Source organism: Molossus molossus, unplaced genomic scaffold, assembly GCF_014108415.1.
Source record: "Molossus molossus isolate mMolMol1 unplaced genomic scaffold, mMolMol1.p scaffold_m16_p_2, whole genome shotgun sequence".
NCBI lineage: Eukaryota > Metazoa > Chordata > Mammalia > Chiroptera > Molossidae > Molossus > Molossus molossus.
In genome coordinates, this window is record NW_023425355.1 from 55,089,114 (window position 1) to 55,377,471 (window position 288,358).

General features: G+C 38.0%; 1 protein-coding gene, 1 non-coding gene and 2 pseudogenes across 18 annotated transcripts; 2 read left to right on the forward strand and 2 right to left on the reverse strand.

Moving 5' to 3' along the window:
* Window positions 1-7,384: 7,384 nt before the first annotated feature.
* On the forward strand, window positions 7,385-157,778 carry STAG2 (stromal antigen 2). Of its 17 annotated transcripts, XM_036270838.1 has the most exons (36): window positions 50,630-50,806; window positions 52,304-52,361; window positions 59,848-59,856; window positions 72,082-72,227; window positions 75,528-75,606; window positions 80,537-80,701; window positions 90,073-90,169; window positions 98,776-98,852; window positions 101,008-101,212; window positions 104,225-104,376; window positions 106,515-106,588; window positions 107,673-107,796; window positions 108,569-108,667; window positions 108,764-108,843; window positions 113,596-113,703; window positions 115,016-115,127; window positions 115,750-115,867; window positions 116,294-116,397; window positions 118,301-118,393; window positions 118,527-118,616; window positions 119,207-119,410; window positions 121,092-121,162; window positions 121,456-121,543; window positions 121,636-121,716; window positions 123,603-123,695; window positions 127,368-127,542; window positions 130,026-130,165; window positions 132,078-132,179; window positions 134,376-134,524; window positions 136,476-136,604; window positions 140,560-140,783; window positions 145,635-145,824; window positions 145,915-146,025; window positions 148,845-148,971; window positions 149,907-149,984; window positions 156,501-157,778. In XM_036270838.1, exons 4-36 carry the CDS (start codon window positions 72,184-72,186, stop codon window positions 156,588-156,590), a joined length of 3,873 nt encoding a protein of 1,290 aa, XP_036126731.1. In that variant the 5' UTR covers window positions 50,630-50,806; window positions 52,304-52,361; window positions 59,848-59,856; window positions 72,082-72,183; the 3' UTR covers window positions 156,591-157,778. The 17 variants fall into 17 exon arrangements, with proteins under 17 accessions (XP_036126736.1, XP_036126735.1, XP_036126734.1 ...); XM_036270841.1 differs by lacking the exons at window positions 50,630-50,806; window positions 52,304-52,361; window positions 59,848-59,856 and adding exons at window positions 19,321-19,403; window positions 20,669-20,757; XM_036270840.1 differs by lacking the exon at window positions 59,848-59,856.
* LOC118635866 lies at window positions 142,335-142,800 on the reverse strand (annotated as a pseudogene).
* An 8,473-nt stretch (window positions 157,779-166,251) lies between the features above and the next one.
* Window positions 166,252-171,987, forward strand: LOC118635577 (annotated as a pseudogene).
* Window positions 171,988-183,633: 11,646 nt separating this feature from the next.
* On the reverse strand, window positions 183,634-183,824 carry LOC118636884. Its single transcript, XR_004960841.1, has one exon. It is a non-coding gene; the product is annotated as a U2 spliceosomal RNA (small nuclear RNA).
* Between the last annotated feature and the right edge of the window lie 104,534 nt (window positions 183,825-288,358).

The following is a 288,358-nucleotide window of genomic DNA, read 5'->3' on the forward strand; positions in this document are numbered from 1 at the left end:
CAGCCACCCGGCCAGTGTGGCTTAGTGGTTGAGTGTCAACCCGTGCACCAAAGCATCATTGGTTTGATTCCCAGTCAGGGCACATGTCCAGGTTGTGGGCTAAATCCCCAGTGGGGGGCATGCAGGATGTGGCCAATCGATGTTCTCTCTCATCGATGTTTCTATCTCTCCCTTTCCCTTCCTCTCTCTCTAAAGTCAATAAAGAAAAAACAAATTTTTAAAAGACAACAGCCAATAAAACAAGAGCTGTCTGGTGTAAATGAATCAAAATTATACCTATGTTTATGTCAGATTGGTAAAAAATATAATTTTTGGTGTGCTGCAGAATTTTATTTTATTTATATTTTTATTAATTAGTTTTTGTTACAGATGTTTCTCCATTTTCCCCCAATGACACCCCCCTCCCGATCCTCCCCAACCCACCCCCAGCATTGTTGTCTATGTCCATTGATTACACATGCATGCATATAAGTTCTTTGGTTTATCTCCCCCCGCCCCGCCGGTCCTCTTCTTCTGAGGTTTGTCAGTCTGTACCCTACTTCTATGTCTCTGAGTCTATTTTGTTCATCAGCTTATTTTGTTCATTATATTCCACAAATAAGTGCTGCAGAATTTTAGTAATTACTTTATGTGTGCCATGAGATGAAAAAGGTTGAAAATCACTGTTGTAGGCCAATTGAACCAATTAGATAGTATGTCAGTGAGTGAGTTAAGAGTAAGTAAGGGAGTAGGAAGGTGGCAAATAAGTAAGCATAAATGTGAGCAAGGAAGGTAGTATTCTAATCAGTATTGGGTTGAATGCAAAAGAAACTGGTCACAGGATTATTATGGTAGCTCAGAGAAGTGGGAGGGGTTGTATGTGAGAGACATTAAATCTTTTGTATATAGATATAGCTTCAGTTCTATTAACTCATACTGGAAATATTGTATGTTATTCAGAGTAAAAAATCATCAAATTCTGTAGTATGGTATTTGAGATGTCTTACAAAGGTGCTGGTAATTTGTTTTAGACAAGGCTTATTGGTATGTCTATTTCCTGTTGACACCACAGGTCCATGGTCTACTCCTGAGTACTGAAGTATCAGGCCCTTAATTGTATAAGTTTATTCAGGGGTAATGATAAGGATCCCAGAAATTAAGTCATTATATTCAGGTTAAGAAAAAACTTATTTGTAACTAGAAAATCAATTTATTAATTTACAGTATTCTACTAATCAGATTTTTTCTTTTATTAACAGCAGTAATATTTTTATTAAAACTTTTTATTTTGAAATAATTTATGACTCACAAGAAGTTGCAACAATAATAGAAAATTCCCATGTGCCCTTCATGTAGCTTTGCCCAATGATAATGGCTTACACAACCATAGTACTTGTTTAATTCAAGTACAGACTTTATTTTGATTTCACTATTTTTTCATGTACTCGTGTGTGTGTGTGTGTGTGTAGTTCTGTGACATTGTATCACATGTATAAATTTAAGTAAATATCACAATTAGGAAATAGAACTGTTCCATCACCACAAAGATACTCCTTCACATTACTCCTTAATAGTTATACCCTTGCCAATGATTTGTTCTCCATCACTATAATTTATTTTATCATTTTGAGATTACTATATAGTGGAATCACACAGTGTGTAACTCTTTGAGATTGGCTTTTTCCACTGAGCATAATGACCTTGAGGTCCATTCAAGTTGTTTCATATATAAATAGTTCCTTTTTATTGCTGAATAGTATCCCATTGTATGAATGTACCACAATTTGTTTAACCGTTTACCAGTTGATGGATGTTTGGGTTGTTTTGGGCTATCACAGATAAATCTGCTATGAGCATTTGTGTACAAGTTTTTGTATAAACATAAATTTTAATTTCTCTAGGATAAATGCTCAGGAATAAGATTGCTGGGTCATATGATAAGTATGTTTAACTTCATAAGAAAGTGTCAAATTGTTTTCTGGAGTAGCGAGTATAAGATCTTTATTTATTTATTTATTTTTGTTACAGATGTCCCTCTATTTCCCCCATCTTTTTAAAAAAATATTTTTTTAATCCTCACTGTAGGATATTTTCCCATTGATTTTTAGATAGAGTGAAAGGGAGTGAGGGAGAGAGAGAGAGAAGCACCTACATGAGAGAGACACTTGGATTGGTTGTCCCACGACCTGGGCCGGAGGTCAAACCTGAGACCCTTCAGTCTGAGGGTCGACACTCTGACTACTGAGCCAAACTGGCCAGAGCCAGTATAAGATCTTAAAAATTACATACTTTATGTAAAATTTAGAAGCTCGCTGTAAAAACTTAACTCAAGGTAGCAATGTATAAACTGAAAAGCAAATTACAAGCCCTGGAAACTTGCACTATCTCTTCCTGAGAAGTAACTATTGTTGTTTCCTGTATATTCAAGAATGTTATATGCATATGCAAGCACATGGATGTATAATTAAGTATATATATATATATATATATATATATATATATATATATTCACAAATGGGATCACACTGCACTGTACATGCTATTTGTAACTTTTTTGTTTTGTTTTGTTAATCTTCACACAAGGATATTTTTCCATTGATTTTTAGATGGAGTGGAAGGGAAGGAGGGAGAGAGAAATATTGATGTGAGAGATTGGTTGCCTCCCACACAACCCAGGCCGGGGATCCAAGCTGCAACCCAGTTACATGCTCTTGACTGGGAATTGAACCTGAAATCCTTCAGTCAGAGGGTCGACGTTCTAATTGCTGAGCCAAACTGGCCACGGCTGCAATTTTTTTTAACATCTCTTAGATTTATTTGCTTATCAGTACAGATATACTTGTTTTAATGGTGGGCATAGAACTTCATAGTATGGATGTACCATGATTTCTTTAACCAGTCTCCTGATGACGCATTTTCTATTATCTGTTTCTCTTTATTACAAAGCTATAATGAAAATCTTTCTACATGTATCTTTGTGTAACTTGCATGAGCATATCTGTATGATAGAAATGAAAATGCTAGGTTAACTTTGCATGTTGAGATACTTTTTAAAAACCAGTATGCACTCCCACCAATGGCATATGAGAATTCTTAGTTCATTAACATTGAGTATTATCAAAACTTTATTAAGTCTAGTAGATTTTTGATGGAGACTTTAGGGTTTTCTATGTATAATATCATGTCATCTGCAAATAATGACTATGGTGTTACCTCAAAAAATTAAACATTGAACTTCCATTTGACCCAGTAATTGCACTTCTAGGAATATACCCTAAGAAGCCTGAAACACCAATCAGGAAGAATATATGTACCCCCATGTTCATAGCAGCACTATTTACAATAGCTAAGATCTGGAAACAGCCCAAGTGTCCATCAGTAGATGAATGGATAAAAGAGCAGTGGTACATGTACACAATGGAGTACTATGCAGCTGTAAGAAAGAAAGATCTCTTATCCTTTGAGATGACATGGAGGGACCTGGAAAGTAGTATCCTAAGTGAAATAAGCCAAGCAGAAAAAGACAAAGACCACATGATCTCACTTACATACGGAATATAATGAACATAACAGTCTGAGGAATATGGTAGACCCAGAAACATGGAAGTAGGGCACAGACTGACAACCCTCAGAAGTGGGGGTGGTGGGGGTGGGAAGAGATAAAGCACAGAACTTATATGCATGTATGCATAACCAATGGACATGAACAACAAAGCCGGGGATGGGGTGGGGGGGATGGGGAAGGGGTGCCAATGGGGTAAAAAAGGAGAAACATCTGTAACAAAAAAAAAACAAAAAACGTTAAACTTTTGCCAATCTTGTAGGAGTGGAATTTAATTTGCATGTGTTAGTGGTGAATGAAGTTGAGTGTTGTTTTCTGTATTTATTAGCCATCTGCATTTCTTGTCCAATAAGTTAGTTGCCTTCACATCCTTTGTCTGTTTTTCTATTAATTTTTATCTTATTGTTTTGTGATAGTTTTTCATATATGAAGGAAATTAGCCTTTTTCATTCATGTAGCAAATATTTTCTTACAGCTTAGTTTTTTTTACTTTATTTATGGTATTTTGATATAATTTAAAATTTCTGTGAATTCACATTTATCCATTTTTAGGCTTCTGGACTTTATGCCATGTTCAGCACACTGTTAGAAAATGCAAAATGTATATGTATGCTGTCCAGAGTAGGAGACTATCTGCAAAACCTGATTTATAATCAGAAACTTGCTCCATTTGTATGGAATCATAACAAAGAGAATTATGGGATACTTTTTTCAGACTATGGTAAGGCTGGAGGATTATCTCTGCTACACTAGTGACCAGAATATTGTTTTTTAATGTTTGTTCTTTATTGATTGTAGAGAGAGGAAGGGAGAGGGAGAGAGATAGAAACACTGACAAGACAGAATATTGATTGGCTGCCTCCTGCAAGCCCTCCCCTGGGGATTTGGCCCACAACCTAGGTAGGCGCCCTGACCCAGAATCGAACCAGCAACCTCTTGGTGCGTGGGTTGATGGTCAACCACTGAGCCACACTGACCAGGGATGACCAGAATATTTTTGCAGTAAATAGTGTCTTGCCCCTTACACAGTATCAAATGTTCTATTAAATTTTCCTCTTTCAGTATTTATTGGGCACCAAAGCTTCTGCCATTACAATATTATTTCATGAAGGACATGATACAAATAATTAAGATTAAAACTTATTTATATCAATCACATATTTCATTTGATGGCATCTTCCCACTTTTTCCTCAAATTATTAGGGTGCACCCTGGTCTTCCAGTACCCTATGAAATAAATTCCACTTCTTAGGATAAGACTGGAGCACATAGCACTGTGATCTGAACATATTATTTTTTAAAATGTTTTTATTTATTTTTTAGAGAGAAAGGAAGGGAAAGAGAGATAGAAGCATCAATCAGCTGCCCGCTGCACGCCCCCAACTGGGGATAGAGCCCACAACCTGGGCATATGCAGACTGGGAATCAAACTGGGACTTCTCAGTCCAAGACGCTCAATTCACTGAGCCACACCAGCCCGGCTGAACTGCACATACTAAAGCCTCAATAAATATTTTTGAATGAGTTCTTGGAAATAAAAGAGGGGCTACTGTAAAACATTCTTTTATGTCAGTATATATTTGCTATAATTTTTTTTTGTTGTTATACAGTTATTCTTCTTCAATGGTATTAAGTTTACTAACAGGAACTCATCAATTTTGTTCAAAGTATAAAGTTGTTTAAAATCTCAGCTGCTACATAGATAATCAGTCAAGAATTTAAATTTATAAAACAGATGAAAATCTGCACCATGTACTATAAATGTGATGTTTAGAGCAGAAAATCAGTAGTTTTCAGCTAATACCCAAACAGGAAATCATTGAATATGAGTTGATATTAAATTGGCACAAGTGAACTAAATTAATGTAAAATGATTTGGTACAAAGCCCAACTTTTCTAGTACTTTAAGTGGAATTTTGCATTAACTTATATAACTGTAAATTTTCCACTACTCTCTAATATTCTAGCTGCATCATTCTGTAGCTTGAATCTATTCAAAACATTCAACCAAAGATGGTCTATAAAAGAAATTGAAATTTATTTTGAATAGTATTACACTGCCCAAAGCTTTAGAGGTAAGTAAAAATGTCTCCGATTTTATTTCTTGTTATTGACATTTAGATGTTTCTGTTTAACTTTTATGGTCCAGTTGATTAAATATACCGTAACTCTTTTTTAAAGTTGCAGGGGAAAAAAAAACACAGTAAGCACACAGGATGGGAAAAAACTAAGACACAGGCGTGGAAGGAATATAATTTAAGAACTGAAAATAATCATTATATTGCATTAGGAATGCTTTAGACGTGGTATCAGGTGAAATCTCCACGATTTATACCGGGCTTACATTATTTCTCATTTGGAAAATTTGTGTGGTTATTAAATATTTATTCCTTTTCTTCGAATTGAAAAGTAATTTAATAAAGAAGTTTTAAAAAAGAAACAGAAACGAAGAACTAATTATACAAAGACTGTGTGAACTTCTATAACAGCAATGGAGACATGGTAGTAGGTCACTTCTTCCTGTCGTAGGAAGAGTGGTGCTCCAGAGGGGACAGGTCCTCCCCGAGTTTCTTTCTCCCGAGTAGAGAACTCTTGGCCCAGAAGCTGGATTGAAAAAAACAAACATACAAAGGGTGAAAAAGACCTAAGTTAAATGGGGTCAAAGGAGCGGAAGGGGTCCTTTCGTACTTCAAACATCTGGGGGAAGGGTGAAGAGGCACGATAAGAAGGAACCCAAATTCCTTAAGTCAAGAGGCCACCCCTGCCCACGTTTACAGGAAGACACTGCATAAGCGGGGGAGGCGGGGAAGACCACGTAGGCCCCCTCTTGATTTCTTTTACCCACATTTCGATTTCCCTCCATTTCTCTCAGTCACGTCCCCTCACCCAACCGCCCCAAGAGTCGAGAATTGGTCAGGCGCCAGGCCTAGCCTAGTAGCCCAGTTCCCTGGTCTCCCAAACTCGGGAGAAAGACCACGTTTTCTGGCAGACTGGAATAGTGAGTTAAAGCAAAAACATTTTTTCTCTCCAGTGCTAATTCTCTACTGGTAGAGAATTAGCTCGCTTTCTTTCCACACCCAAAACAAAAAGCACACAAAACAAAAACTCAAAAAGCAACCCCCTAAATAATTTAAGATCAGGTGCCAGGAGTTAGGCAAGTTGAGTCCTTTTGGTGGGAAGGAGTAGGGATTGCGATGAAGAAAGGGTTTGGAAACTAGAGCCAAGGCTCCTCGCTGGGCGTGTCTGAGGAGGGGACGTCGCTGGGTGATGCCTGACCGAGCTGCTACCTTGGGCTGCGCGGGGGTAAAGGAGAGCGGGGGACGAGTCCCGAGCAAGCCGGCTTTCCGATTTCCCACGGCCCGAGGCTCCGCTAGACATTCCTACCATCCTCCAGTCGACCCCCCAATAAAGAAATGGGAAACACGGCCCCATTGGGTCCGCGGCGGAAGCGCAGCCAAACGAATAAGTCAGGCGCGGGCACGGCACCTTGTTTACCCGACTCGGCGGCGCGCCCCTGCGGGCGCCCCGTTTAAGGCGGCGTCCGAGACGCTGCACCCGGGAGGCAGCCGGCCACGATTGGCTGGTGGCTGGGAGGAGGATGGAAGGTGGGAGGGCTGAGAGACCGACTCTGAAATCCCAGCGTGCTGCCGCTAGATGTCGCTCCCTCCCAACAGGAGCCGGGCGCTGGTTCGTGGCCGACAGATGGCGCCTGCGCGTTCCATTCGCCTCCAAGTCGCCGAAGAGCGAACACCCCAAACAATCCCGAAGCGCCACAAAAAAAAAAGAAAAAAAAAAAAAGAAAGAAAAAAAAAAAGAAAAAAAAAAACCCCGCCGGATCCGACCGCCACTTTCAAAACCCCCCACCGTTCTAGAACCGCGGGAGCTTCCGTCCCTGAGTAGAATTCGAGGGTGTAAAGAAGAGGAAGGGGAAAATATCTTGTTACCAGCCTAGGGGTGAAGAAGCCCCCGGCCTGAGAAAGAAGGAAAGAGTGGGGGAGGCGAACAATCTCGTTGCTGCCTCTGTGTACGCTGAGGGGGGAGGTAAGTTATAAAATGGCGGAGGCGAAGCTTCTAGAAGTTTGGAGGGGCATCCGGAGGGCGCGGGGCCCACCGTGAGGTGTGTATGGTTGAAATAGGGCGCGGGAGAGGAGTTGGGAGGGAAAGCGATTGGGCGCCCAGCTGCCATTTAATTTCCCCTCTTCTTCCTTTGCCCCCAGCGGGGCCAGCCGTGGAGTGGCTGGCCAAGTCCAGGCGGGGGTGGGGGGGACTCCTCTTCGTCCCCGTATAATCCCCAGCCCTTCTTCCTCCCTTGTTTCCCCGAAGTCCCTACCTCCACACTACCAACGAACTTCCAGCCTCCTTCCTACCGCCTACTCCTACAGTGGCTTTCTACCGCGGGACTCTTCTTTTCGATTACCCTCGCTGGAGATTTTCTTTTCCTTCCCTCGCCCCACTCTCCCTCGGGGCCTCTACGGAGACACCCCCCCAATGGGTGGCCCAAAATGGAGAATGCGGAGCAGCGCAAGATGGAGGCTCCGCTTCTCTGTGTAGCATTAGATTTAGGTGCCTTTTCTCCGGCAGGCTCTTAAGACTGGGAGAGCCAAAACTGGAGGTGGGGTAGGGTGGGGTGCGAGCCTACTCGGGGAGGCTAGCTGGGGAGGCTGTGAGTGGGTGGGGGAGAGCACGGTATCATGGTGAGGGAAGGAAGAGAGCAAAATGGTGGTGCTGGGAACCTGGGGGGGAGGGGAGAAGAGGAGGCTCAGTTGTGTATATTTGGGCCTCGGACCGAGGGAGCCGAGGGAAAATCTACTCTGATCACACCCCTCCCTCGTGCCCCCTCCCTTCTCCCTTCCCCTCCTTCCTTTCCTCCCTCCCTCCTCTCCCTCCTCTCCCTCCCTCTCTTCCTCCCTTCCTAGAGAGGGAACAACATTCATGTGACGGGCCCCTCGGCTTCTCCCCCGCCCCATCATCTCCAGCGCGTGGTGGGGAAACTGCTGGGGAAAGCGATTGGCATCGATCTCTCCATCCCTTCCGAGGCCCGACTTCGGTCAGTTTTCTTCGGGCAACAATTTTATAAATAGGTTGGGGTCTGGCGGTGTTGGCCCCCTCGTGCAGCCCTTGCCCCGAAGGGGGCCCTGCCTGGCTGGCATGGGAGGAGGGGGGAAGGGCGGGAGTGGAAGGCTGTTTGTTGGGGGGTTTTGGCGCCACTTTTGTTTTAGTTTTAGTGCTGCTTTTCGTTCCCACCCCCACCCGCGCTGTCTTTCTCAAGACACGAACTGAGCTGATCCTTGCCCCAGGTAGGCAGCTTCTCATTTTTTCCTCCACACTTTTATTCTGGCTAGGGGTTGACTTTTCTTTTTCCTTCTTTCCCGTACCCGGTGATGTGGACGGCAATTTTAGGGACTAAAAGGGTCGGATGGGCCATGGGAGAGACAAGGTGTGGGAAACAGCATCAAGTAGTTCCGCAAAAACTTTGAGCCCCGTTCCCATTTTCTTCTGGCCTACATTCGTAAACGTATTGTTTTCTGCCCTTAGTATTATTTTTTTTGTCGCGGGAATGTCTTGTTTTGCCTTTAGTGTGTGTGTGTGTGTGTGTGTGTGTGTGTTTAAATAAGCCGCTGTACTTTCGACATTTAGTTTTCGCTCCCTCTTGGTGTCTGTGTCATTTTATTTTAATCCCGAACTGTAATGGTTTTTTTTTTTTTTTCGTGTGTGTTTTTTGGTACTGCAGTGTTCAGCTTTAATTTTTAATATTGCATTAGTTTCATCCGGTTTGTGACTTTCTCCGTGGCCTAGAAATGTTTTATGTTGTTACCAGTCACCCCTTCCTCTTAGATGTAGTTTTTTAATTGAGGGTCATGGTGTTTGATTAAATGGTTATTTACAGTTTACATGAAATATCTATTAGAAACTTTTGATCTGTAGGATTAGGTTTAAGTAGACGAAAAGCTTGCCGGTTTGAAATGGTTCCTTAAAATGCGCGGGCCGCCCCCCCCCCCCACCGTGTAGCCCCATTTCCCCTCTCCTACTGGAGTGTAAATTCCATACCCCTTTTCTCCCACGGACCGCCGTATATCACAGCAGCCACACCCTGTATTTGTCTCTGTGGATTGGACTCATTATCAGCTTAATTTAGTGACTCTTAAACCACCATGATGGGACTTGCTTAAGCACAAGCTTCTTTTCCTGTTTAATCCTAGTGGTTAGTGTCGAAAGAGGAATAATCGAGGTTTCTTGATGAAACCTGGTGCAGTCCAACCTCTGCCTTTTTTTCTGTTGTCTTTTTTCCTACTCCGGGCTGTTGGCGGTGTCAGCACCGCTGCTGGGGGCGGGGGTGGAGGGGAGAAAGAGTCGGGTTACCGAAGTGCGTCATTCCTGGCTCTAGCTGGGCCTGCTCCGGAGCTGCTGGTGTTTGTTACTGTCCTCGCAGCACTTTCCTGCCAACCTTCTCTCTCTGCGTATTGGTTAGGAGCAAAAGCAGGAGGCGGTCTCCTAATTCTGTCTGTAGCCTAGCGCGTTTCGTTTAAGGGTATATGTGAACTTATTTAAAAAAACAAACAAACACCTGGTCCTGGAAAAGGAGATAAGGGGATATATTTTTGTTTAATGACATACAATTCAGGTAGTTGAGACTTGCTTTCATTTATTTTCAAATGAACAGTGGGGTTAATTTTTAACATTTTCAACAACTTAACGTTAAAATGCTTGGTTTTCTGTCTACATTGATAGCAATCTATAATTAGGGATCAGGAGGACCAGTTAAGGCATAAGTGTTCATCGGGTTTTCAGTGTTTGAATTGTAATTTTATGACACATCATGTTAAATCTTTTTTTTTCCGTTTTGAGCCAAGGTACTACGTGAATACAAGCTAATTGTACATGTTTAAGTTCATTTTCATCACATATTCCTATTTATACTTTTAGATATTTAAGATATGTTCTTTGGATCTTATGGACTTCATTAAAATTCTTAAAGATGGCTATTTCTTTGTTTTTAACTGAATTCTTTAATTTATCACCTAACAAGGAGTTGTGTAGGGTGGTTTTACAGCTACCCTGTTAAATTCTTATCTTTTTGCTGTACTCAGTGTACTTACTGAGCACAGTGTCTTCCTCTTAATTCTTTTCTAAAGATAATTGGGGGAGGAAGCAGTGGAAGGTAGAGATCAAACAAAAGTGGCCTTGAGTAGTTGATTGTAGCTGGATGGGTGAGTACAGGAGAGCTCATTGTACTATTTTCTCTACTTTTGTATGTACTTAAATTTCCATACTTAAGGGAATTTGAACAAAAAATTTCAAATTGTCTTGCAATTTTGGTATAATGACTTAAATCTATATTTACATGTCAAGTTATTTCCATGAGAAACTTGGCCTTGTGTATAAGGAATTATACAATGCCTAATATACCAGCTTTCCAAATGATATTTAAATTGAACCAGTATAGAATGAACAATATACCCGCTTATAAATTGGTTGAACTTGAAATGTTTGTAACTTAGTGAGAATGTGCTCTACTTTTGTTTTTGATCCTTTGAAAATAGGAAAATTCCATTCGTAAATTTTGAAAATTTTGCTTGATGTCTATTTCATTAAGTTGGAGTTACACTGAGTCAGTATAAAAGGATTTACTATTAATAGGAGGAGCTTTGGCAGTTGGAATAAGTGACAGTGGAAGGGATTCTGGTGCTCCAGGGAGCTTTTCTGGTAGGAAGATCCTAGGTAGCTGTTGAATTCAGTTTCAGTATTTGGTGTTTAATGAATGGGTAGAGAAAAGGATTGGGAAGGAAAATGTACTACTTAGCCATTATTTCCCACAGTGAAATAACTATAGCATTCTAAGGTATCAGAGACTGGCAGTGGGGGTGGGGTATGTTCTTTTAAAAAAAAAAAACTGATATGAAAATATATACATATAAAATGTGTTACACCCCCCTCCTCAAGGATCTGGTGCTATAAAGTTAAAAGTTGATATGTAAAATATTGTAATGTTTTGTATTACAAAAATTCTGACCATTCCCCATCAATTGTAAAATAAAAGTGCAATGCAGTTAAAACTTTTGTCTCCTTAATTAGTGTATTTGTGAATTGCTCCTAAATTCTTTGAAGGTAAGTGCCTTATTTTCTGCAATTTTGTGGTGTTCAGTGTCAGTTCCCCCCTCCCCCATGAGATTTTTGAATATATGTCATAGTTGTAAAGGGAATTCAAAATAATGAATTGGTAAGGTGTGTTTCCTAATCATTATGAAAACAATTCCACCTGTGTCAGGATACAGACATTTTATAACTGTTAATATTAGTCTGTTTGTATAGTTCATATTCAGCACTTTAGCTTTAGAAGCATGTTAAGAGAAGACAAATTACATATTTGGAATTCTTATTCATATGTAAATAATCTTAAGTAGATGGTGAGGATTGTGGCTTTAGATTTATTTTATTGTGGTGAGGCAACAGCTAAACTACTAAACCAACAAATTATGAGTTTGGAAACTTTGAAGTCTATTTAGTTAAGATTTAGAAAAAAACATTTTAATGGAGTTAAATCCTACATTTCATTTTCATTGTTTTCTTTTTCAGCCTATTGACTTTGGTTGGTAGCCTGAGGACCCATGAATTAAAATTGGTGGGGTTGGGTGGGGAACAGGCCCAGGCTCAGATTATCCTTTGGGAATATAAGGTTCGATGTGAAAATACTCCTTGTATAATTTAGTAATGCTTAATATTCAGCATGTTTAATTGATGCCACCCACAGTCATGTGTGGGAAGGGAGTAAACAGTGAATAGCTCATTCTTTTTGCTTTGGGTTCTTGATACTAGATGGAAGACTTATGTTTTTGATGCTGCAAGTTAACTTTTGAATTTAAATTTTACATTAAATTGACACAATAGTCTGTCTCTCATTGGGATAACATTCATAGCTCTTTAACATTGTGACTTTTTTGTGTCTCACGTGTTTTTAAGAAAAATGCTGTACTTGTATTAACGCTTTGAAGTTGCTATTGGTAGTTTATTCAGAGACTTGAACATGACAGCTTAAAGTGGAGCATTATGGTATACCTATTTTGGGAGTTGGGGAGCATAGCAACGGAAAGGGATAAATCCCAGCTTGCCATGTGTATTAGTATATATGGAAATATGATTAATCATTGGGGAATAAAGAAAAAAACTTGAAAGATACAGGTTATTTTAAACGTTCTTTACATTTTTGTTTTGTAATCTACTTTTGATGTATGTTTAGGTCTTTTAATTTGTGGTTCAGTACTGTCCCAGTATAGTAAATTTTCTTTATCTCTGGATATCTTGAGCTGTGGTTATTGCATGTTCTGTTTGGCAAAGATATGTGAGAGAACAAAATTGTCAGTTTGATTTTTTTTTTAAGTCTCTCGAGTTGCCTGCTTTACATTTAATTTAACCAAATTTTATATATCATCAGTGTAAGTGGTGTTGCTTGGTGGAGTCTACATTTTTGTATATGTGCATATAAAAAAAACACATCTTTTTAACAGCTGTGGTAATCTGCCTGAATTGTTTTTAATGTATGCTTGCTATAGTTCCATATTTGATAGTAACCGGAAGAAAACGAGTTTTTACATATAGTTAGTCTAGTCAAGAGATTGAGTTATTTTATTTATTTATTTTTATTGATTTTAGAGGGAGAGGGAGAGAGAAACATTGATGAGAGAGAACATTGATTGGCTGCCTCCTGCATGCCCCCCACTGGGGATTTTTAGCCCACAACCTGGGCATGTGTCCTGACTGGGAATCAAACTGTAGACCTCTTGGTGTATGGGGCCATGCTCAACCACTGAGCCACACTGGCCGGGCTATGGAATTGTTTTAAACTCCTCTCCCCCAAAGAAACGGAGCGTGAATAATGTCAGTGGTCTGTTCTTTTTTAAAAATTATTTTAATTGGAAAATGTGTGGCTAGGCTTGATGAGACAAACTAGAGAGATTTCTATAAACTGTATAATCTAATGTACAACTCAAAGGTAAAATTGCTTTAAAAAATAGTTTCAGTTCTGTTGAATGTTGCTGGGGCCTGGAGTAAGTCCTGTTTACACTTTTGCATGGGTAACATTTGTTGTAATGGGATTTGACCTATAATTTGTTGAATCCTGAGATGTTCCAAGAAAGTCTTAATTTAGTTGCTATTTGAGTTCCTTTTGAATGCCAACAACTGCTGTGTGTTTTAATATGTGTTGTTTAACCTTCTCAGCTACCTTGAAGGATAGGTGGTTATTATTATTTTACAGGTGGGGAAATTGAGGCTCTCAGTATAAATGGCTTGTCACATGGTGATATTTGGCAGCCTGAATTCACACACAAATTAGTTTGGCCTCAAAAACTTTGTGCTTTTTTATTAAGCTCAGTAGTTTCCTTTAACTGGTTTAGGTCTTGGGTTATCTATAACCAGAAAGCATGTATCATTTTTATGTACAAAGACTTTTTTTTTCATGTATACTACAAGATAAATGCAGGAATGAGTTGCAGCCTGGTAAAAGGTTTAAACTGTGTTTTATACTGATAGTCAAAATAGTTGAAATAAATCTGAGCTTTGTTTATGAGTATGCTAATTATACAAAAGTTTGTAGGATAATATGTTCGTTTAGTAGTATTTTTTTCTTTTTGGTCATACTATGGTAGATAGAATAGTTTTACTTTTTTTTTTCTTTTTCTTTTATTTACTATACTGAATGGAGGCTACATTTGTCTGAGAATAGTTCCCCGATCATTCAGTTTGTTTATTGAGTGATGATTGGATTTGAAATAAAAATTTAGGTGACTTTATAATTCACTGCTCTGATTGGTTCTGTAGGGAGATTTTTTTGTCACTTAATGGTACTTTATTCTCTTCTAAGTGTTAGTATCTTCTCTGTTTATACTTTGTATTCTAGTTCATTAATATTTTCACTTTATTAAATTTTATTTTCTTATTTTTATCAGGTAATAGATAATATTGATGCCTTGAATTATTAGATTCATTAGTAATAAGAATCTTGATCTCAGCCTTTTCTTCTTTTCCTTACTGCGTTTCATAAACTATAACTAGAATTTTTCTTACCTGAAGGAATGCTAGATGCTAGATATCTGGCCTAAGATAAAGTAGTAGAGATGAAGTAGAGATTAAACTGAATACATAAGTGCTTTTCATAGCCAAAAGTCAAATTTATACATTTTATGTTAATCATTCCCTTACGCTTCATTCTGTAGGAAATAATTTTTCTAGGTGATGCAGGCTTCTACTCATACTCTTTGTTCAATACTGAGTTATTTCATCCATATTTCGCCTTTGTACTGCAAAAATATCTAGACCTTGGTGTTCTACAACAGAATTATGCCCCAAGGCAGCTGTTGTATGCAATAGTTTCTCTCCTGTGCATCTAGAAAGATAACAGTTTTGTACTATTCTTGGGAGACTTCAGGAAATTGTCACTCAAATCATTTTCTGATCCTGTGGTTAACATGAGAAACACTGATTGAGAAAGGCTGCTGGAGTATTCAGGGACATGGTTTGGCACTGACTAGTTTGTCTTTCCATAGTTAATGTCCTGTTAGTAACCCTAATAGAGCCTCTACTAAAACTTATGTATGATAAAATATAAATACAGTTGATAATATTACCATGTCTGTGAGATAAATTGGTTAGTGCTACTTAGTTGTTTTAAAGAATTGCATGTGGAAAGTTAAATTCATAATTTTATTTGTAAAAAGGAATATTGTAGCAACTCTGTTCATTATACAAAACATTTTATAAAAAGTCTTTGACAATGACTATAACATTAACTAAAGTTACCAGTAACTGAACTCTTACCATATTCCAGACATGTTAGAAATGTCATAGGTGTATTAGCTAATTTAATTTTCATAACCTTATAAGGTGAGATAACCATGTGATTTATTGTTCAAACCAGGATACTTTTGAGAGTGAAGGGGTACACTAGCTGGATGGCATGCTAGGATAATAGTATAAACTAGGACTGTATCAGAGAAACTAGGATGTATGATTACCCTAATTAATACTCACTTTTTCAGAGGTGGAAACCAAAGTATAGGGAGGCCAAGTAACTTGCCCAATAGTAAGTGATAGGAAAGGGATTTGAAACCCCTAAAGAGATTTCTTTAGGTATAAAAATGATTTAAATTTCTGTAAACTGCCATGGTCTGAGAGTTTATTTTTACTCTTTTGGAGAAGTTTTATAGTTGATAGTAAAAGAAAAGATACAGCCCTGGCCGGTTTGGCTCAGCGGTTAGAGCATCGGTCTGCGGTCTGGAGAGACCCGGGTTCGGTTCCCGCTAAGGGCACGTACTTCGGTTGCAGTTTGTCCCCGGCCCTAGTTGGTTGTGCGGGTGGCAGCCACTCGATGTGTCCCTTTCACGTCGATGTTTCTCTCTCTCTCTCTCTCTCTCTCTCTCTCTCTGTTCCTCTCTCTCAATCCCACTCTACCTGAACAAAAAGTGGAAAAATGTCCTCGGGTGAGGATGATAAAAAAAAATAAATAAATAAATAAAAAGACAAGATACAGTGTTTTTTTAAAAGCCAATAGAATTTCCAGTTGGCTTTTTTCAAGTGACTATTAAGAACTTCAGTGATCGCCCTGGCTGGTTTGGCTCAGCGGTTAGAGTGTTGGCCTGCGGTCCAGAGACCGGGTTTGGTTCCCGCTAAGGGCGCGTACTTTGGTTGCGTTGCAGTTTGTCCCTGGCCCTGGATGGGTCTTGCGGGTGGAAACCACTCGATGTGTCCCTTTCACATCGATGTTTGTCTCTCTCTCTCTCCCTCCCACTCTATCTGAACAAAAAATGGAAAAAATGTCCTCGGTGAGGATAGAAAAAATAAAAAAGAACTTTAGTGATTATATATATGTCTTAATGTTAAAAAGCAACTTCTCTGAGATCTGCTTATAAATAAAAGAGAAAATTCCAGGATAATTACTTTTACTGTTTACATCTGTGTTTCTTTTCCTTACATATTTATTCAGACTTTTTAGAAGGAAATATGGATTGCATGATATTTCATGGAGGTTCTTACGTGGAAAATTTATTATGAAAAGGAAGTTAAAAAATAAATAATTTGGTGACTAGGGACAAATGGTATTAGAAAAGAAAGAAAAAAGTCCAATTTAGAGACTTATCTGAAGTTAAACTGATTTGGTAACCTAATTTGAATATTAAGTCTTACAGAGATTGATATGCCATTTCGTAAAATTAATAGTGCTCTTTTATTTTTATTTTTTAATATGTTTTTATTGATTTTAGAGGGAGAGGAAGGGAAAGAGAGAGAGAGAAACATCGAAGAAAGAGAAACATCAATTGTCTGCCTCTGGCATGCCCCCCTACTGGGATTTGAGTCCACTGTCTGGGCATGTTCCCTTACTGGACATTGAACCAGTGACCTCTTGGTGCATTGGACCACACTCAACCAACTGAGCTACACTGGTCAGGCGATAGTGTTCTCTTATTTGGGGTGAGTTTTGTAGTTGCTTTGTATTCCTGGCCTGTTTATGTTTGTGGTACCTCCCATCCCTCAAAAATTATTACAGTGGGCCCTGGCCGGTTTGGCTCAGTGGTTAGAGCGTCGGCCTGAGGTTCAGAGAGACTCAGGTTCGGTTCCCGCTAAGGGCATATATCTCGGTTGCAGTTTGTCCCCGGCCCTGGCTGGGTCCTGCGGGTGGCAACCACTTGATGTGTCCTTTTCACATCGATGTTTCTCTCTTTCTCTTTCCCTCCTACTCTATCTGAACAAAAATGGAAAAATGTCCTCAAGTGAGGATAAAAAAAAATTATTACAGTGGAACCTCGGTTTTCAAACTTAATTTGTTCGAGAAAGCTGTTCAAAAACCAAAGCATTTTTTTTCCATTGGAAGTAATGTAAGTTGAATTAATCTGTTGCAGATCCACAGATGATTCCTCGTTTTAACCTTTTTTTATATATAGTACATGTCTAATGCACTGTTTAATCTATAAACACTTTAAAAACAAAAGGAACATGGAATGTAAATGAAAATTTAACAAAAAGGAAATGAAATGTACAGTAATAAATGAATATTTAATAATACTAATAAGCAGTAACAAAAGCAAAAACCATGAAAATATCATAGCACAATTTCCTGAGGTGTTAACAGAGGTAAGCTGACTCATATTCAAGCATTTTCTCCTTTGTCGCCTGAGAGATGTGTGACTGATCATACAGGTATCAGCATGAAAGGGGTTGAGAAGCGAATTGTTCAAAATGGGAGATGTTTGAAAACTGAGGTTTGACTGTACTGTAGGTCAGTTCAAACATTTGGAGAAATCATTTTAGCATAATCACAGATTTACTATATTGTAAGCTAAGATTTTCCCTCTCATTTTTCTTTTGGGAGGGCTGAGTGATAGAGATTTGATGTTAAGAGGACTATGAGTTTTGTTTTCATGTTTGGGTATTTTAATATTTCATTGAGGAACTTGTGATTTTTGTTCCCTAGCCTAGTTTACTTTTGGAGGTTTTGTTGATGTCACTATTTTATAAACTAATGAGTGATCATTAGGTAGGTCTATCCCATTTTTTAAAAGTCTTATTTAGTTCATTAAAGCCATGATGAAGTTGGAAAGGGCATTAGAGAAACCACATTTCTGACCAGATGAAGGAATTTGAATGATTGGTAGACAAAAGGTTATTTCCTGTGGATTCTGATTTATTATATGAAATTAATGCAGTTGTTTTTATAAAAAGTGTTTTTATTTATTTATTTTTAGAGAGAAAGGAAGAGGGAGAGATAGAAACAGCAATGTGAGAAACATTGATTGGGTGCCTCTTACTACACGCCCCTTACTGGGGATTGAACTAGCAACCTAGGCATATGCCCTGACTGGGAATGGAAACGGGACCTCTCAGTCCATGGGATGATGCTCAACCCACTGAGCCACACCAACTGGGCAATGCAGTTGCTTTTTAAATTTTTTTATTATTTTTTAATTCTCACCCAAGGATATTTTTCTATTTATCTTCAGGTAGAGTGGGAGGGAGGAAGAGGGGGAGAGAGATAAATAATAACATGAGAAAGACATGTCAACTGGTTGCCTCCTTCATGACACGACCAGGGCCAGGGACGAACCACAACCGAGGTATACGTGCCCTTGACCAGGAATCAAACCCAAGACTCATTGTTCTGTGGGCCTACGCTCTAACCAGCGAGCCAAACCGGCCAGGGCTATGCAGTTGGGTTTTTTTTTTTTTTTTTAATCCTCACCCGAGGACATTTTCCCATTTTTTGTACAGACAGAGTGGGAGGGAGAGAGAGGAAGAGAGAGAGAGAAACATCGATGTGAAGGGACACATCGAGCGGCCACCACCCGCACGACCAACCAGGGCCGGGGACAAACTGCAACCGAGGTACATGCCCTTAGCGGGAACCGAACCCGGGTCTCTCCAGACCGCAGGCGGGCGCTCTAACCGCTGAGCCAAACCGGCCAGGGCTGCAGTTGGGTTTTAAGTAGCTATTGCTGGCCTTGGCCGAGTGGCTCAGTTGGAGCGTTGGACCATACACCAAAAGGTTGTGGGTTCAATTGCTGGTGAGGGCACATACCTAGGTTGTCGTTTCAGTCCCTGGTCGGTAGGGAGGCCACCAATTGATGTTTACTCTCTCACACTGATGTTTCTGTCTCCCCACCATCTCTAAAATCAATAAACATATCCTTGGGTGAGGATAAAAGCTATAGTTGGTTTTAATCTGGGGCTCATGGATAGAATAGCTGTATGAGAATCCTATGAAATAATGTGCAAAATGTGTAAATGCATTTTTTTTTTTTTAGGTTCTTAAAAAGGTTCATTCATTGTTATATTAGCTGGTACTGAAAAATGCCTACAGAGACGGGGATATATAATGGTAAACTAGATTATATAATCTCTGCCCTCAGGTAACATTGTCAGTTGGGCTTTATCACTCTGAAAATATTAAAAATAATTCTTTTTTGCCCGGCTGGAGTGGCTCAGTTGGTTGAGCATCGTCCTGTGCACCAAAAGGTTCCCAGTTCGATTCATTGTCAGGGCACATACCTGTGTTGTGGGTTCCATCTCTGGTTGAGGCACATACAGAAGGCACAACTGATCAATATTTCTCTCTCTCTCTCTCTCTCTCTTTCTAAGCACGTCCTCGGATGAGGGTTAAAAAATTAAAAGTAATTATTTTTATAGACATTATGTACTAGGATTACTATAAAGGAATATTAGGCTAAAAGCAATAGTTGTCAATACAGTTTGATAGTGTCCTTAATTTGAGATTAGTGACAAGTATTTAACAATAAAGACGACTTCGGAAAGCTTTAGGGGAAAAATAACAATTGAAGACTGTTAATACAGCCTTGAAATGCTTCAGTGTTTGGTGGTTGTTAATAAACTAAGTTAAAAGAGCCCATGATCATCTTCTGTAATCAGTTAATGTTATCCAAAGGTTAAAACCTTTTAAATGATATTCCAGTTCTGTGTAAAAAGCAAAAGAGACAATTAGCAATGACTCCGTTGTGAGACTTTTGTCTTTCTTTATTTCAAGTTCTCAATACTTGCCTTTAAATAGGAATTTAAATTTATATATACTTATACTATACTTTTGGATTCTTTGTTGGAATGTTAGTTTGAAATGTCTTTGTAGTAGTATATGATGCTCATTAAATCCATTCTCTATTATAGGATATGTATGATTATTTAGGTTTGATATATTTGAAGTATTTCCATTTCACGGTTAGGATGTATGATATACTCTTTTCTTGGATTTCTAACCTTTTTCTCTTTTCAAACGCAAAGAGAAATTTTTTTATATTCACCAATGTGTCTTATCCTCTTTTCTTGGATTTCTAACCTTTCTCTTTTCAAACACAAAGAGAAAATTTTTATATTACCATTGTGTCTACTGCCTTGTACTTAATTTGCAAACTCTATGGCGAAGAGAATGTTATTACAAAGAACACATTTAATATCCTCTTACCAAAAAAGGCCTTTTGGTGGTTTGAAGGAGTAGTTTTAAAGATGGGAACATGAACCTTTGAGAATTTCCCTTCTACACTAAAGAAGTAGAGAGAATGTAGGAAATATTAGCAAAGCCATAATATTTTCCCTTTGGGATATGTCCCTCCCTGTTTCTACCACTCAATTCAGGCCAAAAGACATTCCTCAGACGTTATCCCTGGCAGGAGAATTGAGAAAGTGGTGGTAGCCATGGCTGGCAGGGAAGCAGAAGCATGAAGGTATGTTTTTGAAAAGCAAATTTGTGGATGACAAATGGATTTTTCCAGCACTAAGTTTATGTACTTTTTTGAGTTTTGATTAAATCAACACATAATGTACTACTGTTTATTGAGTACTATTCAGTAGTTGCATTCATGTTTAGGTGTTCTAGATATACTTGAAAAATTTCCGAGGAATTATTTGGACAAAACAGAATTATATTCGAAAAGATCCTTTAGTAGGGAATTAGTTCCTAAACCTTTTAAGTAGACTGACATAGCTATCCAGGTTGCTGAAGAAAAGTACCAAAACGAAATTGAGAGGTAATTATTTTTGTGTGCGTATGTGTTTATAAATAGGTAGTGTTTAAATGTACAATATTGGTGAATATCCAAATTTATCTCATAACTAAATGGTTAACTTTTTCAGAGTAAGAATTACTTTTTTATCTGATTTTGTTTGAATCCTCGTCTTACTGTATAGTACATATTATACAGATTTTCAAATAATTGAATTAAAACCTGTTTTTTTTAAGAAATGTAACTACATTATAATTACATGATTAATATTCATATTAAAGAACTGTATGTTGGAAGAGTAGTAGTCGATTTGTTTTCTCTAGTTGGCTTTGCATTAATGATAAACTTTAAGTTTGTATCTACAGGATATTATGTAGCCCTGGCCAGTTTGGCTCAGCGGTTAGAGCGTTGGCCTGCGGTCCGGAGAGACCCGGGTTCGGTTCCCGCTAAGGGCATGTACTTTGGTTGCAGTTTGTCCCCGGCCCTGGTTGGTCGTGCATGTGGCAGCCACTCGATGTGTCCCTTTCACATCGATGTTTCTCACTCTCTCTCTTCCTCTCTCTCCCTCCCACTCTATCTGTACAAAAAAATGGAAAAATGTCCTCAGGTGAGGATAAAAAAAAAAAATATTATGTAGTAGTTGTACTAGGCAAATTATACTAGGTTCCCTAACATTTAATTTTCAATTTTTTACAATAACCATGTGAGGTAGCTGATAGTATTCTCATTTCCTGAGGTTCAGAATTGGTTAAGTGACTTGCCCAAGATAACTAAGCTAGTAAGTGGCAGAGCTTCCTTTGGAATCCAATTCTGCCTAATTCTAGCACAGCTCTTTACATGGGGACACACTGCCTCCGGTGGGATGCTTTATAGATTTCATAGTGATAACTTTTTAAAAAAAATATGTTTTTACTGATTTTAGAGTGAGAGGAAGGGAGAAAGGGAGAGAGAGAAACATCAATTGGCTGCCTCATTCATGCACCCCAGCCAGGGATGGAAACTGCAACCTGGGCATGTGCCCTGACCAGGAATCAAACCAGCATCCTTTCGGTACATAGGACAGTGCTCAACCAACTGAGCCATACCTGCCAGGGCTGTAGTGATTATAACGTTTTTGGAGGTAAAGAATTAAAGGAGACAAGAATCCTAAATTGTTGAGACCAGACCGAGGAGGAAGTTAAACTCAAAGTAGTCAGAAAATTTTTGATAATTTGGTAGGAGAAAGGTTTATTTTTTACCAAGAGCTGATAGAGGATAAATCATTCTCAGTCTGAAGTTACATGTAATATGTTTCATATTTAATAAGCATCAAGTAACAACTAGAGGAGGGTTGAATAGGGGGAAGATGATAAAGTTTGTGATATTGTGCTTGTTTTAATCTTCAGTAAAGTAACACCTGAATTAATTTTAAGGAATTAAACTTGTTATAAATTATTAAACAAAATGTTAGCCAAAGCATTGTTGGCATATGTCTTATGAGTAGTGTTCTTAGAAAGGGCAATAATAGTTAAAGGAACAATGTATTCAGGTAAATTGGTCTAAATATAGGCAACATTATGATGCCGCTTTACACTGTTGTGTTCTATTTTTCATTTTCTTTATTGATTTTAGAGAGAGAGATGGGGGGGGATGGATTTGTTGTTCCACTTATTTATGCATTCATTGGTTGATTCTTGCATGTGCCTTGACTGGGGATCAAACCTACTACCTTGCATATCATATCAGGATGGCACTCTAGCCAACCAGGGCTTGTTTTCATTTTGTTCAGCCTGCCTTTTCTGATACTTTTCCACCTCCAGTGTTTTTACAATTTCTAAAATACTTCATGGAGGCCAGCCAGTGTGGCTCAGAGGAGTGAGCGTTGTCCCATGGACTGAGAGGTTCCGGTTCCATTCCCAGTCAGGGCACATGCCCTGGTTGTGGGCTGGATCCCCAGTTGGGGACGTGCAGGAGGCAGCAGATAAGTTTCTCTCTTATATTGATGTTTCTATCTTTCTCTCCCTTCCTCTCTCTCTAAAAAATCCGTAAAGACATATTTAAAAATAAAATAGAATACTCTATGGAAAGTAGAAATGTTTTTATAGTAATTTCCTTTTTTTATTTTTATGCTATTACTACTAATGCTAGATAACTCCAAATGCTAGGCACTTAAGTAGAAGTGGTTTAAAAAATTAACCCATTTAATCCTCTCAATAACCCTGTGAGGTAAGTGCTGTTACTTTTTCCTATTTATAAGTGAGGAAACAGGTGCAAAGTGAAAACGTAAAATTGCCCAAGGATATGTACATTAAGTCCTCACTTAATGTCGTTGATAGGTTCTTGGAAATGGTGACTTTGTGAAACAACATATAACGAAACCAGTTTTACTGTAGGCTAATTGATATAAACAAGACTTCAGTTCCTACAGCATATTTCTGATCACACAAAATCAGCTAAATTTCTAAATAAACACTCAAAACATTTCTAATATTAAACATTGAAATGAATGTGAGCTATACATACATTTAAGGAATATTAAGAAAAACAAGCCCTGGCTGGTGTGACTCGGTTGGGGCTTTGCCCCATACACCAAAAGGTGGCAGGTTTGATTTCCTGTCAGGGTACATACCCAGGTTGCAGGTTCTGGATCCCAGTGTCAGGGGTGTGTACAGGAGGCAACCAATAAATGTTTCTTTCTCTTTCCTTCCTTCCTCCCTCTCTCTAAGATCAATTAAAAAAAAAAAAGAAAATCAAGAGAATTCTTTTCCAACCCACACCCAGCAGCTTAGGGTGCAAGGCAGGACCCACCATGGACGGGATGCCCTTCTGTCACAGGGTGCACTCACGTGCACACTCACACTCATGTGGGACAATGGAGACATGACAGTTCACCTCATGTGCACATCTTTGGGATGTGGGAGGAAACCGGAGTCCCTGGAGAAAACACACATAGACATGGGGAGAACATGCAAACTTCACACAGTGGCCCTGGCTGGGAATTGAACTCTTTTCATCAACGTTATAATGAAATGTTGAATGAAATGACTATTTGAGGACCTGCTGTACCTAGGGAGTGGTGGAGCCATGATGCGAACCCAGGCAATCTGGCTATTGAATCCGTGTTCTTAGTGCTACAATACCCTACTGCTGATTAGTTGACATTAATGTGAATGGTTTCTTCATCCTGACAATGTATTTAAGTCTAACTCTCTTTAATTGTGGAATTATGCTTGTTCATCCTTGTAGGGATTTTAAAGGTCGGCAGAGCATTAGACAAATTTCTGATCCTCATGTTTCCGAAGCATAACATAACTATACTCCCATATGCTTGTATGTTATTATGGGAACTATATGACACTATCTTTTCTGAGTATTTTCTATGTACTGGACAATATGCTGAGGGTTTTGCTGGCATGATAGGCCCCCAGATAACATATTCTCATTTATTGAGTACACTCAATGTGTCAGATACCTGAGGATATTATACCCACCCCTTTTTTTATTCCTCACCTGAGGATATGTGTTCACTGAGTTTAGAGAGAGAGGAAGGGATAGAGCGAGAGAGAGAGAGAGAGAGAGAGAAAGAGAGAGAGAGAGGAAGAAAAAGGATAACATCGATCGGTTGCCTCCCATGGGATTGCAACCCAGATATGTGTCTTGACTGGGAATCGAACCTGCAGTCTTTTTGATGTACATGACAACGCTCCAACCAACTGAGCCACTTGGCCTGGCAGATATTATACCCATTTTACAATTGAGAAAACTGCGGTCTAAAGGAATTAAGTAATTTGCTGAAATAGGTTCCTACCTCAGGGCTTTTCTACTTGCTGGTCCCTCTACCTGGCTTGGTTCCTTGTTTCTTCAGGACATTTTGTTCAAGTAATTAACCTTTCAGTGAAGTGTTCCTTGGCCATGTCATGTAAAACAATGTCCTTTGCCCCTAGCACTCCCTTTCCTTCTTTGCTTTATTTCTTGGCAAGGCTCTTTTCACCATCAAACAGTTTTACATGGGTTGTTTCTTTCCCTACACTAGAATGTAAATTCAATGAGGGCAAGAATATTTGTTTGTCTAGTTCATTGCCTTAACCCCAGCACCTGGAATAGTTAGTATTTGGGACATAGTATAGATTATATACTATTGAGTGGCTGCATTATGTGGTATCCTGAGACTCACTGGACTTGCAAGCTGATCTTGAATTAAATTGATTTAATTTTAATGGACCAAGATGAGTATTTCCTGGAACACAGAAGTGCTGTGGCATGTGCTTGGGCCTGTTTTAGGGTGGGAGTGGGGAGGCAGTTTAGTCTCTCACTGTAGTTTTTAGAAGCTTATCCTCATGAATTGACTTGGAATTCCAGGAGAAGGAGTATGTGCCCCCAACTTCCAGATTCTGTGAAGCCTTTTTTATCTCTCAGTATAGGTCTGCCATCTAACTTTTTATTACTGCTTAAATTTCAACCTGTCATTTTGCCTAAAGGTTTGTTTATTGACCCAGTTATATTGTATTTGTGATGTACATGGTTTGAGCTAGATGTAAAGAGGGAGTTAGTTGGCTTTAAACAGGATTGCTAACTTTGCCATTTATAAGTTAGTAGTAGGAAATAACATATACAACATATATGTAGGAATATCTGTTGTAATTCCTATATGTTTAAAACTGCCATGTATTGAAACTTTTAATAATTATGTTTTAGTTAATATTTTCATAACACGTAAGTCATTTTTTGATGTCTGGATTGCACACCTCTTTGCTTCTACTCAAAAATTTCTTGCAGAATGTAGACCGGTGCAGCCAGTGGAAAACAGTATGGAGTTTCTTCAAAAAATAAGAAATAGAACTGCTTGTTGACCCACTTCTGGGAATATATCCTAAGAATCTCGAAACACTAATCAGAAAGACTTACATGCACAGCTATGTTCATAGCAACATTATTTACAATAGCCAATATCTGGAAATAGCCCAAGTGCCCATCAGTAGATGAGTGGATACAAAAACTGTGGTACATTCACACAGTGGAATCCTAGGTGGCTGTGTAAAAGAAGGAACTCTTACCTTTTGTAACAGCATGGATGGACCTCGAAATAATTATATGCTAAGTAAAAGCCAGTCAGAGGAAGACAAGTACCATATGATATCACTCATATGTGGACTCTAATGAACAAAATAAACTGACATACAAAATACAGCCAGAGGCATATATACATGGAACAGACTGACAGCTATCAGAGGGGAGAGGGGTGGAGGGGACTGGATGAAAGAAGGTGAAGAGATTAGCCAAAGAACATGTATTCATAACCTATAGACACAGACAACAGTGTGGAGATGGCCAGAGGGAAGGGGGGGCAAAGGCTGGGTGGAGGTGGGCAGAGGTGGGGGGATTGGGACATCTGTAATAGTATCAACAATAAAAAACAAAAACAAAAAAAACAGAAAGAAAGACCCAGAACCAAAGTTTAGGAGCAATACTTGTAAATACCACTCACGGGTAACACTTTGAACCCTTAACTACTACCCCCACAGAAACAAAGGACTGGCACATGCCTGGAACCTGACCTCCAAAACCGTTTCAGAAGTGAGGGGTCTGTTGTCCAGGAAGATCTGGTGTTGAAATCACTTAAATCTTGGCCCAAACCCTAGATCAGGGAGACAGATGTGAGTGTTGCTTCCTGTCTCCTTGTCAGCCCAGCTCACAAATAAAAGCTCCTTCTTTTCTCAAAAGTCAGTGCCATAGTACTGGCTTCTATGTGCGTCAGACAGCAACCCCTTGCTTGGTAACACTGGACCAGCCACCTGTACTCATGCATTTCTTATTAACTGTTTACTGCAACATTATGACGCACATGCTATTATCCCCGTTTTATAGATGTGGCAGCTGAATCCCACAGAAGACACATCATTTGCCCAGGGACCACAGTTCTGGATCTGATTGACTCTAAAGCCTATTTTTTTCCTGATGTCTCTGTTACACTCACCACTTCCAGGATCAGAGATGTCAACTTCACCATGCCATTCCATTCACACACCACACCCTCCTCATCAATTAAGATTACAAAAATTCACAGCCATGAAGAAAGAAAGGGAGGGTAAGAAATTTCTTGCAAATGTATGTAGTTGGAACACAGTAGTGATAGGTGATATTGTACTACTATGCTCTTGCATTTATTTTATTTCTTTTTAATTTTTAATGATTTTAGACAGGGAGGGAGAGGGGAAAACATCAATTTGTTGTTTAACTTATGCATTCATTGGTTGAATTTTTTAATGGCAGTGATGAGGCAGCTTATTTTATTTTATTTTTTTATCCTTACCTTAGGACATTTTTTGCATTTATCTTCAGATAGAACGGGAGGGAAAAGGGGAGGGAGAGAGAGAGAGAGACATCTATGCTAGAGAGACACATTGGTTGCCACCCACACAACCCCAACGAGGCCAGGGACAAACTGCAACCAAGGTACGTGCCCTAGGCAGGAACCGGACCTGGATCTCTCTGGTCCGCGGGCCAACGCACTAACCGCTGAGCCACACTGGTCGGGGCTATTTTATTTTATTTTTAAATATGTTTTTATTGACTTCAGAGAGAGGAAGAGGGAGAGAGAGAGAAAGAGAGAAAAAGAGAGAGAGAGACATCCATTAGCTGCCTCCAGCTCACAGCCCAACCAGAGACAGAACCCACAGCCTAGGCATGTGCCCTGACTGGGAATAGAACCAATGGAACTATTGACCTTTCGGTGCATGGGATGAGGCCAAAACCCACTGAGCCAAACGGACCAGGGCTCATTGGTTGATTCTAGTATGTGCCCTGATGGGATTGAACCTGCAGCCTTGGCTTATCAGAAGGACACTCAAGCCACCTGAGCTACCTGGCCTGAGCTATGCTCTTGCATTTAAATGGTAGCTGATTTTGGAGAGAAAGAGACATATTTTATTTCAGATGCATCAACCTTAAGCTGATATTATGCAACTGGAGTTCAGCCAGATATAAGAGCAGGAAATACTAGGGATCCCTGTGCATAGAGTATATTGACTTTTAGGAGGGGACTTATAAATAAGGAGAAACAGAGGATCAGTGGTGAAAACCTTGTTTTTTTCTTTACTGAATTTACTGGGGTGACCCTGGTTAACAGAATTATACAGGTTTCAGGTGCACAATTCCACAACACATCTGTACAATGTATTATGTGTTCGTCCCAAATCAGGTCTCCTTCCATTACCATTTATATCCCCTATACCCTTCTTCATCCCCTTCCCTTCCTGGCAATCATCAGAAAATTTGTTTTTGGAAAATTTGTTTTTTGTTTATTTTATTTTATTTTATTTTTTTTTTTAATTTTTTTTTTTATCCTCACCCGAGGACATTTTTCCATTTTTGTTCAGACAGAGCAGGAGGGAGAGAGAGGAAGAGAGAGAGAGGGAGAAACATCGATGTGAAAGGGACACATCGAGTGGCTGCCACCCGCACGACCAACCAGGGCCGGGGACAAACTGCAACCGAGGTACGTGCCCTTAGCGGGAACCGAACCCGGGTCTCTCTGTACCGCAGGCCGACGCTCCAACCGCTGAGCCAAACCGGCCAGGGCTGTTTTTTGTTGATTTTAGAGAGAGAAGAAGGGAGAGGGGGAAAGAGCTAGAAACATTCATGAGAGAGAACATCAATTGGCTGCCTCCTGCAAGTTCCCCACTGGGGATTTGGCCCATAATTGGGCAAGTGCCCTGACTGGGAATCGAACTGGGGACCTCTTGCTACATGGTTCTATGCTCAACCACTGAACCACACAGGCTGGGCTGAAAACCTTGTTAACTGGGCTGGAGGAAATGGGACCATTGATGAACTTGTCAGGGAATTAGGAGAAAATCTAGGAAAATGTAGCATAAAATCCATAAACATTTCACATTTGAAAAGAATACAGATGGCATGTTCTTCGTTTAGGAGATGCTCTTAAAAGCTGTTGGTTCAATTATGTCAAGTTGAAATTATCTTTAAAGCTGATAGAATTAATGATTGTTTGAAAAGGAAAACCTTTCTCCTGTTTCATGTGAAATAAATGTGTAGGTAACCACTTAAAGTTTTCTTCAAAATTTATTTATTATTTTTAAATCCTCACCCAAGGATATTTTTTCCATTGATTTTTAGAGAGAGGAGAAGGGAGGGAGGGAGAGAGAGAAGGAAAGAAAAAGAGCCTTTTGAAAGAGGTACATTGATAGGTTGCCTCCAGCATGTGCCCCATCCTGACGGGGGTAGGGATGACAGGCTGGAACCTGTAACCTAGGTATGTGCCCTTGACCCTTGACCTGGATTGAACCCATGACCTTTTAGTGCTTGGGCAGACACTCTGACCACTGAGCCACACAGACGAGGGCTTCTTCAAGTTTTGTGGAAGAGCTACCTTGGGTAGAAATAATGCTAGACATGAGTATCTTATAAAATCTCACTTTTTTTGCTTCTTGGGGAAATATTTCAGAGAAATTATTGTTACCTGTAAAAACTCATAAATTTTATCTTCATTCCAAAAGTATTTATTTTATTTTTGTAAAATATACATATATTTTACTGTTTATTTCTAACTATTTTTAAAAATTTTTTTAGAATGGGAGGGAGAGAGAGGAAGAGAGAGAGAGAGAGAGAAACATCCATGTGAAAGGGACACATCGAGTGGCTGCCACCCACATGACCCAACCAGGGCCGGGGACAAACTGCAACAGAGGTATGTGCCCTTAGTGGGAACCGAACCTGGGTCTCTCTGGACCGCAGCCCGACGCTCTAACCTCTGAGCCAAACCGGCCAGGGCTGTTTATTTTTAACTATTTTAATTGTACAGTTCGGTGGCATTAAGTACATTCACATTGTTGAGCAAACATACCCACCATCCATATCCAGAACTTTTTCATCACCTTATATTGAAACTGTACCCATTAAACAACTCCCTATCTCCATTCTGTCCTCAAATAGTCCCTGGTAACCAGTGTTTTGTTTTGTGTCTAAGTGCCTCATATAGGAGGAAGCATAGAATAACTGTCATTTGGTTTATTTCACTTGGCATACATTTTCAATGTTCATCCATGTTGTAGCATGTGTCAGAATTTCCTTTCCTTTTAAGCTGAATAGTATTCCATTGTATGTGTATGCCATATTTTGTTCATGCATCCATGATGGACGCTTGGATTGCTTCACAGATGAAAATGCTGCTGGATGTACAAATATCTGTTTAAGTGCCTGTTTTAAATTCTTTTGTGTATATACCCGGAAGTAGAATTGATTCACAAATATTTGAGTATCTAGTATGTGGCAAGCACTGTGTTATGCACTGGGTATTTAGTAATGAACAGACAGGACTGGTCCCTGCCCTCATAGAATTTATGGTTTAATAGGGTGAAAATAGATTAAATAAGCAGTTACAATAAAGTATGTAAAGTTTTCCTAAAGGGCAAATACAGAGTACCATGTGTATGTTTTATATGGTTTTATAATGTATATATAGTTAAGTGGACAGAATACAAAACATTAAATGCTTTTCCATATTTCATTATAATTACCTGCAGCAGCACCACACTTCTCTACCTACCACATGAAAATCTTTTCTGCTTTTTTTCCACATTTAAACATTTAATGCATCTGGAATTTATTTTTGACCGATGTGAGGTAGGGCTATTGTGATGCTGTGATTTATAAGAAATACATATTTGGTCTTCTGTTTCTGGTACAGAGTTCCCTAAGTGCTGTGAATGAAAAGGTGTCTTTTATGTTAATGAAATGGCTTTTGGAATGCACCTAAAGATGGGGGTTGGTTGGTTACCATCGAAGCCATCCCTGTGATTAGAGGGTTGGAATTTTAGTCTGACCTTCAGGGAGGGGAGAGGGGCAGGGGATGGAGCTTAATCACCAGTGGCTAATGTTTTAATCATCTGCAGCTACGTAATGAAGCCTTTGTAAGAACCAAAAAGAACAGTGTTCAGGGAGCTTTCCTGTTGGTGAACACGTGGAGATTTGAGGAGAGTGGTACCCTCTGAGAGGGATGGAAGCTCCAAGCCCTATACTTTGCCCTATGCACCTCTTCCATCTGGTTGTTCCTAAGTTATGCTTTTATAATAAACTTCTGATTTACTAAGTAATGTTTCTCTTGAGTTCTGTGAATCATGCTAGCAAATTAACCTAAGGAGAGGGGGTCATTGGAACCTTGCCAGGTAATAACCTGGACTTGCCACTGGCCTCTGAAATGGGGGAGAAGGCAGTCTTGTATTACTTAACCCTTAACCTGTGGAATCTGGTGCTATATCTGGGTAGATAGTGTCAGATTTGAGCTGCATTGTAGGACACCCAGCTGGTGTCTGGAGAATTGGTGCTGTGTTGGAAATCCCCCAACACACATTGGAATTGGTTCCCAGAACCAATTTAGCCATATACTTGTCATTTTTTTGGTGCCATACTATGAACTACCTAATTATTTTTCTTGCAGTACATTTTTCTCTTTCCCTTCTGATTTTGACAGCAGTGCTTCCATGTGTAGCCCGCCCCCCATATAATTATGTCCAGTAGTGGGATCATGCTGTCAGTAGGTGTGAACTTTTAAAGCTCTTTGTAAATGAAGATACATTGTTTTCCAGTAGGGTTGTATTTACCTTGCAGAGCTAACATTGCTGTGATAATATGGCAACCACATTATCCCTGCTTTGGAGATGTTATTTTAAGTGTTTGACAGTGGTATTTCAGGTTCTTGAATTTGCGTTCCTTTGATTCCTAGCTAGAATGAATATTTCCCCTTATTTTTGAGCTAGGTATTTTGAATGTGTCAGAGAATACTTAAGTTTAACCTGAGGGCCTCTAAATTATGAGTGTACAGTAGTCGTTTTCTAGTTAATCACTGGTAGTGATGGTTTTTAGTATTAAGTAGATGTAGCTAACTATTTTAAATTGGGTCTCTGTATTATTTCGTAATGCCTCTTTACCTGTAGTTTTAGTTCATTTCAATTTACAAACAGCAGTTGCTTAGGGAACCTGAAATAATCGATGCATCCTCTTATCTAGCCCAGTAGTACTAAATTGCATTCAGTGGACAGTTTGTGGGTAAGCTGTGTGCAAGTATTTTGTAAATTGTAAGTAGAGCATGAGAGAACCTGTGGGAAAAGCCCAGATTATTTTTCTCACTGTAGTGTAATCTTTTTAGCAATGAAACCTACAGTGAAATTAAAATTTTATTAGTAGTTCAGCCTGTTTCTTGATAGTAATGATAATTTTTAGTCATGATCAGGGTAGAGAAAGTAAAATTGTTTGTTAAACATCATTCTTAAAAAAATGTATGATTGCATTCATGGTTATGCCAGGTAGTAGTAGTACATAGACTTCCCCTGTTGAGAATTTGTCAGTGGCAGGCATTGTGAAACCTATACGAAAAGGTGCCTTTCTTTTTTCCTTTATTGATTTTTAGGGAGAGGGAGGGAGAGAGAGATAGAAACATTGAGGAGAGAGAACGTCAACTGGCCACCTCCTGTATGCCCCCCACTGGGGATTGGGCCCAAACCTGGCCAGTGCCCTGACCTGGAGTTGAACCAGTGACCTCCTGGTGCATGGGTCCATGCTCAACCACTGAGCCACAACAGCCGGGCAAAAGGTGCCCTTCTTTAGGATATATGAGCATGTTCTGGACTATCTCATTTCAGAGTGATACACTAGCAAGTTTGTAATGAAAGAATTTTCATGTCTGGGGAGAAAAGTTCGGGGCAAATAGAAATTATTCATTTCAAATATTAGAGATTAAGACTTTTAGTTAGGAGCATACAATGTATTATTTATAGCTTTAGTTAAAAATGATCATGCACATTATATTATGTTTAAATGTAATGATTGGAGCCTTGCTCCCTTCTCAACACAGTCACCTTGTTTTATTTTCATGGTAGCATTTATCACTGCTGGGATTTTCTTGTTTCTTTGTGGTCTCTTTTTTCTACTAGAATTTAAGCACCATGGGAGCAGGGCCTTTGTTCTTTAATGCTGTAACTTTGGTGTCTCTAACAGTGCCTGGTACTCAAGAAATATTTGTTGAATGAATGAATTAATAATTTAACTAGATATTATTAAAATATTTAGAAATAAATTCAGTCCTAGTTGTGAATGTAACTAAATGTCTGAACTTTTAGAAATTACTCAGGTTTTTTTTTTTTTTTTTTTTTTTAATCAGTTTGAGAGGTAGAATAAATTTTGAGAACTGAGAGGCTGTCAGTATTACTGTAGATACATGAAATTAGAGGTAAGGCTAAAAGAAAGATACCAGTCTCCAAAAGTTTGTTAAATAAATCTTTTGCTGTATGTAACTGTGTCTGAGCTCATCAGCTGAGCTATGATTATTTGCAGGTTTTCTTCAGATTAGCTTTATCTTTATAAGTTAGGACAGAGTTTTATTCCTAAGCATCTGATTTGGTGTACACTAAGTCCTCAATGTTGTCGATAGGTTCTATCACTTTAAGCGAAATGGTGTATAGTGAAACCAATTTTACTATTAGGCTTATTGATAAAAGTTTCTATGGCATCTCATCAATGTTACAACAAAATTATGTTGAACAAGATGACGTTATTTGAGGACCTGCTGTATTTCCAAACATAGACAAGTATCTTTTGCAAGTTGCAGACGTTAATAAATCTGAAGCAGGTGAAAAAAGAGTAGTTAGTCAAACTACAGTTGACCCTTGCACAGTGCAGGGGATGGGGGTGCTGATACCCCTCTATCATACACACAGTAGAAAATCTGAGGATAACTTTTGACCCCCCCCAAACTTAATTACTAATAGCCTACTATTTTTTTTTTTATCCTCACCTGAGGACATTTTTCCATTTTTTGTTCAGACAGAGTGGGAGGGGGAGAGAGAGAAACATCGACGTGAAAGGGACACATCGAGTGGCTACCTCCCGTATGACCCAACTAGGGCCAGGGACAAACTGCAACTGAGGTACGGTGCCCTTAGCGGGAACCGAACCCGGGCCTCTGGACCGCAGGCCGACGCTCTAACTGCTGAACCAAACCGGCCAGGGCCTAATAGCCTATTATTGACTGGAAAGTTGACTGATAGCATATTCAATTAACACTTATTTTATATGTTATATGTATTATATACTGTATTCTTTTCTTTTTCTTTTTTTTTTTGATATTTTGTTCAGATAGAGTGGGGGGGGGAGAGAGAGAGAGAGAGAGACAGACATTGACGTGAAAGGGACACATTGAGTGGTTGCCACCCTCACAACCCAACCAGGGCCGGGGACAAACTGCAACCAAGGTACATGCCCTTAGTGGGAACCGAACCCGGGTCTCTCTGGACCACAGGCCGACGCTCTAACCGCTGAGCCAAACTGGCCAGGGCTATATACTGTATTCTTGAAAATAAAGTAAGCTAGAGAAAAGAAAATGTTAAGAAAACCATAAGGAAAATACATTTAAGTGTTTATTGAAAAAAATCTGCATGAAAGTGGACCTATGCAGTTCATATTTGTGTTAAGGATCAACTGTATATTGCTTTTTTGTCACCATCTTGTAGGAAGATTGGGGGTGGGGTTGTTTGCACTATATTCTCAATGTTAATGTATTGTCTAATATCAAATTCTGAGTGTGCTGCTCACTATGTGTGTTAATCAAATGTAATAGTAGTGATGATCCCACCATACTTTAAGTGCATTGTAGAGTTTACATAACATTTTCACTTTGTCCTCATAATAATCCTTAAGAGAGAGAGAAGTCTTGTGGTATTAATGCTATTTTACAAGTGAAGAATTAGCCTTTCAGAGGAGCCAAACATGGTCCAAGGTCACACAACTAGAACTGGTAACAGAAACACTAGAATATACATCTTGTTTTCTGATTCTGGTTCTGTGTTCTTTATAACCATAGAATTTTAATTCAGGAAGGAGCTTTAGCTCTAACCCCCTTTATAAATGTATAGGAAATAATTTAACATTACAAAATTAATGTATTGGGATTTTAACCCAGGTCTTCTCAGGTTGATTCTGTATTGTGTTTAATCTTTCAGGTGTTTGATCTTAGAGATATGCATGCTACTGGATGAATTGGCTGGCAGATAACAAAGGTCTTAGGATTTCATAATAGATTTCTGATTCATGTTTATACTTGTAATGGTGAATAGCTTCCAAAAACATTTGTGAATGTATTTTGAGGCAGCTTGGGTTACTGGAAAGAAGTTAGTAAGCCTTAGAGCCAAGCAGATTTAAGTTGGAATCCTGTGACTCCTTTCCTCATAAACTGTGTGTTCTTGTGGAAATTAATTTCTTTTTTTTTCCTCATCTGTAGAATGGGTAGGATATCATCTGATAGTGTATGTTAAGTGTATGAAACATGGAATGTGGTCAATAATGTTAAGTTTATTTTACAAAATGTCACAGAGATGAAGCTAATGTCTTTATGTATAGAAAGGAACAACTAAGATGAAAACAAATTTGGGAAAATGTTTGTAGCAAATGTGAGCAGAGGTTTAATGTTGCTCAGAATTCATAGAATTGATGTGAACAACTATTCTGTTTTTAAATGTTAATGGACATGAAATTTTTAGTACTATTGCTACCACTTATTGAGTATTACTAAGTGCCAGACACTAAGCTAAGTGTCATTTTAAATCCATAGGCAGTGAACATGTGAAGAATAGGTACAAATCTCTCCATTTTACAAATAGCAAATAATTTTAGATAATACACCTTGTCTCTAATGAAGAGCCCTAAAATAAATGTTAATCTACTGAGAAAATAATAAATAATTCTACATAAAATCTCTACACAGGAAGCAGTGTTAGTTATAATGAAATATTGGGGTCAATCTTAATGACTAACAAGAAGTAAATAGATTATGATACAGGATATCTGGTGGAATTTATTTCATGAATTCATTGGTTTTTATTTTGACTAATATGATGGTAGAAATGCATACAGAGAATATAATTATGCACAATAAATATTCTGTGGTTATAGTTTTGAAAAATTGACACCTAGGCATCCATACATGAACATATGGATAAAGCCTGGGGAGAAAAATGAAAACAAGTGATTTATCAGGGTAATGGGTGCTATGTGATTGTTCTGAGTTCTTTAAAGGTAAATTTTCATATAATTTGGTGGGAACCAAGGTCATACACTTTCTTTGAAGTGTGCACTGAAGAACATGGTTTAAAAAATGCTCAGAGAGTTTGATCTAGATGACATGATCCAGTATATTGTTTCTTATACTTGGGGGGGAGGGGACTTTAATAATCTCAACTACTGGCTTTTTACTTTATTCTTTTAGTAAACTCTCAGCACACATTATCATTCAACCCATTGCATTTTACCTTGGAATTTTAGTAGTAGTCTTTCCTTCTTGTTCTTGAAAATTATAGTCACTGTAAGTAGACCTATATCTTATATAACTATTTTTGTGGTTTCATGGGTTTATTTGAGAATCTTCAACTTGTTGGTGACATGAAAGAAACACCCGTTAAGTCAGTAATTTTCAACCGGTATGTTGTAAAAATTTTGAAAGTATGCAATACCTGACTGATCAGGGGCACTGACTTCTTTTCCCTTAGATTGTCAAAAAAAAAAAAAATGACAGCAACCAACACAACAATAACCATCCGGTGTGAATGAATCAAAATTATACCAATTTTTTTCTTTCTTTATTTTTAGAGAGAGAGGAAGGGAGAGGGAGAGAGAGAGAAACATCAATGAGAGAGAACATTGATTGGCCGCCTCCTACATGCCCCCCACTGGGGATTGGGTCCACAACTTGGGCATGTGCCCTGACTGGAAATTGAACCAGCGACCTCTTGGTCCATGCTCAAGCACCGAGCCACAGCAGCTGGGCTATATCTGTTTTTTAATCATATAGGCCAAAAATATATTTTTGGTGTGCCGCAGAATTTTTGTAATTGGTTTATGTGTGCCATGAGATGAAAAAGGTTGAAAACCGCTGCTGTAAGCCATCCATTGTAATCTATGCCCATTGCTTTTTGTGTAGCTTGTCTTGTCAATCAGCAAAGCAAATACTTTACTGCTCTCTGCCTTCTGAATTACTTCATATATTTTATGGTAGATATATTTTATAGTATGCGTGCTCTTTGTTGTTTCATTGCTTCCATAAAAAAGACTGGTTGAGGTGTTAGTTTGATTCCTTCTCTTTTTCCATTCATCTGAGTACTACAACTCACAGTGCCCCATTGATTCTTACATTTCTCATTTATATTCAGATTTTTTTGTTTTTGGTTAATCCTCACTAGAGGATTTTTTTTTTCCATTGATTTCTCAGAGAGATGTAAAGGCAGGGGAAGATGGGGGAAGAGAGAGAGAGAGAGAGACAGACATTGATTATTTGCCTCCTGCATGCACCAGACCAGGGAGGGACTAGGGATCTGGATTAAACCTGGAACACAGGTATGTGCCCTTGACCAGGAATCGAACCCAAGACCCTCTTGTGCCAGGGCTGACATTCTAATCACTGAACCATACTGGCCATAGCTATATTCTGATTTTTTTTAATTGAATTTTTTAGAGAGCATACCGGAGACAGAGAGGAACATCTAAGTGAGAGAGAAACATCACCCATTGTCTTCTACATGCCCCCTACTGGGGATGGAGCTTGCAGCTCCTGGCGTGTGCTCTGACTGGAATCTAAACTGGATCTCTGCCCTGGCCGGTTTGCTCAGTGGTTAGAGTGTTGCCCGTGGACCAATGAGACGTGGGTTCAAATCTGGTCAAGGGCAGGTACCTCGGTTGCGGTTAGTCCCCGGCCCTGGTTGGGGTTGCACGGGAGGCAACCAGTCCATGTGTCTCTTGCATCTATGCTTCTCTCTCTCTTTCTCTCACCCCCTCCCCCTCTCTCCCTCTCTCCTAATCTGTGTAAAGATAAATGGGAAAATGTCCTCAGGTGAGGATAAAAAATAAACCGGACCTCTCAGTCCGTGGGAGGAAGCTCAATCCACTGAGCCACACCTGTCGGGCTGTATCCTGATTTTAAAAGAAGCTTGTTAGAATTTGCCTGGAGAAATGGTATGACGGTTTAACCAGAGTGTTTTTTTTCAGTTGTTTCCAGTTGTGTTTCAGCTAAGGACTTTATTAAATTGGTTCATTCTCATTTTCTCCCTCCCCCACACCCTGTCTGTCTCCTCTCTCTCTCTCTCTCTCCCTTCTCCTCTCCTCTCTATCTGTCCCCTCTCTCTTACCTATCTGTGTATCTGTGTATCTATCTCATTTCTGTTTCATTTGTTTTAAATTAATTTTCAGGAAGTATGTTTGTAAGTGAAACCATTCAGAGTTCCCTGTACTATAATTCTTTGGAATGTTTGCCTTTCTTGGTTGTTGTATATTTTACAGAAGCAGTTTCCGGAAAACTTGTGGGTTCTGTAGCCATGGTCCTTATGTCTTCAGAGGGTTTTTAAAATGTTGGTTCAAGCTGCTTCAAAAGAAGGAAAAAACTCTATTATTACTTGTATAAAAATAATGATTCTTGCCCATGATAACATTGAGTACAAAAAGGGTCTAAAGTGAAAAATGCAAATCCCTCCATTCCCAGTCTTCAGAGGTGACCACTGATGATAGTTTCTTTTATATCCTTCTAGACAATTTCTAAGAATAAACAAATTGCATCAAATTTATGTATATGGGTCTGTAACTTGTTCTTTTCACTTGATACTATCTTACATATTATAATATCAGCACATTTTAGCAGTGTATAGTTTGTATTTATGATTCTGATCGTTCCCATGGCTTTTTAAAATCAATTAAAAAATGTTGCCTTTACTGATTTTAGAGAGAGAGGAAGTGAGGGGGGAGAGAGATAGAAACATTGATGAGAGAGAACATTGATTGACCACCTCCTGCATGACCCCCACTGGGGATTGGGCCCACAACCTGGGCATGTGTCCTGACTGGGGATTGAACCAGCGACCTCTTGGTGCACGGGTTAATGCTCAACCACTGAGCCACACCGGCCAGACCAATTAATTAATTTTTAAATCCTCACCTGGGGACATTCTTAGAGAGAGGAAGGAAGAGAGAAATATGGATGTGAAAGAGAAACATTGATCGGTTGCCTTCTGTACATGCCCCAGTTGGGGATCGAACCCACAGCCCAGGCATGTTCCCTGACCAATAATCTCATGGTGCACAGGATGATGCTCAGCCAATTGAAACACTCCAGATGGGCCCATGGCTTTTTAAAATGCATATTTTTTCTGGGCATACATGTAATTTAGGGCATATTTTAGGTCAAAGAATAAACCTTATTTATAAGGGTGTCTTTTAAGCATGAATTGTGTATTAGATATCATTTTTATCCATAGTCTTTTTTTTTTTGAGTCCATAGTCTTAATACAGAAGGTACCTAAGGAAACAAAAACATTAAAATCCAGGATCATTATTGTAATGATAGAAGCTTGTGTATAGCAACAGAAAGAGGTAGTGATTATCTGTCTGGGAGAGTTCAGGGACTGTACCTTACAGATGGGAGGTAGTGACTGAGATTGAAAAGGAGTTTATCGGGAAATTCCAAATCAACCAACCTCCCTTCCTCCCTTTTCTCATATATTGCCGTGGTATCCGACCACTTTTAGTTACGTTAACATACCATGCTGTTTGAAGCCCATGTGTTTCTTTAATTGAACTGTTTCTAATGTCTAAAACTCTCATGTACCCACTTGCCAATATAACTGTTCATGTCCTTCAGATTTAGATAGGGGTTACCTGGAAACAATATCTGATCTCCTTTTCCAGTTAAGAGCCACTTTTCCGTGCCCTGGAGTTTCCTGTGCATATTTATGCCAGCGTGCTTTCATGATACTCAATTGTAATTGCTTGTGTGATACCTTCACTGTACTGTAAGCTCACTTAGGGGGGGCAACTATTTTATTCATTTCACCCAACATTTTATTATGAAAAATTTCCAGTATACATAACTGTACTGTGATCCTCCATATACCCATCACCTATATTTGACCTTTAACATTTACTATATGTGCTTTGTCACATATCCATCTATCTAGCCATCACTCTCTTCTATCCATCAGCCTTCCATTTTTTTAATTGCATTTATTGGCATGGCATTGGTTAATAAAATTACATAGGTTTACGGTGTACAGTTCTGTAATACATCACCTATATATTGTATTGTGTGTTCACCACTCCAAGTCATATCTCTTTCCATCACTATTTATCTCCCCATTACTCTCCTGCTTCCCCCACGTCCCCCATCCACATTTCCCTCTGGTCATGACCATACTGTTGTCTTGTCTATAAGGTTTTTTTTTCCTTATCTTTATTGTTGACTGTATTACAGATGTTCCTTATTTTTCCCCCATTGACGCCCTCCTCCCCACTCCCATCCCTATCCTGCCTTTTCCCACACTGTTGTCTGTGTCCATTGGTTATGCATATATGCATATAAGTTCTTTGATTTATTTCTTCCCACCCCCCCAAATCCCCTTCCCTTTGAGATTTGTCAGTCTAGCAACCAATTTGTTCTTAATCCCTTCATTTTTTCCACCCATTCCTACAACCCCCCTTCCATCTGGCAACCAACAAAATGTTCTCTGTATCTATGAGAATGTTTCTGTTCTGTCTATTCATTTTGTTTGCAGATTCCATTGTCGGTAGATATGTATTCATTGCCATTTTGTTTGTTCATATATTTTATCTTTTTCTTCAAAAAGACCTTTCAACATTTCATATAATAACGGTTTGGTGGTGACGAACTCCTTTAACTTTTTCTTGTCTGGGAAACTCTATATGGCCATCGATTCTAAATGATAGCTTTGCAGGATAGACTAATCTTGGTTGTAGGTTCTTGCTTTTCATCACTCTGAATATTTCTTGCCACTCCCTTCTAGCCTGCAGAGTTTCTTTTGAGAAATCAGCTGACAGTCTTACGGGAACTCCCTTGTAGGTAACTCGCTGCCTTTCTCTTGCTGCTTTTAAGATTCTCTCTTTGTCTTGAACCTTTTGCATTTTGATGATGATGTGTCTTGGTGTGGGCCTCTTGGGGTTCATCTTGTTTGGGACTCTCTGTGCTTCCTGGACTTATGTTTGTTTCCTTCACCAAGGTAGGAAAGTTTTCTGCCATTATTGTTTCAAATAGGTTTTCGATTTCTTGTTCTCTCTCTTCTCCTTCTGGCACCCCCAAGATGAGAATGTTGGCACACTTGAAGTTGTCCTAGAAGCTCCTTACACTACCCTCATTTTTTTGGATTCTTTTTTCTTTTTGCTGTTCTGATTGGGTGTTTTTTGCTTCCTTATATTCCAAATTGATGGTTTGCTTCTTGGCTTTACCTACCCTATTACTGAATCTGTGCAAATTATTCTTTATTTCAGTTAGTGCCTCCTTCATTTCTGACTGGTTCTTTTTTATGCTCTTGAGGCCCTCACTAAGTTCGCTGAGGTTCTCACTAAGTTCATTGAGCATCCTTATACGCAGTATTTTGAACTCAGCATCTGTTAAGTTGCTTATCTCCATTTTGCTTAATTCTTTTCCTGGGGTTTTGTTCTGTTCTTTCATTTGGGACCTGTTTCTTTGTCTCCTCATTTTGGCTGCTTCCTTGTGTTTGTTCCTATGTATTACTTAACTGGAGGTATGGGGCTAGCTGAGACCAGATGCTGCTTGTTTGAAAGAATTTAGGAAAACCTGAAGCAGGATCCAAGACAGGCCAATCCTATGGTTAAGCAACTGGCAACAGTTGGGTGGGCCTGAAAGTTCGGTGGGGCAGGGCCTCAGGGAATCACCAGGGCGGGGCAGCCAGTATGAGCCAGGTTGCTGGAGTCCCAGATATGGCGGCTGTCTGCCACCCCAGGGAAGGGCTCACCAAAGGAACAAAGGCCTCTGACAGCACCTTTGTCCTAGAGAAAGCCCCCTCTCCGCCCTCGCTCCAATGCCAAACAGCTCAGTTCTTTCCAGTTTTTTTGTTCAGATAGAGTGGGAGGGAGAGAGAGAGGGAGAAACATCGAAGTGAAAGGGACACATCGAGAGGCCGCTACCCACAAAACCCAACCAGGGCCGGGACAAACCGCAACCGAGGCACATGTCCTTAGCGGCAACCGAACCCGGGTCTCTCTGGACTGCAGGCCGATGCTCTAACCGCTGAGCAAAACTGTCCAGGGCCAAACAGCTCAGTTCTTCCCTGTATGTCTCTGGTACCCTTCGAGCTGCCTCCCCTCCAAGCTTAGAGGGAGAGAGTCCGATAAGTCCGTGCGCAGGCCCTTTAAGAGGAGCTGCCTGGGGTTCCAGCCGCCTCAGCCTCCCTGAGCCTCAGTTCCTGCTGGTTTTTCAAGCCAGAAATTATGGGGACTTCCCTTCCTGGCACTGGAACCCTGAGCTGGGTGCCTGGTATGGGACAGGGACCTCTTGGTCCTCAGTGAGGACCTTCCTAGCCGAGGTATCCTCCTGATTTTTATCCACCACACGTGGGTGTGGGACCAGCCCATCCACCTCCGCCCCTCCTACCAGTCTTGATGCCACTGCTGCTTTAATTTCGTAGTTGTAGGAATTCCATTCAGCTTGATTTCAGGCGGTTTTGAATAGTGGTGGTTCTGTAGTTTAGTTGTAACTTGATGCGGTTGTGGGAGGATGCGATACCGCGGTTGCCTATGCCGCCATCTTGACCGGAAGTCCAGGTTTTGGTTTTTTTTAATATGTTTTCATTGATTTTTTAGAGAGAGGAAGGGAGAGATAGAAACATCCATGTACGAGAGAAGCATCGATCTGATCAGCTGCCTCCTTCATGTCCCCTACTGGAGATTGAGCCTAAAACCCGGGCATGTGCCCTGACCAGGAATCGAACCAGGACCTCTCAGTCCATGAGACGATGGTTAGTCCATTGAGCCACACCGTTCCGGCATATTTTGTTTTTTTTAATCGTCCATTTTTTTCAGATGCATTTCAAAGTAACTTGTATTAGTACTGTTCACCCCTAAAGACTTCAGCATTAAGGTCATTAAAATGAAGAGCATATTTTATTCATTTTTATTCTATTTTTTACATTTTCAAAATCATGCCTGTTATCTTTGTTATAAGGGCTATCACAGTACTGGTATACAGGTGCTCAGTAATTGAATTGAAATTCTTAATTATGTGCATATTACTATAAGTATTGCACTTGAAAGGAGCAATTCATTAAAGGCTGGAGTAGAGAGAGTTTCATGGAACAGGGATACTTATTACAATTGTTAGAATAATTTATTGATTAAGTGCTAGGTAAACAGGATAGGGCAGTCAGGCAATAGATTTAGGAATAGGGTAAAGAGGGAATATCTGGGTTGGGAGGATACCAGGAGCTGATCTTAGAAGCTAGTGTTTTAACTGGGTCTTAAAGAATCATTCTCGGTTGAGTAAAAGGGGGTGGTTATGGTTACAGACTGAAGAAGTAGAGATGGGAATGAACACCTTTCATGGAGTAATGAGACAAGCATGGTACTTTGGAGTTGTAGGTTTAATTTCATATAATTAAAAAATGCATAAAGTACTCTTTTTTGTTGTTGTTGTTCAGATAGAGTGGGAGAGAGAGGGGGAGAGAGTGAGAAACATCGACATGAAAGGGACACATTGAGTGGTTGCCACCCACATGACCAAACCAGGGCCGGGGATAAACTGCAACCGAGGTACATGCCCTTAGCGGAAATCGAACCTGGGTCTCTCTGGACTGCAGGCCGACACTCTAACCGCTGAGCCATACCGGCCAGGGCTAAAGTACTCTTTTTATCTGATTAGTTTTTCCAATTGAGTTAACTTTGGTCTTGGTTTATTCAGACTTTTTAGAAACTGGCAGCTCTTGAGGTTTCTGTAGAAGATAGAAATTAGAAAGAGGAAGATCCCAGTGGCAAGTTGAAGTCTGTATAGAATACACTTTCTGGAGATTGTCAATCTTCGTTACCTTAATCTTTTAGGAAAGACACACTTTTTTTTGTGGAAAGAAGAGTAGAGTGGTGACCATTGGAGACTTAGACTCTGGGAAGCTTCTTAAGGACATTCTGGGGGAATAATACATCACTGAACTGTGGATTTCTGGCATTTGAGAGAATAAGGTTCAGATGATTAAGTGGCCTAAGGCAGGCAGGGGGAAGTGTGTTTGCTTCTCTTCCCTAACTATGTATGCCTTTTCTGTCCCTGAAAATGGGTTATCCTGTGTATTGGAGGTTGTTGATTCCATGGCTTACGGCACCTTTTTTAAAAGTGGGATATGGACCCACCAATATAAGGGATTTTTTGAGTTATACAGATACTGAGACTTGTATACAGATCTACTGAATGCTTCCCTAGGTGTGGAACCCTGCATTTTAAATGATTCTTTTTTTTATCCTCACCTGAGGACATTTTTCCATTTTTTGTTCAGATAGAGTGGGAGAGAGAGAGAGAGAGAAACATCGATGTGAAAGGGACACATCGGGTGGCTGCCACCCACACAACCCAACCAGGGCCGGGGACAAACTGCAACCGAGGTACATGCCCTTAGCGGGAACCGAACCCAGGTCTCTCCGGACCACAGGCCGACGCTCTAACCGCTGAGCCAAACTGGCCAGGGCTTATATGATTCTTATGCACACTGGAATTTAAGAAAACTATCTTGTAGACAGGCATTTCCATTATTTATTGATTAAGTGGTCCCCCACATGTATTATGATGGAGCTACTGCTCCCCTTCAGGGAAGCACAGTTACAGGCAACAAATATCTATTTGCTTTATTTCTTTATAATAAGATTGCTGGTCAAGTGCAACTGTTGGGGATTTTCTGATGCTCAAGATTCTGCTAGAGATCATTTTGTGCACATAATTGTAAGGAAACAATATTGTTTTATGTATTGAACAAGTATGTAAGATATTTCAGGAATTTCTATGTGATTATTTTAGACTTTTACTTAAATATAGAAGAAGGAAACTAACACCTCTCTTATATTTGAATTTGACTGATTCAGAAGACTTCATTTATATTCTGAAGAACTGATATGGATTGTCCCAGCACCTATTTGTGAAGCAGATATGCCTAAAACAGATTCAAACTGAGATTTTTGCCTCTTACTAGTTTGTGTGACCTTGGGCAAGACTCTTAATCTTGTAAAAAGTATTCAGTGTTGATGAGTGTTTAGGGGAAGTTGATGTTGTGTTGTCGAAACTATTTAATGACATTACTTGCTTAAGCATTTGCAACATCAGACTTCTGGTCTTAACATGATGGTATGTGGGCATTTTTCTTAGGTGTAATACAGAAATAACAAGGTGAACAGGGAAAACAAACCCTGTGCGAACTTTTTTTTTTTTTTTTTTTTAAAGCATACTTGGAAACCAATGAAAAGTGTGGGTTACAAAAACGTGTAAGAGAAGGCACATCAGAGAAACATGGAGAGTGGTAAGCTAGCCTAGGGATAGCTGATCTTAGAAATCTCTACTCTAAAAGATAATAATATCCTTTGTATGTGGCAATGGGGAACAGATAAAAAGGTTATCAGGCTGAAAAAGCCCTTGAGGACAAGATTTTGTCAGATTAGGAGAGATAGTAGGGTTGAATGTAACAACTACTACACAAAGACGCCATATTAGCAGGAAGTGATCTGTCTCGGTGGAAGCAGTGGAGATAATTTTTGGCTTATCAAGCTTGAAATACTGTGGTAAATATATAAAGTGTTTGAAGTCAGCAAGAAAGAGATCTGTTAGGAAGAAAGGGCAAATGACATGAGCAGGGAGTTTATGGAAATGACACTAAGAATGGCCCTTAAACATAAGGAAATAAGAGAAGAGCAAATTAAAACTACCAAGTATCCCTTCTTAGCCAGACCATTTGGTTCCTGATTTTCATCAGCAAGAGTTCAGATAATTATGCATACTTCATTATCCAAATCTTGGTTTATGAGTTTTGAATAACAAGGGATTTATTGGAAATGTATGTTTGGTTCCTGAGTTTGTGAATTGGGACTTCATTCATGTAGGGAGATTTCACCTCTACCCTGAATTAATTCTTTTTCACCTTAGCCGATTGGCAAAAATTTGAAAGTCTTGACAACACTGTTAGTGAATGTACAGAAACAGATCCATACATAGGTTGCTGGTGGAAGTAAAAATTGTTATAACCTTTGTCTATGGAGTCCAATTTTGGTATTATTTATTAAAATTATAAATTCATATAGCCATTGGCCAAAATCTACAATCATATGGCGGTTGGTATGAGGGATGCTTATGTGTTAATTGATTAAAATGGCTAGAGCAAAATGTAATTAAATACTGTTTAAGTAGCTAAAACAGTTAGTTTTGGGGTTTCAGTGTAGATATCAAAGAAACTAATAGAAGATGGACACAAACTTTAAATTGTATTGAGATTATTTACATAAAGTCCAATCACTCTTTTTATTTATTTTTTTATTCTCACCCGAGGACATTTTTTTGCATTTATCTTCAGGTAGAGCGGGAGGGAGAGAGAGAGACATCCATGTGAGAGGGGCACATCGACTGGTTGCCAACCACACAACCCCAACCGGGGCCAGGGACAAACTGCAACCGAAGTATATGCCCTTAGCGGGAACCGAACCCGGGACTATCTGGTCCACGGGTCGACATTCTAACCACTGAGCCTAATCGTCCAGGGCCACTCTTTTTATAATACAGTTCTGTGAGTTTTGGCAAATAGTTGTATAAAATCATCACAATGAAGATATATTTCAGTTCCCATCCCTTCAAACCAGTAAGCCCTCAATTTTGCAGACCTCGATTTAACAGACTTCACATTTAATGGACAAAATTTCTGGTCCATGTCTCATATGTGAAAATTAACACCCTGTTAATTTAAAAATGCTTTTAACCAAGATTTGTTTACAATTAAATTAACAGGTTATTTTTCGTTATTAATTCACTGTTGTTTTTTTCTTTATTGATTTGAGGGATAGAGGAAGGGAGAGAGAGAGATAGAAATTGATGAGAGAGAATATCGATCGGCTGCCTCCTACGTACCCCCCACCTGGGGATCAGGCCCACAACCTGGGCATGTGCCTTGACTGGGAATCAAACCGGTGACCTCTTGGTGCATGGGCCAGCGCTCAACCACTGAGCCACACTGTCCAGGCTAATTCACTATTATTTTTAACAGATTTTAGTGAATGGGCCATATGTTGGAAAAAGTCACTGTAGTGTTTTTGCCCACATAAATAAATATTACATATCTACAACTATATTCTACATATTTAAATCAAATGCTCAGCGAATGATTAGCATGTGATCACATGGCATTAAATGAGATAATTGGTTTGGTTGTTTGTTGAGTTGTTGCATGGCATGCTAGCCTGTGTTCCCATGTGTGCTAAGCCATTTCCCAACCATGTGCATTTGTTACTCTCAGTGACTGGTGAATGCACGGATATACTAGACCTATTCAGCATAAATTTAAAATGACAGTAATCCTTACAAACTTTTCTGTGAAATTAAACTTTTCATATGTACTTAATTTTAATTACACAAACATGTCTACGTAAGTGAAAACAGATTAATTAGTCAGTTTTTTAACATATGCATTTGGAAAACCTACTTTATTATATAATGGACTTTTTGCTATAGTGGATACCCCCTGCCCAAATTAGTTTGTTGTATTGAGGTTTTACTGTACTCCTTGGTATACTTGGTCTTTCTCCTCAACCTAAGCCCCTGGCAACCAACCATTGGGTCTGTTTTTCAACCATAGGTTTTTTTTGCCTTTTGACTGTCATATGAATAAAATCATACAATTTGTAGCCTGTTGAGTCTGGCTAATTTCACTTAGCATAATACGTTTAAGATTCAGCCTAGGATGTGTATAGTGATAAGCAAAATAGAATCCATGCCTTCAAAATGGGTAATTACAAATTGTGATAAGTACTAAAAAGAAATGTAGCAAGTTGCAGAGAATTTATAGCAATATGTTTTTTTCACCTATTTTTTTTATTGCATTTTGCATTCAATATTGTTCTGTGTTGGTTTCAGATGTCCAGCCAGGTGGTGGAGAATCATGTATTTTGCAGAGTGGTCCCCCCAATATGTTATCTTTAGATGAGAGCAGAGTTTGACAGGCTTCATTCAGCCCTGGCCTGCTGACTGTTTTGGGACACACACACACACACACGTTCATTTAATAAATTAATTATTTCTTTATAAGAAAAGATTCAGCGTAGCCTATGTATCAGATATTTGTTCCTTTTAATTGTTGAATAATATTCCATTGTATGCATGTAACACTTTGCATATCCATTCCCCAGTCAAAGGACATTTGGGTTGTTTTCCACCTTTTGGTGATTACAAATAAAGCCACCTAGAAGTGTTAAAGTTTTTACATTTTAGTCTAGCATTGTTTTTGACTTAATTTTTCAAGGTGTGGGTTAAGGAACTTTTTTGGGCATATGGATATCTAATTGTTTGGAAAGACTTTCTTTATTGAAGTGCCTTGGTACTTTTGTTAAAAACCAAGTGACAATATGTATTTGGGTCTATTTCTGGTCTCTAGTCCCTTGATCTGTCTTGATCACCATTCACACTGTCTTTATTATGGTAGCTTTATTTATTTATTTATTTATTTTATACTCACCCGAGGACATTTTTCCATTTTTTGTACAGATAGAGTGGGAGGGAGAGAGAGGAAGAGAGAGAGAGAAAGAGAGAAACACCAATGTAAAAGGGACACATCGAGTGGCTGCCACCTGCATGACCAACCAGGGCCGGGGACAAACTGCAACCAAGGTACATGCCCTTGGTGGGAACCGAACCCGGGTCTCTCCAGACCGCAGGCCGATGCTCTAACCGCTGAGCCAAACCAGCCAGGGCTATTATGGTAGCTTTATAGTAAGGCTTGATATAGTGTGTAGTGTGAGTTTTCCAAATTTGATCTTTTTCAAAATTGCTTTGGCTGTTCTGATTCCTTTGCTTTTTCACCTAAGAATCAATTTGTTGAGTAAAAAAGAAAATCTTGCTAGAATTTGATTAGACATTTCGAAGTTTTATTTTGTTATAATACTAGATTCACAGAAAGTATTAAAATAAATGTAAAGGGGATCATATATACCCTTCACCTGATTTCCCTCATTGGTAATATCTTACATAACTATAGTACAATATGAAGACCAGGAAATTGATATTGGTTTATTCAGATTTTATAGTTATATGTGCACTCATTTATGTGTCTGTGTTTGTCTTTATAATTATGTGCAATTTTATCACTTATGTAGGTTTTAACCATCACCACCATCAAGATACAGAACTGTTCCAGCATCACAAAGATCCCTCATACTATTTGTTTATCTCCCTCCCTCCCTCACCTTCTATTTTTTTTCTAATCCCTGGAAACCACTACTGTGTTCTCCATAATTTTGTTGTTTTGGGGGCTGTTATGTAAATGGAAACCATACAGTATATAACCTATTGAGATTGGCCCTTTTTTTCCCATTCAAGTGATTTCCCTTGAGATACATGCAAGTTTTTACATTCCAACAGTCAGTTCCTTTCTATTGTTGTATTGTAGTCCATGGTGTGGATGTATCACATTTTGTTTACTATTCACTCATTGAGGGATATTTGGGTTTGTACTAGTTTGCTAACGCTGCCATAACAAAATAGCACAAACTGGGTGACTAAAACAACAGGAATTTATTGTTTCACAGTTCTGGAGGCTAGAAATCCAAGACCAAGGTGACAGCAGGGCTGCTTCCTTCTAGGAGCTGTGAGAGGAGAATCTGTTTCATGCCTCTTCCCTAGCTTCTGGTGGTTTGCTAGCACTCTAGTGTTCTTGGTTTATAGTAGAATTGCTTTGGTCTCTGCCTCCTGCATGCCAGGGCAAGTTTTTCTAATTTTTTATAACCTTAAGAATTTCATTTAAAAAAAAAGCAAGCCCTGACCGGTTTGGGTCAGCGGTCAGAGCATTGGCCTGCAGTCCGGAGAGACCCGGGTTCAGTTCCCACTAAGGGCATGTACCTCGGTTGCAGTTTGTCCCCGACCCTGGTTGGTCGTGCGGGTGGCAGCCACTCGATGTGTCCCTTTCACCTCGATGTTTCTGTCTCTCTCTCTCTTCCTCTCTCCCTCCCACTCTATCTGAACAAAAAATGGAAAAATGTCCTCGGATGAGGATTAAAAAAAAATTTTTTATTCAAAAATTCAGTTTCATTTTTTTGAACAGGTATTCCATTTTCAAATCAAAACTTAAGCTCTGGCCGGTTTGGCTCAGTGGTTTGAGCGTCGGCCTGTGGACCAAAGAGCCGCGGGTTTGGTTCTGGCCAAGGACACGTACCTCGGTTGTGGTTCGCCCCAGCCCTAGTCGGAGTCACCAGGGCTGTGTGGGAGGCGACCAGTGGATGTGTCTCTCTCACATCAGTCTCTCTCTCTCTCTCTCTCTCCCCCTCCCTCCCTCCCTTCTCTCCACTATATCTAAAGATAAAATGGAAAAAAAAATATCCTCTGGTGAGGATTAAAAACAAACAAGCAAAAAACCTTAAAATTACATTAAAAGGATACACAGACATCACCAGAGATTCCTGCCTCCTTTTTCTTTCTTTCATCCACTCCCCTATGTAGGAAACTTTTAAAAATGGTTTCTTGTTAATAGTTCCAGTATTTCTTTTGTGCAAACAAATGCATATCCATATATACATTTTTATTTTACAGTTATTTCTTCAAAGTAGCATGCTGATCAATGCAGTTTGTTGCAAATATTGATATTACATGCTGACCTAATAGAAATTATTAAGAGTTGTGTTGATGATGTGTTTCATAGTGGGAGAGTTGAATCTGCCACACTGACTTCTGAACCATTTCATGATCTGCAAGTTACGATCAAAATGAATTAGTGAGGTAGGTTCACTAGTAACAATATTAATGATTGTATAGCCACTTCAGCAGTGGAGAAACTCTGCTTGCTGCTCTGTAACTATCGACAGGTGAAATACCATTGAATACCCAGTAAGTTTGTATTGCTAGGCAAAGCAATGGATGAGGGGTTGAGGAGCACATACTGAAGTAAAACGATATGAGTGAGATAATTGGCAAACATTAGCAGAATAATTTACAAGAAGCAGTTGGAGAAGAAAAACTTTCCCTTTTTTGTTTGGAATTTATTAATTGGGAATACTAAGCAAAATTGCTGATGGTAGAGCGATATTGTTTTTCTTGATGAAAAGAGCATTTTTGCCAAAGTAATCATAGAATAAGATGGGAGATAACTTGCATATGAAGAATCTCCTTATACATGTCCTTAGGTTTTGCTACATTATTTGGCAGGAACCTTTTTTGTGAGGTGGATCATTACAACAAATGGTTTTCTACAGAATATTTTAATTGAGAAGTTTCTTTCTAAACCAAAGGCTTGGCAGATAAATCATTGGTACAACAAATTATGTCTTATAAGCAAAGTTGCAGTAACTATAAATTTAAGATAGTAGTTTCAAGTTTTCTTCAGTTTACTTATACATTACACATATAAACATTAGTTGTGAGTATGCAAAACAGTTTATTCTTGTATTATTATTTATTAATTATTGTATTATTTTCCATATGAACAGCTGTAAACCTTTTGCCCCAACCTTTATTGGCTTTAATTAATATTAAATGTTTGCTGAATCATTAGTTCATCTCCCTTCTTAGCATTTAGATAATCCTTTTGAGGATGTTTTGCAGGATGCAGTAATATATTTATTGTGGTTTACAAGAAAGGTAGTCTTTTGGTCTCGGTGCTCTAGGAAAGTTTATTTTTCATTATTAATTTTTTTTAGAGAGAGACGAAGTGAGAGGGAGAGAGAGATAGAAACATTGATGAGAAAGAACATTGATTGGCCGCCTCCTGCATGCCCCCCACTGGGGATACAGCCTAGGCATGTATTCTGACTGGGACTCGAACCAGCGAACTCTTGGTGCATGAGTCTATGCTCAAGCACTGAGACACACCAGCTGGATGCTCTAGAAAAGTTTTAAAAATTCCTGTCATCTTGGAGCTAAGACTGAGAGTTGTCTGTTGTCTCCTTTTTTCACCATTGGATGGCATATGAAAGTGGATGAAATACACTTGTGGGTATATAAAAGCACCTAAAATGGAGTTGGATACAGAGAGAAATGTGGAGGCCCCTCGTAATATCTATAATATTTTAGTGATCTCTTAGTAGATTATCTTTATTATGTATGCTAATAATAAGCTCTCTTCCCCAAGTTTAATGGACTCACATGCTGCATTTGAGGGATCAGTAACTCCTAATTCTTAGTATCATCACATGATGCCATGCTAGCATTCCTAGCCCTTTACTGCAGCTTGCCTGAATTGGTGCTAGGAGGTTCGTGTTCTTTTTTTCTGGCTTTCAGTTTTGTGCTGTTTGTGGATAACTGTGAGACCTACCATCAAATCTTGAACAAGGCAGAGGTATGTTGAACATTTATTAAGTGTGTTTTGGTGATAGTTTTAATACCCTCTGATGAGGACCTGTGGTGAACTTAAAAAATGTAGCTGGGAGCCTGGCCTGTGTAGCTTAGTGGTTGAACATCAACCCATGCACTAAGAGGTCGCCAATTTGCCCTGGCCAGTTTGGCTCAGCGATTAGAGCATCGGCCTGTGGACCAGAGAGTCCTGGGTTTGGTTCCTGCTAAGTGCACATACCTAGGTTGCAGTTTGTCCCCGGCCCCTGCTGGGGTTGTGTGGCTGGCAACCAGTCCATGTGTCTCTCTGACATCAATGTTTCTATCTTTTCCCCCTCTTTCCCTCCTGCTCTATCTGAAGAGAAATGTAAAAATGTCCTTGGGTGAGGAAAAAAAAACAAGAGGTCGTCAGTTTAATTCCCGGTCAGGGCACATACCCAGGTTGTGGGCCCGATCCCCAGTGTGGGGGATGCAGGAGATGGCCTGTCGATACTCTCTCTCATTGATGTTTCTATCCCACTCTACCTCTCCCTCTCCCTCTCTAAAATCAATAAAGAAAAAAAATGTAAAAAAAAGTAGCTGGGATTAGCTTCATTGTTCAAATGTTTCCATGTTTTTTTGGGGGGGGAGGGGAGCTGTATATCTCTTTGGATCCTTTGCCATAAGTTACATAAGTTTTGGTTCATTTTCAACATTTTATTTTTATTTATTTTTATTTTTTTAATTTACTTTTTATTTATTTATTTTTAGCTCAATTATTTGTATTTATTTACTTATTTTTTTTTATCATCCCCTGAGGACATTCTTTCCATTTTTTGTTCAGATAGAGTGGGAGGGGGAGAGAGAGAGGCAGGGAGGGAGAGGGAGAAAGAAAAACATCAATGTGAAAGGGACACATCCAGTGGCTGCCACCTGCACGACCCAACCAGGGCGGGGGCAAACTGCAATCAAGGTACGTGCCCTTAGTGGGAACCGAACCCAGGTCTGTCTGGGCCGCAGGCCGATGCTCTAACCACTGAGCAAAACCAGGCAGGGCTAAATTAATTTATTTTTGTTACAGATGTTTCTCCATTTTCCCCTATTGACACTTTCCTCCCGAACCCCCCCACCCCCACTACCGACATTGTTGTCTATGTTCATTGGGTATGCATATAGGTTCTTTGGTTTTTCTCTTCCCTTCCCCCACTCCCCTCTTCTGAGATTTGTCAGTCTATACCCCACTTTTGTGTCTCTGGATCTATTCTGTTCATCAGCTTATTATGTTCGTTATATTTCACAAATAAATGAGATCATGTGATATTTGTCCTTCTCTATTTTGTCTTATTTCTCTTAGCATAATACTCTCCAGGTCCCTCTATGTTGTCTCAAAGGGTAAGAGATCCTTTTTTTTTAAAGCTGCATAGTATTCCATTGTGTAAATGTACCACAGCGTTTTTGTCCACTGATTTACTGATGGACATTTGGATTGTTTCTAGTTATTAGCTATTGTGAATAGCCCTGCTATGATATAGGGGTACATCTATTCTTTCTGATTGGTGTTTCAGGCTTCTTAGTTAGGATATATTCCTATAGGTGGAATCACAGGGTCAAATGGCAGATCAATCTTGGATATTTTTTGAGGAAACACCATATTGTTTTCCATAGTGGCTGCACCAGTCTGCATTCCCACCAGAAGTGTACTAGAGTCCCCTTTTCTCCACAACCTGGCCAGCACTTGTTGTGTGATGACTTGTTGATGGCAGCCATTTTGACAGGTGTGAGGTGATACTTCATAGTTGTTTTAATTTGCATCTCTTTGATGGTTTAGTGACATTGAGCTTTTTTTCATATGTCTCTTGGCCATTTGTATGTCCTGTTTGGAGAGTTGTCTCTTTAGGTCCTCTGTTCATTTTTTAATTGGATTCTTTGTCTTCCTTTTGTTAAGTTGTATGAGTACTCTATAGATTTTGGACATTAATCCATTATCTGTTGTATGGTTGACAATTATGCTCTCCCATGTAGTGGGTTCCCTTTCCATTTTGATGGTTGTATCTTTTGCTGTGCAGAATTGTAGTTTGATGTAGTCCCACGTATTCATTTTTCCCTTTGTTTGTCTTGCCTTAGGCATTGTATCAGTGAAAACTCTGCTGCATGTGATGTCTGAAATTTTGTTGCCTATATTTTCTTTTTGGACTTTCATGGATTTTTGAGTCACATTTAAGTCTTTTATCCATTTTGAATTTATTCTTGTGTATGGTGTAAGTTGGTGGTCTAGCTTCATTTTTTTGTATGTAAGCTGTCCAATTTTCCCAACACCATTTATTGAAGAGGCTGTCTTGATTCCAGTGTATGCTCTTGCCACCTTTGTCAAATATTAATTGAGCATATTGTCTTGGGGTCAATTTCTGGGTTCTCTATTCTGTTCCATTTATCTATGTGCCTGTTCTTGTGCCAGTACCAGGCTATTTTGTAGTATACCCTGATATCTGGTACTGTGATTCCCACCTACTTTTTCCTTCTTTTTCAAGATTACTGTGGCTATTTGGGATCTTTTTTGGTTCCATATAAACTTTTGGAGTATTTGTTCTAGTTCTGTGAAATACGTCGTTGGTGTTTTGATGGGGATTGTATTGAATCTATAGATTGCTTTGGGTAGTATGGACATTTTCATGATGTTAATTCTTCCAATCCATGAACATGGTATATGTTTCCACTTTTTATATCTTCCTCTATTTCTTTTTTCAATGACATATAGTTTTCTGTGAGGAGGTTCTTTACTTCTTTGGTGAAGTTTATTTCTAGGTATCTTAATTTTTTTGCCACGATGGTAAAGGGGATTGTTTTATTTAGTGTCTCTTTCTGTGAGTTCATCTTTGGTGTATAAGAATGTCGTTGATTTCTTGATGTTAATTTTGTATCCTGCTACTAGGTATTTTTGTGTTTTTGCTGCAGTGGTAAATGGGATTTTTTAAATTTATTTATTTTTCTGTGAGTTCATTATTATTATTCTTTTTTTTTTTTTTTGGTATGTACCCCTAGCGGAAACCGAACCCAGGACTTTCTGGTCCGCAGGCCTATGCTCCAACTACTGGGCCAAACCGGCCAAGGCTGTGAGTTCATTATTGGTGTATAAGAATGCCGTTGAGCCAGGCCCATGTGGCTCAGTGGTTGATTGTTGACCCATGCACCAAGAAGTTACTGGTTCAGTTTCCGGTCAGGGTACATACACAGGTTGTGGGTCCAATACCCAGTGGGGGGCATGCAGGAAGTGGCCAGTTGATATTTTCTCTCACTGATTTTTCTATCTCTCCCTCTCCATTTCTAAAAATTAATAAAGAAAAATTATTTAAAAAGAAAAGACTACTGTCGATTTCTTGATAGTAATTTTGTATCCTGCTACGTTGCTAAATTCATTTATTAGTTCTAGTATATTTTTGATGGAGTATTTAAGGTTTTCTGTGTGCAATATCATGTCATCTGCAAATAAAGACAGTTTCACTTCCTCCTTTTCATTTTGGGTCCCTTTTATTTTTTCTTCAGGTCTGTTTGCGTGGCTGACTTCTAGAACTACATTAAATAAGAGTGGTGAAAATGAGCATCTCTCTCTTGTTCTTGTTCTGAAGGGAAATGCTTTTAGTTTTTGTCCCTTGTGTATGATGTTGGCTGTAGGTTTTTCATATATGGCCTTTACTATGTTGAGACATGGTCCCTCTTTCCTGACATTGCTCAGCACTTTTATCCTAAATGGGTGCTGGATTGTGTCATACGCTTTTTTAGCATCCATTGATATGCTGCATATGATTCTAATGTTTTATTTTGTTAATGTGGTGTATTACATTTATTGATTTGTGAATATTGTACCAGCCTTGCGTCCCTGGGATGAATTTCACTTGGTCATGGTGAATAATTTTTTAATATATGTTGCTGGATCTGATTTGCTAATATTTTGTTAAGAATTTTGGCATCTATATTCATTAGGGATATTGGCCTGTAGTTTTCTTTCTTCGTAGTGTCTTTATCTACTTTTGGAATTAGAATTATGCTGGCCTCATAACACGAGTTTGGAAGTCTTCCTTTTTCTTGGATTTTTTGGAATAATTTGAGAAGAATATGTGTTAGTTCTTTGAATGTTCGGTAAAACTTCACCTTAAAGCGTCCGGGCCTGGGCTTTTGTTTGCTGGGAGTTTCTTGATTACATCTTAAGTTCCCTTAGTTGTTATTGGTCTGTTTTTTCAGTCTCTATGTTATTTATTTCTGCTCTGATATTTACTTAATTTCTTTCCTTCTAGTTGCTCTGGGTTTTTCTTTTTGTTTGCTTTCTAGTTCTTTAAGTTGTAAGGTTAGATAGTCAATTAGACATTTTTCTTGTTTCCTGAGGTACGCCTGTAGTGCTATGAACTTCCTCCCAGGACTGCTTTCAGTGGGTCCCATAGATTTTGTTTTGTTGTGTGTTTGTTTTTATTGGTTTCTAGGAAGTTTTTAATTTCCTTGATCTCCTTGGTAACCCATTCATTGTTCAATAACATACTATTTAGCCTCCACGTGTTTGAATGTTTTTGTTGTAACTGATTTCTAGCTTTGTGCCTTTGTGATCTGAGAAGGTGTTTGATATGATTTCAGTCTTCTTCAATTTGTAGAGACTTAGTGTCCTAACATGTGGTCTATCTTTGAGAATGTCCCATGTGCACTTGAGAAGAATGTGAATTCTGCAGTTTGGGAGTGTAATTCTCTGTAGATATCTATTAAATCCATTTGATCTAGTGCATCATTTAGAGTTTCTCTTTCCTTGTTAAGTTTTTGTGTAGGGGATATTGCAGTGATGTCAGCAGGGGGTTGAAGTCCCCTGCTATGATTGTATTGCTGTTGATTTCTCTTTTGAAGTCCTCCAGAAGATTTTTAATGTATTTTGATGCTCCTATGTTGGGTGCATATATGTTCACCAAGGTTATATACTCTTGTTAGATAGATCCTTTCAATATTATGTAGTGGCCTACTTTGTCTCTAGTTATGGCCTTCATTTTGAAGTCTATTTTATTGGTAATGAGTATTGCTACCTCAGCATTTTCTTTCTTTCTAGTTTTTTGGAAATTTTTTTTCCATCTCTTCACTTTCAACCTATGTTAGTGTTTTGTGTGAGGTGGGTCTCTTGTAAATGTCATATATTTGAGTCATGCTTTCTTACACATTTAGCTACTCTGTGTCATTTGATCAGAGCATTTAGTCAATTTACATTTAAGGTTATTATTGATATGTACTTCTTTATTGCCATTTTTGTTTATGGTTGATATATTTTTCTATTCTACGAATTACAGCAGTCCTTTTAACATTTCTTGCAGTGCTGGTTTGGTGCTAATAGATTCATTTACCCTTTTTCTTTTTGGTCAGAGAGGCTCTTTATTTCACCTTCCATTTTGAATTATTTCCTTGCCGGATAGAGGAGTAGTCTTGCATTCAGATCCTTGTTTTTCATTGCCTCAATTACTTCATGTTATTCCCTTTTGGCCTGTAGTGTTTCTGTTTAGAAGTCAGCTGATAGCTTTATGGGGGTTCCTTTGTAGGTAACCTGTTGCTCATCTCTTGCTGCCTTTAGGACTAGTCTTTAATTTTTGGCATTTTAATTATGATGTTTCTTGCCGTGGGACTCTGGGTTCTTCTTACTTGGAGCTCTCTGTGCTTCTTGAACTTGTATGCCTTTTTCCTTCACCAAGCTACGGAAGTTTTCTGTCATTGTTTCTTCAAATATAGTCTCTAACCCTTGCTCATTTTCTTCTTTTTCTGGCATTCCTATGATGCAGGTGTTGTTACGTTTCATGTTGTCCCACGGTTCTCATATGCTGTCTTCCTGTTTTTTCATTGTTTTTTCTTTTTGGTTCTCTAATTTGGTGATTTTTTTTTTCTACCCTGTCTTCTAATTCACTGATCTGATTCTCAGCTTCCTCTACTCCACTGGTTATTTTTTCCATTATGTTCTTTCTTTTTGCTATGCCTTTCTTCATTTCCAATTGGTTGGTTTTCAATATTTCTGTATCTTTTCTTATTCTGTTGAGCTTTTTACTCACATTATTGAGCTTCCTCATAATTATTACTCTGAACTCTACCTCTGATATCTTGCTTAATTCTTTTTATTTATCACTTCTCATGTACAATTCTCTTGTTCTTTCATTTGGAATTTGTTTCTTTGTTTAACCATTTTGGCTGTCTCAGTGGGTTTTGGAGCCTGCCAAATTTTCCCTGTGGGTGTTCTGCTGGTTGTGGCTCCCTCTACTGGGTTTGGATGAGTGTGGGAGGACTCATGTTATACACCACTGTGAAGTCTTCTTTCCTGGGTAGATTCGCAGGACTCGGAAAGGTTTAGTTATCCTGTAACTTTTGCTTGGAGGCTATTCTCAGTTTCTTGATAGACCTTGATGTGGAACCCACAGCTGAATGAAAAATTCCTGAGGTACAATAGGTTTCCAGCATGTGGGGCACTTGCTTGCTGCCAGACTCTATATGTTAATGAGCCTCAATTTGCATTTCTCTGGCCTGTCCTTGTGGTGTTGAATTCCTGAAGGAAGGGCCATTGCTTTGCCCATGGGCTCTGGGAAGGGGCTCTTGGAGTAAGATGGCTACTGTTCTATGAAGCAGTTATTCAGCACAAAACTCCCAGTGTCCTCCTTTCTAGCTCTCTTCTGAACCAGGAGCCCTCAACTCTCTCCACACACTTCCCATCCATTCTGCCCTCCCTTTGCCAGAGCCCAAGGTGATTGGCTGTCGCTGATTTAGTGCTTTTTAAAACCCACCTCTTTCTCAGTGGGAACCACTCAGCTAAAACAGCCCTCAGCTGCTGTCCATGGGCTCCCAGCCCACCTTCTTGCATCTTTGCCGTTCCTACCAGGCTTTTTGGCATCCTCTTTCTGTCCCTAGATATATGGGTTCTCTTTAGCTACTTTTCCTTTGCTTTTTTCTGATGATTTGTCTTTATTCTACCTGTCATTCCAGTTTGGTCCTGGGAGATGGTCTCTGTAGCTATCATTCACTCTGAAGCCATTTTTCCTCCCATTTTCAACATTTTAAATAGGAGACAAAAAAAAAAAAATCTGTTCATCAACATAAAGTTATTCTGAGTGTAGATTCCAATTTTCCGTGTCTTAATTTATAGATTCACATTTCAAAATATATCTAGTTATGGTGTATAGCATCCTTTTTCAGTAGAAAGGTGTTCTCCATTGATTGGTGATTGGTGAAATCTTGTGACTGTGTGTCATGAGGAAAGCTTGTTTGATACAAGGGGTTTTAAATTTAATTTTTTGTGTTAACCCCCACCAAATAACATTTGCTATTTGAATCATTTTTAATTGGGTAGTTCAACACTGTTAAATAAATTGACATTTTTGTGAAAAAGATTTCTGGAACGTTTTGTTTCAAATCTTAAACTCTATACCCATTAAACAATAACTCTCCCTTTTTCTTTCCATCACTCCTGGTAATCACCATTCTACTTGCTGTTTCTATGAATTGGACTACTACTTTAGATATCTCATGTAAGTAGAATCATATAGCACAGGGATGGTCAAAAGTAGGTGAATAATTGTGAATACACAAAACATAGCAAATAAAAGTATTGTAATAATCATAATGAACTGTAAACCTACTTTTGCCTACCCTTGCATTTGTGTTTTTGTAACTGACGGGCTTATTTCATTTATTACAGGGTTGGGGCACCTTTTTTCTACTGAGGGCCATTTGGATATTCATAACATTTTTCACAGGCCATACAGAATTATCAACTTAAAAATTAGCCTGCTATATTTGGTCAAACATTTAATTAATTCACTCCTTACAGGATGGCTGTAACTGCTTTTCTTTGTTTAGGCGTGTGGTGTTAGCTGGTACTGATGATGTTGCTACTCACGACTGCTTTTCCAGGTTTGTGATGGTCAGTCTGGAGGGCACTCGACTCTTTTTGATAGTAAGTTTTGAAAAGAACTGCTCATAGCACTAAGTTGTTCCGAACACAGATGCGTATTTCTATGTATGTCTTCTCAAAGTGGGAAATTCATCATTGCTTATGTAACGTTTATAGAACTCATGCAGTGGAAGGTTGTTGTACCTAGCTTTCAGATCATCATCATCGCTTTGCAGCTGAATGATTTTTTTGTTGTAGGTTATCAGGCTCATCAGGGGGTTACACATTGAACGGTGTAGCAAAGATGTTCAATTCTATTTGTTTACTTTTCATATCCTTCAGTCTTTCATTAAATGCCTCAATTAGTTTTGTACATTCATCAGCATATTCCAGTGCTGTAGAAGGCCTTTGTCCTTCCGTAGTGGGGAAATGCATCATGTTATTCCTTTCAAGTTGCACTTTCCACAGCCTTAATTTAGCTTCAGATGATTTCACTTTGAAAGCAGGGAGTTGAGAAGCTGGTTGGGGCCCTGCAGCTTGACATTCAGCTCTGAGAGGTACTTGGTAATGTCCCCATGAATGCTGAATTGCACAGCCACTTGCTATTATTGAGTTCCCTGACAGGTTTTCCGTTCATCTCCATGAACTGTTTGACTTCATCTCGCAATTCCTAAAATCTCATGAGCATGTTTCTGCGCCTGAGCTACTGCACTTCACAATGATAAACAAGATCACAATACTCAGAGTCAAGATCATTCAGTAACTCCTTAAACTGGCAGCTGTTAAACCCTCTGCTTTTGACAAAATTTATTCACGACCCTACTGTTGACATCACATTGTTGAGCCGCAATAAACGTGCACAGATTCTTTTTTGGTGTATGATGCAGTTGCATATAATGAAATCACTTGGATCAAGACTGAGATGATTTAGTTCTTTCTTGAGAAATGCAATTAGCTATGGCTGGAACTCCACCTGTAGTTAGGCCACTTAACTTTTCAAATGTTAGCTCAAGTTTTTTTCATTGATAAAACAAGTCTCTCAAACAAATCCTCACCTTTTGTAGTGGATGCATGGCTTCCGGTGACAGCAGTTCCTCTTGTGTGCCAAACTTTGCAGTTATCCCATCAACAGTAATGGCCAGTTGGGCCTGTTTGTTAGGTTTGTTCTCTCGTCATAAGCCAGAGAGAAAAATTGGAAATCTTCTGCAGAATCCTTCAGTGTTTTTTCAATATTTTGTGATAAGTCAGTAATCCAATCTGAGACGGCTCTCCCAGACAAACTAACACTGTGAAACAATCTGGTGCTAACAGCTCCTCAAACAGCCACCATGCACTCTTTTCACAAACTCTCCCTCGACATGAGGCCTTAGTTTCTTTGCTGTTAGCTTACTCACTATATAACTTGTCTGAATAACATTGTTGCTGTCACAATGAGGCCTAGTGAAAGTGACTTGTTGTGATTCCAAACTCTGCTTAAGAACATTCATTTTATCCAGACGCATTTTACCTTGCAATTCATTGAGTTGAGCATCGTTTTAACTGTAATTACACTCCACGTTGGCTTTTTTCATGACTGCTAGTGCGTCGCCACAAAGTAGGCACACAGATTTGCCTTTGACTTCAACCAAAAAACAAAAAAAATCATTTGTTCATTTCTTTTGGAAAGATCGATATTCTGCATCAACTTTTCTTCTTTTCGTTGTAGTCGCCATTTGTAGAATGTCATACCACTTAAGTTTTAATAACTATCCAGTGTGTGTGTGTGTCTCCAGCAACATGATTATTTTACTTTGATTGCTTTTCTAATCCTGCATCTTGGATTTGGAACATATCCAACATTCATATCATCAATTCTTGGGGTCTTTTCTGTGTACTGTAATTTCCTGAATCTTTATCTGAGATCCAGTTTTTGTGAGGCTTGTTGATCGTGAATGTGTAGATAAAGGGTTGGATTGGAGTTATCCTCTGTGTTCACACAGAAGTCGACAACATTGTTGTCAATCATTGGAGGCAAGGTCATCATTGTCTCAAGGAATCATCTCATCACATCTCGTCTCATTGTCACCAAATCTCCATGGTTGCGCCACAGTATGTTAATACTTTCACATCATGTACACTCTCAGCATGCCTGGCACTGACTGTCCTCTGAGTTGCTGCAGTACAGGCAGACAGGCCATGGGCAGCCGGTGGGAAGCATACATGTCTGTCCCGTCATGTCCTTGTATGTGTCCTGTCTATCCTGTAATGGATGTTCCTTGCTTGTCCCTTAAAATTTACGTTATTATTATGATTCACTTACTATAAATTTATGTTGGTATGAATAAAGTTCCTAGATTTATTGAATTTCGGGTCCCGCCTTGTTGTTGCCTTGACCGTGGGCCAGACGTTCCCCACCCCTGATCTGTTATAATGCCCCAAAGGTTCATCCATATTGTGCCATGTAATAAGATTTCCTTCCTTCTTAAGGATGAATAATATTCCATTGTATATACCACATTTTCTTTATTTTGTTGTTGATGGGCATGTGGTCTGCTTCTACCTCTTGGCTATTATAAATAGTGCTGCTATGAATATGGATGTGCACCTATCTCTTTGAGACCCAGTTTTCAACTGTTTTGCATATGTACCTGGAAGTGGGGATTGCTGGGTCAAATGGCAGTTTTATTTAAACATTTCTGAGGTACCTCCGTGATGTTTTACATAGTAGTTGCACAGCTTTACAGTCCTACTGACGGTGCATAGATGTTAAATGTTTCCACATCCTTGCAGACACTTTTTATTGTGTGTCTCTTTGATTCTAGCCACTCCAAAGGGTGTGGAATTGTGTGTGGTTTTGATCCAAGTCCTTTGCCCGTTTTTTATTTGGATTATTTGATTTTTTTGTTGTTGAGTTGTAGGAATTCTTTATATACTCTGGATATTAACTTCCTATCCAAGTATATGGTTTGCACATATTTTCTCCCATTTTGTAGGTTGCCTTTTCACTCTGTTGATTGTGTCCTGTAATGTGTAAAAGTTTCAATGTAGGCCTGTTAGTTTATTTTTCCTTTTGTTACCCTGTTCTTTTGGTGTTACATCTAAGATCATTGCCCCAAGTTCATTGTTATGAAACTTCTCCCATTTTTCCCCCACCTTAGGAGCTTTATAGTTTTAGTTCTTACATTTAGATTTTTAATCCATTTTGAATGGTATGGGATAATAAAATGGCACATTTTATTCTTTTGCATGTGGATATACAGTTTTCCTAGCACCATTTGTTGAAGAGACTCCTTTTTTTCATTGAGTGGTCTTTGCACCTTTTAAAAACATTATTTAAATATGTATACCAGGGTTTATTTCTGGCCTTTCTGTTGCATTCTATTGGTCTGTATGTCCGTCTGTATGCCAGAACTACATGGTTTTGATTACTGTAGCTTGTTGTTATGTTTTGAAACCAGGAAGTGTGATTCCACCAATTTTGTTCCTTTTTTTCTAAATTGTTTTAGTTACTTAGAGTCCCTTGAATTTTATGATGAATTTTTCTCTTTCTATGAGAAAGTGCTCTTGGGATTTTGATAGGGATTGTGTTGAACCTGTAGATTGCTTTGGGTATTATGGACATCCATACACTATTAATGGGGTGTCTTTCCATTTATTTGTGTTTTCTTTAATTTCACTCAGCAATGTTTTTGTAACTCAGTGTATAAGTCTTTCTTCCATCTTTTTGGTTAGGTTTATTCAGGGTAAGTATTTTATTCTTCTGTTGCTATTGTAAATGGAAATTGTTTTCTTAATTCACTTTTTGGATTGTTCATTGTTTGTATATAGAAGCACAACTGATACTGTGTGTTGATTTGTATCCTGCAACTTTGTCGACTATTTATTCTAACAGGTTGTGTGTGTGTGTGTGTGTGTGTGTGTGTGTGTGTGTAATCTTTAGGGTGTTTTACATATAAGAGTATATCATCAACATAGATAATTTTACTTATTCTTTTCTAATTTGAATGCCTTTTATTTCTTTTCCTTGCCTAATTGTTTTGGGTAGGATTTTCTATACTGTGTTGAAGAGAAGTGGTAAGAGTGGGCATACTTGCCTCGTTTCTGTGAGCTTTTCATAAGTGGCTTTATTATGTTGGGATACTCTCCTTCTGTTCCTAGTTTATTGAGTATTTTTATCATGAAAAGGTGTTGAATCTCACCAAATGCTTTTTTTTATCAATTGAGATGATCATGAGTTTTTTTTGTTTGTTTTTTCTTTTTGGTCTGTGATTCTCTTTCCTTAGGCATCATTGTTTAATGCAGTGATTTTCAACCATTTTCATTTCATGGCACACATGAGCTGATTATTAAAATTCTGTGACACACCGCCAAGATAATTTTTGCTGATCTCACAAAACAATAGGTATAATTTTTTTTGCTATATTGATTATAGAGAGAGAGGAAGTGAGAGGGAGAGAGAGATAGAAACATTGATGAGAGAGAACATCAATTGGCCACCTCCTCCATGCCCCGCACTGGGGATCGGGTCCACCGGGAATCAAACCAACAGCCTCTTGGTTCATGGGTTGACGCTCAACCGCTAAACCACATTGGCTGGACAAAAAAAAAAGGCATACTTTTGATTCATTCACACCTGATGGATATTGTGCTGGCTGCTGTCATTTAAAAAATATTTTAATTGATTTTTTTTTTTAGAGAGGAAGGGAGAGATAGAAACATTGATGTGAGAGAGAAACATCAGTGGGCTGCCTCATGCACACTCCATACTGGGGATCCAGCCCGTAACCCAGTAATGTACCCTGACCCGGAATTGAACCCGGACCTCTCAGTCCATGGGACGATGCTGAATCTACTGAGCCACATCAACCGGGTTGTTGTCACTTTTTTATTTGGCAGTCTAAGAGAAAAGAGGTCAGTGCCTCTGACTAAATAGTTAGGTATTGCATGTTTTAAAAATTCTTCTGGCACACTGGTTGAAAATAGCTGGTTTAATTTAATATAGTAACATTCCATGAACACACAATTGATTTTTGTAAGGGGAGGGTGGTGTCTGTCATTCTCTTAATGTAGTGCATTACAATTATTGCTTTTTGTATGTTGAACCAACCTTGCATTCTAGGAATAAAATTCACTTGGTCATCATGTATTATACTTTTAATGTGTTCTTGAACAATTTGTTAGTAGTTTGTTGAGGGTTTTAATATCAATATTCTTTGGAAATAATGGTCTGTAGGTTTTTTGTAGTGTTTTTAACTGGCTTAGATTTAATTAAAAATAATTTACATGTTTTAATTTTTAGGGAAGATTAGAGAGAATTCAAATAATTTTAGAGTACAACATATATGTGACTTTCCTGTCATTGTCATTGTGTAGAATTACCAAATGAAGAACCAACCTCTTAGATCTGAAATAAGAAATAGGAAGTGCCTATACTGTTTTAATAAACTTCATTGTGGAAGCATATTTTATTTCTGAATTTAAATATGAATATTATTCAAGACTATGAATTGTGTGCTGTGGATGTAAGCAAAAGATTAGTGGTTTTTATCAAGTGGACGCTAATTCTAGATATTTTAGTAAGGTTATTTAATCAGAAGTATAAAGTTCAAAAACATTAAAGATATTGCATACAGTATTTTGTGGTAATATTAAAATGAAAAAATTGTGCTTAGTAACTGTGACTCTAAATTTTAGATTAAAATTTCTCATTATTGTCTATAAAGCAATTTAATTTACACTTTGGCTTTATTGTTTATTAACTGAATTAATATCAATTGTATCTCCATCTTTATATTAATTATTAATAATCTCAATATTTCAGATGTTTTCGACTGCTTTGAATAAATAATTGTGAAAGTTTTTGATGTAATCAATCAGAGAGTTCTGTGTGAAATAAAATACTTGTATTTCCTTTGAAATCCAGGCAGGATTATCCTGCCTTCGTTTGCTTTGCTATGAAATCTGCCTTGATATCTGTTATTACTTAAAATGTGCCAGAGAACCAGTGGTGCCCAGTGTTAAGTGTGTGTGCTCATATCATGCTGTATACCATTTTCACACGTTAACATATGAATTCAGTTCTTTGTAAATTTGACTTTTAGATCTAGATATTCATTTATACCAGCTAATTGGGTTTCACCTCTGAAGTGTTGATAGCCACTACACCCAGTTGTGATTACCACTCTATATTCATGATGTCTTAACATAAAATTTTGTCAATGGGGCATATATATATTTTAAATTAGTGCAAAAAGCTAAATGCAGACTGTAGTATTCAGGTATAAGTGAGATGAAGAGTGAGCATTGACTGTTTGTTTGTTTATTTATTTACGTTACAGATGTTTCTCCTTTTTTCCCCATTGACGCCCTCCTCCCCCTCCCTCCCCACCCTATCCCCAGCTTTGTTGTCCATGTCCATTGATCATGCATATAAATTCCATTGACAGTACTTTTAACATTTACTCATGATTTAGCTGTTGACTTTGGCAGCCTGAGATATGATTTTAAGGTGATGGTATATAATAAAACGAGTACTTTATCTGCTTTGCTGTTACCTTGGTTTAGGGCCAGATAATGTCTGGTAAACTACAGCTTATTAGGGCAGATTGGGGGATTAGCAGACTTGGAATTAGATGGCTGGTATCTGTCCATCAGGCATGATAACTATCCAGTGTCTAGCAGCAGCCAGTGCCAATATGATAGATGAGAGGAGGACAGTATTGTGGCATTAAGATTAGTACAACTGGAGAGACACAGGGGGACCTTTTTTAGCAAGGATTTAGATGCAGGATTATAGTTACTGGGATGGGGTTGGCAGATGCATTGCAGCAAGAACAAGGCAGGGTATTAATCTTCAGGCACAGGGTAAAGCTGAGTACAGGGTAATAGAGTAGTGGGGTGTGCAGGAGTGAGGCAGAAATTTTTCTTATTTTCCTCCCCATCCAAAAGAAAAAAAGGTCCAACTGGTAGTACTTATTTGTTGTGAGGTTCATGAGTGGCATGCTAGATTTTCTACAGAAATCAGAACTCATAATCAAGAACTGCGGCAAAGCAGAGTGTATAGGTTTGGCCAGGTAATCCTAATTGTGCGTAGGACTCAAGTCACATTTGGAAAATATTGAGTAGTGTGGGTAGACAAGGACATGAGAAAGATTGCTGAGCACCTACTATCATGTACTTAAAAATAGAACAGGTGGATGTTTCCAGTTCTATCTGGCTTTGGTTTTTGGCACTGTATAGTGATGCCATCCATATCTGTATAGACTATGCCCTAGCGTGTTCCTTCTCTTCCTGAAAGTAAAAGTTGTTTTTGAATTGTTATATTAAATTACCCATATTGCTGCACAGTTGCCATATGTAGTTTCAGTGTATAAATATTATATTACATTTTTGTACTATAAATTTAAGGCTGGATGGATATTTAGATAATTCCTATTTTTAAATGTTTGTATTATAATGATGGTGGCATTTCAGAAGGGTATCTACATTTCCTAGATCTGATCCTTATAGATAGAAGGGTATAGCCCTATTGGGAGGAATGTTAAGGGGATGGCATGTGATTGTTGAATTTTCTGGCTTTTAGTAGCTGACTATTTCTACAATTTTTTTTTTTGGGGGGGGGGGAGTAACACACCAGCTATTTTAAATGCTTCTCTACTCCAGAATAATATGTGAATTCTGAGCAACCTTGTTTAGTGATGGCTGTGTTTTTTATTTTTATTAATCCTCACCCTAGGATATTTTTTCCATTGGGTTTTTTTTTTAGATTGAGTGGAAGGGGGGAAGGAGGGGGGCAGAGAGAGAGAGAGAGAGAAAGAAATATCAATGTGAGAAAGACACAGATTGGTTGCCTCCGTTAGTGTACCCCAGCCGGGGCCAGGGATCGAACCTTCAACCCAGGTACTGCAACCCAGATATGTGTCCTTGACTAGGAATCTAACCCATGACCCTTTGGTGCATGCTCTAATCATTGAACAACGCTGGCCAGGGCATGTATTTTTTTTTTTTTTTGCACTCTCTTTTGAGACTACCTGGTTTGAATGGAAAACTTTGAAACAGTTATTTTATGGAAAGAAAAACCCAACAGATTTTACAGAAGTGGAAAAAGTAAGGTTTTTTTGTTATTGAATTAACTTGGAATCTAAACTTTGAGTAACAGGCTATAAACATTTATTATAGATAACTTGAAAAGTTATGGTGATCAAGCTTCAGCATTTAGATTTCTATTGATATCAAAAGCAGTACCTGTGAGAGTGTTTACTTGAATTTAACATATAGAATTAGTTCATAATGACCTATTTACTTTTTAATTCAGTAATTATATGTGAATGAATTGAATAAACCTTTAATGGCTGTGTACTATACACTTGAGCTGAGGAGGTGGTTTACATTATTTGCAACCTATCTATAAAATGTGTTCACTTAGTTTTCAATAAGGAGAAACAGAAGCTAGTTGTTATTAGATATATTTTTCCCCAAAAGGAAAATAGTGATTGAGAGTTAAAGCAAATTTCATCTTTGTGCTTTATCGTCCAAAGCTGTTGGAATGTTAACTCTTATAGTAGTTAAAGAGAATTGGTACATGTAATAAAAATCTCAAAACCTTTTCCTTGACATTAGGTGCGAGCTCCACCTTGTGATCTTTGAGCATATTTAAAAAAGATTAATAGCCTACAGTAGGCCATAAATGGTGTAATAAGTTTGCCTGTTTAACTCTACTTTTGTTGAGCATTACATATTCTTACAGTTTTGGGTTTCCCAACTTAGGTCAAATGGTATTAAGTACATTTAAAGACTTGTGAGTTTTTTAATGGAAGTCTTTGGAGGAAACATTCTATTTATATACAGCTGTAGACCTTTAAAATAAAAAGGGGAAAATTCTCAGCTGTTCCTGCAGATGAAGTTTGCATTCTTAAAAAAATAAACAACTCCAAAAAACCCAGTGCTAACTTACCAATTTTTCCAGCCCCTTAAATTACAAAGCAGTTTTTAAAAATGTGTTTTTATTGAATTTTTTACAGAGTGAGGAAGGGAGAGAGAGGTAGGAAACATCCATGTGAGAGACATTGATCTCATGCATGCCCCCTACTGGGGATCCAGTCTTCAACCCAGAAGTGTGCCCCCACTGGAATGGAACCAGGACCTCTCAGTCAGTGGGACTGTGCTCAATCTACTGAGCCATACTGGCCAGGCCAAAGCAATTTTTAATATACAATTTTGAGTAATAAATAACTGTTTTGGTGGCAAATTGGTTATTTAGAAAATGACTAATACAGTGAAAATTCAGATACATGGACTTTAGTATTTTTATGTTTAATATTAGTTGGCTCTAGAGGTAGGTACCTTGTAGATTTACATATGTATGGGAAAAGGCGTGTGTGTGTGTGTGTGTGTGTGTGTGTGTGTGTGAGAGAGAGAGAGAGAGAGAGAGAGAGAGAGAGATCACATTGATCTATTGGTTGGCTTCCGTATGTGCAGCCTAAGTATGTACCCTGACTGGGAATCAAACCCGTAACCTTTCGGTATAGGAGAAGACACTCCAACTGAGCCATACCAGCCAGGGCAGAATAAATACATTTTCGCATTTATTGTTGCAGGTGGTTCCATAAGGGTAAGGATCATTGCTCTCCTTTTTCACTAGTGTATGCCCAGTGTCCTGCACTGCATTAGGCACATGGTAAATATTTTTAGTTGATTGGGTGGATTTTTAATATGTAGAAACTTTGAAAACAAGTATTTTACTGGGAATAGGGAGTTGGCCAATTTAATAATTTTTCTAAGTCTGTCCTATGGTATTTCTTTTTTAAAAATAGGCACCTTGGCCCTGGCCGGTTTTGCTAAGTGGTTAGAGCTTCGGCCTGCGGTCCAGAGAGACCCGGGTTCAGTTTCCACTAAGGGCACGTACCTCGGTTGCAGTTTGTCCCTGGCCCTGGTTGGGATCGTGTGGGTGGCAACCACTCGATGTGCCTCTCTCACGTCGATGTTTCTCTCTCTCTTACTCCTTCTCTCCTTCCCACTCTGTCTGAAGATAAATGCAAAAATGTCCTCGGGTGAGGATAAAAGAAAAAAAAAATAGGCACCTTGTCTGGGAGATACACATCTTTATGAAGTCCATTTTTTCTTTTGTGTTTGCTTTGGTTTCTAGTTTCCAAGCACATGTTAGTATAACCCTATACTGAGAAAAATAATTTGACCTGACAAGATTTTTTGTATACTAGAAATTAATTTTGTGCTGTGCAGAGGAATGTAGTATATCACACGCTACTTAATTAGTGCTCTCTGCTTTTCCGAGCTTATGTATTATTTTTTCCTTGGCAGAATGTATATATGAACTGTCTTTTAAGTCTGCTTAAAAACTATATTTAAGGAATGTAGCAAGTTTGGTCTTATAAAATGCTTAGAGAGAGTGGGGTCAGGTAGGCAGACAGACAAAGCAAGCATTTTATTTCCATCTTGACATCTAGATAACCTGATGTGTTGGTTAGAACTTATTTACCTCTGTTCTATACCTCTCCATATCTCATTTAAAACAATTTTTATTTATTGAAAAAGTAATTAAAAAAATAAGTTGGGATTTTTAGGAGGCTTAGGTATGTCCTACATGTAATGGTGAGCCTAAGAATTCTGGTGTACTATAACTTCTTAGGTTGCAATTGGTGGTCTTGGAGGGGAACAATCCTGGGACCATGATGTAGTATAAGGAGGAGACCATGCTAACAATCATATCTAAATAAAGAGTTTATAATGTGATTATTCTTTAGAATAAAAAGATAAGCTCAGAGTGGTGGTATAGACAACGCTTGATTATTCAGGGCTTACTTTGTGGATTTATTCATTCTTGTTTCTCTTATTACCTCATTATTTTGCTATTAATAGTAGCTTAATTAGGGTGAGCTAGGAAATGCTGTGTTTTGACTAGTCATTTATGTTTCCAGAAATTTAGAATTAATGGAAAAATTGAATTATCAGTTTCTTGTATAATGTGCTCTATTGGAAGAGATCATTAGAAGTTTATTAGTATGTGATATTTGAAAATTTTTTATTAATTAGGCATGTTTAGTCTTATCTGCTTTTTCTTTAGGTGGCCACCAAGTACTAGATTCACTTGGAAAGAAAAGAATAAGAAAATTCTAAAAGAAATTTACACATAAGATTAAGAGCTCTAGACCCAGCCTATTTTCTCTCTTTTTGTTATAGACTTGTCATTTGCTCTTAGGTCATTCTTTCATTTAGGATCTGCATCTTTGACCTTCAAAACTAAAAAATAATACCCATTCTGTGGCCAAACTTATACTGTTGCCCATATGCCATTATTGGTATTTAAGTTGATTGTAAGTTCCTTGAGGGAAAGGGAATATATCAGAGCTAGCATTTTTCCTTTTTCCCTATTTAATACAATGTGGTATTATCATGAAGTGGTTATTTATTAACAAGCTAGGCTTTGGACTGTATATTTCCTTGATAGTATCTTAGGTTTTTATTCGTTCCTTTTAACTGCTGTACACCATCAGCAAAATGTTACAGAATTTTCAGACATCTTGTATTATGTTTTAAACTTGTCATAAGGATTTGAGGACCAATAAAGAGTCACATCATGTTCCTAATTAGGGTATATGTTTTATACAGCCAAGCTACAGAATCATAACAAATTTTAAAAATAATTGTAATATGAGTTTCTTTCTTTGTGTTTGTTGTTTCTGTTGTGGGGCTGCAATAGTTGTAACAAATCATATCTAGAAAGAGCAGTCAAATGCAAGGGAAAGAAATCCTTATTTATTGAAACACACTAGCAGGCACAGGGGAATTTAGTTTTTGAGTGTAGATACCCTTCCCAGTGTATTTGATGTGTTTGTAATAGATATGACATTCCTCCCCTTTAAAGGAATTCTCTCTGTCTTAGAAGAAAGAATCAAACCATCATTTAACCCACGTAAATATATGAATATATTTCTGACATTGAGGCGTTCCAGAAGATGATAAAGAAATGATAGCAGCTCCAGAAGTACCAACTGATTTTAATCTACTACAGTAAGTATATTACAATGATTTTTAAATATTTGTTTTTCCACAAAATAAGAAATATATTAACTTCAGTTAAAATTATTTCTTCTTGAGAAGATCTAATACATAAGATAGAGCACAGTATGTATACTTTGAAAAAGTTTATGTTAATGTTCATTGGACATTAACATAACAGTAAATATTCCACGTTTCTTAAACTACATTTTAAACTTATTTTTAAATTTTAGATACTGCACAATTTATTATTTTAGCTGTGCAGTTGAATCCATACTTGGTTTTACAATAACAACTGTTTTGAGGGAGCATCATGAAATTCTTAAAAGGTTAATAAGTGTTTTTATTAATGAGGAATATATATCATGCAGTAGTACTTAGGATGTAATGTCACCTTTCTATTATAAAATAAAATGATATGCTAAAACAAATCTAGAAGGGTGGGACATGCTTTTCATGTTTTTCAGAAATAATTACATGCTTATTGATCCATGAAGTAACTTCTATCTAGGTGTTTTCTTTACCCTTGTCTTAAAAGCTGCCTATATAACTTGTTCAATTTTCATTCTAATTACTCTTTGGTGATGTTGGAAAGAATTTGAATTACTATATGTAATAGTGGTTTTTATACTACATCCAGTTTCCAAGATGGCTCAGTGAAAGTGAATCTTTAAACTGCTTCTGGATCCCTTTAACTTATGCATACATATACCACACCATATTTGCTACAAGGGTCTTTATAAGACTTGATTTGGAAACATTCTGGTTGTTAAAAATTTTGATGAGAACAACAGAATAAAATCCTTGTATATAATGGTAGTCAGTGTTTGCTTTTGATGGTGTATAGATTTTCATTTTTTTAAATAATTTTATTTTCAGTGGACACTAAGGATCTACTGGGATGTTGCCAATGTTTCTTTTTTTTTTTCTTTATTGATATTAGAGAAGAGGAAGGGAAAGAGAGATGGAAACATCAGTTGGCTGCCTCCTGCACGCCCCCTACTGGGTATTGAGGCTGCAACCTGGATATGTGCCCTGACCTGGAATAGAACCAGTGACCTCCTGGTCCATAGGTCAAGGCTCAACCACTAAGCCACGCTGGCTGGGTTCAAAGTATGATTTTTAATGTTGTTTTAATCCCAGTGTATATTGACTCTATTTTAAGATTTTTGAGGAAAATTTCTTGTTTTTGTGTGTTTGAGGGAAAATATGGGATAGTCTGAGAAAATATTTGGTTTGACTATTGTAAAATTATCTTATGAATTTCTTATATATTAAGTAAGGGTTAGAGATTATTAAAAAGGTTTGTATTATAGTCTAGACCATTGACTGTTAGAATATCTTGAGTAAGTAGTGCCTGAAATAGGATAATGGATAAGAGAAAATCGATTTGTGGAGGTGGAATAGATAGTGTTTGTGAGGAAGGGGGCAGGGTAAAGAGAAAGGAATAGAAGATTCAGTCATGTGATAGCTGACTCATGAAATATCAAGCCACTCAAAGGTTAAGCAGTATGTATGTTCCTTAAGCATATCTGTTTCACTTAGGATAGGTTTTTGTTGTTTTGATCTTAAAAGCAGAGGAAAGCACTGGAGAAAGACAGACTCGAGAATATTTCTTCTCTGGTTGAGGATACTTTAGACCCTATACTGATTACTCACTTCAGCTTTCTTCAGAAGGGTTTTCCAGTTAATAATCAAACCTCTAATGGCTCATTCTTTTCGTTGAGATAGCCTGGAGATGAGGATTAAGAGTGTAATTTTGCTTTTGATTACTCTGGCCATTGGAATATTGTGAAGACTAATGTTTGTTTGCAGACTTAGAGTAGTTACTGAGCTAAGAGAGCTTGTGTCCCACAAATGTCTTGGGAGGAAAGAAGTATACTATACACCAAGATATTTAAAAACATTTTCAGTTTTTTTGCAAGGTCATATAGGCACGTGAGAAGAATATTGATGACAGCAATCTTCTTAAGATGTACAGCAATCTTCTTAAGATGTAACAGGCAAGAGTTTCAGGGTTAATATTTTGTAGTCATTCAGTTTTTGGTGCATTAACTCTTGGAAATGGTATTTATTATAGGCCCTTTCCTCACAAAAATGTAGGACATAGGATTGCCACTATCTTCAATACATTGTTTAAATTACTTTGTAGATAAGTACTATGTATAGCACTTTTCCTTCCCAGTATCTTAACCATTACTTTAGATTTATTAAGTATTTCTCCTACCTCACAGCCTCTGGACAACTGGTTATTGTAGCAATGAAAATGGAAATAGAAGAAATATAGTTAGAGAAGACTAGCTTTAGAAGGATTAGCCTTTTCACTTTGATCCATTTATTTTAAGCAAATCTGGTACTAGGTTTACACATTTAGAGTAACTAAACCTTTCTCTTTTATGGGTGTGGTTTGATTCTAAAATCCATTGTGAGCTAAATACCAAGTATGCCTTGCCTTAAAGCATTTAAATGAAAGTACCTTACTGTTATTTAGATGTATGTTAACATAAAAGAGGCATCACACCTGTGTATTTAAAACACCCCTTCTACTCCAAAGTAAGGCACAATTCTTAGAACTATAGATTTATATCATGGAGATTGAAGAGCCTAGACATTTCATTCTTTCCTACATATACATTGTGTATAGATGAGAAGATTGTTACGTGTCCAAGATCACATAGTTTGTTAGTATAAGAACCAGTTCTCCTGACCATAGCTTACCACCTCTTTACTTCATAAAGGATTTTGGTCAGTTAGCATACTTCCCTACTGTTTCCAATGATTTAGTTTGTAAAAATGTTTTATACATATCCTTTCAGAAACATATGTTTTGTCTAGTTACACCTAGATTTATAAATATTTCTGAGTGAGGTAGTAGAGGACAGAGAATCTTTAATATTGGTAAAATTCTCTAACAAAATGCATCTAATACCTAGTGTTAAAATGCAGTTTTATCTGAGCACATGGTCTTTGAATCAGAAAATGAAACCAGCCATCGCAGTAGAACACCATAGTTCCTAGGGTTAAAGTTTTGAGAGCCACTGGTTTCATTTCTATGCTTTGGTTAAAAATTAACAAAATAAAAAATGTTTAGATATTTTTCAGATTATTATTTTTGTAGTTGGTTATGTAATTTTATATGTTTGGTAATATGTTAAGGTATGATTTGGAAAATCATCTAATTACATTTAATGCTAATATGGAGTTTTGTAATGAGTTAACCAAACCTTTCTTTTAGAAAATACAGCAAAAGTTAGGAACTCTATGTATATTTCTAAGGAAGGTTTTAAGTAATTGCTTATCTTTCTGTCATAGGGAGTCAGAAACACATTTTTCTTCTGACACAGATTTTGAAGACATCGAAGGAAAAAACCAAAAGCAAGGCAAAGGAAAAGTATGTACAGAATACATGACTTTATTTTGATTTGCAAGGTCTTTTGTATATGTATTTGCACATACATAATTATGAATATAATATATAGTTTTTTAGTTATATCACAGATGGTATTGTCTCTTAAAAATGCCCTTTTTTTCTGATTGTTATGGTAAGCCTTATGCATACATGTAGTTTCTGGGCTTCTAGATGAAGTATCTTTTGATTATCTATTTTCACTGCTGTAAAGTTGAAATTAATAATTTATTGTTTCTTGTTTATTTTGTAAAACACAGTATGCTAAGCAAAATGTGATATTTTCTTGGCTTTTATATTTACTATGTACATGAGTAGTCAAATATAAAGCAAAGCAGGAAATAAAATATCTTATTATAAAGGACCCTAAAAATGTAACCTCCATCAGTTTATGTAAGTGGGTTATGATGGATAATAGTTTTACTCTTTATAAGTAATGTCAAATGAAGTTCTGAGTCAATAGAATGCAAGTTTAGAATATGATGGCTACCCTGAGGACTCTGGTTAAGTTGACTAATGGTCAAATCATTTTGCTGTTTAGAACGTACATTTGACTCTGTGCATGTGTGTAAGTACATTGGGTAAAATATGACTTGTTTTTATTCAGTGTTTTCTTAACGCTGAACAAAATACAAGATGAATTTTGTATTTGTTTTCTCACGATACATTTACTTTTAAAAAGGTTAATGCAGAAATGTACAATGAACAAAGCAAAAATTTCCCATAAACCTATTACCCAGAGGTAATTTATTCTTTAAACATTTTGGTGAACATACTTTTGTATGTATATCTATGTATAAACGTGATCATAGAATTTTACTTAAATGAAATCATACTATGCGAACTATTTGATTAGCTTTTAAAACTTAATGTTATGTTGTCAGCAGCTTTCCTCTGGTGAATTTTTTCTAGTTATTTTTTTGTTAATTCTCACCTGAGGATTTTTTTTTCCCATCGATTTTTAGAGAGAGTGGAAAGAAGGAAGGGGGGTGCACGCGTGAGAGAGAAACATCAATGCAAAATAGACACATAGATTGGTTGTCTCCCATAGGAGCCCTCACTGGGCTGAGGATTGAACTGCAACCCATGTACATGCCCTTGAGCAGGAATTGAACCTGAGACTGTCCTTGGAGGTTGCGGGGTGGGCGCTCTAACCATTGAGAAACACCAGCCAGGGCTCTGTCTGTAATTTTTAATTGTGTCATAGCATCCCATTTTATGTATGGAATATAATTTATTTAACTAGTTCGTGGAATACTATTTTAGAGTACATATAATGCATTTGTTTCATAATTTTATATGCTATCTTAGTTCCTTAAAAAGTTGAAGTTTTGAGAGAGAGAGAGAGAAATCGTGTGAATGAATAAAAATCTTAACTCATAACTATCCAAAGACAGCCATAATTCTAGTGGGTACTATGGTTATTTATTAGAAAACTTTTTTTTTGCAAACATCCTACAAAACTGAAACTCTACTTTTGACTTTGATTTAATTTGCAGATTGGAACAGGACTCATAGTGGCATCTGCATTGAGGACTCCCCAAAGTTTTTGGGCTATAGTTTGGTTAATTTTGTATAGCTACTACTGTGAGTGAGGTGTTAGGGGTCAGATCAGGGATTATATAGTAATAAAAGCTGCCATGATGTTTGACACTATATTATGTATGTTCCATGCAGTGTGGTAACACATTTATGTTATCTAATTTAATATCTGAACAATCTTGTGGATTAGAAACTTTCTTATTTTATAGATAGGAAACTAAGGTCCAGACAACTCAGTGTTAAAGAATTTGAGCCCATATCTGTTGAGAAAGATGGTGCATTAAATCCACTATAGCAGTGATTTTTAACCAGTGTGCTGTAGAATTTTTAAAACATGCAATACCTGACTATTTAGTCAGGGGCACTGACCTCTTTTTCCTTAGCTGTCTGGTGTGATTATCCTGTCTTGAACCATAAATATATAGGTCATATAATAAAGTTGTATCCTATTGGTCATGTCACATAATAAGGATACATCTGATTGCCTAATTCTTAGTACCAGAAATCCTGTATACAAGTATAGGTACCTGATTTTTTAAAAAGACACTTTGGAGCAAAAAGGGTAGGTGGTTGTTATTATTATTTATAAACTAATCACAATTATACCTATTCTTTTTGTTGGATTGACAAAAAATATATGGTTTTTGGTGTGCCGCAGAATTTTAGTATTCGTTTGTATGCCATGAGATGTAAAAGAGAATTTTTAGGTTTTTTTTCCCCTCTACATGATTAAACTCAGTAAGCATGTTTACTTCTTGTACTTCCTTGCACATTGTTTTTTCTTTTACTTTCTTTCTTTCTTTCCTTTTTTTTTTCTTTTTGGTTAATCCTCACCCAAGGATACTTTTTCATTGATTTTTTTTTTTCCCCCAGATAGAATAGAAGGGAGGAAGAGAGAGAAACATTGATGTGTGAGAGAGAGAGACATCAATTGGTTGCCTCCTGCATGACACCAACTGGGGCAGGGGATCAGACCTGCAATCCAGGTACATGCTCTTGACCAGGAATCCAACCCATGACCCTTTGATCCACAGTCCGACACTAAACATTGAGCAAAACTGGTCAGGGCTGCACATTGTTTGTTTTTGTTTTTGTTTTTGTAGCACAGCATATCCACTGAGCCATTTCAATTGTACTGATTAGTTTTACATACCAACAGGGATTGTTGAGGCATATGATAGATAAATTGCAAATATATAGCTCCAGCCCTGGCAGATTTGGCTTAGCAGTTAGAGCTTTGGCCAAGACTAAAGGGTCTCCGGTTCTATTTCTGGTAAAGGGGCATATACCTGGGTTGCAGGTTCAATCTCTGGCCCTGGTCAGGGTCATGTGGGAGGTACCCAATCGATGTATCTCTCTCACATCTTGTTTCTCTTTCTATCTCTCTCCCCCTCCCTCCTTACTTCCCTCCCTCCTTTCTTCCCTCCCTTCCTCCCTTCCTCCCTACCTCCCTCCCTCCCTCCCTCCTACTTTATCCAAAAATTAATGGAAAAATATCCTCAGGTGAGGATTAACAACAGAAAAACAAAAAAAGCAAAAATATATAGCTCCATGTTAATTAATATTAACATTTTATACTTTTCTAGTATACTCTGTATTTGATCTTTTCTTTTATCCTTATCTCTGAAATTCCCTTTACTGGGGACAAAAGCCTTTTATTCTACAATTAAGAATTAATGACTTAGGTTCACAAAGACTGAATATCATTAACAAAATAATGTAAATTAACCAGTAATTTCTTTCAGTTGTTAGGAAGAGATTTGAAGTGGTTAAGAGTAGGGTGGTTTTGGACTCTTGAGGAGGAAGGACCCTTTATGGAACAAAGTATATAAGCATACAGGCTGTCAGTGGAAATAAATTTGTAGGCCTGGCTGTAGATCAGGGGTCTACAAACTATGGCCTGATTTTGTACTGCCCATGAGCTAAGAATTATTTTTACATTTTTAAAGGTTTGTAAAAATGGCCCTGCCGGTGTGGCTCAGTGGCTCAGTGGATTGAGCACCATCCCATGGACTGAAAGGTCCTGATTCAATTCCCAGTCAGGGCACATGCTGGGGTTGTGGGCTCGATCCCCATTGGGGGGGTATGCAGGAGGCGGCCGATTGATATTTCTCTCTCACATCGATGTTTCTATCTCTCTCTCTCCCTTCCTCTGTCTAAAAAAAAAAAAAAAATCAATAAAAACATATAAAAAAAGGGTTGTAAAAAAACCCAAAAATATGACAGACCAGTTATGTGGCCCACAAAGCCTAAAGTATTTTATATCTGGTATTTTACAAAAGGTTTGCCAACCCTTGCTCCAGGTCATAGAAATGTGTTGGTCTAAGAGACCTTAGAAACATTCTATTCTAATCTATAAAGATTTTAATACAGCTCTGGCATTTTAGAAATGAGAACTCTGAGTTAAGGAATGACTTGTTTTTCTATGATAAGTTATAAAAGCAGTGGGAGGTATTTTATAACACAGGCATATAGGCAAATCTTTTTGCTGATATATGAAGCTCCCCACCCCCAATATTGCAACTTTCTTATGAAGGACTTTATTTCCATAGTATTCACATAAATTGAATTTTCATGATAAATAAGTGTCGGAGGGAGGGCCCAGACAAGAATGAGGTTGATAACACCTATTTATGCTGTTTAGAATTCCTTTGTCAGTGCACTGCAATGATTTATAAGGACTAACAATAGGTATCAAGCTAAAATGTTAAACTAGGTATAAGTTACACATTTGATAAAGCAGCAACCCTCTGAAGTAGGTAGAGTTTGTTTTGTTTTTGTTTTTTGTTTTTTTTTGGTTAATCCTCACTGGAGGATATTTTTCTATTGATTTTTAGAGTGGGGGAGAGAGAGAGAGAGAGAGAGAGACATCAATGTGAGAGAGACATGACCCCAACTGGGGCCAGGGCCAGGGATTAAACCTGCAACCCAGGTATGTGCCCATGAACAAGAATCGAACCCGCAACGCTTTCGGTCCACTGGTCGATGCTCTAACTGCTGATTCAAACTGGCCAGGGCCAAGTAGGCACAAGTTTATTCTCACTTTACAAATTAGAAATATCTCTGAAGCACAGCCATGGTTAAGGAAGTTGCCTAAGATTACTCAGCTAATAGGAGTATAAGTTTGGCCCCATGAAATCTGTCAGTCTGCAGAGGCTCTGCTCCTAACTACAGTGTCATGCGAGGTGCATGATAGTATAAATGAATAAATTGATACCACAAAGAGGCTGTCACAACTGTATCATTTTATATGATGTGTATGGCACTCCTCTTTAGGTTTAAACATGATTATGTATCATCAGCTGTGTCTGTAGTTTTAATCTGAACTCTCAGAGATAACAATATAACTTAACCAACTTGTGTTTTTATGTAGACTTGTAAAAAAGGCAAAAAGGGCCCAGGAGAAAAGGGCAAAAGTGGAAATGGAGGAGGAAAACCTCCTTCTGGTCCAAACCGAATGAATGGTCATCACCAACAGAATGGAGTGGAAAACATGATGTTGTTTGAAGTTGTTAAAATGGGCAAGAGTGCTATGCAGGTAATGTTTATCATGTTTCTCAGTTTATTTCTACGTTTTGAAGTTTAGTGAGATATATAAAATATATCCCTGGTTTTTCAAAATGAATTAAAAAATTTCTAACACTGATTATTAGTAAAAAGCAACAGACTAGTCAGAAAACTAGGAAGATGTCTATTCAGACATAATACCTTTAAGCTGTGTTTTGAATCATTTCTGCTACTTTATTTTCTTTTAATGACATATAGTAAATAATTATTTGGTCAAAAATATGCGATGTAAACTCTGATTATGAGGTTTCAATTTCCCCTGAATTTATATAGCTTCCATTAAAATATGAAGTCCTTTGCCCATATAGAATTCTCAGTTGAGTGATATAATATAATCACTATCCACTTTAGTGAATTGAATTATTTTGATCACATGCATATTACAAATTTATTTACTTGTGTTGTTTCTTAACAGAAGAGTAAAAAGTTATGTTGTGTCAGATCTTCTTAATCTTGTTTCTTCTTCAATCTAATGAATAAACTCTGTCTAAATATGTGTGGTTTGGTAAATAAAATTTTAAGTTATTAACTGGGGCTAATAAAGATCATTTTTTACATGTAAAACAAAAAAGAATTGTTAGATTTTGGGCTGTCACCAATTGTGCAGAGCATTGTATTTTCTTACATTTGAATTCACCTTAATTATTTATTTATTTATTTATTTATCTATCTATCTATCTATCTATCTATCCTCACCGGAGGACATTTTTTTCATTTTTTTTCAGATAGAGTGGGAGGGAGGGAGAGGAAGAGAGAGAGAGAGAGAGAGAGAGAGAGAGAGAAACATCAATGTGAAAGGGACCCATTGAGTGGCTGCCACCCACACGACCCAACCAGGGCTGGGGACAAACTGCAATCGAGGTACGTGCCCTTAGCAGGAACTGAACCCAGGTCTCTCGGGACCGCAGGCTGACGCTGCAACCACTGAGCCAAACCGGCCAGGGCGACCTTTATTTATTTACATATGGTTTGTTTTCATATATTTCTAATTAGGGTGTGAATTTTATTTCTTGTCTAATATTTTGAATGATTATTTTGTGTCCACTTGATATTAAAAAATATCCATGTTACTATACTATAATTTATGTAGTCATTCCCCAATTTAAAAAATTAACCCCCTTTCTCTAGTTTTGGTTTAATTTTGTCGATGGGATAAATTATTTATGTTATATCATTTAGTTACTTTCCTTTATATTTTTTATTATACTTTTTTTCTATAATATTTAGTCTAGTTAAATTTGTTACTTTTTTTTGATTCTTCATTTTTTAGTATAAAAATATCAACATGTTAATTAGGCTATTTTATTTTTGTCTGGTCTGTAGGGTTTCTGTTTAACTTCTTGGCTCATCAAAATTTTTTAGTATGAGATTTGAGGGTTTAACTTTATGTTTAATTCTTCTTGTTAATGTTATCTCAGTATTTAAAGAATGAACATTTTTCTTATTTTTGTGTTGCTTATGGATTGTCATATATAAAAATTTTACCACTCCAGCCCATGTGGCTCATTTGGTTGAGCATGGTCCCGTGCATTAGGAGAGGTCATCTGTTTGATTCCCATTCGGGGCACATGTCCAGGTTTTAGGCCCCATCCCCAGTGAGGGGCTTGCAGGAAGCAGCAGATCTATGTTTCTCTCTTATGGATGTTTCTACCACTCCCTCTCCTTTCCTCTCTCTCTACAATCAGTAAAAGTATTTATTTTTAAAAATTATATCTATAAGCTATTTGCTTTTCTGTTTCAGAATGTGCTTTCCTTCTTTAAAGCAAAATGCCCATAGTATCCCTGCATCGATTCCCCTGAATCCTCTGTCCACCTCCAGTTTATTTTGTGTATTTCTACTTGTGTTATCGAACACCAAATTTGATCAAAGAAGTCTCCTGTTTACAAATTTTTAAGAGTTCTTCCTTATAGGTTCCAGCTCAGATTTCCTTTTAGGATACTTGCTATTCTGTAGCCACAAGTATGTATTCTGCCCCCAGACCTTTTCGTTTTTCTCTCTGCCTGAAATAGCCTTTTTTCCTCCTTTCTATATCACATAGGATTGACTAAACCAAATGTCACTCTTCTTTTGAGAAGCATTCTTGGGCTCTGTCTCCTTCTCCCATTGAATGCATTTCTTATTCTTCTCTTTCCATTATAACACTTAGTATATTGTATTATAGTTACGCACATGTTTGAATTTGCTTCTAGATTGTTAATTTCTTGATCAGGTACTGTGTATTATTTATTTTTTGTATCCCCAGGATATATTTATTTCAGTAATAATAAGTGAGAGTGAATAAGTACAAGATTGACTGTTGGTTTTAAAATAGTTGCATTTTAAGAAAGGAGAAACCATGCATATGCCCTAGGTCTGTTGAATTTTATTTATAGACATTGAATTTTATTAAGTTATTAACATACTATTTGATGATTAAAATTTTTAAATATATTTTAACATGATGGCTTGTATTTTTATTACAGCAGCCCTGTATTTCTAGTATAATCCCTACTTGATCTTCATGAATAACTTTTTAATGTGATGTGGTGATCTTTTTGTAAGATTTCATTGAATATTTTTGTGTCTGTATTGATGAAAATAATCCCTGTTCCCTCTATTTATTGCTACATAACAACCTCAAACTTAGTGATATGAAAGAACACCATTTTATTATGCTTAATGATACTTTTAACCTAGAATACTGACAGAACTAAATGGGGATGGCTCATCTGTGTTCCTCTCCATGATGACTGGGTCCTTAGCTGAGACAGCTTGATTGCCTGCAGGTGACATAACAGTTTAGGGACTATAATCATTTGGAGGCTTCTTTATTCATATTTGATACCTCGTCTGCAGTGACCTAAAAGCTGGACTCAGCTGGAGCTGTTCCTGGAAGACCTACAACTGGTTCTTCCATGTGGCTTCTGGGTTTGCTTCTGGGTTTGGAGAGAGTATCCTGTGCAGGAAGGGAGTATCTAGTTCTCGAGTGCTCCAAGAATCCAATGCAGAAGTTGAATAACCTGTAACCTAATTTTGGAAGCACCATTATTTCTATTGCATTGTTTTAGAGAAGGGGGCATAGACCTCACTTTTGGGGGAAGAATGTCAGATAATTTAGAGCCATGTTTTAAAACTCTTGTTGCATAATACATCCTGTGTAGTGCTCATCTTTTATAAATTTAGTTGGTTAACATAAACCACCTGTTGTAAAATACAGAAAAGGACTCAAATCTAGAAACTAAGTCTAGTTTTAGAATATCTCCAATTTCTCTGCATCGGGTCAATCCTAGTATTTTCTATTTCTCTTCTATATTGTGTAATCATATTTGTTTTTGTATGTCAAGTTGTACATTTTTTTCATTCATTTTGTAGCCAGTTTTTATATCCACTGGTATATAACTATAAACATTTTCCTCTCCTGTCAGGCTGATGTGGCTCAGTGGATTGAGTGTTGTCCCATGGACTGAGAGGTCCTGGTTCGATTCCCAGTCAGGGCATATGCCCGGGTTTTTGGGCTCAGTCCCGAGCAGGGGTTATGTAGGAGGCAGCCAATCGATGTTTCTCTCTCACATTGATGTTTCTATCTCTCTCTCTAAAAAATCAATTAAAAAAAGGTAAAAAATTTCCCCTCCTGACTGTTCTTTATATTAGCTGTTATTTATCATCCTAATTTTTAAAATTTGCTTTATTTAAAAATCGTCTTTGTCTGTTTTGTGGGTTTCTTTTCTGTCCCCAAAGGAATAAAGTGCTGCTTTTATTTTTTAGTTCTGTCATGACTTTTAAAAATTACTATATTGAGATATACGTCACATACCGTTAAGTTCACCCCTTTAAAGGGTAAATTCAGTGGTTTATAGTATATTCAGAGTTGTTCTGCCATCACCACAATGTAATTTTAGGATATTTTTCCATATCCCAGAAAGAAAACTCTTGCCCATTAGCAGTCACTGTCTCATCATCTGCCACAGATCTAAGCAACCACTAATCGACTTCCTATACATTTACCTATTCTGGACTGTTCATGTAAATGGGATCATGTAATAAACGGTCCTTTTTGAGTGGTTTCTTTGACTTAGCATAATGTTTTCAAGGTTCATCCATGCTGTGGTATGTACTATGTTTGTTCTTTTTTGTTGCCAGATATTCTATTGTAGGGACATATCTATCATATGTTGTTTATTCATTCATTTCTTGATGTACATTTGGTTTGTTTCCACTTTTTGGCTATTAAAACTGGATAATGCGGTTAAGAGTATTCATGTACAAATTTTTGCTTGGATATGTTTTCATTTCTCTTGGGTAATACATACCCTAGGATTTGAGTTGCAGGGTTAATGTGGTAACTATTTAAGTTTCTGAGGGGTTGCCAAACTGTTCCCAAAGTGGCAGGAGCATTTTATGTTCTTATCAGCCATGTTTTAGTATTCTGTTTTGTCACATCCTTGCCAGCATTTGTTATTTTCTTTATTTTTTATATAACCATCACAGTGGGTATGAAATAGTGTCTTATGTTTTTTGTTGTTAATTCTCACCCAAGGATATTTTTCCATTGATTTTCAGATAGGGAGGGAGGGAGGGAGGGAAGGAGAAAGAGAAACAGCGATGTGAGAGAGACACATCAACTGGTTGCTGTCCCACATGACCCCACCTGCAATCGAGGTACGTGCCCTTGACTGGCAATCAAACCGTGGGCCACTGCTCTAACCGCTGAACCAAACCGGCCAGGGCTTACTATGTTTTTTTATTTGTTTTTTAAATCTTCACTTGAGGACATTCTTAGAGAAAGAGAAACATTCATGTAAGAGAGAAACATCGATCGGTGCCTTTCACATGCTCCCCGAGTGGGAATCAAAACTCGAAACCCAGGTATGTGCCCTGATTGGGAATCCAGTCAGTGTCCTTTTAGTGCCCAGGAATATGTTTAACCAACTGAGCCACTATGGCTCTGCAGTATCTTGTTATGGTGTTGATTTTCAATTCCTTGATGGCCAATTACATTGAGCATCTTTTCATTTGCTAATAGCCATTTGTATATCTTCTATATAGACCTCTCTATTCAGATCCCTTGCCTATGATTTAATTGGGTTATTTCCCACCCCCTTTTTTCTGGTTAATCTTCACCCAATGATTTTTTTTTTCTATTGATTGTTTTAGATAGAGTGAAAGGGAGGGAGGGAGAGAGAGAAAGAGAGTGAGAAATATAAATGTGAGAGAAACACATTGATCGGTTGCCCTCTGCACGACCCCTACCGGGGCCTGGGATCTAACCTGCAACCCATGTACATGCCCTTTATTAGGAATTGAACCTATCACCCTTCAGTCTTTGAGCTGATGCTCTAACTGCTGAGCCAGACCGGCCAGAGTGGGTAATATGCCTTTTAAAATTATTGAATGGTAAGAGATCTTTGTGTATTTGGGGTATAAATACCTTATCAGATACATGATTGGCAAACATTTTCTTTTTAATAATTTTATTATCTTTATAAACTCAACTTTATTGTTTAATGTATTACAGATGTCCCTCCTTTTTTCTCTCCCTTGGCTTCCTCTTCCCCACTCCCACTCCCCTCCTGCCTTCCTCACACTATTATCTGTGTCTATTGGTTATCCATATATGCATATAAGTTCTTTGGTTTCTCTCTTCCCACCCCACCTCCCCTCTTGCCTTTGAGTTTCCTCAACCTAACAACCAATTTGTATTTCTTAATCCGTTCATCTTTTTCACTCAGCCCCCCTCCCATCTGGCAATCAGCAAACAAGTTCTCTGTATCTGTGGTTTGTTTCTGTTCTGCTTGCTCACTTTGTAGATTCAGTTGTTGATAGATATGTATTTATTTCCATTTTATTGTTTATATTTTTGTTGTTCTCCTTCAAGAAGACCTGTCAACATTTCTTATAATACTGGTTTGGTAGTGATGCACTCCTTTAGCTTTTTCTTGTCTGGGAAACTCTTTATATGTCCATCTATTCTAAATGATAGAATATTTTTTGCCATTCCCTCCTGGCCTGCTAAGTTTCTTTTGAGAAATCAGCTGACAGTCTTATGGGAGCTCCCTTGTAGGTAACTAACTGCTTTTCTCTTGCTGCTTTTAAGATTTATTCTTTGTCTTTAACCTTTTTCATTTTGATGATGATGTGTCTTGGTGTAGACCTCTTTGGGTTCATCTTGTTTGGAACTCTCTGTGCTTCCTGGACTTGTGTGTCTCTTTCCTTCACCAAGTTAGGGAAGTTTTCTGTCATTATTTTTTCAAATAGGTTTTCAATTTCTTGCCCTCTCTCTTCTCCTTCTGGCACTCCCATGATGTGAATGTTTGTATGCTTGAAGTTGTCCCAGAGGCTCCTTATACTATCCTCATTTTTTTGGATTCTTTTTTTTTCTGTTCTGATTGGGTGTTTTTTTGGTTCCTTTATGCCAAATTGATGGATTGCTTCTTGGCATCACCTACTCTACTATTGATTTTCTATAAATTATTTTTTATTTCAGTTAGTGCATCCTTCATTTCTGACTGGTTCTTTATTATGCTCTTGAGGTCCTCACTAAGTTCCTTGAAATTCTCACTGAGTTTATTGAGTGTCCTTGTAAGCTGTGTTTTGAACTCTGCATCTGTTAGATGGCTTATCTCCATTTCATTTAGTTCTTTTCCTGGAGTTTTGTTCTGTTCTTTCATTTAGGACATGTTTCTTTGTCTCTTCATTTTGGCTGATTCCCTGTGTTAGTTTTTATGTATTAGGCAGAGTTGCTATGTCTCCTAGGCTTCCTAGGGTTGCCTGTTGTAGTAGTTGTACTGTAGGGTCCAGTGGCACAACATCTCTGGTCACCCAGCTGGGCCCTTTAGGTGCACCCCTTGTGTGGACTTTACACTCTTCTGTTGTAATTGAATCTTGGTTGCTGTTGGCACGTCAATGGGAGGGTTTTACTCAGGCTGATCAGCTACAAGGTCTGGCTGTGACCACTAACCTCTGACCTCTGACTACCTTAGATGATCAGCTGTGCAGGGGCCCACCACACAGAGCAAGGCTTACTTCATCAGGGCTCTGGTACCCACTGAATCTACTCATTGAGTGCATCACTTATGGAGATGGTTGGGTGGTGGTGCTTTGATGTGGTCTGAAGCTGTCCACTGGGTGTGCTGGTTCTGGGGCAAGGTCAGCCACTACCTGTGTTCTACCCAGGGCCACCCGGCATAAGCTACAAATCAATCTGCTGATGATGGCTTCTTCTTGTGCTGGGCTTCGCAGTGCTCAGGCAAAGCCAAGCTGTGATCCAAGGCTGGCTGCTTCTAATGCCAGGCCTGGGGCCACTTAGTGAGAGGTATGGGGCTTGTTGTGGCCAGATGCTGCTTGTTTGAGACAATTTAGGAACATATGAAGGAGGATCCAAGACAGGCCATTTCTTTGGTAAAGCAACTGGCAGTATTTTGGGTGGACCTGAAAGTTGCGTGGGGCAGGGCCTCATTTCCCACTGGTTTTTACAGCCAGTAGTTATGAGGACTTCTCTTCTTCGCACTGGAACCCTGAGCTAGTGTGGGACAGGGACCCGTTGCTCTTCAGGGAGGATCTTCACAGCTGAGGTATCCTGATTTTCATTCGCCACACGTGTGTATGGGACCAACCTGTCCGAGCGTCTGCCCCTCCTACTAGTCTCAGTGTGGCTGCTTCTTTAATTTTGTAGCTGTAGGACTTTCATTCAGCTCAATTTCAGGTCTGAAGAATGGTTGTTCTGTAGTTTAGTTGTAATGTTGATGTAGTTGTGGGAGGAAGTGAATACTGCGTTTCCCTACGCTTCCATCTTGGCAGGAAGTCAATAATTTTATTTTTTATTGATTTTATTGGGCTGACATTAGTTAATAAAATTATATAGATTTCAGTTAATACAATTCTAAAGTATGTTATCTGTATATTGTATTGTGTGTTCACCACCCCAGGTCTAGTCTCCTTCCATCACCATTTATCTCTCCTTTACCCTCTTCTACCTTTACTCTCTCCTCTTGATTTGCAAATATTTTCTCCCATTCTGTAGATTTTCTTTTTGCTTCCATGATATGGAGTCCTTTGAAGCACAGAAAGTTAATTATGAATAAATAAAATTAATTTTTTCTTTTGTCTCCTGGTTTTGGTCTAATATCTAAGAATGCTTTTCTTAATGCAGTTATGAAGATTTACTTCTGTGTTTTAGAGTTTTAGCACTTACATTTATATCTTTGATCCATTTTGAGTTAACTGTTGTATATGGTATGAAATAAGGTCCAGCTTCAATCTTTTGCATATGGATATCCAGTTATCTCAGCACCATTGTTGAGAAGACTAGTCTTCATGGATTTGTCTTGGCATCTTTGTCAGAAATCAATTGACCATCAATGTAAGGGTTTATTTCTGACCCTCAGTTTTATTCCATTGGATCTACATGTTATATCCTTATGTTAGTACTATACTGTATTGATTATTGTAGCTTTGTAGTAAGTTTTCAAATCGTGAAATATGAATGTTCTAATTTTGTTCTTCTTTTTCAAGATTGTTTTGGCTGTTCATTGCTTGCATTACCATAAGAATTTTAGGATCAGTTTTCCATTTTATGCTAAGAAACAAACTGTGATTTTGATAGGGATTGTATTGAGTATTTAGATCAATTTGAAGAGTATAGTCATCTAACAATATTAAGTCTCCAGATCCATGAACTGTCTATCCTTTCCTTCAGTCTGTTATTTAGTCTTCAGTTTGCCTTTCTTATTAATACACGACTATCAGGGCTCACTGTTGAAAAAAAAATCGTCATTTTGTTCATTTCCTTATTGACCCTGGCATTGACTTCTTTTTCTATTTTTTAATCATCACCTGATGATACTTTTCCACTGATTTTCCTTAGATAGGGAGAGTGAGACACATCGATGTAAGAGAGACACATTGATTGGTTGCCTCCTGCATGATCCCAACCAAGGCCAGGGGTTGAACCCACAACTGAGATACATGCATGCCCTTGACTGAGATTCGAACCCGATACTCTTCGGTCCACAGGCTGACACTCTAACTTCTGAGCCAAATTGGCCAAGTCAGGCATTCACGTCTTTTAAAAATCATGTTATTGTAGTGTTAATATTTAAATATTATTTAATACAGTATTTTAGTAAAAAAGAAATATTGGTGGTACTTTTAATGTTTTTATGTTATCTTTAATGTCACTAAGAAATAAAAAGTAGCTAACTGAATTTGATTCTATTTTATTCAAATTTAAATTTTTGTACACATGTATATATTACTTTGCAGTAATGTGATGCCTCTTAATGTTGAATTTTAATGACTTTAATTGAACTTAATTCTTAGAACATTAGAAAAAGCTAATGTGTTTTTTCCCCCTTTCACTGTAGTCGGTGGTAGATGATTGGATAGAGTCATACAAGCATGACCGAGATATAGCACTTCTTGACCTCATCAACTTTTTTATTCAGTGTTCAGGCTGTAAAGGTAAGATACGTTTATTTTTGGAAGCAGAATTTTTTTAAATGGTCTCTTTATTTTTGTTCTACCTAAAGCTGTATTAGCACTTTACATGGAAAATAATGCCAAGATATTGAATTGTTTACATTACAACCATACACAATATATAAGGAAAAAAGAGCAAAGAACAAAGTGAGAAACTCTGTTGAGACAGTTGTATTCATATGTGAAGTTAACTAAAAACTTGGCAATTTATATTTGTTATGTTACTTTTATTAGATATATTTTCCACTTTCAGCATCTGGTTTTAGGAACAAAGAAATGGATTAAGAAGGGAGGAGGAAGATAATGAAGAGATACAGGTTCAAATGGCAGGGAATTGTAAAGTTTAGGGAATTAAAAAGTACCATGAATAACAGTAAGTAAGGAGATAAGTAGGTAAGTAAGTAAGTAAGTTAAATAAGGTATTGGTGAAATTTCCAGTTTTTCTTCTCAAAGGTAGAGAAACTGGATTGGGGAGTGGGGTCTTGTTTAAAGTGTTTTTACTTTGTGTAAAAATATTTTGAAGTAGGAGTGGGGAAAATATAAAATATAGAAATATCTTTCCTGGGACAAAGATATTTAGTTCAGATATTGGGCAGGGGGATAAAGTTATGTAAGTTGAGGAGTCATACATCCTGATCTGGATATTATTAGTCAGGATTGTGGTCAGGTTCTGATCTGTCCTGTGCTTCCCTAATACTTGATCCATCATTAAAATTCTAGAAGATGCCCAGGAAAATAAATGTTACATAGTTTTCCAAGAGTATAGCATTTTTGTTTTTTTTTGTTTTGTATTTTAAAGAAAATGGCACCAAAAATCATGGGCATTGGAATTCAGGAGGAGGGAAGGTTGCTTAAAAATAGATCTAAAAAGTTAAGACACTAAAGGATGACTGAGTTGTATCTGAAGAAAGAATCCCAAGAAACAATTTACTTAGGACGACTCCTTTAATTCTACTATACTCCTTAAAAAATACTGTCCCTGGAATTGGAAAATAAGTAACATTGTAAGAACTGATGCATTTTATTTGAGGTTGATCACAATATTCAGTGCAGCATGCATATTAAATGTTATATATATGAGTACTGAAAAATATATTAACATCTTGAGTCTATGATATTCATGATGCATTAATGTGTAGTCAGTTTTGAGAAATTTTAAAAATTGTCTTAATTTTACAGAAAGTTGCCTACTTGACTTGATTTGTTAGTTAAAAGTACCTGCAAATCAATATTAGAAAATTCTACTGACTGCTCAGAGAAAGTGTTGTGTAATGACCATATGATGAAACAGATTAATTCTTTAAAATGAGATATATTAATATTTTTTGTCTATATTCAGTCCATCTTTCTGCAGTAAAAGTATATAGGTTACCTGTTTATTGTGTTATTCAATCAAGAATCATGTCCTTTTTATATTCTTTGAAAATGGAAGGTTGATTGCAGAACAACTGAACAGGTGCCAAAATAAATTTGTTGAGTTGCAATTCTAATTCTTTATCATCGGTATTCGCTGTTACAACATAGTTTGGTCAGTTTTAGTTTTCTAATGAGGGTTCTGAATTGGAGTTTTACATTTTTTTTTCCTTTTCCTTTATTGATATTAGAGGGAGAGAGTGGATGGGAGAGAGAGAGAGAGATAGAAACATCGATGAGAGAGGACATCGATTGGCCACCTTCTGCATAGCCCCTACTGGGTATTTGGCCCACAACCTGGGCATGTGCCCTGACCAGGAATCGAACTGGTGAACTCTTGCTGTGTGGGTCGATGCTCAACCTCTGACCCACACCAGCTGGGCTGAATTGGAGTTTTTGTTTTCTTTTATATTAACTTTTTTATTATTTATTTATTTTTATAAATTAATTTATTTTTGTTATAGGTGTTTCTTCCCCCCCCCCCACAGATTCCCTCCTCCCCCTCCCTCCCAGCCTAGTCCCCAGCGTTGTTGTCCATGTCCATTGTTCATACATGCATGCATATAAGTTCTGTGGTTTATTTCCCCCTACCCTCTCTTCTGGAAATTGTCAGTCTGTACCCACTGCCACGTCTCTAGGACTACCCCATTCCTCAGACTGTTATGTTCATTATATTCCACAAATAAGTGAGATCATATGATGCTTGTCTTTCTCTGTTTGGCTTGTTTCGCTTAGGGTAATACTTTCCAGGTCCCTCCATGTCTTCTCAAAGGATAAGAAATCTCTCTTTCTTGCAGCTGCATAGTACTCCATTGTGTATATGTACCACAGCTTTTTTATCCATTCGTCTACTGATGGACATTTGGGCTGTTTCCAGATCTTAGCTATTCTAAATGGTGCTGCGACGAACATGTGGGTACATATATTCTTTCTGGTTGGTGTTTCAGGCTTCTTACAGTATATTCCTAGAAGTGGGATCACTGGGTCAAATGAAAGTTCAATTTTTAATGTTTTGAGGTAACACCATACTGTTTTCCATAGTGGCTGGACCAGTCTGCATTCCCACCAGCAGTGTACTAGAGTCCCCTTTTCTCCACACCCTCGTCAACACTTGTTGTTTGATGATTTGTTGATGGCAGCCATTCTGACAGGTGTGAGGTGATACCTCATTGTGGTTTTAATTTGAATCTCTGATGATTAGTGATGTTGAGCATTTCTTCATATGTCTCTTAGACATTCGTATGTCCTGTTTAGGGAGGTGTCTATTTAGATCCTCTGCCCATTTTTTAATTGGGTTCTTTGTCTTCCTTTTGTTGAGTTGTATGAGTGCTTTATATATATTGGAAATTAACCCCATATCTGATATATCACTGGCAATTATATTCTCCCATACAGTGGGTAGCCTTTCCATTTTGATGATTGTATCTTTTGCTGCGCAGAAGCTTTTGAGTTTGATGTAGTCCCATGTGTTCATTTTCTCCTTTGTTTCTGTTGCCTTAGGTGATGTATCAGTGAAAATTCTGCTGCATATGATGTCTGATATTTTGTTGCCTACAGTTTCTTCTAGGATTTTTATGGATTTATGAGTCACATTTAAGTCTTTTGTCCATTTTGAGTTTATTCTTGTGCATGGTGTAAATTGATGGTCTCGTTTAATTTTTTTTGCATGTAGCTGTCCAATTTTCCTGACACCATTTATTAAAGAGGCTGTCTTTACTCCACTGTATGCTCTTGCCCCTTTTGTCAAATATTATTTGAGCATATTGCCTTTGGTCCATTTCTGGGTTCTCTCTTCTGTTCCATGGATTGATATTGCCTGTTCTTGTGCCAGTACCAGGCTGTTTCGATTACAGTGGCTTTGTAGTATAACCTGAAATCTGGTAATGTGATTCCTTCAACTTTGTTCTTCTTTTTCAAAATTGCTGTGGCTATTCGGGGTCTTTTTTTCTTCCATATGAACTTTTGAAGTATTTGTTCTAGTTCTGTGAAATATATCATTGGTATTTTGATGGGGATTGCATTGAATCTATAGATTGCTTTGGGTAATATGGACATTTTAATGATGTTAATTCTTTCAATCCATGAACAAGGTATGTGCTTCCACTTTTTTATATCTTTCTCTATTTCTTTTTTCAATGACCTGTAGTTTTCTGCCAATAGGTCCTTTATTTCTTTGGTTAAATTTGTTCCTAGGTATCTTAATTTTTTTTGCTGTGATGGTAAATGGGATTTTTTTTTTTTAGTTTCTCTTTCAGTGAGTTCATCATTGGTGTATAAGAATGCCATCGATTTCTTGACATTAATTTTGTATCCTGGTACTTTGCCAAATTCATTTATTAAGTCTAGTAAATTTTTGATGGAGTCTTTTGGGTTTTCTATGTATAGGATCTTGTCATCTGCGAATAATGACAGTTTCACTTCCTCCTTTCCAATTTGGATCCCTTTTATTATTTGTTCCTGTCTGATTGCTGTGGCTAAGACTTCCAGTACTATGTTAAATAAGAATGGTGAAAGTGGGCATCCTTGTCTTGCTCCTGTTCTTAAGGGAAATGCTTTTAATTTTTGCCCATTGAGTATGATGTCGGCTGTAAGTCTTTCATATATGGCCTTTATTATGTCGAGATATGATCCCTCTATTCCCGGAATGCTGAGCGTTTTTATCAGAAATGGGTGCTGGCTTTTGTCGAATGCTTTTTCAGAGTCTATTGATATGATCATATGATTTTTATTTTTTATTTTGTTTATGTGGTGTATCACATTTATTGATTTGCGAATATTGTACCAGCCTTGCATCCCTGGGATGAATCCCACTAGGTCATGGTGAATAATTTTTTTGATGTATTGCTGGATTCGATTTAGTAGTATTTTGTTCAGGATTTTAACATCTATGTTCATCAGGGATATTGGTCTGTAGTTTTCTTTCATTTTAGTGTCTTTTTCTTGTTTTGGAATTAGAATTATGCTGGCCTCATAAAACGAGGTTAGATAGTCTATTAGAAATTTTTCTTGCTTTTTGAGGTAGGCCAGTAGTGCTATGAACTTCCCTCTCAAAACTGCTTTTGTTGCATCCCATAGATTTTGTGTTGTTGTGTGTTCATTTTCATTGGTTTTCAGGAAGTTTTACATTTCTTCCTTGTTCTGCATGGTAACCCATTCATTGTTCAATAACATGCTATTTAGCCTCCACGTTTTCAAATGTCTTTTTGCATGTTCTTGTTGCAATTGATTTCTAGTTGCATGCGGTTGTGATCTGAGAAGATGCTTGATATGATTTCAATCTTCTTGAACTTGTAGAGACTTAGTTTGTACCTTAAAATGTGGTCTGTCTTTGTGGTATTCCAAAGTGGTGGGATGTCCCCTTGGCGCAGGGAGAAGCACCCTCAAGGGCCACTTACAGTGGTAGTCAGTTGCTCCAGTCCACAGCACAGGAACCTTCTTCTCTGCATCTCTGCACTGCTTGGGTTTGGTCATCCACCTTCCCGTCCACTCACACTCTCTCACACACTCACTCTCTCACACACTCACCCTCCCTCCTGTCCTGCCAGCTTCCCTAATATTAACCTGAATTGAAGTTTTTAAAATAAGGCCATAGTCAAATAATTTTTTCTTTATCAGATTCTTTTCTTTCCTGGCATCAGTGTGATTATAAATCAGGAGCTTGCCAACTCAACATTTGGATATACCCTATCACAAACCAGGTTGTCAAAATTTGTAAAATATTGAAAGTGTTGTAAACTTAAATTATCGGGTAGATTTAAAATAATGCCTGTATATATACATAACATACATATATATATTATTTATATTTTTTAAATGTTGTTATTGATTTTTTTTTTTGAGAGAAAGGAAGGGAGAGAGATATAGAAACCTTGGTATGAGAGAGAAACATCGAATGGCTGTCCTCTGCATGCCCTGCTCTACTGGGGATGGAGCCCACATCCCAGGCATGTGCCCTGACCTGGAATTGAACCAGTTCATGGGACGACTCTAAATCCATGGAGACACACCACTGGGCTATATATGTTTTTTAGAATCAAGAAAGTTCCATTAAAGGAAATTTACTCCATAATCAAAGTTAAGGTCATTAAGTACTTTCAAAACACATTCAAAATTATTTTGATAGACTTCTTTTATAAATGAGTTAGAAACTTATTTAAGTATACTTATATATCCAGTGTACTTTCCCCTTTTCCTGTGGATTCAGGATTGTCATGAGCATCGGTTATTTTACTTTAGTTGTGCCTTCTGCGGCTATTGAGTAGTGGAGGGAATTTGGCCCTGCACTTTATGGCTCTAGACTATTTTGTGGTTGGTGATTCTGTTGTTTCTTTCTTTCTTTCCTGGTCAACTATCACTTTTCAATTTACCATTTTTTAACAGTTTTGCTCCATGTCTCTTCACGCTTTTAAGGCTGTGGACTCAGGCCTGATGCTCTAGAGTTATCTGCAGTGGGGTTTGTGACAGCTACTTTCTTTTCTGCTTACTTTTGGGTTTTGGGCTGTTATATCGCCTATGAGATGAGAGGGAGAGCTTCGGAATTGGACATTTGTCAAAATGTATGCACTATGTTTACTTTGAGATTTATTTATATATAAATGTTTATTTCATAGGAATTGTTTCAGGAGTTAAGTTACTTGTGCTTCTCTACCACTGCCAAGTTTACAGCATCTGGGCATAAGTTATGGGAAGGTTCTGAAGCTATGTCCATGATTCTAGATTAAAATTTAAAATCCTTTCAAAAGATTTTTGAGAATGTGCTTCTTAAATGGTGGTTTCTTCCAAATGTGTTACTATTTTTAAACAGTCATTTGGTTCTTTAATGTTGTGTTAAGTACGGGCTCTTTCACAGCACCGCTAAGAAATTGATCTCACCTGCGGGTGAGCAGCATGATGATGAATAATGTCAGACAAATTATTTATCTTCTTTTTGCCTTAGCCTTATTTTCCTCATGTGTGAAGTCAGGATTATGTAGTACCTGCCTCATGGGCATGTTACTAGGGTTAATCATATGTGAAGATGGCTGGCGTTTAGGAAGCTTAATGGATGTTGGTTTCTGCTTGCTGGTTTTATTGTGATACTGGAAAGTCTTAAATTGCATGCCCATAGAGAAGGAGGCTCAAGTATCAATTGTTCTTTTCAGGTTTTGGGGTTTGAAAGAGAGTATGATGTTTATTGTTTTAAAACTTATACACATATAAGTACATGCATATACAGAATATTGCTTGGCCATTTGAAATAAATATTATATATGACTTTTATAATAAATTTAATCTTTCTATTCTAAGACATTCTTCTTTTAGATGTATTCCTAGTGATAAAAATGGCAAGGAATAAATAATCCATCAATATAAATATGTTTTTGAAAATCCAGTTTTCTACATTTTAAAAAATCTGACATCCCACCAGTGGAAATTTATGTACGTCTTCCTGTAGTATCTCCTACTTAAAGTTTTTCCCTAGAAATCTCTTTGAGCCCTGGCTGGTGTGGCTTAGTTGGTTGGAGCATTGTCCTGTACACTGAAAGGTGCTGGGTTTGTTTCTCAGTCAGGGCACATACCTGGATTACATGTTCCATTCCTGGTTGGGGCATGTATGGGAAGCATCTGATCAATCTCTCTCTCTCCCCCTCTCTCTCTCCCTCCCTCACTCCCTTCCTTGCTCTAAAATCAATTTACAAAAAAAGATGTGTCCTCAGTGAGGATTAAAAAAAGAAATCTTTCTGATATTTGATCTCTACCTGACTAACCTTTACTACTTCTTGCAATGTGCCTTTCTCCCCTCTTCTTCCATCCTCCTTTAAAATTCTGAATGTCCTTATCAGATTTTAATCTTTATTTATTTTTTAGGTCAGGTATAGCCTCTCTTGGCAGTGCCATTCATTAGAGCATTTATTATGTACACTACCTTAATATTTTATTTTCCTTCCTAACTTTTGTAGAATACACACACACACACACACACACCCTTGCCCAAGGATATTTTTATTGATGAGAGAGAGAGAGATACTAACATTGATATGAGGAAGAAATATCGATCGGTTGCCTCCCATATGTGCTCTGACCTGGGATGGAATCCACAAGTTAGGTATGTGTCCTGACCAGGAATTGAACCCACAACCTTTTCATGTATGGAATGACTTTTCACCTAACCAAGCCACCTGGCAAGGGCTAAGTTATTCTTTATTTCTTTATTTTTAGAGAGAGAGGAGGGGAGAGGGAGAGAGAGAAACATTGACTGGCTGCCTCCTGCATGCCCCTACTGGGGACTGAGCCCACAGCCCAGGCATGTGCCCTGACTGGGAATCGAACCAGTAGCCTCTTGGTCCATGGTTTGATGCTCAACCTCTGAGCCACACCAGCTGGTTAGTTATTCTTTATTTAAACTTTCAACTAGATTATGGGCTTCTGGATGGTCAGGAACTACAACTTATATTTATTGGAAGCTCTCTTAGAAAATCATAGAATGTATTGACTTATATGGTGTAGTAGTGCTTAATGAAGAAAACTGGCTAAAATGAACACCAGCTATTATTAACCTTTCCCTTGTTATCTTTAGATTCATCCTTGTGGTTTTATTTTTATTTTTTTTATCCTCACCCGAGGATATTTTTCCATTTTTTGTACAGATAGAGTGGGAGGGAGAGAGAGGAAGGGAGAGAGAGAGAAACATCGACGTGAAAGGGACACATCGAGTGGCTGCCACCCGCACGACCAACCAGGGCCGGGGACAAACTGCAACCGAAGTACGCACCCTTAGCGGGAACCGAACCCGGGTCTCTCTGGACCGCAGGCCGACGCTCTAACCGCTGAGCCAAAGTGGCCAGGGCCATCCTTGTGGTTTTAAATGTTACCATGGATATTGCCTCATTCTTGATGACCTATGTTTTATGTAAAGTAACTGATCCAGAATTTATATTATAGGCATGAGTAAAGTAAGTCAGGCAGAAATGGCCAAGGCTGGGAAGAAAGATATCTGTTAGAAATATAGGGTTGTTTTCTTGTGCACATTGAGATTGGGATTTGTGCTTTATTTATAGGGTTGAGTATCACAGTAAAAGGTCACATGATAAAGTACACCTTATGTGACTATAGACATTTTAGTATTAGAGACCGACAAGTTCTCTATTTTTTTTTCATGTTACCATGTATTAACTTCTCACACTTGCATATTTCAGGAGTTGTCACAGCAGAAATGTTTAGACATATGCAGAACTCTGAAATAATTCGAAAAATGACTGAAGAGTTCGATGAGGTAACACTACTCTAAATGTTTTGATAATTTTATGCATGTTGATGTTGATTTGTTCTTGAAAGTATTATTAAATTCTTCATCTAAGTGTTATGGATAAGAGCTTTGTCATCAGATTCAATCAGATGATGGCAATGTGACTGACCTTGGGCAAGTTGTTGTTTTTGCATGCTTCATCATCTGTGAAATGGGGCTAATAATACTTAATCTATAAGCTGTTAAGAAGATTGAATTCAGTAATGTTTAAAAAGTTTCTTAGCATTTTATAGTGCCTGACACACAGTAAGAACTTAATAAATGTTAGCTATTATTATTGTCAAAAAATTAAAATTTCAAGGAAAATAAAGTTTAGAGCCTAAGAACATATATTGAAATCTTGTAAAAGGAAGATTTGGTCAATATCTGGGGAACCAGTAGCTTAGGCAAAGGAATATATAAACATATACACACATATAAATAATTATATTGTTTAAAATCTCTTATGTTTAAAATATGAGTAATAAGAACAATACAAATAAAAATAAATAGTAGCTTAGACTTGAGTTGATCCTTTATCAAATTGATGTCTTTGAAATATTGTTACAATTAAAGATGTATATAGATTTACTATAATGTAAGCTTCTTCAGCACAGGGATTTGTGTATGTTTTGTTCACAGCTGTATTCCAACACTGATGTTTTTTATTCTTCAAAACTTTTCACAGTGAATTTTCAAGTAGAAAGTTTTGTCTCATTTGAATTTTACTTGATCATTTTTTCTTGCTTACTCTGATGAAGGGGCTTTCAACTATCATTCTAAAAGATAGACAAGAACTGTTAAAATGGCTTTGTTGATCACTAAGTGCTATTAATCAATCTGCAAGTAGTTAAGAGGTAATTATGAGTACAGTAATGGTATTATTTTAGCCTTCTAGTATTAAATGTTTTAATGAGAACCTTCTTACTAAAAGGAAACAGCTATTTGAGATAAGAATCCTGAAATATGCTTTGAAAATAATTAGCAAACCAAGTTGCTAACAACAATTAAGGTGATATATTTTAATAGTCAATTAAATGAGGCAATCAGAAAATATGGAAAAAAAACCTTTTTGTGAAGTAGGATTAGGACCTTATTCTCAGATGAGAAATAGTATCATTTATATATGCCATAGCTTAAAATTAAAAAATATTTTTCTGATGACAAAATTTAATTATTAAAAAGTTTTACTAAACTAATGATCAAATGATCTTAAGACTCTAGGATATTCTTGTCAAAAATTATTTTAGAAGTTCTATGTGATATTGGTCTCTGCTTTTATTTTTAAAGACTTTCTTGTTTTTGATTATTTAATGGAGAATCTCACCGTAACTACATTGAAGAATATTCCACCTTTATATGGAAGAGTACTCGAGTACCATTCTTTCCAGGCTATACTAGCTACATTTCTTTTTTTTTTTTTAAGTATCTAGTTATTTATGTCTGTTGACTATTTGAGGTCCTGAAGCTAATGAAAACATGCATTGTAATCTTTTGATTATTTACAAATCATACATACATTTATTAGATTAGCTGATAATATTTTATCATTTTGAATTCATTTAAAAGTATAACTTTGCTTTTGTTTTAAAGACATTTAATAAATATATCTTTGCGTATCAGAATAGTTTGTTGTTGTTGTTAATCCTCACCCAAGGATATTTTTCCATTGATTTTTAGAGAGAGGGGAAGGGGGGGTGAGAGAGAAGGAGTGGAGAGACACATTAATTGGTTGCCTCCCACACTTGTCCTGACTGGGGTGGGGATCATACCCTTCAACCTTTTGGTGCATGGGCTGATGCTCTAACCACTGTTGCCACAAGGGGCATGGCTCAGAATAGTGTTTTGCTTTGATGGGAGGGGGCTCTTACTTTTAATCCTGAGTAATTGGTATATATTTTCAATGGTTAAAATGAATTCAGAGTATTCATTTTGATCTTAAATAAAAGCAAAGGTGTTCAAAGGTACTTAACCTTTGCCTTTGCATATTGTTCTGCCTACTTTCAGGATTTTACTGGAAAATAAAGGTGAGATAAAGGAGTCATGTTATCTTTTGTCTAGGGTATTTCAAAAACAAGTAAAATTTTATTGTCATGTTTTATATGAAATGGTTGTTTAAATTTTATTTATTTATTTTTTTTAGGATAGTGGAGATTATCCACTTACCATGGCCGGTCCTCAGTGGAAGAAGTTCAAGTCCAGTTTTTGTGAATTCATTGGTGTATTAGTACGGCAGTGTCAATATAGTATCATATATGATGAATACATGATGGATACAGTCATTTCACTTCTTACAGGATTGTCTGACTCACAAGTCAGAGCATTTCGACATACAAGCACCCTGGCAGGTCAGTATTTAGAAATATTTTCTGTGTATTTTCTAATATTAGAGATGAAATCAATTTCCATTGAAAGAAAGTAAATAATGGTGACATAAATTAATTTTGTTTATAATGTAACCACTAGGAGGACACTCACCTCTCCTCTGACTCCTTTTAATTACTGGGAATGGGATGTGTTTTCAGTTTTGTTTCTGTAAAGGCATACTATATTAGTATAAAATGATTTTCTTGTGGTAAATCTACTTGAACATTGTGTATTTGGTAAAGCTGCTACATCTCCTACATCTCCCTGGTTTGGTAGAGTGGGCTAATGTAGCAGGTGTTCTGTAAGGTCCAGTGGCACAAGCCTCCTTGACACCTCCCCCAAAATGGGCTGTATACACTCTCTTGTTGTAGTTTAGCCTTGATTGCTGTTGGCTTTTTAGTGGGGTTCTGGTGCCCTCTGAGTTGGCCTCTTGAGCGTGCTGCTTGTAGGTGCTACTTCTATGTGGTCTGAAGCTGACTACTGGGTGCACTGGCTCTGGGGCCTCCCAGGAGGTGCAGGCCAAGGTCAGCTGCCAGTTGTGTTCTGCCCAGGGCCTCCCAGCATGTGCTGCAAAGTGATCTGCAGATGGCTGCTACTCATGCTGGGCTTGGAAGTGCTGGGGAATAGGGCAAGCTGCAAACCAAAGTCCCCTACACTAGTGCCAGGCCTGGGGCTACTTAGTGAGAGTTAGGAGGCACACTGCTGAGGCCAGATGTTGCTAGTTTGAGAGATTTTAAGAAAATCTGAATTGTGAGCCAAGACATATCATTCTATGGAAAAGCACCTGGAAATCTTATGTTTCTGGGTAACTTTAGGCTAAGTAAGATTCTTTGATCTTTAAATTTTAATGAAATGAGTTGCACAGTTAATTCTAGAATAGTGATTTTTGGTGATGATGTTGATAAAATCTTTTGGTTTTTCCTTTATGCTAAAGGTAAAATTGTTAATACACTAATAGAGGATATGTGCTTTTTGATTTGAGTTTGAATAAATCTAATGGGTATTAATTACATATTACTATAGTATAGGATCTACAAAATTTTTCATTCCCTAAGTGTAGGGATATTTTTTTCTTTTGAAGTATTTCCCCAAATAATTAAAACTGTGATTAAAGATGTACTTCTGCTGAGTCCTCCATTTGTAAAAATACAATGCAAAAAGTGTTCCTGCAGATTGTTTTTAGATTCAGAGTCACAAAATATGAATGTGATTTTGTTCTATGAATATAGGTAGTATTTAATGTTAAGAACTTGGTGGGTAAAGTAAATTGAAACAAGTATGATGGTATAACATGAATAGATTTAGATCAGAGTGGCAAGCTGGTTTTCCTAAGGACCTGAAATAGCTCAGAGTAGAAAATTTGGAATCTTGCCCTGGCCATTGTGGCTCAGTGGGTAGAATATTGGCTGGTTCACCTGAAGAGTCTGGGGTTTGATTCCCGGTCAAGGGCAGGTACCTGGGTTGCAGGTTCAATCCCTGGCCCTGGTCCTGGGGCATGTGTGGGAGTCAACCAGTCAATTTGTACCCCCCCTTTCTTCCTCTCTCTCTCTCTCTCTCTCTCTCTCTCTCTCTCTCTCTCTCCCTCCTTCCCTCCTCCTCCCTTTCCTCCCTCTCCCTCCCCTCCTCCCTTCCTCCTCCCACCTCTCCCTCCCACTCTCTAAAAATCAGTGGAGAAAATATCCTCAGGTGAGGATTACCAAAAAGAAAGAAAGAAAGAAAAATTTCAGAATCTCTTTTAAATGAAGAGCCAATAGCCACAAATTAAGATTTAATTTTGAGCCCTGTCCGGTTTGGCTCAGTGATTAGAGCATTGGCTTGTGGACCAGAGAGTCTTGGGTTCGGTTCCCGCTAGGGGCACGTACAAAAATAAATAAATATTATTATTAAGAAAAAAAAAAAAGATTTAGTTTTGACCTAGCTGGTGTGGCCCTGTGCAAGCGTCAACCCATGCACCACCAAGAGGTCACCAGTTCGATTCCTGGTCAGGGCACATGTCCAGGTTGTGGGCCAAATCCCCAGTGGGGGGCATGCAGGAGGCAGCCAACTGATGTTGTTTCTTATCGATATTTCTATCTTTCCCTCTCCCTTCCTCTCTCTCTCTCTAAAATCAATTTAAAAAATTACAAAAAAAAAGATTTAGTCTTGTATTCTTTCACAAGAACTAGATCTGAGAAATAATCTGGAGTGAGTTAAAAAAAGCATAAAATGGTCAGATACTTCAGTTAGTAAGTTTTAAATCACAGGCAGTGAGTCTTGTCTCAGGAATAAGAGTTTAGTAATAGAAGGTGGCGATCTGGAGGAGGTCTGTTACCAGTTTATTATTAAAATATTACTAAAATATCACTTCATTGAGTGATGTTTTACTCTTTGTACTTTTGACTTTTTTCTAGATGTTCTTCATAATTTCACCTTGTCTTTATGATATGTAATAGAGTAGAATTAAAGGAAATCAAATACTGGTAAAAATTCTCCAACATTTTCCTATACTGTAGTTTGATATAAAGCCACCCAGGTTTTTCTCTCTTTTTGGTTACTGTGCTAGCTAATTGCTGTATAAACCACAATTTACTTAAAAGGTGAATCATGATCTCTGAAAAAGATAATTGGAGGGGACATATAGTCTGGAGACAGATTACTAAATTTTGAATCCTACTTACATGAACTGCATAGTCTGAGGCAAATTTCTTAATCTTCCTGATCTTCAGTTTCCCCCTGAATGAAATTGGGATAATAGTACTTAATTTTGAGGGCTATTGTAAGGATTAGGAGATAGTCTATAAAAAGTACTTAACATAGGTAACTGACTGACATACAGTAAGTATTTAATACTCATTAGCTGTTGTTTTATTGTCATTTGTGACAATTGTACTTTTTTTTTAGAAACAGGACAGCCCACTTTGTTTTTAATTTCACTTAATTTGAATTTAATTTATAATTTTTTTTTTTTGTATCTGTGAGACTAATATCAACATTTTTTTCCCTTTACAAAATAGCTATGAAGTTGATGACAGCTTTGGTGAATGTGGCACTAAATCTTAGCATTAATATGGATAATACACAAAGACAATATGAGGCAGAACGGAATAAAATGATTGGAAAACGAGCCAATGAGAGGCTAGAACTTCTGCTACAAAAGCGGAAAGAGGTAAACTACTATTTACACTATTAATATATGACCAACTTGGTCACCGTTCATGATATAACTTTGCTAGTTCATGAGATAAATTTTTTTGAAATATTTAAATTTAAATAACATATTTTAGGTTGATATGTCAATCTTAGTTATGTTGGCTATCCATGCCGGAAGACCTTTTGCATATATTTTCTTTCTGTGTGAACTAGGATTAAGAGTTCAAGGCTTCAAGTTAGGATTCCTGGGCAAGTCCGACAAATTGTTTCAAGCCATAGTATTATTCATCTCTACTGTGAAAAGTTCTTGACTTCCTCCTTCAGCTTGTCAGGATGAAATAAGGTTTCACTTATTTGAAATCACTTTGAAAAATAATTTATAATCTATTTAAGGTGTCTCAATTGGTGGCTTTTTTGTGTAGTTTAAAAACACTTGGTTAACAATCACTGACCACTAAATTCAGATTTGAACGAGAAAAATATATTTTCAGCTTTATGCTAAATAGTAAATAAAATCTTTCAATGTTGTGTTTGTGATTTAAGTTCTTCCTTAGTTGATGATATAATATTTTGCTATCTGATGCTGGGTATTTTTATTTTTATTTTCAGTAAGCAGTCTAATGTTTAAAAAATATTAGTAGTGCTGTTGAGTTACAACACTTGCCATGGTGATCCATAAATTATTTACTTGATTTTGATGTGGAGGGCATAGCTGTAATTTAAAGTTGGTTGTTTCTGAGATAGTCAATAACTTTTAAAAATGCCTCGACTAAGAAAAGCCAGAAAATGTTTGCTTATATTTTTCAGATGCCAAAATACCTCATCGTTTTCATAGTTTGAAATGAAGAATTGACCTTTTTTACCCTTTACTTTAGTTAGTAAATTTCATCAGATGATTTATTAAGCGAACGTATACATGTCTTACTCTTTGAAATAAGATTGTGAACACAGAACGAGTGGATTTAGTTTTTTATTTTTAAAGATTTTTAATTGATGTTTAGAGAGAGAGAAAGGTGGGGAGAGAGAGTGAAACATTGATGTGAGAGGGAAACATTGATTGCCTCCTGCACGCTCTCTGCACCCTACCAGTGATTGAGTCTACAGCCCAGGCATATACCCTTACCCAAATTCTAGCTGGCAACCCCTAGGTGCACGGGAGGATGCCCAACCAACTGAGCCACCCCAGCGAGGGTCAGAATGAGTGGATACAATTTCTGTCCAAATATAGGATATTAATACTTCTAGGTTACGGGTTTTTTTTTCCATAATTTATCTTTATTGTTGAAAGTAATATTACACATGTTCCTTCTTTTTTCCCCCCATTGACACCTTTCTTCCCCCCCTCACCGCACCGCACCGTGTCTGTTTATTGGTTATGCATATATGCATATAAGTTCTTTGGTTTATCTATTGCTGCTCCCCATCCCCCCCTTCCTTCTTTGTTAGCATTATTTGGAAATGCAAGATTATATTTATGAAAAGAAAAAACCCTTTACAAAAGCACAGAACATAATCTAAAAGCTAATTGATATTTAGATTGTGGAAGATTTGTAACTCTCAAGCTCTGAGACAATTTTCTCTTAATTCTCAAGCTCTGAATTGAAAATATATGGGAGTGGATAAATAAACCAAGATTTGAAATGTTTACTTGACTTATTTTCAGGTGAACCTTGTTTCCCTCAAAAGAATATAGCAGGAAGACAATTTTTTACCATGTTATCTTATTCATATTCCTTTTTTTTTTTTTAACAGGCACTAGATAATATGACTCTTTTTAAAAAAATAAAGACCAAGATAATAAAATATTGTTATACTTTTTGGATATGAACACATGATATATAATAGATAATATGTATTATAATAAGCTACTTAACAGATTTCTTTACCATTATACAATAGAAATTTGTGAGCATTAGAAAAAATTAATCTACTAGCCAAACATTACAAACCAAGTCAAATATTCCAGATATCAAGGGACTTTACTATAGATATGCAACAGTTGTTAATTTTTCTATGTGTTTACTGTTATCTAGTGGAATTAAAATTTAGTTGTAACAACCAACACACTGGAGAAACCTGCATTTGTACTTTAACAATTTTATCTGTTCTTTTGGTTGTCTTTCATTACAATTGAAGAGAAACTGTTTTTTTCAGCTTCAAGAAAATCAGGATGAAATAGAAAATATGATGAACGCAATATTTAAGGGAGTGTTTGTACATAGATACCGGTAAGTCAGGGCAGTTTTTCTTTTTTTTTTTCATGTAATTTCTAATCTGTTCAGGTTTGGAAGTGGTTTAGGCAGTATTAAGTTAGTGGAAATAGTGTTGGCATAAGACCATTGTTAGAACCTAAGCTCTTGCATGGAATGAGATACTCAAGGTAAGTTATTTAACTGCTCTGAACTTAATGTTTTCTATCTGAAAAATGGGTTAGTATTGTTCTTGACTTGTAGCTGCCCAGCAAATGGAAGCTACTGCTATTTTTAGGAGTCATGGTGTAGAATATTTCATTGTTTTTGGATGTATTATGTTAGTAGAGCCTGTACACACTGACTCTCTTCTCTTCCATTTGAACATCAGTGGGGAAATTTGGATAGATGTGAGATGTTCTCTTTTGCTATTTTGAATGAGTAGAGGAAAGACATGGGTAATCTTACCACTATTTCTGCTGTAACCTGTTCTTTAAATGTTGGTGGCATTCTTTTTCAACTTTTTCCTTATTTCCTCAACTTCGCAGTTACTGAATCAGGTTAATACTTCCTTTGTAGTGTTTCTTTGTCCATTCTTTTTATTTTTATTGTCATCATTACCTTTGTCTTCCCTTATCATTCTCATGCCTAGAGATTTTTAAAGTATTCCTAAAACGTTCTTTTGTTGCATTATATTTCTGCTAAAAAGCCTTCAATGACTGATCAGTATCTACAGAATGAATTAAAGTAATTTAGTCTGACATTCAAATCCAAATTGAGGTTGGCCTCAGTGTTAATGTGTAATTAATTCTTGCCTGGAAAAGTATGCTCTGTTGTCTTCTGAACAAACCATGCCCAGCAGGTGTGAGCATGGTGTAAAAGGTGGGGATCAGATTTTGTTTGTAGTTTTACTTAATTCAAAATATTTATTTGCTGATAATAATGCTTTGTCAACTAAACTGTAAACTCTTGGCATTCAGAGGCTATCCTCCAGTTCTACTTTTAAATCACCACCAATATTTAACATAGTGATATATTCATAGTAGGTTTGAATTATTTGGCATTTCTTGAATAAACAAGTCCTGTGATATAGTGACACTAATATGCTTAATTTTTTCTTCAGCGATGCAATAGCTGAAATCCGAGCTATTTGTATTGAAGAAATTGGCATTTGGATGAAAATGTATAGTGATGCCTTTCTTAATGACAGTTATTTAAAATATGTTGGTTGGACTATGCACGATAAGGTAAGATATGCTCTACAGACTGTCTACCTACAGGCATAGCTGTCTGCAGCTCTCATTCAAAAAGAGTTATCTAAATGTAGGATACTTGGAACCATATTCCTGTAGGCCTGTCTCCTTTATTCTGTTCTGTCTGCTCCATGAAAACATCATCTCTGTCACATAAAGTCCTGTAGATTTTTGTACCTTGGTCACTGATTTCGCTTTTAATTTTGAATTTTTTTTTGTACTAAAACATTATGTAGGTGGGGGTGATGAGGCATTTCCTAGAGTAGTGAGAAGAGTCCTTACTTTGTTAGTGAGTGCTCTATTTTTTAAAATTCCTCTTTTGATAAATAATGTATCTTAGATTGTAAGTTATTATATGGCCTCTGATTTTTTTTTATATTTTTTATTTTATTTCTTATTAATCTACCTTTCTCTGAAGCTGCCTCTTCATTGGCCTTTGAGGTTTCTTGTATATCCATTACAGATGTTTCTTTCTGTAAAGGAAAACTTAGTATGAAATATGGTACTGTTACCTTTCATAATAATATTTCTCTGAATAAATTTTTAGAAATTTAATTTGATCTAAAAAAATGGTAACCTCAAAGGTATTTAGTCTTACATATATGTATTGATTCCTAGTTTTGCATTGTCAAAGATGAGTTTCTAGAAAAATAACTACTATATAAAACATTTACATTTTTAAAGTAGAAAATATGGTATGTGTCTTGACTATTCAGGTTGAAAACGTGTAAGGTTTTAATGCATTTTCTACTCTTGTTTTATTTAGCAAGGTGAAGTAAGACTCAAATGTCTCACTGCTCTACAAGGGCTTTATTATAACAAAGAGCTTAATTCCAAACTGGAGCTTTTTACCAGTCGGTTCAAGGTTAGTATTACTTTAAGTATGTAGAAATGACCTATTATTTGAAAATATTTTTCTTTTGCTTTCCCTTTAAAAATCGTTATTTTTTTTTGTCCTTAGGATAGAATTGTGTCTATGACCCTTGACAAAGAATACGATGTTGCAGTACAAGCAATAAAATTACTTACTCTTGTTTTACAGTAAGTATGTATGTATTACATATTACTGATGTCCAGATATTTAAATAATACATCAGAGAACTTGGTTTCATTTATCTAGATCTAAATTTTAATGTTATGTCATGGGGTTTTACAGCTACAAATTTAATTTTCTCATGTAAACATGATAAAATAGGAAAAGGAAACCATGGAACTAGAAAATTTCTGAGCTAGGAATTCACCTGTTCTCATTCTCTTGGTCATTTTCCTTTATATTTTACTATCTTAGATGCTCTCGAAGTAAAGTTAAACACCTGAGTGTAATGCATGTGCTTTTATTATATGTTGTCACACTTTTAGAAATTAGTATTTACTGAAACTAAACTTCTCTATTAACAATCTGAATTTAAGCATATTATGTAATAATGATGCAAATCTTTAAAAAAAGTTATGGTAGCCCTGGCCGGTTTGGCTCAGCGGTTAGAACATCAGCCTGTGGTCCTAAGAGACCCGGGTTTGGTTCCCACTAAGGGCATGTACCTTGGTTGCGGTTTGTCCCCGGCCCTGGTTGGTCGTGCGGGTGGCAGCCACTCGATGTGTCCCTTTCACATTGATGTTTCTCTCTCTCTTTCTCTCTTTCTCTCTCTCCCTCTCACTCTACCTGAACAAAGAGTGTCCTCGGGTGAGGATAAAAAAAAAAATAAGTTATGGTAATATATGTAACATGAAATTTACGATTTTAAGTGTACAGGTCAATGGCATAATGTACGTTCACATTTTGCATCTATCACCATTATCCATCTGCAGAACTCTTGTCCTTTCATACTGAAACTCTGTACCCATTAAACATTAAATCTTTGTTCTTCCCTCCCCCCCCCCCCAATCCCTGGTGACCACTGTTCTACATTCTATCTTTATGAATTTGACTGTTTTAGGTACCTCATATAAGTGGAATCATACAATATTAGTCCTTTTGTGTCTGGCTTATTTCACTTTAGCATATTGTCTTCCATGTTTGTCATTGTTGTAGCACTTACAAGAATTTGATTCCTTTTTGAAGCTCTAATGTATCACTGTATGTTTATACCACATTTTATTCATGCATTCGTCTGTCAGTAGACATTTAGGTTGTTAACATGATCTAAATAATTGCAAAAGGGTTCTTTTTATGATAGCATGTTAATTCTGACACTCATGGAAAATTCATCATGTAAGAGTAGTCAGTGAAATTCGATAAAAACTAATGAGAGATGACTGTCCAGTGTGATTTTTAAATCATATTGTAAAGCCATAGTAATTTTTAAATTTTTGTACTGGTGAATAGGCAGAGAGATCAGTGGCACAGAATAAAGAATATGGTAGAGACTAATGTAATGCATCCAGGAACCTAGTATAGGATGAGGGGGCATGTCCTATCATAAAATAAATGGTTTTGTGACAACTAGGTTATATTTGGGAGGATAGATTAAATTAGATTTCTATTTAATTTCTTATAAAAATAATTTCTGGATGGATGAAAAATTTAAATGCAAATAAATGAAACCATTAAAGTACTAGATGAAAACTTGGGAAGATTGCAGTTTTTTTTTATTTTATATGTAAAATGAGCAATATCTTTCTGAGTGTGACATAAAACATAGACATAAAAAAATCATTGAATTAACTGCATAAATAAAAAACTAAAAATGTCTGTATTACATAAAATACCATAAACTCATAAAATGGCAGATTGGGCAAAATATTTGTATCATAGGAGTTAATATCAGTAAATCAGTAAAAAGACAAAAAGCCAATAGGAAAATAGCAAAAAGTTGGTAACCAGATCATTGTCAGAAGATAAAATAAAAATTTAAACATACGAAAAGATGTTTAGTCACACTTTAGAGAAGTGTATATTCAAATTAGACCATTATTGCCTGGCCGGTGTGGCTCAGTGGATTGAGTGTTGTCCCAGTTCAATTCCTGGTCAGGGCACATGCCCAGGTTGGTGGGCTTGATCCCTACAGGGAGTGTGCAGGAGGCAGCCAATTGATGTTTAATCTCTTCTCTCTTCCTCTCTCTCTCAAAATATCAGTAAAACATATAAAAAAATAAAAAATTAAATTAGACCACTATTTTACCTATTGCTTGACAGAGATACAAAAGTGTTTGGTAATATACTATGTTATTGAGACTATACAGAAATAGGCCCTTAGGCATTGTTGATAGGACTGTAAGTTGGTATATAACCTCTTTGGAGAAAAGTTTGGCAATAGTTTTTAAAATTGTAAATACATTCTTCTAGCATAGCATTGTTTATAATAGAATTTTGGAAATAACATAAATGATTATCAATAGAGGAAGAATTAAATTAATATATAAGATAATAGCTTACGTAAACACTTATATGGCTTATTAAGTACTAAAGCTGCCCTGTGGGATGGTGGTGGTGGTTATTCACATTTATGTGAAATGGACTACATTATAGTCATTAACAAGGAGGCAGCTCTAAATGTACTCACATTTTCTGAAAATTCACTTAATGGAGGGCATTTTGAGCAGTCCTAACTATTGTAGTTTTCTTTAGTTTTAATTGGATTTAAAATTATAAATATTATATAATACTGTGATTAAAATATCGAGAGCTCATGTACGGAGAGGTCCTGATTTGATTCCCAGTTAGGGCACATGCCTGATTTGCAGGCTTGATTCCCAGTAGGGGATCTCAGGAGGTATCCAATCAATGTTGCTCTCTCACATCAATGTTTCTTTCTTCTTCCCCTCGCTCTCTAAAAATCAATAAAAACATATTAAAATATTGAAAAAATCTTGAAGTAAATAAGAAAGTAATAGTACTCTAGCCCTGGCCAGTTTGTCTCAGTGGTTAGAGTGTTGGCCTGAAGGGTCTTGGGTTCGATTTCTGGTCAAGGGCACATGCCTTGGTTGCAGGTTCAATCCCAGGCCCCGTCACAGTCTTACGGGAGGCAACAAATCGGGAGGCAACAAATCGGTGTTTCTCTCTCACATCAGTGTCTGTCTCTCCCTCCCTCTCCCCCTCCCTCCCTCCCTCTCCCTCTCCCCCTCCCTCCCTCCCTCTCCCTCTCCCCCTCCCTCCCTCTCCCTCTCCCCCTCCCTCCCTCCCTCCCTCTCCCTCTCCCCCTCCCTCTCCCCTCCTATCCCTTCCCCTCTCCCCCTCCCCCTCCCCTTCCCTCTCCCTTTGTACACCCACCCCCCTCCTACTCTGTTTAAAAAACCAATGGAAAAAGAACCTTGGGTGAGGATTAACAAAAAAATAGTACTCTACATACATTTCTATAGCTTCTCCTCTCCCTCCATAATACCTTATAGACATTTTTTTTTCCTATGTATGATACTGATATTTTTATGAAGGGTGATAGGCATGTATATAACTAATAATTGAAACGTACATGGAACATTTTTTCTCAAATAGTTAAAATGAATGAACTGATTTGATTCATTGTAATTTTTTTATGATAAACAAGTGATTTTTCCAAAAACAATACAATATTATACATGTGTTTTTTGTTTTTTTTTTTCCTTTATCCTCACCCGAGGATATCCTTCCATTTTTTGTTCAGGTAGAGTGGGAGGGAGAGAGAGGAACTGAGAGAGAGAGAGAGAGAAACATCGACGTGAAAGGGACATATCGAGTGGCTGCCACCCGCACAACCAACCAGGGCTGGGGACAAACCGCAACCGAGGTACGTGCCCTTAGCGGGAACCGAACCCGGGTCTCTCTGGACCGCAGGCCGACGCTCCAGTTGCTGAGCCAAACCTGCCAGGGCTACATAGAGGATTTTAAATCAAAGTGCTCTTGAAACTTGAATTTTGATTTTGTTTCTCTCTAAAAGAAGTAATATTTTCTTAGACATCAGACTTCTGGAAACCTTGAGCAAAACAAAAAAAACAAAAAGCGTCTGAGATCCTAAACTAACCACTTAATATACTTAGGCTTTTCTCTCTGGGCTGGTCCTATAATTCTTAATTTGCATATAATGGTAAAATCCTAGATTATTTATCTCACAGTAGACTAAAACCATATAAGGTCTTTGGTACTTAAATTTTAATTTGTAAATTTGTTTCTTTAGCCTTATATGGTATTCGGTACTCGATGGATGAGGTATTCTTTATCATTGTGCGATAACTGAGATGTTAGTATATTTTAATGTTGCAATATTGTCTCTTTAATATTATTATGAAATAATATGCAGTGTTCCTTGTGATTATTAACTAAGCTCTTAGCATGCCGCCACTCCACTTTATTTTCTATATTAGTTTATATTATTTTTTCTTGATTTTTTTTTCTCTTTATTTAGATAAAGAGGAAAGGAGAGGGAGAGAGAGAGAGAAACATTAATGAGAGAGAACATCGATTGACTGCCTCCTACACACCCCCACTGGGGATTGGGCCCACAACCTGGGCATGTGTCCTGACTGGGAATCAAACCTGCCACCATTTGGTGCAAGGGTTGACACCCACTGTGCTGTACCTGCCGGGCCTCTTCATTTTATTTCAGCATCCTTGTCACACATTATTACTTCTCTTCACCATATAATATGTCTTTACTTTCATTATTGACTCTAATTTTACCTCCCATTGATTTTTGATGTTAACAAAACACTCAGCTCTTTTGTCAGGGCAAGCTTTTACTGATAGATGATAATCAAATAAAGTTCATGTCTTTTTAATTTTTTTAACACAAGTGAGTGAAAGTATGAGCATGTATTTTTGTACTGAATATACTTAAAATTATGACATTACTAAAAAGACTGCTACTGTTTGTTTCTTTCTAGGAGTAGTGAAGAAGTTCTTACTGCAGAAGATTGTGAAAATGTCTATCATCTGGTGTATTCAGCTCACCGGCCTGTAGCAGTAGCAGCTGGAGAATTTCTCTACAAAAAGTAAATCTGTATTTCTATTACTCGTTTTTAAAGTATACCTTTATGAGAGTAATTTGTTATGATACAATTTATATTAAAATATATGTAACTTATTTATTTATTAATTCTCACCCAAGGATATATTTTTCCATTGATTTTTAGAGAGTGGAAGGGAGGGGGGAGGAGGAAAGAGGAGAGAGAGTGAAACATTCATGTGAGTGAGACACATCGATTGGTTGCCTCCAACTGGGGCTGTGAATCGAACCTATAACCCTTTGATGCACAAGCTGGCACTCTAACCACTGAACCATGCCGGCCAGGGCTATGTAACTTATTTTTAAAAAATTAGTACAGGTCAAGGTAAAACTTTCACATTTTATTATTTTCTTTAAAAGTTTCGATTTCCCTTCTTTAATTCATTTGATTTAAGTTAAATCTTTTAATAAGAAATGTACCTACATTTTTTAATGGATATGCTTAAAAATGTACCTAACTATCACAGTGTTAAAACCTTTTCCTAATTTCTCACTTTCTGATTTCAGCTTCCAAATGAATGCTTATTTGGGGTGAAGCATTTATTTATATGGAGTATATGGTGTAAAACATTCACACTTCTGTTTCTATTCATTAGTATCTAGTTTTAGTTCTCCGTTTTTTTTTATTTATAAAGAAAAACAACTATGATATACTTAAGGGGGCCACTAAGTCCAGACTTTGGGAAAATTATATTAGGAGAGAAAGAAAATATATCTTTAATTGAAGAATATTTATCATACATGTATATACATACATGGGATATGCTAGTCATTGTGATGCTTTTATAAAAGGATATAGTTACATAAAGTGCAAGGTTTATAAAAATAATAATTCACAGCTATGAAGTTAAGAGACCTTAGAAGTACCATCAAGTGTGAAATTATTTACACTTAATTTAATAAATGCTTCACTCTAGATTATTTACTTAGGTTATAATGTTGGACAATATTTTACCTACCTAGCTCCCATTTATTCCTTTGTTAGGTGCTTAAATAAGGAATCCAGACTGGTTTTTAATTAGGAAATACTGGTTTTTTGTTTTAAAAGTAAATATTTTGGCCCGGCCAGTGTAGCTCAGTGGTTGAGCATCGACCCATGCACCAGGAGGTCATTGGTTCAATTCCTGGTCAGGGCACATGCCCAGGTTGTGGGCCCCATCCTTAGTGGGGGTCATGTAGGAGGCAGCCAGTTGATGTTCTCGCTCATTGACGTTTCTAGCTCTCCCTCTCTTTCCTTTCCTTTCTCTAAAAATCAGTAAAATTTTTTTTAGAAAATTAATATTTTGCATTGATTATAGGCTCTTCAGTCGTAGAGATCCAGAGGAGGATGGAATGATGAAAAGAAGGGGACGGCAAGGTCCAAATGCCAACCTTGTTAAGACATTGGTTTTTTTCTTCCTGGAAAGTGAGGTTAGTTTTTTTGTTTTAAAAGTAAATATTTTGGCCTGCGGTGTAGCTCAGTGATTGAGCTCAGTGTTCATTTCCTACGTATTCAGTTTCTTTCCTATATGTCCATGCAGGATGTTGGTCTATATATTTATTTGTAATGTTTTGGTATCATAGTAATGCTGATCCCTTAAAATGATTTGGGAAGCTCTAGTCTATTTAAACTTCACAGAATGATGAAAAATAATTTGCTTATATATTGAATGGATAGGTAAATATGTATTTTTTTTTATATAACCATAATCACTCCTATGTAGTTAAAATAAATTTGTAATACATTTTATAATTGAGAGTAGTTAACTCATAATATTGATTCCAAATAGGCTCTAAATATACATGCATATAATCTTTTCAAAAGTAATTTCCATGTTAATGATTATTGTGAGAAATGTTTAATGATGCTACCTAACAAGATTTACTTATACACAGTAAGCTAAGACAGTTTTTCTCTGTCTTTTCTTCCACCTGACCTCAAAAAACAGATTGCTGTTTGAGTTTGTACATGGTGTCCACAAAGCTTCCATTGCTTTGAGTTTAGACTAGTATGCTATTTGTTTAAGAGCACATTGCTCTTTTTTAATTTTAGTTACATGAACATGCAGCATACCTTGTGGATAGCATGTGGGACTGTGCTACTGAGCTGCTGAAAGACTGGGAATGTATGAATAGCTTGTTGCTGGAGGAGCCAGTTAGTGGAGAGGAAGGTAAGGTTGTTTAATTATAATATTTTTGTTGTTTAGACAGTTTTGAAAATAGATTTTACTTATTCCATTTGTTTACTTTTGTGATTAAATAATTGAGTGAAAACCTTACTTTGTGAATAATTTTGTTTTCATACATATGAACTTTATGCTATGTAGACAGATAAGTAGTTGCTGTCAACATTCTTGAATTTTTTTCTGTCTGTGTTCATATTTTCTTTGCTCAAATTGTGGATCCTTGGTATACAGATTTGTAATATTTAGGAAAGTTTAACCTACTTTTAATTTTTCTGTGATTCAGTAATAGAATTTTTCTTTAGTACATTAGATCAGATTCTATCACAGGCAGAAGGAACTCTTATGTAATAATTATAAATGGCATATAAGGAAAAGAAATAGATTAATTCTTTCTAATTTATTTTTTATCAGCGCTAACAGACAGACAAGAGAGTGCTCTGATTGAAATAATGCTTTGTACCATTAGACAAGCAGCTGAATGTCATCCTCCTGTGGGAAGAGGGACAGGAAAAAGGGTATGCCAATATATTTTCAGTATTCTAAACTATGTTTTTTTTTCAGTATCTTTTATAAAATTATTTGTAAATCCCCCCTACCCACCCCACCTTCACCATACTATTGTCTGTGTACATTGGTCATGTGTGTAAGTTCTTGGCCCCCCCCCCCCGAAGTTTGTCAGTTTGTAGAACCAAAGTTTTGAATCTTACATTTTATTTTTCAGATGATCTTTGCTTATAAACATGTGGTAGAATTAAATTTTAAAACATTAACAATCTAGGAAATTTATTTCATAACATACTTCATTAGTTACTACAGAGATACAATGATTGGCAGTTCTGCCTTAATGACCATGTTAAATGGTGCATATTTCTCCTCTGGTTTATTTTTAGATTTGCTTTAAATTTTTTTTATTGATTGATTTGAGAGAGAGAGAGACAGAGATATTGTTACACTCATTTATTCATTGGTTGATTCTTTTATGTGTCCTAATCGGGGATTGAACTCGAATCCTTGGCATATTAGGACGGCGCCCTAACAAACTTAGATACCCAGCCAGGGCTTTAGATTTGCTTTTAATAAATAAAACATAGCCCTGGAGTGTATAGTTCAGTGGTTAGAGCATTAGCACCCACACCGAAGTATCGTGGGTTCGATCTCTGGCACTGGTTGGGGTGCATGGGGAAACATCCAATTGATCTCTCTTTCTCTCTCTCTCTCTCCTCCCCCCCTTTCTTCCACTGTTTAAATATCAATGGAAAAAATATCCTTGGGTAAGGATTAACAATAAAAAATACATAATTATTCATTAAAATGGGCAAATTCCTGTTCTGGCTGGTGTGGCTTAGTTAGTTGGGCATTCTCCCATGCATTGAAAGGTGACAGGTTCAATTCCCAGTCAGGGCATATACCTGGGTTGTGGGCTTGATACCAGGTGGTTGTACAGGAGACAGCCCAGCTGATCACTATCTTGTTCTCACATTGATGTTTCTCTCTTCCCTTCCTTCTAAAGATCCATTTTAAAAAGTCTTGAAAATGGGGAAATTTGTATTTCCTGGGATTAGATTTTAATGCATTATTGCGAAGTTCACATATATTTGCATTGTAGACCAACAATTTCATAGGCTTTCAAATCTTTTTGATTGTGAAGCACAAAAATACAATTTTATATTGTGACCTAGTACACATCTATTTATGTGTTTTTGTGTGTAACTAGATGAAATTTCCTCAAACAATACTGAAACTTAGGGTATGTGATACATTCTATTTTTGTTGTTTTGTTATTTTGTTGTTGTTGTTAGTCCTCACCTGAGGATATTTTTTGATTTTTTAGATAGAGTTACAGAGGGAGAGAGAGAGAGGGAGAAACATCAATGTGAGAGAGACAAATTGATTGGTTGCCTCCCTCAGGACCCTGACTGGGGCTGGGGATTGAACTTGCAACCTAGCTATTTGCCCTTGACTGGGAATCGAACCCACAACACTGTGGTTTGTGGGCTGACACTAACTGCTGAGCCAAACTGGCCAGGGCTTCTTCCTATTTTTTAATAAAAAAATTACTGTGTTGAATTCATAACCCATGGATCATGGCCCACAGTTTAGAGTAGGCTGAAATGCTACTCAATCTCATTATAATATAGTTCCTAAACTGTTATTTCTTGTTTCTAATTGCTTCTTGGATAGTCTAATTAGGTATTGATTTTGCCTCTAGAACTATGCAAAGTTTTTTTTGTTTTGTTATTTTAGGTGGCTTTTTAAAAATAATGTACAAGTTATTCTCTTTGTCATTTTTGGGTTTTAAGTTTTATAGTAGATCCATTATCTAAAATAGAGTTTTATTATTTATTTTGTATATCTTAAACTTGAGTACCTAACAATGTCAGTAGCTTAATAAGTACTTAAAATGCTGTGTTACTTCAGGTGCTGACAGCGAAGGAGAAGAAGACCCAATTGGATGACAGGACAAAAATCACTGAACTTTTTGCTGTGGCCCTTCCTCAGTTATTAGCTAAAGTAAGATTGTGTCAATATCAGAATGCTACAAAGAAATGACAGGATTTTTTTGAAATGTCACACAGAATTTTATTGTAATATTATACAATACCATTATTGTGATGTTTTTGACTATTTTTGTTTAATTTCAAAGTACTCTATAGATGCAGAAAAGGTGACTAACTTGTTGCAGTTGCCTCAATACTTTGATTTGGAAATATATACCACTGGACGATTAGAAAAGGTATGCTGTTTTCTGTGTATTAAAAAACCTGAAAAATTATTAGTTTAATTCCTTCCATCCTATTGTTTTTAAATATTTTTAAAACATTTTATAACTTCTAATGTGAAAGGAAACATCGCTCACGTCTTCTTTATTTTAGATAAGTTGGATTTAGATAGAGAATGGCACTAATGAGGCTTCTGTTTGATTCATATTCACAGCCATGCTCTCATTCCTAGCCATTATGTATCTGTCACTGATCATTTATGGAGATTGGGGTGGGTAACAGGATAATAACAATTACAAAATGAAAGTAGCTAATATCCATTGGATACTTTTACTGTGTTCCAGGAACTGTTGTAAGTTCTTTATATGTATTACAGTTCTCACCAAAACCCTATGAAATAGGTGATATTATTCTTTTTAATGTTAAGGAAATAAGTATGAGTGAGTGAGTGTATTTATTTACCATGGCTAGAAAAACACCTTAAAATGTATGTCCTACTTGTTGTAGAGTTATTTTATTTTAAGCTTTTCCCCATGGTGGTGTAGTTGGCTTTATACCTACCATGTGTACATTAGTTTTAATGAAAAATACTTTGATTTTGCAGCATTTGGATGCCTTATTACGCCAGATCCGGAATATTGTAGAGAAGCACACAGATACAGATGTTTTGGAAGCATGTTCTAAAACTTACCATGCACTCTGTAATGAAGAGTTTACCATCTTCAACAGAGTAGATATTTCAAGAAGTCAGCTGATAGACGAGTTGGCAGATAAATTTAACCGGCTTCTTGAAGATTTTCTGCAGGAGGTATATATTACACATATTTTTGTCAGTTGGGCCCCTTCCTCTTCAGTAACTGATTTATTAACCAGTCCTCGTGATAATCCCCAGCAGTATCTTGAAATGATGTTCAGACTTTTTGTTCTATGATTCACCGTGCTACTATTACTCCTTCACCAACATAGGGTGGTGGTAAAAATCTGTGACTTGGAGAAGGTGAATAAAAAACTAACGTTTTTTAAAAAATTTATTTAAAAGAAATGATCTGGGAAGTTGCCAGGGTTTAGTTGACTATGAGGCTATTAGTGAACAGGTGTTAATGGGACAGAAAAGTAGAGCTAGCCTCTGGCCATATAGTCTCAAGAAGTAGGGTATTTCTTGGTGTATGGTCTTTGATATTATAAAGCCTTGAGAATTGCTGTTATACCCACTCTTGATCTTTGCGTTTTGGATGTTGTTCTTTTATACTTCTAAAGAGGCTTAAAGTGTGCCACTCAAAAACACACTTATATTTTTATTGTGATTTTTATAATTTCTGGAAATATATTTAACAGTCTAATTGATTTGCATAAAATATAATAATTTTTTAACTTTCTTTTTGTGTGTGTGTAACATTGCATGCTTACTAATTTTTGCCTAATTGGCAGTTGGTTCGAATATGTTCATATACAATGATCACATTATTAGTTAAAATTTTATTTATTTATTTATTTATTTATATTTATTTTTTTATCCTCACCCGAGGATATTTTTCCATTTTTTTTTTTGTACAGATAGAGTGGGAGGGAGAGAGAGGAAGGGAGAGAGAGAGAGAAACATCGATGTGAAGGGACACATCGAGTGGCTGCCCCCCGCACGACCAACCAGGGCCGGGGACAAACTGCAACCGAAGTACGTGCCCTTAGCGGGAACCGAACCCGGGTCTCTCTGTACCGCAGGCCGACGCTCTAACCGCTGAGCCAAACTGGCCAGGGCTAGTTAAAATTTTTAATGGCTCTACTCTTGGCTGTATATAATTGTTATGAGGACAAGTTAATTTAAAATCAAGCAGTGTTTTGGAAATTACATTTAATTATTTTGTAGAAAAATTAAAGTTTAAAAACAACTAAGCAGTGTTTGAGAGACACAGGGTTTGATACAGTAAGTTGAATAGTGTTGAACATACTTTATAAGTTTCATGTATTAAGATTCATAATGTTTTCAAAAACTTCAGTCACTGTAAATTGCAAAGTTGATATCTAGAAAGGATTAGCATGTCTAGTCCTTACTGAGAGGTTTTTTTCTAAATTGTGATTGGTCTGATATATCTTTTGTGAGTGCTGTAATTCTCTTGTGTAGGTTTTATCCTTTAGGTGTTATCTTTATGATCTCTTGCTTGTCCTCTAATATATTTTCCTTTATCGTTCTAATGTATTTATTACTATGAAAGAACAGATGTCTTCATAGTTTTGTGTCTAGATTACATAAAGGAAAAAGGGAGAATGCCATTCCCTATTTCTCTCTTGAGTATAATGTACCTGTTATAACAACTTTAAATTTGGCCAGATTTAGGTATTGAATGACCTAAATTGAATTAACCACAGTTAATATGAGGTTTTTATTAGGTTATTCTTTCTTTTCAAGGTAGTATCACCAATGTAGTAGCCTGAAGTCTTTCACTTTGGTGGTTATTAATGTTTAATATTATTAACATTATTAATATTCATAGGGTGAAGAACCTGATGAAGATGATGCATACCAGGTGTTGTCAACATTGAAGAGAATCACTGCTTTTCATAAGTAAGTTAAATCTTAAAGATTCTGATTTCTTAAAACTGTAGCAACTTGCATGTTTTGAGGTTATAATGTTGTCAGATTCTTTACTAAATTTCTTGTGCTTTTGGGGGGAAAGTTACTTATATTGGATAATCTTTGAAAAATTATCCTAACATACTTTTTAAGAAATAAAATTTTTGTTGTTGTGGTACGTGTTAAAAATTTTACTATATTTTAACAGCATTCTGTTAACACTAAAGTCCAATACAAATGTGATTAAGCTTAACTTTTTAATACAACTTAATTCTTTTTCACAGTGCCCATGACCTTTCAAAGTGGGATTTGTTTGCTTGTAATTACAAACTATTGAAAACCGGAATTGAAAATGGAGACATGCCTGAGCAGGTTTTTATTATTTATAAGTTTAATACTTGACTTTGAAAATGAAGACTTGTGACTTTTTAATTTTAACTTCATTTTCTTGGTTCTTTGTACAGATTGTTATTCACGCACTGCAGTGTACTCACTATGTAATCCTTTGGCAGCTTGCAAAGATAACTGAAAGCAGCTCTACAAAGGTTTGTGGCCATTCAGTGAAGTTTTTATTCAATTAACATAATTAACTGTTTTCAGCACACTTAAGCATTTAATAAGGCCAATTTTTTTCAATGAAGTCTTGCTTCTGATCTACGATTTAGGCATGTATACTTTTAAAAATAAGTGATATTTGTAGTTTGATGCGTCTTGATTGAAAACCTGTTTTGCTTTGGGGTGCAATTTAAAATAAGAAAATGTTCACATTTGAAGGTGGCACAATTTATGGGTTCCCATATTATTCTCAAGTATTGTGTATATAATGGAAATATAGATTTTGTAATGATGACCAAGAGCCTTTGAAACAACAGATGAAGCTATTGGATTACATAAACGGATGATAACAAATCAGTTGCCTTGGTATTGTTTTAGGATCACCTTGTTTATACGCAGGATCTCCCTAGTGATGTTCCAGATTGATAAATCACTTTCTGGTTGAGTGTAATGTTCCAGCTACCATGTCTTAGAACTTTCAAAATTTTATCCATAATGGTAATCCTTGATGTGTTGTTTAATAACTGAACTAAGCAGTACTGCCTTTCCATTTGTAAATTGGAAGCTTGAAACATTGTACTTATAGTAGTAGATGTTGCCTTAAATACTATTTGGGCATGTATTACTAAATATTAAACAGTATTTAGAAGTTATAGAATTCGTTTATAAAGGGATTTTCTCTTTTAAATAAAAAATAAGATCTAGTTGGCTTTATTCAATAATAAATTAATCAGGCAGTACTCCATCTAGTAAGTAGAAAGGTGCTCCCAGGAATTCTCTTGATAATAAGTTTGTTTTTTATAAAACCAAAGAAAATTTTAAATGCTTGGAATTCTCTGAGCTTTTTTAAGCACAAGATGCTGTTATATCTGAAAATGGATATTTCCCCCTTGAAAAATTAATGTAGTTGTATTGTTAACATAGAGTATTTTTTGTCAAACACCCCAGAATGATCAAGTTTATAGTATGAACAGTGACCATATTAGTAAATGTGATTATTCACCTAAATTTTAAGTATTGAGTTAAAAATTAAAATGGGGAAAAGGTAATACTTTTAGTAAAGGAAAAGAGGTAAATGAATGTCATTGAATACAAAATTATTTATGCTGAAGCTGGGTGTAGTTTTCACCAAATAAAATGTTCAAGGTAAATCAGTTTTTATTTAACTTGTCTATTACATATATAAAATATGTACTGATATTCTATCATTTGGCATTCAGTATCAGAAGATAGGTCAAATATGCCTTAAATAAATTACTGTGGAAGATTTTATAGAATGGTTTTCTATTTTAAATTAAATGGTAAATATTTAGAAATAGAGAAGATACAAGAAAAAGATTCATCATTTAAATGTAAGTTTATGAGACATGTACAAATTTTTAAATATTGGAATAGTACCACAAAGATGATTTTTGTCTTTCTCTGTTTTTAAAAACTACAACCAGTATCCTTCACATAAGAAATGAAAGCTGCAGTTCTTTTTTTAAAATTAATTTCTTCCATTCATAATTTGCCCATCTTTCAAATTAAAGTGAGGATGGAGTATAAAACTTTACTCTTTAAGCATTCTGAGGTAATGGATTTATTAAAGATAGCCATATATAAAGTTAGATAAGTCTTCTCATTCTGAAGGACCCAAACTACTTAGGATATTATCCATTAACACACCTGATATTTTTTAAACTACAATTTGTTGTGATTTTTAAGAAAAATGGTCTCATATGGTTTTGTTTTCCTTTGTGATAAATAATAAAGAATTTAAATTGAATGTACAAGCAAAGTTAATATAGTTAAGTATATGATGTTTATGTTATTTAAAATATCTTAAATACTGAGTTTTTTTATACAGTATTTTTAAATGTGAAATTTTTTCAAGGAGGACTTGCTGCGTTTAAAGAAACAGATGAGGGTGTTCTGTCAGATATGTCAACATTACCTGACCAATGTGAATACTACTGTTAAGGAACAGGTTAGTAAATACAATAGAAAGCAGTCTTTTTAAGCAATGTTAATAAATATTTGAATGATACAGAAAGTAGAAATAACATATTCATCCATGTATATACCATGCTCAAAAAATAAATTAATGTATTAATTTCATAGGAAGTTTATAAATTTCATTATAGATTATCTTCATTGTATTTATTCTGCGTTATTGTTTCTTTATGACACCCTTGGTAAACAGACTCATGTAAACAAATTAAATATATGATATTACAGATGTTGTTCCTGAAAACAAGTATGCCTCAGGGAGGAAAGGTTCATGTAGTTTTCTCATCTCTGAGAATATTAACAGATATTGATATTGTTGCCTGTCTTGATTGTGCAAGTTATTTTTTCTTAATGTGGACTTTGTCAAGCAATCACTTTCCCTGCCTTCAAAGGATTATTACTTTCTCACCCCATATTACCCTTGTTATTCCAATACAGTCAACTTTTTCCTTCTGGAAACATTGTTACCTGATGCCATAGGTAGTTTTCCCATCTGAAAAATAAGTTCTGATCCTTTGCCTAAGAGTCTTAAGTCTATTTAGCTCTAATTCCCTAATAGAGGATTAATCTTTTTTGGACATATGATTTTTAAATGCTTTTATGGGATAGATGTTTTTATAATAATTTAATAAGAAATATAATGATACAAAATGCTTATGGTGATTTCAAGGTTTTATGACCATTTCATTTTGCTTAGCCTTTGTATATATTGGGGTAGAGCCCCATTAGTCATTTTAAGTGCTATTTTCAGCAGCTTGTGTTATGTTGGGTACTATTTGTTCTAGTTTCAGGTATATTTACTTCTTTTTTTTGTTTGTTTTTGTTTTTTATCCTCACCCGAGGACATTTTTGCATTTATCTTCAGATAGAGCCGGAGAGAGAGAAACATCGAGTAGCTGCCACCCACACAGCCCCATCCAGGGCTGGGGACAAACTGCAACCGAGGTATGTGCCCTTAGCGGGAACTGAACCCGGGCCTCTCTGGTCCGCGAGCAGACGCTCTAACCACTGAGCAAAATCGGCCAGGGCTATATTTACTTCTTAAAGCTACCAAGCAAGTTGTTCAAATATAGGTGTCCATCTATGAAGCTACCAAGTTGTTCAATGCTTTTGTTTGTCAATTATCTTTATTTCATTTTTAAATATGAAATTAAACCCTGACTGGTTTGCTCAGTGGTTAGAGCTTTGGCCTGTGGACCAATGAGTCTCGGGTTCGATTACAGTCATGGGCATGTACCTCGGTTGCAGGTTGTCTCTTGCCCTGGTTGGGGTTGTGCAGGAGGCAACCAGTCGATGTGTCCCTCTCAGGTTGATAGTTCTGTCTCTTTCCCTCTCTCTCTCTCTCTCTCTCTCTCTCCCCCCCTCCCCCTCTCTCCCTCCCTCTCTCCTTCCCACTCTACCTGAAGATAAATGGCAAAATATCCTCGGGTGAGGATTAAAAAAATAATAATAATATTAAAGAAATGCATTTGGATTGTTTTAGCTAAAATTTTATTTAATACCTAACTCTTGGTCTTATTTTTCTTCTTATTTCCAACTCCCTTTGTCCCTCCCATACATACATGCTCGGGCACAAATAAATTGGAATTTATTAAATGGCCAACACCCAATTACTGGATTTTGCATTTCCTACAAAAGTGTATAAAGTATATTGCCACAATTATTACATTGCTGAATTCTGTCCAATTTTAAGTATATAATTTTGTACTGTAGCAATAAAGGTTTTGGAAATTCAGTTTTCATCTCTATAATTCATATGAAAGGAATGACATTTCTGAAGGTAGTAAATTGAGGTTAGAGTTAAATTCTTAGAGTAGGATTTTAATGAAATATTCACTGATATAAACTATATACACAGAATATTTTCTTATGCCACCAAGATATTCAGCTTAATATTCTCTAATTTTTATAGTGTTAACACATAATTCCTTATCTAATTTGTTGTTCAGGTCTTGAAGATGGTTTTGTCATTAGTGTGTGTGCAGTCTTCCTAACAAGCTTCTAGGACTATGTCCTGGACAGCTCATTCGACCTGCCAGTTCACCTGATTAATAAATATCACCACACTTAACAAACAGCTTTATATTATTACTGTGTGTGTTGCAAAAGTTTTTGTAAACTCATATCCAGATAGGTATAAATTGTTGCTATAGGTGTAAAATAAGAAGAGACCGAAAGACACGGTAAATTCATAAAAGTAAAGAGAAAAAAAGTAAATGTGGTTAGTTCCCAAAAGGTAAAACTGTATTATAATTTGTGTTCCTAGCGGTAGTCTTCCTTTAAATGTAATTTCCTATTGACATTATGATCCTCAAATTATATTTTCATTATCCCTTTCCAACAGACAACTTTTTCCAGGTACCTTCTGACTAATTTTACCAGTGTTTAACTCCATTTAAAACTCCTGGTAGAGCCCTGGCCGGTTTGGCTCAGCGGTTAGAGCGTCGGCCTGCGGTACAGAGAGACCCGGGTTCAGTTCCCGCTAAGGGCACGTACCTCGGTTGCAATTTGTCCCCGGCCCTGGTTGGTCGTGCGGGTGGCAGCCACTCGATGTGTCCCTTCACATCGGTGTTTCTCTCTCTCCCTCCCGCTCTGTCTGAACAAAAAATGCAAAAATGTCCTCGGGTGAGGATAAAAATAAATAAATAAATAAATAAACTTTAAAAAAACAAACAAACAAACAAAAAAAACTCCTGGTAGAGTTTTGTTAAGCTCCTTGAGATGCAACTTTAGCTTTAAATTTATTATGATACTATCAGGTTTGCCTGATTTGTAGTAAGCAGCCCATACTTGGTTATGTTTTTATCTACTTAAGCACCACAAATATTGACAATGAGAGTGTTTAAAAAGTACCATAAACTTTGTGGTCCCTCTTCTAAAAAATCTTCTGTGAGATACTCATCTCCTTGGTATCATGCTTTTCTCCCATAGAAGAAAAGAATGGTTCCAAATTCATGCACTATTTCATATTTGAGAATGTATACCACAAGGTATTGTAGTATATTATAGAGTGTAGGATTTGGAATTAGAAAACCTGAGGTTAAGTCCTGAGTGTGTGTTTTGATAATGTTAGCATATTACACAAGTCACTTAATAATTTATTTTTGTTACAGATGTTTCTCCTTTTTTCCCCTGGACACCCTCCTCCCCATCCCCCTCCACCTTGTTCCCAGCTTTGTAGTCCATGTCCATCGGTTATGCGTACATGCATATAAGTTCTGGAGAGTATTATCCTAAGCAAAACAAGCCAAGCAGAGAAACACAAATATCACATGATCTCACTTATTTGTGGAATATAATGAACATAACAGTCTGAGGAACAGGGTCGTGGAAGTAGGGTACAGCCTGACAATCCTCAGAAGAGAGTGGGGGGGCAGGGAAGAGATAAACCATATTACACAAGTCACATAAAGTTGCTAAAAATAAAACAATATTTGTGAAATTACCTTTGAGTTAGTAAAGCATGATGTATATATTAGTAGTCATTATTATAGAAATTAACAATCATCAGCTTTAAAATCTTAGGAAAATGGTATACATTGATTTTCCGTAAGAGTTCCAAATATAGAAAGTTGGATTTTATTTCTGTTAAGTGTGTGGCAGTTGGTAAGAAACCTTGATTTACAGTGTGTTGTCCTTTTTTCAATAGGCCTTCACTATACTATGTGATATTTTGATGATCTTCAGCCATCAGATTATGTCAGGAGGGCGTGACATGTTAGAGCCATTAGTTTACACTCCTGATTCTTCATTGCAGTCTGAGTTGCTTAGCTTTATTCTGGATCATGTCTTCATTGAACAGGATGATGATAATAACAGTGCAGGTAATTTTTTGCTAGCATTTTGTTAAATCTGTATATCTACCATAGATCAAATTATGTAACAATGTTATAAAGTGTTGTACTACTATTTGATCTTTTATTCCCAAAAACATGAAACACAGATACGTGTTCCAGCACATTTGTGTTCATTTTTGACAACATTCTAAAGAAAATGTGATTATTACACAGCATAGGCTTTTAAGTCAGATCTTTGCTTCTCACTAGCTTTTAGCCTGCTTTTCTAATTTATAGCTACCTTACAGAATTGTGTGAATTAACTAAATTGATCAAAGTGCCTGGGCATATAGGTACTCAATGAAATTTATTCTCTCTTTCTCTTAATCATTGGTAATACCAGTATTCAGGTCATTTGAGCAGTATAAAGTGTTTCTTTAAGTGACATTTTTGTTGTATACTTTAATAAAATAGGTTTTTATATTTTAGTGAGGGTATTAAACTATCTAATATCTCAGTGTTTGAAGTTATTCTGTAAAAGTCTGGGACAGTACAGAATGTTCACAGGAAAATAATAGAACCAGCCTTGCATACACAGTACCTTATGGCAAGCAAAGGTCATGCAAAAACAATACTATTTGGTGGCTTCTTTCTGTTTTTTTTTTATTTTATTTTTTTAATTCAAATACTTAATGACATTTTATTATTTTTTGCCCTGAAATGCCTTTTAATATAGCCTTTATCCATTTTTCTTTGTGTGGTGTATATAATTTATTGTTTTTTACATTTTTATTTTAAAATGTTTTTAGTTACAGTTTATATTTAATAAATATTTTGCATCAGTTTCAGGTATACAGTGTAGTGGTTTGACAATCATACTTTACAAAGTGTTCACCGGATATTTCCAGTACCCACCTGGAACCACACATTGTTAATGCAATATTATTGACTGTATTCCCTTTGCTGTACTTGACATTTCCATGACTGTTTTTAACTACCGATCTGTACTTCTCAGTCCCTTTACCTTCTTTTTTATTTCTGGGTTTGTTTTAAATTTGAAGGTATATTTGAAGGACAGTATAACATCCGTGTGTGTGTATCCATACAGAAACTGACATGTCACTGTAATGCAACGTTTAAATATATATATGTAATTCTAGACAGGGTTCAAAATTCTTAATATCTCGGTAATTCAGTCTCCAAGGGGAGGAAAATCTGTATATCTCTAGGTCCAGAGAGCAATATTAACAGTTTTGTTTAGAAATCTGTTATAATCACAGTGTCATTAAGGAAAAGCTACCTTATTATTCAGTGTAATATTGTAAAAAAGTAAACAATATGTTTTAGGTTGCTAAGCAAATGCTTTGTTGTTCTGGAATATGCACTGTGATAAAAACTTTTTCTGATGATCTGTCTGAAATTTCTATTCTTAATATTTGGTTTTAACTTATTAGCAGTTACCAAGGATTATCAGAGACAGAGTAAAATAAACACTTATTAAAAGAGCATTTTTAGCCCGGCCAGTGGCTCAGTGGTTGAGCATTGACACATGCACCAAGAGGTCACCAGTTTGATTCCCGGTCAGGGCACATGCTCTCTCCCTTTCTCTTCCGCTTTCTCTCAAATCAATAAAGAAAAAAAATTTAAAAAATAAAAGAGCATTTCTCTTTTACACACATAAAAAAATTTTATATTGGGAATCTTACATTGAAGACCTGACAGGATAATGCATCACAAAATAGGAAATATAAATGGCTAAATAAAAACTTCACTAATAACCAAAGAAATGTAAATCAGTTTAAGGTGGGTTTTCTTAAAATAACTTCATTTGTAAAAATTGTCCAGAGGAAAATTCTTTACATAGCTTTATGTAAAAGGCTTTATCACAATTTTATTTTCATTATTAAATAATTACAAACAATCCTTTGTCAGTACATGGAGGATGTAGTCTGTCACCTTGATAACTGAATGTCAAGATCTCACATAATGGACAAGAGCAGAAATATATGAACATATGTCTTCTTAAAAGACAGAGTGGTTCCTAGGCCAGTCTAACTGAGTATATATGTAATATGGATAAAGGAAGTATGTATCAGTAAGAGTTGGCGGGGAGGATCATTCTTGGAAGGAATTGGAAAATTTCTGAGATTGGCTGCCCCCAGGGAACAAATGTCGTAACCAGCAGACGTTGAATATGTAGATCTCCTTGTATCTTATTAGGGAAGTATATGTTAGGCAAGCCTAGCCTGACTAAACCTCAATTCCTCTGACTCATTCTACTTGTTCCTGTTCCACCTTCACCAAGCAGCATTTTGACTATTTGAGTTCACACAATTTTTGTTTATTAGAATGAATGGGCTGGTCATTCATTAAGATATTGAGAGTAATTATAATTTTTTAAATTTTATTTAAATTTTTTTCATTATTTTTGAAATTCTCTCAAATAAAGGTATTTTTATACTGAGAATTAAAAATATATATATGGCTGAATTAAAATACAGATTGTTTAATATTGGGAACTTTTCCTTCAGATGGTCAGCAGGAGGATGAAGCCAGTAAAATCGAAGCTCTGCACAAAAGGAGAAATTTACTTGCAGCATTTTGTAAGCTAATTGTATATACTGTTGTGGAGATGAATACAGCTGCAGATATCTTCAAGCAGTATATGAAGGTAAAGTCTGAAAAGTGGATAGCAAGATATTTTATAATGCTTAAAAGATAATGTGACATTGGCTTTTATGCTTGATTGTCATTGCATTTTTTTTTTAATTTTTTTATTGATTTTTAGAAGAAGGAAGAGGGAGAGAGAGAAATATCTATGAGAGAGATCATCAATTGGCTGCTTCCTACATGTTCCCCACTGGGATTGGGCCCATAATCTCGGCGTGTGCCCTGACCTGGAATTGACCCTGCGACCTCTTGGTGCATGGTTTGACACTCAACCAGTGAGTCTCACTGGCTGGGCGATTGTCATTGAATTTTTAAATAGTAAGTTACTTTCCTAGTGTAAAAGAAAGCTCTCAAAATATTTAACATTTTCAGTAGCATTTTCTCATACCTCTATTCCTCCATTATAATGGGCAATTTAAATTTATTAAGTTTATTTGTATTCAGGATATTGGAAATAGCTTGTCTTATGTTAACTGTCACTATTAGAAATTTTTGTGATTTAGTTTAAGACAACACGATGGTGTGCTTCCCCTTGTTTTAGATGGTATAGTTTTGGCTTGGTGACTCTGCAACTTGTAACAATACTTTTTGTGTCCTGCCTTTCTTCATCTGTTCTACTGTGATAGCTAAGGTTCCTTTAGGGTCTCAAAATCTGATTTGATTCAGAGTAGGCTATTCACAATTTTCATAAATATGTGAAATTCTCTAATTTTTATGTAGTAATATAAAGGATATGGTAAATTATACTAACGGAATGACTAAATATGGTAAGATTTTTTCTTTAATCCTTTCTCAAGTAAAATCTAATTATAAATAAACTTTTTGAGCTTTTGCTTTCACGGAATAAAATATATAATAAATTTGTCAAAACCTAGTAATTCTTGCCATTGCCTCTTTGGCTCAGCAGTTAGAATGTCAGCCCAAGGACCGAAGGGTCTCAGGTTCAGTTTTTCGGTCAAGGGCAGTACCTGGATTGCAGATTAGATCCCTGGTCCCATGGGGGAGGCAGTCAGTCAATGTGCCTTGTTCACATTGATGTTTCTCCCTCTCTCTTTTTCTCCATCCCTCCCTTCCACTCTCTCTAAAAGTCAATGGAGAAATATCCTTGGGTGAGGATAAAAAATAACAAAAAACCTAGTTAATTCTCTTCGGAATACTTTCCTACATCATGGAGCTCTAGCACCATTATAATTTACTTTGGAACCTAAGTTATTAGGCATGATAATTTAATATTTTTTATACTAAGGTTTATGAAATCATTTTGTAAGTTTTGCACTTTGAGACTTTAGAGTTAGGTATTCTAGATTCGAGTCAGTTGTATTAGTCATAGGAAGATGGTTATCCTGTTATCTCTAATAGTTGTTCTTTATGCATTCTGAAACAATCTTATATTCGAAAAACTTTTCATGTGCAATGTGTGATTTAAATGTTACCTACAATCAGTTTTCTTTTGAATCTTAACAGACTGTTAGTTTGCATAAGCCAAATTAATAAACTTGGAAACTGTACATGGACTGTATCCTAGTAGCAAGGGGTACATTATGAAAGTAACTGTGTTATATTCATTATCTTAATAGTTCATAAAGAACATAAGAACTTTGTTTATATACTTTGTACTGTTTCTGAATCTCTGCATAGCCCAATTATTGTTTTATACCATTCTTCCTTAAAACCAAGTTTAGAGCTTAATGTGATTAGATCTTAACTGTCTGATATTTCTCAGTTTACTTAAGTTAGGAATTGTGTGCTTAGAAATTATCTTAAAGTTTTGGTAACTTTCTTTTGTGTCTTTGAAGACATGATTTTAGCCAAATACTTACTTTGTGACATATTACGTGATTAACCTAAAATTAGTCTTATTGTCCAATAGTTTTAAAAGATAAAACTCTAATTTGTGCAAATTTCTTTCCTAGTATTACAATGACTATGGAGATATCATCAAAGAAACAATGAGTAAAACAAGGCAGATAGACAAAATTCAATGCGCAAAGACCCTTATTCTCAGTTTGCAACAGGTAAGACATTAGTTAACAGTACCAGCTTTAGGTGTAAACAATTAACAATTAATAGTTTTTAAGGTAACTGTGGATAAAGGAGAATAGACAATTCATAAAAGTAGAAATAAAAGATACTCAACTTTACTAGTAGACATTATGCAAGTGAGATAATTTTTTTTTCCTCTCAGACTGGCAAGTTTGGCAAAACTATAGCTATCTAAGGTATGGGGGACATAGGTACTATCATCAGTATATATTGTTACAACCTTCCTGGTAAGCAATTTAGCAGCATTTGTCAGAATTTATAATGTGTATGCAATTTCAGGCAGCAATTCTATTTTGAAAAATTTATCCAAGGTAGAAATAGGACAAGTTTGCAAAAATGAGTATATAAGATTGTACATGGCAACATTGTTTATAGTAACAAGGAATTAGAAGTAATCCTAATGTTAAACAATAAGATATTAGATTAATATATTATATAGTATATCTCTGCAATGGCTTGTTATATGGCACTTAAAATTAGTTTTAAGTAGGTCTGCATTCATTAATGTGTAAAGGTTTCTACAATATATATGGTTTGAAAATAAAGTAAAAACGATTAGAGTACAGCATCCCTATAAAATTATACATATCTCTATGTCTACCTGGAAAAATAATCACTAAAATGTTAGCTGTAGTTAACTTGCTTTGGTAGGTTTTAGGTGAATTTTACTTTTCTCTTTGTATATTTTTATATTTATTTTAATGAGTATCAGTCTTATCAAAATTCATTAGTCATTTTCATTTTGGCAGTAGCAAGACAATTTTAATTAGGTAAAAATCATTTGCTTAGTATGCTTTTGTCTCTAGAGACCAAGTACATGCAAAACATAACCCATTTCAATTTAATAAACTTTCTTCTTGCTTTTTAGAAACCTAGGTATGAAAGTTCTTAATCTTTGCATATTCTTCATTAAAATTAATAGAATTTAAAAGGTTTTAAAGGTAGCATTTAAATAACTTCTTTTGTTATAAAATAATAACTGCTTGTTGTAGAAAGTTTAGAAAAATATAGCAACTAGAAAACATGCAATTTATCCTTAATTTTTTTCACTTAATAATGATTTTAGTTTTATAGTCTTTTTTTATCCCTATATGAAATCTTATTTTTACAAAATTAAGTCATTGTGCATTCTATTTTTCAAGTCTGAACTTTTCATATGAACACATTCTGTACGCTTTCATGCCATTAAATTCTTCCATCAATATTTAAAATGACTGTATAGTATTCCGTTTTATAGAGCAGTGGTTCACAACCTGTGGGTTGCGACCCCTTTGGGGGTCAAACGACCCTTTCACAGGGGTTGCCTAAGACATAACAGTAGCAAAATTACAGTTATGAAGTAGCAATGAAAATAATTTTATGGTTGGGGGTCACCACAACATGAGGAACTGTATTAAAGGGTCGTAGCATTAGGAAGGTTGAGAACCACTGTGAGGGACCATAGATCTCTTCTTGTTTGATGTTGAGGTTTTTTTTGTTTGTTTGTTTTGCTGCAATCTTTGACATTATAAATGGCACTAAACCAAACATTTTTGTACTTATATATTTTACACAAGTAATATTATTTCTTTTGGATAAAGTCTGATCATTAGAATTGCTTAGCAAACTTTCACTACATTTTGCCAGATTGCTCTATAGAAAGGGAGGTTATCTCAGTTTATGTTCCCAATAGATCAGAGTGCTCATTACACTGTATTCTTATGAGTGGTAGTATCCATTATCTGTTTAACAGCTTGTCAGTTAAGTAGTTGAAAAATTGCATATTGTTTTGCTTACTTAATGATGAAAGTTTTGATGTGAGATTCATCATTTAAATGTAAATAGCACAGCATAGTTGCCTAATAATTAAGTGGGCTCCTTTTTACGTTTTTATATGCTGTGTTAACATCAAGTTAATTCCAACAAGGTAGAATTCTGCCATAACTAACCTAAAGAGTTTCTAATCTCAATAACTATCTCTAGTGTGAATATAGGAAGTGCTACAATTTTGGTCATTTGTATCATGTGTTTTTAAAAATCATTGTTTTTGAATAAAATAAAATGCCTCACTTAAGGATCGCCTATTATATAAGTATATTTTAAGTAGAAAATGTATTATTTTAAAAGATATTAATGATCCATAGTTACCAAAAATTTTTAACAAGCTTGCTTTCTTCTTTTCTAAACAGCTTTTTAATGAAATGATACAGGAAAATGGCTATAATTTTGATAGATCATCTTCAACATTCAGCGGTATAAAAGAACTTGCTCGACGTTTTGCTTTAACTTTTGGACTCGATCAGTTGAAAACGAGAGAGGCCATTGCTATGCTGCACAAGTAATCTCCAAATATTTTACTCATTTCTCCTGTTTTTTAATCATGAAAATTTAAAAATCCAGCTCTTTTATTTAGAACAATTAAATTCAATTGATGCTTAATTATTTGTTTACAAATCTGTAACATATCTCTTCTTTTAACCAGTTATAGTGCTATGTCAATTAACACATGAGTTGAGACTAAATCTCCTTTCATAGAAAGTCTTTGCTTTAATTCAAACCATACAAAATCGTTATACATTATGTGAAGAAAAGCAGCATATATTCATCAGATGTTATAATGTCTCTTAATAGCGTTTGTCATAATTTCCCTTTTAGTTAGAGAAATTTTTGAGATTTGATTCCTTGATTTCAAGTTTTCTCTTTCTCTTTCTTGTTCTCTATATCGTATGACCTTTTCTCTTGTTTTGAGCCACAACCTTCTTTCTGTCTGCCTATTTCCTTTGTGTTACAAAAATTGGAAATCATCTAACTTTATTTGGGGCATGTAATTTAGTGATCAATTATACTTTTAAGTATGAGTATACTTCAGACCTCTAACATAACCAACTAGTGAATAGTAATACCCTTTCCCTTTTATTTGGGAAAATCAAGAGGTTTGGGCTCTTTCATTGAAAGCTGTTTTATTTGTGTCTCTTTTACTTGTCTTGCTTATTTAGTTATAACAGTATTAAATGTCTCCCTACAGAAATGATTTTGCTGTTTTAAGTTAATCCCATACCTTTTCCAACTTTACTTTTTTCCTTTCACTTTGCCCTAAAAGTCTCAAATTTCTTATTATGCCTTTTAATAGACTGGATGATACTTTTAAGTAGGTATGGACCACATATGTAGTAATTATTTTGAGAAGTAATATGTTATTTCCTTTTTGCCTCCCCATTTTCATCTGGATTATTCTACGTTGTTACTTTTAAATTTTTTAAAATATTTTTTGTTAATCCTCACCCAAGGATATTTTTTCCATTGGTTTTTAGAGAGAGAATAAGGGATGGAGAGTGGGAGAGATATGAAAGAGAAATATTGATTGGTTGCCTCCTGCACATGCCTTGACCCAGACTGGGGATTGAACCAACAACCCAGGTACACGCCCCTGACCAGGAATTGAACCCGCATTGCTTTGGTGCAAGGGTTGACGCTTTATCTACTGAGCCATACCGCAGGGCCACATTTTTGATAGAGTATAATGTTGGTTTGTTGTCTTGATTAATAGAGGTATTTAATGTTAAATAAATATAGTTAAAATGAGCCCTGAGTAGAGTTTAATTTTTAAACTTAATTCTTAAATGGGTCATTACAAATAGTCTTTAATTATATTTTAAAGTTAATACTGCCCTGGCCGGGTGGCTCAGTTGTTTGGAGCATCATCCCATGCACCAAAAGGTTGAGGGTTCAATTCCCAGTCAGGGCACCATACCTAGGTTTCAGATTTGATTTCTGGTTGGGGCGCATAAAGGAGGCAACCCATTGATGTCTCCCCCCCCCATTCCTCTCTCCCTAAAAAAGAAAAAGAATAAAAACATATCCTCAGGTGAGGATTTTTAAAAAGTTTAAGTTAGTCCTTCGTGTTATAGTAGTTCTCTTTTATGTCTTAAAAAATATGGAAAATGTGTATTCGTCATTATGTGAGAGCATTTGGGTTATTTTCTATGGAAGAGACAACCAAGAAAAGAATATAGATGTACCAAACCACATTATATTTAGGGACTAGCTGGTGCCTTTGTGTGCCAGTGTGTATTTTTGTTTTGTTTCAAAGAAACTAACAGTGGCATAAAATGTAAATATGTTTGCTTATTCTCACATTATAGCCTTTTTATTCTCTCTATTCCTCAGATTAAATGCATGGAAAAGAAAACATTTAGTAGTGGAAGGAAAGTATAGATAGAAATTTCTTTTCTAAGTTATAAATTTTTGTATTGTAGTCTCTTAAAATTTATTTGTCTTTTTTCTTGCAGAGATGGCATAGAATTTGCTTTTAAAGAACCTAATCCACAAGGAGAGAGCCATCCACCTTTAAATTTGGCATTTCTTGACATACTGAGTGAATTTTCTTCTAAACTACTCCGACAAGACAAAAGAACAGTGTATGTGTTAGAAACACTCTACTTAATTGTGTTTTGGAATTCTTAAAGATCGGTAGTTATACTTGATTTCTTCCTTCTACACACAGAGATTAGCCTAACTAAAGAGAGACATATAATGGACAGTAATATAGGTGATCCATCAGGAACATCTTAGTATGTGTGCTGAGTTGTGACTGTTACACTTTTTATCTTTTTACTTTAGTGCTTGGTCCTCTAAACAGGACACTTTTCTGGTGTAGTCTCCTAAAATGGTGACTTAAATTCTAAGAGGGGCTCAACAAATGGAATTAAATTCTAAAAATTCTTTGGCTCTTCCCATCTTGGCTTGTGGTATTAAAGGGCAGAAGAATATGAAAAACTTACAGTAGAGCTAGCCTCTTATGAAAGCCCACCAGTGTTTTGCATTTAAAGATCATATAGATTTTATATGAAATTCAAATGCACACAAAACTAATCTGTGGTGATAGAAATGACAGTAGTGGTTATTTCTAGGGTTTGGCGAGATTGAATGGGGAAAAGAACACAGGATACTTTCTAGGGTCATGGGACTATCCTGTATGTTAAAAGATGTGTTGGTCATATGGCTGCATTAATTTGCAAGACTAATCCAACTGCACTCTTAAGTTCTGTGCATTTTATTATATATAAATTTATTCCAATTTAAAATGTCAGCCCTGCCCAAGTAACTCAGATGGTTAGAGTGGTCATCCTGATATGCCAAGTTTGCAGGTTCCATCCTTGGTCAGGGTACATACAAGAATTAACCAATGAATGCATAAATAAATGGAACTACAAATCAGTGTTTTTCTCTATCTCTCTCTCCCTCTCCCTCCTTCCTTCCCTCTTCCTCCCATCTCTCTCTCCCCTCCCCCCCAAAATCCATCAGTAAATTTAAAAAAATACACTATTAATCATAGAAATACAAAATAAAACAACGAAAAATAATTTATCAATTAGCAGATTAGAAAAAAATTGTGTTGCCAAGGATGTGGAGCAGTAGAGACTTTTAGGCATTTCTGGTGACACCATATATTGGTACAAGACTGCTTTGTGGAGGAGCTATTTAGCAATGACTAGTAAAGTTTAACCTATTTTATGGTCCAGTAATTCTGTTCATAGATAGATACCCTAGAGAAACTCTTACACATGTGCACAAGAACCAAAAAAGAATTTGAATGTCGTATTTGGGGAAAAGCTCAAAACAACTAAATATCTATCAAGTATAAAATGGAATACCATAAAGCAGTCAAAATGGTTAGATTTTTAAAAAGTAAATATAGCCCTGGCCGGTTTGGCTCAGCGGTTAGAGCGTTGGCCTGCGGTCCAGAGAGACCCGGGTTCAGTTCCCGCTAAGGGCATGTATTTCGGTTGCAGTTTGTCCCCGGCCCTGGTTGGTCGTACGGGTGGCAGCCACTCGATGTGTCCCTTCACGTCGATGTTTCTGTCTCTCTCTCCCTTCCTCTCTCTCCCTCCCACTCTATCTGTACAAAAAAAAATGGAAAAATATCCTCGGGTGAGGATAAAAAAAATAAAATAAAATAAAAAGTAAATATAATTCCTTAATTTTATTAAATAGTCCAGTCATTGTTCAAATTTTTAGTAGTCTCAGATGTCATAAATTACTTTATTTTTATAGTTTATTTGATTGAATTGAGATTGAAATAAGACTCACACATTCCAGTTGATTATTCTCTTTTTGAAACAAAATTTCAGCTTTTTTGAGGTATAATTGACAAAATTATATGTTTAAAATATGTAACAGTGGTTTTATATATCTATACATTGTGAGAAATTTCCATAATCAAGTTAATTAACATATCTATCACCTCACATATTTACCTTTTCAAATAACACATTCTGTTTTTCTTTTTTAAATATGTTTTTATTTTTCTTTTTTTTTTGAGAGAGGAAGAGCAAGAGAGAGAGAGAAAGATCGATGTGAGAGAAACACCGATTGGCTGCTTCCTGCATACCCCCTACTGGGGATCGAGCCCACAACCCAGGCGTGTGCCCTGACTGGGAATCAAACCAGGACCTCTCAGTCCATGGGACAACACTCAGTCCACTGAGCCACACCAGCCGAGCCTAATTTTCAGTTATACAGTATTATACAATATTATCAACTGTAATCACCAGGTTCTACATCAGATCCTCAGATCTTACTCATCTTTTCTAAAAAAAATTTCAAACTTGATTGAGACATACAATGTGTAAGTTTAAGGTGTACAACATGTTGATTTGATACACTTAGTATGTTTGGAAATGATCACCACTGTAATGTTAACTGATGCCACCCTTCCAAAATGGCTAGAGCTTAAAAACATAATATTGACTCCAAAAAGCAAAGTACCAAATGTGCAATTATGTTTACAGACAAATATGTATTAAAATTACAAAAATGTTCATGGGGATGGTAAATATTAAGTTCAGATTAGTGATAACTTCTGTGGCAGCAACATAGCCTCAGGGAGGCTACTTATCCAGAATGTTCTATTAAACTATGTGATAGATGCACAGTTATAAATTCCTCTACCAATTAGAATATTTTGGCTCAAGCTCCATATCTTGTCTCAGCCTGGTATCAGTTCTGAGACTGACAGCTAGTTCACAGGCCACACTTTGAGGTTTGCTGTACTATTGTGCATAGCTGAAATATATCGCAGTTAAGAAGAAATACTGGCCTTGGCTGGTGTGGCTCAGTGGAATGAGCATCATCCCATGCACCAAGAGGTCACTGGTTTGATTCCTGGTCAGGGCATACCCAGGGTGGGTTGCAGTCTTGATCCCCAGTGGAAGGTGTGCAGGAGGCAGACGATCAATGTTTCTCTTTCTCATCAATGTTTCGCTCTGTCTCTCCCTCTCCCCTCCTCTCTATCTAAAAAAACCAATAAAAACATATTTATAAAAAAACTCTGAACAAATAACACCAAGCAGTATGTTTGTAACTGATTATCTCCTGTCCTCTCTTTTAATGGTGTTCAAAACTGGTAATTATGAGTTGATTGGAATTAGTCATTATTATGATAGAAAGTATTTGAATTGCACCTTATAGTTGAACAAAAATTGTGTTCATGTAGTTGAAGCATAATTTAGACAATAAAGCACTGAACTCTCTTGTCAGAAGCCTGGGATTGGAATCATGGTTATTATGCTTTTTCACCTTTATGACCATGAATATGGTACTTACCATTTCTTTTTTCATCTGTCATATGGGAAGAATGTCTTCTTCACATGATTGTAAGAATTAAGTTAAAGCACCCAAGAGAAAACCATCTAGTCCATAGTGGTCATACAAATGCTAGTTGAATTTTGTTTGCTATATTACATATAAGCCATAGAATCCTTGTGATACTTTGTATCCCAGGGTAGGTAGATGTCTGACTTCCATTAGGCTGGAACTCTTTAGAATATAGGGACTGACCATATCTCATTCATCTTTATATCTATCCCTAGAGCCTGGGGCATAGTAGATGTTCAATGAATACTAAACTGAAATGCCCTGAATTGTTTAATTTAATGTGAAAATCTTGAGACAAACTTGCTTACCAGTATACTGGTAAAGCCGAGATTGAGTAGTAAAGTAATATGCACATGCTTCCATAGATAGACTACAATCCAAATTGTGTGATTTTAAATCCAGTTGTCTTTCCAGAAATATGAGTTGAGTTTGTTCTAGCAGAGGACCTGAAAAGTAAGGATAGAAAGAGACATTTTGAGAAAGAAAACATTAACATCCTTTCATTGTTAACCTATGCTTTGAGGAAATGCGAACTATCAATTATTTTGTTTCATTCTAATGTACTTTGCTTTATATTTAATTCTAAGTAAATCATTGAATGTTTCACATGGTATGTATGTGAGCCTTATTATTAGGAGGACTAACCAAATTGAAGAGGGAAAAAAAAGCTATTGCAGTTTTATGTATCAAAGCTAATGGTTTCTACTTCTTTTTAAGGTATGTTTACTTGGAAAAGTTTATGACATTTCAGATGTCACTCCGAAGAGAAGATGTGTGGCTTCCACTGATGTCTTACCGAAATTCTTTGCTAGCTGGTGGTGATGATGACACCATGTCAGTCATTAGTGGAATCAGCAGTCGGGGGTCAACTGTGAGGAGTAAAAAATCAAAACCATCTACAGGAAAACGGAAAGTGGTTGAAGGCATGCAGCTCACACTGAGTAAGAATATAGTTTATTCTCTTTATATTTTATATCTCTTATGCCTACCAGCTGAAGTGTGATTAAGGTTCACCTAATTTTTTTATTTGAGATTTGTGTTGTTAAATAGTATCTTGCACAGTGTGTTACACATTGTGTGTAAATGTGCTGTTTTAAGCATTTTTAATATATAAACTCAGTTCTAACAACTCATTTTTCAGATGAGAAAACTAGTACAGAGAGGTTAAGTAACTTACCTAAGGTCACACAGATACTAAGTAGTAGAACCAGGCAGTCTCATTCTAGAGTGCCTGCTTTTTAATCACTGCACTGTACTATACACATAGGGATATGGACTCAGTGTTATAGAGCTAATTAGTACCTAAGATCAGATCATGTAGTTTAAGTGGAGCAACAGATTCAGAGAGGTTGCAGCTTTTGGATTTCTATAAAGAGGTCATTAATCATGAAGAACTTTATTGAAATACAAATTGCTATCTATAATGTTAGAAGTAGTAAGGCATTATGACAAATGAGGCTCTTGGACTCCTAGCACTCCAGGGTTGGTTCAGAATGGGCCTAGGGACTTTATTCCTTTCCTTAGGAAACTTTAAGCAAATTAGCATAGTTGTCAACATTTGTTCCAGTTATTATTGCTGAGTAACAAATTATCCCAAAACTTGACATAGCAGGGACATAGTGTCTGATGCCTGGGTTAGGAAAACTCAAAGGCTGATGACTAGAATTATATGGAGGCATCTTCACTTATAAATATATCTGATGCTGCCTGTTAGCTGAGAACTCAGCTGGATTGTCTCTTAGAACAACATGTGACTTCTTTCTTTTTTTAAATTGATTTAGAGAGAGAAGAAGGGGTAGGGAGAGAGAGAAACATTGATGAGAGAGAAACATTGATTGTTGCCTCCTGCGTACCCCCCCCCCACACTGGGGATTTAGCCCATGACTGGAAATCGAACTGGCAACCTGTTGGTGCATGGGTTGATGCTCAACCATTGAGCCACACCGGCCAGGCTACATGTGACTTCTTCATGTGGCTGTTTGGCTTTCTCACAGCATGTGACTAGACTCTAAGAGTAAACATCATAAGAGGAAAATGGTGGAAGCTGCCAATTTCTTAAGGCCAGAAACTGGCATAGCATAATTTCTTCCATATTCTGATCAGTCACAGGGCTCAGATTCAAGGGGATGGGACATAATCCCACACCTCTTAATGTGAGCAGTGTCAAAGGTTTTGGGGCCATATTTTTAAATTACCAATTATTTTTTTGGACGAAAATCACTGTATTGCAATAGATTCACAAACAGTAATATCACGAGAGCTGATTTAAGGAGGCCACACAAACTTTGCCCAGCTCCAAATTCAGTACCATCTCAGTGAACTTCTATACAGTAAGAACACTTTCTTCCATTGCATTTCTGAGGTGAGGAAACTATTAATGATACAGGAGAGTTAACTAGTAGTTTTATACTTTCACCAACAATTCTATTTTTATACTAAATTAACTTGGACATGAGAGGTGATTTTCCATTTCTTCAGTGCGAACTTCTTGATTAGGCTGATCCATTTGCAAATCTGCACTGTTTCAGCACCTCGCTGAAACCTTCACAAAGCTTAAGATCACCCTGTTTCTGGGCGCACTCCAAAAACTGTTTCATCTCATAGTGGCATGGGCCAAACTGCTGCTTCTGCTGGTATGCCGGTTGAGTTTCGAGGCTCCTGGTAAGTGATGTCAGGCCTTGAGGGGTCAGCATTACTTCCTCCACTGAAACCCCCAGTGATGGCATGACCTAGCATGTGGCCGACAGCACAGCCCACAGCTGCACCAGCTACAGTGCTTGCCATCTGGGCCATCAGACCTGGCTACTGGGGTGCAACAGCAGGTGAGCCAACAGCAGATGGTACAGCCTGTGCTGGCGGCTGAGCTGCCGGTGCTGGCCTGGGTGCAGCTCTTATCTGAGGTGCCTGGCTGGCCAGAGGAGCCATGCAGCAGGTGTAGCTTTAGCTTCCATGTGGCATCACAACTGCATGACAGTTCAGCATCTACAACTGCAAAACATGGAGAAGACCCCAAATAATTTTTTAACCATTATCAGGTGTATAGTGTTTAAAACTTAATTGTCCCATGGATTAATTGTTTCAGTCTTTTGTCAATATAGAGGCATAAACTTTTAATTTGTACAACTTCAGATTGTACTAGGTGTGTTATATAGTCCCAGTATTCCAGTCAGTGGGGACATTTCTTTTACAGTATCCCTGACCACTTAAAATAGGGCTGATAGTTTATAGGGAGTTAAAATGCATTTTCTTTATTGTAATAGAACATTTATCAAATTAAAAAGATGCCTTTTCCTGCATATCATTGTAACTAAAAGTTTTTCTTATTTCAACAAATAGTTAATAGTTTCAAATTTGTGTTGGGCCATCAAATCTCCTTTTCCTTAGACTTTATGGAGCATGATTATTTTATTTTATTTTATTATTTTTTTTGTACAGATAGAGTGGGAGGGAGAGAGAGGAAGGGAGAGAGAGAGAGAGAAACATCGATGTGGAGGGACACATCGAGTGGCTGCCACCCGCACGACCAACCAGGGCCGGGGACAAACTGCAACCGAAGTACGTGCCCTTAGCGGGAACCGAACCCGGGTCTCTCCGGACCGCAGGCCGACGCTCTAACCGCTGAGCCAAACTGGCCAGGGCTGGAGCATGTTTAAATTGGTATTTATATAACATCTTAAAGATAGATTATCAAACCAGATACTTCAATTTTTATTTATTTATTTATTTGTTTGTTTGTTTGTTTGTTTGTTTATTTTATCCTCACCTGAGGACATTTTTCGATATTTTGTTCAGATAGAGTGAGAGGGAGAGAGAGAGAGAGAAACATCGACGCGAAAGCGACACATCGAGTGGTTGCCACCCACATGACCCAACCAGGGCTGGGGACAAACTGCAACCAAGTTACGTGCCCTTAGTGGGAACCGAACCCGGGTCTCTCCGGACCGCAGGCCGACGCTCTAACCGCTGAGCCAAACCAGCAGGGCAAGATACTTCAATTTTTATAGAAAGAGTCAGTGTTCTCTTTGTTTATGTTTTTGGAGAGAGCCATAGAAATTGAGGCATTAGTAAGTTTGAAGAAGGTAGGATAAATACTGATAGGTTGGCCCGGGCTGGGTAGCTCAGTTGGTTGGAGCATTGTCCCATATACCAAAAAGGATGTGGGTTCGATTCCGGGTTGAGGTACTTTTACTTTTGGGAGGCAGCCAATTGATGTTTCTCTCTCTCTCTCTCTCTCAAGTCAATAAACAATAGGTGCTCTGGCCTGTTTGGCTCAGTGGTTAAGCGTTGGCCTGTGGTCCCAAGAGACCCGGGTTCAGTTCCCGCTAAGGGCGCGTACCTCAGTTGCAGTTCGTCCCCGGCCCTGGTTGGGTTGTGCGGTTGGCAGCCACTTGATGTGTCCCTTCGCGTCGATGTTTCTTTCTCTCTCTCTCTCTCTTCCTCTCTCTTTCTCCTACTCTGTCTGAACAAAAAAATGGAAAAATATCCTTAGGTGAGGATAAAAACAACAACAATAGGTTGGCCAGATCGGTGCAATTTAGAAGACAAAAATTGGAGCCTAACACAGTAGAACTCAAAGGTCGATGTAATTATATTACAAATTGTGAAATTTATGTCTAATCCATCTATTACTAGGGTATTGGCTACTAGCACATTTTTCTTTGCACGCTTCTCTTAAAAACTTATCTACACATATGTGCATATGTAATCTAATAAAATAGTTTCCTCCAAACTCATGTTCAGTCAAATGCTATTAATTTCCCCTTCCAAATCAGTGATTTTTAAAATATGTTTTTATTGATTTTTTTTTTTTTAGAGGAAAGGAGAGGGAGAGAAACATCAATCTGCTGCTTCTTGCATGCCCCCTACTGATGTGCCCTGACCAGGAATCAAACCAAAGACTTCTCAGTGCATGGGAATACACTCAGCCAACTGAGCCACACCAGCCAGAGCCCAAATCAGTGATAAGAAAAAAATGACTATGAATTCAGTAATAATTGAATGTAAATTTGCCTTTTACTAATCATTGCAATAGAAAACAAGTAGGTTTGGAGGTTTGAAACCTGGTCTTTTTAGTCCAGTACTTCATTCATATCTGTTTCTGCTCTCCTTGAAGTTGTTCTTTGGACTACCCAGCGATGAACTGGGAACTATTCTCTTAATTAGCTGGTTTGCTCACTAGTCTTCATGTTCTTAAGTTTACCTTGTATACTGCCATCACGTACTCTGACGAAAACATGTAACTTGCCACATCAATTCCTTAAAACCAGCAGTAGTTCTTGTCACCTTAGCACAGCTTAAAAACTTGCTATAAATTGATTCCTGCCTCTTTACTCATTCAGTATTACTTTTTGCAGCTTACTCCAGGAGTACCAAACTTTTAATTTGAATCATATGAAATTTCCATTTGTGTAGGTCAAAAACTGCTAAATATCAGCAAATTAGTATGGCTCAGTGGTTTCATGTTTTAGTGCTTTTGCTTATGTTCTTCTCCCTGCCTAGTTCACCCAAAATCTACTCTAGTTAGAAGTCACTTTTGGGTGACTTTGGTTCGTCTCATTGCTCCCATTCCACCTACGCTTCCTTCTCTTCTAGCACTTACCACACTGTGTTGTAATTGGCCTGTGTTTTCTTTCTTTGCAACTAGACTGTAAGGGTAGGGTAGGGGCTGTACGTTACATACTTTTGTATCCTCATGTCCCAGGCACTTTGCATGTGAAAAGCAGGTGTTTATTGATCTGAACAGGATCGGATTAGTCAAAATTAGTGACTGAGCTGCTGATTTTCTTTTTCAGCTGAAGAAAGCAGTAGTAGTGATAGTATGTGGTTAAGCAGAGAGCAAACACTGCACACCCCAGTTATGATGCAGACACCACAACTCACCTCAACAATTATGAGAGAGCCCAAAAGATTACGACCTGAGGATAGCTTCATGGGTGTCTATCCAATGCAGACTGAACATCATCAAACTCCTCTTGATTATAAGTAAGTGCACTTGATTATTTTCTGTACTATAACTTTATTAATTACATAGAAAAAAGTTGAGTTAAAAGAAGAATAAAATTCTCCTTGAAGCACGCAGGTAACATGGATGTTAGCTCAAAGACAGCAAGAGGAAGCAAGGCAACAACAGGAGAGAGCAGCAATGAGCTATGTTAAACTACGAACTAATCTTCAGCATGCCATGTAAGTGAGAGTGCCTTATTGTCTGAGTCTAGGAAGTTCACTAATTCATTTGAACATATTTTAATGTGTGCCTTATCTAAAAAGTTCAGCAAACTCTCTAGAGTAAGCTGAAATAATCAAGGAACTAAAAATTGGTCTTTCCAACAGAAAAAAATAACTTTAAAGTAAAATATTAACTAGTTAGCTAAAGGACCACTCTTAGATTGATCTGTTGGAAAAGTTTAATTCTGAATCCTTGTTTACTTTGGTACACAAAATAATAGCTAAAAATCTAGTTTTGTTACATCTTAGTTGATTCCCTACCTTTGTTCAGGCCCTCATCTCTCACCTGAACTATTATATTAGCTTTCTAACTCGTTTTCTTCCCTCAAATCTCCCATTTATCTTCTCACCAAACACCTCCTCTCACTCCCTCCACCACCACTCCATTATTCACACTGCATCCAGAATTACTATTCTAGAATAAAAATCTGATCATGTAACTCTTTTACTTAAAACTTTTCCATGGGTCCCCATTGCCTACAGGATAAAGTTCAAACTCCTTAGTTCATGGCATGCAAGATATTTTAAAATATGGCCCCTGCCTATATTTTAGTATCATATCCCATTCCCTGGAAACTGGTAAAATCATTGTAAAAGGACAAGCTCAGGTATCACCTTACGAGAAGCTGCGGTCATCTATGCTCCTATAACATTATGTATATTTATATTTCTTATAGCACTCAACCCATTGTATTATAGTTATTTGTTTATGGACTTTCCCTTTCTCTAGACTGTGAGCTCCTCAAGGGCAGGGACCACTTTCATTGCCTGTCAGTTCGTGCACAAAAAGTGCTAAGTAAATGTTCATTAAATGAGTAAATGTCCAATGCTAAAGAAAATTTATAGTTTAACATTTATATACTTTTTTTTCAACTGGGATCTGTATGGCAGTTTTATAAATCATTATTAATTTGGGCTCCAAAAGAAATGTCAGTCTTTAGATGATTGGCACAAAGGAAAAGATAGGATGATTTTTATTATTTACGGTTTTGGGTTTGAAAGTTTTGTATTTGTAATATAATGTAGTATATGTTTTAATACTGGGAGATGGTAATTGTTACCTTCTTAAATTTTTAGTTTTGTTGGTTTTTAAATGATGAAAATTTCACCTTTTTTTTTTTTAAAGAAATTATCATTTACCACGTGAGTAGTATGCTATTTAGATCCACTTTAGTTATCTTTCTGGATCTTAAGAACTTCTTTGGTTTCCTATTCCTGTTTCTATAGCCACATTCCCCTTAATGCATGTTCTTATTTCATGCTGGATTCAACAACTAGTTTCTTAGCTTCCTACTAGTCACCAGTCCATACATTCTAGAATTCTGCCTACAGTCATATGGTCCATATTTCTCCCCTGTAAACTTTCCACCCAGTCCCCAAGATTTTCCACAGCATCTCATTACTCAGTACCATTTATGTCATTATTCTTTTGTTTGTAGTTTGTTTTAATTTTTCTTAAAGATAAAATTCCCTGGTGACTACAAGAGACGATCCCAAGTTAAATAATTATTACTGGAAGAATTGTTTGGTCGTTGTACCATAAGTGGTCCATCACCTGATGCTTTAAAGTATTTTTGTTTTACAACAATTTTCCTGTAATGATATCTGCCCTATAACCGAAAATACTTCCATGTTCTCTCTTTTTTAAAATAGTTTATGTTGTGCAATCTTCCTTACATTCCAAATGAAATATTGAATGGATTTCTGATTTTCTATAACATGGTCCACAAAGCACACATTTTCCCTTCACAGTTGCCTCCACTAAAACATAGTATTGTGTAAATTGTAAGCAAGCATTCAGTAAATAATTGATTGGGGGGCGGGGGGTTAAGATCTTTCAATAAGTGAGAAAAGAAGGAAACATTAGCCAAACTGAGAAACAAGAAGTCACCCTCAATTTCACTATTACACTGACTTCTTTATGCTGATCTAGGCTAATTTGTGAACTTGAAGTTTGAGCTTATTCTTTATAATTATGTGGTAACATATAGAATTTTTTGTCTTAATTTTTAATTTACTTTTCTATATATGTCTTAGCGTTTCCTAGGACACAATCTAAGTTTCATCATCACTGTTACTCATTTCTTTCTGAAGCAGAATTAATCTCTTTCAGTATATCTTTATAGCACTTGATTCATATTTATCTTATAATATTTTGTCATAATTATCTCTGTTTCCCATAGTAGACTGTGAGCTCCGTGTGGGCAGGAACCATGTCTTAATTTAATTCATCCTTTTTTTTTTTTTTTGCATCCATAGGACAAAGCAAAGTAGAAGCCTGGCACATAGTAGGCATTGTGTGAATGAGTGAGTGCCTGGTACATTAGGTACTGAGTGAATGAGTGAGTGATGGGTAAAATTAACATTATATATTATATATTAATGAAAATATATGTATTCTGAAAATGTTATTTCTCTGGTCTCTGTTTTATATTTGTTTATTAATTTGTACCCTGCCTACTATCAAAAAGGATTTGAGGTATCTTGTCTGTTCCCGTGTTGGATATTCTCATTGAACTTTTATATGGGATATCAGAACTATAAAACTAAATGTATTGAAGTAATGTAGAATAAACATAACTCCTTAGCATTTTTAGACAAGCGAACATTGGGGTTTTGACATCATTGAAGACATAATCAATGCCTAATCATTTTCCCTGACCTTTAATTCCATCATTTTCCATTATGCTTGAATATAGAGAGCCACATAGTTGATGCCAACATATTAATAGTCACACCATTGGTTCAGATCTTGACCTTGTTTTATATTTCTCTAGTCGGCGTGGTACAAGCCTAATGGAAGATGATGAAGAGCCAATTGTTGAAGATGTTATGATGTCCTCAGAAGGGAGGATTGAAGATCTTAATGAGGGAATGGATTTCGACACCATGGATATAGACTTGGTAAGAAACTTAGTGATTTCTGTAAGATTTTCCAAAGTTTGATCCTTTGGAAATTAAGTTAGATATTTATTAGAGGAGAGAAATACTTGCCACGAGAAGTAAATTTTGCAAAATTTTTAAATAAAATAGTTGCTAAGTCTTTAGGTATATGCGAAGGGAGTGAGGAGAGGGTAAGGTTGGTGAGGGTATTAGATCCTAGTTTAAGATGATTAACTTTCAGGTTATTTAGGGATATATAGATTTTAAAGAGTATATTTTGCTTAATATTATACTAAGTCTCACATCACATTATAATTTTCCATTTATTTACCATTATTAAAACAATACTACTACCCTGTTGAGACAAAGTTTCATATCAAATAAAATGACTTAAACTTGGAAGTTAAATATACGTAAGGGTATATTTTGAGTAATTGTTACATTATATTTATGATTGAGGCTTTGTTATATACAAAATGCTTCTACATACTTTATTTTGCTACATGTCTCATTCAATTTTGTGAGGTAGATTGAGAGGATTGAGGATACTGAAGCTTAGACAATTAGCCTATCCAAGGAGACAAAACTAGTAAGCAGTGAAGGTGAGACTTACAAGCCAGGTCTCCTGATTCTACTTCTCAGTATACCACTATATAATCTCCTTAACAGGAAGAAATAATTAAATGGTCTCTCTTCAGAGTAGTGTAATCTGGTGCCTTTAAAGGAAAATGATTTGAGAGAGTGTTTCTTTTTTTGTCTTTTAGGATAATTTCCCACAAATTAATTGCTTATGTTTTTATTTAAACATTTTGTAGTTTGAATATAGAGTATTTAAAGTATTGTAAGGTACACTTATAACTACATAGGTCATGTGAACATTTAATGCTAATTAATTTCAATATTTTCTGGCTTATAGATTAGACAATTGTCAACTTCCTTCCCTTTTTTCCCTTTAGCCACCATCAAAGAACAGACGAGAGAGAACAGAACTGAAGCCTGATTTCTTTGATCCAGCTTCAATTATGGATGAATCAGTAGGTTTCATTTAAATATACCCTAGGATTGCAAAATCAAAAGTACAGGCAACCCTTAAATTTGAGGATGAAGAGCTGAGAGAGCACATCAAGAATGGATAAAAACAATTGGACAGGAGAAAAAGAGGCAGGCAGGAGGGATTTCTGGGGAAGGGGAGAAGGGTCATGCAGTGGTGGTGACAGATTAAAAGTGCCTTTGAATCCCTGGCCAAATGGGACTTGAGTTAAGGAATTTGGAATTTTCCTTTAGGTTTGAGTTACCCATTGAAAGATTTTGAATGAGGGAGCAGCGTGATCAGAATTGTGTTTCAGAAAGAGTTCTTTGACATTTATGGATGGATAGGATGAATGAGAGGAATATTAATCATAATCATATGAAGTCATGGTGAAAAATAGAATTGCACAAAGACTTTGATAATAAAAAGAAGGGGATTGAGATAATTGGTTATTTTTAAGTACTGTCTTCTATTTTTCTTTTTTTTTTCTTTATTGGTTTTAGAAGAAGAGGAGAGGGAGAGAGAGAGATAGAAACATTGTTGAGGGAGAACATCAACTGGATACCTCCTGCATGCCCCCTACTGGGGATGGGGCCCACAACCTGGGCATGTGCCCTGACCGGGAATTGAACCAGTGACCTCTTGGTGGATGGGTCAACCACTGAGCCATATTGGCCTGGCTCTATTCTATTTTTTAAGTACCCATTATATCCATCCCCGCTGCCATATGTTCCCTAACAATGCCTTGGTTCATTTAAGTCCTTAGTTTTCACTTGGACCAATGCAGTAGCCTTTAAATTGATCTTGCTGCCACACCCCTCTTTTATCTCTCTTTTGAGGTCATCTTTTCAAAATGAAATTGGATTCTCTCACTTATAGTTTAAGGTCTTTCATTGACTTTTCCCCCCACATTGAGTTTTGGGTTTTTTTTTTGTTTTTTTTGTTTTTTTTATCCTCGCCTGAGGACATTTTTTCATTTTTTGTTCAGGTAGAGTGGGAGGGAGAGAGAGGAACAGAGAGAGAGAGAGAGAGAGAGAGAGAAACATCGATGTGAAAGGGACACATTGAGTGGCTTCCACCTGCACGACCTCCGTGGCTGGGGACAAACTGCAACCGAGGTACGCGCCCTTAGCGGGAACCGAACCCGGGTCTCTCTGGACCGCAGGCCGATGCTTCTAACCACTGAACCAAACTGGCCAGGGCTTTTCTGAGTTTTTTGTTTGTTTGTTTGTTTTTGTTTTTGTTTTTTACCACATTGATATTAAGAAAACCATTCTGGCTTCTTAGCCTGGTAAACAAAGCTTTTTGTGGTCTGGCTCCTTCACCAGCTTAACCTTGGCCTTTTCCTTACATATGTCCTATGCTCCAGCCATACCAAATCTTGTAGTTCCTCTCAGACACATTTTGTTCTTTCATGACTCTCTGACGTTGTATAAGTTTTTCTGTGTCAGAATTGCTTCCTTTTCCCCTTCTAGTGAATTCCTTCTTTAATAGTTGGTTCTGATATTACCTGAGGATTTTTGTTGACTTCTCGAGATAGATACTTTACTCTCAGCTTTCATAACACATTGTATAAACTTTTATTTTCATGATTACCAGATTGGTATAGTGAAATAGGCTATAATGCTCAATAGACGGAACTCCAGACAATTATGAATTTATTCATTTTTAATTCTGCCTAGCATAGTAGGTGTTTAGTTTTATTTGTCAGATGAATGAATCAGTTAAATGCCTTTTCATTTCATAATTATGCTCCTTCTTCCTAACACCTACTACCTCAGGTGACCTCATTTTCTGAGACCTGTCTTCTGTGCCCCAATTTCGACCATTCTTTCCTTGCCCTCACTCACCTCATAATATGCTTTCAGATAGCTCTTAGAAGAATTTTGATTAATTCATATGAACATTATATTAGTAAGACCAGTTATTTGAGCCAAAAGACAGTTTCATAGAGCAGCAGATATAGAAATCTTTGAACAAGCCACCCGGGATCCTTTTTAAATTAATGTTTTCAGTCTCCAATGTGCATGTGAATCATCTGGAGGTCTTACAAAATTTAGATTTTGTTTTAGTAGGTCTGGAGTGTGGTTTGAGATTCTGCATCTCTAGCAAGTACTGTCAGTGCTTCAGGTCTGCACACCATACTGAGTAGCATAGGTAACCTAGGCTTACCCATAAGTCTGTAGTTTAAATCGATATGAAACTATATGGTTCCCTGATAATCTAGGAATATGTATTTTCCAAGTTTTAAAAATAAAACATGAAGGTAGTGATTGTAATGAGGAGTAAAAAAGAATCTGTTCAAGCAGATGTGATGAAATGCATTAATTCAACAATTTATTGAGCTAGAAGTTGGTGCTAAAGTGAATACGATACTCTCCCTGCCCTCAAGGAGTTCATATTATAGTCTACCTTGACTATCACTTTGAAATGAAAAGGCTGTAAGCTAATATTTGAGACCTTATGTGTCTGACACTATACTAGGTATGCTTCATTAGGATCCCCTCAGCAACCTTGTAAGAGAGGTTGTGGGAAATCAGTTTTACACCCAAGCAAACTTGGACTGAAGAGGTGATTCAGTGACCTGCTCAGAGTTACACAACTTTAGTGTCAGAGTAGTAATTCAATGTGGTTCAGTTTGATTTAAAAATCTCATGCTCTCTCTATTGTTTTAGTTCTCAGAGCTAAAATCAGATTTTTTTGGAAGAAACACCAAGAACAGTAATTTAAAAATTAAAATGTTAACTATAGTCAAAATTGATATATGGGCAGTTAGAGAGTTCCTTATTTTTTCATGTGTTTATGTAACACCAGGAAAAACTTTCGGCATTTGTTGCCTTAGTCATTTACTAGATTTGCAAAAAGGTCTTTAGTTCAGATTACTGAAATAATGAATTAGTAATATAATTTATGTTTGCATATTTTTGTCATTTAGTATTTAGAAAAATCGATAATTTGAGTGAGGCTAAAAATAAGAATCTAATAATTTATAGAAAACTTTTGGCATTCTTTTTTTTTAATAATTTTTCTTCATTTATTTTAGAGAGAGAGGAAAGGAGAAGGGGAGAGAGAGAGAGACATCAATGAGAGAGAACATCAATTGGCCGCTTCCCACATGCCCCCCCACTGCGGATCGGGCCCAAAATCTGGGCATGTGCCCTGACTAGGAATCGAACTGGCGACCTCTTGGTGCATGGGTTGATGTTCGACCACTGAGCCACACCAGCTGGGCTTGGCATTCTTTTTATTGAAAATGTTATAACTAAGGGGTTAATAGTTTAGTTGCTTCTACTAAAATTAGGAAAATGAGCACATGCATCTATGCCTGTAGCTTTATAGTATTACCACTTGGTGGCAGCAGTCACATAATAGTGCTCAATCTTGAAAGGTTCATGTATCAGAAGGCTTTGACCATACATATATATTTAATAATCTAATACTAGTTTATTTTTTAAATAGACATTAAACTTTACTTCCTATTGTCTCACTGATAACTTAAGAAATGGAATAATGGAAACTTTTTTTAATCCTTACCTGAGGATATTTTTCCATTTATCTTTAGATAGAATGGGAGGGAGGGAGGGGGAGAGAGAGAAAGAGAAACATCAATGTGAGCAAGACATATCAACTGGTTGCCCCCTGCACAACCCCGACTGGGGACCGAACCACAACCGAGGTACGTGCCCTTGACTGGAATCGAACCTGCAACTCTTTGGTCTGAGGACCAACACTCTAACTGCTGAGCCAAACTGGCCAGGGCAAATAGTGGAAACTTTTTTTTTGGGGGGGGGGGGTACATGCCCCTAGCGGGAACTGAATCTGGGACTCTCTGGTTTGCAGGCTGATGGTCCAACCGCTGAGCCAAACCAGCCAGGGCAGTAATGGAAACTTTTTAATGCAAAAATCTATGTTTGTCCTTATACAATAGCCTACATCTGTTTTTACTTAAGCCTGTATAAGTGAGTCATTAAAACAGTAGTGAAATTGGAAGTGAAATAACCCCAAGCAGCCTAGTATATAGATACTTTAGGTTATTGATAAATAAACGCCAAAATATTTTTTGTGACATGATATCCACATAATTCAGAAATTGTAATATAAAAACTGCAAGCAGTTTGGGGTTGCTTATACATAAGATTCTAGATTTATGATTTAGTTAGTTTTATGTTTGGAAACAACATTGGTTTATTCCATTGTATCACTGGTTGCTTTCTGCTCCCAGTCGACCGGTATTGCCACAACACACCAAAGCTTGCTATTTGTACTTTTAAATAAATGTTTAAGTGTTTATTAATGTTAGCACAGAAACAGGTGTAGTTTAGGTCAGTGCAGAAAGAGAATGTGTCACTAATATTATTTTTCTCCTGTGTTAAGATTCTCTTATTACAAATATCTATAGTATAAAGTTGGTAAAAGAATGGTTCAATATGATGGAGCTAATTTAATGTTGTTCAAGTAGAAAAATCTACTTATACCCCAGTCTGTACCAAAAAAAAAAAAAATCTGTTCTGGTGGTTTCTAGTTGGCACTCTGGAAAGAACTTGAGTTCATCTTCATGCCACACTGTACACTAAGAATTGCTAATTAAGATTGTATACTTTCATTCATCATCAGATCTTGCCTTACCCAGAGTCATGAGTGTTAATAGCTAGAAGGAACCTATAGGCCTCTTTGGTAGAAACTTTCTAACTACCCAGACTGTGATTCTAACCACAAAAGGAGAACCTTGAACATTGTTGGAGGTTAGGAATGGACAAGGGGAGAGAAATAGTGGTGGTGGTTTTGGTGGATGGAGAGGTAAGAAGTGGGGTGCATTAATCCTCTTTGTTCTAACCACTAGGGATTTCAAACACTTGACTATTCATGACAGGGAGGCTGCATTCAGATAGATACTAGTTTCCTGGTCTGAAAATACACAATTCTTTCAGATCAAAACAATTCATGAGTTCTGTGACTTTGGCTAAAATGAGATTTAATTTATAAGTAAGAGCCCTCTGTAATAGCAATCTTAACTCATTACTTGTAGCTTTTAATAACAGTTTTTACTAGCTTATTATAGTACTTACAATATCACATAATTATAGTAAGTGCTGAAAATATAATTGAATAGTTTAACTTTTAGTATATACAGCTCAAAGGTACATTTTGTTCTTATTCAGTGAATGAGGGCAAGTAACTCCATTCATCATCTGCTTTTACCTTTTTTAAGTTAGTGACAAGTAATTATTAGATTTAACTTAAATTATTTTCCCAACTAGAATGTAAAGAAAAAAAAGCATCAATATAAACATGTTTGCCCAGATTTCACTTTACTTATTTGATTTTTAAAAATTTATAATTCTGTTCCTTCACTCAGGCCAGATTTTCTAAAGAAAGCTTCCTGTTTTCTACATACTTGTGTTACTCTTGGATGTTTTTGGTCTGCATGTTCAAGTGCTTTTTTAAAGAACTATAGCCAACATCACAGTGCAAATGACTGAGTTTATAAGACATTCTTAAGCTCTTTTCAGCAAACCTGTGCCACAAGTATATGTCAAGAATCACATTTGTTTGTTCATTCAGCAGTGTTGAGTGCCAATGTTCAGGGTATTATCTAGGCATTGGGGTGTGTATAAACAAAATTGAGACATGGTTCCTGCTCCTAGTTATATTTGTCAGGTAAGTAGCATCTTGATTAGGCCTGTTATGTCATTATATAATGATGGTCATTTTAATTTTAGAATTGCATATCTAAAGAGGGGGATTTTTCAAAGTAGTTTATTAGCATGTTATTAAAATTAATGTTAATCAAGTATTGTAATATTTGACAAATACATTTGACAAACGAATGACAATTTTAACGAGATTTTTTTTTCCCTCTCTCATTAGGTTCTTGGGGTGTCAATGTTTTAATACCAGTACACAATTAAATCTCTGGTGAAGTCATTTTCTAAGTGGAAGAGGAAATTTAAAAATAAAGTGTGGTAGATACAGTGAAATTCTGTACAGATTTTTCTCTAAGGAGAATATGACATGCTTATGCTTACCAAGATCAAGTGCATTGAGGGGCAGTTTTGTTTGCCTAAAAAAAGTAAAGGACAAGTAAACAATTTGATGATAAGCTACAGTTTTTCTTAGAAAGTAAATATTTTATTTATGCGCTGTTAGTTGGCTTTTGAATCAATTATTTCATGCTTTTTTTAAAGAAACTATAACTATCAGAAGAGACATTTGGTACAGACATGAATTCTCTCACATTTATTTACTGGGTGTACTAAGTAATGATGACCTCTGCTGGATTTCTGTTTACATCTAAGAAATAAAGTTAAGGATGGATTTATTCCCCTACCCTGAAATTACAGGATAGAATTGTTTTTAGCATTCTAAATTTAAATGCTTAAAACATCAATCAACAAAGCTTTCTTTTAAATATTGTAATTGTGGAAAAAAGTAAACTTATAAGCAGAACTTTTACAATTTTTTCATCTAAAATGTATTTTAAGATATTTTTAAAATTCAAGAGCTTCTCTATACTTTTCAGAAATATCCAGATGCAGTGAACTGCCAGAAGGTAACCAGTCTCAACCATGCTTATCCCATTATCAACCCTGAAAGTTTGCTTGTCCTTTAAGATAAAAATGTAATGTTGTGATATTCCTTCCAGTAGTGCCACTGTATTTTGTCTCCAAATAAAAGAAGCTTATTGTAGTATGTTTGCAGAAAAATTCTAAACAAAAATTATACAGCTTATTAGAGTGTGGGAATAGGGATCTAAATTTTAAATAAAATTATATATATATATAAATTGGTGCTGATTTTATAATTGCGCAGTTTGTTTAGTTTTTTCTTACTTTTAAATTCCAACTTAAAATTATGAGGTTTCAGAAATATATTGAAAGTTTAACAATGTTTAAAAAATAGAAAAGCATGAGTGTTCATGCTTTAAAATGATTTTTAAATTTGTATTTTATATTGTTTTATCTATCTGTCTTTGCAAGCAGTCTTCAGGTTAAAGATACTTCTAACAGGTTACAGTACATTTCCTCTGTATGTAAGTTAGATGGGATAATAGAATTCATAACCCATAATATTCTTTGAAAGCTAAGCTTTAAACTTCATTTTATGTCCTTTCACAAATAAATTAGTTTAAAACAGAAAGTGGTCACTTGCCATTTTGACATCAACTCATTTTGCGAGGCTTAGGCAGCTAGACATCATTTAAAACAAAATATTAACTTATATTACATTTGTATCTATCTTTTGTCAGTCGTCTCTCAGTTCCTGAGGTATATTATTTTAATCATTCCATGCCTTAATATGCTTGCAATACAAGAATATCTTCAGATGGGTGAATACCAAAAGGTTTCCAGTTCCTAAGAGTCAGAAATCAACAAGCATTGGGCTGTGGTAGCCAAAAACCATAGGTTAGCTAAAAGATCATGGTGAAATGCAATTATTTTATTAAATCATGACCAGTTAACAAATGAAACCATACTTGTTGAACAGATTTTCCATCAACAAATACTGTTACGTGCAAAAGTATTGCCTATGTTGTTTTTCACACCACTGCATTTACTAGAACTGTTGAGAGGACTGTATATATGATTTTAAAACCTAAGTTGATTTTTTTTCTCACTCTTGAAAGGAGTACTTCTTTGTGAAAACAGTTCTTACAGCTTTGTTTTCAACCAGCTAAAAATGTTTTATATATTACTCTTAACCTGTTGTCCTCCACATTCTATTGTCCTAATTGTACTGTTTTCTGATTTGTATTTATGTCTTGAGACAGTAACTTTTTGAATAAAAATAAACCTACAGTGTGTTGTGTTTATCTTTCGTAATTGAAAGAGGAGGGTGGCTATACATGGTTTAGAAAGGATGTGTATTAGCACACCCTTTGACATGTTTGGGTAGGAATAATTTATAGAAAACATTGCCATTTTATGTTTTTAATAAATCATGTGTTTTAAAATGAGACTAAATCCCTCCCCAATTGGTTATTACTTTAAAGTAGAAACCCATGACCATTATTAATTTAATTTTTATCTGGTATGGGTTAAACACTTTAAAATAGCAGCATTGTTCATCTGGGATACATTTCAATGCCTACAATGTGCTAGACATATGTTGGAGATCTAACAGTAAACAAGATAGACAGGATGCCCCCTCAGATCTAGTGGGGTAAACAAATAAGGAAAGAAAGAAAATAATAATAAACTTGTAAATAGGTACTATCAGGGTGTGCTGAGCTAGAGAATGAGTTTGTGTGTGTGTTTGTGTCCAAGATAAATTTCCCTTAGTTAAGGGGCTTGGAGGTGCTTGGAGGTGAGTGAAAGCCAACATTTAAAAAAAAAATTAATAATTGAACTCTTACTGAAAACTCTTAGAGTCTTCAATGTGTTTAACAAGATTTGCATTGTAAACTGATTCAAAGCAGTGTAACACTAGCACATTGGTCATTTAGGCTAGTTTGTAGATCACAGTATTAAGATCAGTCTTCTGTCACTGGGGATTCAGAACTGAACATATTAAATTATATAGAACAGCTGGGCACTGTTTTAAGTGGTTTACATTGCAGTGACTTATTAAGCATCATGATACTAGGTGATACATGTTATCCCCCAATCTAACTTTTTTTTTTTTCAGTTTTATTTTTTTAAATCCTCAGCTGAGGATATTTTTTATCTTCAGAGAGGGAGGGAGAAAGAAACATCGATGTGAGAGAGAGAGCATTGATTGGTTGCCTCCCTCAGGACCCCAACCAGGGCTGGGGACCGAACTGCAAGCGAAGCATGTGCCCTTGACCGGAATTGAACCTGTGACTCTTCAGTCTGTGGGCTAACACTAACCGCTGAGCAAAACTGGCCAGGGCTTTTGTTTTTGTTTTTTTTGTGTTTTTTTTTTTCAATAAAGAGGCAGTGAGAAAAATGAGGCGCAGCGAAGTTAAAATACCTTGGACATGGTTTTATGGCTAGTAAGTAATGGCTGCATTTAAGTCCTGAGAATTGACATGGGTACATAAGGATAGCATAGATACTTGCATATAGGTAACAGAGCTCATTTTTCATTGTGCCATGGTGAATAAGTGGAGCATCTTTAATTGAGGGGTGTAAATCAACATTGTCTTTAATATGCTACTCAGCTGGCTTCTATAAAGAGAATATAAATTAACTCTGAGCCCTGAACCCATCAATATTTAATAGTATCTAAAGTTGAGAGGGGAAGAAGAGTAGGGTAACCCAAAAGAGATGTCTTCAATATCCTTCCACTGAGGGTATTACAAGGATTTACATGGATGAATTCCAGGTCAAATAGATTATTCTGGTAGCTGTAATGATTCATCAAAAGAAAATGCAATGAGCCCTGGCCAGTTTGGCTCAGCGGTTGAGAATCGCCCTGCGGACCAGAGAGTCCTAGGTTCGGTTCCCGCTAGGGGTACGTACCACAAAAAAAAAAAAAAGAAAGAAAATGCAATAAAGCCCAAGGCTTCTGGCTATGGGGAAACTAGGTGATGTTTACTAACACTTAAGGTCCACAAATCAGGACTGTATGCCTGGCCTTGTGCTAGCTGGAGCAAAGACCAGTAAGACGGACTTTGTTTTCTGATTGCTTACAGTTCCAGTGGGGGTCAGGATACAGATGCAAAACTAGTAAAATGGAGTAAATTCAATATTTTTACTAGGTGTTAAGGATGCCCAGAGATATTTGTTTACCGTTTTTCTTTTGGTATAAAATACATAAGTTTTGAATATACATTTGCTGTGTTTTAACAAATGCTTACAGCTATTTAACTCAAACCCCTATCAAAGATACTGAACATTGATTACCATTAACCCAGAAAGTTCCTTTATACTCCTTGCCGATCAGTCCCTGCTTCCATCCCTTCTATGGAGGCAATAATTGTTTGTTTGGTTTTTTTTCCCAACAGATCAAATTTCGTTCTTCTAGAAGTTGATATAGATAGAACCATATAATAGGTAATTTTGTGCAATGTTTCTTTCACTCAACATATTTCTGGGATTTGTCCACGTTGTGTGTATCAGCAGTTTATTCAGTAGTTGATGGACATCTGGGTTTCCACTTTTGAGCTGTTAAGGCTAAAGCTGCTACTTGAGTTTGATTTCCAAAGCTGAACAGTGGGCTAGGTGAAGGGGGTGTGGTGGTAGGGTGAACAAGACAGAATTCCAGGCAAAGGCAGCAGCATAAGCGGTCATGAGGGATGCAAACTGTTTAGTGACTACTTAGAGATGGGTGGGGCAAGACTGGAAGATAATTGGCCATACACTACCTTACATCATCTTTAAAAATGAAGATCATTCACAGCTGGTATCTTTGGTGACAAGTGTTACATGCATTGTTCTCAGAATAGGCAAATAACCAGAGAAGTAGAAGTAAGGTGCCTTTAAATGAGTTGTGATAAATTGATTTGTTTATTAATATGGATGTTTTAGTCCTGGCTGGTTTGGCTCAGCAGTTAGAGTGGTGGCCTGCAGACCAATGAGTCGTGGGTTTGATTCTGGTCAAGGGCACGTACCTTGGTTGTGATTCATCCCCAGCCCTGGTTGGTGTCATGGGGGAGGCAGCCACTCAATGTGTGTCCCTTTCATGTTGATGTTTCTCTTCCTCTCCCTCCCACTCGATCTGAACAAAAATGGAAAAATGTCCTTGGGTGAGTATAAAAAACAATAATATGGATATTTTAGCCCAGCCAGTGTGGCTCAGTGGTTGAGCATCGACCCATGGACTGAGAGGTTCCAGTTCAATTCCCTGTCAGGGCACATACCCAGGTTGTGGGCTCGATTCCTAGGAGGGAGTGCGCAGAGGCAGCTGGTGGATGGTTCTATCCTCCCTCTCCCTCTCTATCTAAAAATGAATAAAAATACATTTTTAAAAAATATGGATGTTTTTGGTCACATTGGACCTTATTCTACCATTGAAAAAATAATGCATTTTCTGCAGTTTATCAGTTGTATTAAAAATGAGCTGTAAATTCCTAAAAAAAGTAGGTTACTCAATTGAAATTAGTTTGGAGCTTGATAGTGTGAACATAAAATGAAAGGTCAGCTATCATAAGTTTGCTTAATTAAGTTTAGGATAGGCATGGGGAGTTTAGTGACTCTTTGGCAAGTTAGCTTTTAAGTTATTTTACAGTACTTATAGCAAAAGTATAACTAATTTTGAATAAATAATAGACAATATGTGTTGGGTGTTTGCTGTGTGCCAAACTATTCAAAGTGCTTCATTGGTTAATTCTAGCAGCAAATTTATAGTTGATATTATCCATATTTCACAGATAAGGAAACTGATGCACAGGTTAAAACTTGCCTAAGGGCAGGCACATAACTCAAGTGATGGAATCCAGATTTGAAGGTAGGCCTTCTGATTCCACAGTTCATGCTCTTAACCACCTCTCTTTATCTTTGTGCTACTAAATGTACCCATGTACTCGCCTTTGTATTCAAACGCACTGCATTTTCTTTCTTTACAGTGGATAAACTGTCATCGTATGTAACACACTGGATACCCTCTCTCTCCTCCCCAGCAAATTTAGTTTCCCTTTCAACTGAATCATTCCTAACATGCAGACATCTCCCACCTTCAAAACTAGAGGAATAAACAACCCTTTGACTAAACATGTCCCTTAGCTACTGCCCCATTTGTCTCTATCTGCTGTTTGGACTTCCTTTTCTCCCAGTCTCTCTTGAATGCACTCTAATCAGACCTTCATTTGTACCACTTCACCAAAACTCTTCAACATTTATTGACCTTCATTTTGCCAAATTTTCTTACCAGTCTTATCTAACCTGTCTACAGAGTCTAGTTTGCTCCTTCGCGTCTCTTCCTCTGTGCTCCACGCTAACCTATGGATGGCAGGTTGAGAGTTGTGCCCTTTTCGTGGAATTCTAGGGATGCCTTTATTTGGCAGCTACCTCTCCAGGAACTGACAGCAGGGTGTTCTCATGTGGCTTTTCCGAAGCCTGTACACTAGCAACTAAACTTGTAACTGCTATATTAAGTCCCCAATCTTCATAGCTATCAGAGTTTGGCTTATGCCACATGGAAACTTCCCTGTATTTTCCTTTCTCCTTGTTGGAGCAACCATTTTCATCTTCCTTTCTACAAATGGCTGTGCTGGTGAGTTGAGAGAAGATTGGATGGGGTGTTAAGATTAAGCTTGGTGCAAAGCCTGACAATTTCATACCTGCCAAAACCTATTTGGGTCAGAATCACATTTTCTGATTCTAAATCTCTTGGGATGAGCGTCCTTTGTACCTAGTTTCACTGTAAGTGTAGACATATTCAACTAGCCCTTCCATAGCATTTAAAGGTTCATGTGGTATGTTGCTAGGGTTTCGGCACCTTCAAAAGACTTCTTAAAAGTGTCTACTTTGAGAGCCCCAATGAGATTCAATAGCAACTCAGTGACTTAATACATAAATTTATTTTTTTCTTTGGTAGCAATTCAGGACTTCTCTTCCAAATTGGCAGCTGCTTTTTCTCTGGTTGTAATGGCAGGGAATTCTACCATCTTCAACACATAGCTTCTAAGGTAGTTTGAAAGTTCATCATACTAGCCCACAGGAGGTGGGGATAGATCAAGCGCTCATGGGAGGTTTTCATGAGTCAGGCATGAAAGTGGCACCCATCACTTCTGTTCATAGTTCATTGGAGAGAATTCAGTGATATGGCCACACCTAACTTGTTGGGGGAGGGAGGAGGTTGCAGGAAGGCTGGAAAATGTATTCTAGCCTTTGCCCAGGAAGAATGAATTTTGGCAGACCACTGTGGCCATCCATGTACATCATTCTTGCTGTTCCTAGAAAAGACTTTCCCCCTTTCCCAAGGAAAGCAACCTAAAAGTTCTATCCAGTTACTACATGTGGCTCAAAGTCCTGTTTCTCTGGGTTATGCTCAGTCTTCATCAGGTCCAGATATGGATATCCTCCAACACCCAATATAGAATGGTGGTACATAGACAGAATCACTACAGTGACTCAGAAAAATAAAGGATGGAAAACATATCAGTCACTACTTCATAGGAAACCTGCTAGACAGAAATTGTGAAGATTTTCTGCCCTGGCAATGGAGGAAGTCCTTTGGTCAAACTCTGGTTCTGCTCACTAGATGGGATTTTCTTATCCTTTGTGTTTTTATTCTCCCTCTGGAAGTTTTTCTTTGTCCATGATCTTCCATAGCTACCTCTGAATTGGGCAACACCAAATTATTTTGTTTGTCAGCATCCCACTTTAGGGTACCTGATCTGTATGAGTTGGCACAGGATATGCTGCTGTTATGAGACCCCACAATGGCTTACCTACAGTGGCTCACAGAAGAGTCTTTTCTACTCTTTTCCAGTCCAGGGTAGCTCTTGTAGGTTAGAGTATGGCTCCTATGTGGTTATCTGTGCTGAGAGTGGGAAGTTCTATCATTTTTTATAACTATTTTTTCAGCAGGCATATCAACTAGAGTTCAATATTTACAGTTTCTTCTTTTGATATAAATTTTATAAAGTATTTTATTGTGAAATAATGTCATAGATATGTTGCAGTAATTAGTGCGGAGAAGTCCTGTATACCCTTTACCCAGATTCATTGTGTTAACATTTTACCATAGTTATTCTTTAAATGTGCAAATTTTTTTTCTGAGAAGTTTAAGTATGTTGCATAAGCCCTAGCCAGTTTGGCTCAACAGTTAGAGCGTTGGCCTGCGGACCAAAGAGTCCCAGGTTTGATTCCGGCCAAGGGCATGTACCTCAGTTGCAGTTCCTCCCTGGCCCTGGTTGGGTTTGTGTGGTTGGCAACCAATCGATGTGTCCCTCTCACATCGATGTTTCTCTCTCTTCCTTTCTCCTTCCCTCCTGCTCTATCTGAAGATAAATGGAAAAATATCCTCGGGTGAGGATTTAAAAAAAAAAAAAGTATGTTGCATAAATGATGCTTCTCTAGCCTTAGTAATATATACTTCCTAAAATACAAGGAGCTCCACTTACATAACCACGGTACAATGAACAAAATCAGGAAATTCACATTGACACACACTGAACAAAATCAGGAAATTCACATTGACACACCCTATCATTTAATCTAGAGACTTTATACAAATTTTTCCTACTGTCCAACTAATGTTTATATCAAAAGAAAAAAATATCTGGTGCAGAAACTAATTTGTGGTGACATATAGCATTTAATTGTCATGTCTCTTTTAATCCAGAAACATCCCTAATCTTTGTCTTTTATGACATGGACATTTTTTAAAATTATTTTTTGTTAATCCTCACCCAAGGATCGTTTTCTATTGATTTTTAGAGAGACTGGAAGGGAGAGAGAGAGAGAGAAAAACATCGATGTGAGAGAAATCGACTGGTTATCTCCCACATGACCCCAACTGGGCCCGGGATCGAACCTGCAACTCAGGTACATGCCCCTGACCAGGAATTGAACCTGAGACCCTTAAATCTATGGGCCTATGCTCTAACCACTGAGCAAAACAAGCCAGGTTGACATGGACAATTTTCAAGAGTATAGGCCAGTCATTTTATTAGACAAGCCCAAATTGAATGTCTGAATTGAGACATTCAATTTGGGCTTGTATAAGACTTCCTCATGATTTGATAGATTCAGGCTATGCTCTTTCGGCAGAAATACTACAGAAGTAATGTGTCCTCAGTGTATCATGCTAGGAGGTAAATGATGTTAATTTGTCTAGATACTTGTAATTTTAACTTTGATTACTTGATTGAGGTGATAATGGGTTTCTCCACTTTGAAGTTACTATTTTTTTTATCTATAATTAATCAGTGTTTTGTGGGGAGATATTTTGAGTCTATTTAAATATCTTGTAACTCATCAACTTTCTTGCCTGAATAAATTGTTACTATTTATATCTGTATGGACTCAGGAATGTTTGTTTCAATCTATGGTTAAAATTCATTAATATCATTATTTTGTTGATCAAATTGCCCCAGATGTGGCCAATGCGAGTCCTTTCAAGCTGGCTCCTGTGTCTTTTGACATGTGTCCATCATTTTTTTTAAAAGTACTTTGTTTTTTTTATTAATTGATTTATTTTTGTTAGAGATGTTTCTCCTCCCCCCCTCCCCCAGACACCCTCCTCTCAATCCTGCCTCCCCCACAAGTTTTGTTGTTTATGCCCACTGGTTATGCATACATGCATATACATTCTTTGGTTTATCTCACCCCTCCCCCCCCAACACCCTCCTCCTCTGAGGTTTGTCAGTTTGAACCTTACTGCTTTCTATGTCTCTGGGTCTACTTTGTTCATCAGATTATTTTGTTCACTATATTCTACAAATAAGTAAGATCATGTGATAATTTGTTTTTCTCCAATTGGCTTATTTTGCTTAGCATAATACTCTCCAGGTCCCTCCAGGTCCCTCCAGGTCCCTCCATGTCGTCTCAAAGGATAAGAGATCCTTCTTTTTTTTTTTTCTTTTATTAATTTATTTTTGTTACAGATGTTATTCCTTTTCCCCCCATAGACCCCTCCTCTCAATCCCACCCCCGTCCCCATCCCCACCATTGTTGTCTATGATCGTGGTTATTCATACATGCATATAAGTTCTGTGGCTTATCTCTTCCCTCCTCTCCCTCCTGACCCCCCTTCTGAGGTTTGTCAGTCTGTACCCTACTACTATGTCTCTGAGTTTATTTTGTTCATCAGTTCGTTTTGTTTGTTATATACCACCAATTAGTGAGATCATGTGATATTTGTCTTTCTCTGATTGGCTTGTTTCGTTTAGGATAATACTCTCTGGGTCCCTTCATGTTGTCTCAAAGGCTGAGATCTTTCTTACAGCTGCATAGTATTCTGTTGTGTATATGTACCACAGCTTTTTTATTCACTCATCTATTGATGGACACTTGGGCTGTTTCCAGATCTTAGCGATTGTAAATAGTACTGCTATGAACATAAGGGTACATATATTCTTTCTGATTGGTCTTTCAGGCTTCTTAGGATATATTCCTAGAATTAGGATCACTGGGTCAAATGGCAGTTCAATTTTTAATTTTTTTCCAATTTTTATTTATTTATTTTTACAGATGTTTCTCCTTTTACCCCCCTAGACACCCTCATCTCCATCTCACCCCCCCACCACCACCACCAGCATTGCTGTCTATATTAATTGGTTATGCATACATGCATATAAGCTCTTTGGTTCATCTCATCCATGCGCCCTGCCCCCCTACTCAGGTTTGTCAGTCTGAACCCTACTTCTTTCTATGTCTCTGGATCTAGTTCATTCATCAGCCCACCTGTTCATTATATTCCACAAATTAGTGAGATCATGTGGTATTTGTCTTTCTCTGATTGGCTTATTTCACTTAGTATAATACTCTCGAGGTTCCTCCATGTTGCCTCAGAGGATAAGAGATCTTTCTTTCTTACAGCTGCATAGATGTGCCCACATACAGATATTCCATTGTGTATATGTATCAGAACTTTTTTAGTCCACTCATCTATTGATGGACACTTGGGCTGTTACCAGATCTTAGCGATTGTAAGCAGTGCTGCTATGAACATAGAAGTACATCTGTTCTTTCTGATTGGTGTTTCAGGCTTCTTAGAATATAATCCTAAAAGTGGGTTCACTGTGTCAAATGGAAATTCGATTTTTAATTTTTTGAGGAAACATTATAGTGTTTTCCATAGTGGCTGCACCATTCGTATTCCCACCAACAGAGCACTAGAGTTCCCTTTTCTCCACATTCTGGCCAGCACTTGTTGTTTGATGATTTGTTGATGGCGGCCATTCTGGCAGGTGTGAGGTGATACCTCATAGTTTTTACAATTTGCATCTCTCTGATGATTAGTGACATTGAGTATTTTTTCATATGTCTCTTGGCCATTTGTATATCCTGTTTGGAGAGGTGTCTATTTAGGATCTTTGCCCATTTTTTAATGGGGTTCTTTGTCTTCCTTTTGTTGAGTTGTATGAGCACTCTATATATTTTGGAAATAAACCCCTTATCTGATGTATCATTGGCAATTATGCTTTCCCATACAGTGGGTTCCCTTTCCATTTTGATGGTCGTTTCCTTTGCTGTGCAGAAGCATTTTAGATTAATGTAGTCCCATGTGTTCATTTTTTCATTTGTTTCTCTTGCCTTAGGTCAGCGACCCCTTTGGGGGTTGAACGACCCTGTCACAGGGGTTGCCTAAGACCATCAGAAAACATATTTCCAATGGTCTCAGGAACTGAGACACCGCTCCTCTATCCTTCTCCAGGTCGGTCTGTCCACATGCAAATATGCCCACATACAGATACGCCCACATACAAGTACCCAGCGTGATGACATCATTGCGCCCACCCCATAAAATACACCTCATATAAATACAGGTGTATGTGACAGGGTTGGCACCATAATGTACTTATGCGGACCAGTCACACATGTGTAGAGAGCAGCTACTGTGTAGAAAGCAGCTACTCTGTTATAAGCAGCTACTGTGTTGAAAGCAGCAGTATTGGAGGTAAAATGACACTTCGTGAATTATAATTACTGGGTAAATGTAAAATCATGTACTGTAAAAGCATCAACTACTGCAAAAGAAATATCTGTACCATGGGAACATAATCTGGATGCTGATTGGTCTTTTTTATATTCAGCTATGGTTGATGTGAATACTGCCCCTTTGTGGTAGTAACAGATATGTAAAAAAAACAAAACAAAACAAAACAAAAAAACAGAATGGTAAATCATAGGAAAATTTAATGAACTGTATTGACTAAACTATGCCATGTATCATCTTTTGTATTATTAAAGCTATTGTTGTATATTATTTTCATTAGCAAACCATCCCATGACAATGGATCATGTAGAGAAGAACATTAAGAAAAGAAAATATAGTGAGGATTTTTTTTTTATCCTCACCCGAGGACATTTTTCCATTTTTTTGTTCAGGTAGAGTGGAAGGGAGAGAGAGGAACAGAGAGAGAGAAACATCGACATGAAAGGGACACATCAAGTGGCTGTCACCTGAATGACCAACCAGGGCCGGGGACAAACTGCAACTCAGGTGTGTGCCCTTAGCGGGAACCAAACCCAAGTCTCTCTGGATCGCAGGCCGACGTTCTAACTGCTGAGCCAAACCAGCCAGGGCTATAGTGAGGATTTTTTACAGCATGGTTTTACCTTAATAATTACAGTAGGAATTGAGAAACTGCAATGTGTTATTTGTTGTAAAGTTCTATCAGCCGAATCTATGAAGCTGAACAAACTAAAATGCCATTTTGATAGCAAGCATCCGAGCTTTGCTGGCAAGGATACCAACTATTTTAGAAGCAAAGCTGATGGACTCAAGAAAGCCAGAGTTGACACTGGTGGCAAGTACCACAAACAAAATGTAGCAGCCATTGAAGTTTCATATTTGGTGGCACTCAGAATCGCCAGAGCTATGACACCTCACACCATTGCTGAGGATTTACTGTTGTGAGCGGCTAAAGACATTGTTCAAGTTATGATCAAAGACAAATTTGTTACGAAATTGAGTGCAATTTCCTTTTCTAATGACACTGTCCATAGAAGAATAGATGACATGTCTACTGATATTCTTGATCAGGAAATCTAGGAAATTAAATCTGCTCCACTTCCAATATTTAGCATCCAACTTGATGAATTTACAGACGTTGCAAACTGTTCACAGTTACTGGTTTACGTGAGGTATATTAATTATGGTGACTTTAAAGATGAGTTTCTTTTTTGCAAACTCCTTGAAATGACAACTACTGCATGTGATGTGTTTGACACAGTGGGTTCATTACTGAAAGAGCATAAGATTTCTTGGGAAAAGGTTTGTGGTTCTTGCACAGATGGTGCTCCAGCTATGCTGGGATGTTGATCTGGATTTCAACATTTGGTACTGAATGAGTCACCAAAAGTCGTTGGAACTCACTGTATGAATCATCGGCAAATATTAGCAATGAAGACACTGCCACAAGAGATACAAGAAGTAATGAAAAGCATCATAAGTTCTGTCAATTTTGTAAAGGTGAGCACTTTAAGCAGTCGACTGTTTTCACAGCTGTGCAACGAGTTGGATGAGCTGAACAATGCTCTGCTATTTCACACTGAAGTGAGATGGTTGTCAACAGGAAAAGTTTTAAAACGCGTTTTTGAGCTTCATGAGGAACTCAAAACAATTTTTAATCAGAAAGCAAGACCACAGTTCAAAGCACTTTTCAGTGATAAAAGTGAACTGCAGAAAATAGCTTACTTGGTTGACAACTTTAACATCTTGAACGAGTTAAATTTATCACTGCAAGGACCAAATACAACATGCCTTGATTTGTCTAAAAAGATCCAAACATTCCAAATGAAACTTCAGCTTTGGCAAAAAAAAAAATGGATGTAAATAAAATTTACGTGTTGCCTACCTTATCTGCTTTCTTTGAGGAACATGACATTGAACCAGACAAAAGGATTACAAAGATAATTTCTGTGAAAGAACACCTGTACATGCTTGCAGCCAAAATTTCATCGTACTTTCCGAATCTACCTGACACCCCATTTGCACTTGCCAGAAGCCCTTTCACAAAGTTGAAGATGTTCCTGAGACAGCACAATAGGAGTTAATTGAACTTATTTTTTATTTATTAATTTATTTTTATTTTTTATCTTTATTGTTGAATGTATTACAGGTGTTTCTCATTTTTCCTACATTGACTTCCTCCTCCCCACTCCAGCCCCCCTCCTGCCTTTTCCCACACTGTTGTCTGTGTCCATTGGTTATACATATAAGTTCTTTGGTTGATTTCTTCCCACTCCCCAAATCCCTTCCCTTTGAGGTTTGTCAGTCTAGCAACCAATTTGTACTTCTTAATTCTTTCACCTTTTTCACCCATTCCCCCAAACCCCCTCCCATCTGGCAATCAGCAAAATGTTTTCTGTATCTATAAGAATATTTCTGTTCTGCCTGTTCATTTTATTTGTAGATTTCATTGTTGATACATATGTATTCATTGCCATTTTGTTTGTTCATATATTTTATCTTTTTCTTCAAAAACACCCTTCGACATTTCATATAATAACGATTTGGTGGTGATGAACTCCTTGAACTTTTTCTTGTCTGGGAAACTCTTGATATGGCCATCGATTCTAAATGACAGCTTTGCAGGATAGAGTAATCTTGGTTGTAGGTTCTTGCTTTTCATCACTCTGAATATTTCTTGCCACTTCCTTCTGACCTGCAAAGTTTCTTTTGAGAAATCAGCTGACAGTCTTATGGGAACTCCCTTGTAGGTAATTATCTGATTTTCTCTTGCTGCTTTTAAGATTCTCTCTTTGTCTTGAACCTTTTGCATTTTGAGGATGATGTGTCTTGGTGTGGGCCTCTTGGGGTTCATCTTGTTTGGGACTTTCTTTGCTTCCTGGACTTGTATGTCTGTTTCCTTCACCAAGTTAGGAAAGTTTTCTGCCATTATTGTTTCAAATAGGTTTTCGGTTTTTTGTTCTCTCTCTTCTCCTTCTGGCACCCCTACGATGTGAATGTTGGCACGCTTGAAGTTGTCCCAGAGGCTCTTACACTATCCTCATTTTTTTGGATTCTTTTTTTTTGTGTGCTGTTCTGATTAGGTGTTTTTTGCTTCCTTATATTCCAAATTGATGCTTTGCTTCTTGGCTTTCCCTACTCTACTATTGAATCTGTGTAAATTATTCTTTATTTTAGTTAGTGCCTCCTTCATTTCTGACTGGTCCTTTTTTATGTTCTCAAGGACCTCACTAAGTTTGCTGAGGTTCTCACTAAATTCATTGAGCATCCTTGTAAGCAGTGTTTTGAACTCAGCATTTGTTAGGTTGCTTATCTCCATTTTGCTCAGTTCTTTTCCTGGGGTTTTGTTCTGTTCTTTCATTTGGGACCTGTTTTTTTTTGGTCTCCTCTTTTTGGCTGCCTCCCTGTGCTTATTTCTATGCATTACTTAATGAGAGGTATGGGGCTAGTTGAGGCCAGATGCTGCTTGTTTGAAAGAATTTAGGAAAACCTGAAGCAGGCCAAGACAGGCCAATCCTTTGGTTAAGCAATTGGCAACATCTTGGATCTTGGGTGGGCCTGAAAGTTGGGTGGGGCGAGGCCTCAGGGAATCACCAGTGTGGGGCAACCAGTGTGAGCCAGGTTGCTGGAGCCCAGGGAAGGGCTGACCAAAGGAACAAAGGCCTCTGACAGCACGTTTGTCCCAGTGAAAGCCCCCTCTCTAGCCCTCGCTCCAATGCCAAACAGCTCAGTTCTTACCTGTATGTCTCTGGCACCCCTCGAGCTGCCTCCCCTCCAAGCTTAGAGGGAGTGAGTCCAATAAGTACGTGCACGGGCCTTTGAAGAGGAGCTGCCTGGGGCTCTTGCCGCCTTAGCCTCCCTAAGCCTCAGTTCCCGCTAGTTTTTCCAGCCAGAAGTTATGGGGACTTCTCTTCCTGGCACTGGAACCCTGAGCGGGGTGCCTAGTGTGGGACGGGGACCCCCCAGTCCTCAGGAAGGACCTTCCCAGCCAACGTGTCCTTCTGATTTGTGTCTGCCACATGTGAGTGTGGTACCAGCCCCTCCACCTCGGCCCCTTCTACCAGTCTTGATGTGGCTGCTTCTTTAATTCCATAGTTGTAGGACTTCCATTCAGCTTGATTTTAGGCGTTTTTGAATAATGGTTGTTCTGTAGTTTAGTTGTAACTTTGATGTGGTTGTGGGAGGACGCAATACTGCATTTACCTATGCCATCATCTTGACCGGAAGTCTCATTGAACTTATTAACAGTGATGCAGTGGGAACTGATTTCTCTACAATGCCAGTTAAAAAATTCTGGATCAAGTGTTTGCAGTCATATTTTGTTCTGTCTGAGACTGTGTTGCGTCTTCTTCCATTTCCAACAACATATCTGTGTGAAAGAGTTTTCCAGCTTCTTTGTTATCAAGTCTAAATACAGAAGTAGACTTGTTGTGGAAGATGATGTTCATTGTGCTCTTGCAAAGACTGCCTCGAAAATTTTGAATCTGGTAAGAAAGAAGCAATCTCAACCTTTGCACTGACGTTGGCTTTTTATGCATACTGTCGCAAAATGTAGCAATGTAGTTTAGTATTGTTATATTAAGACTGTTACCCATGATACACCATGCTTCAAGACAAAATTTCATTTATTTGTAATTAGAAATAAATATTTTACAATATATAATTACATATTATGCTTTAATTCTGTTCAATTGATAACAATGAAAATAGCATCCTGCATATCAGATATTTACATTATGATTCATAACAGTAGTAAAATTACAGTTATGAAGTAGCAACAAAAATAATTTTATGGTTGGGAGTCGCCACAACATGAGGAACTGTATTAAAGGGTCGCGGCATTAAGAAGGTTGAGAACGACTGCCTTAGGTGATGTATCAGTGAAAATTCTGCTGCATATGACATCTGAAATTTTGTTGCCTACATTTTTTTCTAGGATTTTTATGGATTCATGAGTCACATTTATGTCTTTTATCCATTTTGAGTTTATTCTGGTATATGGTGTAAGATGATGGTTTAGGTAGATTTTTTTCCATGTAGCTCTCAAATTTTCCCAACACAATTTATTAAAGAGGCTGTCTTTATTGTATGCTCTTGCCACCTTTGTCAAATATTAATTGAGCATAATATCTTGAGTCAATTTCTGGGTTCTCTGTTTTGTTCCATTGATCTATATGCCTGTTCTCATGCCAGTACAAGGCTGTTTTGATTACAGTAGCTTTGTAGTATAACCCGATATTTGGTATTGTGATCCCACTTACTTTGTCCTTCTTTTTCAATATCGCTGGGCCTATTCGGGGTCTTTTTTGGTTCCATATGAACTTTTGAAGTATTTGTTCTAGATATGTGAAATATGTCATTGATATTTTGATAGGGATTGCATTGAATCTATAGATTGCTTTGGGAGTATGGACATTTTAATGATGTTAATTCTTCCAATCCATGAACAAGGTATGTGCATTCACTTTTTTATATCTTCCTCTATTTCTTTTTTCAATGTTCTGTAGTTTTCTGCAAATAGGTCCTTTACTTCTTTAGTTAAGTTTATCTCTAGGTATCTTAATTTATTTGCTGCAATGGTAAATGGGATTGTTTTTTAGCTTCTCTTTCTGTGAGTTCACTACTGGTGTATAAGAATACTGTTGATTTCTTTTTTTTAAATGTAAATATGTACTTTATTTGTGATAATAATGTATCAATGTAGGTCCATCAAATATACCACTCTGGGAAAGGATGTTATTTATTTATTTATTCATTTATTGATTGATTGATTGATTTTATTTTATTTTTGTTACAGATGTTTCTCTTTTTTTACCCAATTGCACCCTCCTCCCCATACCCCCCATCCCCAGCTTTGTTGTCCATGTCCATTGGTTATGCGTACATGCATATAGATTCTGTAGTTTATCTCTTCCCTCCCCCCACAACCCCCTGTTTTGAGGGTTGTCAGTCTGTACCCCACTTCCATGTCTCTGGGACTATCCCATTCCTCAGACTGTTATGTTCATTATATTCCACAAATAACTGAGATCATGTGTTATTTGTCTTTTTTCTGATTGGCTTGATTCACTTAGGATAATACTTTCCAGGTTCCTCCATGTCGTCTCAAACAATAAGAGATCTTTCTTTCTTATAGCTGCATAGTAATTCATTGTGTATATGTACCACAGCTTTTTAATCCATTCATCTACTGATGGACACTTGGGCTGTTTCCAGATCTTAACTATGGTAAATAGTGCTGCTATGAACATGGGGGTACATATATTCTTTCTGATTGATGTTTCAGGCATCCTAGGGTATATTTCTAGGAGTGGGACAACTGGGTCAAATGGAAGTTCAATTTGTAATATTTTGAGGTACCACCATATTGTTTTTCATAGTGGCTGCACCAGTCTGCATTCCCACCAGCAGTGTACTAGAGTCCCTTTTCTCCATACCCTCACCAACACTTGCTGTTTGATGATTTGTTGATGGCGGCCATTCTGACAGTTGTGAGGTGATACCTCGTTGTTGTCTTATTTTACATCTCTCTGATGATTAGTTATGTTGAGCATTTCTTCATATGTCTCTTGGCCATTTGTATGTCCTCTTTGGAGAGGTGTCTATTCAGCTCCTCTGCACATTTTTTAATTGGGTTCATTGTCTTCTTTTTGTAGAGTTGTATGAGTACTCTATATATTTTGGAAATTAACCCCTTATCTGATGCAACATTCACAATGACGTTCTCCTATACAGTGGATTGCCTTTCTATTTTGATGGTTGTCTCTTTTGCTGTGCAGAAGGTTTTTAGTTTGATGTAGTCCCATGTGTTCATTTTTTCCTTTGTTTCTGTTGCCTTAGGTGATGTATCAGTGAAAATTGTGTTGCGTATGATGTTCGAAATATTGATGCCTACATTTTCTTCTAAAATTTTTATGGATTCATGTGTCACATTTAAGTCTTTTATCCATTTTGAGTTTATTTTTGTGTATGGTGTAAGTTGATGGTCTAGTTTCATTTTTTTGCATGTAGCTGTCCAATTTTCCTAACACTATTTATTAAAGAGGCTGTCTTTACTCCACTGTATGCTCTTGCCACCTTTGTCAAATATTAATTGAGTATATTGCCTTGGGTCCATTTTTGGGTTCTCTGTTCCACTGGTCTATATGCCTGTTCTTGTGCCAGTACCAGGCCGTTTTGATTGCAATGGTATGTATTATAACCTGATATCTGGTATTGTGACCTCCTGCTTTGCAGATGACAATCTTTTTCAAGATTGCTGTGGCTATTCGAGGTCTTTTTTGGTTCCATATGAAGTTTTGAAGTGTTTATTCTATTTCTGTGAAATATATCGTTGGTATTTTGATGGGGATTGCATTGAATCTATAGGTTGCTTTGGGTAATATGGACATTTTAATGATGTTAATTCTTCCAATTTATGAACAAGATATGTGCTTCCATTTTTTTATATCTTCCTCTATTTCTTTTTTCAATGTCCTGTAGTTTTCTTCAAACAGGTCTTTTACTTTTTTGGTTAAGTTTATAATCAGGTATCTTAATTTTTTTGCCGCGATGGTAAATGGGATTGTGTTTTCAGTTTCTCTTTCTGTGAGTTCGTCATTGGTGTAGAAGAATGCCGTCAATTTCTTGACGTTGATTTTGTATCCTGCTACCTTGCCAAGTTCATTTATTAAGTCTAGTAGATTTTTGATGGAGTGTTTAGGGTTTTCTATGTATTATATCATGTCATCTGCAAATAATGACAGCCTCACTTCCTCCTTTCCAATTTGGATCCCTTTTATTTTTTCTTCCTGTCTGATTGCTGTGTCTAAGACTTCCAGTACTATGTTAAATAAGAGTGTTTAAAGTGTACATCCCGCCCTGGCCAATTTGGCTCAGCGGTTAGAGCGTCAGCCTGCGGTCCAGAGAGACCCAGGTTCGATTCCCGCTAAGGGCACATACCTTCGTTGCAGTTTTTCTCCAGCCCTGGTTGGGTGGCAGCCACTCGATGTGTCCCTTTCAGGTTGATGTTTCTCTCTCTCTCTCTCTCTCTCTCTCTCTCTCTCTCTCTCTCCCTCCCTCCCTCCCTCCCTCCCACGATATTTGAACAAAATATCGAAGAAAATGTCCTCGGGTGAGGATTAAAAAAAAAAAAATGTGTACATCCCTGTCTTGTTCCTGTCCTTAAGAGAAATGTTTTTAGTTTCTGTCCTTTGAGCATGATGTTGGCTGTAGGTCTTTCATATATAGCTTTTATTATGTCGAGATATGATCTCTCTATTCCCACATTGCTGAGTGTTTTTATCAGAAATGGATGTTGGATGTTGTCAAATGCTTTTTCAGCATTTACTGATATGATCATGAGGTTTTTATTCTTCATTTTTTTATATGGTGTATCACATTTATTGATTTGTGAATATTGTACCAGTCTTGCATCCCTGGGATGACTCCCACTTGGTCATGGTGAATAATTTTTTTGATGTATTGCTGGATCTGATTTGCTAGTATTTAGTTTAGGATTTGGGCGTCTATGTTTATCAGGGATATTGGCCTGTAGTTTTCTTTCTTTGTAGTGTCTTTTTCTGGTTTTTGAATTAGAATTATGCTGGCCTCATAACACGAGTTTGGAAGTCTTCCTTCTTCTTGAATTTTTGAAATAGTTTGAGGAGAATGGGTGTTAGTTCTTTTTTGAATGTTCGGTAAAACTCCCCCGTGAAATCATCTGGGCTTGGGCTTTTGTTTGCTGGGAGAGTCTTTTTTTGTTTTTTTTTTATCCTCACCCGAGGATATTTTTCCATTTTTTGTACATATAGAGTGGGAGGGAGAGAGAGGAAGAGAGAGAGAGTGAGAGAAACATCGACGTGAAGGGACACATTGAGTGGCTGCCACCCACACGACCCAACCAGGGCCGGGAACAAATTGCAACCGAAGTACATGCCCTTAGCGGGAACCGATCCCGGGTCTCTCCAGACCGCAGGCCGACGCTCCAACTGCTGAGCCAAACCGGCCAGGGCTGGGAGAGTCTTGATTACCTCTTCAATTTTCTTATTTGAAGGAAATTGGTCTGTTCAAGTTTTCTATCTCTTTCCGGTCCAGTTTTGGGAGTGTGTGAGTGTCTATATATTCGTCCATTTCTCTTAGATTGTCGAATGTGCTGCCATTTATAGTAGGTGTTAATGTACTTTTGTATTTCTGTGTTGTCAGTTGTTACTTCTCCTCTTTCATTTCTGACTTTGTGTATTTGGGTTCTCTCTCTTTGTTTCTTGGTGTGTCTAGATAAGGGTCCATCAGTCTTCTTTATCTTTTCAAACAACCAGCTCTTTGTTTCATTGATCTTTTGAATTGTTTTTTTGGTCTCTATGTCATTTATTTCTGCTCTGATCTTTACTATTTCCTTTCTTCTACTTGCTCTGGGGTTTTGTTTCTGTTTGCTTTCTAGTTCTTTAAGTTGTGAGGTTACATAGTCTATTAGAAATTTTTCTTGCTACTTGAGGTAGGTCTGTAGTGCTATAAACTTCCCTCTCAGAACTCTTTTCGCTGCATTCCATAGATTTTGTGTTTTTGTATCTTTGTTTTTATTGTTTTCCAGGAAGTTTTTAATTTCTTCCTTGATCACCATGGTAACCCATTCATTGTTTAACAACATGCTATTTAACCTCCATGTTTTCAAATGTCTTTGCATGTTTTTGTTGCAATTGATTTCTAGTTGCATGCCATTGTGATCTGAGAAGATGCTTAATATAATTTCTATCTCCTTGAACTTGTAGAGACTTAGTTCGTGCCCTAATATGTGGTCTATCTTTGAGAATGTCCCATGTGCACTTGAGAAGAATGTGAATTCTGCAGTTTTGGGGTATAATTTGCTGTAGATATCTATTAAATCCATTTGATCTAGCGCTTCATTTAGAGTCTTGTTTCCTTGTTAATTTTTGTCTAGAAGATCTATCTAGTGCTGTCAGTGGGGTATTGAAGTACCCTGCTATAATTTTATTGCTGTCAATTTCTCCTTTGAAGTCTTCCAAAAGATTTTTAATATATGTTAGTGCTTCTATATTGGTTGCATATATGTGTACCAAGATTATATCTTCCTGTTGGATCGAACCTTTCAATATTATGTAGTGGCCTTCTTTGTCTCTAATTATGGCCTTCATTTTGAAATCTACTTTATTAGATATGAGTATTGCTATCCCAGCTTTTTATTTTATTTTATTTTTTTGCTTTTTGTTTGCTTTAAAGAGTTTTTTCCATGTCTTCACTTTCAACCTATGTGTCTTTTGTTGAGAGGTAGGTCTCTTGTAAACAACATATATGTGAGTCATGGTTTCATATGCAGTTAGCTACTCTGTGTCTTTTTATCGTTGCATTCAAACCATTCACATTTAAGGTGATAATTGATATTTATTTATTTATTGCATTTTTGTTTAGTGTGGTTTTATTTTTCTTCTTATTTGTTCTACTAATTACAGCAGTCCTTTTATCATGTCTTGTAGTGCTGGTTTGGTGTTGCTATATTCCCTTAGCCTTGCCCTGGCCAGTTTGGCTCAGCGGTTAGAGCGTCGGCCTGCGGTCCTGAGAGACCCGGGTTCAGTTCCCGCTAAGGGCACGTACTTCGGTTGCAGTTTGTCCCCGGCCCTGGTTGGTTGCGCGGGTGGCAGCCACTCGATGTGTCCCTTCACGTCGATGTTTCTCTCTCTCTCCCTTCCTCTCTCTCCCTCCCACTCTATCTGTACAAAAAATGGAAAAATATCCTCGGGTGAGGATTAAAAAAAAAAAAAAAAAAGCCCCTTAGCCTTTCTTTGTCTGGAAATCTCTTTATTTGATCTTCTATTTTGAATGATAGCCTTGCTGAGTAGAGCAGTCTTTGATTCAGATCCTTGTTTTTCATGACCTCGATTACTTCATGCTACTCCCTTCTGGCCTGTAGTGTTTTTGTTGAAATGTCAGCTGAGAACCTTGTAGGGTTTTTTTTTGTAGGTAACCTGTTGCTTATCTCTTGCTGCCTTTAGGATTCTCTCTTTGACTTTAATTTTTGGCATTTTAATTACTATGTGTCTTGGTGTTGGCCTGTTTGGGTTCTTTTTACTTGGGGCTCTCTGTGCTTTTTGCACTTGAATGCCTTCTTCCTTCACCAAGTTAGGAAAGTTTTGTGTCACTATTTCTTCAAATATATTCTCTAAACCTTGCCCATTTTCTTCGTCTTCGGGGCCTACTATGATGGAAATAGTATTACTTTTTCAGTTGTCCCACAGTTCTCTTAACTGTCAGACATTTAAAAGGCTGTTTTTTACTATTGGTTTTCTGATTGGTTTACAGTGATATCTCGGTTCTCGAACGCCTCGGTTTTCGACCAAATCGGTATTCGACCAGGAGATTTCGAGAAATTTTGTCTCGGAATCCGAACAAATATTTGGAACTCGAACTTCCGAGATGAGCCGAGTTGAGCCGAATGGCGTTCATTCGGCCCAGCGCGCCTTGCTTGCATCATCAGTGTGAGTGCAGAGAGAGAGTCACGCTTTGTGGAGTCACGCTTTCCTATTGGGTTTCATTGCTTCGGTTCTCGAACAATTCGGTTCTCGACCATCCTCCTGGAACGAATTATGTTCGAGAACCGAGGTATCACTGTATTTTTTTCTACCCTGTCTTCTAATTTACTGATCCAGTCTTCAGCTTCTTCTACTCTGCTAGTTAGTCCTTCCAATGTGTTCTTAATTTCTGCTATGTAATTCTTCATTTCCACTTGGTTTGTTTTCATTGTTTTTATATGTTTACTCATGGTGCTGATGTCCTTACCATGATGTTGAGTTTCTTCAAGATCATGGCTCTGAACTCTTCCTCTGGTAATTTGCTTACCTGCATTTCATTTATCTCGTCTTCGATAGAGTTATCTTGTTCTTTCGTTTGGGATTTGTTTCTTTGTTTCACCATTTTGGCTCTCTCAGTGGGTTTCGGAGCCTGCCAAAATTTTCCTGTGGGTGTTGGTGTTCTGCTGTTTGTGGCCTCCTCTGCTGTGTTTGGATGAGCTTGGGTGGGCCCACGTTAAACACCACTGTCATGTCTTACTTTCCAGGGTAGATTTGCAAGGAAAGGTTCAGTTATCCTCTAGCTTTTTCCTGGTGGCTAGTAGTGTCAGTTACTCAGTGCCTTGGAATGTAGTCCTGGTGTTCTGCCTAAGAGGATTTCCAGAGGGTGGGATAGATGCTGGTTATTAATGAGCCTCAATTTGCATTTCTTTGCCTCACCTGGGAAAGGCTGATTTTCTGAGCAGGAAGGAGGGTGGGCTGCTGCTTTTCCCCACAGCTTTGCGAAAGAGCACACTGGTTACCATTCTTTGTTGACACAACTCAGCAAAAACTCTGAGTGTTTTCCAAATCTTGTGTGTCCCCACTGAGTTCCAGCCCAGTTTGCCCTCACTCTGCTGTAGCCCCCAAGTGAGTGTTTATGGCTAGTCTAGTGCTCTTCCTGGCTCTCTGTGCTGTGGAGCAAGCACTTCTTCATTCCCCAAGGTCGCTGCTCACAGCTACGACTGCTGCTGTTCCTTGGCTCCCAGCCCGCCACCCTCTCGTGCCTCCGCAGATCCTAACAGTGTCCCTGGTTATATGGTCCTGTACTGCTGCGTGTCTGTTGCCTTTTTCTGAGGATTTGTCTTTATTTTTGTTGTAATTCTTGTTTTGTCCTGGGAAATTGTCTGTGTAGCTTCTATTCATTCCGTCTCCATTTTCACATCCTCTATGTCTATCTTTTGTGCAGCTGGGTAGCATAGGTCTTTCTGGTGCCCTTGTACCCTGTAGGTCCCACGGGTAACAGGATCACACAGTCCCTTTCAGGACCTGGCTCTATGCCTGTTATGGGCTTCTGGGTCGCAGAGGCCTCTCTGGTTCTTTCGCACGCCACAGGCCATGTGGGTAACTAGATCACACAGTTCGTGCTGGGTCGCACAGTCCACTCTGGTGCTTCAAAGCCCCACAGGTCCCACAGTTAACTAGATCATATAGTCTCTGCTGGGTCGCACAGGCCTCTCTGGTGCTTTAGCACCCCACAGGTCTTGCGGTAACTGGATTGCACAGTCCCTACTGGGTTATACATGCCTCTTTGGTGCCCCTACACCCTGCAGTTTTTGTGGGCGGGCAGCTGGATTGCACCAGTCTCTCTTGGGCTTCGGCTTCTCACTGTTCTTGTGGGCTACTGGACCGCACAGGCCTCTGTGGAGGCCCATGTCCTGCTGCTGGAAGCTGGGGAGTACTGCTGCCCCTGCCGTGTGGGGCTCAACTCCTCCTCAGCTTTTGCTGTAGTTTTTGGGGATGGGTCCCAGCTGCTGGTCTGTGCTTCTGTTACCTGAGGATGGATGTCTGCTCCCCAGCCTCTGTTACTTGGGGTATATCTGGACTCTGATCGGGCTGCTACTATGGGGGATGGTGCTGGGCCACAGGCTGTCTGTGGCTTCTGTGACCAGCATCTTGGGAGCTCCACTGCTGTGCACTGGTCAGTGTTGACACAGAGTGTCCACTGGTCCAATGGTGCTGGTGGGCTCAGGTTGCTGGGCCCTAGCCGCTCCCACTGCCTCCTCCCAGGGAAGACCTGGGATCTTCCAAAATGGTGGGACCTCCCCACAGCGCAGGGATAAACACTCTGAAAGGCTGGTTACCCCGGTAGCCGGCTCCTGTCCACAGCACAGGAACCTTCTGCTCTGAGGCTTTGCACTGCTCGGATTTTGTCGTCCACCTTCACGTCCACTCACACTCTATCATACACTCACCCTTTCCTTGGTCCTGTCTGCCACCATCTCTCTTGTATATTTTTTCTCTTTAGCATTTTTTGTAGTGTGGTTTGGTGATGGTAAATTCCTTTAGCTTTTTTTTTTTTTTTTTTTGTCTTTAAAGCTCTTTATTTCTTCTTCAATTTTGAATGAAATTTTTGCTTGGATAATGTAGTCTTGGATTTAGACCCTTTCCTTTCATTGCTTTGACACTCCATATCACTCCCTTCTTGCCTGCAGTGTTTCTATTGAGAAAGTATCATACAGTCTAATGGGAGCTGCCTTGTATGTAACTCTCTGTTTCTCTTTTGCTTTCTTTAAGATTCTTTGTCTTTAATGTTTGCCATTTTAATTATGATATGTCTAGCTGTGGGTTTCTGGAGTTCATCTTGGTTGGGACTCTGTGTTTTCTGGACTTGTGTGACTTTTCCTTCACCAAATTAGGAAGTTTTCTGTCATTATTTCTCCAAACATGTTCTCCATTTCTTTCACTGATTCTTCTCCTTCTGGTACCCCTATGATGCAAATGTTGTTATGTTTTGTGTTGTGCCAAATCTCTCTTAAACTCTACTCCTGTTCCCCACCCCGCCCCATTTGCTGGTCTCTTTGGGCATTTTTTTCTACCTTGTCTTCTAACTCACTGATTTGGTCTTCAGCTTCTTTTAATCTACTATTGAATCCTTCTAAGGTATTTTTCATATCAACTGTGTTGTTTATTTTGTTTTGATTTTTATTCATATCTTCTACCTCTTTTTTTAAGCTGAAGTAGTTCCTGCTGAGCTCTTTATAATTCTCACTACGTTGTTTGTAGTTCTCACTTAATTGTTTGAGCCCCCTTAAAGTCATTGCTTTGGCCCTGGCCAGTTTGCTGAGTGGTTAGAATATTGGCCTGTGGACCAAGGAGTCCTGGGTTCAATTCTAATCAAGGGCATGCACCTGGGTTGTGGTTTGTCCCCAGCACCAGTTGGGGTCTTGAAGTAGGTAACCAATTGATGTGTCTCTCTGACATTGATGTTTCTCTCTCTCTCTCTCTTTCTCTCTCTTTCTCTCTCTCTCTTTCTTTCTCTTTCTCTTCTTTCCTCTCTCCCTCCCCTCTATCTAAAGATAAACAGAAAATTATTCTTGGGTGAAGATTTAGGAAAAAATCAAACCATTGCTTTGAATTATTTATCTGACAAATTGCTCTCTTTTATTTTATGTACTTCATTTTCTGGTGATTCCATTCCTCTTTTTCTTTCATTTGGGTGTTGTTTCTTTGTCTCCCCATTTTAGCCATCTGATAGTTCTAGACCTGGTGAGGGATGTTGGGATGTGTAGGCATCTCAGTGTGTATCAAGGAAGACTACTGTGCCTCCCAGACTGTTCTGGTGCATGGTGCCTCTTGCCTGCTGTGTGTCCTGGAGGATTGACTACTGGAATCTTGTATTGGTCTGTCCTGGTAGGCACTGCTGCTATAGCCATGAGCCCCATTGGTGCCACCGGCAGCTGTATTGCTTGGGCCCCACCTGAGCCGCAGGTCCCACCATTGCCACAAGCAGCTGTATTGTGTGGGCCTCACTGTAGATGTGGGCCCCTTTGGTGCCACAGCTGGCTGTATCATGCAGGCTTCACTGGAGCTGCGGGTCCCACTGGTGCCACTGGCTGCTGTATTACCGGAGCCCCACTGGAGCCATGGGCCTCGCCACCAGCAGCTGTGGAGCACTGCTGCCTGATGGGCTCATTTTCTTCTCAGCCTCTGTGGATGCTGTTGGGGATGGGTCTCAGCTACTGATCTGTGCTGCTGCTGCCTGGGGATGGATGTCTGCCCCTGAGCCTCTGTTACAAGGGGTGTGTCTCAGCTCTGATTAGGCTGCTGCTGTGGGAGATGGTTCTCGGCTCCTGCTTGCAGCTTCTGCAACAGGCACCTTGACAGAGCAGCTACTGTGCACTGGTCTGTGTTGACACAGTGGGGTCCACTGGTCTGATGGTGCAAGGTACAATGGTGGGTTCAGGTGGCTGGGCACTTGCCGCTCCTGCGGCCTCCTCCCAGAAAAAAAAAACAAAGATCTTACAAATAGTGAGGCCTCCTGGCCACACAGGGAGAAGTGCCTTGATGAGCAGCTTACTGTGGTAGCTGGCTGCTCCCGGTCCACAGCACAGGAACCTTCTGCCCCATGTTTCTGCACTGCTCGAGGTTGCTTGTCCACACTCATGTCCACTCACTCTCTCACACTCACTCACACTTTTACACACTCACCCTCACTCCGGTCCTGCCCACTGCCATCATAACTCCAGTTCTTGATGTCTGAGATTTTGCTGCCTAAGTTCGTTCGTTCTTTCTCCTTCCTTCCTTCCTTCCTTCCTTCCTTCCTTCCTTCCTTCCTTCCTTCCTTCCTTCCTTCCTTCCTTCCTTCCTTCCTTCCTTCCTTCCTTCCTTCCTTCCTTCCATTTTATTTTTTGGTGCACCATTTCTGGAAGTACTGCAATACCAGGTCAATGTGTAGAGTGGATGGATCAAGCTCCTATTTCATCTCCTAATCCCAAAAATCCATTTAATATATTGTCCTCAGATAGAGGACGTATCAGATATTAAACTGATAAGAACAGATATTGCACTTGATCTTAGAGAAAAGGCTGAGAAGTGATGCTGCCTACATTTTTTCTAGGATTTTTATGGTTTCACAAGTTACACTTAAGTCTTTTATCCATTTTGAGTTTTTTTGTGTGTGTGTATGGTGTAAGTTGTAGTCTAGTTTCATTTCTTTGTATGTTGCTGTCCAATTTTCCCAGCACCATTTATTGAAGAGACTGTCTTTTCTCCATTGTATTCTCTTGCCTCCTTTGTCAAATATTAATTGCACATAATGCCTTGGGTCAATTTATGGGTTCTTTGTTCTGTTCCTTTGATTTATATACCTGCTATATTGCCAGTACCAGGCTGATTTGATTACAATGGCTTTGTAGTATAACTTGATATCCAGTATTGTGATCCCTCCAACTTTGTTCTCTTTCAAGATTGCTGTGGCTATTTGGTTTTTTTTTTAGTTCCAAATAAACTTTTGGAGTATTTGTTCTGGATCTGTGAAATATGCCATTGGTACTTTAATAGGAATTGCATTGAATCTATAGATTGCTTTGGATAGTATGGACATTTTAATGATATTGATTCTTCCAATCCATGACCATGGTATATGCTTCTACTTTTTTTATATCTTCCTCTATTTCTTTTTTAAATGTCCTGTTGTTTTCTATGAACAGGTCTTTTGCTTCCTTGATTAAGTTTATTTCTAGGTATCTTAATTTTTTTTTGTTGCAATGGTAAATGGATTTTTTTTCTACTTTCTTTTTCTGAGTGTTCATTATTGGTGTATAAGAATGCTATCAATTTCTAGATGTTAATTTTTTTATCCTGCTACTTTGCTGAATTTATTAAATTTATTGAATCTAGTAGAATTTTGATAGAATCTTTAAGGTTTTCTATGTATAGTATCATGTCATCTGCAAATAATGACAGTTTCACTTCCTCCCTTCCTATTTAGATGCCTTTTATTTTTTCTTCTTGTCTGATCACTGTGGCTAAGACTTCCAGTACTCTATTGAATAAGAGTGGCAAAAGTGGTCATCCTTATCTTGTTCCTGTTCTTAAGTGAAATGCATGTAGTTTTAGATCATTGAGTATGATGTTGGCTGTAGGTTTTTTATATATGGTTTTTATTATGTTGAGATAGGATCCCTTTATTCCTGCTTTGCTGAGTGTTTTTATCAGAAATGGGTGCTGGATTTTGTCAAATGTTTTATTGGCATATTTGGTATGTTCATATGATTTATTTAAAATTTTGTTGTTGTTGCTAATACTTACCCAAGGATATTTTTCCATTGATTTTTTAGATAGAGTGGAATAGAGAGAGAAACATTGATATGAGACAGACATCTATTGGTTGCCTCCCACAAGACCCTGACTGGGGCCTGGGTTTGAACCTGCAATCTAGTTCCCTTGACTGAGAATTGAACCTGGGACCCTCCAGTCCTATGGCCAATGCTCTAGTCCCTGAGCCAAACCAGCCAGGGCTGATCATATGATTTTTATTTTTCATTTTGTATGTGATGCATTACATTATTATTATTATTATTATTATTTGCAAATATTGTATCTAACTTTGCATCCTTGGGATAAATCCCACTTGGTCATGGAGTATAATATATACAATATATTGCTGGATCCTATTTGCTAATATTTTGTTAAGGATTTTGGCATCTAGGTTTATCAGGGATATTGGCCTGTAATTTTCTTTTTTTTTTCTTTTTAGTGGCTTTATCTGGTTTTGGGATTAGGATTATGCTGGCCTCATAAAAAGAGCGTAGAAGTCTTCCTTCCTCTTGAATTTTTTGGAATAGTTTGAGAAGACTAGATGTTCTTCTTTGAATGTTTGGTAAAACTCCCCTGTGAAGCTGTCTGGACCCAGGCTTTTGTTCGCTGGGCGTTTATTGATTACTGATTCATTTTCCTTAGTGAGTCTGTTCAGGTTTTCTGACTCTTCCTAGTTGAGTTTTGGAAGACTGTATGATTCTAGAAATTTGTCAATTTTGCCTACATTGTCCAATTTTTTGGCATTTAATTGTTCATAGTATTATCTAACAATTCTTTGTATTTCTGTGGTATCAGTTGTTACTGCTCCTCTTTCATTTCTGTCCATCTTTCTTTGATCATTTTGTTACATTTTGGTACTGCAAGATATTCCAGGCTCATTTTGTACTTCCCCTGCCCAGACTTGGAATCAGCCATTTCTCCAAGAAGTCCCAGTTCCTTTTATTGGAGAATGGTATTTAGAAACCAGGGTATGGGATCTACCTGTGTCCTTTGGTACTGAGTTGTGATTCCTTCTTAGAGGACACACCTGGAGAATAGATGTATGTATACATATACACGTACATATTTTTATATTCATATGTACATTTTGTGTACCTCCTCGCCCTCTACTGCCACCACAATGTGGTTATGTCATTCACTTGACATATAGTTAGGTTCATTTGTTTCTGTTTGTTTATATTGGATTTTGAAATCCTCTTCAATACTTATAAATTGTATTTATTTTTGAATATGTAAAACATAACATTATTCCAAAAGCCAAAACTATACAGAAATATATATTCAGAGAAGTCCCACTATTACCCACAATTATTTCTGTCTCATACATACTCATGCCCTGTAGGTAACCAGTCTTTTTTAGTTTCTGGTTTGTGTTTCCTGAGCTGCTTTTTGCAGAATAAGCTGATACACAATTTCTTATTTTCCCTTTTTATTACTCTTTTGCATGTGTGCTTTTTGTTTTACTTAAAATTTTGTACAAATTACTAATATCATTCATAGATTCTCATCCTTTCTTACAGTTTCATAATACTCCATTGTGTGGGTATACTACAGTTTAACCACTCTCCTATGTGTGGGCATTCAGGTTGTTTTTGTTTTTTTTTATCCTCACCTGAGGACATTTTTCCATTTTTTGTTCAGATAGAGTGAGAAAGAGAGAGAGGAAGAGAGAGAGAGAGAAACATCTACATGAAAGGGATATAGTGAGTGACTGCCTCTTGTAGTACCCAACCAGGGCCAGGGACAAACTGCAACCGAGGTACGTGCCCTTAGCAGGAACAGAACCCTGGTCTCTCTGGACCACAGGCTGATTCTCTAACCAATGAGCCAAACTGGCTAGGGCCAGGTTGTTTTTATTGTTTTGCATTCACAATAAATTCTACAGTGACTAACCATGTGATTATGTATTTTTATATCATTGAAGGTGTGTCTTCAAAGTATATTTCTAGAAGTAGAAACGATAAACGCCTGTTGATTTTTGTTAAATATTGCCACATTTTTCCTTCCTTAGGAGTTGTACAGATTTCCCACCATCATATGGTACTGATGTGTAAGTGCCTATTTCTTTGCCAATCTGATAGCAGGGAAATGGATTCAGAATAATTTCAGTTTTCATTTCTAATATTTAAGTGAGGTTGAAAATTTTTATTAAGGGCCATGTTACGTCTTTTTTTTTTTTTTGGTGAATTGTCTATGTCTTTTGCTAATTTTTTATTAAGTTTTTGGTGTTTTCTCCTCAATTTTAAACAGTTCTTTAGATATTAGAGGTATTTACCCTTTATGGTATGTGTTGCAAATATTTTCTCCACGTTTGTCATTTGTCTTTAACTTTGCTTTATATATACACATACAATTACATGTAAATCTTTTAAAAATCTTTTATGTGGTCAAATGAGTCATTCTATTATTGCATTTGGATTTTGAGTCATAGTTAGAAAACCTTTCGCTACACCCAGGATATACAGGAATTTACTAGTATTTTTTCTAGGACTCATGAAGCTTAAATTTATTTATTCAAATCTGTGATCTATTTGAAATTTATTCTTGTGAGTAGTGTGAGGTATGACGCTAATTTTGTCTTTTTCCAAATGGTTATCCTGCACTGTTTATTAAAGTTCATCTTTGCCCCAGTTATTTGAGATGTCACTTTTATGATACACCAAATCTCTCTATACTTGGTTTATATTTCTGGACTTCTTGTTCTGTTTGCTGGCCTGTCTATTCCTGGGGGCAGTAGCACACTTTTATTTATAAAAGCTTTATAGTATGCTTTAATATCCCATATATGATTTCCTTTTCAGTGTTTTTCTAGCTATTGTTGCATGTTCATTTTCCCATATGGACATTATCAACTTGTCTAGCTCCATAAAAAATATTTTTAGTATTTTACTGGGATTGTGATATATTTAAAAATTAACTTGAAGAGAACTAATCTATTTTTAATATGTTTTTATTGATTTTTTAGAAAGAGAGGAAGGGGGAGAGAGATAGAAACATCGATGTGAGAGAAATACATTCATTGGCTGCCTCCTGCACTCCCCCATTGGGGATGAAGCCTGCAACCCAGGTATATGCCCTGACCAGGAATTGACCTGGGACCTGTCAGTCCATGGGATGGCACTCAATCCACTGAGCCACACTGGCCAGGCAAGAGAACGAATATCTTTATGGTTTTCTAATCAAGAAGAGGATATATTTCCATTTGTTCAAGTCTACTTTGTATCTTTCAGGAGAGTTTTAAAAGTTGTCCTCACATGGGTTTTGCACATTTCTTGTTAGGCTTATTTCTAAGTATTTAATTTTCATTATTGCAATTTGAATGGGATTTTCCCCTACCACTATCTTCTGTAATTGATTATTGTGTATATGAAGGCTATTTATTTCTATGTCTTAATTTTATATTCTGCTGCCTTACTGGATAAAATGTTTTGGAACAACTGGATAGCCACATGAAAAAAATTTAACCCCAACCCCTATGTCACACCATGCACAAAATCAATCTACAATGAATTATAGAACTAAAACTTCTAGAAGAAAACAGGAATATCTTCGTGATTTGACAGTAGGCAAAGTTTTCTTAGGACATAGATAAATAATATCTATCAAAGAAAAAAATCAATAAAATACACCATCAAAATTTAAAACTTATGCTAATGAAATGACATCAATAAGAAAAAAACATAGGTAAGCCATAGACTGAGAGAACATATTTACAAAACATATATCTGAAAAAGGACTGGTATCCAGGATATATAAAAAGCTGACAGCTCAATGATATAAATATATCCAATGAAAATGGGCAATAGATTATAACATGCACAATGAAAGATAGATAAATGGAAAATAAACTGTACATTTTAAATAGAATTTTAGGTATGTGAATTATATTTCAATGTTTAAAAAGCAGTTTTGAACATCCATAACAAAAATTAATTAATTAATTAATTAAATTAAATTAAATAAAGCCGTTTTGTGGGGGCCAAAGCTCAGTTCAGGAAGTTTTCTTGCATTTAGGAATACCAGGGGTAATTTTTGGGCTAGAGAAATGGACTTCATAGATTTCAGACCATTCTACATAAATTTGATTTCTCTCAGCTGAGCTTTTGATAAGTTAAGCAGCTGTGGGTTTGAAGGTATGCTTTCTGACAGTCCTTACAGCACAACTATTCTGTGTTTGCCAGAGTACAGAGCCATGTGTTTTAAAAGTCAACCCAAATGAAAAATTAGCCAAACGAGAACCTGTCCTGGAAGAGAAAGCCGCTGCCCTTCAGCATGGAGTCAGGCCAAGGAAATACTCCCTGTCAGGTCCAATTAACTTTCAAGAAGTACATCGTAATTTGCTTTAGCACATGGTTGAACCAGACCCCAAAATTTTAAGGTATAGAGCAACTGTAATTTTAGGCTGGAAAATTTTTTAAAGACTAACCAAATCTTGGTCATTAAAAAGAATATCAGGAAAGGTTTCACTTTGAACAATGTAACGTCCAGATCAGCCAGCCATCAAAGAATCTAGTTGTGGAAAGCATGCCTAGGTAACCAAATGAATTGACTTGCTGAATGGGATTTTTAGTGCTGAACTTGATAAATGTAGGGGAACATCTACCAGAAAACGGTGACTTTGATTTTCTAATGGTTGGTTTGAAGCCCCTCTTTATTATTGTCATTCCTGGTTTGTGACAATACCTTATACATGTGGGAATGGATAAAGCAGCTATCTTCTTAATTCAAAGTGATATTAAGTTATGAAGGTATACATAAAATAGAGAAGGAACTGGAACACATGCCTGAGGAATGAATCAGAAAATTTACAGCAGGTGAAATGAAATACTCCTAGTGATTCTGATGATCTTATTTAATTGGTGACTAGAGGTTCATTGAATATACATATTGGCAAAATGCTAAATGACCAAGTGTTAAAATCAATATTACTCGAAGCCAAGGCTAAACTAACACTACCTTAGAAAAATACTTCTGTATTATAAAAGTAAATCCAAAATTTTATTGAAAAACTATTAAACATATTTAGTTAAAAATTAGGTTTTCACATTTAAAAATTGTGACATTATAGTGCAGAAACACTGATTTCTTAGCACTGTCAGTTTTGTGCACAGCTTGAAGAAAATTTTCTGAATATTTTTAAAATAGACTATTTTTTTAGAGCAGTTTTAGGTTTATAGCAAAATTGAGTGGAAGATACAGAGATTTCCTATATACCTCCTGCTCCCTCACATGCACAGCCTTCCCCATTATCAACAACCACAGTGGTACATTAGTTATAGTCAGTGAACCTACATTGATACATCATTATCACAAAAGGTACATAGTTTACATTAGGGTTCACTATTGGTGTGTTGTACATTCTGTGGGTTTGGACAAATGTATAATTATGTCCATACGCTAATATCGCACACTGACCTAAAAATCCTCTGTGTTCCTCCTATTCATCCCCCTACCCTGGCAACCACTGAACTTTTTACTGTTTTTATAGTTTTGCCTTTTCCAGAATGTCATACAGTATGTAGACTTTGCAAATTGGCTTCTTTTACTTAGTAATATGCATTTAAGTTTTTTTCATATCTTCTTATGGTTTTATAACTTGTTTCTTTTTAGGGCTAAATAATATTCAATTGCCCAGGTATACCACAGTTTATTTATCCATTCACCTGAAGGACAGACATTTTGGTTGCTTTCAAGTTTTGGCAATTATGAATAAAACTGTTATAAATATCTGTATGCAGGTTTTTGTGAGGATGTAAGTGTTCAGACTTTTAGTGAGCCTGTCCTTCTGGACTGTGAACTTCACATGTGCTTCTCGGATTTTTTATTTCCCCTTTTGGTGGGACAGGATGGCTAGAGTGGGCTGGAGTTGAGTATTTCTCTTCTCCAGATAAGTTAGGCTCTGATAAAATTCCAGCAGGTTAGGCTCTGGTTTATTAGTATCTCCTGAGTGTAGAACTTGTTAAGGAGAACAGAGTGCTCTGGCACTTTTCAAAACGGTTCCTTTTCTGCCTCCCCTTGCCAGAAGCAGGAGGGGATTGTTTTCTGATAATTACTGTGAGAATCTGGTAGAGATCCAGGAGGTAAAACTGACAAAAGTGTTGGAGGCCTCTTATGGCCAGGCCTCCCTGGAGTTTTTAGGTTTCAGACTTGTCCACACTGAGCCTCCAGCAATTCAATTACAGTTCAGGTTCCCATGGAATTTTCTGTTTGGGTAACTTTGGATTCTCTGTGGAGGTTTCTGCTTGGAGTAAGTCTCTGTATTCACCTGTTGGTCTCTCCCATTTTGTGAGCAACAGTTCACCCTGTGATCTCACTTCTCTTATAGATCTAAGAAGAGTTGTTGATTATTCTGTTTGTTCAGATATTTACTTGTTAGGATGGAGGAATAACTTCTAAGCTCCTTACATGCTGGACTGGAAAATAAAACTGTATTGTTTATTGCTGAGATCCTTTAGGTCACAACTGTGTCTTGAAATTTGCCATAAACTAAGCAACTTAACCTAGATTATAATAATGTTACCAGAGAAATCAGTGGGCCAGATTTCCCCAACAACTGATGGGAGTGGGATGGCTCTGTTGATTCCTTAAGAAAAGGAATTTTTTCAAGACTCACACAGGAGAATGAATGTTTTTTATTGGCATGGAGTTGTATTCCTGAGGTTGTAAAGTCCCGTGTCCCTTAACCCAGTTCTGGAAAATGGGTAGCTGTGGATTCAGCAGAACTAGAAACAGTGCCAGTGTCCAGAGTTTCCTCTCCATGTTGCAGCCAGGTCCAATATATAGCATCAGGCTAGATTCAGTCCATCAGTCCATTGTATGGAGTCCACATGGCTGTGGACCATGTGGCAAATGCAGGGAAACCACTCTCCCTGCAACAGAAGTCCCAAAAGGGTGGGCCCAGCACCAAGAGAGAGAACTTCCCTAGGGATTATGTATCTCAGATTTTGCATGCTTGTAGCAGCCACACCTATTCTGGCCACTGATTTGTTCCCAGGTATGACTGACAGGTAAACACCTTCCCACATCACTCAGACTTTAATGAACATGCATCTAAACTGCCTTTGTCCAGTCCCTTTCCCCATTAATCAACTGGGAACAGACTTGGAGAGTGTTAACTTTAGCTTTCTGGCAAAACTGTATAAATGGCATGCTTATATTTTCTGGTCTCCCCTTCACTCCTTACCTGTTAAATAATAACCAGATTATTTCAATGGTATCATCAGATGCCCAGCTAATATTTGTTAAATGATAAAATAAATGAATGAAAGAATGAGTGTTGACAAAACAATTTACAGATGTTTTCAGCAAGACCTTCAGTTTCATAGCCTCCTCCTGAACTCCCCAATTCTTTCCCCAAACGTATAGAATCAAATATGGGGAAATAGCTCTTTTTCCTCCTAGTGGCAACTTACAAGCTTTTTCCGTACTGTACTGGAAACTAAAAATCTTGCCTTCTAAATATTTTCAGAGGCAGTTTTAAGATTGTTGCCCTCATTTATGTTATTTCTGATATTTTATATGCCCTTGGTCTTTTTTCTTTTGGTTAATTTTCATCTTAAATTGTATTCCTCTTATTTTTATTTTATTTGCTAAATTAATATACAGTAAAATTGACCTTTTTTTGGTGTACACTTTTATTAAAAGTTCATAAGCCACTTTATAGAGTCATTTTCCTGAGCACCTCATGCTCCACTGTCTCTCTGGTACTTTCTGGTTCCTGGGCCCCTCTTATTTAGTCTTCTGGCTAGAAATCTGGGACTTCAGTCACCCTGTTCTGTTATGTAGTTCTTCTAACTGTGCCCATATCTGGGAAGATAGAAAGAAGCAATTGTTGTTTGCCCTACCCTTTTGGTACTACATCCTCCTAAAGAGGAAGGTTCCCATCCCTCAGAGTTTTAGGCCCCTGTGGATGTCTGTTACTGCTGCTTTCAGTGCTGCTTCCCTTGCCACCACAGGGTTGCTTTGGGGTACTAGTTTGGTGGTACTTTGAATTATTTTCTTTTCTGAGATGTCTTATACCACTTTACAGAATCCTCAAATCGCTGCTCCATGCATTCTATCCATTTCCAGCTGTATTCAGAGGGTGAGATAGGGTGAAGTGTATTTCTACATCTAAGCAGGAATGGAAACCAGCCCTTGCTGTTTTATAAAATAATTTGAAAAAAAAATTGCCTTTCAACTATGGGTGTAGACATATATGAAAATGGAGCAAGGTAGTTGGCTCAAGAAAGGAAAAACGGGGAATCCAAAATGACAGTGGAGTAGGTGGAAATTACACTCCCCTCCTCCCAGGACAAAACTGGAATTACAATTAAGAGATAGGATAATCAAGGTGAATAACCAAAGGAAGAAGACTAGCTGAACAGAAGTCTTAAACCAAGGATTTACAGAAGAAGCCACGACGACACTGGTAGGAAGGGCAGAGATGAAAGAAAAAAAAAAAAAAGGCTGGCCCGGCAGCCATGGGTGGCAGCTGAGAATCTGGAGGAATATCTCACCTGCAAAGGTTCCCCCTGAGTAGCAGGGGTCTCATTCCCACTTTGAGAACCCCAGCCAAGAGCACCAGACCTGGGAAGAGGCAACCAAATAACATTTGGCTGTGAAAATCAGTGGGATCCTGACCACCAGGGCAAGATGGTAGTCTGCCAAGCACCCTCTTAAATAGGCAATTCATAAAATCTCATTTGTAACCATTTACCCTGGGTGTAGCAGACAAGAGTCATATGAGGAGAGACTGGGTTGTGTGGCTTAAGAACAGCTACCAGGGTCCCTGTACTGGGTCCCTCTCCCACACTGCCCACAGATATCATCTTTCTTGGGTTAGGCACTCTCTTTCATACAGCATCATCATGGGAGAATGCAATAGCCTCACCCTGCTAACTATCGCCCACCATGCTGAGCTCACACCCTGTGGAGAAATCATCTGCTTGGACCCAGGGTGTAGATGTCTGGGAAAACACAGAGGGTGTCAGTGACTGAGTTGTGTAGCTCTGGTACAGGAGCCATTCCCCCCCTTCCTGAAAGCCCTACTGGTTCCTCCCCCTCATAGGAGATCCACTAGCCTCACTCTCTTGACTCCTGGTAGCCCCACTATACTGAGCTCTGGCTCCCAGAAGAATCTTGGACAGACTGGTAGTGTGGCTCTAGGGCAAGAGCCATTTATCTCTCTCACACCCAGTGCATCACCATTGCTCTGCATAGCTCTCTCTTCACATGGCAAAATCTTGGTCTGTTTGGGCATGATGAACTCTGTTGTCTTCACCTTGATGACTTCCTGAGACCCTCTCCCACCATAAAGGTCTGCAGGTACCCAGCAGGTGGCAGTTAGACTTGGTGTACCCTGGGACTTTTGCTGAGTCACATCAGACTCAGCACTGGCACTAAGTTTAAATCTGTATCAACCCAGTAAACAACACTTCCCCCTACCCCATGACTTACTGAGAACCTACCTCAAGCAACCCATATACTGCCAGATGCTCTTTCAGTGACTGAGCCTAACAGGCAGCTGACAGGTGAAAGCAGTTGAAGGCAGATATTGAGGTACCTTGGACCTTTGGCTGTTGTGCCCCTGGGCTCAGTGTTGGTGGAAGCTGGCCTTCATGTGCAGCTTGGCCTTTCCCACACACACCCAGACCCAACAGACACAGCCACAAACTGGAGATTGCTTTATAGTTCCAAACAGGTTACCCAGGGCCACTTACAGGCATCATCTGACATTGACCTGCACCAGAGTTCTTTCCAAGAGACCCTAGAACCAATACACCCAGGGGAAGGCTTCAGACAATATTACAACAAGATCCAAATAGCTCCACAGGCAGTACATCCAAAGGGAGATCTTGGCAGGCACTAGACCCTGCTGATGAGAATTCTGCTTTGTGTGGTTAGCACTGACACAGCAGCTAATATGCTGTGGTCAAGGTCAATCATCAGTCCTTGTAGACAGGCAGCCTAAGGGGCAATTCAATGCACAGATGGGGCAACAAGATCAAGACTCAGGTACAACATGAGGGCTCACATAACCCAACCAAGGGATATTCCTTGAGCACCCAGCTCAGGTGATCAGGGGGACTGTCACACTGGGTCCCAGAGGACACCTACTACATAGGCCACTATACCAAAACTGGGAGACATAGAAGATCTAACTAATACATAGAAACAAACACAAAGAGGCAGCCAAAATGGGGAGACAAAGAAGCATGCCCCAAATGAAAGAACAGGAGAAAATGAACTTATTAAATGGAGACAAGCAGTCCACCAGAATGAGAGTAAAAAAAAAAAAAAAAAAAAAATGGTTATAAGGATGCTCAAGAAACTTAATAAGAACTTTAACAGCATTAAAAAGGACAGGAAAAAAAAAAAAAAGAACCAGTCAGAAATAAAGAATACAATATCTGAAATAAATGCACTGGAACAAATAAACAGTAGGTTGGATGAAGCAGAGGATCGAATCAGTGATTTGGAACACAAGATAGCAGAAAACACTCAATCAGAGCAACAAAAAGAAAAAAGACTTTTATCAATAACAACTAAGGAAATTGAAGAGGTATTCAAGACTCTCCCAGCAACAAAAGCCCAGGCCCAGATGGCTTCATGGGGGAGTTTTACCAAACATTCAAAGAAGAACGAATACCCATTCTCCTCAAACTATTTAAAAAAATTCAAGAAGGAAGACTTCCAACCTCGTTTTATGAAGCCAGCATAATTCTAATTCCAAAACCAGAAAAAGACACTACAAAGAAAGAAAACAACAGGCCAATATCCCTGATGAACATAGATGCCAAAATCCTGAACAAAATACTAGCAAATCAGCTCCGGCAATACACCAAAAAAATTATCCACCATGACGAAGTGGGATTCATCCCAGGGATGCAAGGCTGGTACAATATTTGCAAATCAATAAACGTGATACACCAAATAAATAAAATGAAGAATAAAAACCACATGATCATATCAATAGATGCTGAAAAAGCCTTTGACAAAATTTAGCATCCATTTCTGATAAAAACACTCAGCAATGTGGGAATAGAGGGATCATATCTAGACATAATAAAGGCCATATATGAAAGACCTACAGCCAACATCATACTCAATGGGCAAAAACTATAAGCACTTCCCTTAAGTACAGGAGCAAGCCAAGGATGCCCACTTTAACCACTCTTATTTAACATAGTACTGGAAGTCTTAGCTACAGCAATCAGACAGGAAGAAAAAAATAAAGGGATCCAAATTGGAAAGGAGGAAGTAAAACTGTCATTATTTGCAGATGACATGATACTATATGTAGAAAACCCCAAAGACTAAATCAAAAATTTACTAGACTTAATAAATGAATTTGACAAAGTAGCAGGATACAAAATTAATGTCAAGAAATTGATGGCATTCTTATACACCAATGATGAACTCACAGAAAGAGAAACTAAGAAAACAATCCCACTTACCATTGCGGCAAAAAAATTAAGATACCTAGGAATAAACTTAACCAAAGAAATAAAGGACTTATTCGCAGAAAACTACAGGTCATTGAAAAAAGAAATAGAGGAAGATATAAAAAAGTGGAAGCATATACCCTGTTCATGGATTGGGAGAATTAACATCATTAAAATGTCCATATTACCCAGAGCAAAGTATAGATTCTATGCAATCCCCATCAAAATACCAACGGCATACTTCACAGAATTAGAACAATTACTTCAAAAGTTCATATGGAACCAAAAAAGGCCTCGAATAGCCACAGCAATCTTGAAAAGGAAGAACAAAGTTGGAGGGATCACATTACCAGATTTCAGGTTATACTACAAAGCCACCGTAATCAAAACAGCCTGGTACTGGCAGAAGAACAAGCATATAGATCAGTGGAACAGAACAGAGAACCCAGAAATGGACCCAAGGCAATATGCTCGATTAATATTTGACAAAGGTGGCAAGAGCATACAGTGGAGTAAGGACAGCCTCTTTAATAAATGGTGCTGGGAAAATTGGACAGCTACATGCAGAAAAATGAAACTAGAGCATCAACTTACATCCTACATAAGAATAAACTCAAAATGGATAAAAGGCTTAAATGTGACTCATAAATCCATAAAAATCCCAGAAGAAACTGTAGGCAACAAAATTTCAGACATCATATGCAGCAGATTTTTCACTGATACATCACCTCAGGCAATAGAAACAAAGGAGAAAATGAACACATGGGACTACATCAAACTCAAAAGCTTCTGCACAGCGAAAGATACAATCATCAAAATGGAAAGGATACCCACCGTGTGGGAGAGCATAATTGCCAATGACATATCAGATAAGGGGTTAATTTCCAATATATATAGAGTGCTCATACAACTCAACAAAAGGAAGACAAAGAACCCAATTAAAAAATGGGCAGAGGAACTAAATAGACACCTCTCCAAACAGGACATACAAATGGCTAAGAGACATATTAAGAGATGCTCATCATCACTAATCATCAGAGAGATGTAAATCAAAACAACAATGAGGTATCACCTCACACCTGTCAGAATGGCCGCCATCAACAAATCATCAAACAAGTTTTGGTGAGGGTGTGGAGAAAAGGGGACTCTAGTACACTGCTGGTGGGAATGCGGACTGGTGCAGCCACTATGGAAAACACGATGGTGTTACTTCAAAAAATTAAAAATTGACCTTCCATTTGACCCAGTGATCCATCTTTTAGTAATATACCCTAAGAAGCCTAAAACACCAATCATGAAGAATATATGTACCCCCATGTTTGTAGCAGCACTGATCACAATAGCTAAGATCTGGAAACAGCCCAAGTGTCCATCAGTAAATGAATGGATCAAAAAGCAGTGGTACATATACACAATGGAGTACTACGCAGCTGTAAGAAAGAAAGATCTCTTATCCGTTGAGACTACATGGAGGGACCTGAAAAGTATCATCCTAAGTGAAACAAGCCAAACAGAGAAAGACAAGTATCATATGATCTCACTTATTTGTGGAATATAATGAACATAACAGTCTGAGGAATGGGGTACTCCCAGAGACGTGGAAGTGGGGTACAGACTGACAATCTCCAGAAGAGGGGGTGGTGGGGAAGAGATAAACCACAGAACTTATATGCATGTATGCATGAACAGTGGACATGGACAGCAACATGGGGACAGGGCAGGGAGCGAGGTGGAGGGGGGATTCAGTGGGGAAAAAAGGAGAAACATCTGTATCAAATATTAATTGATAAAATATAAATTAATTAAAAAAAACAAAAACAAAATAGAATGTCAAATAAAAAGCTTTTGAGATGAAAAAAAGGCTACGGGAATATATTAACACAAAACTAGCACTGCAAGATATGCTAAAAGGACTGCTGTAATTAGGACTGTTGTAATTAAGAACTTGGAAGAAAAATAGAACCACACTAAATAAAAATGGCAATGAATAAGTACATATAAATTAATACCTTAAATGTAAATGCATTGAATGTTCCAATAAAAAGGCACAGAGTAGCTGACTGGATAGGAAAGCATGACTCACATATATGTCGTTTACAGGAAAACCATGTCGCAACAAAAGACCCACATAGGTTGAAAGTAAAGAATTGAATAAAAAAAAACAGGAAGATATAACCTTGGTAAACATATATACACCCAATTTAGGAGCACCACAATATATTAAAAATCTTTGGAGGACTTCAAAGGAGAAATCAATAGCAATACAATCATAGCAGTGGACTTCAATACCCCGATGACATCACTGGATAGATCTTCTAGACAAAAAATTAACAAGGAAACACAGACACTAAATGAAGCGCTAAAGCAAATGAATTTAATAGATATCTACAAAGAATTACATCCCAAAACTGTAGAATTCACATTCTTCTCAAGTGCCATGGGACATTCTCAAAGATAGACCACATGATAGGGCACAAACTAAGTCTCTACAAGTTCACGAACATTGATATCATATCAAGCAGATTTTCAGATCACAATAGCATGCAACTAGAAATCAATTGCAACAAGAACATGCAAAGACATTTGAAAACATGGAGGCTAAATAGTATGTTATTGAACAATGAATGGGTTACCATGGAGATAAAGTAAGAAATTAAAAACTTCCTGGAAACCAATTAAAATGAACACACAACAACACAAAATCTATGGGATGCAGCGAAAGCAGTTCAGAGAGAGAAGTTCATAGCACTACAGGCCTACCTCAAGAAGCAAGAAAAATCTCTAATAGACTATCTAACCTCACAACTTAAGAAACTAGAAAGCATACAAAAAGAAAACCCCAGAGAAAGTAGAAGGAAATAAGGAAATAGTAAAGATCAGAGCAGAAATAAATGACAGAGACCAAAAATCAATTCAAAGGACCAATGAAACAAAGAGCTGGTTCTTTCAAAAGATAAACAAGACTGATGGACCCTTAGCTAGACTAAGAAACAAAGAGAGAGTACCCAAGTACACAAAATCAGAAATAAAAGAGGAGAAATAATAATTGACACCACAGAAATAAAAAAAAATTGTTAAGAGAGCTTCTTTAATAAAAGACTGTATGAACAATTATACAGCAACAAATTTGACAATCTAAGTGAAATGGACAAATATCTAGAAACACATAGTCTCTTAAAACTGAACTGGGAAGAGTCAGAAAACTTGAAGAGACCAATAACAACAAAAGAAATTGAAGATGTAATCAAGACTCTCCCAGCAAACAAAGGCCCAGGCCTGGATGGCTTCACTGGTGAATTTTACTGAACATTCAAAGAAGAACTGATACCCATTTTCCTCAAACTATTTCAAAAAATTCAAGAAGAAAGAAGACTTCCAAACTCATTTAATGAGGCCAGCATAATTCTAATTCTAGAAAAATACACTACAAAGAAAGAAAATTAGAGACCAGTATTCATGATAAACATGAATGCCAAAATCCAGAACAAAATACTAGCAAATGGAATCCAGCAATAATCAAAAAAATTATTCACCATGACCAAGTGAGATTCATCTTAGGAATGAAAGGCTGGTACAATATTGGCAAATCAATAAATGTAATACACCACATAAACAAAATGAAAGATAAAAATCATATGCTAATATCAATAGATGCTGAAAAAGCATTTGACAAAATTCAGCACCCATTTCTGATAAAAACGGTCAGCAATCTGTGAATAGAGGGATTATATCCTGACATAATAAAGGCCATATATGAAAGACCTAGAGCCAACATCATAATCAATGGGCAAATATTAAAAGCATTTTTTTTTTTAAGAACAGGAACAAGACAACGTTGCCCACTTTCGCCACTCTTAGTTAACATAGTGCTTGAAGTCTTAGCCACAGCAGTGAGATAGGAAGAAAAAATAAAAGGGATCTAAATTGGAAAGGAGGAAGTAAAACTGTCATTATTCGCAGATGGCATGATACTATACGTAGAAAACCACAAAGACTCCATAAAACATGTACTAAACTTAATAAATGAATTTGGCAAAGTAGCAGGATATATAATTAATGTCAAGAAATCAATAGCATTCTTATAAATTAATGGTGAACTCACAGAAAGAGAAACTAAAAAAAAAAACAATCTTATGTACCATCACAGCAAAAAAATTAAGATACCTAGGAATAAACTTTACCAAATAAATAAAGTAGTTATTCGCAGAAAACTACAGGTCATTGAAAAAAGAAATAGAGAATGATATAGAAAAGTGGAAGCACTTACCTTGTTCATGCATTGGAAGAATTAACATCATTAAAATATCCATATTACCCAAAGCAATTTATAGATTCAATGCAATCCCCATCAAAATGCCAGTGACATACTTCACAGAACTAGAATAAAAACTTCAAAAGATCATATGGAACCAAAAAGGACCTCAAATAGCAATCTTGAAAAAGAAGAACAAAGTTGGAGGTATCACATTACCAGATTTCAGGTTATACTACAAAGCCACTGTAATCAAAACAGCCTGGAACTGGCACAAGAACAGGCATATAGACCAGTGGAACAGAACAGAGAACCCAGAAATGGAACCAAGACAATATGCTCAATTAATATTCGACAAAGTGGGCAAGAGCATACAGTGGAGTAAGGACAGCCTCTTTAATAAATGGTGTCGGGAAAATTGAACAACTACATGCAAAAAAAATGAAACTGGACCATCAACTTACACCATACACAAGAATAAACTCAAAATGGATAAAACACTTAAATGTGACTCATAAATCCATAAAAATCCAAGAAGAAACTGTAGGCCACAAAATTTTAGACATCGTATGCAGCAGAATTTTCACTGATACATCACCTAAGGCAACAGAAACAAAGGAGAAAATGAACACATGGGACTATATCAAACTCAAAATCTTCTGCACAGCAAAAGATACAACCATCAAAGTGGAAAGGCAATCCACTGTATGAGAGAACATCATTGCCAGTGATACATCAGATAAGGGGTTAATTTCCAAAATATATAGAGTACTCATACAACTCAACAAAAAGAAGACAAAAAACCAAATTAAAAAACGGGCAGAGGAACTAAATAGACACTTCTTTAAACAGGACATATAAATGGCTAAGAGACATATGAAAAAATGCTCAACATTACTAATCATCAGAGAGATTCAAATTAAAACAACAATGAGATATCACCTCACACCTGTCAGAATAGCCACCATCAACAAATCATCAAACAACAAATGTTGGCGAGTGTGTGGAGAAAAGGGGACTCTAGTACACTTCTGGTAGGAATGCAGACTGGTGCAGCCACTATGGAAGACAATATGGTGTTACCTCAAAAAATTAAAAATTGAACTGCCATTTGACCCAGTGATCCCACTTCTAGGAATATACCCTAAGAGGCCTAAAATACCAATCAGAAAGAATATATGTACCCCCATGTTCATAGCAGCACTGTTTACAATAGCTAAGATCTGGAAACAGCCCAAGTGTCCATCAGTAGACAAATGAATAACAAAGCTGTGGTACATATACACAATGGAGTACTATGCAGCTGTAAGAAAGAAATATCTCTTATCCTTTGTGACGACATGGAGGGACCTGGAAAGTGTTATTTTAGGTGAAACAAGCCAAGCAGAAAAAGACAATTGCCACACGATCTCACTTATTTGTGGAATGTATTGAACATAAGACTCTGAGGAATAGGGTAGACCCAGAAACATGGAAGTAGGGTACAGACTGACAACCCTCAGAAGATGGGGTGGTGGGGGAAGAGATAAACCACAGAACTTATATGCATGTGCGCCTAAAGAATGGACATGGACAACAAAGCCTGGGACATGGTGGGGGTGGGGGATGAAGAAGAGGGTGTCAATGGGGTAAAAAAGGAGAAACATCTGTAACAAACAAAATTTAAAAAATAAATAAATAAATAAATAAATAAATAAATAAATAAATAAAGGCCATTGGTATCATAGGAGTGCCAGAATAATAAAATAAGCAAGGGTTAGAGAATATATTTGAGGAAATAGTGACAAAATCTACCTAACTTGTTGAAAGAAGAAGGCATACAATTTTAAGAAGCATAGAGAGCCCCAAGTAAGAAGAATCTAAAGATGCCCACAACAAGACACATAATAATTAAACGGTCAAAAATGAATGATGAACAGCAAATCCTAAAGGCAATAAGAGATAAGCAATAGGTTACCTACAAAGGAACCACCATCAGGCTAACAACTGACTTCTCAACAGAAACACTACAGGCCAGACAGGAATGGCATGAAGTAATTAAGGTAATGAAAAACATTGATCTGAATCCAAGAGTACTCTATCCAACAAGGCCATAATTCAAAATAGAAGGTGAAATAAAGAGCTTCCCTGACAAAAAAATAAAAAAGGCTAAGGGAATATATTAGCACCAAACCAGCCCTGCAAGAAATGTTAAAAGGACTGCTGTAATTAGCAGAAGAAATAGAAAGAAAACCATAACCATAATAAAAAGTGACAATAAAGAAGTACATATCAGTGATAAACTTAAATGTAAATGGATTGAACACTCTGATCAAAAGACACACACACACACACACATATATATATATATATATATATATATATATATATATATATATATATGTTGTTCACAGTAGACCTGCCTCACAAAAAAAAAAGACTCAGATAGGTTGAAAGTGAAGGGATGGAAAGAAATCTTCCAAGCAAATGGAAAGGAAAGAAGAACTGGGGAAGCAATACTCTTATCCAGAAAAATAGACTTCAAAATGAAGGCCATAACTAGAGACAAAGAAGGCCACTACATAATATTGAAAAGGTGTATCCAACAGGAAGCTATAACCTTGGTAAACATATATGCACCCAACATAGGAGCACCAAAATACATTAAAAAACTTCTGGAGGACTTCAAAGGAGAAATAGACAGCAATAAAATCATAGCAGGGGACTTCAACACCCTGCTGACATCACTGGATAGATCTTTTAGACAAAAAATTAACAAGGAAACAGAGACTCTAAATGATACACTAGGTTAAATAAATTCAATAGATATCTACAGAGAATTACACCCCAAAACTGCAGAATTCACATTCTTCTCAGTTGCATATGGGACATTCTCAAAGATACACCACATGTTAGGACACAAAATAAGTCTCCATAAGTTCACAAAACTGAAATCATATCAAGCATCTTCTCAGATCACAATGATGTAAAACTAGAAATCAGTTGCAATAAAAACACTAAAAAACATTCAAATACATGGAGGCTAAGCAGCATGTTATTAAACAATAAATGGGTTACCAAGGAGATCAAGAACAAATTATAAACTCTCTGGAAACCAATGAAAATGAAGAAACAACAGCACAAAATCTGGGATGCAAAGCAAGCAGTCCTGAGAGGGAAATTCATAGCACAACAGGCCTACCTCAAGAGAATAAAAATTTCTAAATGACTGTTTAACCCTACAACATAAAGAAAGAGATAGTAAACAAAAAGAAACCCAGAGCAAGTAGAAGGAAAGAAATAGTAACGGTCAGAGCAGAAGTAAATGACTTAGAGACTAAGAAAAAATAATTCAAAAGATCAATGACACAAAGTGCTGGTTCCTTGAAAAGATAAACAAGATTGATGGACCCTTAGCCAGACTCACCAAGAAACAAAGAGAGAGGACCCAAATGAACAAAATCGGGAACAAAAGAAAAATAACAACTGAGACCACAAAAAGGATCATTATAAAATACTATGAACAATTTTATGCCAACACATTGGACAATTTGGTGAAATGGACAAATTTCTAGAAACACACAGTCTCCCTAACTAAACTAGGAAAGAGATAGAAAACTTGATCAGACCAATAACAACTAACAAAATTGAAGATGTGTTCAAGAAACTATCAGCAAAGAAAAGTCTGGGCCCAGATGGCTTCACGAGGGATTTCTACTGAACATTAAAAGAAGAACTAACACCCACTCTCTTCAAACTATTCCATCAAATCCAAGAAGAAGGATGACTTCCAAACTTGTTTTATGAGGCCAGCATAATTCTAATCCCCAAACCAGATAAAGACACTACAAAGAAAAAAAACTAAAGGCCAATATCCCTGATGAACATAGATGTCAAAATCTTTAACAAAATATTAGCAAATTGGATCCAGCAATACATTAAAAAGATTATTCACCCTGACCAAGAAGAATTCATGCAAGGCTGGTACAATATTCATAAATCAATAAATGTGATACACTACACAAACAAAATGAAAGCTAAAAGCCATATGATTATATCAATAAATGCTGAAAAAGCATTCAACAAAATCGAGCACCCATTTTTTTTTTTATTAAAAAAGCCATGTGGGAATAGAAAGACCATCTCTCAACATAGTAAAGGCCATATATGAAAAACCTACAGCCAGCATCATACTCAATGGAAAAAAAACTAAAAGCTTTTCCCTTAAGAACAGGAACAAGATAGGGATGCCCATTTTTACCACTTTTATTTCACATAGCATTGGAAGTCTGAGCCATAGCAACTAGACAAGAAGTAAAAATAAAAGAGATCCAAATTGGAAAGGAGGAAGTGAAACTGTCATTCACAGATGACATGATACTGTACCTAAAAAATCCTAAAGACTCCATCAAAAATCTACTAGATTTAATAAATAAATTTGGCAAAGTAGCAGGATAAAAAATTAATGTCAAGAAATGGATGGCATTCTTATACACCAGTAATGAACTCACAGAAAGAGAAACTAAAAAAAAAAAAAAATCCCATTTATTATTACAGCAAAAAAAAAAAAAGTTACCTAGGAATAAATTTAACCAAAGATGTAAAGGACCTGTTTACAGAAAACTACAGGACACTGGAAAAAGAAATAGAGGAATATATAAAAAAGTGAAAGCATATACTTTGTTCATGAATTGGAAGAATCAACGTCATTAAAATGTCCATACTACCCAAAGCAATCTATAGATTCAATGCAGTCCCCATTAAAATACAAATGAGATAGTTCACAGAACTAGAACAAATACTACAAAAGTTTTTATAAAACCAAAAAAGACCCTGAATAGCCACAGCAATCTTGAAAAAGAAAGACAAGTAGAAGGAATCACAATACCAGATATCAGGTTATACTACAAAGCCACTGTAATAAAAATAGCCTGGTACTGGCACAAGAACACACATATAGATCTAAGGAACAGAACAGAGAACCTAGAAATTGACCCAAGTCATTATACTCAATTAATATTTGACAAAGGTGGCAAGCGCATACAATGGAGTAAAGAGAGATTCTTTAATAAACGGTGTTGGGAAAATTGGACAAGTAGTTGCAAAAAAAATGAAACTAGACCACCTACTTACACCATGCACAAGAATAAACTCAAAATGTTTAAAGGACTTAAATGTGACACATGAATCCATAAAAATCCTAGAAGAAAATCTGGGCAACAAAATTTCAGACATCACATACAGCAGATTTTTCACTGATACAACCCCCAAGGCAAGAGAAACAAAGAAAAAAATTAATTAATGCAACTACATCAAACTAAAAGCTTCTGCACAGCAAAAGAATCAAGCATCAAAATGGAAAGTGAACCCATTATATGGGAGAGCATAATTGCCAATGATACATCAGGTAAGGGGTTAATTTCCAAAGTACATAGAGTGCTCATACAACTCAACAAAAGGAAGACAAAAAATCCAATTTAAAAACGGGCAAAGGATCTAAAGAGACACCTGTCCAAAAAGGACATACAAATGGCCAAGAGACATATAAAAAAATGTTCAACATCACTAATCATCAGAGATACAAATTAAAACGACAATGAGGTATCACCTCACATCTGTCAGAATGGCCGCCATCAACAAATCATCAAACAACAAGTGCTGGTGAGGATGTGAGGAAAAGGGTTCTCTAATACCCTGCTCATTGGAATGCAGACTGGTGCAGCCAGTATGGAAAACAATATGGTATTTCCTCAATAAATTAAAAATTGAATTGCCATATGACCCAGTGATTCCAGTTCTAGGAATATATCCTAAGAAGCCTGAAACACCAATCAGAAAGAATACGTATACTCTTATGTTCATAGCAGCACTATTTATAATTGCTAAGATCTGGAAACAGCACAAGTGTCCATCAATAGATGAGGGGGGGGGGGCGGGTAAAAAAGCTGTGGTACATATACACAATGAAATACTCTGCCGCTGTAAGAAATAAAGATCTCTTATCCTTTGAGACCACATGGAGGGACCTGGAGAGTATTATGCTAAGAGAAATAAGACAATCAGAGAAACAAAAATATCACATACTCTCACTTATTTGTAGAATATAATGAACAAAACAAGTGGATGAACAAAATAGACACAGAGACATAGTAGTAGGGTACAGACTAATAAACCTCAGAGGAGGGGGGTGGAAAGAGGGAAGAGATAAACCAACAAACTTATATGTATATATGCTTAACCAATGGACATAGACAACAATGCTGTGAGTGGGGGCGGGATCAGGAGGAGGGTGTCAAACTGGGAAAAAAGATAAACATCTGTATAAAATAAATTAATATAAACAGAAAGCAAAAGAAAATATTGAATATGTATGCTATGCATATGTTTGTCTAAGTACTGTGGGAAGAAAAGTATTAGATATGGTCTATGCCCTCATTTGAGTTAGGGAGATGTGTCTATGAGAAAATAAACCAATAATCAATGGAGTATAATAATAAATATCAAGTATAGATGTTAAGGTCTACTGAAGGTCATGTCTATAATTAAAATTTTTTGCATATCTTTTCATTGAAGATCCAACTTTCTAATGGTGCAAATGTATATTGGTATTTATTTTACCTTGTATAATATGATAAATAGGCACTATGGAAAGGCATTTAGTTAAAAGTCTAAATGCTGTGTCCTTCAAGAAAGTGCTTGAAGAAATTTGTGTAATAGTCATCTAATTAAGCCCAGTGCCTCCAGGGCCTGCCTCACCCTTAAGTGAACTGAAATACATAATATATTTCCCCTGGTCATTTTGTGAACATGGCACAAATTCTTTTTGTAAAAGCCTATGCCTTCTGGAGTACCATACTGGAATGTAATTGCTCTTTGGAATACTGTATGATCAGGCACTGATACCTTAGCATAGATTGGTTTGCCTCATCCTAGAGACTGCTAAACTTGGATAAGAAATCAGAAAATATCCTCAGTACAGAGCATAGGCAATAGGCCCTTTGGGGGGAATGTGGAAGTTAATGATGAGGTATAGAACAAAATTGTAGGAGGCCACTGGAAATGGCCTTATTTCCTTTGGGTTGTAGGAGGCCACTGGAAATTGCCAAGAGTTCTGAGGTTCTCCTAGCAATTTCAGTTCCCAGGAAGCTTCTGTAAAAACATTTTTTAAAAAATTTATCTTTATTGTGAAAGTATTACAGATGTCCTTCCTTTCTTCCCCTTTTGACATCCTCCTCCCCGCTACCACCCCCTCCACCTTCACTGCACTGTTGTCTGTGTACATTGGTTATGCATATAAGTTCTTTGGTTTATCTCTTCCCACTCCCACCCCTCCATGTAAAAAATTTAATGGCAATGATTCGATTCTCTGTTTAGTCTTTAAATGCCTATAAAGGCTATCCTCATCCTGACCATACTTATTTTTGTAGAATCCTGTAAATAAATCTTTAGTTGACTAAAGAATCAGGATTAGGGAATATACTGAAGAAAACAGGAACCTCAAGACACTCTAACTCCATCAGAAGAGCCAGTCTTCTCCACAGCCTCTTCTTCCTACCCCAAAATAGCTCTCTTTCTAGCCTGATGCCAGGAATTTTTTTGTTACAGTCCTTGCTTATAGGCCTTGTGGATATTATTAACTAGACCTGGCATGTAGGTGTCATTCAATAGTGTTTGTTGTAATACAAGGTGATGACACCAGGCTTAGCATGCATTTCTCTCAGTTTAATGAGGTCATTTTACCCATATAACAGATGTTGGGTGGGTGAAAGCTGGTAAAATAGAAATCATGGTTTTATTTATTCTGGGACAGTGTAAATATAGCACATTTTAAAAGACCAAGATAGAAAGTAAAAAGTAGACTCTGAGCACCATGTCATAGAGAGGCTTACCACTACCACATCACATTGTTTTCCCTCTCTTCCATGACATCTTAGCCACCTGCTAATTGATGTCAGTTGATAAGACTCATGGTGGGGACTGAACAGCTCTGCCAAAGGCAAATATATAAAGCTACTGCACATTTTCCCTCAGCTGTTCCAAACAAATCGTCAGAGGGTGGAAATAATTCAGTGGCTAGATTTCCTAGGTTGACTTTGTTCAAAGCAATTTACTCAAATAAACCTTACTTTTCTCTCCATCATTCTGAAAAAATACCACCAGAAAAATTTATGTAAAATAAATATACAAGGTTCTAAAAAAAATCCTTATATTCTACTTCTAAGAAATATATTTAAGAGAAACAAAATGAATTATGGAGTTTTTATTGCTGATTTTAACACAAATCAACCACATCTTCATCACCTGGTAATAGCCTCACCTTCTTTTGTTTCTATAAAATTAGATAGTAGTTGAAGATGGTGGAAAATGTGCTGATAAATTAAGAAAAAAACTGTAAAGTGAAATATTGAGATTTAAAAATTGCACTGAGAACTTTGAGAAAATTTTACACAGTTCAAGCCAACCTGTGTCATTTATAACACAATTGACTCTAAGAACTGTATATGTAAAACAGATAAAAATGACTAGTCCCTGGAGAAAAGGGGTTTGAATGCATAAGTACTTTTTTATGTCAGGCAAGTTTTTATTGAAATTTTGAGTTTTTGCTACTAAAATTTTTATGTTTTTAGAAATGTAAGAACACCATGTATAAGTATGCAACTTAATTATTTTAAATATTTGTCCAATAAAAGCAGCACCATATCTGACTTAATTCCATTATTACAATTTTAATACTGTGCTATTATAGTATTGATACCCTGCTGCTTTTATGGGATGTCTTGTTTTTCTTTTCTTTTCTTTTTTTTTTTTTTTTGTGGTACATTCCCCTAGAGGGAACTGAACCCGGGACTCTCTGGTCCGCAGGTCAATGCTCAACCGCTGAGCCAAACTGGCCAGGGCGGTTGTCTTGTTTTATACAAGCAATGAATTCAGGAAAATGCATATGAAAATAGAATCCTACCCTCCACTGCTATTGTCTAATATGGTTCTATTGCTTTATGGACAGTACTTATCCCCCCCCCCCTTTTTTTTTTATTCTCACTCGAGGACATTTTTCTTTTTTTTTTTTAGTCCTCACCCGAGGACATTTTTTGATATTTTGTTCAGATAGAGTGGGAGGGAGAGAGAGACAGAGAAACATCGACGTGAAAGGGACACATCGAGTGGTTGCCACCCACACGACCCAACCAGGGCCGGGGACAAACTGCAACCAAGGTACATGCCCCTAGCGGGAACTGAACCTGGGTCTCTCTGGACCGCAGGCCGACGCTCTAACCGCTGAGCCAAACTGGCCAGGGCTCCAGGACATTTTTCCATTTTTTGTTCAGATAGAGTGGGAGGGAGAGAAAGGAAGAGAGAGAAAGAAACTGACGTGAAAGGGACACATTGAGTGGCTGCCACCTGCACAACCAACCAGGGCCGGGGACAAACTGCAACTGAGGTACATGCCCTTAGCGGGAACCAAACCCAGGTCTCTCTGGACCACAGGATGACGCTCTAACCACTGAGCAAAACCAGCCAACTCCCTCCTTAGACCCCATCCTCACCTCTGCCTGGTTTAGTAAAGTGGACAAGGTCATTGAAATAGGGAAAGAAGGAATGATATATTGGTTGGAGTAAACTTTTTTCCTGAAAAACTACTGAATGCAAACCAGCTAGGGTAGTATAAGAACACCTTTAACAATTAAAACTTTGGCATGATTTGAATTAACTTTTTCATTCAACCAATATTCACTGAACATCTATGTCCTCATGGTTTTAGGCATTGGAAATAAAAATATGAATACAATAATCTCTGACTCAGAGAGTTCACGTTTTTAAAGTGAAAAGCATCATGGGATGGGATGAGCGACAGACAATTTATAGGTGTGGCTGAGTTTAAAAAGATCGAATAGAAATTTTCCAAGTGAACAAGGAAGAAAATGGCTTTTAGGCAGAAGGAATAACAGGTGCTTGGCAAGAGATTTGGGGAATTCCTAAACAAATGGTGAGGGAAGGAGAAAATGGAAAGTGGCCAGAGTTGACGTTGGAAAGGGACAAGAGCTAAATCACAAAGGGTTAGTATACCACTGATTATTTGAGAGGTATTCTCTCTTACTGGGCAGAGATGGTACATATAGCCTGGGTGAAAATTCCTGAATTGCGTATTTCCTTTGATTCTCATTTCATGATTACCAAGTTGTTTTCTGACTTGGTCTTAGATATACCATGATATCAGAAAAGCAATGAGCAGTGAGCAGAAATAAAATGGTAACTGGAAAAATAGAACTTCATTTAAAATTAATAAATTAGACAACATAGAGAGTCCAGAAACAGCCAAATGTCTACCTCATCCCTTATATCAAAATTTCTGTATCTCCTCTACAGGGAAGAAGATGTCAGTTGTTTTTGTTTTTGTTTTAATTTGGGAAAGCAATAATTTGTTCTAGTTATGTGCCTCACCAGGTACCCTACTGCAAAAGAGAGCTTCCTGCCAGTTTGATTAGTGTGTGGGAGTTATGTAGAGAAGGAGCAAGTCTTGGTGCAGTGACTTAACCAAGTTTCTAGACCTCCAAAAGTGAGGATCTGACCCTGGACTATTGTGATCCCACCCAGGCTAATAGCCCTATAAGAAAGCAGAACAGCCCTGGCCGGTTTGGCTCAGCGGTTAGAGCGTCGGCCTGCGGTCCGGAGAGGCCCGGGTTCGGTTCCCGCTAAGGGCATGTACCTTGGTTGCAGTTTGTCCCCAGCCCTGGTTGGTCGTGCGGGTGGCAGCCACTCGATGTGTCCCTTTCACATCGATGTTTCCCTCTCTCTCTCTTCCTCTCTCTCCCACCCACTCTGTCTGTACAAAAAATGGAAAAATGTCCTCGGGTGAGGATAAAAAAAAAAAAAAAAAAGAAAGCAGAACAACTCGTTTATCCATCATTTAGGAAATACTTATTGTATACCTAGTATGTGCTAGGCACTGTTTTCTTAATTTTTTTTTTTAATTGATGTTAGAGAGAGAGACAGGAAGGGAGAGGGAGAGATATAAACATCAATGAGAGAGAACATCATTGGCCGCCTCCTGCATGCTCCCCACTGGGGATCGGGCCCACAACCTTGGCAAGTGCCCTGACTGGGAATCCAACCGATGACCTCTTGGTGCATGGGTTGATGCTCAACTGCTGAGCCACACTGGCCAGGCTGTGCTAGGTGCTGTTATAGTTGTTGGGGGAATACTACATGTAGTGAACAAAACGGAACAGAAAAAAATCTCTACCCTGATGGAGATTACAATTTAGTCTGGGTATTTCTATTTATTCATTTACTCATTTGAGCATTCATTCAATAAATGTTTATTGAGAAGACAATAGGTGCCAGACACTACATTGGATCAGTAGTTAAGTCTAGCATAATCAGAGTTAACAACCCTACTGATTTTTTTAATGGCAATAATATTTATTACTTTAACCATTTCAAAGTGCACATTTCAGTAGTTTTTAGTATATCCACAATGTTGTGCAACAATCACTATGCTCTAATTCCAGAATATGTTCATCATTCCAGAAAGAAACCTCATACTCATTAATCAGTAATTTCCCATTCCTGCTTTCATAAGCCATTAGCAAACAAAATTCTGGTTTCTATATTTATATATTTGCCTATTCTGGACATTTCATACAATTCAAATAATATGTGACCTTTTGTGTCTGGCTTCCTTCACTTACCGTAATGTTTTCAAGGTTCATCCATGTTGTGACATGTATCAGTACTTCATAACTTTATATGGTTGAATGTTATTTCATTATATGGATATGCCACGCTGTTTATCCTTTCATCAGTAAATGAATATTTGGGTTGTTTCTACTTTTGGCTATTATGAATAATGCTACTGTGAAGATTTCTTACAAGTTTTTGTGTGAATGTATGTTTTCATTTCTCTGGGTATATACTTAGGAGGTGAATCACTGGGTCATATGGCGTCTGTATGTTTAACTCATTCAGAACTGCCAAACTGGTTTCTACAGCAGCTACATCATTTTGTATTATCATAAGCAATATATGAGTGTTCTTATTTCTCTATATCCTCATTAATACTTGTTATTTTATCTCATTGTGGTTATAACTCTTTTAATATGCAGCAAATATGGTTTGCTAGTATTTTTTATCAATAATTTTTATTATTTATTATTTTTTTCTCAATTTTTATTAATTTATTTTTGTTACAAATGTTTCTCCTTTTTGCCCCCTACACACCATCTTCCCCATCCTATTGCTCCCAACCCCCCAGCACTGTAGTATATGTCCATTGGTTATGCATACATGCATATAAGTTCTTTGCTTTATCTCATCCATCTCCCCCATCCCCCTCCTCTGAGGTTTGTCAGTCTGAACCATATTCCTTTCAATGTCTCTGGGTCTATTTTGCTCATCAGATTACTTTGTTCATTATATTTCACAAATAAGTGCTATCATGTGGTATTTGTCTTTCTCTGATTGGCTTATTTCACTTAGCATAATGCTCTCCAGGTCCCTCCATGACATCTCAAAGGATAAGAGATATTTCTTTTTTTACAGCTGCATACTATTCCATTGAGTATATGTACCACAGCTTTTTTATCCATTTATCTATTGATGGACACTTGGGCTGTTTCCAGATCTTAGCAATTGTAAATAGTGTTGCTATGAAAATAGAAGTACACATATTATTTCTGATTGGCTTTTCAGGCTTCTTATGATATATTCCTAGAAGTGGGATCACTGGATCAAATGGCAGATCAATTTTTAATTTTTTGAGAAAACACCATATTGTTTCCATAGTGGCTGCACCAGTCTTCATTCCCACCAGCAGTGTACTAGAGTCCCTTTTCTCCACACCCTCACCAGCACCTGTTGTTTGATGATTTGTTGATGGCAACCATTCTGGCAGGTGTGAGGTGATAACATCATAGTTGTTTTAATTTGCATCTCTCTGATGATTAGTGACATTGAGCATTTTTTCATATGTCCCTTGGCCATTTGTATGTCCTTTTTGGAGAGGTGTCTATTTAGGTTCTCTGCCCATTTTTTAATTGGATTCTTTGTCTTCATTTTGTTGAGTTATATGAACACTCTAAGTATTTTGGAAATTAACCTCTTACCTGATGTATCATTGGTAATTATGCTATTCCATATAGTGGGTTCCCTTTCCATTTTGATGGTTGTTTTCATTGCTGTGCAGAAGTTTTTAGTTTGATGTAGTCCCATGTATTCATTTTTTCCTTTGTTTCTCTTGTCTTAGGCATTGTATCAGTGAAAATTCTATGATGTCTGAAATTTTGTTGCCTAGGTTTTCTTCTAGGATTTTTATAGATTCACGCATCACATTTAAGTGTTTTATCCATTTTGAGTTTATTCTTGTGTATGGTGTAAGTAAGTGGTCTACTTTCATTTCTTTGCATGTAGATGCACAGTTTTCCCAACACCATTTATTAAAGAAGCTCTCTTTACTCCATTTTATGTTCTTGGCATTTTTGCCAAATATTAATTGAGCATATTGTCTTGGGTCAATTTCTAGGTTCTCTGTTATGTTCCATTGATCTATATGCCTGTTCTTGTGCCAGTACCAGGCTGTTTTGATTACAATGGCTTTGTAGTATAACCTGGCATGCGAAATTGTGATTCCTTCTACTTTGTCCTTTTTCAAGATTGCTTTGGAGGTTTCAGGTCTTTTTTTGTTCCATATAAACTTTTGAAGTATTTGTTCTAGTTCTGTGGAATATGTTGTTGGTATTTTGATGGGGATTGCATTGAATCTATAGATTGCTTTGGGTAGTATGGACATTTTAATGATGTTTATTCTTCCAATCTATGAACAAGGTATGTGCTTCCACGTTTTTATATCTTCCTCTCTTTCTTTTTTCAATGTCCTATAGTTTTTTTGCAAGTAGATCCCTTACTTATTTGGTTGAGTTTACTCCTAGGTATCTTAATTTTTTTGCTGCAAAGGTAAATAAAATTGTTTTTTTAGTTTTTCTTTCTGTGAGTTCATCGTTTGTGTATCAGAATGCTGTCAATTTATTGATGTTAATTTTGTATCTTGCTACTTGCCAAATTCATTTATTAGCTCAAGAGATTTTTGATGGAGTCTTTAGGGTTTTCTATGTACAATATTATGTCATCTTCAAATAATGACAGTTTTATGTTCTCCTTTCCAATTTTGATCCCTTTTCTTTTTTTCTTTTTGTCTGATTGCTGTGGCTAAAATTTCCAGTACTATGTTTAATAAGAATGGTGAAAGTGGGCATCCCTGTCTTATTCTTGTTCTTAGGGGAAATGCTTTTAGTTTTTTCCCATTGAGTATGATGTTGGCTGTAGGTATTTCATATATGGCCTATATTACATTGACATATGATCCCTCTATTTCCACATTGCTAAGCACTTTTATCAGAAACAGATCCTGTATTTTGTCTAATGCTTTTTCTGCATCTATTGATATGATCATAGGGTTTTTATCTTTCATTTTGTTTATGTGGTGCATTACATTTATTGATTGCAAATATTGTACCACCCTTGCATCCCTGGGGTGAATTCTACTTGATCATGGTGAATAATTTTTTAATGTATTGTTGGATTTGATTTGCAAATATTTTGTTAAGGATTTTGGCATGTATGTTCATCAGGTATATTGGCCTGTAGTTTTCTTACTTTGTAGTGTCCTTTTCTGGTTTTGAAATTAGAATTATGCTGGCCTCATAAAATAAGTTTTCTTGAATGTTTTGGAATAATTTGAGGAGAATGGGTGTTAGTTCTTCTTTGAATGTTCAGTAAAACTCTGCTGTGAAACCATCTGGGCCTGGGCTTTTGTTTGCTGAGAGTTTCTTCCTCCCTCCCCTCCCTCCCTCCCTCTCTCCCTCCCTTCCTTCCTTCTTTCCTTCCTTCCTTCTTTCCTTTTCTTTCTTTCTTTCTTGAATAAATTATGTGCCCTATATGGTTTGGCTCAGCAGTTAGGGTGTTGGACTGCAGTCCAGAGAAATCTGGGTTTGGCTCCCACTGGGGGCATGCACCTGGGTTGCAGTCCATCCCCGGCCCTGGCTGGGTTGTGTGGGTGGCAGCCACTAGATGTATCCCCTCCACGTCGATGTTTCTCTCTCTCTCCTCTCCTCCCTTCCTCCCGCTCCATTTAAACAAAGAATGAAAAAATGTCCTTCGGTGAGGACAAAAAAAAATAATGAATTCTGTGTTCACAGACTCACAACAGTAAACCTACTTTTTCCCCACCCTGTATTTGTTTGTTTTTAAAAAATGTTTTACTGATTTTTTTAGAGAGAGAGGAAAGGCGAGAGAGATAAAATCATAATGTGAAGGAGAAACATAGATGGGCTGCCTCCTACTAGAGATCAAGCCCACAACCCGGGCATGTGACCAGGAATAGAACCAGAACCTCTCTGTCCACGGGATGACACTCAATCCACTAGGCCACATCCACCAGGCTACCCTAATTATTTTATATTAGTGCTTCTTATTTATTTTATGTTTTTATCCTCACCCAAGAACACCCTTTCATTTATCTTCAGACAGAGTGGGAGGGAAAGAGAGAGGAAGAGAGATAGAGAAATATCAACGCGAGAAAACATATCGACTGGCCGCCACCTGCACAACCCCAACTACCGCCGGAAACAAACTGCAATGGAGGGATGCACCCCCAGCGGGATCCGAACCCAGGACTCTCCGGTTCACGAGCCAACAGACACTCTAACTGCTGAGCCAAACAAGTGCTATTTTTATTTTTTTAATTAATTTTTTATTTTTGTTACAGTTGTTTCTCCCTTTCCCCCCATTGATTCCCCTCTCCCCGTCCCTCCCCAACCTGTCCCTAGCTTTGTTGCCCATGACTTTTGTTCATGCATACATGCATATAAATTCTGTGGTTTATCTCACCCCCACCACCCTCTGTTTCAGGGATTGTCAGCCTGTACCCCACTTCTATGTCTCTGGGAGTACCCCATTCCTCAGACTGTTATGTTCATTATATTCCACAAATAAGTGAGATCATATGATACTTGTCTTTCTCAGTTTGGCTTATTTCACATAAGATAATACTTTCCAGGTCCCTCCATGTCATCTCAAAGGATAAGAAACCTTTCTTTCTTACAGCTGCATAGTACTCCATTGTGTATATGTACCACTACTTTTTATCCATTCGTCAACTGATGGACATTTGGGCTGTTTCCAGATCTTAGCTATTGTAAATAATGCTGCTACAAACATGGGGGTACATATATTCTTTCTGATTGGTGTTTCAGGCTTCTTAGGGTATATTCCTAGAAGTGAAATTACTGGGTAAAATGGGAGTTCAATTTTTAATTTTATGAGGTAACACCATATTGTTTTTAATAGTGGCTGCACCAGTTTGAATTCCCACCAACAGTGTACTAAAGTCCCCTTTTCTCCACACCATGGCCAACACTTGTTGTTTGATGATATGTTGATGATGGCCATTCTGACAGGTGTGAGGTTATATCTCATTGTTTTTTTTAATTTGCATTTCTGTGATGATTAGTGATGTTGAGCATTTCTTCATATATCTCTTAGCCATTTGTATGTCCTGTCTGGAGAGTTGTCTATTCAGTTCCTCTGCCCATTTTTAAATTGGGTTCTTTGTCTTCATTTTGTTGAGTTATGTGAGCACTGTACATATATTGAAAATTAACCCTTCATCTGATATATCATTGGCAATTATGCTATCTCATAGAGTGGGTTGCCTTTCCATTTTGATGATTGTATCTTTTGCTGTGAAGAAGCGTTTTAGTTTGATGTAGTCCCATGTGTTCATTGTCTCCTTTGTTTCTGTTGCCTTAGGTGATATATCAGTGAAAATTCTGCGGCGTATGATGTCTGAAATTTTGTTGCCTACAGTTTATTCTAGGATTTTTATGGATTTATGAGTCACATTTAAGTCTTTTATCCATTTTGCGTTTATTCTGGTGTATGGTGTAAGTGGATGGTCTAGTTTTATTTTATTGCATGTAGTTGTCTAATTTTCTCGACACCATTTATTAAAGAGGCTGTCTTTACTCCACTGTATGCTCTTGCCCCCTTTGTCAAATATTAATTGAGCATATTGCCTTAGGTCCATTTCTGGGTTCTCTGTTCTGTTCCACTGGTCTATGTGCCTGTTCTCTTGCCAGTACCAGGCTGTTTTGATTACAGTGGCTTTGTAGTATAACCTGAAATCTGGTAATGTGATCCCTCCAACTTTGTTCTTTTTCAAGATTGCTGTGGCTATTCGAGGTCTTTTTTGGTTTCCTATGAACTATTGAAGTACTTGCTCTAGTTCTGTGAAGTATGTCGTTGGTATTTTGATGGGGATTGCATTGACTCTATAGATTGCTTTGGGTAGTATAGACAATTTAATGATGTTAATTCTTCCAATCCATGAACAAGGCATGTGCTTACATTTTTTATATCTTCCTCTATTTTTTTTTTTCAACGACCTGTAGTTTTCTGCAAATAGGTCCTTTACTTCTTTGGTTAAGTTTATTCCTAGGTATTCTAATTTTTTTTTTTTGCCACAATTGTAAATGGGATTGTTTTTTTAGTTTCTCTTTCAGTGAGTTCATCATTGGTGTATAAGAATGCCATCAATTTCTTTTTATTTTTTTTAATTTAATTTAATTTTTGTTACAGATGTTTCTCCTTTTTTACCATATTGACACCCTCCCTCCCATACCCTCTCCTGCCCCATTACCAGCTTTGTTGTCCATCTCCATTGGTTATGCATACGTGAATATAAGTTCTGTGGTTTATCTCTTACCACCCAGAATGCAATCAATTCCTTGACATTAATTTTGTATCCTGCTACATTGCCAATTTCATTTATTAAGTCTACTAAATTTTTGATGAAGTCTTTGGGGTTTTCTACATATAGTATCATATCATCTGCAAATAATGACAGTTTTACTTCCTCCTTTCCAATTTGGATTCCTTTTATTTTTTCTTCTTGTCCGATTGCTGTAGCTAAGACTTCCAATACTATGTTCTATAAGAGTAGCGATGCCCTGGCCGGTCTGGCTCAGTGGTTAGAGCATCAGCCTGCGGTCCCGAGAGACCGGGGTTCGGTTCCCGCTAAGGGCATGTACCTTGGTTGCAGTTTGTCCCCGGCCCTGGTTGGTCGTGTGGGTGGCAGCCACTTGATGTGTCCCTTTCACATCGATGTTTCTCTCTCTCTCTCTCCCTCCTACTCTATCTGAACAACAACAACAAAAAAGTGTCCTCCGGTGAGGATAAAAAAAAAAAAAAAAGTAGTGAAAGTGGGCATCCTTGTCTTGTTCCTGTTTTTAAGGGAAATGCTTTTAATTTTTGCCCATTGAGTATCATATTGGCTGTAGGTCTTTCATATATGGCCTTTATTATGTCAAGATATGATCCCTCTATTCCCAGATTGCTGAATGTTTTTATCAGAAATGGGTACTGGATTTTGTTGAATGCTTTTTCAGCATCTATTGATATGATCATGTGGTTTTTATCTTTCATTTTGTTTATGTGGTGTATCGCATTTATTGATTTGTAAATATTGTAACACCCTTGCATCCCTGGGATAAATCCAACTTGGTCATGGTGAATAATTTTTTTGATGTATTGCTGGATTTGATTTGGTAGTATTTTTTTCTGGATTTTGGCATCTATGGTCATCAGCGATATTGGTCTGTAGTTTTCTTTCTTTGTAGTGTCTTTTTCTGGTTTTGGAATTAGAATTATGCTGGTCTAATTAAACGAGTTTGGAAGTCTTTCTTGTTCTTGTATTTTTCAAATAGTTAAGAGGCAAATGGGTATTAGATCTTCTTTGGAATATTCGGTAAAATTCACCCATGAAGCCGTTTGGGCCTGGGATTTTGTTTGCTGGGAGAGTCTTGATTACATCTATAATTTCTTCAGTTGTTATTGTTTTGTTCAAGTTTTCTATCTTCTCCCGGTACAGTTTTGGGAGACTATGTGTTTCTGAAATTTGGTCCATTTTGCTTAGATTGTCAAATTTGTTGCCATATAATTGTTCATAATATTTGTTAACAATTCGATGCATTTCTGTGGTATCAGTTATTATTTCTCCTCTTTTGTTTCTGATTTTGTGTGTTTGGGTTCTCTCTCTTTGTTTTTTAGTGAGTCTAGCTAAGGGTTTATCAATCTTCTTTATCTTTTCCAAAAACCAGCTCTTTGTTTCATTGATTCTTTAAAGTTTTATTTTTTTTTTGGTCTCCATGTCATATATTTCTGCTCTGATCTTTACTAGTTCCTTCTTTCTACTTCCTCTGGGGATTTCTTTTTGTTTGCTTTCTAGTTCTTTAAATTGTGAAGTTAGATAGTCTGTTAGAAATTTTTCTTGCTTCTTGAGGTAGGCCTGTAGTGCTATGAACTTCCCTCTCAGAAATCTTTTTGCTGCATCCCATAGATTTTGTGTTGTAGTGTGTTCATTTTCATTGGTTTCCTGAAAGTTGATAATTTCTTCCTTCACCTCCATGGTAACCCATTCATTGTTCAAGATCATCATATTTAGCCTCCATGTTTTCAGATGTCTCTGCATGTTCTTGTTGCAGTTGATTTCTAGTTGCATGCCATTGTGATCTTAAAATATGCTTCATATGATTTCAATATTCTTGAACTTGTAGAGACTTAGTTTGTGTCCGAACATGTGGTCTATCTTTGAGAATGTTCCATGTGCACTTGAGAAGAATGTGAATTCTGCAGTTTCGGGGTGTAAGTATCTGTAGACATCTATTAAATCCATTTGCTTTAGCGCTTCATTTAGAGTCTGTGTTTCCTTGTTAATCTTTTGTCTAGAAGATCTATTCAGTGATGTCAGCGGGATGTTGAAGTCTTCTGCTATGATTGTATTGCTGTTGATTTCTCCTTTGAAGTCTTCCAAAAAATTTTAATATATGTTGGTGCTCCTAAATTGGGTGCATATGTGTTTACCAAGATTTTATCTACCTGTTGTAGTGGCTTCTTTGTCTCTAGGTATGGTCTTCATTTTGAAATCTACTTTATCAGGTATGAGTATTTCTACGCCAGCTTTTTTTTTGCTTTCCATTTGCTTGAAAGATTTTTTTTTTTTTATTCCTTCACTTTCAACCTATGTGAGTCTTTTTTTGTGAGGTAGGTCTCCGGTAAACAACATATATGTGAGTCATACTTTCTTATCCAGTCAGCAACTCTGTGTCTCTTTATTGAAGCTATTCAAACCATTCACATTTAAGGTGATAATTGATATGTACTTATTTATTGCCATTTTTGTTTAATGTGGCTTATTTTTCTTCCTATTTCTTCTTCTAGTTACACCAGTTCTTTTTGTATATCTTGCAGTGCTTATTTGTTGTTAATATATCCCCTTAGCCTTTTTTTGTCTGGAAAGTACAGTATTTGACCTTCTATTTTGAATGATAGCCTTGCTACATAGAGTAGTCTTGGATTCAAACCCTTGTTTTTCATGACCTTGATTACTTCACGCCACTCCCTTCTGGCCTGTAGTGTTTTTTTTGAGAAGTCAGCTGAGAGCCTTATGGGGTTTCCTTTGTAGGTAACCTGTTGCTTGTCTTTTGCTGCTGTTAGGATTCTCTTTGTCTTTAATTTTTAGCATTTTAATTGCTATGTGTCTTGGTGTGAGCCTGTTTGGATTCTTCTTATTTGGGGCTCACTGTGCTTCTTGAACTTGAATGCCTTCTTCCTTCATCAAGTTAGGAAAGTTTTCTGTCACTATTTCTTCAAATATATTCTCTAACCCTTGCCCATTTTCTTTCTCTTCGGGGACTCCTATGATGCGAATGTTATTACGTTTCCCGTTGTCCTACAGTTCTCTTATGCTATCTTCCTGTTTTTTAATGATTTTTTTCCATTTGGTTTTCTGATTGATTGATTTATTCTACCCTGTCTTTTAATTCACTGATCTGGTCCTCAGCGTCCTCTTCTCTACTGTTTAGTCCTTCCAATGTGTTCTTAATTTCTGCTATGTCATTCTTCATTTTCACTTGGTTGCTTTTCAATGTTTCTATATTTTTACTCATTGTGCTGATGTTACTCATGCTGTTGAGCTTCCTCAAGATCATGGCTCTGAAGTCTACCTTTGATAATTTGCTTAGCTGCATTTTATTTATCTCATCTTCAATACAATGAGAGTTCTCTCATTCTTTTATTTGGGATTTGTTTCTTTATTTCACCATTTTGGCTATCTCAGTGTGTTTCGAAGCCTGCCAATTTGCCCTGTGGGTGTTGGTGTTCTGCTATTTGTGGCTCCCTCTGCTGGGTTTGGATGAGCCTGGGTGGGCCCATGTTAAACACCACTGTCAAATCTTACTTTTCTGGGTAGATTTGCAAGCCCCGGAAATGTTCAGTTATCCTTTAGCTGTTCTTTGGTGGATAGTAGTCTCAATTACTCCGTGCCTTGGAATGTATCCCTCGTGTTCTGCCTAAGAGGATTTCCAGAGGGTGGGATAGATGCTGGTTGTTAATGAGCCTTAATCTTTATTTCCTTGTGTCACCTACAAAAGGGTGAATCTCTGAGTGGGGGGTGGCTGCTGTTTTTCCCCACAGCTCAGAAAAGGAGCACGCTGGCCACCGTCCTTTGTGGCCACAACTCAGCAAAAGCTCTGACTGCCTTCCAAGTCCCAGTTGTCCCCACAGAGTGTCAGCCCTGTCTGTCCTCCCTCTGTCATAGCCCCCAGGTGAGAGACTGTGGCTATTTTAGAGCTCTGTCCTGGCCCTCTGGGCTGTGGAGTGGGCTTGGTCTTTATACTTTAAGGGCGCTGCTCATAGCTAAGACTGTTGCTGCCCTTGGGCTCCCAGCCCACCATTCTCTTGTGCCCCCGCAGAACCTACCAGTGTCCCTTGTTATATGGTCCTGTCCAGCTTTTCTGTTGCTTTTTTCTGAGAATATGTCTTTATTTTAGTTGTAATTCTTGTTTGGTCCTTGGAGATCATCTGGGTGGCTTCTATTAACTCTGCCTCCTTTTTCACATCCTCTAAGCCTATCTTGTGTGCAGCTGGGTCGCTAGGCCTTTCTGGTGCCCCTTCACCCTGCACATCTTGTGGGTAATTGGATCGCAGAGTCCCTCTTGGGACCCGGCTCTATGCCTATGTTATGGGCTGCTGGGTCGCACAGGCCTCTCTAGTGCGTCAGCACCCCACAGGTCCTGAGGGTAACTGGATGGCACAGTCCCTGCTGGGTCACACATGCCTCTCTGATGCTTCAGCACCTTACAGGACCCATGGGTAACTAGATCGTGCAGTCCCTGCTGGATGGCATAAGCCTCTCTGGTGCTTCAGTACTTTGCAGGTTCCGCTGGTAACTGGATGGCACAGTCCCTGCTGGGTCGCACTTGTAATTGGATGGCAAAGTCCCTGCTGTTTGCAGGGGCCTCTTGATTGCTTCAACATCCTGGAGGACCCGTGGGTAACTGGATCACACAGTCCCTGCTGGCTCTCACAAGCCTCTCTGATGCCTCCGCTCCCTGCAGTTCCCGCAAGCAGGCTGCTGGATTGCACCAGTCTCTCTTGGGCTTGGGCTTCCCACTGCTCTTGTGAGCTACTGGACCACACAGGCCTCTGTGGAGCCCCAGGTCCCGCTGCTGGTGGCTGGCGAGTGCTGCTGCCCCATGGGGCTCAACTCCTGTTCAGCTTTTGTTGTAGATTTTGGGGATGGGTCTCAGCTGCTTGTCTGTGCTTCTGTTGCCTGGGGATGAATGTCTGCTCCCTAGCCTCTGTTGCTCGGGGTATATCTCAATTCTGATTGGGCTGCTACTATGGGGAATGGTGCTGGGCTCCGGGCTGTCTGCGGCTTCTGTGACCAGCATCTTGGGAGTTCCACTACTGTGCACTGGTCTGTGTTGACACAGAGTGTCTACTGGTTTGATGGTGCCAGGTGCGCTGATGGGCTCAGGTTGTTGGGCCCTAGCCGCTCCCACTGCCTTCTCCCAGGGAAGACCCGGGATCTTTCAAAATGGTGGGACCTTCCCATGACGCAGGGAAAAGTGCCCTGAAGGGCTGCTTACTGTGGTAGCTGGCTGTTTCCATCCACAGCACAGGAACCTTCTGCTCCGTGTCTCTGCACTGCTTGGGTTTGGTCGTCCACCTTCACGTCCACTCACACTCTCTCATACAATCGGTCACTTTCTCACACACTCAGCCTCCCTCAGGTCCTGTCCGCCGCCATATTCGGTAAAAAAAGTTGCTGAGAGTTTCTTGATTATATCTTCAATATTCTTGATTGTTATTGGTCTGTTTAAGTTCATTATGTCTCCCCAGTACATTTTTGGGAGACTATGTGTTTCTAGAAATTTGTCCATTTTGCTTATATTGTCAAAGTTGTTACCGTATAATTGTTCATAGTATCTGTTAACTATCCTTTGCATTTCTGTGGTGTCAGTTGTTACTTCGCCTCTTTCATTTGTGATTTTGTGTATTTGGGATCTCTTGCTTTGTTTCTTGTTGAGTCTAGCTAAGGGTTCATCAATCTTGTTTATCTATTTGAAAAGACAGCTCTTTCTTTTATTGATTCTTTGAATTTTTGTTTGTTTGTTTGTTTCTATGTCATTTATTTCTGCTCTGATCTTTACTACTTCCTTCCTTCTACTTGCTCTGGTGTTTTCTTTTTGTATGCTTTCTAGTTCTTTAAGTTGTAAGGTTAGATAATCTATTAGAGATTTTTCTTGCTTCTTGAGGTAAGCCTGTAATACTATGAACTTTCCTCTCAGAGCTGCTTTTTGCTGCATCCACAGATTTTGTGTTGTTGTGTGTTCATTTTCATTGGTTATTAAGAATTTTTTAATTTTTTCCTTGAGCTCCTCGGTAACCCATTTATTGTTTAATAACATGCTATTTAGCTTCCATGTTTTCAAATGTCTTTGCATGTTCTTGTTGCAGTTGAGTTCTAGTTTCATGCCATTGTGATCTGAGAAGATGCTTGATATGATTTCAATCTTCTTGACCTTGTAGAGACTTAATTTGAGTCCTAATATGTGGTCTATCTTTGAGAATGCCCCCTGTGCACTTGAGAAGAATATGAATTCTGTGATTTTGGGGTGTAATTATCTACTAAATCCATTTGGTCTAGTGCTTCATTTAGAGTCTCTGTTTCCTTGCTAATTTTTTGTCTAGAGAATCTATCCAGTAATGTCAGTGGAGTGTTGCAGTCCCCTGCTATGATTGCATTGCTGTCGATTTCTCCTTTGATTCTCCAGAGGGTTTTCAATATATTTTGGTACTCCTATATTTGGTGCATATATGATTACCAAGGTTATATATTTTTGTTAGATAGATTCTTTCAATATTACGTAGTGGCCTTCTTTGTCTCTAGTTATGGCCTTTGTTTTGAAATCTATGTTATCAGATATGAGTATTGCTACCCCAGCTTTTTGTTTTTTCTGTTAGCTTGAAAGATTTTTTTCTATCCCTTCACTTCCAACCTATGTTAGTCTTTTGTTGTGAGGTGGGTCTCTTGTATACACCATATTAGATGAGTCATGCTTTCTTATCCAATCAGCTACTCTGTGTCTTTTAAACAGAGCATTCAATCCATTTACATTTAAGGTGATTATTGATATGTACTTATTTATTGCCATTTTTGTATAGTGTAGTTATATATTTTTTTCTACTAATTACAGTAGTACTTTTAACATATCTTGCAGTGTCGGTTTGGTGCTAATGTATTTCCTTAGCTTTTTATTTTATTATTTTTTTTTAATCATGGAAGCTCTTTATTTGACCTTCTATTTTGAATGATAGTCTTGCTGGTTAGAGTGTCTTGGATTCAGATACTTGTTTTTTTATGACCTTGATTATTTCATGCCCATAGTGTTTCTGTTGAGAAGTCATCTGCTACCTTTATGGGTTTTTTTTTTTTTTTTAGGTAACCTGTTGCTTATCTCTTGCTGCATTTAGGATTCTCTCTTTGTCTTTAATTTTTGGCATTTTAATTTGTGTCTTGGTGTGAGCCTGTTTGGATTTTTTTTTTTACTTGTGGCTCTCTGTGCTTCTTGAACTTGAATTCTTTCTTCCTTCACCAAATTAGGAAAGTTTTCTGTCACTATTTCTTTAAATATATTCTCTAACCCTTGCTCATTTTCCTCTTTTTTGAGGACTCCTATGATGCCAATTTTATCACATTTTCAGTTGTCCCACAGTTCTCTTAAGCTGTCTTCCTGTTTTTAAATTGTTTTTTTTTTCCTTTTGGTTTTCTGATTGGTTGATTTTATCTACCCTGTCTTCTAATTCACAGTTTCCTCAGTTTCCTCTACTCTGCTGGTTAGTCCTTCTAATGTGTTCTTAATTTCTGCTATGCCATTCTTCATTTCCTCTTGGTTGGTTTTTAATGCTTCTATATCTTTACTCATCTTGTTGATGTCCTTACTCATGCTATTGAGCTTCCTCAAGATCATGGCTCTGAATTTTAGCTCTGTTAACTTGCTTAACTGCACCTCATTTATCTCATCATTAGTAGAGGTGTCTTGCTCTTGCATTTGTGATTTGTTTCTTTGTTTTATCACTTTGGCTCTCTCGGTGGGTTTTGAAGCCTGCCAAATTTTTCCTGTGGGTTTTGGTATTTTGCTGTTTGTGGTTTCCTGTTATGGGTTTGGAAGAGTATGGGAGGGGCCACTTTAAACACCACTGTCAAGTTTTACTTTTCTGGGTAAATTTGCAAGCCTAGGAATGGTTCAGTTATCCTCTAGCTTTTTGCCTGAGGCTATTTGTCATGGTTACTTGAAGAACCTTGTGTTCTCAGTTGAATGAAAAACTTTCTCAGGTGTTCAAAGTAAGAGGATTTCCTGAAGGTGGGGCAGATGCTGGTTGTTAATGAGCCTCAATTTGCATTTCTGTGGCACACCTGGGTGTGGTTGAATCTTCGAGGTCGGGTCCACCGCCTCTCCCCAGAACCATGGGAAGGCATATGGAGGCAACAGTCCTGTGTGGCGACAACTCAGCAAAAGCTCAGAGTTTTCTCCAAATTTTGAGTGTTCCTGCACAGTTCCAGTCCAGTCCACCCTCCATCTTCCAGAACGTAAGGTGAGTGGCTGTGGCTAATTTAGCGCTCTGTCCCAGCGCTCTGTGCTGTGGAGCCAGCTTGAAAATGTAACATTGAGGGCGCTGATCACAGCTAAGACAGCTACTGTTTGTGGGCTCCCAGACACCTTATCGTGCCTCCGCAATTTTGCTAGGATTGATTCAGTGTCCCTGGTTATATGTTCCTCGCAAACTGCTTTTCTGTGGCTTTTCCCTGGCGATTTGTCTTCACTTTAGTTGTAATTTCAGTTGGTCCTGGGAGATGGTCTGTGTAGCTTCCTTTACTCTGCCGATATTTTGGAATCTCCATTTATGTTTATTGGGGTTATGTTTTTCTTCCTATTCTTTACTAATTACAGCAGTCCTTTTAACATTTCTTGCAGTGCTGATTTGGTGCTAATATGTTCCCTTAGCCTTTTTTTTTGTTTGTTTCTTTTTTTAAGAAGCTCTTCATTTCACCTTCTATTTTGAATGACAGCCTTGCTGGATAGAGTAGTCTTGGTTTCAGATCTTTGGTTTTCATGACCTTGATCACTTCATGCCATTACCTTCTGGTTTGTGGTGTTTCTGTCTTCAGCTTTCTCTACTCTGCTGGGTATTCCTTCCAATGTGCTCTTTATTTTTGCTATGTTATTATTCATTTCCAATTAGTTTGTTTTCAATGTTTCTATGTCTTTACTCATAGTGTTGAACTCTTTACTCATGATACTGAGCGTTCTTATTTTCATTGCTCTGAACAATACCTCTGATTCAGTCTTTACTTGTTATAGCTTTGTTCTGATTTTCTATTTCTTCTTGAGCCAATTCCAGTAATTTTTATCTTCTTATTTAAAAAAATCTTTTTAATAAGATGAAATCTGAATTACATCTCTAATCCTGTCTTGGTTATTTATGTCTTCTGTTTTCATTTCCTGAATAATTTCAGCTGAGGTAAAACAAGGTAATGTTCTGCCTCATTGTTTCAGATCTTCTACTTTAAACAAACATCTTTATTACAGTCGATTTTGTGCCATGTTTTTTGTGTTTTTGCATATTTCTTGAATATTTCTCTGTTTAAAATGCAGTATAATCAAACAACAAGTGCCAGTGAAGATGTGGGGAAAAGGATATACTAGTAAACTGCTGGTGGGAATGCACACTGGTACAGCCACTTTGAAAAACAATATGGAGTTTCCTCAAAAAATAAAAAAAATTAACTGTCATTTGACCCAGTGATCCCATTTCTCAGAATATATATTAATAAGCCTGAAACACCAATCAGAAAGAATATATGCACCCCTATGTTCAGAGAAGGCTATTTACAATAACAAAGATCTGGAAACTTCCCAAGTATCCATCAGTAGAAGAGTGTATAAAAAAAAAGCTGTGGTACATTTACACAATGGAACACTATGTAGTTGTAAGAAAGAAAGATCTTTTACCCTTTGAGATGACATGGAGGGAACTGGAAAGCATCTTGCTAAGTGAAATAAGCCAATCAGAGAAAGACAAGTAATCTCACTCATTTGTGAAATATAATGAACACAATAAGCTGATAAACAAAATAGATCCAGAGACATGGAAGTAGTAAACAGACTGACAAACCTCATAGGGAAGGGGGGGGGTGGGGTGAGAAGAAATAAACCAAAGAACTTATGTGCATAACCAATGGACACAAACAACAGTATGGTGAAGGTGGGGGGAACAGGAAGGAGAGTGTCAATGGGAAGGAAAGAAGAGACATCTGTAATTAAAATAATTAATTTACAAATGCAGTATTAGAGGAATTAGAAGATGGCTGTGGGCAGGACCAGAGGGAAGGTGAGTGTGTGAGAGAGTGAGCCAGTGTGTGAGAGAGTGTGAGTGGATGTGAAGGTTTATGACCAAACCTGAGTAGTGTAGAGCCATGGAGCAGAAAGTTCCTGTGCTGTGGCTAGGAGCAGCCAGCTACCATGGTAAGGGGCACTTTAGGGTGCTTCTTCCTGTGCCATGGGGAGGTCCCACCATTTTGGAAGATCCTGGGTCTTCCCTGGGAGGAGGCAGTGAGAGCAGATAGGGCCCAGCAACATGAGTCCAGGACACCTGGCACCATCAGACCAGTGGACACTCTGTGTCAACACTGACCAGTGCACAGTAGTGGAGCTCCCAAGGTGCTGGTCACAGAAGCCGTGGACAGCCCGAAGCCCAGTACCATTCCCCATAGTAACAGCTTGATCAGAGTTGAGATATACTCCCAGCAACAGAGGCTGAGGACTAGACATCCATCCCCAGGCAACAGAAGCACAGACCAGCAGCTGAGACCCTTCCACAAAATCTACAGCAAAAGCTGAGCAGGAGTTCAGCCCACAGGGCATCAGCACTCCCCAGCCACCAGTGGTGGGACCTGGAGCTCCACAGAGGCATGTGTGGTCCAGTAGCCCGCAAGAGCAGAGGGAAGCCAGAGCCCAAGAGAGACTGGTGTTATCCAGCTGCCTGCCCGTGGGAGCTGCAGGGTGTGGAGGCACCTGAGAGGCCTGTGCGACCCAGCATGGACTATGCCATTCACTTACCCACGAAACCTGTGGGGTGTTGAAGCACCAGAGAAAACTGCAAAACTGTGAGACCTAGATACCCACAGGACTTGTGGGGTGCTGAAGCACTAGAGAGGCCTGTGCAACCCAGCAACCCATAATATAGGCATAGAGTCGGGTCCCCAAAGGGACTGTGTGATTCAGTTACTCGCAAGACCTGCAGGGTGTGGGCACACCAGAAAGGCCTGTGTGACACTGCTGCATACAAGATAGGTGTAGAGGATATGAAAATGGAGGCAAAGTGAATAGAAGTTACGCATAAAATCTCCAAGGACCAAATGAGAATTACAACTAAAATAAAAACAAACCTTTGGAAAAAAGTAACAGAAAAGCAGCAGGACAGGACCATATAACCAGAGACATAGGTAGGATCTGCGGAGGCATGAGAGGGTGGCAGGCTGGGAGCCCATGGTTAGGAGCAGTATTAGCTGTGAGCAGAGCCCTTGGGGAATAAAGGCCAAGACTGGTCCACAGCACAGAGAGCGGGACAGAGCGCGAAAATAGCACTGCCACACGACTTGAAGCTATGGCAGAGGGAGGGCAGACTGGGATTGAACTCTGTGGAAACAGATTTGGAGGGTACTCAGCCACAAAGAATGGTGGCCAGTTTACGCCTTCCATAAGCTGGGGAGGAAAGCAGCAGCCACCCCCCCTACTCAAAGATTAAGCCTTTCCCAGGTGAGGCAAAGAAAGAAAAATTGAGGCTCATTAGCAACCAGCATCTATCCCACCCTCTGGAAATTCTCTTAGGCAGAACACCAGGGCTAGTTGCCGTCTAACTAATTTTATGCTTTCTCTAATAATACCAGATTGGTTAGCATAAAAGCAACAGGCTTCTCCTAAGGGTAAACAGAGAAGGTATAAACCTGTGGAATAATGTTAGCAAGAATACATAAGTCTTTGGTTTCAACGGGAAAGACGCAGGGAGTCAGTCCTGAGGTGCAAGCAAACCAAGTCCTGGGGGGTGCAGTCAGGACCCAAGTCTCTTGTGATCAGGGGCTTAAAGGGGTTAGGGTGGTAGTGTCCCCCCATGAGTCCGCATAAGGGGAAGAGCTTAGGTCGTAGTTGCTGATGATGAAGCATGTCCCCTGTCCTTGTAGGACTCCGAGGGTCAGGCGGGGGCCCGTACCTTCATAGCAGTGGCCGCCCTTGACTGCATGTAAATTGGGTAGGTGCTTTAATGGCAATCAGAGTCAGGAAAGAGACTAGGAGGAAACCCTGGGGAGCTTTATCTTCAGGGGATCCTCCATCCACTGTAAGGCCCATTGTTCAGGTATTTGTTCAGGGTGTGCTTTCTTTACCTGAGTGTGGTGAATCCAAAATTTCCATCCTGCTACCTTCAGAGTGGTGGGCGTAGTCAGGATAACAGGAAAAGGGCCAGTCCAGCAAGGCTTGAGGGAAGCACAGGCTGGTGTTTCTTGACCCAGACCCAGTCACCAGGAGTGAAGTCATGTGGTGGTATCTGGGGTGTCCCCGGTTGGGGTCTGGTGTCCTTGATTAGCTGTTGGGTCTGTTCTCTCAGCCTCTGGATTGCCTGCAAAGAGCTGAGGAGGTTATGGTTGCCTAGGTTGGCTAAGACCTCGTCTCTGATTTTGGGTAGAATAGGGGAAGGTCGGCCAAACATGATTTCAAATGGGGTGAAACCCTTAAGATAAAAGGTACAGGGCACATGAAAGAGGGCAAAAGGAAGGAGCCTTACCCAGTTATCGCCCATCTCAAGGTGGAGCTTAAAGTTTCCTTTAATATTCTGTTTATTCTTTCTACCTGTCCTGAACTCTGAGGCCTGTAGACACAATGCAATTCCCAGGTAATCCCTAAAGCTTTAGCTAACAATTTTGTGGTTTTAGCAATGAATGCTGGGCCATTGTCAGACCCCAGAGCTAGAGGGATGTCAAATCGGGGGACTATCTCAGAGAGCAGTAACCGGGCTACCGTGGTTGCAGTTTCAGTCTTGGTAGGAAAAGACTCAGTCCAGCTGGAGTAGGTATCTATCAAAACAAGCAGATATTTATAGCTATATTAGCCAGGGGTGACCTCAGTAAAGTCAATTTCCCAGTGGTCACCAGGAGCTGTGCCTCGTTCTCGGGTCCCGAGGTCTGTTATTTTCCGAGGGTGAGAGTTGACTTGGGAACAGGCAGGGCATCTCCTTATTTCAGATTCTATCCATCTGTTGAGGTTTAGAACATAAAAGTCCCGGGCTATGAGACTGGAGAGTTTAGTCTTGTCCAGGTGGGTGCCCTGATGCAGCTGAGAAATCAGCTCTCGGCTTAGGGCTGCAGGCAAGAAGATCCTCCTGTTGGAGAATAACCTCCAGCCTCGAGGCCCCTGGTTATAGTTGAGCCTCGGTCCAAGTTCTTCCTCCTCTTGAGTATAGGAGGGCTCTTTGTGGAGGCTTTCCCCTGGAAGGACTGGAAGGATCTCTAGTGGCCCCACTGGTCTTAGGCCAGCCTCCTTGGCTGACTGAATGGCAAAGGCATTTCCCTTAGCTTCAGGGGTGTTGGAGTTCTGGTGGCCCCGGCAGTGGATAATGGCCACTTTTGTTGGTAGCCAAATGGCCTCTAGGAGGGCAAGGATTTCTTCTTTATTTTTGATCTATTTTCCTCCTGAGGTTAGGAGTCCCCTTTCTTGGTAGAGGGCCCCGTGGACATGGGCTGTGGCAAAGGCATAGCGGCCGTCAGTGTAGATGTTTACTGATTTACCTTTTGCCCATCTTAAAGCCTGAGTTAGAGCAATTAGTTCAGCCCTCTGAGCTGAAGTCCCGTGCCCTAGTGCCTGGGCCCAGATGACCTTATCTGCCGTGACTACCACCGCTCCTGCATATTGGATTCCTTCCCGGATAAAGCTGCTCCCATCTGTATAGAGAGCATGCTCTGGAGTTGTGAGAGGGTTGTCAGTTAGGTCAGACCTCAGGTTAGTTAGAGTCTCAAGAATGTCTGAGCAATCATGAAGGGGAGCCTGAGGGTCATCGTCAGGCAGCAGGGTGGCTGGATTGAGGGCAGAGGTGTTCAGGAACTGGATTCGGGAGAAGTACCTGGTATTGGGTGATTCAGGCATTAGACATCCAGCAGTCTGGAAGGCTCCTGAGGAGAGCCTCAACAGAGTGTTCCCCAATAATCTGGAGGTCTTGCCCTAGTGTTAGCTTAGATGCTTCTTTAACTAAAATAGCAGTAGTTGCTATGGCTCGCAGACAGCTGGGCCAGCCGGAAGCTACCAAGTCTAATCTCTTAGATAAGTAGGCAACTGGTCTTTTCCAGGGCCCTAATGATTGGGTTAGGATCCCTTTGGCAATACGTCAAGTCTCAGAGATGAAGAGCTGAAAGGGCTTAGTGAAATCAGGCAAAACTAGGGCTGGAACAAACATTAAGGCCATTTTTAGTTTCTCAAAGGCCTGTTGTTCTATCTCAGTCCAGATTAAGGCATTGTCTTTTCCCCCTGTGCTGGTATAGAGAGGCTTAGCGATCTTGGCAAAGCTAGGGATCCAGAGGCAACAGTACCCTACAGCCCAAAGAAATTCCTGAACCTGTCTCTTGGTCATGGGGGTAGGGATTTTCATGACTGCCTCTATCCTGCTATTGGAAAGCAACCATTTTCCTTCTTTGAGTTCATAACCTAGGTAGATTGCAGTGATGGGCATAATTGAGCTTTCTTGGCTGAGACCCAATATCCTAAGTGTTCTAGCTCTAGTAGGAGTGCCTTTGAGGCCTCCTCACATTCAGGAAGAGAAGCGGCTGCTAGAAGCAAATCATCTACATACTGTAGTAGGGTGATATGTTGGTACCTTTCCTGGAACAGTTGGAGGTCCTTGCTTAAGGCCTCATCAAAGATGGTGGGAGAGTTCTTGAATCCTTGAGGCAGTTGGGTCCAGGTCAGTTGTCCTGAGAATCCCCCTTCCGGATCAACCCATTCGAAGGTGAAGATGGGTTGGCTGAGAGGCAATAAGGGAATTGAAAAGAAGGTGTCCTTGAGGTCCAAGACAGTGTAGTAAACACGGGTAGGAGGGATCAGGCTCAGAAGTGTGTAAGGGCTTGGATCCGTGGGGTTGATGGTTTCCACCCGAGTATTTACTTCCCTTAAATCTTGGACAGGCCTAAAATCCTCAGTCCCAGGTTTTTTAACCGGCAAGAGGGGAGTGTTCCAGGCCGACTGGCAAGGTTTTAAAATGCCAGCTTCACTGAGCATATTAATATGCCTAGTTATTCCTAGTTTGGCCTTTATGGAGATTGGGTATTGGCAGATGAGGTCCTTAGGTTTCTGTTGGGCCCCCCTCTTAGAGCCGTTCTTTTTCCAATGACCATATTTTTTTGCGGTAGGAACATTGGTTAAGGTCAAGAAGTAGCTGAGATCATTGCCTAGGTCTCTGTGGGGTTGGCCCTCTGTTTTTAGGCCTATTTCCCCATTGCCCTTTTTGATTCTCTTGAAGAGTGGCTATGATTACTCTTGTGACTTTTTTAGTACTGGCTGTTTCTCAGTCATCCTGGTTGTTAAATACTCTCTGAGCTATTTCAACTAACTCACTATGATTCTTTTCTTCAAAACCCTTTAATTTCTGGAGTTTCTTCCTAATGTCTAGGGCTGACTGGGTGACAAAAGCAATATTAATTGCCCATCTATTCTCAGGGGCCTCCGGCTCTATGGGAGTAAAGAGGCGATAAGCCTCCATGAGACGTTCAAGAAGGGCCGCTGGGGACTCCCCTGAGGTTTGAACAGTCTCACTTACCTTAGACAGATTAGTTGGCTTTTTGGCTGCTCCGCAGAGGCCCTGAAGTAGAGATTGGTGATACTGGGTTAAAACCTCCTTACCTTGATCAGTGTTCGGGTCCCCGTTGGGTCGGGTACTTGGGAGGTAGGCTCCTATTTGGGCCGGATCCGTGAGGGGTTGGCCGTCTGGCCCGAGGACGAATTTTGCTGCCTCTCTGTGGATCCTGTCCCTCTCCTCGGAGTTGAACAGGACCTGCAACAATTGCTGACCGTCATCCCAAGTGGGCTGATGGGTGTGGAAGACTGTCTCTAGGAGAGAGACTAAACCTTGGGGTTTATCAGAGAAGGAGGGGTTCTGTTGTTTCCAATTATACAGATCGGTAGTTGAGAAGGGGACATAAACCATGAAGGGCCGAGTCTAGTCTCCACCCGGTGGTGGAGCAACCTGATGGAGGGGCAGGATGGCAGCCGAGGAATCTGGCGCCGGCGGAGGAGGGTTATAAGGGGTGCCGCCACGTGTGTGGGAAGGACTGAGTGGCTGAAGGGCTTCAGCCTCTCTGGCAACTGCAGCAGCAGGTGGCGGAGACTGATAAGGGGGTGGCCCCACAGAGCCAGTGAGGGGGTCTTTTGGGGGACCTGAAAGAACAGGGTAAAGCCTTTGGGAGGGAGCAGGAGCCGAGGGATTCTGAGGTTTCTGTGGAAGCTGTGCAATTAAAATCTTCTCCCTGTTAGGGCACAAACACTTCTTAATATAATTAGGCTTGTCAGTAGCTATGTCAATCCAAACATCGATGTAAGGAGTTTGGTCTGGGTGTCCGGGAGTCCTGTAGATGACGCCTCAAACTGCAAACAAAGAGCTTAAGTGAAAAGTGCCCTGGGAGGGCCAATTGACCCAGAAAGTGGGTCACTCCAATTCGCACAAAGTGCGCAAGAATCCATGTTCTGCTGAGATGCTGTAACCTAAAGCATGCTTGGAAAAGTCTGAGAAGTAATCAAGGAGACATTGAAGAGGGGTCCTAGGTCCTGAAGGTCCCTGACCCATTTTGAAGAACAAAGGCTGGCACAGCACAGAAACATAAAACACAAAACACTAAAGGACAAACAAATAAGGACAAACAAATAAGAACAAACAAGTAAAACAGACAAAAAAACGAGACAAACCGGACCGGGGCCAAAAGCGACGTCTTGCTATGGCCCTGGTGCTGGATCTCTGTGCTGCGTCCAGCAGATCCACTTCTTCTCACTCTGCAGAGTTTTCAGAAACAGACTTACCGATGGACGTCCCGTCTGCTGAACCAAACCTGGGCCCAGGGTTTCCAGATGCTCTCTAGATGGAATTTTGGAGTGGAGACAATTCCAGGGCAGAATGGCATCTGGGGTGGAGGACAGTCTTCTGTGAGGCCTTCCCCTAGACAGTCCATCCGCTCCTGGGATGGACCTGTCTCCCTGAGTCTGAGGGGGTCAACCCGCCAATGTGGGGGACCTTGTTTTGTAAAGGACAAACACATGACCTTGCCCCCTGGATTTTAAGGGAATGGCAAGAACTATCTGCAAATAAATAACCACTGCATTGTATAGATAACCATTGCTTTGTGTACACGGAAACTGATTGTTTCCTCAGGCATTACAGCTAACTGCAAATATCTGCTTCTGTACGTGCTTGCTTGCTCGCATACCCTTAATCCAAATTTTTTAACAGGGGCTAAGACAGCTATATCAGCAACCCTTCCCCTGAGCTCAGGGTTGCTCTCTTCCCTGAGTAGGATTGGACAGTCACTGCACGGCCAATAAAGCTCTCTTAATTTGAACCCAGTTTGGAGTCTCAGTCTGGTCTGTCTCGTTGGTCTACAACAGTTTGTCTATCTCGCTGGGGCCTCCAAATGTTGCAGACCAATGAGACAGACAAGACTCAGAGTTCGAACTGGGTTCAAATTAAGAGAGCTTTATTATCTGTGTGGCGACTGTCCCATCCTACACAGAGGAGAGAGCAGCCCTGAGCTCAACATCATACTCAATGGGCAGAAATTAAAACATTTTCCTTAAGAACAGGATCAAGACAGGGATGTCCACTTTCGCCACTCTTATTTAACATTGTACTGGAAGTCTTAGCCACAGCAATCAGACATGAGGAAAAAATAAAAGGGATCCAAACTGGAAAGGAGGAAGCGAAACTGTCATTATTTGGAGATGACATGATATTATACATAGAAAACCCCAAAGACTCCATCAAAAATTTACTAGAGTTAATAAATGAATTTGGAAAAGTAGCAGGATACAAAGATAATGTCAAGAAATTGACAGCATTCTTCTACACCAATGATGAAGTTACAGAAAGAGAAAATGAAAAAACAATCCCATTTACCATTGCGGCAAAAAAAAATTAAGATACCTAGAAATAAACTTAACCAAAAAAGTAAAGGACCTATTTTCAGAAAACTACAGGACATTGAAAAAAGTAATAGAGGAAGATATAAAAAAGTGGAAGCACATACCTTCTTCATGGATTGAAAGAATTAATATCATTAAAATGTCCATACTACCCAAAGCAATCCATAGATTCAATGCAATCCCCATCAAAATACCAATGACATCTTTCACAGATAAGAACAAACACTTCAAAAGTTCATATGGAACCAAAATAGTCCCCAAATAGTCACAGCAATTTTAAAAAAGGACAAAGTAGGTGGGATCACAATACCAGATATCAGGTCATACTACAAAGTGACTGAAATCAAAACAGCCTGGTACTGGCACAAGAACAGGCATATAGACCAGTGGAACAGAAATGAAAACCCAGAAATAGACCCAAGGTAATATGCTCAATTAATATTTGACAAAGGTGGCAAGAGCATACAGTGGGATAAAGACAGCCTCTTTAATAAATGGTGCTGGGAAAATTGAACAGCTACATGCAAAAAATGAAACTAGACCATCAACTTACACCCTACACAAGAATAAACTCAAAATGGATAAAAGACTTAAATGTGACCTGTGAATCCATAACAATTCTAGAAGAAAATGTAGGCAACAAAATTCAGACATCATACGGAGCAGAATTCTCACTGATACATCACCTAAGGCAATAGAAACAATGAAAAAAAAAAAAAAAAAAAAAAAGAATGCATGGGACTACATCAAACAAAAAAGCTTCTGCAGCTCACTCTGGGAGTAAACGGAATCTACACAAACCATTTCCCAGAACCAAACTGGAATTACAACTATAACACAGACAAATCAACGGAAAAACAAAAAGAAAATCAGCTTGCGAGGACCATATAACCAGGGACACTGACTCGATCCTGGTAGGCTTGCGAAGACGCAAGACGGGGCCTGGGAGCCCATGGCCAGCAGCTCGGCAGCAGGCGCAGCTGGGAGCGGCGCCCTCGGGTCATACTCCCAAGCGGCTCCACAGCACAGAGCCGGGACAGAGGCTAAAAAAGCCACAGCCACTCACCTTGGGCTCCGGCAGAGGGAGGGCACATTGGACTGGAACTGTGTCAAGAAAATCGGGATTTGGAGGGTGCGCAGAGCTTGTGCTGAGTGCAGCCACACAGGACTGTGGCCATATTGCTCCTTCCCAGGGCTCTGGGGAGAGGCAGCAGCTCCTTCCTCAGAGATCCAACCCCACCCTGTGGGCCATTGAAGTGCTAATTGAGGCTCATTAACAACCAGCATCTGCCCCAGCCTCGTGAAATCCCCTTAAGCTGAGCACCTGAGGGAGTTTTTCAATCAACTGACAACCCAGAACTCATCAAGTAACCTCCACTGCTAGCCTCCAGGCAACAAGCTAGAGGATAACAGTACCTTTCCTGGGCTAGCAACTCTAACCAGGAAAGTAAGACTTGACAGTGGAGTTTAATGTGGGTCCTCCCTCGCTCATCTAAACACAGGAGAGGGAGCCACAGACAGCAGAACACCAACACCCACAGGAAAAAGTTGACAGGCTCCAAAGCCCACTGTAATAGCCAAAATGGTGAAACACTGAAACAGAAGCCAAATGAAAGAACAAGAGACCTCCACCGAAGATGAGATCAATGTGGAGAAGTTAGGTATGTTAACAGAGCTAGAATTCAGAGCCATGATCTTGAGGAAGCACAACAGCATGAGTAAGGACATAGAGACACTGAAAATAAGCCAATTGGAAATTGAAAACCATCAAGAAGAGATAAAAATTGACATATCAGAAATGAAAAACATACTGGAAGGTCTAAAAAGCAGAGTAGAGGAAGCTGAGGACCGGATCAGTGAATTAGAAGACAGGGTAGAAAAAATCAACCAATCAGAAAACCAAAAGGAAAAAACAATTAAAAAACAGGAAGACAGCTTCAGAGAACTGTGGGACAACTGGAAACATAATAATATTTGCATCATAAAAGTCCCCAAAGAAGAAGAAAATGAGCAAGGGTTAGAGAATATATTCAAAAAAATAGTGACAGAAATCTTCCCTCATTTGGTGAAGGAAGAAGGCATTCAAGTTCAAGAAGCACAGAGAGCCCCAAGTAAGAAGAACTCAGAAAGGCCCCCACCAAGACACATAGTAATCAAACTGCCAAAAATTAAAGACAAAGAGAGAATTATAAAAGTGGCAAGAGATAAGCAACAGGTTACCTACAAAGGAAACCCCATAAAACTCTCAGCTGACTTCTCACAAGAAACACTACAGGCCAGAGGGAATGGCATGAAGTAATCAAGGTCATGAAAAACAAGGATCTGAATCCAAGACTATTCTACCCAGCATGGCTATCATTCAAAATAGAAGGTCAAATAAAGAGCTTCCCAGACAAAAAAAAAAAGGCTAAGGGAATACATTAACACCAAACCAGCACTGCAAGAAATGTTAAAAGGACTGCTGTAATTAGCAGGAGAAATGGAAAGAAAAATAGAACCACACTAAACAAAAATGGCAATAAAAAGTACATATCAATAATCACCTTAAAAATAAATGGATTGACTGCTCCAATAAAAAGACACAGAATAGCTGATTGGATAAGAAAGCATCACTCATCTATATGTTGTTTACGAGAGACCCACCTCACAACAAAAGACTCACATAGGTTGAAAGTGAAGGCATGGAAAAAAAAAATTCTAAGCAAATGGAAAGCAAAAAAAAAAAGGCTGGGGTAGCAATACTCATATCTGATAAATTAGATTTCAAAATGAAGGCCATAACTAGAGACAAAGAAAGCCACTACATAATATAGAAAGGATCTATCCAACAGGAAGATATAACCTTGATAAATATATATGCACCCAATATAGGAGCACCAAAATATATTAAAAATCTTCTGGAGGACTTTCAAGGAGAAATCGACAGCAATACAATCATAGCAGGGGACTTCAACACCCGATTGACACCACTGAATAAATCCTCTAGACAAAAAATTCCCAAGGAAACAGAGACTCTAAATGAAGCACTAGACCAAGTGGATTTAATAGATATTTACAGAGAATTACACCCCAAACTACAGAATAAACATTCTTCTAAAAAGTTTCTGCAAAGCAAAAGAAACAACTTTCAAAATGGAAAGGCAACCCACTGTATGGGAGAACATCATTGCCAATGATATATCAGATAAGGGGTTAATTTCCAATATATATCGAGTACTCATATAACTCAACAAAATGAAGACAAAGAACCTAATAAAAAAAATGGGCAGAGGAGCTGAATAGACACCTCTCCAAAAAGGACATACAAATAGCCAAGAGACATATGAAGAAATGCTCAACATCACTAATCATCAGAGAGATGCAAATTAAAACAACAATGAGCTATCACCTTACACCTATTAGAATGGCCGCCATCAACAAATCATCAAACAAGAAGTGTTGGTGAGGGTGTGGAGAAAAGGGAACTTTAGTGCACTGCTGGTGGGAATGCAGACTGGTGCAGCCACTATGGAAAACAATATGGTGTTACCTCAAAAAATTAAAAATTGAACTTTCATTTGACCCAGTGATCCCACTTCTAGGAATATACCCTAAGAAGCCTGAAACACCAATCAGGAAGAATATATGTACCCCCATGTTCATAGCAGCACTATTTACAATAGGTAAGATCTGGAAACAGCCAAAGTGTCCATCAGTAGACAAATGGATAAAAAAGCAGTGGTACATAAACACAATGGAGTATTATGCAGCTGTAAGAAAGAAAGATCTCTTATCCTTTGAGACGACATGGAGGGACCTGGAAAGTATTATCCTAAGTGAAATAAGCCAAGTAGAAAAAGACAAATACCACATGATCTCACTTATATACGGCATATAATGAACATAACAGTCTGAGGAATATGGTAGACCCAGAAACATGGAAGTAGGGCACAGACTGACATTCCTCAGAAGAGGGGGTCAGGGGTGGGAAGAGATAAATCAAACCTGCAACCCAGGTATGTTCCCTTAGCAGGAATCAAACCCAAGACTCTTCGGTCCGTGGGTAGATGTTCTAACTGCTGAGCCAAACTGGCCAGGGTAAGGGGTTGATTTTGTACTCAAAATGCATCTTTGTCTTTCTTTTAGTAAGGTGCACATGTTTTGTGTGATTCTATAGCCTCTGGATTTCTTTTCCATACTGTTTATTATGAATAATTTTGTATGTGAAAGTGATTTTGCGTTACAAATGTGTGATTATTGCAAATGAACAATTTCAATTGAGAAAGAAAATAAAGTGCCACAGAGGCTGTTCTTACACCAAGCTCAAGTTGAGAAATATATATGCTCTCTAGAGCAGTGCTTCCCAGATGTTAATGTACATAGGAATCTCAGAGGAGCTTGTTAAAATGGAAATTTGCATTCAGTAGGTCTGGGGTGGGGCTGGAGATTCTACAGTTGTTTGTTTGTTTTTTAATCCTCACCCAAGGATGTTTTTTCATTGATTTTCAGATCTCTATCTGCATTTCTAACAATCTCTCATGTGATGCCCATGCTGCTGGTCCCTGGATTACACTTTGTGTAGTGAGACTAGGTGTTTTCATCTATGACTATGGTTCCAATCACCACTTGTGATAACATCAGGATCTCTATCTTCTAATGAGATCTCTGTTATCTTTAATTCCCCCATTCCTCCCTAGCTCAGTGAATGGCATCACTCACTGCTTAAACCAGATAACTGTCATCAGTGACCTCTCTTCCTCTTATCTAATTGATGACCAAATCCTGTCAAGACTACTTTCAAAACATATCTCAAATTCATCATCTTTTTTCTGTCTCTAACATCTAATATCCTCTCCCAGGCCACCATCATCTCCTCCCTGGGCTATCAAACACTCCCCTCTAGCTGGGCTTCTTTATTTTTCTCTTGCCTTCCTATAGTTCCTTCTATATGCAACTGTATTGGGAGGGTTAAAGGGGCCAGATTTCTCTGGGACATGTGGGCAAGAGGTTCTTGGGGTACAGTCAGAATAAACATATTGAGAAACCCCCAAGGGAGGATGGATGGTTTTTATTGGTATGGAGTTACATTTCTGGGGTTGTAGTGTCCCAGTTCCCTCAGTCCAGTCCTGGAAGAGGAAAAGTTGTAGTTTTAGCAAGGCCAAAATTAAGACCAGAGTCCAGAGTGTCTGATTCTTGATGCAGCTGGGTCCAGACTGGGCATCAAGCATCAGGCTAGACTGAGTCCATTAATCTATTGTATAGGTCCCACATGGCTGCAGGCCACATGGGGAAATTCAGGGCATAAGAGCCCTGTAAGCAATCCAGTGCAGGAAGCGAGAGAGAGAGAGAGAGAGAGAGAGAGAGAGAGAGAGAGAGAGAGAGAGAACAGGCGAGAAAGTGAGCTTTCCTTTGTCTAGGAGATTAAATATCTAGGTTTTTCATGCTTGCAGTAGCCATGTCTATTTTAGCCACTGACTAGCTCCCAAGTGTGATGGATAGTTGGGCACCTCCCATGTTACTCACACCTTACTAGGCATGTGTCTAAACTGCCTTTGTCCAGTCCTTTCCCCATCAACTGGTGGGGAACAGACCTGGAGTGTTAAACTATAGCTTTCTGTCAAAGCTATATAAATTTAATGCCCTTATTATCTGGTCTTCCCTTTATTTCTTTCCTTTTGAATAATAACTAAGTAATTGTGACAACATCACAACCAGACCCATCTCTCTAAAATGCAAACCTGTTCATGCCACACCCCTACTTAAAACTCCTACTGCCATCAGAATAAAGTCCAAATTCCGATTCTATGGTTTGCAAGGATCTCCAACATCTACCTGTTTCTTGGTTATTTCTCTAGCTTTATGTCTCATCAGTCCCCCATTCCTCTATTGCACTCTAAGATCTTACTATACAGTTCCTGTGCAGTTGTTGAATTGAATATTTTGTCTCTGTGCTTTTGCAGTTACTATTCACTTTGCCTGGAATACTCTCATCTGGCCGACTCTTTTCATCTTTGGACTTTAGCATAGATGTCACCAGAATTACTTCCCAAGTTACCTAAGTTGTGCTGACAGCTTTTCCTTTTTTCTCCCACAGCTCTTTTATTCTGCTGTCACAGTGGTACCCCCATGGCATCATTATTAACAGTTTACTTGTCTCCCTCACTAGGATATAAGCACCAAAAGGACAGGGACCATGTCTTTCTTGTCTGGTGTCCAGTACACAGCTTAGAATTAATGGGTACTCATAAACATTTGTGAATGAATGACTAAGTAAATGAATGAGTGAATGTCAGATATTGTGTATCTCCTGGTGTCAAAATTCTACTGATGCTTCAGCCTTGAATGAAGTTGCAAATTTTTCCTAAAAAGAAACCCCACCAATCTTGTTTGATTTGCTCCAGGCACTCAGTGCAATCTTTCAGATACACTTAGGGCCAAGCAGTCAAATTCAGGGGTTGAGGATGGAGCAACAGGGTGGTGGTGGTGCTCGTGTTCCTAGTGGGTTAGTAGTATTGCCTTAATAGTTGAAGGATTTTTTTTTTCATACCTGTAATTACAATTTTTCTTAATATTGTGTCTATCTCTCTCAAGTGGAAGGTCAAATTTTCTACTGGGGGGGACTGGTGCCAAGATTTCTACTACTTTTGAAGGCCTCCAACTTTGCTGGCCCCATGCTTAATGCTTGATAAGCTGCAGCCTCAGGGACTGATTAAAAGTTTAGGCACAGGGAGATTGAAAGATCTGTTTAGCTCCCCTTGCAAGAAGTAGCATAGAGTTTGGCTAAGCATTGATTGCTAATGATTTTGAGGTTCATTGGCAAAGATAACCAGACTAGAATTGTGCTCTTACCCTTGTTTTATAAAGGCGCAAGGTGTCCTCTTGAGTGAAGAGTCAAAATTTCATATAATACTGGTTTGGTGGTGATGAACTCCTTTAGATTTTACTTGTCTGGGAAACTCTTTACATGTCCATCAATTCTAAATGATAGCTTTGCAGGATAGAGTAATCTTGGTTGTAGGTTTTTGCTTTTTATCATTCTGAATATTTCTTGCCACTCCCTTCTGGCATTGCCAATATACTAATATTGGGAATAAAGTCTTTCCATGTCTTTGTTATTCATTTTAATGTATAAACATGTCAACTACTGAATCCCTTGGAAAAATCCCACCAGCTACTTATTTATTTATTTATCTATGTATTTATTTATTTATTTTATCCTTACCCGAGGACATTTTTTGTTCGATATTTTCTTCAGATAGAGTGGGAGGGAGAGAGAGAGAGAAAAACATTGATGTGAAAGGAACACATCAAGTGGTTGCCACCCACACGACCCAACCAGGGCTAGAGACAAACTGCAACTGAGGTACGTGCCCTTAGCAGGAACTGAACCCAGGTCTCTCTGGACTGCAGGCTGATGCTCTAACCAGCCAGGGCTATTTTTATTTTTTTAACATCTTTATTGTTGAATGTATTACATATGTTCCTCCTTTTTTGCTATTGACCCTCCCTATCTTCCCTGCTCCCGCCCCCCTCCTGCCTTTTCCCCTATTATTTTTCTCTGTCTATTGCTTATGCATATATGCATATAAGTTATTTGGTTTATCTCTGTCCCCACCTTTCCCTTTGAGGTTTGTCAGTCTGACAACCAACATGTACTTCTTAACCCCTTTACTGTTTTCACCCATTCCCCCAACTCCTTCCCATTTGACAACCAACAAAATGTTCTCTGTATCTATGAGAATGCACTGCTTGTTCATTTTGTTTGTTCATTTTTTTATCTTCTTTTTCTTTAAGAAGACCCTTCAAAATTTCATATAATACTGGTTTGGTGGTGATAAACTCCTTTAGATTTTTCTTGTCTGGGAAACTCTTTACATGTCCATCAATTCTAAAAGATAGCTTTGCAGGATAGAGTAATCTTGGGTGTAGGTTCTTGATTTTTATCACTCTGAATATTTCTTATTTTTTTTTATTGATTAATTTTTGTTACAGATGTTTCTCCTTTTCCCCCCACTGATTCCCCCCTCCCTCTCCCTCCATGCTCCTCCCCCAGATTATTGTCCATGTCCACTGTTCATGCATACATGCATATAAGTTCTGTGGTTCATCCCTCCCCCACCTCCCCACTCCTTAGGGGATTGTCAGTCTGTACCCCGCTTCCGCGTCTCTGGGACTACCCCATTCCTCAAACTGTTATGTACATTATATTCCACAAATAAGTGAGATCATATGAAACTTGTCTTTCTCTGTTTGTCTTGTTTCACTTAGGATGATACTTTCATGGCCCCTCCAGGTAGACTCAAAGGATAAGAGATCTTTCTTTTTTTTTTTTTTTTTTTTTTTTTTATCCTCACCCGAGGACATTTTCTCGATATTTTGTTCAGATAGAGTGAGAGGGAGAGAGAGAGAAACATCAACGTGAAAGCGACACATAGAGTGGTTGCCACCCACACGACCCAACCAGGGCTGGGGACAAACTGCAACCAAGGTACGTGCCCTTAGCGGGAACCGAACCCGTGTCTCTCCGGACCGCAGGCCGACGCTCTAACCGCTGAGCCAAACTGGCCAGGGCGAGATCTTTCTTTCTTACCGCTGCGTAGTACTCCATTGTGTATATGTACCACAGCTTTTTGCTCCATTCGTCTACTGATGGACACTTGGGCTGTTTCCAAATCTTAGCGATTGTAAATAGTGCTGCTACAAAGATGGGGGTACATATATTCTTTCTGACTGGTGTTTCATGCTTCTTAGGGTATATTCCTAGAAGTGGGATCACTGGGTCAAATGAAAGATCAATTTTAAATTTTTTGAGGTGACACCATATTGTTTTCCATAGTGGCTGCACCAGTCTGCATTCCCACCAGCAGTGTATTAGAGTCCCCTTTTCTCCACACCCTCGCCAACACTTGTTGTTTGATAATTTGTTGATGGCAGCCATTCTGACAGGTGTGAGGTGATACCTCATTGTTGTTTTGATTTGCATCTCTCTGATGATTAGTGATGATGAGCATTTCTTCATATGCTTCTTAGCCATTTGTATGTCCTTTTTGGAGAGGTGTCTATTTAGTTCCTCTGCCCATTTTTTAGTTGGATTCTTTGTCTTCCTTTTGTGGAGTTGTATAAGCACTCTATATGTATTGGAAATTAACCCTTTATCTGATATATCATTGGCAATTATGCTCTTCCATACAGTGGGTAGCCTTTCCATTTTGATGATTGTATCTTTCGCTGTGCAGAAGCTTTTGAGTTTGATGTAGTCCCATGTGTTCATTTTCTCCTTTGTTTCTATTGCCTTAGGTGATGTGTCAGTAAAAATTCTGCTGCGTATGATGTGTGAAATTTTGTTGCCCACAGTCTCTTCTAGGATTTTTATGGATTCATGAGTTACATTTAAGTCTTTTATCTATTTTTAGTTTATTCTGGTGTAGGTTGAATGTTGATGGTCTATTTTCATTTTTCTGCAAGTAGCTGTCCAATTTTTCCAGCACCATTTATTAAAGAGGCTGTCCTTACTCCACTGTATACTTTTGCCACCTTTGTCAAATATTAATTGAGCATATTGCCTTGGATACATTTCTGGGTTCTCTATTCTGTTCCACTGGTCTATATACCTGTTCTTGTGCCAGTACCAGGCTGTTTTGATTACAGTGGCTTTGTAGTATAACCTGAAATCTGGTATTGTGATCCCTCCAACTTTGTTCTTCCTTTTCAAGATTGCTGTGGCTATTCGAGGCCTTTTTTGGTTCCATATGAACTTTTGAAGTAATTGTTCTAATTCTGTAAAGTATACGGTTGGTATTTTGATGGGGATTGCGTTTAATCTATAGATTGCTTTGGGTAATATGGACATTTTAATGATGTTAATTCTCCCAATCCATGAACAGGGTATGTGCTTCCACTTTTTTATATCTTGCTCTATTTCTTTTTTTAAAGACCTGTAGTTTTCTGAGAATAGGTCCTTTATTTCTTTGGTTAGGTTTATTCCTAGGTATCTTAATTTTTTTGCCGCAATAGTAAATGGGATTGTTTGCTTCGTTTCTCTTTCTGTGAGTTCATCATTGGTGTATAAGAATGCCATCGATTTCTTGACGTTAATTTTGTATCCTGCTACTTTGCCAAATTCACTTATTAAGTCTAGTAAACTTTTGGTGGATTCTTTGGGGTTTTCTATGTACAGTATTATGTCATCTGCAAATAATGACAATTTCACTTCCTCCTTTCCAATTTGGATCCCTTTTATTTTTTCTTCCTGTCTCATTGCTGTGGCTGAGACTTCCAGTACTATGGTAAATAAGAGTGGCAAAATTGGACATCCTTGCCTTGTTCCTGTTCTTAAGGGAAATGATTTTAGTTTCTGCCCATTGAGTATGATGTTGGCTGTAGGTCTTTCATATATGGCCTTTATTATGTCTAGATATGATCCCTCTATTCCCACACTGCTGAGCGTTTTTTATCAGAAATGGATGCTGGATTTTGTCAAAGGCTTTTTCAGCATCTATTGATATTATCATGTGGTTTTTATCCTTCATTTTATTTATGTGGTGTATCACATTTATGGATTTGCGAATATTGTACCAGCCTTGCATCCCTGGGATGAATACCACTTGGTCATGGTGAATAATTTTTTGATGTATTGCTGGATCCGATTTGCTAGAATTGGTTTAGGATTTTGGCATCTCTGTTCATCAGGGATATTGGCCTGTAGTTTTCTTTCTTTGTTGTGTCTTTTTCTGGTTTTGGAATTAGAATTATGCTGGCTTCATAAAACGAGTTTGGAAGTCTTCCTTCTTCTTGAATTTTTTGAAATAGTTTGAGGACAAGGGGTATTAGTTCTTCTTTGAATGTTCGGTAAAACGCCCCCGTGGAGCTGTCCGGTCCTGGGCTTTTATTTGCTGGGAGAGTCTTGATTACATCTTCAGTTTCTTCTGTTGTTATTGGTTTGTTCAAGTTTTCTATCTCTTCCTGATCCAGTTTTGCGAGACTATGTGTTTCTAGAAATTTGTCCATTTCGCTTAGATTTTCGAATTTGTTGCCATATTATTGTTCGTAGTAGTTGTTAACGATCTTTTGTATTTCTGTGGTGTCAGTTGTTATCTCTCCTCTTTCATTTCTGATTTAATGTATTTGGGTTCTCTCTCTTTGTTTCTTGGTGAGTCTAGCTAAGGGTCCATCAATCTTGTTTATCTTTTTTAAAAAAACAGCTCTTTGTTTTATTGATCTTCTGAATTGTTTTTTTGGTCTCTATGTCATTTATTTCTGCTCTGATCCTTACTATTTCCTTCCTTCTACTTGCTCTGGGGTTTTCTTTTTGTTTGATCTCTAGTTCTTTAAGTTGTGAGGTTAGATAGTCTATTAGAGATTTTTCTTGTTTTTTGAGGTAGGCCTGTAGTGCTATGAACTTTCCTCTCAGAACTGCTTTCGCTGCATCCCATAGATTTTGTGTTGTTGTGTGTTCATTTTCATTGGTTTCCAGGAAGTTTTTGATTTCTTCCTTGATCTCCTCGGTGACTCATTTATTGTTTAATAACAAGCTATTTAGCTTCCATGTGTTCTAATGTCTTTGTATGTTCTTCTTGCAATTGATTTCTAGTTTCATGCCATTGTTATCTGAGAAGATGCTTGATATAATTTCAATCTTCTTGAACTTGTAGAGACTTAGTTTGTGCCATAACATGTGGTCTATCTTTGAGAATGTTCCATGTGCACTTGAGAATTGAATTCTGTAGTTTTAGGGTGTAGTTCTCTGTAGATATCTATTAAATCCATTTGGTCTAGTGCTTCATTTAGAGTCTCTGTTTCCTTGCTAATTTTTTGTCTAGAGGATCTATCCAGTGATGTGAGCGGGGTGTTGAAGACCCCTGCTATGATTGTATTGCTATTGATTTCTCCTTTGAAGTCCTCCAATAGTTTTTAAATATATTTTGGTGCTCCTATATTGGGTGCATATATGTTTATCAAGGTTATATCTTCCTCTTGGATAGATCCTTTCAATATTACTTAGCGGCTTTCTTTGTCTCTAGTTATGGTCTTCATTCTGAAATCTATTTTATCAGATATAAGTATTGCTACCCCACCTTTTTTTTTCCTTTCCGTTTGCTTGAAAGATTTTTTTCATCCCTTCACTTTCAATCTATGTGAGTCTTTTGTTGTGAGGTGGGTCTCTTGTAAACAACATATAGATGAGTCATGCTTTCTTATCCAATCAGCTACTCTGTGTCTTTTTATGGGAGCATTCAGTCCATTTACATTTAAGGTGATTATTGATATGTACTTATTTATTGCCATTTTTGTTTAGTGTGGTTCTATTTTCCTTCCCATTTCTCCTGGTAATTACAGCAGTCCTTTTAACATTTCTTGCAGTGCTGGTTTGGTGCTAATGTATTCCCTTAGCCTTTTTTTTTTTGTCTGAAAAGCTCTTTATTTGATCTTCTATTTTGAATGATAGCCTTGCTGGGTAGAGTAGTCTTGGATTTAGATCCTTGTTTTTCATGACCTTGATTACTTCATGCCATTCCCTTCTAGCCTGTAGTGTTTCTTTTCAGAAGTTAGCTGAGAGCCTTATGGGGTTTCCCTTGTAGGTAACCTGTTGCTTATCTCTTGCTGCTTTTAGGATTCTCTCTTTGTCTTTAATTTTTGGCAGTTTGATTACAATGTGTCTTGGTGTGGGCCTGTTTGGCTTCTTCTTACTTGGGTCTCTCTGAGCTTCTGGAACTTGAATGCCTTCTTCCTTCACCAAATTAGGGAAGTTTTCTGTCACTATTCCTTTGAATATATTCTCTAGCCCTCGCTTACTTTCTTCTTCTTCAGGGACTCCTATGATGCGAATATTATTCCGTTTCCAGTTGTCCCACTGTTCTCTTAAGCTGTCTTCCTGTTTTTTAATTGTTTTTTCCTTTTGGTTTTCTGATTGTTTGATTTCTTCTAGCCTGTCTTCTAATTCACTGATCCGGTCCTCAGCTTCCCCTACTCTGCTTTTTAGACCTTCCAATGTGTTTTTTATTTCTGATATGTCATTCTTCATTTCTTCCTGTTGGTTTTTCATTTCCAACTGGTTGATTTTCAACATTTCTATGTCTTTACTCATGTTGCTCATGTCCTTACACATGCTGTTGAGCTTCCGCAACATCATGGCTCTAAATTCTAGTTCTGTTAACTTGCTTAACTGCACCTCATTTATTTCTTCTTCTGTAGCGGTCTCTTGTTCTTTCATTTGGCTTTTGTTTCTGTTTCTCACCATTTTGTCTATCACAGTGGGCTTTGGAGTCTGCCAAGTTTTCCCAGTGGGTGTTGGTGTTCTGCTGTTTGTGGCTCCCTCTCCTGGGTTTGGATGCGCCAGGGAGGACCCACTTTAAACACCACCGTCATGTCTTTGCTCTTCTGGTTAGTGTTGCTTGCCCCGGGAATGGTAGTTATCCTCTAGCTTTTTTTTTTTTTGCCTGGAGGCTATTAGTAACAGTCACCTAAAGAACTTTAGTTTCTGAGTTGCCTGAAAAACTCCCTCAGGTGCTCAGTGTAAAAGGATTTCCTGAGAGTGAGGCAGGTGTTCGTTGTTAATGAGCCTCAATTAGCATTTCAATGGCCACCAGGTGGGGTTGAATCTTTGAGGGAGGGGCCGCCGCCTCTCCCCAGGGCCCTGAGAAGAAGTAAAATGACCACAGTCCTGCGTGGCTGCACTCAGCAAAAGCTCTTAGCACCCTCCAAAACCCGAGTGTCCCCACACAGTTCCAGTCCAGTCTGCCTTCCCTCTGCCGGAGCCCAAGGTGAGTGGCTGCTGCCAATTCAGCCTCTGTCCGGAGTCTGCGTCCTGGAGCCGCCTGGGACTTTTACCCCGAGGGCGCTGCTTCCAGCCAAGAGCGGCTGCGGCTGTGGCACCAACTGAGGGGGTTGCACTCAGCAGAAGCCCAGGACTGAGCCGCGGTAACGGGACACTGCAGAGGTGGCAGTAGCGTCCAGCACAGTCCCTGGTCCCTGCGAGTCCACGCGGCGCCCACTGAGGACTTAGCACGCAGAGTTCGTGGGACTCAGCCTTGGTAGCAGAATCCCACCGAGTCCCCTGGTACCCGCAAGTCTGTGCGGCTCCAGCTGAGAGCTTAGCAGGCTACAGAGTTCTCAGGGCCCATGCAGGGTGGCAAAGGAGGCGGTAGCAGTAACTTCCCGCCGAGTTCCCTGGTCCCACTGAGTCCCCTGGTCTCTGCGAGTCTGTGCGGCTCCAGCCGAGAGCTTAGCAGGCTACAGAGTTCCCAGGGCCCATGCAGGGTGGCAAGGGAGGCAGTAGCAGTAACTTCCCGCCGAGTTTCCTGGCCCTTGCCCAGGCTGCTGTGGACCGTGGGCTCCCTTCCCCCCCCCCCCCCCCGCGTCCTCGAAAGCCTACCAGGATTGAGTGGGTGTTTCTGGTTAAGTGGTCCTCCAAGATCCTGAATATTTCTTGCCACTCCCTTCTGGCCTGCAAAGTTTCTTCTGAGAAATCAGCTGACAGTCTTGTGGGAGCTCCCTTGTAGGTAACTAACTGCTTTTCTCTTGCTGCTTTTAAGATTCTCTCTTTGTCTTGAACCTTTTGCATTTTGATGATGATGTGTCTTGGTGTGGGCCTCTTGGGGTTCATCTTGTTTGGGACTCTCTGTGCTTCCTGGACTTGTATGTCTGTTTCCTTCACCAAGTTAGGAAAGTTTTCTGTCATTATTGTTTCAAATAAGTTTTCAATTTCTTGCTCTATCTCTTCTCTGGTACCCCCATGATGTGAATGTTGGTATGTTTGAAGTTGTCCCAGAAGCTCTTTATACTATCTTTAATATTTTGGATTCTTTTTCTTTTTTGCTGTTTTGATTGGGTGTTTTTTGCTTCCACATATTCCAAATCGATGGTTTGCTTCTTGACTTTACCTACTCTACTATTGAATCTGTGTACATTGTTCTTTATTTCAGTTAGTGCCTCTTTCATTTCTGACTGGTCCTTTTATTATGCTCCTGAGGCCCTCACTAAGTTCATTGAAGTTCTCACTAAATTCATTGAACATCCTTATAAGCAGTGTTTTAAACTTTGTTTCTGTTAGATTGCTCATCTCCATTTCATTTAGTTCTTTTCTTGGAATTTTGTTCTGTTCTTTCATTTGGGACATGTTTCTTTGTCTCCTCATTTTGGCTGCCTCCTTGTGTTTGTTTCTATGTATTAGGTAGAGTTGCTGTTTCCTGGTATTCCTAAGGTGGCCTATTTTAGTAGGTGTCTTGTAGGGTCCATTGGCATAGCCTCCCTGATTACCCCAGCTGGGGCTTTGAGGTGCACCCCTTACGTGGACTTTATACCCTTCTGTTGTAATTGAGTCTTGATTGCTGTTGTCACATCAATGAGAGGGTTTTACTCATGGTGATCAGCTACAAGGACTGGCTGTGCCCACTATCTACCAGCCTCTGACTACCTTGGATGATCAGTTGTGCAGGAGCCCACCACACAGAGCAAGACTTACCTCAGCAAGGCTCTGGTACCCACTGAGTCCATTCCTTGAGTGTGTCACTTGTGACGGTGGTTGGGTGGTGGTGTCTCGCAGTGTTCTGAAGCTGTCCACTGGGTATGCTGGCTCTGGGGCAAGGTCAGCCACTGCCTATGTTTTACCTGGGGCCATCAGGCATAAGCTACAAAGGGGTATGCAGATGGCTGCTTCTTGTTCTGGGCTTGGAGGTGTGCAGGCAAAGTCAGGTTGTGAACCAAGGCTGGCTGCTTCTAGTGCCAAGCCTGGGGCCACTTAGTAAGAGGTATGGGGCTTGCTGAGGCCAGATGCTGCCTTTTTGAAAGCATTTAGGGAAATCTGAAACAGGAGCCAAGACAGGCCATTCCTGTGGTAAAGCAATTGGGAACAGCATGAGTGGGCCTGAAGGTTAGGTAGGACAGGGCTTCAGGGAATCACCGGGGGGTGGTGGTGGGGGGAATAGTGTGAGCCAGGTTTCTGGAGTCCCAGATATGGTGGCTGTCTCCTGGCCTCATGGGGGAAGGGCTCATCAAAGGAACAAAGGCCGACAGCACATCTATCCAGGAGAAAGCTGCCTTTCCAGCCCTCGCCCCAATGCCAAACCACTCAGTTCTTCCCATATGTCTCTGGTGCTTTTTGAGCTGCCTCCCCCATGCTGGAGCTCAGGGGGAGTGAGTCCAAGTAAGTCTGTGCACAGGCCCTTTAAGAGGAGCTGCTTGGGGCTCCAGCAGCCTCAGCCTCCTTCAGCCTCTATTCCCACTGGTTTTTACAGCCAGAAGTTATGGAACTTCTTTTCCTGGCACTGGAATCCTAAGCTGATGCCCTGGTGTGGAATGAGGATCCCTCACTTTTCAGGAAGAACCTTCACAGTCAAAGTGTGTCTCCTGATTTTTATCTGCTACACATGGGTGTGAGACCAGCCCATCCACACTTTCACACCTCCTACTAGTCTCAATGTGGCTTCTTAATTTTTCAGTTGTAGGATTTCTACTCAGCTTGATTTCAGGTGGTTTTGAATGGTGGTTGTTCTGTAGTTTAGTTGTAATTTTGATGTGGTTGTAGGAAGAGGCAATATCGAGTTTACCTATGATGCCATTGTGACCGGAAATCCCACCAGCCACTTTTAAAAAGGTGCTTTACATCTGGGGGAAGAGATTACTCTTTTCCTACCCTTGTGACTTTCTTATTTTGCATAATTAATGTCACAGGTTTGATTTTACTGTGCTGTTTAGTCTTCTCTTTGAGTTTGAATAACCATAACTCTTTAAAACTCTTCCCAGAGAACCTGTGGATTAATTTATATGCTGTGTTCTATAAACACTGAGATAGGCAACATATAGTCAAACTTCAAAGGTGTATGATGAATTAACCTAGGGTTCAACACAATGGTTGCAGAAATCTTTAGTAAATGAGGTGCAAATAAGCATTTAGATGCATTAAAGAGATTCAAAGCTACTCTTTTGTACATTAAATAAATTATACAAAGTGAATAAGTAACCCATACTTGATCTGGTTTAATGATTTTCATTTTTATATTGAATTTTTTCTAAGATCAAGCACAATAATACTAAGAAATCACCTATCCATGTAATTTTTTTTGTAAACCTCAATTGCTCACTCTCTAATATATACAGTTGTAAATCAATGTTGTAGACATGAGTGTTATTAACCAAGTTTTTTTGGTTCTCCTTGGGCACATGGTAGCCTTTTACTTCCTGGCCTCTTTGGGGTTGGGTGTTGTAAATAGTTGCTATGATACTAAATGTTTTTATCTTTTCAGAATTCATATGTTGAAGCCTCAATCCCCATTGTGATGATATTAGAGGTGGGGCTTTTGGAAGGTAATTAGGTCATGAAGGTGGAGCCCTTATGAATGGGATCAGTGCCCTTATAAAAAGATATATGAAGCCCTGGCCGGTTTGGCTCAGCGGTTAGAGCGTCGGCCTGCAGTCCAGAGAGACCCGGGTTCGGTTCCCGCTGAGGGGACGTACTTCAGTTAAAGTTTGTCCCCGGCCCTGGTTGGTCGTGTGGGTGGCAGCCACTCGATGTGTCCCTTCACGTCGATGTTTCTCTCTCTCTCTCTCCCTTACCTCTCTCCCTCCCACTCTATCTGTACAGGAAATGGAAAAATATCCTCAGGTGAGGATAAAAAAAAAAAAAGATATATGAAAACATTAAAAAAAGTAAAGAACAGGAGGAGAAGAAGAAAAAAAGAAGAGGAAAAAGGAGAAGGAGCAGAAGATGAAGAAGAGACACAAGAGAAATGCTCTCTCTGTTATATGAGAACACAAGAAGGTGGCCATCTGCAAACCAGAAAGAGAGCTTCACCAGGAACCCAATCAGCTGGCACCTTGCTTTTGGACTTTCTTGCCTCCAGAACTGTGAGAAATAAATGTCTGTTAAGCCACAGTTTATGGTATTTTGTTTTAGCAGTCCAGGCTGACTAAGACAGTGGAATAATAGGTCACTTCTAGACAAGACCTCTTAGTTACCAATGGTAGACTCTCTGGAGTTCTCTTCCCATTAGGCTGGGTCCATGAGTGATCATAATGAGCAGAGACTCCTGCCAACTCATGACAAATATGAAGCATGGGGTGAGAAATAAATATTTGTTATTTTAAGCCACTGAAATTCGAGGGTTGTTATCCCAGCAGATCCTAGCCTATCCTGATTGTATGTGGCATGGGCCAGGTATAGCATGGGACTTGCTTCCATACAGAAGAAAAATCAGGGATGTTAATCTTAAAGTCTGTTGTGCTAGAAGAGTCATCTCTCTGTTCATCTGTAGTTCTACTCTAAGGCTATTTAGTGGCTTCACCTAATAATATACCTGGGAAGGACTGGTGCCCCTTCAGCCCTATAACAACCAGTAATTGTAAGCTGGTACCATTCCCTTCCAGAAAGCCTCCAATCTTATCTCTTTCAGATCACTGACACACTGAATTACAATGCAGATTTTAGAAAACCAAAATCTGAAGGCTATCAGAGTTATGAGTCTCTCAATGACTATGCTTTTAATAACAGACCATGTAACTTTGGTCAAGGGGTGACCATTTGAGCCAAAGTGAGCTAATCAGAATCCTCTCCCATAATTTTTTATACTAATATAAGACACAAGCTATAAAGATAAGCCCAGATCTGTTTAAAGCCTTCTTGCCTGCCTTGGGTAGAAAAATATGTCAGCAGAAGGTAGAAAAGTGAGTGTTCCAAGAGAAAAAACAATGAGAAATAGAGGAATAGAGAGCTAGAGATAATGCGTGAGAGTGTGCTAATGGTATTTGTGTCCCTTCATCTGGTGATCACTGAGGCCAGCTCCATCCCTGCCATTTATACATTTTGATTCTTGAGTCAATAAATGTAATTCCCACCCAACTGTTTATTCAACTCAAGCTAGTACTAGTTGAGCTTCTGCCCCTTCCAACTATGAGTCCTTGGTTAATAAAGCAGTTTCAGCAACTCTCTTATTAGTACAGTTAAACCTCAAGATAACAAACTTATTCAGGCAAGGGAATGTCCAATAAAGCTAAAAGTTCATTATATAATAAAATAGGTTTTCTGAATGTGTGTGTTAAAAATAGACAAATCAGTTTAGCTATTTTTACATATGTAGACACATTTATGTAATTAAAATTATGTATGAAAAGTTTAATTTCACAGAAAAGTTTTTTTATATATATTACTGTATTTTAAATTTATACTGAATTGGTCTAGTAAAAGCAAGCATTCACCAGTCACTACAAGTAAACAAATGCACACAGCTAGGGTGTGGCTTAGTACATGTCGGAACATCTGCCAGTACACACTAAAGCAGCTGTAGCCTGTCCAGTGTGACTTGGTTGAGCATCATTCCATGCATCAAGAGGACCCCGGTTTCATTCACAAGCTTGGGTTGCAGGTTCAATCCCCAGTAGGGATTATATAGGAGGCAACCATTGGATGTTTCTATCTCTCTCTATCTAAATAAAAATATATTTAAAAAATTTTTTTATTTATTAATTTCTTTTTGTAACAGATGTTTTTAATTTTTCCTCCATTGACACTCTCCTCCCCTTCCCTCCCACCCAATCCCCAGCTTTGCTGTCTATGTTCATTGGTCATACATACATGCATGTAAGTTCTGTGATTTATTTCTTCCCCCACAACCACCCCTCTCTGAGGCTTGTCACCCTGTAGCCCACATCCATGTCTCAGTTAATTTTGTTCAGAACTTTGTTTAGATCATTATATTCCACAAATAAGTGAGATCATGTGATATTTGTCTTTCTCTGCTTGGCTTGTTTTGCTTAGCATAATACTTTCAAGATCCTTCCATGCCATCTCAAATGATAAGAGATCTTTCTTTCTTACAGTTGCATAGTATTCCATTATGTACATGTACCACAGCTTTTTAATCCACTAACCTGTTGATAAACACTTGGGTTGTTTCCAGATCTTAGCTATTGGAAATAGTGCTGCTATGAACATAGGGCTACATATATTTTTTCAGACTGGTATATTAGGTTTCTTAGGGTATATTCCTAAAAGTGTGATCACTGGGTCAAATGGCAGATCAATTTTTAACTTTTTGAGGTAACACCATAGTGTTTTCCACAGTGGCTGCACCAGTCTGCATTCCCACTAGCAGTGTACTAGAGTCCTCTTTTCTCTACACCCTTACAAACACTTGTTGTTTGATGATTTGTTGATGGCTGCTATACTGACAGGTGTGAGGTGATACCTCATTGTTGTTTTAATTTGCATCTCTCTGATGATTAGTGATGTTGAGCATTTTTTTATATGTCCCTTAGCCATTTGTATGTCCTTTTTAGAGAGGTGTCTATTTAGTTCCTCTACCCATTTGTTTTTATTTTATTTTTAAAATTTATTTATTTATTTTTCTTACACATGTGTCGTCTCTTTCCCCACTGATTCCCCCCTCCATCTCCCTCCCTGCCCCGTCCCCATCCCCGTTGTCCATGTCCATAGTTCATGGACACATGCACATAAGTTCTGTGGTTTATCCTTCCCCCAACCCCACCTTTTGGGGATTGTCGTGCTGCACCCCACTTCCACATATCTGGGACTACCCCATTCCTCAGACTGTTATGGTCATTATAATAAAAAATAAGTGAGACCATATAATACTTGTCTATCTTTGTTTGGCTTGTTTCACTGATGATAATACTTTCCAGGTCCCTCCATGTCATCTCAAAGGATAAGAGATCTTTCTTTCTTTCTTTCAGCTGCATAGTGATCCATTGTGTATATGTACCACAGCTTTCTTATCTACTCGTCTACTGATGGAAACTTGGGCTGTTTTCAAATCTTAGCTATTGTAAATAGTGCTGCTATGAACATGGGGGTACATATATTCTTCCTGATTGGTGTTTCAGGCCTCTGAGGGTATATTCCTAGAAGTGGAATCACTGGGTCAAATGGAAGTTCAATGTTTAATTTTTTGAGGTAACACCATATTGTTTTCCACAGCGGCTGCACCAGTCTGCATTCTCACCAAGAGTGTACTAGAGTCCCCTTTTCTCCACACACTCACCAACACTTGTTTGATGATTTGTTGATGGCAGCCATTCTGACAGGTGTGAGGTGATACCTCATTGTTGTTTTAATTTGCGTCTCTCTGATGATTAGTGATGTTGAGCATTTCTTCATATGTCTCTGGGCTATTTGTATGTCCTTTATGGACAGGTGTCTATTCAGCTCCTCTACTCATTTTTTAATTGGGTTCTTTGTCTTCCTTTGGTTGAGTTGTATGAGTACTCTATATATTTTGAAAATTAACCCCTTATCTGATGTATCATTGGCAGTGATGTTCTCCCATACAGTGGGTTGCCTTTCCATTTTGATAGTTGCTTCTTTTGCTGTGCAGAAGCTTTTTAGTTTGATGTAGTCCCACGTGTTCATTTTTTCCTTTGTTTCTGTTGCATTAGGTGATGTATCAGTGAAAATTCTGCTGCGTATGATGTCTGAAATTTTGTTGCCTACATTTTCTTCTAAAATTGTTATGGATTCATGGGTCACATTTAAGTCTTTTATCTAGTTTGAGTTTATTTTTGTTATGGTGTATGTTGATGGTCTAGTTTCATTTTTTTGTTTATTTTTTTAAATATATTTTTATTTATTTTTTGTTACAGATATTTTACCTTTTTACCCCATTGGCACCCCCCACCCCACCCAACCTCCGCCCCGTCCCCGGCTTAGTTGACCATGTTCATTAGTCATGCATACATGCATATAAGTTCTATGGTTTATCTCTTCCCACCCCCCCCACCCCATCCCCTCTTCTGAGGCATGTCAGTCTGTGCCCTACTTCCATGTGTCTGGGTCTACTGTATTCCTCAGACTGTTCTGTTCATTATATTCCGTATATAAGTGAGATCATGTGGTATTTGTCTTTTTCTGCTTGGCTTCTTTCACTTAGGATACTACTTTCCAGGTCCCTCCATGTCGTCTCAAAGGATAAGAGCTCTTTCTTTCTTTCAGCTGCATAGTACTCCGTTGTGTATATGTACCACAGCTTTTTTATCCATTTGTCTACTGGTGGACACTTGGCCTCTTTCCAGATCTTAGCTATTGTACATAGTGCTGCTATGAACATGGGGGTACATATATTCTTCCAGATTGGTGTTTCAGGCTTCTTAGGGTATATTCCCAGCATTGGGATCACTGGGTCAAATGGAAGTTCAATTTTTAATTTTTTGAGGTAGCACCATATTGTTTTCCATAGCGGCTGCACCAGTCTGCATTTCCACCAGCAGTGTATTAGAGTCCCCTTTTCTCCACACCCTCGCCAACACTTGTTGTTTGATGATTTGTTGATGGCGGCCATTCTGACAGGTGTGAGGTGATACCTCATTGTTGTTTTAATTTGCATCTCTCTGATGATTAGTGATGTTGAGCATTTCTTCATATGTCTCTTGGCCATTTGTATGTCCTGTTTGGAGAGGTGTCTATTCAGCTCCTCTGCCCATTTTTTAATTGGGTTCTTTGTCTTCTTTTTGTGGAGTTGTATGAGCACTCTCTATATATTGGAAATTAACCCCTTATCTGATACATCATTGGCAATGATGTTCTCCCATACAGTGGGTTGCCTTTCCATTTTGATGATTGTTTCTTTTGCTGTGCAGAAGCTTTTTAGTTTGATGTAGTCCCATGTGTTCATTTTCTCCTTTATTTCTGTTGCCTTAGGTGATGTATCAGTGAAAATTCTGCTCCGTATGATGTCCGAAATTTTGTTGCCTACATTTTCTTCTAGAATTTTTATGGATTCACGGGTCACATTTAAGTCTTTTATCCATTTTTAATTTATTTTTGTGTATGGTGTAAGTTGATGGTCTAGTTTCATTTTTTTGCATGTAGCTGTCCAATTTTCCCAACACCATTTATTAAAGAGGCAGTCTTTACTCCACTGTATGCTCTTGCCACCTTTGTCAAATATTAATTGAGCGTATTGCCTTGGGTCCATTTCTGGGTTATCAGTTCTGTTCCACTGGTCTATATGCCTGTTCTTGTGCCAGTACCAGGCTGTTTTGGTTACAGTCGCTTTGTAATATAGCCTGATATCTGGTATTGTGATCCCTCACACTTTGTTCTTCTTTTTCAAGATTGCTGTGGCTATTTGGGGTCTTTTTTGGTTCCATATGAACTTTTGAAGTATTTGTTCTAGTTCTATGAAATATGTCGTTGGTATTTTCATGGGGATTGCATTGAATCTATAGATTGCTTTGGGTAGTATGGACATTTTAATGATGTTAATTCTTCCAATCCATGAACAGGGTATGTGCTTCCACTTTTTTATATCTTCCTCTATTTCTTTTTTCAATGACCTGTAGTTTTCTGCAAATAGGTCCTTTACTTCTTTGGTTAAGTTTATTCCTAGGTATCATGATTTTTTTGGTACAATGGTAAATGGGATAGTTTTTTCAGTTTCTCTTTCTGTGAGTTCATCATTGAGGTACAAGAATGCCGTCGATTTCTTGACGTTAATTTTTTATCCTGCTACTTTGCCAAAATCATTTATTAAGTGTAATAGATTTTTGATGGAGTCTTTAGGGTTTTCTATGTACAATATCATGTCATCTGCAAATAATGACAGTTTCACTTCCTCCTTTCCAATTTGGATCCCTTTTATTTTTTCTTCATGTCTGATTGCTGTGGCTAAGACTTCCAGTACAATGTTAAATAAGAGTGGCGAAAGTGGACATCCCTGTCTTGTTCCTGTTCTTAATGGAAATGTTTTTAGTTTCTGTCCATTGAGTATGATGTTGGCTGTAGGTCTTTCATATATGGCCTTTATTACGTCGAGATATGATCCCTCTATTCCTACATTGCTGAGCGTTTTTATCAGAAATGGATGCTGGATTTTGTCGAATGCTTTTTCAGCATCTATTGATATGATCATGTGGTTTTTATTCTCCATTTTGTTTATGTGGTGTATCACATTTATTGATTTGCGAATATTGTACCAGCCTTGCATCCCTAGAATGAATCCCACTTGGTCATGGTGAATAATTTTTTTGATGTATTTCTGGATCCGATTTGCTAATATTTTGTTCAGGATTTTGGCGTCTATGTTCATCAGGGATATTGGCCTGTAGTTTTCTATCTTCGTAGTGTCTTTTTCTGGTTTTGGAATTAGAATTATGCTGGCCTCATAGAACGTGTTTGGAAATCTTCCTCCTTTTTGAATTTTTTGAAATAGTTTGAGGAGAATGGGTGTTAGTTCTTTTTTGAATGTTCAGTAAAACTCCCCCGTGAAATCATCTGGGCCTGGGTTTTTGTTTGCTGGGAGAGTCTTGATTACCTCTTCAATTTCCTTCGTTGTTATTGGTCTGTTCAAGTTTTCTATCTCTTCCGGGAATAGTTTTGGGAGACTGTGTGTTCCTAGAAATGTGTCCATTTTGCTTAGATTGTCGAATTTGTTGCCATATAGTTGTTCATAGTAGCTGTTAACGATCTTTTGTATTTTTGTGGTGTTGGTTGTTACTTCTCCTCTTTCATTTCTGATTTTGTGTATTTGGGTTCTCTCTCTTTGTTTCTTGGTGAGTCTAGCTAAGGGTCCATCAATCTTGTTTATCTTTTCGAAAAACCAGCTCTTTGTTTCATTGATCCTTTGAATTGTTTTTTTGGTCTCTATGGCATTTATTTCTGCTCTGATCTTTACTATTTCCTTCCTTCAACTTGCTCTCGGGTTTTCTTTTTGTTTGCTTTCTAATTCTTTAAGTTGTGAGGTTAGACAGCCAATTATAAATTTTTCTTGTTTTTTGAGGTAGGCCTGTAGTGCTATGAACTTCCCTCTCAGAACTGCTTTCGCTGCATCCCATATATTTTGTGTTGTTGTGTGTTCATTTTCATCGGTTTCCAGGAAGTTTTTAATTTCTTCCTTGATCTCCTCGGTGACCCATTCATTCTTTAATAACATGCTATTTAGCCTCCATGTGTTGAAATGTCTTTGCATGTTCTTGTTGCATTTGATTTCTAGTTTCATGCCATTGTGATCTGAGAAGATGCTTGATATGATTTCAATCTTCTTGAACTTGTAGAGATTTAGTTTGTGTCCTGTCATGTGGTCTATCTTTGAGAATGTCCCATGCGCACTTGAGAAGAATGTGAATTCTGTAGTTTGGGGGTGTAATTCTCTGTAGATATCTATTAAATCCATTTGGTCTAGTGCTTCATTTAGAGTCTCTGTTTCCTTGCTAATTTTTGCCTAGAGGATCTATCCAGTCCTGTCAACGGGGTGTTGAAGTCCCCTGCTATGATTGTATTGTGGTCGATTTCTCCTTGGAAGTCCTCCAGAAGATTTTAAATATATTTTGGTGCTCCTATATTGGGTGCATGTATGTTTATCAAGGTTATATCTTCCTGTTGGATAGACCCTTTCAATATTATGTAGTGACCGCTTTGTCTCTAGTTATGGTCTTCATTTTGAAATCTATTTTATCAGATATGAGAATTGCTACCCCAGCTTTTTTTTGCTTTCCATTTGCTTGGAAAATTTTTTTCCATCCCTTCACTTTCAACCTATGTGAGTCTTTTGTTGAGAGGTGGGTCTCTTGTAAACAACATATAAATGAGTCATGCTTTCTTATCCAATCAGCTACTCTGTGTCTTTTTATGGGAGCATTCAATCCATTTATGTTTAAGGTGATTATTGATATGTACTTATATATTGCCATTTTTGTTTAGTGTGGTTCTATTTTTCTTCCCATTTCTCCTGGTAATTACAGCAGTCCTTTGAACATTTCTTGCAGTGCTGGTTTGGTGCTAATGTATTCCCTTAGCCTTTTTTTGTCTGGGAAGCTCTTTATTTGATCTTCTATTTTGAATGATAGCCTTGCTGGGTAGAGTAGTCTTGGATTCAGATTCTTGTTTTTCATGACTTTGATTACTTCATGCCATTCTCTTCTGGCCTGTAGTGTTTCTTGTGAGAAGTCAGCTGAGAGCCTTATGGGGTTCCCTTTGTAGGTAACCTGTTGCTTATCTCTTGCTGCTTTTAGGATTCTCTCTTTGTCTTTAATTTGTGGCATTTTAATTACTATGTGTCTTGGTGTGGGCCTGTTTGGGTTCTTCTTACTTGGAACTCTCTGTGCTTCTTGAACTTGAATGCCCTCTTCCTTCACCAAATTAGGGAATTTTTCTCTCACTATTTTTTTGAATATATTCTCTATACCTTGCTCATTTTCTTCTTCTTCAGGGACTCCTATGATGCGAATATTATTACGTTTCCAGTTGTCCCATAGTTCTCTTAAGCTGTCTTCCTGTTTTTAAATAGTTTTTTCCTTTTGTTTTTCTGATTGGTTGATTTTTTCTACCCTGTCTCCTAATTCACTGATCCGGTCCTCAGCTTCCCCTACTCTGCTTTTTAAACCTTCCAATGTGTTTTTCATTTCTGATATGTCATTTTTTATCTCTTCTTGTCGGTTTTTAATTTCCAATTTGCTTATTTTCAGTGTCTCTATGTCCTTACTCATGCTGTTCAGCTTCCTCAAGATCATGGCTCTGAATTCTAGCTCTGTTAACATGCCTAATTGCTCCACATTGATCTCATCTTCGGTGGAGGTGTCTTGCTCTTTCATTTGGCTTCTGTTTCTGTGTTTCACCATTTTGGCTATCACTGTAGGCTTTCGAGCCTGTCAAGTTCTCCCTGTGGGTGTTGGTGTTCTGCTGTTTGTGGCTCCCTCTCCTGTGTTTAGATGAGCGAGGGAGGACCTACGTTGAACACCACTGTCAAGTCTTACTTTCCTGGTTAAAGTTGCCAGCCCAGGAAACGTACTGTTATCCTCTAGCTTTTTGCCTGGAGGTAGCAGTCTAGGTTAATTGATGAGTTTTGGGTTGTCAGTTGATTGAAAAACTCCCTCTGGTGCTCAGCCAGGGGGCTTTCAGGAGGGTGGGGCAGATGATGGTTGTTAGTGAGCCTCAATGAGCACTTCAATGGCCCACAGGGTGGGGTTGAAGCTCTGAGGGAGGGGCTGCTGCCTCTCCTCAGAGCCTTGGGAAGGAGCAATATGGCCACCATCCTGAGTGGCTGCACTCAGCCAAAGCTCTGAGCACCCTCCAGATCCCGAGTGTTCCCACATAGTACCAGTTCAGTCTGCCCTCCCTCTGCCGAAGCCCAAGGTGAGTGGCTGTGGCTGTTTCAGCCTCCGTCCTGGCTGCGCTGTGGAGCCGCCTGGGAGTGTAAACCGAGGGCGCCGCTTACAGCTAAGGCTGCTGCCGAGCTGCCGACCGTGGGCTCCCAGCCCCCATCTCGCGCCTTCGCAAGCCTACCGGGATGGAGTCAGTTTCCCTCGTTGTATGGTCCTGGCAAGCTGCTTTTCTGTTGGTTTTTCCTGTCGATTTGTCTGTGTTATAGTTGTAATTCCAGTTTGGTTCTGGGAGACGGTCTGTGTAGCTCCGTTCACTCCGCCACCATTTTTCGTTTTTTCCTAGTTTCATTTTTTTTTTTTTTTTTTTTTTTGCATGTTGCTGTCTAATTTTCTCAACATCATTTATAGAAGAGGCTGTCTTTACTCCACTGTATGTTCTTGCCACCTTTGTCAAATATTAATTGAGCATATTGCATTGGGTCAATTTCTGGGTTCTCTATTCTGTTCCACTGGTCTATATGCCTGTTCTTGTGTCAGTACCAGGCTGTTTTGATTAGCATCGCTTTGTAGTATAACCTGATATCTGGTATTGTGATCCCACCTACTTTTCCTTCTTTTTCAAGATTTCTGTGGGTATTCGGGGACTTTTTTTGTTCCATACGAACTTTTGAAGTGTTTGTTCTAGTTCTGTGAAATATGTTGTTGGTATTTTGATGGGGATTGCATTGAATCTATACATTGCTTTGGGTAGTATGGACATTTTAATGATGTTAATTCTTCCAATCCATGAACAGGGTATGTGCTTCCACTTTTTTATATCTTCCTCTATTTCTTTTTTTCAATGTCCTGTAGTTTTCTGGAAATAGGTCCTTTACTTCTTTGGTTAAGTTTATTCCCAGGTATTTTATTTTTGTTGCTGCAATGGTAAATGTGATTGTTTTTTCAGTTTCTCTTTCTGGGAGTTCATCATTGGTATATAAAAATGTCGTCGATTTCTTGACATTAATTTTGTATCCTGCTACTTTGCCAAATTCATTTATGAAGTCTAGTAGATTTTTTATGGAGTCTTTAGGGTTTTCTATGTATAATATCATGTCATCCGCAAATAATGACAGTTTCACTTCCTCCTATCCAATTTGTATAACATTTATTGTTTTTTCATGTCTGAATGCTGTGGCTAACACTTCCAGTACAATGTTAAATAAGAGTGGCAAAAGTGGATATCCCTGTCTTTTTCCTTTTCTTAAGAAAAATGTTTTTAGTTTCTGCCCATTGAGTATGATGTTGGCTGTAGGTTTTTTATATTTGGCCTTTAATATGTCAAGATATGATCCCTGTATTCTCACATTGCTGAGCGTTTTTATCAGAAATGGATGCTGGATTTTGTCGAATGCTTTTTCAGCATCTATTGATATGATCATGTGGTTTTTATTATTCATTTTGTTTATGTGGTATATCACATTTATTGTTTTGCGAATATTGTACCAGCCTTGCTTCCCTAGAATGAATCCCACTTGGTCATGGTGAAGAATTTTTTTGATGTATTGCTGGATCCGATTTGCCAGTATTTTGTTCAGGATTTTGGCGTCTATGTTCATCAGCGATATTGACCTGTAGTTTTCTTTCTTTGTAGTATCTTTTTCTGGTTTTGGAATTAGAATTATGCTGGCCTCATAGAACGTGTTTGGAAGTCTTCCTTCTTCTTGAATTTTTTGAAATAGTTTGTGGAGAATGGGTGTTAGTTCTTTTTTGAATGTTCGGTAAAACTTTCCCATGAAGCCATCTGGGACTGGGCTTTGTTTGAAGGGGGAGTCTTGATTACCTCTTCAATTTTCTTAGTTGTTATTGGTCTATTCAAGTTTTCTATCTCTTCCCAGTCCAGTTTTGGGAGACTGTGTGTTTCTAAAAATTTGTCCATTTTGCTTAGATTGTCAAATTTGTTGCCATATAGTTTTTCATAGTAGCTGTTAACAATCTTTTGTATTTCTGTGGTGTCAGTTGTTACTTCTCCTCTTTCATTTCTGATTTTGTGTATTTGGGTTTTCTCTCTTTGTTTCTTGGTGAGTCTAGCTAAGGGTCCATCAATCTTGTTTATCTTTTCGAAAAACCAGCTCTTTGTTTCATTGATCCTTTGAATTGTTTTTTTGGTCTCTATGGCATTTATTTCTGCTCTGATCTTTACTATTTCTTTTCTTCTACTTGCTCTGGGGTTTTCTTTTTGTTTGCTTTCTAATTCTTTAAGTTGTGTGGTTAGACAGTCAATTAGAAATTTTTCTTGTTTTTTGAGGTAGGCCTTTAGTGCTATGAACTTCCCTCTCAGAACTGCTTTCGCTGCATCCCATAGATCTTGTATTGTGTGTTCATTTTCATTGGTTTTCAGGAAGTTTTTAATTTCTTCCATGATTTCCTCTGTAACCCATTCATTGTTTAATAACATGCTATTTAGCCTCCATGTGTTCACATGTCTTTGCATGTTTTTGTTGCAATTGATTTCTAGTTTTATGCCATTGTGATCTGAGAAGATGCTTGATATGATTTCAATCTTCTTGAACTTGTAGAGATTTAGTTTGTGTCCTATCATGTGGTCTATCTTTGAGAATGTCCCATGCGCACTTGAGAAGAATGTGAATTCTGTAGTTTGGGGGTGTAATTCTCTGTAGATACCTATTAAATTAATTTGGTGTAGTGCTTCATTTAGAGTCTCTGTTTCCTTGCAAATTTTTTGTCTAGAGGAACCATCCAGTGGTGTCAACGGGGTGTTGAAGTCCCCTGCTATGATTGTATTGCTGTCAATTTCTCCTTTGAAGTTTTCCAGAAGATTTTTAATATATTTTGGTGCTTCTATATTGGGTGCATATATGTTTATCAAGGTTATATCTTCCTTTTTGATAGACCCTTTCAATATTATGTAGTGGTCTGCTTTGTTTCTAGATATGGTCTTCATTTTGAATCTATTTCATCAGATATGAGTATTGTTACCCCAGCTTTTTTTTGCTTTCCATTTGCTTGGAAATTTTATTTTCATCCCTTCACTTTCAACCTATGTGAGTCTTTTGTTGTGAGGTGAGTCTCTTGTAAACAACATATAGATGAGTCATGCTTTCTTATCCATTCAGCTACTCTGTGTCTTCTTATGGGAGCATTCAATCCATTTACATTTAAGGTTATTTTTATTTTATTTTTTTATCCTCACCTGAGGACATTTTTCCATTTTTTGTACAGATAGAGTGGGAGGGAGAGAGAGGAAGAGCGAGAGAGAGAAATATCGACGTGAAAGGGACACATCGAGTGGCTGCCACCCGCACAACCAACCAGGGCCAGGGACAAACTGCAACCGAAGTACGTACCCTTAGTGGGAACTGAACCCGGGTCTCTCAGGACCGCAGGCCGACGCTCTAACCGCTGAGCCAAACCGGCCAGGGCTAAGGTGATTATTAATATGTACTTATTCATTGCCATTTTTGTTTAGTGTGGTTCTATTTTTCTTCCCATTTCTCCTGCTAATTACAGCAGTCCTTTTAACATTTCTTGCAGTGCTGGTTTGGTGCTAATATATTTCCTTAGCCTTTTGTTTTTGGTCTGGAAAGCACTGTATTGGACCTTGTATTTTGAATGACAGCCTTGCTGGGTAGAGTAGTCTTGGACTCAGATTCTTGTTTTTCATTACCTTAACTATTTTATGCCATTCCCTTCTGGCCTGTAGTGTTTCTTGTGAGAAGTCAGCTGAGAGCCTTATGAGGATACTTTTGTAGGTAACCTGTTGTTTTCTCTTGCTACTTTTAGGATTCTCTTTGTCTGTGATGTTTGGCATTTTGATTACTCTGTGTCTTGGTGTGGGTCTGTTTGGGTTCATCTTACTTGGGGTCTCTGTCCTTCTTTTACTTGAATGACTTCTTCCTTCACCAAATTAGGGAAGATTTCTGCCACTATTTCTTTGAATATATTCTCTAACCCTTGCTCATTTTCTTCTTCTTTGGAGACTTTTGTGATGCAAATATTATTATGTTTCCAGTTGTCCCACAATTCTCTGAAGCTGTCTTCCTGTTTTTTAATCGTTTTTTTCCTTTTGGTTTTCTGATTCGTTGATTTTTTTCTACTCTGTCTTCTAATTCGCTGATCTGGTCCTCAGCTTCCTATACTCTGCTCTTTAGACCTTCCAATGTGTTCTTTATTTGTGATATGTCACTCTTGATCTCTTCCTGGTGGTTTTTAATTTCCAGTTGGTTTATTTTCAGCATCTCTATGTCTTTACTCATGCTGTTGAGCTTCCTCAAGATCATGGCTCTGAATTCTAGCTGTGTTAACATACCTAACTGCTCCATATTGATGTCATCTTTGGTGGAGGTCTCTTGTTCTTTTATTTGGCATTTGTTTCTGTTTTTCACCATTTTGGCTATCACAGTGGCATTTGGAGACTGCCAAGTTTTCCTTGTGGGTATTGGTGTTCTGCTCTTTGTGGCTCCCTCTCCTTGCTCTAGATGAGTGAGGTAGGGCCCACGTTAATCACCACTGTCAAGTCTTACATTCCTGGTTAGAGTTGCTAGCCCAGGAATGGTACTGTTATCCTCTAGCTTTTTGCCTGGAGGCTAGCAGTCCAGGTTAATTGAAGAGTTTTGGGTTGTCAGTTGATTGAAAAACTCCCTGAAGTGCTCAGCATAAGGGGATTTCCTGAGGGTGGGGGCAGATGCTGGTTGTTATTGGGTCTCAATTTTCATTTCAATGGGCCACAGGGTGGGGTTGGTTCTCTGAGGGAGGGGCTGCTGCTTCTCCCCAGAGCCCTGGGAAAGAGCAATATGGCCACCGTCCTGCATGCCTGCAACTCAGCAAAAGCTCTGAGCGCCCTCCAAATCCTGAGTGTCCCCACACAGTTCCAGTCCAGTCTACCCTCCCTCTGCCAGAGCCCAAGGTGAGTGACTGTGGCTGTTTTAGCCTCTGTCCTGGCTCTGCGCTTTGGAGCTTCTTGGGACTTTAACCCGAGGGCATTGGTCATAGCTGAGTTTGCTGCCGAGTTGCCAACCAGGGGCATCCAGGCCCCATCTTGCGCCTTTGCAATTCTACCAGGATCGAGTCAGTGTCCCTGGTTATATGGTTCTTGCAAGCTGCTTTTCTGTATCTTTTTCCCGTCGATTTTTCTGTGTTTTATTTTTAATTTCAGTTTAGTCCTAGGAGACGGTCTGTACAGCTTCTGTTCACTCTGATGCCATTTGGAAACTTTCCTCTGCCCATTTTTTTAATTGGGTTCTTTGCCTTCCTTTTCTTGAGTTGTATGAGCATCTATATATACTGGAAATTAACCCGTTATCTGATATATCATTGGCAAGTATGCTCTCCCATACAGTGGGTTGCCTTTCCATTTTGATGATAGTATGTTTTGCTGTGCAGAAGTTTTTGAGTTTGGTGTAGTCCCATGTGTTCATTTTTTGCTTTGTTTCTGTTGCCGTAGGTGTTGTATCAGTAAAAATTGTGCTGTATATGATGTCTGAAATTTTGTTGTCTACATTTTCATCTAGAATTTTTCTGGATTCACGAGTTACATTTAAGTCTTTATCCATTTTGACTTTATTCTCATGTATGGTGTAAGTTGGTGTTCTAGCTTCATTTTTTTACAGGTAGCTGTTCAATTTTCCCAACACCATTTATTGAAGAGACTGTCTTGACTCCACTGTATGCTCTTGCCACCTTTGTCAAATATTCATTGAGTATATTCTCTTGGGTCAATTTCTGGGTTCTCTATTCTGTTCCATTGATCTATTTGCCTGTTCTTGTGCCAGTACCAGGCTGTTTTGATTACTGTGGCTTTGTAGTATAACTTGAAATCTGGTAATGTGATTTCTCCTACTTTGTTCTTTTTTCCCCAAGATTGTGGTGGCTATTCGAGGTCTTTTTGGTTCCATATAAACTTTTGGCGTATTCTAGCTCTGTGAAGTACGTTGTTAGTATTTTGATGGAGATTGCATTGAATCTATAGATTGCTTTGTGTAGTATGGACATTTTAGTGATGTTAATTTCTCCAATCCATGAACAAGATATATGCTTCCACTTTTTTATATTGTCCTCTATTTCTTTTTTCAATGACCTGTAGTTTTTTGTGAAGAGGACCTTTACTTCTTTGGTTAAGTTTATTCCTAGGTATCTAATTTTTTTTTCTGCAATGGTAAATGTGATTGTCTTTTAGTTTCTCTTTCTGTGATTTGATCTTTGGTGTATAAGAATGTTGTTGATTTGTTGATGTTAATTTTGTACCCTGCTAGTTTGCCAAATTCATTTATTAAGTCTAGCAAATTTTTGATAGTCTTTAGGGTTTTTTATGTACAATATTATATCATCTGCAAATAATAACAGTTTCATGTCCTTTTTTTCCCAATTTGGATCCCCTTCATTTTTTCTTCATGTCTAACTGCTGTGGCTAAGACTTCCAGTACTATGTTAAATAAGAGTGGTGAAAGTGGTCATCCTTGTCTTGTTCTTGTTCTTAAGGGATATGCTTTTAGTTTTTGCTCATTGATTATGATGTTGGCTGTACGCTTTTCATTTTTGGCCTTTATTATGTTGAGATATAATCTCTCTATTCCTACATTGCTGAGCGTTTTTATCAAAAATAGATGCTGGATTTTGTTGAACACTTTTTCAGCATTTATTGATATGATCATATGGTTTTCTCTTTCCTTTTGTTTATGTGGTGTATCACATTTATTGATTTGTGAATATTGTACCATCCTTGTATGCCTGTAATGAAACCCACTTGGTCATAATGAATAATTTTTTTGATGTATTGCTGGATCCAATTTGCTAATATTTTGTTAAGGTTTTTGGCATCTGTGTTCATCAGGGATATTGGCCTGTTTTTTTCTTTCTTTATAGTGTCTTTATCTGGTTTTGGAATTAGAATTATGCTGGCCTCATAAAATGAGTTTGGAAGTGTTCCATCTTCTTGAATTTTTTGAATAGTTTGAGGAGAATGGGTATTAGATCTTTTTTGAATGTTCGGTAAAACTCCCCCATGAAGCCATCTGGGCCTGGACTTTTGTTTGCTGGGAATTTCTTCATTACATCTTCAATATTCTTCATTGTTAGTTGTCTGTTCAAGTTTTCTATCTCTTCCTGGTTCAGTTTTGGGAGGCTGTGTGTTTCTAGAAATTTGTCCATTTCTCCTAGATTGTTCAATTTGTTGGCATATACGCGTTCATAGTATGTTTAAATGATCCTTTGTATTTCTGTGGTGTCAGTTGTTACTTCTCTTTCATTTCTTATTTTATTTTATTTTATTTTTAATCCTCACCCGAGGACATTTTTCCATTTTTCACTCAGATAAAGCGGGAAGGAGAGAGAGGAAGAGAGAGAAACATCGATGTGAAAGGGACATATCGAGTGGCCGCCACCCACACGACCCAACCAGGGCTGGGGACAAACTGCAGCCAAGGTACATGCCCTTAGCGGGAACCGAACCCGGGTCTCTGTGGACCGCAGGCTGACGCTTTAACCGCTGAGCCAAAGCGGCCAGGGCTCATTTCTGATTTTGTTTATTTGGTTTCTCTTTTTTTGTTTCTTGATGAGTCTGGCTAAAGGTCCATCAATCTTTTTTATCTTGTCAAAAAAACAGCTTTTTGTTTCATTGATCTTTTGAATTGTTTTTTTTTGTTTTTTGTTTTTTTAGTTTCCATGCCATTTATTTCTGCTCTGACCTTTACTATTTTCTTCTTCCTACTAGATCTGGGTTTTTCTTTTTGTTTACTTCCTAGTTCTTTAAGTTGTAAGGTTTGAAAGTCAATTAGAAATTATTCTTGTTCCTTGAGGTAGACCTGTAGTGCTATGAACTTCTCTCTCAGGACTCCTTTTGCTGTGTCCCATAGATTTTGTGTTTTTGTGTGTTCATTTTTATTGGTTTTCAGGAAGTTATTAATTTCTCCCTTGATCTCATTAGTAACCCATTCATTGTTTAATAACTTGCTCTTAAACCTCCAATTATTTGAATGTTTTTGTGTGTTTTTATTGTAATTGAGTTTTAGTTTAATGCCACTGTGATCTGAGAAGATGCTTGATATGATTTCAGTTTTCTTGAATTTGTAGAGACTTGCTGTTTCCTAACATGTGGTCTGTCTTTGAGAGTTACCCATGTGCACTTGAGAAGAATGTATATTCTGCAGCTTTGGGTTAAAATGTTCTGTAAATATTAATTAAGTCCAATTGATCTAGTTTGTCTTGTAAGGACTTTACGTTCTTGTTAATTTTTTGTTCAGAAGATCTATCCAGTGGTGTCAGTAGGGTGTTTAAGTCACCCACTATGATTGTGTTGCTATTGATCTCTCCCTGAAGTCCTCCAGAAGTTTTTTTAATATATTTTGGTGCTCCCGTATTTGGTGCGTATATGTTTACCAGGGTTATATCCTCTTGTTGGATTGCTCCTTTTAATATTATTTAGTGACTTACTCTGTCTCTTATTATGACCTTTGTTTTGAAGTCTGTCTTGTCAGATATGAGTATTGCTACACAAGCTTTTTTTTTTTTTTCATTTCCATTTGCTTGGAAAATTTTTTTCTATCCCTTCACTTTTATTCTCTGTGATTCTTTTGTTGTGAGGTGGGTCTCTTGTAGACAGCATATACATGGGTCATGTTTTCTTATCCACCCTATGTCTTTTGATTGGAGCATTTAAGCCATTTACATTTAAGGTAGTTATTGAGAGATAGTTATTAGTTGCCATTTTAATTTTATTCCTGTGTCCCCCACCCCCCACTCTGTTTCTTCTTCTTCTTACAATGGTCCCTTCAGCATTTCTTGCAGTGCTGGTTTGATGGTGGTAAATTTTATTAGCTCTTTTTTATTCACGAAGCTCTTTATTTCTCCTTCATTTTTTAATGATAGCTTTGCTAGATGGAGTAGTCTTGAATTCAGACCCTTGCCTTGCATTACTTTGTACACTTCATGCCACTCCCTTCTGGCCTGCGTTGTTTCTATTGAGAAATCAGCTGACAGTCTAATGGGAACTTTCTTTTAGGTAACTTTCTGTCTGTCTCTTGCTTCCTTTAAGATTCTTTCTTTGTCTTTAATGTTTTCCATTTGTGTTATGGTGTGTCTAACTATGGGTCTTCTGGGGTTCATCTTGCTTGAAATTCTCTCTGTTTTCTGGAGTTGTGTGATTTTTTTCCCCTTCACCAGTTTAGAAAAGTTTACTGTCATTATTTCTTCAAACAGGTTCTCTATTCCTTTCTCTGATTCTTCTCCTTCTGATATTTCTATAATACGAATATTGTTATGTTTTGTATTGCCCCACAGCTCCCTTAAACTTTCCTCCTGCTTTTTAAAGTTTTTTTTTTCCCATTTGCTGCTCTATTTGAGTGTTTTTCTCTACCTTGTCTTCTAAGTCACTGATTTGGTCTTCAGCTTCTTCTAATCTACTGTTGAACCCTTCTAAGGTGTTTTTCATAACAGCTATGTCATTCTTTATTTCCTCTTGATTTGTATGCATATCTTCTACTTCTTTATGCATAGCTTCTACCTATTTTTTCTAAGCTGAAGTAGTTCCCAGTGAATTCTTCATAATTCTTATTAAGTTGCTTGTAGTTTTCACCAAATTGTTTGAGCACCCTTACAATTATTGCTTTGAATTCTTTATCTGGCAAGTTTTTGTCTTCCATTTCCTCTAGTTTTTTTTTTCTTTTCTTTTTTTCTGGTGATTCCTCTTTTATTTCCTTTGGGTGTTGTTTCTTTGTCTCCCCACTTTTCAGCCATCTGGTAGTTCTATACCCACTGAGGGATGTTTGGATGTGTATGCAGCTCACCATATATCAAATAAGGCTACTGTGCCTCCCAGACTGTTTTGTTGCATGTCGCCTCTGCCTGCTGTGGATCCTGGAGGATTGACTACTAGGGGCTGGTATTGATGTGTCCTGGTAGGTGCTGCTGCTGGATCATGTGGGCCCCTCTGGAGCTGTGTTCCCAGCTGGTAGCTGGTGCCACCTGTAGCTGTATAGCTCAGGCCTTGTTGGAGCCGCACTCTCTGCCCATACCACGGGCAGCTGGATTGCATAGTCTCTTTGGAGAGTCAGCTCTATACTTATCTTGTGGGTATCTGGGTCACACAGGCCTCTCTGCTGCCTCAGCACCCTGCAGGTACTGTGGGTAACTGGATTGCATAGTCCCTTTGGGGACCTGGCTCTGTGCGTATCTTGTGGGCTGCTGGTTTGCAAAGGCCTCTCTGATGCCCCAGCACCCCAAAGGTTTCACGGGCAGCTGGATCACACTGGGATCTCTCAAGCCCCAGCTTCCCATCACTCTTGTGGACCGCTGGGTAACACAGGCCTCTGTGGAGCCCCAGGTCCCTCTGCTGGTGGCTGGGGAGTACTGCCGCCCTGTGGGACTCAAATTCTGCTCAGCCTTTGCTGTAGTTTTTGGGGATGGGTCTCAGCTGCTGGTCTGTTTTTCTGTTGCCTGGGGATGAATGTCTGCTCCCCAGCCTCTGTTGCTGGGGGTATATCTTGACTCTGATTGGGCTGCTACTGTGGGGGATGGTGCTGGGTTCCCAGCCATCTGTGGCTTCCACAAGTGGCACCTTGGCAGCTCCACCACTGTGCACTGGTCTGTGTTGACACAGGGTATCCACTCGTTCGATGGTGCCAGGTGCACTGGTGGGCACAGGTTGCTGGGCCCTAGCTGTTCCCACTGCCTCCCCCCAGGGAAGACCCAGGATCTTCCAAAATTGTGGGATCTCCCCATGGTGTAGAGAGAAGCACCCTGAAGAGCCACTTACTGCAGTAGCTGGCTGCTTCTGTCCACAGCACAGGAACCTTCTTCTCCGCATCTCTGCACTGCTCGGGTTTGGTTGTCCACCTTCACGTCTACTCACATTTTCTCACACAGTAATTCACTCTCTCACACACTCATCCTTCCTCCAGTTCAGCCCGCCACCATCCTAAAAATATATATTTTTAAAAACTCTTGCAGAAAGTCATGCCACATGACATTAGAACCAGTTACCTCATGCAGTGCGGTGTGATCACATGCTTATCATTTGCGAAATATTTACAAGCAGTGACTCTTGGATTTAAATATGTAGACTATAGTTGTAGATATGTACTATTTATTTATGTTCATGAAATTACTACAATGTTTTTTCCCTAACATGTGACCTATTTGCTAAAATTTGTTTAAGATAATAGTGAATTAATAACAAAAATAACATGTTAATTGAGTTATAAGCAAATCTTGGTTAGAAGCATTTTTAAATAAACAAGGTGTTAATTTTTCTATTTTAAAAATGTTTTTATTGATTTCAGAGAGGGGGGGGAGAGAAATAGAAACATCAGTGAGAGAGATACATCAATTGGCTACCTCCTACTGGAGATTGAGCCTGCAACCTAGGCATGTACCCTGACCAGAAACCTAACCAGCAACCTCCTGGTGCATGGGATGACCTTCAACCTACTGAGTCACACGGGCTGGGCAACAATGTGTTAATTTTCACATATGAACTAGAAATTTTATCTGTGAAATCCAAAGTCTGTTAAATCAAGGAACAAAAAACTGAGGATTTACTGTATCTCAATATAATTTTTTATCAGTGTTTTCCAATTCTTTTACATTGTGACACAAATGGAAAGTGGTAACATTTGTATAGTACCTACGGGTTAACTGGAGGAGATTTGTGAATGTCTATATGGAACTCATTGACAACATTCATTACTTTTTTGTATTAAATAATTATGATAAGAAAAATAAATATAAAATATTAAAGATGTTAATATTTGTGTCAAAATTATAAATAAAATATTTATAAAAAGTTCAATGAAAAACTTGAACTTTCTTCCTTCAATGTAACTTTTTATATCAGGTGTTGTGCTTGAAATGATTACATACCATTTCCTGTCAAGATTTTAGTTTTGACTCTGAATTTAGGTAACAAAGACAATTTAACCTGGTTTTACAATCATTCCAAAATTTACAATAGTTGAAACTATATTTAAAATGTCTAACAGCTATTAATATTCTGTTGTTGATAAATACTATGATGAAATATTTTGTGATGACAAATGGATTACAAATCCAATTGAACTTTTTTATGTCAAGCACAGTATCTCAAAATAATGATGCTACATTTTGCAGAACACATACTGTCACCATGTAGCTAACTTGGATGCAACTACAAGGGCATATCAAATGGATGTTAAGTATGTGACATATGTGAAGATAGGGATTTGAGTCTGGCACCTGGAGCCCCCCAGCAGTTCCCCTCCTCATGCCCATGGCCAGCCTCCCTCAAACCCATACCCAAACACCTCCTTGGACATGCTCAACATGAAGAAGTAGAGCAGTGAGCAGCCAGAAATACTCTCTATGCTGGCTGCCCATGAAGACTGTAGGGCAAAATTCCAGATTCAGTACCACAGGGTCTGTCTTCTGAAAAAAATAATCCATCTAGGCAGAAAGTACTTGGTGGCAAGTGGCCTGGGGGCTTTGGCTCCCCCAGGTTTTGCCTAATTGCCCCAAACACCAATAATATTAGTAATTCTTGCTCATTTCTAATCCACTGGCAGCACCCCAGTGTGTCAAGGCTCATCAGTTGGGAAGCTCTGCCTTATCTATTAAATCTTTCACTAGAACCACACAGGGGGATGAAAGGAAGTCTCATCATTTTAGGCCTTCAGAAGAGGGGAGTCCCACTTGCACTCTCACTCTTAAGCTATCTCTAAAGTCCCTCAAGTACTTGTTCTGCAGTCTCTCCAGCATTCCCTTCCTCTTTTGGGGGAAACTATACTCATCTCCTCAAGAGAAAATAATTCCTGAGTGTTTTGGTTTTGTCATCTGGATATAGATGGAGGCTTGCCGCAACCCAGGCTTGACAAGATTTGAGGCTGAGACCTGAGGGTGGCATGACACAGGAGTGTTAGACTCAGCTATGGGCAGGTCACACCACCTAGAGAAGCTTCTGAGTCAGCAGAAGGCTCAACCACCATGGCACCAGGGTTGGCATTGGACTGTTGGATTCTTAGCAATGCTGTGTTGTATCAATAGTGACAATAGCTGAGGAAAACATTTCCTAGGTGGGTTGAACGGCTTCCAGCTTTCTTTCCTCAAAGCAATAGAGGCTGGTACTGACATTTTGAAATAAGTATGCACCCCTGAGATTCACAGAACTCTTGTGAGAGGGAGCACTCTGGAGAGGGAAAAAGCATATTCTAATAATAAGTAAGATGAGGGGCTAGGGAGAATTTAATTAGAAAAGTAATAGAAATTTAATTGTTTTACTTTAAGCTAAATAAGTGGTATTCTTAAACTTTTAATTTGTTCTTTCCCAAAACATAATTGCCCTGTTATTACTGGCTCTAACACAACTGTCCTTAAGAGAGAGGTAGTGAAATATTAAAGTAGTAAAACAAAGTGGCTGCCCCTCTGTTAATCTTGCCTGCTGTGGGTTTCAGACCTCATTGCAAACTTCACTTTCTTCATGAAGCTAATTCATGCTTGATCAGCTTCTTCAATCCTGGGTGCCCTTGAAGAAGTAGAACAAAACTTTCAAGTGTTCTTATATTTGCTCACCTGTTCAAGTTTATAGGATTTCATCTACCAGTTGATCACTCAACTTATTAAAGTGCTCCTCCCATGGCTCTAGTCTACCTGGGGAACATGAAGAAAGAGCCAAGTCAAAGGAATGTTAGAACCAGAATCAAGGTCCCGGGAGTTGCCTTCTTTTTTTCTCCCTGGAATTATGCATATCATTTAGGTTATGAAACTGCTACCTGGGTTAGCACCCAAGTCATTGCCTATCCTCAGCTGGGCTGGTATGTCAGTTCACCAATATTGCTATTCATCTCTTGTGAATTCTCATGCTTCCTCCTCTGTGCTCACCTTAGCCATTTAAGGTTTACCACCAAAGAACTTAGCACCCTGCTTCCTTTGGCTTTTCCCACTATAACAAAACTCAGTGAGTTCAGGGCCTATGTCTACCTTGTACTTCCAACACTTAACCTAGGGTCAGCCTGGCAAAGAGTCAGCATTCAATAAATATTTATTGCAGAAATGAACCAAACTATGGGCTAGATACTCTCAAGGTTTTTTTCAGTTCTGACATTTTATGGTTTACTTTCCGGAAATGTCATTTCCACTCCCAGTAACATTCCTCACTGATGACTTCACCCTGAACTTTGGTAATACCAAAATTGTACAAAGTGAGATCAAGGAATATATTCTGTCAATTTCAAAATTGTTTTCTATAACACCTTTTCTCCCTTTTATTACATCTTGTTTCAGAGAAGAAAGATTTCTCCATCTATCCAAAGCTCACTCCTCTATCTGTGCTTTCTACCCCTTCCTGCTATTCTGCTCTGCAGTCTTACTTTCTCTATTCATTCAACATTTGCTGAGCATCTACTATGTGCCAGACACTATGCTAGGCACTGAAGATAAAACTATAAGCAAATATAACCCTTACCTTCAAATAATTTATACACTTCATCTATTATATTTCTGTAGACCTCAAATCTTTATCTTTAGCCTGGATACTTTTCCAAAGTTTTAAACTCTAATATTCCAAGTTTCTTCTGGGTATCCCCATATGGATGTCTGATCAACCCCTCATATCATATGTAATATATCCCAAACTAAACTCGTCTCCTCCATACTGTTTTCCTGGTAGTTTTAATTTTTTTTAAAATCATATATATATTTTTAATTTTAATTTATTTTTTTATCTTTATCTTTGAAAGTATTACAAATGTTCCCCTATTTTTCCTCCATTGACACCCTCCTCCCCACTGTACCACCTCCTGCCTTCCCCACGCTATTATCTATATTCATTGGTTATGCATATATGCATATAAGTTCTTTGGTTTATCACTTCCCACTTCCCCAGGTTTGTCAGTCTGTTCCCCCCTTCTGTGTCTCTGGATTTATTTTGATTGTCAGCTTATTTTGTTCATTATATTTCATAAACAAGTGAGATCATGTGGAACTTGTCTTTTCTAGCTGGCTTATTTCACTTAGCACAATACTTTCCAGGTCATCTCAAAAGGTAAGGGATCTTTATTTTTTATTTTTATTTTTTATTTATTTATTTTTTTTATCCTCACCCGAGGACATTTTTCCATTTTTTTTTTTTTTTTTTTTTTTGTTCAGATAGAGCGGGAGGGAGAAAGAGGAAGAGAGAGAGAGAGAAACATCGACGTGAAGGGACACATCGAGTGGCTGCCACCCTCATGACCAACCAGGGCCGGGGACAAACTGCAACCGAGGTACGTGCCCTTAGCGGGAACCGAACCCGGGTCTCTCTGTACCGCAGGCCGACGCTCCAACCGCTGAGCCAAACAGGCCAGGGCGGATCTTTATTTTTTATAGTTGCATAGTATTCTATTGTATAAATGTACCAAAATTTTTATCCACTCATTTACTGATGGGCACTTGGGATGTTTCCAGATTTTAGCTATTGTAAATAGTGCTGCTATGAACATAGTGGTATATACATTCTTTATGATTGGTGATTCAGGATGCTTTGAATATATTCTGATATGTGGGATCACTGGATCAAATGGCAGTTCCATTTTCAATTTTTTGAGAAAACACCATATTGTTTTCCATAGTGGCTGCACCAGTCTTCATTCCCACCAGCAGTGTACTAGTCCCCTTTCCTCCACACCCTGGACTGCACTTGTTGTTTGAGGATTTGTTGATGACAACCATTCTGGCAGGTGAGAGGTGATACCTCATTGTTGTTTTAATTTACATCTCTCTGGTGATTAGTGACGTTGAGAACTTTTTCATATGTCTCTTGGCCATTTGTATGTCCTGTTTGGAGAGGTGTTTATTCAGGTCCTCTGCCCATTTTTTAATTGAATTGTTTGTCTTACTTTTGTTGAATTATATGAGTAATTTATATATTTTGGAAATTAACGCCTTATCCAATATATCATTGGCAAATATGTTCTCCCATACAGTGGGTTCCCTTTTTATTTTGATGCTCATTTCTTTAGCACTGAAGAAACTTATTAGTTTGATACAGTCTCATTTATTATTTTTTTCTTTATTTCTCTTGCCATGGGTGATGTATCAGTCAAAATTCTGCTATGTGTGATGTCTGAGATTTTTATTTCTACATGTTCTTCTAGGGGTCGAGAGGAGGGTGTCAATGGTGGAAAAAGGAGAAACATTGGTAACAGAAATAAATTAATTTAAAAAATTAAAAAGAAAAAAATATCTTGTAGTTTTTTAAGAATAGGTCTTTTACTTCCTTGGTTAAGTTTATTCCTAGGTATCTTACCTTATTTTTTGTTGCAATAGTAAACGGGATTGTTTTTTTACTTTCTTTTCTGAGTGTTCATTATTGGTGTATAAAAATGCCATCAATTCTAGATGTTAATTGTTAATTTTGTATTCTGCTACTTTGAAAAATTTATTAACTAAATATAGTAGTTTTTTTAAAAATATATTTTTATTGATATTTTATTTTATTTTTTCTTTTGTTTAACTTTATTCCAGTATATTCTAGTGATTTTAAAATTACATGCTTATGAATTTTCTAAAGTTAACTTTTTATTTTTATTTATTTTATTAATTAATTTTTGTTACAGATGTTTCTCCTTTTCCCCCCACTGATTCACCCCTCCCCCTCCCTCCCTGCCCTGTCCCCATGTTGCTGTCCATGTCCACTGTTCATGCATACATGCATATAAGTTCTGTGGTTTATCTCTCCCCCAATACTCCCTCTTCTGGGGATTGTCAGTCTGTACCCCACTTCCACATCTCTGGCACTACCCCATTTCTCAGACTGTTATGTTCATTATATTCCACAAATAAGGGAGAACATATGATACTTGTCTTGCTCTGTTTGGCTTGTTTCACTTAGGATGATACTTTCCAGGTCCCTCCATGTAGTCTCAAAGGATAAGAGATCTTTCTTTCTTACAGCTGCGTAGTACTCGATTGTGGATATGTACCCATTCATCTACTGATGGACACGTGGGCTGTTTTCAGATCTTAGCTATTGTAAATAGTGCTGTTACAAACATGGGGGTACATATATTCTTTCTGATTGATGTTTCAGGCTTCTTAGGGTATATTCTTAGAAGTGGGATCACTGGGTCAAATGGAAGTTCAATTTTTAATTTTTTGAGGTAACACCATATTGTTTTCCATAGTGGCTGCACCAGTCTGCATTCCCACCAGCAGTGTACTAGAGTCCCCTTTTCTCCACACCCTCACCAACACTTGTTTGATGATTTGTTGTTGATGGCAGCCATTCTGACAGGTGTGAGGTGATACCTCATTGTTGTTTTAATTTGCATCTCTCTGATGGTTAGTGATGTTGAGTATTTCTTCATATGTCTCTTAACCATTTGTATGTCCTGTTTGGAGAGGTGTCTATTTAGTTCCTCTGCCCATTTTTTAATTGGGTTTTTGTCTTCCTTTGGTTGAGTTGTATGAGCACTCTATATATATTGGAAATTAACCCCTTATCTGATATGTCATTGGCAATTATACTCTCCCATACAGTGGGTAGCTTTTTCGTTTTGATGATTGTATCTTTCGCTGTGCAGAAGCTTTTGAGTTTGATGTAGTCTCATGTGTTCATTTTCTCCTTTGTTTCTGTTGCCTTAGGTGATGTATCAGTGAAAATTCTGCTGCGTATGATGTTTGAAATTTTGTTGCCTACAGTTTCTTCTAGGATTTTTATGGATTCATGAGTCACATTTAAGTCTTTTATCCATTTTGAGTTTATTCATGTGTAGGGTGTAAGTTGATGGTCTAGTTTCATTTTTCTGCATCTAGCTGTCCAAATTTCCCAACAGCATTTATTAAGGAGGCTGTCCTTACTCCACTGTATGCTCTTGCCACCTTTGTCAAATATTAATCGAGCATATTGCCTTGGGTCCATTTCTGGGTTCTGGGTTCTGTTCCACTGCTCTATATGCCTGTTCTTATGCCAGTACCAGGCTGTTTTGGTTACAGTGGCTTTGTAGTATAACCTGAAATCTAGTAATGTGATCTCTCCAACTTTGTTCTTCTTTTTCAAGACTGCTGTGGCTATTCGAGATCTTTTTCTGTTCCATATGAACTTCTGAAGTACTTGTTCTAGTTCTGTGAAGTATTGTCATTGGTAATTTGATGGGAATTGCATTGAATCTATAGATTGCTTTGGGTAATATGGACATTTTAATAATGTTAATTCTTCCAATCCATGAATAGGATATGTGCTTCCACTTTTTTATATCTTCCTCTATTTATTTTTTCAATGACCTGTAGTTTTCTGCGAATAGGTCCTTTATTTCTTTGGTTAAGGTTATTCCTAGGTATCTTAGTTTTTCTGCCACAATGGTAAATGGGATTGTTTTCTTAGTTTCTCTTTCTGTGAGTTCATCATTAGTGTATAAGAATGCCATCAATTTCTTGATGTTAATTTTGTATCCTGCTACTTTGCCAAATTCATTAATTAAGTGTAGTAAATTTTTGATTGAGTCTTTGGGGTTTTTTGCGTATAGTATTATGTCATCTGCAAATAATGACAGTTTCACTTCCTCCTTTCCAATTTGTATTTCTTTTATTTTTTCTTCCTGTCTGTATGCTATGGCTAAGACTTCCAGTACTGTGTTAAATAAGAGTGGTGAAAGTGGGCATCTTTGCTTTGTTCCTGTTCTTAAGAAAAATGCTTTTAGTTTTTGCCCATTGAGTATGATGCTGGCTGTAGGTCTTTCATATATGGCCTTTAGTATGTTGAGATATGATCTCTCTATTCCCACATTGGTGAGCGTTTTTATAAAAAATGCATGCTGGATTTTGTCTAAGGCTTCTTCGGCATCTATTGATATGATCATGTGGTTTTTATTCTTCATTTTATTTATGTGGTGTATCACGATTATTGATTTGCAAATACTGTACCATCCTTGCATTCCTGGGATGAATCCCACTTGGTCATGGTGGATAATTTTTTTGGTGTATTGCTGGATCCGATTTGCTAGTATTTTGTTCCGGATTTTGGTGGCTATGTTCATCAGGGATATTGGCCTGTAGTTTTCTCTCCTTGTAGTGTCTTTTTCTGGTTTTGGAATTAGAATTATGGTAGTCTCATAAAACGAGTTTGGAAGGCTTCCTTCTTCTTGAATTTTTTGAAATAGTTTGAGGAGAATGGGTGTTAGTTCTTCTTTGAATGTTTGGTAAAACTCCCCCGTGATGCCATCTGGGCCTGGGCTTTTGTTTGCTGGAGAGTCTTGATTACATCTTCAATTTCTTCTGTTGTTATTGGCCTGTTCAACTTTTCTATCTCTTCCTGATCTAGTTTTGGGAGACTATGTGTCCAGAAATTTGTCCATTTTGCTTAGATTGTCAAATTTGTTGCCATATAATTGTTCATAATAGTTGTCAATGATCCTTTGTATTTCTGTGGTGTGAGTTGTTATGTCTCCTCTTTCACTTCTTATTTTGTGTATTTGGGTTCTCTCTCTTTGTTTCTTGGTGAGTCTAGCTAAGGGTCCATCATCTTGTTTATCTTTTCAAAAAACGAGCTCTTTGTTTCACTGATCCTTTGAATCTTTTTTTTTTTTTTTTTGGTCTCTATGTCGTTTGTTTCTGCCCTGATCTTTACTATTTCCTTCCTTCTACTTGCTCTGGTGTTTTCTTTTTGTTTGCTCTCTAGTTCTTTAAGTTGTGAAGTTAGATAGTTTATGAGAGATTTTTCTTGTTTTTTTGAGGTTGGCCTGTAGTGATATGAACTTCCCTCTCAGAACTGCTTTCGCTGCATCCCATAGATTTTGTGTTGTTGTGTGTTCATTTTCATTGTTTTCCAGGAAGTTTTTAATTTCTTCCTTGATCTCCTCAGTAACCCAATCATTGTTTAAAAACATGCAATTTAGCTTCCATGTGTTCAAATGTCTTTGTATGTTCTTTTTGCAATTGATTTCTAGTTTTATGCCATTGTGATCTGAGAAGTTGCTTGATATGATTTCAGTCTTCTTGAACTTGTAGAGATTTAGTTTGTGCCCTAACATGTGGTCTGTCTTTGAGAATGTCCCATGTGCACTCGAGAAGAATGTGAATTCTGTAGTTTTGTGGTGTAATTCTCTGTAGATATCTATTAAATCCATTTGGTCTAGCGCTTCATTTAGAGTCTGTGTTTCCTTGCTAATTTTTTTTTTTTCTAGAGGATCTATCCAGTGATGTCAGCAGGGTGTTGAAGTCCCCTGCTATGATTGTATTGCTATCAATTTCTCCTTTGAAGTCCTACAGAAGATTTTTAATATATTTTGTTGCTCCTATATTGGGTGTATATATGTTTATTAAGGTTATATCTTACTGTTGGATAGATCCTTTCAATATTATATAGTGGCCTTCTTTGTCTTTAGTTATGGGCTTCATTTTGAAATCTATTTTATGAGATATGAGTATTGCTACCCCAGTTTTTTTTTTTTTGCTTTCCATTTGCTTAGAAAATTTTTTTCCATCCCTTCACTTTCAACCTATGTGTGTCTTTTGTTGTGAGGTGGGTCTCTTATAAACAACATATAGATGAGTCATGCTTTCTTATCCAATTATCTACTGTGTGTCTTTTTATGGGAGCAGTCAATCCATATATATTTAAGGTGATTATTGATATGTACTTATTTATTGCCATTTTTATTTAGTGTGGTTCTATTTTTCTTCCCATTTCTCGTGCTAAATACAGCAGTCCTTTTAACATTTCTTGCAGTGCTTGTTTGGTGCTAATATATTCCTTTAGCCTTTTTTTTTTTTGTCTGGGAAGCTTTTTATTTGACCTTCTATTTTGAATGATAGCCACGCTGGGTCGAGTAGTCTTGGATTCAGATCCTTGTTTTTCATGACCTTGATTACTTCATGCCATTCCCTTTGGCATGAATGTAGTGTTTCTTGTGAGAATTCAGCTGAGAGCCTTATGGGGTTTCCTTTGTAGGTAACCTGTTGCTTATCTCTTGTTGCTTTTAGGATTCTCTCTTTGTCTTTAATTTTTGACAGTTTGATTACTATATGTCTTGATGTGGGCCTGTTTGGGTTCTTCTTACTTGGGGCTCTCTGTGCTTCTTGACCTTGAATGCCTTATTCCCTCACCAAATTAGGGAAGTTTTCTGTCACTATTTCTTTGAATATATTCTCTAACCCTTGCTCTTGCTCATTTTCTTCTTCTGCGGGGACTCCTATGATTCAAATATTATTATGTTTCCAGTTGTCCCACAGTTCTGTGAAGCTGTCTTCCTGTTTTTTAATCATTTTTTTCCTTTTGGTTTTCTGATTGGTTGATTTTTTTCTATCCTGTTTTCTAATTCACTGATCCAGTCCTCAGCTTCCTCTACTCTGCTTTTTAGACCTTCCAATGTGTTTTTTATTTCTTCTTGGTGGTTTTTAATTTCCAACTGGTTGATTTTCAACATTTCTATGTCTTTCCTCATGGTGCTCATATTCTTACACATGCTGTTGAGCTTCCTCAAGATCATGACTCTGATTTCTAGTTCTGTTAACTTGCTAAACTTCACCTCATTTATCTCCTCTTCAGTAGAGGTCTTTTGTTCTTTCATTTTGCTTTTGTTTCTGTTTTTCACCATTTTGGCTATCACCATGGGCTTTGGAGTCTGCCAAATTTTCCCTGTAGGTGTTGGTGTTCTACTGTTTGTGGCTCCCTCTTCTGGGTTTGGGTGAGGCAGGAAGGACCAACTTTAAACACCACTGTCAAGTTTTAACTTTCCTGGTTAGATTTGCTAGCCCAGGGAATGGTAGTTATCCTCTAGTTTTTTTGCCTGGAGGCTATTAGTAGCAGTCACCTAAAGAACTTTGGTTTCTGAGTTGCCTGAAAAACTCCCTCAGGTGCTCAGTGTAAGAGGATTTCTTGTGGGTGGGGCAGATGCTGGTTGGTAATGGGCCTCAATTAGCATTTCAATGGCCACCAAGTGGGGTTGAATCTCTGAGGGAGGGGCCACCACCTCTCCCCATGGTCCTGGGAAGGAGTAAGATGACCACAGTCCTGTGTGGCTGCACTCAGCAAAAGCTCTGAGCATCCTCCAAATCCCGAGTGTCCCCAGACCATTCCAGTCCAGTCTGCCTTCCCTCTGCTGGAGCCCAAGGTGAGTGGCTGCTGCCAATTTAGCCTTTGTCCAGGCTCTGCATGGTGGAGCCACCTGGGACTTTATCCTGAGGGCACTGCTCCCAGCTAAGGGTCGCTGAGGCTGCGGCACCAGCTGAGGGCTTAGCACTCAGTCAAGGTCGCAGGACACAGCCGAGGCAGCTGCTGGTCCCAGCAGAGGCCACAGGACCCAGCCAAGGGTGCTGCTTCCAGGTGAGGCCGCTGGTTCAGCCGAGGGCATAGCACCCATCCGAGGTCACAGGACCCAGCTGAGGGCGTAGCACCCAGCCATGGTGGCCGCAGGACCCAGCTGAAGCAGCTGCTTCCAGCCAAGGCCACACATCTTCCAGCCAAGGCCGCACATCTTCCAGCTAAGGCCGCTGGCCCCAGCCGAGGTCGCAGTACCCAGCCGAGGTTGCCGAACCCAGACAAGGTGGCAGCAGCTTCCAGCTGAGGCCGCTGGACCCACCTGAGGGCGTAGCACCCAGCCGAGGTCACAGGACCCAGCCGAGGCCACAGGACCCAGCTGAGGGTGCAGCTGAGTCCACTGGTCCCAGCCCAGGCCACTGCGGACCGTGGCTCCTAGCCCCCTCTTGTGTCCTCACAAGCCTACCAGGATTGAGTCAGTGTCCCTTGTTATGTGGTCCTCCAAGCTGCCTTTTGGTTGCCCCTTCCTGACGATTTGTCTTTATTTTCATTGTAATTCCAGTTTGGTCCTGGGAGATGGTCTGTGTAGCTTCCATTCACTCCACCGCCATTTTTTCTCTTGTATTTTTATTGATATTTTAGAGAGGGTGGAGAGAGAGAGAGAAACATTGATTTGAAAGAGACACATCAATCTTCTGCCTCCTGAACGCCCCCTACTGAGGATTGAGCCCCCAACGTGGGCATGTGCCATGATCAGAAATCAAACTGGGACATCTCAGTCCATGGGACAATGCTCAATCCACTGAACCACACCAGCCGAGCTAAATCTAGTGATTTTTTTATAGAGTCTTTAGCATTTTCTGTGTACAATATCAGGTCAACTGTGAATAATGACAAATTTACTTCCTCTTTTCCAATTTGGATGTCTTTCACTTTTTCTTGTCTGATAGCTATGGCTAAGGCTTTCAGTACTATATTAAATAAGAATGGCAGAAGTGGGCATCCCTGTTTTGTTCCTGTTCTTAAGGAAAATGCTTTTAGTTTTTGCCATTGAGTATGATGCTGGCTGTAGGTTTTACATACATAGCCTTTATTATATTGAGATATGATGCCTCTATTCCCACTTTGCTCAGTTTTTTTTTTTTTTTTCCCCAGAAATCAGTGCTGGATTTTGTCAAATGCTTGTTTGGCATCTATTGATATGATCATATGATTTTTAGCTCTCATTTTGTTTATGTGGTGTATCACATTTATTGATTTGCAAATATTGTACCAGCTGTGCATCCCTGGGATAAATCCCATATGGTTGTGGTGAATAATTTTTTTAATATATTACTGATTCAATTTGCTAATATTTTGTTGAGGATTTTGAAGTCTATGTTCACCAGAGATATTGGCCAATAATTTTCTTTCTTTGTAGTGTCTTTATCTGGTTTTGGAATTAGGATTATGCTGGCTTTATAAAAAGAGCTTGGAAAGCCCTGGCTGGTTTGGCTCAGTAGTTGGAACATTGGCCTGCGGTCCAGAGAGACCTGGGTTCAGTTCCTGCTAAGGGCATGTACCACAGTTGCAGTTTGTCCCTGGCCCTGGTTGGGTCATATGAGTGGCAGCCACTTGATGTGTCCCTTTCACATCAATGTTTTTCCCTCTCTCTCCCTCCCACTCTCTCTGAACAAAAAATGGAAAAATGTCCTCGGGTAAGGATTAAATAAATAAATAAATAAATAGACAAAGTTTTTTTTAAAAAAAGAGCTTGGAAGTCTTTCTTTCTCATTAATTTTTTGTACTATTTTGAGGAGAATAGGTGTTAGTTCTTTGAATATTTGGTAAAACTTTCCCATGAAGCCATCCAAAACTGGGCTTTTGTTTGCTGGGAGTTTATTGACTATAGCCTCAATTTCTTTTGTTGTAATTGGTCTATTCAGGTTTTCTGACTCTTTCCAGTTATGACTGTATGATTCTAAAAATTAGTCCATTTTGCCTAGGTTGTCCAATTTTTTTGGTGTATAGTTATCCATAGTATTTTCTTACAATCCTTTGTATTTCTGTGGTGTCAGTTGTTATTTCTCCTCTTTCTTTCTCATTTTGTATATTTCAGTCCTTTCCCTTTGTTTCTTGGTGAGTGTGGCTAACGGGTCACCAATCTTGTTTATCTTTTCAAAGGACCAGCTATTGGTTTCATTGATTTTTATATTATTTTTTAGTCTTTATGTTATTTATTTCTGCTATAATCTTTATTATTTCTTTTCTTCTACTAACTCTGGATTTTACTTTTTGTTCTTTTTTTAGTTCTGTAAGATGTACGGTTAAATAATTTATTAGAAAATTTTTGTTTGTTTGTTTCTTGAGATAAGCCTGTAATGCTATGAACTTCCCTTTCAGGTCTGCTTTCACTGTGTCCTGTAGATTTTGTATTGTTGTGTGCTCATTCTCATTGGTTTCCAGAAAGTTTTTTTTTTTTTAATTTCTTCTTTAATCTTTTTAGTAACTCATTCACTGTTTAATAACATGCTATTTAGCCTCCATGTGTTTGAATGTTTTGTGTGTTTTTCTTGTAATTAATTTTAGTTCCATGCCATTGTGTTGTGAGAAGATGCTTGATATAATTTCAGTCGTCTTCTTTTTTTTTTATCGTCACCAGAGGACATTTTTTTGTTGTTGTTGTTCAGATAGAGTGGGAGGGAAAGAGAAGAAGAAGAAGAAGAAGAAGAAGAAGAAGAAGAAGAAGAAGAAGAAGAAGAAGAAGAAGAACAAGAACAAGAAGAACAAGAAGAAGAAGGAGAAACATCGACATGAAAGGGTCACATCGAGTGTT

What these genes read in the sequence shown, in the direction of transcription:
- STAG2 (XM_036270843.1), top strand. Translation starts at nt 72,184, where the DNA reads ATGATAGCAGCTCCAGAAGTACCAACTGATTTTAATCTACTACA. An exon ending in TCAGTGTTCAGGCTGTAAAG is followed by an intron (nt 90,170 to 98,775) that starts GTAAGATACGTT and finishes TGCATATTTCAG; the next exon opens with GAGTTGTCACAGCAGAAATG. An exon ending in TTTTTACCAGTCGGTTCAAG is followed by an intron (nt 108,668 to 108,763) that starts GTTAGTATTACT and finishes TTTTGTCCTTAG; the next exon opens with GATAGAATTGTGTCTATGAC.